This window comes from Megalops cyprinoides, chromosome 11 (genome assembly GCF_013368585.1).
Source record: "Megalops cyprinoides isolate fMegCyp1 chromosome 11, fMegCyp1.pri, whole genome shotgun sequence".
Classification (NCBI taxonomy): domain Eukaryota; kingdom Metazoa; phylum Chordata; class Actinopteri; order Elopiformes; family Megalopidae; genus Megalops; species Megalops cyprinoides.
This window is the reverse complement of record NC_050593.1, coordinates 3,898,226-4,186,583: the sequence shown is the minus strand read 5'-3', so window position 1 is coordinate 4,186,583 and position 288,358 is coordinate 3,898,226. Positions and strand designations below refer to the sequence as shown.

Here is a 288,358-nt window from a genome sequence, read left to right as displayed (position 1 = left end):
CCCACTGCCAAGGCGCCGTCTGGCCGGAATGAGCTGTCTGACCAGTCACTATAAAAAGGAGCTAAGTAACGACCTTTGTGGGTCCTGGTTTAGTGCTCCATCGAGCCCGCTGAGCTGTGCAGCTGGTGTACTGTAGGTTCTGGCTCTGCCAGTCAGTCAGTGGGTGGAATGTGCCGGGGGGTCCTGGCTTTTCTGTGGATTCCTGTGTGCCAACCACAGGTATGCCTGTCTGTAACCATAAAGTTCACCGTAAAGTTCTACAGTGCTTGATGATGATTATCTGGGCAGCAGTGTGATGTACTGGCTGGGGATATGGATATTTATGAACATTTGTGTCATTTAGCAGATGCTCTTGTCCAGAGTAACATGCAATGTGCTTATTTTCTAATGTTTACATTATTTTGTATACATTTCTAATTATATTGCTAATAGTTGTTTACTCTTTTGAATCTAAGGAGGAGATAGAGAGGTGGAAAGGGGCAAGTACAGAGATTATGCAGAGGAAAGGGCAGAGCTGATTATATTAAATTAACAGTAAGTAGTGATGTGATGGGACCTTGTTCAATGGATTCCCGCAGATTCCCATGGTCCCAAAGAGTCCCTTGCCTTTGTATGATAAGGCAGCCACTTCTCAAAAATCATACCCTGCCCCGCTGCCGAAGCCTATGAGCAGCCAACTGAGAGGGGGAAGCCCAACCGATTAATCAGCATTTACATTTACATTTACATTTATTTATTTAGCAGACGCTTTTATCCAAAGCGACTTACAAAAGTGCATACAGTAAGTATAGCGACAGTACGAGGACAGGATGTGTACAGTTCCACAATGAGACAGTTCTCAGCTGAGAGCAAGGTCTGTTTTGAGGACACAGTACTATCAGATTTGTACAATTACAGCCTATAGGGCAACTAATACGATACACTTTCAAACGGCAAATTTCATCAACTTCAAACGGCACAATGAGCGTCAGGGTAAAGGCGGCAGCAAGAGACAAATTTAAAAGCACAATTTAAAAAGCACAGCGATTTACGACAGCACTGATGGGCGGGGGGGGGGGGGGGGGGGCAGCAATTGTGTGCTGGGTCAGTCCAGGTAGAGTCTGAAGAGGTGCGTCTTCAGGCCCCGTCTGAAGGAATGGGGTGAAGAAGCTGTCCGTAGCGAGACCGGGAGTTCGTTCCACCACTGGGGAGCGATGTAGGTGAAACGCCGATGTCTGGCAGAACGGGCACCTCCTGCCTTGACCATGCAGGGAGCAAGGCGTCCAGTTGCTGCTGAGCGCAGGGGTCGGGCTGGTGTGTAGGGCTGGATGAGTTCTTGGAGGTAGGCAGGGGCTGTCCTGTTGACTGCAGAGAAGGCGAGGGTCAGGGTCTTGAATCTGATCCTGGCAGCGACAGGAAGCCAGTGGTGGGATTTCAGCAGGGGAGTAACATGGGAGAATTTGGGGAGGTTGAAGATCAGTCGGGCAGCTGCATTCTGGATGAGCTGGAGAGGCTGGGTGGTGCATGCTGGGAGGCCTGCAAGGAGAGCGTTGCAGTAGTCCAGTCGAGGGAGAACTGTGGCCTGGATAAGGAGCTGCGTCGCGTATGTGGCTAGGAACGGACGAATCCTCCTGATGTTGTGGAGGAGGAATCGGCAGGCCCGTGACGTGCGAGCAATGTACTCCTTGAAGTCCAGGTTGCTGTCGAGGGTGATGCCCAAGCTCTTTGCTGTCTGAGAGGATGGTATTGTGGTGCCATCGACGGTGATGGAAAGGTCATGCAGGGGGGAAGGGCCGGCTGGGATGAAGAGGAGTTCCGTTTTACTGAGGTTCAGCTTCAGGTGGTGGGATGTCATCCATTTGGAGATGTCAGCCAGGCATGCAGAGATTCTTTCGTTGACCTGGGGGGTAGAGGGAGGGAAAGAGAAAAAGAGTTGGATGTCGTCAGCATAGCAGTGATAGGAGAAGCCATGCGATTTGATAACTGAGCCAAGAGAGTTAATATAAATTGAGAAGAGTAGGGGTCCCAGTACTGAACCCTGTGGAACTCCTGTAGTGAGGGGGGTGGGTGCAGAGGTGGAGCCTTTCCAGTAGATCTGGGAGGATCTACCAGTCAGGTAGGACGTGAACCAGGAGAGGGCAGTTCCAGAGATGCCCATCTCAGACAGCTTTGATAATAGTGTCTGGTGGTTGACTGAGTCGAAAGCAGCAGAGAGGTCGAGGAGGATGAGGACAGATGACAAGCCGGAGGCTCTAGCAGTGTGGAGAGCCTCTGTGACGGCCAGGAGTGCAGTTAAATGGAAACTAAACAAGGACAATAACAATTACATGGTTTATAACAAATAACAATATGGACGTGGACTGGAAGGGAGTGTTTTAAAAATTCCAAACCTGTCAAACAGTATGGGAATGTGGGAGAGAATGCACAGGCCTCAGTGACAGTGACAGCGACAGAGACCAGGATCTGTGGAAGGCTCGCTCCTCATTTCCTCCTCCCCTAGACCTCTTGCTCTGAGTGCACAGTGCCCCCTTGAGCAGTGATCCAGGACCAGCGAGCCTGACCCTAACTCCTACACTAACCATTTTTTACAGAAAAAAAACTGAGACAGATCCAAGGTCAGTGCTTGAGGGCACTCTCCCTGTCTCACTCTCTCTCTGCGCTTGACATTTCACCATCATAAAAAAAAAAAAACAAAAAAAAAACAAGCCAAAGGCGTTTTCTGGAGGCATAGCAACCTGCTGTCTCTCCTTAGCAACAGTGCATCTCTCCTGCCCTTGGAAAAAGTGTAATTTGCGAAGCCAGTCCTCGGTGCTCAGAGTCGGACTGACGGTTCTTTTGACATCCGAGTGTGATTGGCGGTCTGTAACTGACCACCGTGAGTGGTCATCAGCTGTCTGAAAGAGAGCTGGCCCTCTCCCCTCATCATGAGAGGCACTGAAGCTCCACTGGCACTAAAATTCAAAAAGCTTTTTTTCCAACCCTACTTTGTAACATGTCAAGTTTAAAGTACAATAAGCCACTCGTCTCTGTGGATGGGATTATCTGTTTACTAAATAATATGTTATTGTTCTTTTTGTAAATCATTGAATGCAAAGAATGAGGCAGTGACATTGCTGATGGTGACTGCACAGGGGTTCTGGGTTCCATTCCCCCGCCAAATTTAAAAAGTTTGAATAAATCTTGTCTGCTGCTTCTGTAATTGATTTATTCTCAGATGCATTATTTAACTCCACCCTCTCCAGGGTTGTAGCGAACCAGAGTTTTAGGTAAGCATTGCTCGAGTGTCCTTTCCTAAGACCGGAAATGATTTGTACTCCAACAGATGGAAACGGAGAGGCATCAGTGTCAGGCTAACGATTTCCAATGACCCGCGTGTCACCTCCCATCCCTATTCTGAATTTCTCCCAAGTCCGTGCTCCATAACCGGCTGCAAACCTTGAGCAACTGAGCTCACAAGTTTTGCAATCTTTTGCAATCTCACAAGGACACTTGTGAGCGCAGAGGGGGTCGTTATCGAATTCCGCCACTCTATAGCATTTCTGTGGCTGGAGTTAGCTCCAGCTCTCCACGGTGGCCCTGCTGAATAATTAAAGAACAATAGCCTCTCTTCTGTCTAATCTTCTGATGAGGCTTAACCAGGGGCCTCTACCCCGGCAACAATGGTATCTAAATAGACACATGGCATCTACCACATGTTACTGCCTCTCGAGGCAAGATAGAGAGTTTACACATCCCTCTTGCTCATGCAATGTTAGCAAGAGAAAGACAACTAATGGAAATCAATGAGGTGATGCCATGCTTATATAAAAGTTCCAAAAACAAATACTTTATGAAATTGTTTTTATTTTTTCGCAATCCAATTTAGGCAAGTCTGTCCTCCTTTTTTTTTTGGGGGGGGGGGGGGGGGTGTGATGAGATGAATCAGTACAAGATCAGGAGGGGCACAGCACAGATTGAACGTCTTGTCACATATCCAGTCATTTTGAATAAAAACAAACCTGCAGCAATATTACCCCCTGCTGTTGCTCTCGAATTAGCCGGGTTCATTTTGCTCTCGTTGTAGTGAACCTGAGTGAAATGAAATATTGAGAATCCCTTTAGACAGCAGTCATGCCCTCTCTCTGTGGACCTGTGTGCCAAAGACAGTGTGTAAATCGAAAGTGGACAGGCATAAGTAAACACGCTGAACATGGACACAGCACTTCACAGTTTGTTCCCTCTTTTTCCACAAGGGGAGCCATTGAGCAAAGCTTCAACACTCTGCCTTGCAGTATACAATAGTAATGTATTTTTCTTCAAATCCATATTTGTTTTTGACCCATATATCCATAACTGAATCCCAAGTCACTGACTGCAAAGCCATATCCTTTTCTATTTTTAAGACCACATGTTTGCCAAATTGCAATTGGGTGAGTCAAACAGAGAGTACAAGGATGCTCCTTTTGAACTGTGACTCATCTTCATGTTTACATGTCTGTGGCTGGAGTCAGCTGTACGGAAAAGTTTTCATGCTCAGATTTACCTTGGTTTGAGTAGAAGATTAATCTGCTTCAGAGCCAGTTGACCAGTGGAGGAAACCAGGTAAGATCGTGATTGCCTTTTGTCATTTTCACCATTGGAAGTCTGGTTCTGAAGCAGATCAAGTGAATAGTTTAATGACTAATGGAGACCCCGTCAAAGGGATTGATTTGATCGTTATATATGGAAGTCACTCAAAGGATGAGTTTAACTTCTTTGTTATATTCTACCATACAATACTAGCCTGTCTATGTGCTTTTTAGATATGAGATATGAGACCATTACATCTCATACACTAAACATTTTCACTTTTATTTCATAGATATTTATAACAGAAAATAAATGTTGCAGACAAATACATAATTGTAACACTAACATGAGGGGAAACATTTTTAACACATTTTAGTGAGCATTTAAGAGCATGTCATGTAACACAGTAACACTCACAGTTGAGGAAAACCATAAAAAAAACGTATTGCAGGGAAGTATATTTATCTATGAGGTGTGAGAACATCTCACTGTTTAAATGGTATAAACATTTGGGTATTAGTGATTTGTAAACACTAAAATTTCCCCAGATGACAGAATGGTTCATCAATTTGACTAAAGGAAAGGGAATGATAAAAGAAAACATGTAATACACCATCATATAATTCAATCTGGGCAGTTTTGTTTTAGCACGGTTTAATGGTATATATTATAATAGTTATAATCTGGTTTTATGTGAGAGAGAGTGAGATCTACTTAATATCTGAGGAGTTGGTGTTCTTCTGGATCAAGAAAGGGACCAGGATCTTTGCTAAACCTTCAGCTCCTGCAGGCAGATCTAACAGATGAGTGACTAAAAACTCTCTGATCTTAGAAGAGGGCTTTTCAGCAGCTTTTTTGACATAGCCTGCATGATATTCCTGCTTTGAGTTCTTTACCAGCTCTTCCTTTCTGATGCAGGAGTGCTGGTGCGTTTTCTGTGACCCACCGCTCTCCCATAGCCTCCTGTCCACATGCTTTATTATGCTATTCTAAGATTCCAGTCGAGGGGTAGATCATTTTTAAATCGGTAAGTGTATACTAAAGCAAGAATAGGGTTTTTTGTAATATTCTTGTAAGGCATACATGCTCAATAATGTTGGTATAATTGTTAAGAAGAGCAACAATGCCACTTCTATTACTACTACCACTACTTCTAGTGATAATAAATATGATTTAAAATAAAATTCTCTGAAATGAAAATGCTTAAGACCACAGCTATAAAAATGTAAACATCTGTTTGAAAAAAATAGTGTTACTCACTTGAAACAAATTTATGTGTTCATCATTCAACATTATGAATATTCATGAGCCTTTTAAGTGAGAACATGAGCCCAGTGAGGCCATTTTTAATGATCCTCCCAGCACAGGTACTAAACCTGTCCCTCCTCAGGTGAGACATTAGCACTGAACTAATTCTCATGTAAATGCATAGTCCGAGACTACTCACTCTGCTTCCCTCAGGACCACACAAACCAGGCCTCGTAAATGTATTTCTCATGAAGAGCAGTTTATGGGAACACAAGCCTGAACAGGCCCAATTCTGGACTGGGGGGGGGGGGGGGGGGGGCGGCGCAGCAGAGGTACAGGAAGCGAGAGAGGGAGAGAGTTTAGGAAAGAAAGGGGAGAGACAAAGATAAAGAAGCAGCCAAAGTGGATGCACTTTCTCCTATTGTGTGTGAAAAAAGATTCAAACTAAAGACTTATTATTTTGATAAATTTCAGACAGACCTCCCCCAGTTCAGTGGACTGTCGTGACAAATGATTAACATGACATCGTCAGCCTTACTGGGGGGAGGAATGCACAGAGCCATTAGGTTCCTGGTATGTGGCTTTGTGCAATTGCCTGAGGGGCAGTAATTTAGCAACAAGGGCAGCCTAAATAAATGAGTACTTTTTTGCTGTTGTTGCCATTATCATTATCATTGCATTACCATTACACAACTTTTCCCTCCCTGTTTTTGAATGTGTTGTTTTCATTATTTCTTTGCCTTGCCTGTACAATACATTATTTTCATCATTCCCATGAAGCAGATTTTAATGCAACTGAACTGAACTGGAGTGGAGAAGGAGAGAAATGGAGGGAGATATAAAGAGAGAGGGAGAAAAAGAGGGAGAGAGAAAAAGAGAGAGAATTAGAGAGGAGGGCTGCAGCCCTGCTGCTGTTTTTACAACCAGTGGCAGAGGAAATTACGGAGGTGAGTGCTAGCTCTTTACGGTGTCTTGTTAAGTCAACTTTATGTAATGTTGTCATCCACACCCAGGGACCCTAAATGGGGTGTCAGTGATACGAGAGCCATGGAGTGATTTGGAAAGTGTGTAGCTGCATCCAGCTCAAACTGATCAAGCTAGCACCCAGTTTACGGAGAGAGGGGCCCAGTCCAAATCCCAGTGGGATCCCAGAGTCCTGCAGGTTTTCCAACACTCTCTGAATGACTGGCACTCCCGGAGCTAAGAGGGCTGGTTACATTCGCACAGTAATTGATTGAATCAGCTGTTGAAGTACTTGACAAGGGCTGCAGCCTGCTGGGATCGTGATTGGATAGCCCCATCATTCAGCAGGGCACTTGATTGGCTGTTGGAGAGGTTCTCTGAGTGCCACTGGCTATTTTTGTTTAAAGACCACAACTTGACAGTTAAGTGTTTTACCCGTTGTTCAATCAAATCACAGTGGATTTCAGTGCAGTCGTTGTGTGACCGTGGTCTCATCACCTGCTAGCAGATCAGCAATCAACAAGTCATGGAGGAAGATCATTAACCCCCCAAAATCGAAGGTAAGCCTTAAAACAATATGATACATTTTAGCCACTGTGACACAAACATTCCTTTAGTGAGGGTGGCCTAGCGCTTAATAAAATGTGAAAAATACATATATACTGTATATACAATTTTAGTATCTTTTTTTACTGAAAAAATGAATTGAAAAAGTAACTTTTCCTCAAAGTTGGTTTTGTTTCAACTTTGATAGAAGATCAAAACCACATGCAGTATGGATTGAATTACATGGCCTCTCAGCTAATGAGGCCACCCATTGAAGCTAACAGCAGGCCTGTCTAATAAGGTATTCTACATGGTGGAGCCTAGAACTGAGTCCATCCACTTCGTTTCCCATCATACCCTTGTCAGAATCAAGTGAGGTGACCCTGCACATAGCGTGCTGTACGAGCAGAGAATGTGATGAAATGAAACCCATCACTGGAGTGCCAGTCAGGCTAGGTCAACATCACCCTTATGGGCTACTTCCCAACTAAATTTTGGGATGTTAGCTGTCTCCACTACATACATGGGACAAAGTAGTAAAATAGTTCTCTGACAGACACTGGTGTTGTATAACAGTGCAGTGTTGCTGCTCAGCGAGTTGGTAAATGTGTGCTGTGTCTTATCAACACCCAAACACACACACACAAGCATACACACACACACACACACACTCACACACACACACACACACACACACACACACACACACACACACACCTCTTATTGCTTCTCCACACTTATTGCATGAAATGCTCTCCACCAGCTAGAGAGACCCTAGCTGTCCGTGGTTACAGGCTATACCAAGGCATTTGTGTGCTTTGTCTATTGTAATGTTGAGCTAATGCCTTTTTTATTGAGCAGGCTGCCCCACTGGATGGCAGCAGTCAGGTCTGCATATGAGCTAGCTGGTCTGGTCCCACCTCTGCACCCTGCACTGCACCCTCTTGGTGGCGTAGTGTAAGGGTATGTGCTGATCTAAGGGGCTGCGCAACACCAATGGAGCACCGTAGACTCGTTCCGAAGGCCAGGAGTTTCTGTCTCGGAGGCTGTCGAATCAGCTTGGCTTTCATCTGGCACCTCGTGGAGCTTGACTCATCGAATGAGACGTGTCCTGCCCTGAGCTGTAGCCGCTGGCAGTCTCACGGGCATTCCTCTTCCCGAGGTTCTTACTCCTCACCAGTTTGTTTTTAGTTCATCAGCTCCTTGCTGCTGTGTCTGGCTGCCTCATAGGAATGCTGTTCAGGGACCTAGTTTGGTTTTGAGTACAATATACAGTACGTAATACATAATTTGTGCAAATACTTAATTTGTTCTTAATTTCCTTTTAACCCCAATATGTTGGTCAGTGATCAGGCATGCTGACATCTTTTTTGCATTTTGTACTGCATATTACATAATATGTTCCTCATAATGTACAAAAAAGTAGGAGGAAAAAATATGCAAATATTGATTGGAAATTGTCTTGGGAATAGGAAAAGCCCAAGTGTACATTTTTGCTACTTTATATAGCTTGAAGGGAGGAATATTTGTAATACTTTGAATATTTAAATATTTTTGAATACATAAGCCACTCATAAGCATGTGTCCATGAAACCAATATGTAAAATCAAGGTGTTCACTGAACATTTTGCTCTCAGTGTCCCTGCACAGGAAAAAAGCATGTGTTAAAAAAGCATGTGTTAAATTTCAGTTGCTGCTATCAATATTTAATCAATAAAAACAAACAAAAAAACAACTCAATAGCACAAACAATGCCTTTTGACCAAAGAAGTGGTGCCTGTTTTTTCAATCAATGTTCGTTTTCTTTTACATGAAAGAACAATTTGTGCGACTCAGGAAATGATAAAATATGGCAAACATCAGGAAAATCAAGAGAACAGTGACCGCCATGAGGTCTGTGCTGCACAAATGCTAAACAAAGCTTCATGGTTACAACTTCTGTTTAGAAAAATGGACACTGGGATGCTCGTCCCAGAGGAGTGTGGGTGGTTTATATTCTCCTCGCTGTTTGGTCCTTCCTCATGAATCATGAGCACAGCTGCGGATGTGAGTGTAGCACATGGACCAGGGCTCAGGGGCCTGCAGGAATCATAAAATCATAAAATAATAAATAAATAAAAATAAAATAAATCATAAAATAATCATAATATGATTAAAAAGCATTTCCCGCCTGTGCGCACCTTCAACACACATGGTTCCAGTGGCCGTGTGGAATTTATTTCCCCCTATTTCCATGGCACCAGAGTCTTCTGCTTTCTGCGGCCACTCCGAACAGGTGACGCAACTGCAGGAATCTCTCTGTTCCTCCATTCAGAGACTGCCACCACAAATCGAGATTGCCCTTTTAATAAAGTCTCTTTTAATAAAGTCACGGTGCATGAAGTAAAGATGTGCCAGTACCCCCCCCCAACCCCCCCCCCCCCCCCCCCCGACACACACACACACACCACCTTTTCAAATCACAGTGCTTTCTGTTTACTCTATCCATCTTTTCTAATTTGAGTTAATGTGACCCAAGTTTGCTCGCCTGTGCCAAGGAGAAGAGCCCTGCCTAATTAGACAGGTGGGTAAGAACAGGACCTCATACAAGCTTCAAAATTACAGAAACATCAGGTACTCTAATAGCAGGCAAAGCTTGAATAATTCAGTTGTAAACTCTTCCCAACATGTGACTATATATGAATATTGTTAGGAGCATTGCTCAGGTGTCTGTGTGCTTTTGGGACAGGCTCCCTCTGAAGCACAGGTGACAATATGTGCCCCTCATTGATACCAACTGCATTGCCTCCTCTGAATTCTCTCCCAGCAACCAGTGTGCACACAGGGAAGGGGACCACGTCGATAAACCGTGTTGGGCTGCAAATTAGTCCCTTTCGATGATTGAATTAATCCTTGCAGCGTTCGTCCAGGCCTCTCCATGCACCAATTCGTCAGAACAGATACATGAAACACACAAAAACGAAAGACAAAACAGATCTTTTGGCTCGCTGAGAGAAATTGAAAGGGCATATTAATGCATGGTTAATTCTCATGTGGTTCTCACAATTTTTTACAGAAGCTTTGGGATGTGCGATGAATGTGCTGGAAGGGCGCTGTTTACTGAAGCAAACGTAGACTTTGGATTCCTCAGTCATCCAGTTTTGCCTTCCAGCACTTACGATTTATGGAGCACTGAGTCTGGTGGTCTTGATTTCCCCTTAATTATTGGTCTCCACATGCATTTACATGATCTCCTGTGTTAGCTCTGGCGTACCTTGCCCATGCCCATGTTCAGAAATAAACATGTATGCCTTTGTCATTACATTAAAGAACAAGGATGCAGAGCTGTCTGTCAAATGTCTGGTTCCCTTAATACACTTACAGTTACCTTGGTCATATATCAGTGAGTATTCATGACTAACATGGTTTTCTATGCGTTTTGCATGATGTGCCCCTCTAATTTAAATTGGATGAAGAGCACAGGGCTGTATAGTATGAGCTGGACTTGTTACCATGCCTCAGCTGAGCCAATAAATGTATCATCATCAGTACTCAAAAATGAAGGTATTTGCAACACATATCTTAAAATTTTCAAAGGAATTGAAATGAAACCTTTGACTCAACTCTCAATATAGGGACCGCTAAGCTGTCAGAGACCTGTTATGATGTGCTGATACTATTGTTTCAGGGTAATGGTTGGATTTGGTACAGAAAGTCAAGGAGACCATTCAAGGACACTCAAACATGGCCGAAAGTGGCCAGTCTCCTACTGTGTTCAGAAGTAGTGTGGCTGTTTAAACTGTTGGGCACAATTCCCATTTCCGTTTTGGAGGAACTCCCCTTCAGAAGGGCAGATCAGACCACCATAACCTTTCTCTTTGCTTAGCAGATGTCCTTGTCCCAGGTGACTCACATTATTCCATTTATGTTTACACTGACACAGATGAATATTTACTGAGGCTATTGAGTGCCTTACTCAGGGCCAGGACTTCAGCCCTCCACCTGTGTACTTTTAATAATGACACTTTTTGATGTATGAATGCTATGCAAATTAATGTACTCTTAACATACTAATGAGGCACCTTTAAATGTGTGAATGCTTTTCACTTTATCCCACTTTTAAAATATTAATAAGGCACTTTTATATGTGTGGATGCTACATAATTTAATATGCTATAATGCATATTAACAATATCAATATGTTTGTGAAAGTGATGTTAAAAAGTAGACATGTATATGCAGAATATAAAGAACAGGTGGGGAAAGATCCCTGTAGACCCATCATTCGTGCAGATTGCCTGGAGTTTTGTTGTCCATGGAGGGGACACAACACACAGTGTGAGACGTGCTCCTTCCACGGCTGCCGTCTGTCACGCCCCCCCAGGGCTCCTGTCCATGGCCCCTCCCTTGCTCTTTCTGTGCTTGGTGAGATGCTGCTTAATTTTGAGACAAATCAAAATTGTCCCCGCGAAGACTGATCCCACAGCCTTCCCAGATTCCCCCGCATGAGAACATATTGTCATGCATTATTGATTACATTTTTTGGAATTATACATATTAAAGACTAACGGGATTGGAGACAAGTTTACCTGAAATGAGGGTAGAATCTCTTATGCCGACATGGCTGTCAGTCTTGTTACCACATATAAATTATATATTTGCTGATCCCCTTTATGTAGGCCAACTTACAGCACATTAGTAAATACATGTGCAGAAAGCAAACAGCAAACGAGTGAGTGCAAACACACTTAACAGCGCAACAGACAACCACAAGTGCTTCGTAAATGTCCTAAGGTGACACAAAACAGTGAAGATGACATCAGCCAGTAGAGGGAGCACAAACCTGAGATCCTGGAGAGACTGAGAAGACACAGGAAGATTCTGGTGGATCAGCTGTGTGGGAAACAACAATCGGATCTGAAAGACCTAGCTCAACTGTTTCTCTGAACATCCATCACCATGAGCTCAAAACAGGAGGGGACGAAACTGGACTTGCTACAGCAATACGCATTTTTTTTTTTCTCATTAATATTCATCAAATAGTCTGCACAACTGATGTGGGTTTACTGTCACTGCTCACATGGATGCCTGGGTGCATCGCCCAGGTTGGGGCCATGCATTGGCAATGTCTTAGAGGAGTCACCACCCCCTACTGAGGTAGATAAATACAATTCATTCATGAGGTTCTAGGAGGTAGGACAAATGGATGTGTTGTCATAGCTTTGGTCCTCAAGGCAACATAGCAATAGTCTATCATCCAAGCCATCAACAAAACCGGAAAGCTGTACCTCTTGGTAGCAGAAAAGCGCAGTTGCACATCGTTTTCACTCTCCATCAATAGTCAGGTTCTGCAAACACTGAAGTCACTCCCTCTGAAGGCAAACAAAATCAAGTCCATATCCCTCTCATAGGAAGAAGCACCATAGGACTGATTTGTAGTCTTCAGTCAGTTATTGGAAGTAGGAATTAGATACACAATGCACAGATGAAAGATTTAGTGCAAAAACTTCTGTGCTTTAAGGGGAATGCTCACCAAAGGGCTGCTCTGTGTAATTTGTAGTATTCATCCATATATCAAGAGAAAAGCAGCAGTGCCCCTCCTGGGAGTTTAGCATACAACCTTCCGGTTACAAAATTCCGTGAACTAAACTCTTTTTTCTTTCTCTGGGGCAAACTTTACAGCAGTTTGTATGGACCCAGCTGACACCTCTTCCTCTTTGATACAGCCCCGTAAATCTCACAGCCTTGGTAGGATCACTTTTCAAAGGAGCGCACCTTGTAAACTATGTATCAACGTGTCAGATCATATTCTTCCCTGTGAATGTCGAAGATTTAGCTTCACCTTGTACATTGCTGCCACAGTTGTCAGCCAGTGAGTGGATTTCATTGGGGGTCTGGAGTCATACTGACAGATGCAAATGAATACTAATGAATCCTTGTCTACTGGGGCTGTGCAGCTTTCTATTCTAAAGCATCTGGGAACAGATGTGATCAATTTCTGGAGGAGGTCGCATGGCAACACAAATCTGCACATGTTAACTATATGAGGTTGGATATGGTTATATGCTTTGATGACACTGTAGCTGTTCATTACATTTAGATTTACATTTATTAATTTTGCAGACAATGGGAGCTACTCTTATCCTTCAGTATGATTAGACAAGTAGTCATGCAGAATTGAGAGCCATCCTTGAAGTGGAGTGCCATTGTGGGAAACATTGCCACAATGGGAGTAAGTGCTGTCATAGGATGCATGACCTTAAACTATTACCATCAATTGTCAGCCACAAGGTTTTTACTGCCACAAGCTGGTGTTCCCAAAATGTGTTTACCCATGAGATTTTGCTGCTGCAAAAGCTTGAACTGCCACCAGACTTTTATCCTATTTGCTTAAATCAGCATTCAATTTACAGCCACAAGCTTTTACCACAGTGTTAGGATGGGGTGGGGTCAGATATAGTCTGAATAAGTGGGCCTTCAGAGCGCATCAGAAAATGAACCATGGTCCTGCTGTTCTGGTGACAAGGAGGAAGGGCAAGGGTAGAGAAGGGAGGAAAGTAGTATGTGATATAGATCATAAGTACAGGGGTTCCATTTTTGCTGCTGCATTGTAGAATGTGAGTGTTATCCATGCCATAACAGGTAGTCAATGTAAAGTGACAAAGAGAGGCATGAGGGACTGTGTTTTGGTTGGTTGTTGATCATTTGATTATTAGCTGTGTTCTGAATTGAGCAGATCTATTCAGTTCAATAATTCAGACAAAGGCTCTTTGCAAGGTGTCTTTTGAAGAAGCATCTGACATCAGTTTACATATAACAGATGTGGCCTCAGCAGGAATTTAGCCTGTAAACTTTTTTTACTGCACAGTGCAATGCCTTACAAGAGACATGATTAGCTGACTGACCACACAAGACCACAGTCACTCCAAGAACAAACAAATCTGCATATCATCTCTGGGGGATTATACTGCCTACTGTAAAAGATAGCTGCATCTAGGGTTACCCCCCCCCCCCCCATGTGCATGCTACAGAGACTAATGGATTGATGGACTCAGGGGAGCCACATGAGTTAGGAAACTCATGTACGTATCAATCTTCCTGTGGAAATCTAACATGCAGAAAACTGTGCATTCCCAAGCAACAGCAACAAAGCATGGGGGTGTCTCCTCAGGAATCATCTGGCAATCTGAACAGCCTCATGCTGTTAAGCAAAAGCAGCACATCCTTCATAAACAGCTCAGAAGTCAGTGTAAAGGCCCACAGCATCAAATAATAGCAATAAAGTGGCTCAGAGGTTAACTCAAATGTCAATGAATTGAATTGCAATAAGTCTTTCTCTGTGAATTTGTATGGACAGGTGAACGTCAGCTGCCGTGGCATCAGCAGTTATCTTATTGATCTTCTTGCTTAAGGGTTTGCACAGCAATCAAGGAAAGGCTCTGAACCAACAGTAATGAACCACCTAGAAGGACCCAGAGTCTTACTATGGCAGGAAAGCATTGAGTTTACGTGCTGCAGCCTTCACCACCCTCTGCCCTCCAGCGTTTCTTATGGAAGATGGTGGGATGGCATGCATACCCTGCCTCTCAGCCAAAGGCTTTGCCTGGCCTTCATCCCCTATCTTAAAATGGAAGCTTGCAGCGTGTCTGGGCTTTGCAGGAATTAGCATAATCTCCCCACTTAATTGTGCCAGGCTGTTAAGACTCAATGCCATGTTATGAGATAGTAACTCCTGAGGGTATGAGAGAACTGATGTAGGGAAAGGGCCAGGTTAGATCATGTAAAAAACTATATGCACTTACCGGGATGAGGGAGAGAGGGGTAGACCTGTCTCCTCTTCAGCACATCTAGGAGGAGAGAAACAAAATGAAAGAAGAAGGGAGACTGACAGAGTTGTCTGTCATGGTTTATCAGACTCTGTGGTTGGGGTTGGGGGGTTGGCAGCTGGTTCTTCACAGCTCGGTCCAACTGCAGACCCTTGGCTGGCAGTACAGACTCTTCAACCACTTTACATAGTGACTGGATTTAGAAAAATGGACAGACAGCCATGAACCCTCTCATATTGCTTGCCTATGTACAAATGGTATAGATGTATCAACAGGATAAGCCGGAATAAGCAGGAAGCTTAACAAAACACACACCATTACACAGTGAAGTATGTAGCCTGATCTGTAGGTCATCCTTCAGTTGTTCCACACAGCGGCACTTCTGGTGGGGTATGTCTGTTTTCCAAAGGTCTGGCTCCTTGTGTCTCCACTTCCTTTTCTCCATCTTTTAGTTCCTTTTCTACTTCCTCTTCCAGTTACTCCTCCACTTCCTCCTCTGCTTCCTTCCCTGTCAGCATCTTCTGGATGTAGAACTGTGAGTTCCTCTGCTATTTATTCTGTGTCTGTGTGTTACCCTGCTGTTGTACATTTTCAACCTTTTTTCTGGTCTAAATGGGGACGTTTTCAGTCAGCTGCATAATGGCCTATCATATGCACAGTACTATTTGCCTTGTTCCAAATGTAAAGCACCCAGATGTGAATCTGTATAGCATTAATGTAGTAGTGCTTGAGTAATAGCTAAACATTCAATAGAGGAATACATTTGTTTTTTTTCATTTTTTCCATTTTACTACCTCTTGATGCCCACAGGAGGCACATTGCTAGTTAAAGAGCCCTGCACAGCACTGTCACTCACTGTACTTGGATCAGTTTGATCCTGACACTTTTCAGAAGTGGTTTTGTATAAACAACGATGGAGTGATATTTGTTGCCTGTGCACTGTACAGACAGCTAGTAGAATTGGTTGCCCATTCTTAGGCTGCAGCCTGTAATTCAAGGCATTCCGTCCACAGAGAGCATCTATAGTTGAATCTGTCAAACCTGAAAATGCCACACAGTGTCTGTATTTCCTTTCATTTCCGCCAAAAGGACAGAAATGAATGTACTTTGTTCAGCAGGCATGTGGAATGCTTTTTTCATTTTTTTTTATTAATTGATCCATCTGTGCACCTGCATCCCTGTTCAATAACATTGTCTTTGGGCTTTATGGAGACAGGCTTGAGGTCTGTAACTGCCATAAAATTAAAAAGGGCTTTGTTTATCCTTCCTGTCTTTTACCAATCCAGGGTTTGTGACTTTCTGAGTAATGTCACAGGCAGGATTTTGAAACGGACATACCGCTTCAATTAATTTGTCAGCAAAGGTCAGACGTAGCCGTTAAATTCTGATGTTTTAAAAAGACCCTTGAAGCATGACCCCGACCCGGGTGCCTCCCGTCTCTTGGCATCACGTTTGCTGATTGAGACATCGCAAGAGCTCAGATCATTCTAGACAGATGAGCTATTGAGCGGTCGCCACACGGCAATGATGGTGTGCAACGCACAGAGGCGTCCCCTGAAAACAGCTTGCTTCTCGACACGGTTCTGCCCTCGCACAGAGTTTAGTGGCTTTGATCTTGTCTCTCAGGGGAGTCTGGAATGGAAACAGACATCTGACTGGGCAGCGCTCCCTCACTGTCGCTCAGGGCTAACTGAGTGCGGCACAGGACCTCTACTAACCTCCTACACTAGGACTATGTGCCGAATGACACTGTGAGGCACGGTCATGACTCCCGTCAGTCTAATAAAAGCTGTCCGTGGAAAAAAAAACCTGTGCTAATCCAGCTGTAATATGCAGTCTGATCTTCACCTGTAACATATCTTTGATTCTTTCATGACCACTGTGGCCACCTGTATTGTGTCATGCTGTTTAATAATGACTCAGTGAGAAGGGGAATTAGAGTAAATATTGTGCATCTGGTCCTTTCAGAATGCTTAATAAGTTATGTTCACCTATGTTTATTTAATATGTATTATGGAGAATTATGGACATGGGCTCTTAGCTAATAAAACTATGTACTGTATAAGGTGCTTCAAGCTCTGAAAAAAAAATTTGAGGCTTGGCTTATTTCCATTTCAAATTTTTTAAATTAGGGCACTCATTGACAGGTTTCGTTTTCACAAAAAGACAACATGAATGCTTGAACGCCAGGATATTCAGGATTAACCAAGAGCATATCAAGCTTACTGCCATTGCACTACTTGTAGATTTATACATAGTCAATGCATCCACCCAAGGACTGTCTGTGGGTTTCAGATTTTTCTCACAGACTGACCCTAATCGCTTTTTTAGTGATCATGTCACATTCAGTTGTGGCACCATAATTAACTCCAGGTTTACACTTTTACTTCCCACATCAAGCATCCAGATGTCTCCAGGTTACAGAATCAATGCCACTGTGTATATTACTGTGTACATATTTCCATATATCTCTCAAAGTTGTACATGTAGTTTTTCTTTTGGTGGATGTGCAATGACACAAACTGCGTACAGGAAAATGAAAAAGAACACTTGCCCATCTGCTGTCATAATGAAGTAATTAACCTCATAATGCATACTCTCTGTTTTTAGGTTTTTTGACCAGCTCATCTTAATTAACAAATGTCAGAGAGCCGTTTGTCGTTTGACACATGTGCTTGAGGAGCTGAAAGAAGCCATTAAAAAGCCGAACGGGTTCACTGAAAAGGACAGGAAAACAGATAGATGCCGTTTTGGACCCCGTTGATGGAACTCTCGCACACGCTCGACAGAGCTGTTGCTTATGAATGTTGAACTTACAACGGCTCATTAAAATCCATCGGCTGAGCTGTGGGAGCCGCTCCGAACGTCTGCTGGCTAAATCAGCGCTCTGACCCACTGCTAATTGCAGACTGCAGTTTGATCGACATGCAAGTCAGTGTTGTTGTTTAATCAGCCCCCCCCCCAACACACACACACGCACACACACACTAATCCTCTGGCATCTGCTAGAACAGGTGGTGCAACTGCCAAGTGCCGATCAATCTACAGTGGGGCTCACCACACCTGCGGTCACGGCTAATCACCACAAGCAGTGCGCTCACGCTCGCTCCCTTGCCATAACATTGCAAAACTCCCCATTTCTGCTTCACTCCTCGTTCCTTTGTCACGGTCCACACTCCCTGGGGGACATTCATGTCCTAACCTTAGCGTTAACCCTTCATTCTGTGTTGAAATTATGACCAAAATGACAGTGATATAAATCATTTTGACTTGGCAAGGTGATACCATCGATTGAATGGTATGCTTTTACCTGAGAGCGTCCCTTTTAACACAGCAGTACTTTGTACATTATTTAGCATTTAAGATTATTAGTATTGAATTCACACATTGATAGAAGCATTGCACGGAGTCATGAATAATTAATTTTAGCCTGATTTTACATTCTTAGTTTCAATAAAAAATCCAAATACAACTCTTAGTTCTACATGTGTCCCAGTCTGTCATTTATTTCACCAAGGCAAGAGGGACTGAATGAATATTCATGCCCAGCATTCAATTCAAGACCGTAGTGCCACAGTGGATTTAAACAATAATGAGCTGTGTTTTTTGAGACATCTGTTCTGTCATGCCTTGATATATCAGTAAACAGCCACAGGTGTTTCAATGACAATGGTTAGGGCTGGAAAAAAGTCATTTTTACCCTTTGTGGATGATTTTTGTTTTTCTCTTCCCTGCATTGTGCTCAATTTCTCAGCCACAAACCTCAAAGACAATGTGAGGAGTTAAACAAGACTTTTAGTTGGACACACAGCCCTGGTGGCACTATTAACAATAGGTTTATGTTTCATCATGTGTTTATTACTACTGTTTAGAAAGCCAGTTTAACTAGCATGGGAAAGTGTAGCTTTACCTCATCAGTTCATGTTGTTATGTTAGCGGTGGGCTTTCATGTTGCTCCCTAAAGTCATCCAGCCATTGCTGAGCCACATATTATCAGCTAGGAAATTGACTTTGGAGTGAATCGAATCGGAGCCTGTCGTGATCACATTAGCCTATAAACGTAGCATTGTTTTAGCGTCATTTGAGCACCCACAGCTAAACATCAGAAAAAATCTGCAAAAATTCACAGTATCTTAATTCTCAGCATTTAATTTCAGACAGGTGCATCTAGCATAAATGTCCCCTTGTTATTTTGTGGTTGTGCTCTTTTCAATGAAAAGATAAGGCAAAATAATTACACCCCACCCCAACAGCCTGAACAACCAGTCTCCTACACTCCCCAAAACTAATTTCTACCAAGAGCATCTCCCCTGTCTCAACACCCTAGATCCTACACCCCTCCCTGCTTAGCAGCCTTGACATGGAAACAATATTAATGCAACCATGGGGGTGAGCCATCACCTCACAATGTCAATGTTAGTCAAATTTCCACAATGTGTTTGTAAAGAGGCGACTTCACAATAAGTGTATTTATGTTTGCAATCGATGCCAGACATGCGTGAAAGATCACACAAAATTGGTTTGAGCGCTGGATTTTCTGTGAGACAAAGAGCGTGCTGCGGGAAAACAAAGCAGCCGTTTCGGCTCGCGGCTGGGTGCCATCGAAAGGGAGACAGCCTCAGAGCGATAACGGAACAGTGGGGTTCGCCAGACGGAGCTTCCCAAGCCATCAAAATGATTTGAAAAATCAGTGGGATGTTTCTGACAACCGTCAAAACCAGATCAGACCCCACTTTGAGATACAGGCTGTCGCGTTGAAAGTCAGAGTCCTTGAAAATGCGTTTGATGATATTTCATCAGTGTCACTGTGATGCATATCTCCTCTGTGGTGGCATAGTCTTCATAAGTCGTCCCTTTGAAGATTAATTAGATCTCATGGGGAATAAATCACTTTGCAATTGTTGAGGGAGTTCATGAAAGGCAGTAATCTAGGATTAACAAACTTTTAGAGAGGAAGAAAGAAGACTTGGGACATATGCTAACTCTTTAAAAATGATGAAAATAAATTCCCTAATGGATGGATGCTTTCCTGAATGCACCCCCAGGTTGCTGATCATATGAATCCACCTTGAGTTTCAAATGACAGGTCAAGGTTTGGATATGTGATAGAGCAATTGGTGTCTATTCCAGGTCCAAGAGATACATGGTTCTTAAGGTTTATGAGATGGCTGTTGGTCTAAACAGTGGGTGGACCCACAGGTGATTCAGATTCCCAAGAAATCTGTGGTTGAAGTCAGTCCCTGATCCATAATCAAATGAGTATGAGGAACTGATTTACCTGAGTAACATGCGCTTCCATCCTCACTAAGTTCTCTATAACATTACAAAGTCGGGTTTGCAATGTCCTTACTGCAAAATGATCTATATCATTTGGAAACTGATTTTGGTGGGTGTCATAGATATAGATATAGATTGGTCACATGGATGCTAGGTTTACAAAATTCTACTTGTCATTAGTATCCTTCTTCTGACAACAATAGCAAGATGGAAAGCAATGGAAAAATCCTCCTGACTCTCTAATTATGAAAATAGCACAACACATTCATCACATCTTAATTAGCTGAATGTGGTTAACATCAAAATATCATGGGAAATGTGTTTTTTGTTAATCCATCCAATTACATTTGCTTTTTTTACGTAGCTAATCACATGAAACAAGCATCAAAAATCTTACTGTGTCTTAAATAATCTTAATGGGTGGGGACAGAATGGTATGTAGAAAATAGGAAAGAGCAAAGTAAGCAGGTGTTAATATCATGCTAATTACTACCCATCCTGTAACAGAAGCACTCCAAAATTAAAATGAGCTAATCTGCTTAAAGATAAATAATAGTAAAAAAAGATGAGATCTGACCATACCATATCCAGTCATTGCCATATCATACCTCTTTTAACCTGTGCCTTATCCTGTTAACATGTGACCCCCATTCACCTTATGATCTCATATACATGCAGTCTAGCATGCCATGTATTAATATTTGCTCCTCTTTTTAATATAATATTGCTGTGTACCTTACCATATAATAGTATTCTCAGCAAACCCCAAATATGAAAATATGCATTTCACATGCAAAAGCTTCTCCTGAAACTTTAACATTCTGTTTGTATCTTGCATCCTTGCATATTAAAAGTCAAACATGAAAAAAATGTTCATCTCAACACCCACACAGTAAATCAAATATATGTTACATTTGTTCGCTGAAATTAAGTTGAAGTGTTTAGGAAAAAAACAAATACAAAAACACACAAGCTCACAAAATTTAAAAATATCAAGAAAAATTGACTGGGTCATTCAGGCAGATGGTCTACCTCCTCACAAAGTACAGTTCTCTAGTTGTTGTCATTCTCACTGCATGACTAGGTGTCCTCTCCATCTTACAATCACCAAACAGCATTGAGATTGATCTGTTGTCCTGTTAAAGGATCAATTGCCCTTTGCCCCACAATAACAGCGCTGTCGTACCAGAGTAAACAACAACTGTGCTTGAAACAAATTTCAAGCACAGCAAATTGTATTCATAGTTCTGGAGTATGTACCAATAATATTTTGTTGTGTAATGGCACAGGGACTATTTGGTGCTGGTGAATAAATTCATAAAAATCTAAATGATAAACAATGCAATTTGAAAGGACGTGCGTACAGCATGCACAGAATACCTTTAATATTTGGAATAGCTTTAATATAGGAAAAACCAAACCAAAACAAACACAATGCATGCAATTTGATTTCTAGCTAGGGCGCTAGCAAAGCTTTTTAGTGAGTGTACACTTTACTATCATTTCATTTTCTTTGTCTTCAATTTCTTACCATTTTCTTAAAAATCTAGAGTTGGGGTAAAATTAAGTGCAGGTGTTTAGCTTCCAAAAATTTCTATCATCGTCTTAATTTATTTCTTGTTTTCAAGTAGATCAAAAATGTGACACATTCTAATTAATTATCAAAATGTCTAATTAACATAATTAATTATACCTTATTAATTGAGCTTAACAATCCAAATTAATAAATGGTCAAAGAGACAGAGAGTTACAGAATCTGACTGTGCTATAATGAAAAGGCCAAAGGACTAACATGATGAATGCAGTGGAATGGCTCTTAATTAGACCAGAGGAGCCACATTCTGTGAACATACTGATGCATTACTTCATCACACAGCGTGTTGAGTGACTCCTGTAAATGGAAAGCTCTCAGACCAATAAGCTCTCAGACCTGTAAATGGATAGCTCTCAGAACAATAAGCTCTCAGACCAATAACATCAGGCATTTATATACATGTACAGTGCCTTGAAAAAGTATTCAGCCCCCAATAGTGTTTTCACAGATTCCAAATTTAAAATATATTAAAGTAAGATTTTTTACAGCTGGTCTACACAGTGCTGTACATCATGACAAATCAATATAAACATCCAAAACCTTTCAAAAATTTAGAAAAAATATAAAATTAAAACTTGATGATTTAAAAAGTATTCATACCCTTTGTAATTACAAGGCTAGCCTTGCTCAGGTGCAAGATGTTGGCTGTTTATCAATACCAAGAACGCTAAGAACGTACTAGTCTTCTTGAGAAGAACGTTCTTGCCAACTGTCCTTGATGAGAACGGTCTTGCAAGATCGCAAGGACGGAGAACGCACCTATCAGAGATTGAGATGCTATGTGTACTTGCGTATTTGCTATTGCGCAATACCCTGGGCACAGCTCATTTAAGTAGTGATATGACAACACTGGCATTTTCAGCGCAGCATTTGTTAAACTTTTATTGTGTTTGTGTATTACATTTGTGTTTTGCCATAGGATAGGCTGCTACTTTGTTCATATAATAAAGTTAAAGACAAACTCAAAACTTGTGTTTGTCATTTCACTTATATGGTAGGATGAGTACTAAAATGTTATTTAACATTACAAGTGTTATGATGCCCCTGCCCTAAAATGAACAAAGTATCTTGCTAGCTAAGTGGTTGATTGACCAGGGGGTGGGATTGGTTGTATAAGGATGTGAAGTAACTTAATGTAAATTGTTTTAAGTACAGTTTTGAGGTACTTGTACTTGAGCATGAGTATATCTAATTTAGAGGACTTTGTACTTTTATTCCAGTACATTTCAAAGCAAATATTCTACTTTTTATTCCACTATATTAATCTATAACAGCTGCAAATACTAGTTACTTTTATTAAAGGGTTTTATATGCAAAACATGCAGGCAGTTCATACAAATGATGTACTTTTTTAACTCAGAGTCAGCCAATCTAAAGAGGAAGCCATCACAGCAACAATAACCAGCCCACAAATCCTTTTAGCTCCACTTAGAGTTTAATGCATCAAAAATGGAATACCTCTTTGTATTAAATTTTGATATTAAGTTTTTACTTTTATTTCAAGTAAATGGTACCTGTAAATCAGCCTCTGAAAAAAAGCCGTTCCTCAAGTTATGTTTTCTGTTGCCCATGCTAACGTTAACTACTGTCTCCACTGACCTGAATAATGCTAGCTAACCGAAGCCTACTCCCCATGAAAGTCGGCGCAAACTTACAAATTAGCCGTTTCTTATATAAAATAAGCAAATATTCAGCAACTATACTGCCCATTTCATATCACTTTTTTTAGAGGCTGCTTTACAGGTACCGTTTATTTGAAATAAGAAAAATAAAAACTTAAAGTTGTGCAGTTTCTCACTCGGCTCTCCTGCCATCATTCTTGCAATGACTTCTGGGATATCAGATGTGTTCTCGCTGACCAAGTCACCAACCGATGTATCCTCGATAAAGGGGCATCCGGGCATTTTAAGCGTTCTTGGTCACTTGCGTTCTTCAGTATTGGAACTGTACTTGGGCCATGAAAGATTACGTCAAACAAGTTCACAAGACCACAAGAACACAAGAACGGACAAAAACGCGGATTGATAAACAGCCATTGTCTTATAAACTCATCCAATTTGCTGATGGTCTCCACCTGTGTAGGAATTAGTGGATCACCTGTTTCAAATTGCTTCATGAGCATAAATACCTTTCCTCTCTATAAGGTCAAACAGTATGGTTGGATTTTCCATTGAACAAACAAAAATGAAGAGAAAAGAGCATTCAAAACAAGTGAGGGATATGATTGTGGAGAAGCACAAATCTCGGGAAGGATACAAGAACATTTCAAAGTCACTGAACATACCTCGTACCCAGTGCAGTCCATCATACAGAAGTGGAAGAAATATGGAACTACAGCCACACTGCCTAGGGCAGGCCGCCCCCCTAAATTTAGTCACCGAGCAAGAATGGCACTTGTCAGAGAGGCTACTGTGATGTCCAGCTGTCACTCTAACTGACCTTTATGGAAAAGAAGAAGCCCTTGCTGGGAAAAAGCACATGCTTACCCGTAAAGACTTTGCAGAACGTGACCTAGAAGATACTACAAAGATTCAAGATTCAAGATTCTTTATTGCCATGTGTAACAAGTACAATGAAATTCTTACTCCCCACTCACTCCCGCAGTAACACTCTTAACATACATTTTAAACTCTAAAGATAAATTGTAACATAATTTCTAAATTCTAAAGTGTGGTAAAGTGACCAAGTGCAGATAATAACAGCATAATAAATATTAACAATAGGGTGGTAATGGCATAATAAATATTTTTTTAAAAAAAGTGACAATGAAAAGGTATAATGATAATGATGATTATAGAGTGACCAGTGCAGTGCAGTGCAGTATAATGATACATGATAATGGTAAGTGGCCAGAGCAGTACAGTACAGTGAGAGTGCCTGCATGCTGTGTACCCGAGTTCCCAGTGTAATTATGAGTCCAGAATTGAGTGATTAACAGTTCAGTAGGCGCACTGCCTGTGGGTAGAAACTGTTCTTGAACCTACTTGTCCTTGCATAAATGCTGCGGTACCGGTGACCGGACCGCAGGGGGGAGAACAGTTGGTGCCCAGGGTGATTGTGGTCCTGTATGATGGAGCCGGCCTTATTCCGACACCTGGTCCGAAAGATCTCCTTAATGGATGGAGGTGCACACCCGATGATCTTTTCTGCTGTCCTCAGAACCCTCTGGATGGCTTTCCTGTCCTGTACAATGGTATTACCATACCACACAGTGATGCCACCTGTCAGGACGCTCTCTATGGTGCCACAATAAAAGTTCACAAGCCATCATGTGCTTACGCCACATTTCCTGAGGCACTGTAGGGGGTAGAGGCTTTGGTGTGCCTTCTTGAGCATGACCTCCGTGTTGTGGGTCCACGCTAGGCCTTCGGAGACCTGTAGGCCCAGGAAACGGAAGCAACTGATGATTTCCACCTGTGTCCTGTCTAGGCTGATGGGGGAGTGGGTCCCTCGGTGGTTTCTGAAGTCCATGATGAGCTCCTTAGTCTTGCTGACATTCTGTGCAAGGCTGTTGTCCTTGCACCACCATGTCAGCTGGGCTAACTCATCTCTGTACTCCGTCTCGTCATCGTTGCTTATCAGGCCAATAACGGTGGTGTCGTCTGCAATGGCTGATATGGCAGAAGGTCTTGTGGTCTCATGAGACTAAAGTAGAACTTTTTGGCTCTGACACTAAGCGGTATGTATGGCTTAAACACTGCACGTCACCCAGGAAACACCATCCCCACAGTGAAATACATTGATGGTAGCATCATGTTATGGGGCTGCTTTTCAGCAGCAGGGACTGGCTATCTGGTCAAGATGAGAAGATGAATGCTGCACAATACATGGAGATTCTGGATAAAAACCTACTCCCCTCTACCAGAGAGTGTAAACTAGGAGTCCTGACCTTAACCCATTCAATGTCTGTGGAAAGACTCAAAATTGCTGTCCACTGCCGCTCCCCAGCTAACCTGGTACATCTTGAGCAATTTTGCAAGGAGGAATGGGCTAATATTGTTCCATCACATTGTGCAAAATTAATAGACTTATCCAAAAAGACTGATGACTGTAATAGCAGTGAAAGGTGGTTCAACCAAGTACTAAAGAAGGAGGATGGACACTTATTAATGGATGACTTTTCATTTTTTTTCCACAACCGGAGTCACTTGAGCTGTTGTTGCTCCTAGACGCTTCCTCTTGACAATGATAGCACTTACAATTGACCGGGGCAGATCTAGCAGGGCAAAAAATTCACAAACTGACTTGTGGCAAAGATGGCATCCTATGATAGTGCCACGTTTAAAGTCACTGAGCTCACCAGTGCGACCCATTCTACTTTCAAAGTTTGTCTATGGAGATTGCATGGCTATGTGCTTGATTTTAGGCATCTGTTAACAATCGGTGTGGATGAAACACCTAAACTCAATAATTAGGAGGGGTGTCCACATACTTTTGGCCATATAGTGTGTATGTATGTATATATATATATATATATATATATATATATGTATATATATATATATATATATATATAGTGATTCAATCCAAAGGATTTTTTCCATGACAGACAAACAATTGATTAGCGTTATGGTTAGGGTTAGGGTGCAAACACCAGTGATTGATTAGATGCGTGGTTGGACAACATTGACAATGGTGATGTTAATGGACTATCTGTGAAAGAAGGTTATTGGTGAGTGGTATAACAAAGAAGATGTAATGACCGTACAAATAATTCCTGATGTTTAGGCAGTGCCTTTTCAGTGAGCTTGTTGCTCACCACACTGCTTTCCTATTGACTCTTAGACTCAAGACATTGCAAACAGGTCCTTGGCAATATTCGCTGCAGGATTAATAGCAGGATAAAATCACTTTGGTATTTGAGCTGATGCGCTGACTCAGGCCTTGAGGTTACTGTATTCAAATAATGCACTTATAATAACTTTAGTGGTAATTAATAGCTTTTTTATTTTGTAGGGTAACATGATTATGGAACACATGAATGACAAATGCTGTAGGCCCCAAATTATATATGCTAATATTGACCAACACAAACTCCATATTTGAGTAGTGATGCAATTTATCCAAACTGCATATCCAAAAGTGGTAGGAGGACACAGTGGCATTCTGGTAGGCTGTCATTGGTTGAATAAAAGGTCCGTTCTATCCCGTTGAAATGGACTGCAGAGGGCGTCAATTGTGGCCAAAATCCCTCCTTCATTTCAGGATGTAGTTAGCTTGCCCTGGGCTGCCCTAATTACCTAGCCTGTCAGTGGGGCTGCTTGATGAAAATTAATTATAAATGGAACAACAACAAGGTGGCAAGAGTAATAAGATCCGCCCCACAATGTCATGACAACACCACCCCCCCCCCCCCCCCCCAGCCCCTCAGCCATCGCATTAGGCTTTCCGCTGTCTTTTTGGAGGAGTGCTTTCCCTTTTGTTGACAGGGCCATCAAGCAGGTGGTTGGAACGGTAGAACCCCAGCAATCCCTGCGTGGACTATGATTACAGGAGGTGCATAGATGGAGTAGATGGAGAGCAGAGTTGCTATAAGGGCAAAGTGATTTGTTAGTGCTAGTGGAGATTGTGGAGGTGGTGGGGAGGGGATGCTGGGGGTGAAGGGGGGGCAGGAGTGAATGCTCATTATTGTTTTGTCTTCCTGAGCTGACCATGTGACAAAGGACTCAGCCTTCATCTTGCTCTCTGTATTCTTTCAAGCAGTCAGTCATATCAGGGGAAAATGAAGAGCTTTGAATTTAGAGTATGCAACCCCCCCCCCCCCCCCCCCCCCCCCCCCTCCACTACCAAGGAACAATTGGGCCCATGCTTTGAATAGCAGGAAACTATGGTGGATGTGTAATCCTTCATTGTTGGTGAGTAGCAGATAAAGTCCAACTCGCAAAATAATAACCCCGTTGGCTATACTTAACGCTGTTTTATCTCACCGCAGAGTGTGCAGAACAAATTACTCAAAAAATCGCATTAATGTTACGCATTCATTATCTGGAATGAAATGTTCTTTTCCCTGTTTCTCGTGCTTCAACAAGAGGTCTTTATCTCTGGTCTTTTGTGGAGAGCTCTGAGGAGAGGCGTTTGATGGCCACAGAAATATCAATGTGTTGTTTTTTGTTGTTGATTTTTTTAAAGGTTGATGTTCATCAGCACAGATTTTGTTGGGGTTTGGCTTGAAGTGTGCCGGCACCTGCGCCGGTTAATGCTAAATGCTCACAGGACACTCCGCTCTGGCAGCTTATGAAGCATTCTAAAAAGAAAAGAAAATATCAGAATGGCATGCTCCAAGCTCTGGAGACAGGTTGTCATGTTGCTTTTGGTCAATAAAAGACTGATTAGTGGTTAGTGTTAGTTGGTCTAATGGTAGCGGGGCCGCAGCAGCGTCTATCGTGCATGGTGGGTCTCCCTTCCTTTTACAGCTGTCCCTTTTTCCATTTCGATCCCCCTGACCCCAACCTCAGGACATCCAGACACGTTTATGAAATTCGGGAAGGCCCCCCACTGCCGTCCGGGAATAAATCCCATAGAATTCTGGACATGAACCCACACTGGCAAGTTGCACAGTGAATTGGGGGCTAAGCTGGGAGCCCAGCCAAGAGAATCAAACAGTGAATTCTACCACTGGCACTTCATAAAACTATACTGTCTACTGATATCAGCACCTTCATATCTAGTTTTACACTGCCTCAGATTTAAACACTGCCTGAAGACTGTCTGACCATGCTTAAAATAAAAAATCATAGCACTTATAAAAATATGATATGCCAAGGAGTGACACTGCAACTCAGAAGATGTATTTGAACAATGATGCAGAGGACAGCTCGCAGCCAAGAAATTCAGTGCTTCTCTGCAGATGCACAGATCTCATCACTTATATCACCTGACTGGAATTATTTTGATCTCTGTGCCGAGGATCATGTCATCCTGCATAATATACAGATCAGTGAATCTATAGGACCCTCTTAACTAAATTAATGAATGAGTGAATGAGCGAATTGCATTTCTATAGCACCTTTCAAGAATCTCAGAGGGATATGAATCAACAGTTAAGGCCTTGTTTAGGGCCACACATTTCTTAAATGTACTCTCTGCAAAAACGTTTTAGCTTTTTATGTCAACATTATTTCTGTTTAAAGAAAGTGTGTTTCACTTTACAACTAAAGTACACCAATTATTAATTTATAACAGGATGACATTTTTGAGAAAATGTGTCCATCCCAGTTTAAGTGGTACCATGTATACTGTACCCACACAAGGACTACCTTACCTACCACATAGGTTGAGTAACTATAAGTGCTGCATAACTGTGTATGTGCAGCTAAGTAGGTATGATGTAAATACACAAGTATTGGGTCACTTTGTGAAGTAGAACTATGATCTTGCAGACCATATGTGTGGTATATAAGGAGTGCACACATTTTCTCTGCCACTAAACCTGGTGCAGAGGTTTTACCCTTGAAGAAAAGGCATTCATCAGTGGCTGGCATGACCCTGGGAGCAACCCACCTTAATTAAATCTGTTGCCAAAAAACTATGTGCATTAATTAGTGCCATACCCGAGTCACCATTGCACTGGTTTTCTTCCCCCACACAGCTGTTGCCAAGCACTGCAAAGTGAGAATGGAGAGTTGGAATGTAGATTGCATCTGGTAGATTGAGCGGCAGCAGAGAAGGGATTTGCTGAACTAAACTAAAGCAATGGTTTCAAGGACTAAGTATAATGGAAGTGTTCAATCCCTTTTTGTACTGTATTCAGAAACAGTCTGTTGCAGTATACATATGAGACAGAGGACATTGCAGTTAATTTATTCAGTTTGAAATGTCACATCATTTTTGAATGTTTTTTGTTATCTGGTTTAACTGCTGATGAATGTCTAATACTTCACGGTATATGGCAGTGGTAGCAACTGATATGTGTGTTGTGGCTACTGTCCAACCCCTTTCACTTCCAATTAATCTTTCTTTACATTTATTTTTTATTGCTGTGACATCTATTTTTAGAAAAATGTTTCACAAAACATGTTTTTTTATTACCATTTCTAATAGTTTTTCATGCGACTTAGTAAGATGGTTCTTTTACTTTCTGGGCAATGTAACCTGTGCTGAGTCTGTCGACCTAAACGAGGTGTTTATCTAAGGTAAGAGGGAACAATCTGTAACAAAACTATAGGCAGTAAAACCCTTCATTCAAATGAATAAGAATAATTGACTAAAATGAAATTCCATGCCTCAGCTTGAAAGAATAAAATAGTGCTTCATTGGTTTCAGCTGTCCACTCAGGGAGCCAAACCTCCTGCATTCTTGGTTTCTGCTCCTAGCTCTGACTTTGATCAATGGAGTGCTCTGGTGAATCACAGGTGTCTGACTGCATTCCTCCTCAGTTCTAAACTACAAGAATGGAGCAATTGGTTGGATGGAGCCTTGCACCACCTGATGGTTCAGGTACCAAACACCTGCTTGTTGAGAAGTGTCTTCAAAATTCTTTAGGAACGGTGTATCTCCTGGAGTGGGCACCACTGACCAAAGCCACTCGCTGTGTTTAGAAATGTATTGTTTGTGTATACCAAATTCTTCATTCAAAGACCATTATTTGAAACTTATGCAAACAGAACCCATGTTTCCATGGGAACGGGTGTTCATACCTAATTAGTACCCAGACCACATGTGCTGTGGCCAGCATGACTCCCTAAGACCTCTCCAAAACGTCAATTGTGTGGTGTCCGCTCAAAAGGCCACCGCAGCGCAGAGCTGCATAGCCCTTGCACACCCAATTAGAGCACATGTCCTTTAGCACAGTGTGGGGTGGCTGGGGCCTGTGGCTATGCAACGGTGTGCTTTTCAGTGCACGGCTCTGAGAAGCGAGCTCTCACATGTAGCATTAACCTGGTGTAACCCCTCACACTGACCCTCTGCAAGCGTGGAGCTGTATTACTGCTAAATAAAACCCTGAGTTGGAAACACATGACTCAGCAAACAGATCAGGGCTCTGGTCCCTGTTTTAATGGAGTGTTTCATTGGGCTGGTTAGAGCAGCGAGTTTGGAGTGGTGACGGATGAGGTGTGTCATGATGGTCTGAATCCTCTGTGGCAATGAAGGGACGGCCAATTTCTCTGCTGTTTGTACATTTTCCATAAGTCACCCCAAAAAGTATCTGGTAAAGATGTTTTGAGCAAGGAGCTGGTCCCTGCACAGATATGGTTAATCATATGGCTAGCTTAGCTCAGGTTGTTTTAGCAAATTCCCAGCTGTATAAATACATACTTGGGCAAATGATGTAACTTGCACCACTTCCTTAAATACCCAGCTCTATTAAGGAAATAAGTGAGGTAAAATATAAGCTACGTAAGTCACCCTGGAAAAAAAAAGCATTGGCTAAGTCAACAAAGAATAATAATGTATCAGGGTTCCTGTTTTCCTGTCTGCATTCTTGCCATGGCTTATTAGATAATATAAAAAAAAAAAACACCACAGCAGGATCCAGCATCAAGCACACAGACGTACAGCAGTGCTTTGAAGAAAGGTGTAATGTAATAGTGTAATAGTGTAATCAAAAGTGAGTCAGGGTCAGATTGTTTTGCAGAATACTGGTGTCTATTCAAACATCAATAGTTATATTTGAGAGAGTGCCATTTTTGTTCATTAGGGAAAACCAAGCTTGCTGGTATCTCTGCTGCCAATTGAAGTATACCTAATTTTTATCTGGGTCTGTTAATTCATTTAAACAGAATCTGAACTCTTGCTAGTAGTCATTTGTATTTGTATAGCCATTTGAATACATATAAAAAAATCTTTCAGCAGTATAATGGTGTATTGAGAATCAGAATGCTTTCATTAAGCTGAAAGCGGCGCTGACAAGGTCTCTTATTTGACCTTTTTTTCCTTGATGACTTTATTCATTTCCCACTTTCTATTTGAGAAATAAATGTAAGAAAACAGTGAAAAATGCAAAAAAAAGAAAAGACTTCAATGTCTGCCCTTTAGCATTCTGACATCCTTTAGAATACCTGGTGGAGGTTTGGGATGCCCTGAGGTCCTGAGATCAGTTAGAAATAGGCAGAAGTGGTTTCAGACTGCAATTCAGTTCAAACAAGTAAAAGCTTGTAAAAAGCATTCAGGGCTAACTCAATGTTTATAACCAGATAGTTGCAATTTAAAATCCAGAGTAGTTGCACGTTAAATTCTGGAGTGACTACACCGATATTGTTAGCAAGGTGCAATATATGTTATATTTTGGAATTAGTGTAATGGTTAATGGAATCAGAATGGAACCAGATGGCTGTGGGTTTCATTCCCAGACTGGGCACTGCCAGTGAACACATATGTGTCAGGTGCTTAACCTGAACTGCCTCATGCAGCTGGTTTATTTTTTTACGTTATTGGTTTACATATAATACATTATAGGCAAATTAAAACAAAACTTGCAAAAAATAAATTATCTTAAAAATCTTGAAATAAATGACTTTTCAAACTTCCATGTGTGGAACAAGACACACAGGCAAGAGGAATACATATCCCATGTGAATGTTGCAGTTATCCTGATATTTAACTTGACTTGGTTATTTTCAGAGGCAGCTCTGACCTGTAAATGGCTTTCCTGAATGCAACTGTTAACAGTCAGCTCCTGAATAAATGCCTCAGCTTTGACCTCACACACCATCACAAACCTTCACTGTCATTTTCTGTGATCATGAACTTTCACTCTGTCACTCTGCCACTGCTCACCCCAGCTCTTCATCTCTGGGTCTGGAATTGTGGCAGAGGCAGAATCGTTTTGGTGACTCATTTCCACTCCAAAATGAAATTTCATTAAGGGATATTATTTGGATAGTCAATGTAAAATACCAGCCATGAATGCACTGTGGAACACTGACGTCTAATTTAGAGGGCAGCCAAGGTTCTGCATACTTAACCTGACAAATTCCATAACGCTAATAAAACATATGCAAACGTACACGATGAATACAAATTAACAATAAGGTCTAACAATTTTAGACTAAAACACATGTTATGAATATTGACAATTGAAACTAGCTTATTCCAGTGCATAGCATATGGAAAGGCAGTTCAACGGAGGGTTGTGGATTGTACTGTATCATCTAAGAGAGATGTTCCTTTCTTCATCTTCCTTCAATTGTGATCTGATCAATACTGCCTTTTTAAAAGCTAGTGAAGGTGGCTGGAGAGTGCGTCCTCAGGCTCTGTGTGGGGTTTTATGATATTAGATAGAAAAAGATAAATCATAATTGTACATAACATTGACACCTGCCCTGATGTCCCAAGGAATCCTCACAACATAAGAAGACAAATAAACTGAGAAACAAGAACACAACACAACAAAAAAGCCCTTGGGCCAGTGACAGAAACCATTTCCTGTACAGCTGTTGAATTCCAGCCTACTGCTCCGAAGGCACCACGCAGAGGAGGAAACGCTACAAACCAAATTGAAATATGAAGGTGGCAGTTCATGCTTCTGAAAGGCGCTGCAGGCAAAAGAGGAGAAGCGGGCTTTGCAAAAGTAGAATTGGGCCCAGCATGCAGCAGGGCGGTCCCATTTGTCCTTTTCCTTGGCCTTTGCTTTTTGTAATGTTTAAAGATATTTTCACAAGACTTTACCCGCTGTTCTACCCAGCAGTCTTTGTTCAATCGTAGATAGTGTGCAGAAAGGAGGAGGTGCACAGAGTGGAAGTTAGAATGAAGAAAAGCAAGTTGTCTGTCAGGCTTATGAGCAGGAGTGCGAAGACCAGTGCTTCCAGCAGTCGGTCCAAGTGAAATCCAACCATTTCCTTTTTTTTGTTCTGTCTTCTTCTTTGATGTGTAAAAGGCTTGGATCGTTAGCTTCAGTTTCCTGGCCCCCTGGCACTGGCTGAACCTTATGTTGTCATAGAAATCAAAAGTGAGTCAGGGTCAGATTGTTTTGCAGAATACTGGTGTCTATTCAAACATCAATAGTTATATTTGAGAGAGTGCCATTTTTGTTCATTAGGGAAAACCAAGCTTGCTGGTATCTCTGCTGCCAATTGAAGTATACCTAATTTTTATCTGGGTCTGTTAATTCATTTAAACAGAATCTGAAATCTCGCTAGTAGTCATTTGTATTTGTATAGCCATTTGAATACATATAAAAAAATCTTTCAGCAGTATAATTTTGTATTGAGAATCAGAATGCTTTCATTAAACTGAAAGCGGCGCTGACAAGGTCTCTTATTTGACCTTTTTTTCCTTGATGACTTTATTCATTTCCCACTTTCCATTTGAGAAATAAATGTAAGAAAACAGTGAAAAATGCAAAAAAAAGAAAAGACTTCAATGTATGCCCTTTAGCATTCTGACAGTAAACATTATAAGATATATATTATAAGCAAAGCATTTAATCTGCATTTTGTTGAGGCAAAAAAGACTGAGTGGTGCAATCAATGGGGTGATGACTGGAGCAAGAGGAAATATTGTTTTAACAACAGAGGTAGTGATTGAAACTGAAGTAATGGGCACTAGGAGAAAGGCTGCTGAACCAGGACATTCACATAGTCCTCTCTGTATGCAATTGTTCATGATAATTCTTGTTGAGATATATTTTCAAGGCAGAACAAAATAGCATACAGCTAACAGCCAGAGGCAAATGGATTACTTTTTTATGATGAAACAACAAAAACCAAACAAAAGAGCCTAGTCTGAATGCTTCAGGGTGTTATTTTTGTTCAGTATGTCTTCATAAAATGATAATAAGAAAAAAAAAAACATCAGAATTTAAGCACATACTTCATTAAAACAAATACATAATTTGCAATAAAGTGTAATTAAGATAAATGCCATACATAAACAGTGCATTTGGAACATATGTGTAACCATACTTTGTTATATAATAACCACATAATAATGATGAGCAGTGGCGGATTTAGGTATGGGCGACATGGGCAGCTGCCCAGGGCAGCACGGGGCGCCCACACAAAAAAAATTCGGAATGGTGACATTTGCACGATCGGTTTTCTATCGCTCATTTGCACATCATGTCAATGATATCATGTCACTGTGTGGGTCAATTAACCTTGTTGGAGTGGGTGCCTTATTTCTAGTTGAGCTAGGCAGGCTACTGCCTGGGAAGGTCTCCCACTTAGACGTACGAGATGGGGAAGGGGACGGGGGTCTCCCCACTGGAAGCCCGAGGTAGGGGGAGTGGGGGAATCTATCAAATAGACTTTGTACAGTACTAATGCAATTAATAAAATCAGTCACACTACGAAATGCTACCAAATAAACCACGATTCATTCATAATACTGTGAATATATAGTTTCACAGATATATTGTTGCATTTTTTTCTGGTTTGTGTGAAATCGTTAAGAATAATATAAAACCAGTCTGCACACCAACAAGGTGAATTGGTTTAGTCTTGACTCTTGGTTGACATTGTTGGGGGATGGGTAATGTATTAATGCTCGAGTGCCAAATCAACACAAATGGATAAGAAAAAGTTTAGGAAAAAGAGGAAAGAAGAGGAGAAACACGCAAAAGATAAAGGTATGCAGCTATGTCATCTCTTTATGAGTATAATATTATGCATGTAATGAAGTAGGTATGGAGTAATGAAGTATTAGGATTTGGTTAACTTTCATTGAGGTGACATCATAAAGGTTATCTGCGATTGTCTAGGTCCTGAGCTCAGTAAAGGGAATTTCCAATGCTGTATGCTAACTTAAAAGACGTCTATATTATGCTGATATTTTGTATCTTTTGTGATACATATTGAGTCTTTTGGGGTGACTTATGCCTAGAATTAGCTAAGGAGGTTGTATGGTTCATTCGGTTCCTATTCTGAAAGTTTGATAAATTCTCGTTGTTCCAAATGTCTGAATAAAAAATAAAAATTACAGTTAGAGCAGAATGGTGATTTTTTTGTCAGCGCTAAAGGGGGGGTTGCTGAAGGGGGGCTCCTCTGGGTTAAATCCTACCTCTTTGGATGCTCCTTCAGGGTGTCCTGGAATGGTGGGTTGTCCAGACCCCACAGCTTGTCTATGGTTGTCCCTCAAGGCTCTGGACTCAGCCCTCCTCCCCTTCTCCCTTTACATGCAATCTCTCAGCTCTGTCATCTCCTCCCACAGTTTTTCATATCATTTCTATGCTGACAAAACACAGCTGTTCCTGTCGTTTCCACCGTCTGACACCCAGGTTTCTGCAAGCATCTCAGCTTGCCTAAAAGACATTTCACAGTGGATGGTAAACCTGGCTAAAACTGAGATGCTTTTCATCCCATCCAAGTCCTCCCCTGTTATTGCTCACATCAAGTTCAAAACCTTGGTGCTGGCATACAGGACAGTGAATGGGACAGCCCCATCATACCTACGACCCCTCTTCAAACCCTATGTTCCCTCAAGATCACTGTGCTCTACATCCACAGGGCAACTGACTGCCCCGACCTGGAGGGGGTCGCTCTTCTCAGTCACAATCCCTGTCTGTACTGGTCCCTCAGTGGTGGAACAAACTTCCCATGGGGGATTGGACAGCGGAATCACTGGCCATTTTCAGACCAAAGACCCACCTCTTCAGACTGCATCTCAGTTCCACTTCTTCCCCCACCCCCTAATACCTGCTACTGCATTCAATGTTAACTTTATGTGGAGTATTATGATGTATTATGAATTTGTGTTCTAGGACCTGTTGTGTCGTAGTATACTTGGCTTTTGTCAGAGTTTACAATTTAACTTGTGGTAGGCCTTGAATAGTGTTATGCTCACACTCACTAGTCTGGGATTGTTGTGAGCCTGGTCTGATGCTGTTGCTTGTTTAAATTGAATGGATACACTTATGTTCTATTGCGGTGGAGGTCACTCTGGATAAGAGCATCCGCTAAGTGCATGTAATGTAATGTAATGTACATCACATTGTTATGTAATAATAACACAGTAACAGAACACTGCAGCTTGTACTAGTGTAATTAAGGTGAACTATATATAAAATTAAATGAACACACTTCCTCACTGCCCAGGGTTGAGTTATTGCATAGACTAAATGAGAATTTTAAAATGAGGTCCAACTGTTTACCAAGAGGTAGGCAGTGAGCTTGATAGTCATGGGATCTAATCCCAGACTGGACACTGCTAGGACTCAGTCTACCCATTAAATCTCCAGCTGCAGTAATGGATTCCAGGACATATGTATTTGTGGAGGAATAGCACAGGAGTTGTAGTGCTGAGCTTGTGAGAAGGTTGTTAGTTCCAATTCTAGATGGCGTGGGTGCTTGCTCCTACAGCATAGTGCTTACCTGCTCTGGTTTAGAAAGTATCTGTCCCAGAAAGCAATGCAGGCACACACATCACAGCCAGGCATGCTGACTTATAGCGGAAACCCAAAAACTTACCTTGACAATGACAATGACACGTGGCAGGGCAAAGATGGAAAGGAAGTGGGGGGGGGGGGGGGGGGGTTGCTGGCCATCTCACCAAACACACTCACCAGCAGAGCTAAGAACTTTTTGTAATATTATTTTGAATCTTGAAGAACTTGTTAGACACTGAAGTATCTCAGATTCTGCCTGGCATGTAGGCCTCAGCTGAGGGGCCTACTGAGACCTTTCCTCATCGCAAATGTGAAATAAATTGTGAAGGAAAAAATAAAGAAAGGCAATTGACTCCCTGTGAATGCAAATCATTATCATCTGGCCAGCAGACCTTCCTTGGCATGGCAAGTACATAACTTGTCATTTCCTAACGATAAGCTGTGACTCTCATGATGTAACTATTGGCAACTGACATGTGAAGAAAAGGGAGACTTTAAAGGTATAAATAGATCCAAGCTCACATTCAGAGGTCCTCTGCCAGTAATGAAAAGCCCCACTGTTTCACAGTAAGGGTGGAAACTTTGAAGCTAATAAAACTTAATAAAACTGATGAACCCAAACCAAACAGGCTTGTAGGTTGTGTTTGGGGTAGGCCCCTTATCTCCAGTGAAGGGCAATCTTAATGCTTCAGCATAGCATTTTGGACAATGCTATGCTTCCAACTTTGTGGCAACAGTTTGGGGATGGCCCTTTTCTATTCCAACATGACTGTGCCCCAGTGCACAAAGCAAGGACTATAAAGACATGGTTTGATGAGTTCGGTGTTTTAAGAACTTGATTGGCCCGCACAGAGCCCTGACCTCAACCCCATCGAGCACCTTTGGGATGAACTGGAACGGAGATTGCCAGCCAGGCCTTCTCGTCCAACATCAGTGCCTGACCTCATAAATGCTCTACAGAATGAATGGGCACAAATTCCCACAGAAACACTCCAAAATCTTGTGGAAAGCCTTCCAAGAAGAGTGGAAGCTGTTATAGCTGCAAAAGGGGGACCAACTCCATATTAAAATGTATGTATTTGAATACAATGTCATTACAATGTAATGGTCAGGCATCCGAATACTTTTGTCATATAGTGTATGTGGAGGTTTCCTTCATAGTATGTGTTCGCATTGTATTTGGAATGGTATAGTCCCTATATCATATATACAGTATATATATTATGTTGCATTTACATGTTTATCTAGGCATGTACTTGTGATGTCAGTCATGTCAGAACTGGCACTGACACTTGTTCATGTGGGGTAAGTGGTGTCCTGTTTGCTCAACATTAGCACTTTATTAGATGCACTTTATAAGTTGCTCTGGATGAGTCGGCAAAATAATGTAATAACAATGCAAACATTCATATATTGTGGAGCAGTACACATTGATCTGTAGAACACTTCTGTCATCAAGCAGCTCATGCAGGGGCGGAGCCGATGGCTCATTGAAGAGGGGGCGAAGACCTGTAGTGGGCCCTTATACAGCCAATAGAGGTTATGCATGTGACATCACAGTAGGCGGACTCACTGAGGGTTACACCCACTGAGTGGCAGAAAGACTCACTGAGTGGTAGCATTAGCATTCAGCTTGAATACCGCAAAAACACAAAAAAACATCTAAAATGGGAAAGAGCTGTTGTGTGATTGGCTGTACAAATAGATTCAACAAGAAATCGGAGCTATCTTTTTACAGACTGCCGAAAGCTAAACAAAAGAGAAGCAAATGGATTGCTGCAATTCGCAGAAACAACTGGAATCCAGGCACCGAAACGTGTAGCTTATAGCTTTCCAAATAAAAATATTTGTGCAAACTTGTCCACATACTACCAGAATATCCATTAGTGTCCTCATCACTTTAATTTCGCCAACAAGTCCCGCCTTGAAGTACGACCAAGCTTTTGCAGACATTGTAAAACACTTAACGTGAGACGTGTTAACGTCGTTTAATGTTCCAAAACAGTGATCAATGATCACTAAATTTCCCTTGGGCATCTCTTGTCATAAACACTTCCACCTGTCAAAAAATCAAAACCAACATCCTATGACTAGCCTATGGACGTTCTTACATTAAGCGCTTTCCTCTCCATTGATGCCCATTAGCCTATAGGCTAAGGAAAAGGCTTGAGGTGGCTTAATGTTCCAAAATAGCGTCTCTTGAAAGGAGATAGTGTTTATGACATGTGAGATGTCAGGCAAATTTGGTGATCATTGATCGCTGTTTCGGGACATTAGGCCACGTTAAGCTTTTTACTTATAATGGGCGTCAATGGAGAGGAAAGTTCTTAACGTGAGATAACAACCATACTCCTAGGATTTCAGTTTTGGTTTTTTGACAGGACAAAGTGTTTCTGACAAGAGATGTCCGAGAGAAATTTGGTGATCATTGATCGCAGTTTTGGAACATTATGCCACATTAAGTATTTTAGAATGTCCCGACTTTAGTATGCCTTCAGGCTTTGCTTTGTGTGAGGTACATATAAATGTCAGGAAACCCGTCAGTGCATAACCTCTATTATAGACTGTATGGAGATGCAAGACAGATCCAAGGGGAAACTTATGGAGGCAGGGCAGAATGGAGAGAAATGCGCACTACAATGAGGTGTGGTATTTCTCGTGGACCATTTTTAAATACCGTGGCTCCGTCAGCAGTGACGACAATGGGAAATAAGACAGCCGGCGATCGCCTAGTTCCTACTTTGGGATTTGAATAGAGGGCGTAATTTTTCTGTTTGTACACTTACACAAGGATACTGGACAGCGAATAAAGTTTTCTGTAACTTTATTGTGTCTCTGCTCATTCAAAATAAATATCGCGGCGAGAAACTTAGCTAGAGTTCGGTCGAAACCATTACACCCTCAGTCTGACTTTTTAATTTTTGCGGCAATCAAGACACACAAACAAACTTTATTCAAAATATTAAACTAAACAACAAAAATGCATGTTCAGTCAGGCAGTTTGGGCTCAAAGTAGGCCCCTTTGTTACTGGGCAGAACCGTGGGCCTGGGGCAGCCGCACTCTCTTTCTGGGAGGCACAAACTCTTCCAGTCCACTAAGTGCTCATGAAGGTGGGTGACGCGTTGTGACATGGTGATGTTGCCACCAGTGACACTTCCAACCTTTGCCATGTCCACTGTTCTGAGGGCTTCTGTTGATGCTTTGAATGCAAAGACTCGGTCAGTTCCACAATGACTGCAGCAATTCCTTGTCTCCTCCAGTATAATGGTAATTACGTGAATCAACATGAGTGGATATTTTGATTGATTTATTTGTTGTTTGTCTTTTGTAAATGCATTTAACTTGTTGTAGCATGAATTTTAATTTGCAAATGCATGAAACATCAAATTTCACATAAGAGGATCCCCAAAATAAACATCTTGGGCCAAAAAGGTGTGCCATTTGTTTAGAACTGAAACACTGAGAGGTGTCTGCTAGTTGTTTCTCAATGACACAGTGATAGTGAATTAGAGGGTTTGATACCCACAGTAACAGCATTGCTTGCACCTTTGGAAAATTAAGACCAGTTTGATGGGTGGCTCCATGAGACAAATATCTGCTTTGAAAAAAATAACCAAAAAAAACCTCAGTGCCAGTTTGTCATGCTACAGGTTTCTAGTCTGAGATTCCATCTTTAGTGAAAGCCTTTTCCAAGCCCAGCTGGTTCTGCCATTAAAAATATCTACAATTATTTGGATTAGTGGATTGTTTGAATTATGTCAAGAAAAGGTTGCATAGATTCAAACCCTTTTCCATATAAAACTGGCATGGTGTAGTTCTACATTAACATTTAAGGGAAAGAGCATTTTGTAGAACCACTCTGCCCACAGAGTACTGATAAAGGTCAACAGTATGCCAGAATAACTAAACTACCCAGAAATAATGTCATAATATAACAACAATTTAATATAATAACCTTTTTGGGAACAATATAACCCGTTATTTTGAATGATCTGGCAACCAGGTATGCATTGTACTGAGTGAGGTTGAAGCATATTTCCTCCAGCATGACAGAAAGGGATGATTTGTTGTGAAGTCTCCTTCACTGAATCGTGGAGTTTTGGAGAGGTGCTCAGGTTTTCAGAATCGCAATAAGCCTCCTTTCCATGGGTCAGAACACTTGTGAAATGTAAGCTGCTCCATCGCTGCAGAGTGACACCAGCGAATTACGCTGCAGTGCAACCCTGCATTTACGATGAAGCGCGAATCATAAATCAAGTGGCGTTCTCTTCCTCTACCCGGCGGTGGACCCCGTATTCATGCACATAATTTCATAACGCCAGATGAATACTGAGGCGCGGTAGCAGATAGACTACTTATCATGATCGCAGTCTTATTCTCTGTGCTCACAGCGACACGGGCTGGTGTGATAGATCAGGGATGAGTTTCAAACATGCGGCGTCTGCTGCGGGGGTAACCTGTGCGCAGAAGTCATGGTGGAGTAGCCACATTTCTGAGCACGGGCGTGGCCCCTGTTTTTGTAGAATTTTCGTAGGCTGGATCTTTTCTTCCAAGCTTCATGTTTCATTGCAAGTATGAAAGAGTACATACAACCAATGAGGGGATGCATACTAGTAAATAGTTTTAACACAGCTTAACAGTCACATAAGCAAAGGAGACTAGCCCCAGTGATCTCAGTTGTGGGTTGTATTTTATATTAAGTCTCCATATATTTTGAAGCATTATTGACATTTATCACATTCCCGCCCTAAATTTAACACGCACCCTCACCCCTTGTAAATTACTTTAGAACAGGCATTGCAAAGTTAAGTTTATAAGTTTAAGTAATGCTTTATAACACTAGTATACCTTTAATAAGCATTTCTAAGAGGTAACTGCATCTACGTAATCAATGTTACCTTAAGAGGATTACCCTATTGAGTTGAATGTGCATCATGTCACATGGTGTAATGGGTTGAAGCCTCCAGGTGACCCCTGGGAATGTAAAGCCACAAAACAATAACAACAATAAATCTTTCATTCCCCTACTGTTACAACTCCTCTGTGTTTTTTGTTTTTTCTTCCTCACAGTGACAAATTGATGCTGCTGGAGTTGGGAGGGTGATGCCATTAATTATGTTGCTAGGTGATGAGATGTCACCCCCCCACACATGGTTTCAGTGAGATCAGGTTACCTCGTCATCTCTGATGAGGACTGAAAACGAAGGACCGCTAACGCTGTGCAGAGGCCCAGAGGTCATGAGCACTGCAGTGATGGCCACTCTCTGGAGAACCTTAGAGAGCGGCTACTCTCTGGGGAGCCTCAGGGCGTACTCACACTAGGCCTGCTTGCCTTGTACTGTGCCCGAGCACGATTGTCCCCCCACCTCACTCCCCCGCTGGCCTGCACTCACATTGTGCTTAACGTTCCGGGCCTGAGCACGCTTACGTCATCATGATGCAAACCTTTTGTGTTGAAGAAAAGCGCTCTCGCACAGCACAATGGAGTTCATTATTGTACTTACTTTGTGGCTTATCTGGAGTCGTTTTGGGCGCGGTGACACACGGCTCTCTCACATGCCTTATAGAGTTATGCAACGCAGCAATTTTCAGTTAATCGTGCTGCATATATAGGAAGATTTTTATGGAGGCAGCTGATGTTTCACTCATTATGCTAAGGGACAGACCAATATTTTGTGTCAGATTTGTGTCAGATTACAGTAGCCGAATCACAATAATGTTAGCAAATGTTAACCAGTTAGGGCTACTACTTGTGTGCACGCTACTGTCATCATTACAACAACAAACATCTCCTATTACTACTAGGATAGTACACTTTTCAATTCATTCAAGAATATTTGGGTTATTTAAGAATTGTTTGGGTTATTCAAGAATATTTGGGTCTGGTTCTCACATTATTGATGAACGTGAATTGTAGTCGGCGAGTAAATCTCCACATTCCTCCCTCAATGTCAGCTGCCTCCGTAAAAATCTTATACGTGCAGCATGATTAACTGAAAATCGCTGCTTTGCATAATCGATGCTAACTGGCTGGGGAGCTAACATTAGCTATCTAGTGATAGATTTGACAAACATAGCTAATTAGCTAACAGGCTACCTATCTGAACAATTGTTGAAGACTAGCTGCTTAAACAGGTCGGCTGCTTCATTTGTGATACTCTGACTAAGCCCCTGTGTGCTTTGTGGGGATGCACAGAGTTATTTTTAGGTATAGATCTACAGAATTAACCAATCAAAAATCATTTTGGAGGTAGCCATCTTATTATATTTAAGAAAGTCAGCTAGCTAATCAAATGATGGTTTAAAGGATTTATTATGACTGGGCGTGTAACTAACAGATATCCAGCTAACTGTTGCTATAACGGATATATTTGTTAAATGGGAGAGTCGCATCATTAACGTCATGTTAAGTTCCGTGCTCGGGTAAGGTTAGCGATCATGCTATATGCGTAACGTGCCCAAGTCAAACTGAACTGTGCCCGAGCCCACCTCTTCAAGCAGGCCCAGGCAAGGTACGGAGCAATCACACTAGTCAAACGAACTGGACTTTGGGGGTCAAACGTGCTCAGGCACGGTACAGATTGACTAGTGTGAGTACACCCTCAGTGAGCTGTACAATGGGCTAATCTCTGGGGAGCCCCAGTGTGTGGGGTGGGGGGGGGGGGGGGGGGGTTGTAGTGTGGTCATGGGGAGGAGTGGGGGGACATTGTTTTGGCATTGCACTGCATATATGACTCTTGGTTCTTGGCTCCAAGCTGGATTATCAAATCCATTTTCATACTTCAAGTAATTTGTCCTGTACCTTTCATCAAATATTAAAAATCTTCAGCCACGTTTTTTCATAAAATATGAAAGTCTACAATAAAATCCGTTTTGCTTATTTTGATTTGGAAAAAAACAGAATTGAAACAAAGAATATATAGAATATATTGAATTTAGCTGCTTTTGATCAAGGACTGTTTTCTTCCATGAGATGACTATGTCTTATCTTCGTTTCCCTGATGAGGAGCTGTAAACTTAATCTGCCCTGGGCTCTGGTATCACGTTAAGATGGGTATTTGCACTTGCTCAGGCATTTTGGCAGAGGGTAATGAGCCATGTGCAAATGGATGTTGACATTTCAAAGTCTGACAATTTAACACGACACGGAGAGCAAGCAGGTAAAGATCTCACTCACAAAATGCTCCATCGTTTGCTTGTCTCGCCGCCTTCGCAATGCAGGGACAAACTCCATAGTGGAGCCAAACCGAGAATCTCATCCATCCGAAAAAGCAAACACATGTACAAAATAAGATGTTTTGACATTTGAGAGAGCACGCATGGTAAGCCTTCTGTTTGCAATGGGGATTTCATTTTGAATAAGCCCTTTGGTTCGACTTTATCTGACCCATTCATACAAATTCAACTCAAATATTTGTGCTATATGTTTTTTGGTAATCCATGGTTGGTTAGAAGATAGTTTATATAATTATGCATAACACATTAATACAAGAGGAAGGAGGACAATGGAATGTGGTATACCCTGTGCCACATGTGATGTCATTATTAAAGTATGTCCTCAGCCCAAGGCCTGGACTTCAGCTTGATGAATTTGTTAACTTCACAGCAACAATCCAGGGGTGATAACCAACAGTACAAGTACAGCTTCATGTAGTGGCATATTTTGGGAAACGGAAAGTGCCAGAGATGTGCCTGGCAGCCAAAAGAGGGAATTAACCTTGATTCAAGATCAGGCGATACAAGCCATAAAACAAAGAAAAAAGAAAACAACATAAAATGTGAAAAAAAAAACCTTCTTCAAGGACCAAGGGCAAACGGCTTAACAGCAGATGATATGGGGATAAGGAGATTATACTCCTCCTAACAAAGTGATTTGGATTTCACCCTGAAAACCTTCATGTTTCTAATTACTGCGGGTAAGCCGTTTACGGGGCTGGTCTCCAAAATTGCTGAAATTCGGCGTCACTGGCATCGCGTGCGGAAAACCCAGCCACACACAGCGATGAAACAAAGATTGGAGCTAGTGCTGTCACTGCATGAGATAGAGTTAAAGAAATGAAGGCACCTACATCCAGGCCAGGTACTGTGTTTAAAGTAAAAAAAGATCTTTTATCAGGACTGAATGAGCAAATTGCCAAATAGGTGTGGTTAAAAATCTCTGTGACATTTTGTGATGTTTGAAGTCATTTTTTTGTGTCATCAACCCTTTCGCATGACATGACGCATGTTACGTTTCAATGGTTTGTTATGTTTCCATTAGCGTTATTAAGCTTCTCATAGTTTTCACTGTCGCATTTGCTATACTTTGTAACATTAAATCACTGTTTCCTTAAAGCTAACCTTAGCTAGAATTTTTTCATTCTAGTGTATATGCGAAAGGGTCAACAGTTTATGCATGTCCACCCTGCTTTTTGAATAAAAGTGTTATTGATATGATAGGAAATCACAAAGCTGTGTTATCTGGACCAGCAGGTTGATGACTTCAGCCATGTCACACCTTGATCTGTGGTTGGGAATAAAGATGAATGACTGCTGAAATAAAGGTCACAAGGTGTTCCTGATTGCTGAGCACTACACAATAATGTAAAAGACCTGACTGCAATTAGTCAAAAAAAAAAAAATAAACTACATTTTCCATCTACATGAATACATGATATAATTGCATAAGGATTTTCTGAAAATTCTTCTCCCAAGTCTTTGTTTGGAACTTCAATAACAAATGATATGTCCTTATGTATTTTGGATAGACCACATAAACACATGAGTTAAAACAGTTGGTAAAAACCTGGTTTCTCAGGAACCAAGTCACATGAATAAGAAGCTAAGGCACCGGAATTCAACTGAGGCATAAATGTACGACTAAAATGTCATTGGTGTTAATGGTATAATATGAAATCCATATGTCCAGAAAGCCCAGGAGAGTCCACTTTTTTGATTTTAACCAGACGTTTTTGAGATTTTTTTAGAATGTTGTGCAGACAGCCTCAGTGACATCATCACAGCAGCCAGATACAACCTCTGAGACCCAGCCAAGGGAAGAATGCTTGCATGCACTCAGAGGAGGGTAGCGATCAGTTTCTTAGGAGCCCATTCTCCCCCAGGTGATCCATGATCGCTGCTTGGGGTCCCCATTTTAAACTGCGTCTCAGCAAGCAATTCCCAGAGGTGCATTATGATTTGACTCACAGATGCAGATATCAGAATAAACCGACAGCAAGTCAAAAAAACATGCAGAGGGTGATTTCATGCAGAGAGTGACTCTGCCCTCTGGAATACTGTTCCCTTGTGACTGGTCTTAAGCAATAACTGGCTGTAGATGGATAGATAATATCTATTCATATTTCATATAGCTGGGGGATATTTTTAATTACATTTATAACTCTGAAGGCTATCAAAGCCATTAATAAACAGATGGTTTCCACGGTTGATGAGTTCTGCATCAAAGATATTTGAATTAGTTTTTTCAAACTAAATAACACAATATAATAATATTATTGTCTTAAAATATCATGCTCAAAATCCATTTTCTCATAGAAAATATAATCAAACATACCTAAGCACCTGATAATGGACTTTAAACCCCTGTAGATATTTTATTTGATGATTATATTTATTATTTATCTCTTAGAAAATAATGGGAATGATTACAAACATCAAAACCAGTTAGCAGTGAACACAAATCTTTGGGGCAAGGGGTGCTGCCTCCAGTTTTGAAATCTTCCTGGTTGCAGGATTATTGTGGGGCAGTGACAGATTTTGGTACCTATTGGCCAGGTGTAGTTGTGTAGTCTTCTATTTGTGCCCGTGCAGGTAGCCTTAAGCTTTCTAAGGATCTGCCACTGCAGGAGATGGCGGAATCAATACCAGGGGAACGGCCATCTTAGCAGCAGGCGATTTGAGCTGTCCTTGCCTGACAGCCCTCTCAAAAGGGATCTTGAGCGGAGGACGGGCGCAATCACGGTGCCTATTATTAGCACCGGTCACACGCGTGATAAGAATCAGGCTCGTTAAGAGGCGCAAGATCACCAGACGTACTCTGTTATCAAGAGGTGCTTCAGAATTCCTTGGAAAGGGGAGGGAAAAAAACCAACATAATGCATTTGTGCCAGAAAGAACAGGAATTCCAAAGGTTTCAGTCAGAAGTCACTGCATTACAGAGGCTTTATCTTAGTGGATTCTATTGAGCCTTTTCTATCAAAGGCCAAGTGCAAGCTGCTGCTTGCATATCCACAGAGCCTCCACAAACAGTGGGGTGAAATGAAACCTGTGTTATCTTGATGAAGTGCTCACAAGCAATAAAAACCATCAGAAAACATGAGACACTTGAAGGTTAACACAAACCTCTTCCCATGACCAAAAATAGATGCAACGGTGTACTTAGAGACCAGACATCTTTGTACAGAATAATAGAGATGTTCCCCAATGTCTTTCAAGGATGACATGAACAGTTTTTAGATGATAGCTGTGCGGGGCCCTGACAGAATCAGATACATGCATTTCTTTTCTCTCAGAAATGCTAATTATTTTATTTATGAATATTTTTACTTGGCTTTTGCTCCATCCTATTAAGTTTTGGCCCATGCTAAAAACGTATATTTCTCAGGATGAAGTAATGTTTCTCAGATTTGTTTTTGTAGCAGAAAACAGCAATGTCCCTGGTACACATTAAATGTAGCAAAAGAAAAACTATGCATAACAATCCATGGGAAATGTGAATGTCATTGCACATCCAAGTCTGTCATTTATCTTTTGATCTATTGGTGTGTTGTTGTTTTTTTTTTTCTCAGGTTTCCTTCAAAATAGGGATGCACGATGATATCGGCACAACATCAGTATTGGCCAATAAAAACTTAAGAAATTAATTATCGGCATCGGCAGATATGAAAATTTCTGCCGATGTGCCTGACCAATAAGGTGACGTGTTAACTATGCGCACGTGATGACGCTAAATGTTTATTATGAGTGCCAGCAACAAGCTTCAACATGTCAGCTGTATGGAAGTATTTCAAACCTGAAACACCTAACAAAATTGCTATTTGCAATGCTTGTAAAGCACCAGTGATGCGAGGATGGGTAAAATATATAGCTAAGTTTCTCACCCTGTGAGGATGCTAGCTGTGTGCTGCTAAGCTTCTCTCTGCTTCCGGAGGGGAGGGGCATCTATATATATATATATGCAGCATATCGAATATCGACAAAAATCCAATATCGTGCATCCCTACTTCAAATTAAAAACTTCAGTTTCAGCCTCAAATTTCTCCAAAAACCCTCTTTAGCTGACTGTACAATAGGATGCATCTTTAACTATTGTATTCTCTCTTTCTCTGTGTCTGTGCATGCATGTGTGTATGTGTCTGTGTGCTCGTGTTTGTGTGTGTGCCTGTGCTTGTCTTTTCTCAGGATCTTGTAGACACAGGGCCAGAGAGGAACTGGAAGGGCATCGGCATCTCTCTGCTGGTCATTGTGGTGGTCCTTTCCCTCATTGGCCTGGCGATCGTCCTGCTGTCCAAAGGTCAGAGGTCATCAGTGAGAGATGTCCTGAAGGCCAGCATGTTGGCAACAGCAGAATCAGCAAGCTGATAATCTCCAGCTTTTGATTGCTTGGCATGGATATGAATCACACCATCTTAAACAAAGATCACCCATTTGCAGCTCATCTCTTTTAACTTGAATGCACCTAAGGCGGTCCTGTCTGGCAGCCTTTGTGCTCTTCAGCATGAAAATGATGTAGCTGAAATAAAAAAGCTAGTAGGCTTTAAAGTCAGATATGATCTCTGATCTCTTTATTAAAAGCGAGATGACCGAATGTAACCTGATCATTTTATTAGTGCTAAAATTCCTCAATGTGAAGTATGAGCTGCGGCTCCTGTTCCTTACGAGACAGGATGGAGTTAAAACAAAGAGACAGCTACAGAAGGGGTGATCCCCGGGAAAACTGGAAAGCCTGCCAATCCACTGCATTGCTTCAGGGCCCTCGCCAGTGCAAAAGAAAGCTGTCACCTACCCCTGTTCGTAGTTCACTGGCTGCCACCATTGTACCATGATCACTGCAGACTGATGTGGTCAGTGCACCAAACTGCAGATCCAAGTGTCATGGGTCAGAACCTCGTGTAGAACCCCGCTATCATGTCCTTCAAGAAACTGTGATATTTTGCTTGAGTGATTAAGTGACGCTTCAGTTGCATAAGTGAACTGATGGATTTGGATTGAGATGTTACACGCTTAAAGTTACCATGGAGTTAAAGTTACCATCTTCTGCAACTTGCATTCAGAAAGCTTATCATTGCTCAGTGACCTTTATTTTAGCATATAGAATGACCTTATCGACCCACCCTGTGTTTGATTTCCGTTTGCATAAATATTGATTTTTTTTATTTCTTTTAACTCAAATTTAATCACAGCGCATATACTTAGCAGATGCCCTTATTGATGCTCGAGGGCAACTCACAGCGGCAGCATTATGTGTGTGTTCTTATCTTTTTAAGTAAAGCATTATTTTGTACAAATATGGTACAAAGCAGTTGCTGCAGAGTGATAATTGGAGAGTGCAGTGCAATGCTTTTCTCAAGTAAGCATGGCAGTAACATTCAATGGGATTTGAGCAAAACTCTTCATGATGCACCGGCCAGTTCTTCTTTCTGCTCTGCATGTACTCAGGATTCAGAATGCTATCTTGCTATTAAAGAGGCCCTGATAAGGGGCATTAGAGCGCTGGTTTGTCTTCCATTCATCCAAAATTGAAGCACTTCAATACTGATAACTTGAACATTTTAGTGTGTTTGTCTCAGCAGTGTGTTGTTACTTCCTCACCTGAGTATGATTCTTTGAGAGGTGACCTCAGGGAGCCAAGAAAACCTCCCAAAACATTCTGCAATGATTAATATTCTAGCTGTAAAATACTTGTTCTTATTTAAAGGACTCAATGGCTATTCTCTTTAAAAGAATTCCTCATATATATATATATATTACACAGCCTACACATGTCATTTAACATGCATTTGAGCATAAAAAAGAAGTTATTAGAATTTATATTGGATCTATATTTACTGTAAAAAAAAACTATATGTATATGTAATTCTATATGTGCACCAATCAAGAGTCCTTAAAAAGCCAGATATATCTGTGCTTAAATGAAATCCAACTAAGCACTTTCACTGGGTTTTCATGGTCTATGAAGAAAAAAATGACCTCTAAATAATAATAATAACTCTAAAAAGAACAGCTTGCAATGGTATCCTGTGAAATTGTACATTTATTGCTCAGCCTCCATCACCATAAGCCAACCTCCCATTTTATGTCAGTGCCAACATCATTTGGAGCCCAGTGTCATGACATTACAGAGGGCACCTGCTGCTGAAATGCACCCCATTAAAGTTAAAGCAGTCCTTGGACAGACAGTCTGCCAAGTCTAATGCTGACTGGGACAGTTTTCAGTGTTGGATTTGGCCTCTCTCACTCACTGTTCTTTTATGACACTAGAACAGCCTAATCACTCAGATCTGCCTGTTCCTTCAGAGCCAGTGAGCTGGAAGAGAAACAGACAGCCCAATTGTGGGAGCTTCAACCTCCCACTGACCTCTCTCACAAGGAGATTTGGAGGAGTGTTTTGTCCTGACATTCACCTCTGGGGTATTACAGCATTTGTGTCATTAAATATCTTCCCCGGGAAACATGGGCCACATTCAACTGTGTCTAACATCAGTTCCAGCTAGATAATATAATATAGCCGAGGCCAGAGCGTTGAATACGTGCGCATAGAGAGGGCAGGTTTTCAAAACCAAGATGGCACTTGAGGGGATTGGAATCATGGGCTGGTGACCACAGCTTTACGGTGTTTATCATTTTCAGAGTTCCCTGTTTTGATTTGCTCTGTTTCCAGAGATACAGAAGAATTGCATCCCTGCTGAGCTGCACAAGGAGTGTTCATTTCACTTGAACACTTGCACTTTCATTTACAGTGCACATCTCAATTGGCTGGTGATAATAACAACTATGCTTATATACATACATATATATAATCCTCCTTGATTAACAATAAAACAAATAATTCACTAAATAATTGACACCAATGTGTAAATAGAGTAAATTATTATGCTCGTGAAACAGCGCAGATTGTCTGTAGTTTGTGCGCTATTGAGAAAGCTACAGCATGAGGTTGTTTAATTAACAAGGATGACAATTTGAACAATTAAGTGGCAAGTAATCCCAAAGCTTTCTCTTAAATGTTTCACATTATAGCTTTCTTGTGTAACAAAATTCAAATTACAAAACGGAGCTAAATTTAGTTACATCGATTTAAATTACTGAGAATAAACTTTAAGGTTAGGTTGAGTGCAATGAACAATAACGTTCAGAACACAGACCTCACAAAAGCTGTGATGTGTCATGAGCATTTAATGTAATTTAAATCGATAAATGCCATCCTTGTTAAACAATCTCACGTTGTAGCTTTCTCAAGCACACAAACTACAGACAATCTGCGCTGTTTCTTGAGCATAATCATTTACTCCATTTACGCGACTGGTGTCAATTATTATGGGCGGCAGTGTAGCATAGTGGTTAAGGAGCAGGACTCGTAACCGAAAGGTTGCCGGTTCAATCCCCGCTGGGGCACTGCTGCTGTACCCTTGGGCAAGGTACTTAACCTACAATTGCCTCAGTAAATATCCAGCTGTATAAATGGATAGCATTGTAAAGTACTGTAACCTATGTAAGTCGCTTTGGATAAAAGCGTCTGCTAAAATGAATAAATGTAAATTATTCCGTAAAATATTTGTTTTCTCTTCCTTGATTAACAATAAAGGGGAACAGGTTGAAAGTAATGATAGATTTAAATGTAATATTTCAGCCTCCCCTGTTTCCAGATCACCAGCCGCCACTGATATATATATATATATAGCTATAGGTTGTGGCACTTAGTCATTGTGTTTATGCTTAACTTTAATTGCATTTGCAAAGTGTTTTTGTCTAATTAACTTCTATTAATTATTTTTAGTAGTAGTAGGTTCAGTAGCAGTATATATTTATTTATTCATTTATTTAATATTATAAAATCTGTCTATGTCATGTCATTTCCTCATTTCAGATGACAGTTCCAAATCTCTGGGATCCAGGCTGACACTGGACGACCTCTTTGAGAGAGACTTCCTGGTGCATGACCCTGAAGCACAATGGGTGAACGGTGAGAGTCTCACTGCTGTTGCTGCCAGAGCGTGACCCACTTCTGAAAAAATCATAAACCTGTTTTAACAAATCTGTCCAAGACAGGCGATTAACTCAAGCTAGTCAAAACTATCGTATGACCAGGGGTCCACGTTTCCTTTCTGCTGGTGGCTGGGGTTGCAGAGAGGAAGAATGAACTGAAACCATGCTTACTAGGGGTCCAGATTTAAGGTGCTTGGTCAGAAGCTGTTGATCCTGACCACGCTGACATTACATGATGTAACCTTTGCATAATGCTATAGGCTGTTGTTCAGTGGTAGGAGGTCCAAAGTCAGAATGGAGCCATCCCACCACAATCTGCATTTCCACTCCTGACTGCGACTGCATACATTGCTATGGCATGTATCTTCAGTCAGTGTATGTAGTAGTAGGTAATAAAACAATCATTCCCCAAAAGACATATTTGGCCAGTATGATTTATGACAACTGTGTCTCTTTGAAGAGTTTGTTTGGCAGATTGTATGGCTTCACCGCCACAATTTGTTAATGATTGCAACTCAAGCACACTTAACTCTTGCTAACACAAATACTATGTGGTAGAGGTGTAAAGTAATAGATTTCAAGTGCTCTTTTTACTTTACTTGGGTAGTTCAGGCATATTTTGAATAAATGATTCTACTTTTTACTCCTTTTCTGTCTTCAGACTTTGTTGTATTCCATTTTCAAAGCAATACAACACATGTTCATTATTGCATGCCACATCAACAGCTATTCACGGAAAATAACTGGAGCCACAATATTGGCTAAGTCTCTCAACCCATCATCAGCCTTGCAAGTCAGGAGGCAATAGAATCAATATCCCACACCAAATTTGAGTGATTTTTTTTTGCACGTTTTGGCCCAAGGCAGTTTCACGCAGGCTTGGTTTTGTAGCTAACTGACTAAGCATTACATTAACAATGGACTCTAGTGTAGGTGGCCACTATTATGGACAGAGATCACATTTAAGAGATATGTAATACTTGCTACATGATGGCTTGCTTCGTACATGAGATAGAGAACAAATGAGAACTACATGAGAACAAAGGAACATTTTGCCTGTGTGTTCTCCCTTTTTGATGAATGCACATGACATTGTACAGGACAGCTCAAGTAGCATAAAGGACAGGAACTACACTTGAGTAATTTATATTTCTACACAAAATTTACGCAATAATTTTCATTCAGCATGGATTTGCGCACTAAATGGTTCCCAAAAAGTGGCAAAGTACTGCTACTTGAGCAGTTTTTTAATGAGGTACTTTTTCTTTCTTATTTCCAGGAGAAACACTTCTCACATTGATTCTCTCTTAAGTAACAGTACTTCTACTTGAGTAGGATTTTTAAGTAGTCTTTCAAGCACCGCTGCATGGTGACAAATGAAACAATGGGAACTCTGGCTTCCTCCTTATTTACACATTTATACTACCTTCATTAACGCTGGGCTAAAAAATCAACAATGCTTTTTTAATGGTGTATAATGCAGTCATTAAGTTGGGCTTTTAAATGAATGAGCATTAATTAGTGAATTCTCAGTTTTCCCCATTATTCTGACTTCACTTATGGGCATATTTCTAAATTGAACAGAAGTTCAACATTTAGCAAGCCTGAATAATATTTTTATTACTACTTTTCTTACTTTTCTGGCTGTGAACATGATAAAAGACCAACTGATTTTCCTTAATTTATTTTTCACTATCACAACAGATAAAATCCTGGGTGGGTTGGTTCACATTAAACCCACTTCTTGTAATAAAATAGAAATTTATGGAGCCAAATCATTAAAAGTTTGAACATGAACTGAAATGACTGAGCAATGTAAATTTAATTAACACTCAGTGATGAAGTGTGTTGTTTTTCCTGCTAATGTTAACGCCTTTACCTTTTTCATATTCCGATATTTCTGCTGTAGAAAGATGAAAATTACCATAATTTTATGATGACCACAAAGTTTTAGTTTATGTTTTTTCCTTTTAGGAGTCAAAAAAACCTGTGCTTTCTCATTGACTCCGTTAAAGGCATTGACCACATTTAAAAACATCTGCTTGCATCTTTGTGATAAATGGCCTTTCTCCTTTAATCAAGGTTTGTAAACACTGTCCATCTGTTCCCATTTACCGAGAGAGCAAAAAAAAAACCCACTGTGCCTGGCAACAGTCTCCGCAGAGGTGCGATGCACCCTTGTATCCTCTGAGCATCTTTTGCATTTTGCTATTGTTTTCCATTCTGGAAAATTTTTGTTTTTGCATATGTTCCCCTCCTCCATTTTATGTTGGTCCTCCCACAGTCTCTCTGATCAGAATTATCATGTTAATGAAGTGGTTTACATTCTCGTGTTATGGGATGCCTGTGGTTTAGGATTTGAGTACTTCAGAGGTGAGGACATTCAAGCTGTCTCCCCTTCTGCTGTGGAGCTGTGGGTTTTCATCTCCAATGCTGAGGAATTCTGCCCCCGATCAATCGTTAGCAACCGTCGTTGGGTGACTCTTCCCATTTAAAAGACGTATGGAAAATGCTCCACCCAATGGTCTCTAGTGCCATCAATCCTGTTTACTCCATTGCTTCAGCCAGTTAATAATATCAGTGGATGGTGCTTGTATTGAGAATTAATGAAGTGGCTGATTTGTTATTAATAGACTCATTCACTGGGTTCCTTCCACTTTCCTTCTGTCATAGGAAAGAGTCACCACACATAGGCCTCGGAGGTAGTGTGTAATAGGAGTATATATTAATTTAATGACATCTGTCTGGTCTGGAGGCCTTGAAGGTCAAATCCCCCTGCTATTGTTAAACACTGGCCAATGGGAGGCCAGTAAACTCACTGCTGAACAAGCCCTGGGCATCTGAGCAATCAGCCTTCATTAACATTATCTGGAAAGGATTGGGCAAAAATATGAATACAGTATGTGTGTGTGTGTGTGTGTGTGTGTATGTGTGTGCGTGTGTATGTGCGTGTGTGTGTGTGTGTGTGTGTGTGTGTGTGTGTGTGTGAGTGTATGTGCATGTCTGTGTGTGCCAAGAATCCACACCCGTACACACACAAACAAAATTGTCATTGTATGAACACGCGCAACCATGAATTGTAACAAATCACAGCTCATGGATGTAAAAGCCAATCCAATCTGTATGTGAAAATCAAACTTTGCAGGCAATCTATTGAGACATGAAACATGAAGTTTGTTTGGTCGGCAAACAGGCTGTCTTGGCTTTGCCAACATTTGACTTTCTCATATAAAAATCTACAAAATGTGTCACACATGAGTTTCATACATGAGACAGCACTTACTGATGAGAGAAAATTACTGATGAGAAGTTTATTTTAAAACTTAACTAGTGGAACAAATTCAATTCAATTCAATTCAATTCATTTTTATTTGTATAGCGCTTTTTACAACACAAGTTGTCACAAAGCAGCTTTACATTGTTCCCAGGCCTGAGACCCCCTGAGAGCAAGCCAACAAGGCAACAGTGGCAAGGAAAAACTCCCTATCAGGAAGAAACCTTGAGCAGAACCGGGCTCATGGGGGGGCCCATCTGCTTCTGGGCGGCACTGGGCAGATAGAGTTAGACACAATATTATGCAATGTACATTTGTTATTGACAAACAATAGCAGTTAACAGTAGAGTGATTATAAGAATGTCTCCTAGGATGTCCGGGTCTTGGAATGCAGTTGGCTTTGATGGGCAGGGCAGCGAGGTAGCAGGACTGGAAAACGAGATGAGACGCTTGGGCTACAGCTCCGGACAGGAGCCCGGAGCAGGGAATAGGAAGCAAACAGAAAACAGTGGTTAGTGGATGATAAGAATGGCAGGGATGTAGAACAGAGAGGCAGGAGAGGAGGGGCAGAGAAAAAGGTGTGCAATAAGGAAAGACCCCGGCAGGCTAACATTATGGCAGCATAACCTAGGGGACGGGAGGCAAGGGACCGGCATAGTCATGAGGGCGACCCTAAGACGGTCAACACCAGATCACGGCACAGGGTCCATGAAAGCAATGACCACTTAGTCCACCAGAGACTCTATGATCCACGCCAGCACCAGGCCATGTCCCTCAGCTGAAGGATTTACTATATAGATATGTTTTGAGCCTAGACTTAAAGGTGGAGAGAGAGTCTGTTCCCCGAATCTCAGAGGGTAAACTGTTCCACAGGAGAGGGGCTTGATAGGAAAAGGCTCTACCGCCTACAGTAGTTTTGCCCACTCTTGGAATGGTGAGAAGCCCGGCATTTTGGGAGCGAAGGGCTCTCTGCGGAAGATATGGATGAAGAAGGTCCTTAAGATAGGGGGGGGCAAGCCCATTTAAAGCCTTAAATGTGAGTAAGAGTATTTTAAAAATGATCCGGTATTTAATAGGTAGCCAATGGAGAGAGGCCAGAACTGGGGTGATGTGCTCAAAGCGTTTAGTTTTAGTTAAGATTCGAGCAGCTGCATTTTGCACCAGCTGAAGGGGTTTTAATGAGACGTTTGCACATCCTGACAAGAGGGCATTACAGTAGTCTAATCTGGATGTTACAAAGGCATGGATTAGTTTTTCAGCGTCGTTAATTGATACGATTTTCCTGATTTTAGCAATATTTCTCAGATGGAAGAAGGCAGTCCTAGAGGTGTTAGTTATGTGAGTTTCAAAGGAGAGCTCGGGATCAATAACAACACCAAGGTCTTTGATGGCTGCACTCGGGGCAAGGGAGACACCATCAAGGTCCAATGTAAAATGAGTGAGTTTGCTCCTGATTGAATTTTGGCCTATGACCAATATTTCGGTTTTGTCCGGGTTGAGGAGGAGAAAGTTTCGGGCCATCCAATTCTTTACATCTGTTAGGCAGGCCTCCATGTTTGAAATATTCAGAGGGACATCGGGTTTGACTGATATGTATAACTGAGTGTCGTCCGCGTAACAGTGGAAATTAATGTCATGTTTACGGATGATATCGCCAAGAGGCAGCATGTATAACGAGAAGAGCAGAGGTCCAAGCACAGATCCTTGAGGTATACCATATTTTACTCTGGAACGAGCGGAGGATTCGTTGTTGATGGAGACAAACTGATATCGTTCTGATAGATAAGATCTAAACCAAGATAGGGCATGTCCACTTATGCCAACCAGGTTTTCGAGGCGGTCAAGGAGGATACAATGATCGATGGTATCAAAGGCTGCACTTAGGTCTAGTAGCACAAGAAGAGAGACACAGCCATTGTCACAGGAGAGTAGAAGGTCGTTGAGCACTTTCAGGAGAGCGGTTTCCGTACTGTGGTGAGGTCTAAATCCGGACTGGAAAACTTCCAAAATGTTGTTAGAGTGTAAAAAGGCACAGAGTTGCTTTGATACCGCTTTTTCCAGAATTTTGGAGAGGAATGGAAGGTTCGAGATGGGCCTATAGTTTGACAGGTCATTGGGATCAAGATTAGGCTTTTTCAGAATAGGCTTGATAACTGCTACTTTAAAGGGCTGAGGTACGTGTCCAGACATAAGAGAGGCATTGATAAGATTTAATAGTGGTGTGCCAATTGCAGGCAATAGCTGTTTTAGGAAGCCAGTTGGTATGGGGTCAAGTTGGCTGGTAGAGTTATTAGATGAATTGAGAAGAGAAGAAAAGTCGCCAAATTCAATGGGTATAAAAGAGTCGAAGCGCGGGGCGGGCCTAATAGACATGTCTACATAATCTGGAACGGGACTGGCCAGGCAGGAACCAGAAGTTGATGAGAATTTTTGTATTGTGTCTCTTATCTTTAAGATTTTACTGTCAAAGAAGTTCATGAAGTCACTGCTACTATAAATTGCTGGTATGGTAGGGTTAACTGATGCAGGACTCTTGGTTAATCTGGCAATAGTGCTAAACAGGTACCTAGGATTGTCCTTGTTTCTCTCAATAAGAGTAGAGAAATATTTGGATCTGGTAGCTGTGAGGGCATGCTTGTAATTTAGGAGACTTTCCTTCCACGCCAGGAGAAAAACCTGTAGTTTGGTGGAGCGCCATTTTCTTTCGAGTTTTCGTGTGGCTTGTTTGAGAGCACGAGTATGGTCGTTATACCAAGGTGCTAGCTTCTTGTCTGTGATTTTCTTCCTTTTGAGGGGAGCAACGGCGTCTAGAGTTTTACGCAAAGTAGAGTCGATTCTGTCCGCGAGTAGATTAATTTCAGTTGAGCTGGGGTTTGAACATAAACTAGAGGAGATTTCGTTGTGCAGGTAGTATGATGTAGGGAGCTCGTCGATAAAGGCATTTGCTGTAAGAGAGCAAAACGTGCGCCTGGAAGAAAATCTAGGCTCCGAGTATGTGAAGCACGTTAGTGGTAAATTGAAAGAGATGAGATAGTGGTCGGATAACACAGGATTGTGTGGCATGATTTCCACCTGGTTAATGTCTGCTCCATATGTGAGGACCAAATCAAGAGTATGGTTGCGGTAATGTGTGGGTTTGTCCACAGCTTGATAGAGTCCAATGGATTCGATGATGGACAAAAATGCTGTTCTGAACGGGTCATGTTCATTATCCATATGGACATTAAAGTCGCCTACTATTACAGCTTTTTCTATATTGACAACCAGGTCAGAGAGAAAATTGGCAAATTCCGATAAGAAAACACTGTAAGGGCCAGGTGGCCTGTAAATTATAACAAGGGTAAATAGCTGAAATGCAGTCTTGTCAGGATGTGCAAAGCTAAGTACTAATAGTTCAAATGAATGGAAGTTATAGCCAGGTTTAAGGGTGGCACAGAGTTTGGAGCTGTGTATAGCAGCAACGCCGCCACCTCTACCAGTAGGTCGAGGGACCTGGTGATTACAATAACTGGGAGGAGTTGATTCGTTGAGAGCAACAAAGTCATTAGGTTTAAGCCATGTTTCAGTCAGGCATAAGATATCAAAATGGTGATCAGTAATCAATTCGTTTGTTAATAAAGCTTTAGGTTGTAGCGATCTGATATTTATTAACCCAATCTTAAGGACCATTTGTCTACAGGTAGTACTTTCAGGTTTGGCAGACTTAATTTTTATTAAATTATCAGCACAAATGCCCCTACTGGATGTTTTTAAGAAGTTTGGGACGGAGGGTCGTGGAACAGACACTGTCTCTATGGGATTTTTAAGTGGTGGTTCCAGGGAAAAAGCAGACAACTGTGTAGGACAGGAAGTCTGCTGCCTGGCCATGGCCCTGATTAGTCAAGGTTTAGTGGAATTCAGACTATGATCTATGTTACTAGAGATGATAGCTGCACCCTCCCTTGAGGGGTGGATGCCATCTCGTTTTAAAAGACCAGGCCTCCCCCAAAACTTGTGCCAATTATCTATAAAACCCACGTTGTTAGAGGGGCACCATTCAGACAACCAACGATTAAGTGACGTTAATCTGCTATAGATCTCGTCACCGCGCCGCATGGGGATGGGGCCAGAGAAAATTACTGAATCCGACATTTGTTTGGCAATCCTGCACACCGACTTAATAGTTAACTTTGTTACTTCCGATTGCCTCATGCGAACATCGTTAGCGCCGACGTGAATAACAATTTTTGAGTATTTCGCTTTACTTTTACCTTTAGCTTTAGCCAGCACTTTCAAATTGGCTTCAATGTCGGAAGCTCTGGCTCCAGGAATGCAATTGACTATGGTCGTTGGTGTCTCTACGTTCACGTTTCTAAGAATTGAATCGCCAATAATCAGGGCTCTTTTAACAGGCTTCTCAGCAGGTGTGTTACTGAGGGGGGAGAACCTGTTGGAAACGTGAACCGAGGGTTGGTGGTGCACCGGGGGCTTGCGCTTGCGTCTATTTTCCCGAACCGTAACCCACTCGCCTTGCTGCGAAGGCTCTGCCGGGGTTGAGCTAGGGGAAAGGTGACAAATGTCACCTTCTGTAATTACAATATGTTTTTCAGGGCATAGGTACTTCATACTACATACAGTACTTCATTCATACATAAATGCACACACAAAGACATACACAGAGACACAGAGATGCAACACAAATTATTCATGCAGTTCATCACTTGAGTGCCGTAAGTGTTCATGGGTAAACTAGATAATGAAACAGAATATCATTATTTTTAATGATAACGGTTTGTGAGACCTCCTTGAAGTGCAATGGCAGTGTGTACACGAGACTGCAGTTCACGTGCCCGCTGATTTAATCAAAGGTTTTAGTAGAATCATTAGCTCCAATATAACTCAGCACAATCTTGCATTCTTCCCTTTGAATTGCAAGCTTTGTTGTGCTCAGGCTGAAACAGGGGCAAACCAGACACAGAACAATAACTGCATGAAGCTGCTGTCCACCATTGTGAGTATGCAAGTACGCTTGTAACTAGACAATCGTCTGTTCAAATCCCAATTAAGGCTACTCAAGCTTTTCAATCAAATATGTAGTAACTATTATAAATTTTGCTTATTGTTCTTATAAACATTTCCTTGCATATTATTGATTTGAGGGCAGCGAGGTAGCAGGACTGGAAAACGAGATGAGACGCTTGGGCTACAGCTCCGGACAGGAGCCCGGAGCAGGGAATAGGAAGCAAACAGAAAACAGTGGTTAGTGGATGATAAGAATGGCAGGGATGTAGAACAGAGAGGCAGGAGAGGAGGGGCAGAGAAAAAGGTGTGCAATAAGGAAAGACCCCGGCAGGCTAACATTATGGCAGCATAACCTAGGGGACGGGAGGCAAGGGACCGGCATAGTCATGAGGGCGACCCTAAGACGGTCAACACCAGATCACGGCACAGGGTCCATGAAAGCAATGACCACTTAGTCCACCAGAGACTCTATGATCCACGCCAGCACCAGGCCATGTCCCTCAGCTGAAGGATTTACTATATAGATATGTTTTGAGCCTAGACTTAAAGGTGGAGAGAGAGTCTGTTCCCCGAATCTCAGAGGGTAAACTGTTCCACAGGAGAGGGGCTTGATAGGAAAAGGCTCTACCGCCTACAGTAGTTTTGCCCACTCTTGGAATGGTGAGAAGCCCGGCATTTTGGGAGCGAAGGGCTCTCTGCGGAAGATATGGATGAAGAAGGTCCTTAAGATAGGGGGGGGCAAGCCCATTTAAAGCCTTAAATGTGAGTAAGAGTATTTTAAAAATGATCCGGTATTTAATAGGTAGCCAATGGAGAGAGGCCAGAACTGGGGTGATGTGCTCAAAGCGTTTAGTTTTAGTTAAGATTCGAGCAGCTGCATTTTGCACCAGCTGAAGGGGTTTTAATGAGACGTTTGCACATCCTGACAAGAGGGCATTACAGTAGTCTAATCTGGATGTTACAAAGGCATGGATTAGTTTTTCAGCGTCGTTAATTGATACGATTTTCCTGATTTTAGCAATATTTCTCAGATGGAAGAAGGCAGTCCTAGAGGTGTTAGTTATGTGAGTTTCAAAGGAGAGCTCGGGATCAATAACAACACCAAGGTCTTTGATGGCTGCACTCGGGGCAAGGGAGACACCATCAAGGTCCAATGTAAAATGAGTGAGTTTGCTCCTGATTGAATTTTGGCCTATGACCAATATTTCGGTTTTGTCCGGGTTGAGGAGGAGAAAGTTTCGGGCCATCCAATTCTTTACATCTGTTAGGCAGGCCTCCATGTTTGAAATATTCAGAGGGACATCGGGTTTGACTGATATGTATAACTGAGTGTCGTCCGCGTAACAGTGGAAATTAATGTCATGTTTACGGATGATATCGCCAAGAGGCAGCATGTATAACGAGAAGAGCAGAGGTCCAAGCACAGATCCTTGAGGTATACCATATTTTACTCTGGAACGAGCGGAGGATTCGTTGTTGATGGAGACAAACTGATATCGTTCTGATAGATAAGATCTAAACCAAGATAGGGCATGTCCACTTATGCCAACCAGGTTTTCGAGGCGGTCAAGGAGGATACAATGATCGATGGTATCAAAGGCTGCACTTAGGTCTAGTAGCACAAGAAGAGAGATACAGCCATTGTCACAGGAGAGTAGAAGGTCGTTGAGCACTTTCAGGAGAGCGGTTTCCGTACTGTGGTGAGGTCTAAATCCGGACTGGAAAACTTCCAAAATGTTGTTAGAGTGTAAAAAGGCACAGAGTTGCTTTGATACCGCTTTTTCCAGAATTTTGGAGAGGAATGGAAGGTTCGAGATGGGCCTATAGTTTGACAGGTCATTGGGATCAAGATTAGGCTTTTTCAGAATAGGCTTGATAACTGCTACTTTAAAGGGCTGAGGTACGTGTCCAGACATAAGAGAGGCATTGATAAGATTTAATAGTGGTGTGCCAATTGCAGGCAATAGCTGTTTTAGGAAGCCAGTTGGTATGGGGTCAAGTTGGCTGGTAGAGTTATTAGATGAATTGAGAAGAGAAGAAAAGTCGCCAAATTCAATGGGTATAAAAGAGTCGAAGCGCGGGGCGGGCCTAATAGACATGTCTACATAATCTGGAACGGGACTGGCCAGGCAGGAACCAGAAGTTGATGAGAATTTTTGTATTGTGTCTCTTATCTTTAAGATTTTACTGTCAAAGAAGTTCATGAAGTCACTGCTACTATAAATTGCTGGTATGGTAGGGTTAACTGATGCAGGACTCTTGGTTAATCTGGCAATAGTGCTAAACAGGTACCTAGGATTGTCCTTGTTTCTCTCAATAAGAGTAGAGAAATATTTGGATCTGGTAGCTGTGAGGGCATGCTTGTAATTTAGGAGACTTTCCTTCCACGCCAGGAGAAAAACCTGTAGTTTGGTGGAGCGCCATTTTCTTTCGAGTTTTCGTGTGGCTTGTTTGAGAGCACGAGTATGGTCGTTATACCAAGGTGCTAGCTTCTTGTCTGTGATTTTCTTCCTTTTGAGGGGAGCAACGGCGTCTAGAGTTTTACGCAAAGTAGAGTCGATTCTGTCCGCGAGTAGATTAATTTCAGTTGAGCTGGGGTTTGAACATAAACTAGAGGAGATTTCGTTGTGCAGGTAGTATGATGTAGGGAGCTCGTCGATAAAGGCATTTGCTGTAAGAGAGCAAAACGTGCGCCTGGAAGAAAATCTAGGCTCCGAGTATGTGAAGCACGTTAGTGGTAAATTGAAAGAGATGAGATAGTGGTCGGATAACACAGGATTGTGTGGCATGATTTCCACCTGGTTAATGTCTGCTCCATATGTGAGGACCAAATCAAGAGTATGGTTGCGGTAATGTGTGGGTTTGTCCACAGCTTGATAGAGTCCAATGGATTCGATGATGGACAAAAATGCTGTTCTGAACGGGTCATGTTCATTATCCATATGGACATTAAAGTCGCCTACTATTACAGCTTTTTCTATATTGACAACCAGGTCAGAGAGAAAATTGGCAAATTCCGATAAGAAAACACTGTAAGGGCCAGGTGGCCTGTAAATTATAACAAGGGTAAATAGCTGAAATGCAGTCTTGTCAGGATGTGCAAAGCTAAGTACTAATAGTTCAAATGAATGGAAGTTATAGCCAGGTTTAAGGGTGGCACAGAGTTTGGAGCTGTGTATAGCAGCAACGCCGCCACCTCTACCAGTAGGTCGAGGGACCTGGTGATTACAATAACTGGGAGGAGTTGATTCGTTGAGAGCAACAAAGTCATTAGGTTTAAGCCATGTTTCAGTCAGGCATAAGATATCAAAATGGTGATCAGTAATCAATTCGTTTGTTAATAAAGCTTTAGGTTGTAGCGATCTGATATTTATTAACCCAATCTTAAGGACCATTTGTCTACAGGTAGTACTTTCAGGTTTGGCAGACTTAATTTTTATTAAATTATCAGCACAAATGCCCCTACTGGATGTTTTTAAGAAGTTTGGGACGGAGGGTCGTGGAACAGACACTGTCTCTATGGGATTTTTAAGTGGTGGTTCCAGGGAAAAAGCAGACAACTGTGTAGGACAGGAAGTCTGCTGCCTGGCCATGGCCCTGATTAGTCAAGGTTTAGTGGAATTCAGACTATGATCTATGTTACTAGAGATGATAGCTGCACCCTCCCTTGAGGGGTGGATGCCATCTCGTTTTAAAAGACCAGGCCTCCCCCAAAACTTGTGCCAATTATCTATAAAACCCACGTTGTTAGAGGGGCACCATTCAGACAACCAACGATTAAGTGACGTTAATCTGCTATAGATCTCGTCACCGCGCCGCATGGGGATGGGGCCAGAGAAAATTACTGAATCCGACATTTGTTTGGCAATCCTGCACACCGACTTAATAGTTAACTTTGTTACTTCCGATTGCCTCATGCGAACATCGTTAGCGCCGACGTGAATAACAATTTTTGAGTATTTCGCTTTACTTTTACCTTTAGCTTTAGCCAGCACTTTCAAATTGGCTTCAATGTCGGAAGCTCTGGCTCCAGGAATGCAATTGACTATGGTCGTTGGTGTCTCTACGTTCACGTTTCTAAGAATTGAATCGCCAATAATCAGGGCTCTTTTAACAGGCTTCTCAGCAGGTGTGTTACTGAGGGGGGAGAACCTGTTGGAAACGTGAACCGAGGGTTGGTGGTGCACCGGGGGCTTGCGCTTGCGTCTATTTTCCCGAACCGTAACCCACTCGCCTTGCTGCGAAGGCTCTGCCGGGGTTGAGCTAGGGGAAAGGTGACAAATGTCACCTTCTGTAATTACAATATGTTTTTCAGGGCATAGGTACTTCATACTACATACAGTACTTCATTCATACATAAATGCACACACAAAGACATACACAGAGACACAGAGATGCAACACAAATTATTCATGCAGTTCATCACTTGAGTGCCGTAAGTGTTCATGGGTAAACTAGATAATGAAACAGAATATCATTATTTTTAATGATAACGGTTTGTGAGACCTCCTTGAAGTGCAATGGCAGTGTGTACACGAGACTGCAGTTCACGTGCCCGCTGATTTAATCAAAGGTTTTAGTAGAATCATTAGCTCCAATATAACTCAGCACAATCTTGCATTCTTCCCTTTGAATTGCAAGCTTTGTTGTGCTCAGGCTGAAACAGGGGCAAACCAGACACAGAACAATAACTGCATGAAGCTGCTGTCCACCATTGTGAGTATGCAAGTACGCTTGTAACTAGACAATCGTCTGTTCAAATCCCAATTAAGGCTACTCAAGCTTTTCAATCAAATATGTAGTAACTATTATAAATTTTGCTTATTGTTCTTATAAACATTTCCTTGCATATTATTGATTTGATGTATGTTCCAAGAAATGGTAATTAATTAATAAAATCTTTAAAAGAGCACAGATATTGTCCAAACATCTCCTTTGTCCTGCTCTGTGGAAGAATAACATACCAACTGACTCTTTTTCCCCTGTGTTCACAGCTGTGAAGCACGCAGGGTGATGGTGACATCCCTTGCTGCCTTTTCTCCCCAGCTCTGCATAACACCCTGTTTCAAACGAAGGTTGCGGGCTTGTTTTTCACCGTTGGTCATGGAACTTTTTTTATAATTTTTTCCCTCCACAACCTCCTTCTGATCTCATTGGGACAATTGCTCTGTCAGGTTGCTTAGCTGCGCTTTAGAACTGTACTCCTGAAACCGGATGTATCACGAGTTTAAAGCGTAGCTGCGTGTTAAGCTAAACGTGATTGCTGTGTAACAGCACGCACAGGTTATATATATATATGTGTGTGTGTCGCTTAATGCTTAAAACGATCTGTTTACGTTTTCTGTGTCCTATTTACGTTCCGTTCGTTGGACGTTGTGCGAACACCATACTATATACAGTAGGCCTATATGGTATACGGTGTACTGTACCATTATACGCCTGGCAGCTCAATCGCTTTATTTCCATGAGACATGAGATACACTTGTTGTGTGTGGGAAGCGTTGCCTTCACTACGTCCAGTTATGTGCACTACGTCCCGTTCTGCGATCGGGATTTTTAAACTTTATTATAACCTTATGGGAATACAGATGTATATGCGAACGGATGTTGTCCGAATGGACGTTAAGCGGCCCATGACTGTTGGTTGAAAATTGACGGTGTTGCACGGCGCAAAAATCCTGATGATGAATAAAGAATGCACTATTAAGATTAAGTGTGTTTTGTCTGTCTTTGTGATTAGAAGAAAACAGCCTAAAATTTTTTCGAAGAAGATGTACTTAAGAAGGGCTTAAGAAGCCACGTAACTTCTTCTGCAACATGCGCGTTTAAAACCGTTAAACTCTAAACTGCAGCTAAGCTAAGGACAGAGCAATTGCACCATTCTGTTTTGATGTTGGAATGTCCTGTTTGTTTGTTTCTTCTCGGCAAGCCCTTAAAGGGAGGCTGCGGTGGAAGTGCCTTTGTTCGTGTAATTAACCTACTGTGAGAATTCAGTTGACCCCCCCCCCCCCCCTGCAGGAGGGAGGAGGGGTGTGAACTCAGCAGAGACATCCATCAACAACCCACCCTACCCCCTTTCAAACTTTGGTCAGATCACATTTTTTCAGTATGTGCATACTAAGTGGTACAAATGGACATGGGATTTGCTTTGTGGGACATGCTGTATTCATGTGTTAGGCACAGTTCATATTAAATTCACAGAGATTACAGAGCTGTGTTAGAGAGCATGGTCAGGACCTCTGCTCATAGATGACTGTCACTGCAGTAACATTTTCCTTACTGTCAAATGATTGTTTCAAGACAATGTCAGATAAAGCAATTTTGTTCTTAGTTATTATTGTTATTATTATTCTAACAAACTTTTTCCACCTTGAAAGATTTTGAAATAAGAGGAAGAATAAGAGGAATAAGAGGAAAATAATCTTGAAATTAGGGGAAAATGTGGCTAGCTCATGAGAAACAGCTTGTTGGGTCCTCCTTCTTCATGGAACAGACCATGCTGACTTATTGTTTCTAATTATTGTGCATCACATGCAGGCATACATGAGTGAGGTACCACTTTAGTTTATAGAAGTCACTCATCATCTTCTTGCTGATTCTCACTGATAGCCCCAAGGGCATAGGTTTTTTGTTTAGTTGAAACTAAATACACCAATGACAGAACAGAGCTGTACTGTGCAGTGATATACAACAATACAGACAATAGACATTATTATTATTAATTCACCAGGGGATTCGCCTGGGGGCAGACTATGTCAATGGTAACCACACCTAAACAAACACACTAAAAAGGGTTAAATAACTGAGGGGGGAAAAAATACAAACTACAAGTTGTGTAACATGGGAATATGAGAAAACACACAATAAACTGAATTCATTATTATTCATTTACTGAATTACACAAAGAGGCAGCTGTGGTACAGTAAAAAAAGAGATAAATCAAATTAATATGGTCCGATATTGTCATGCTTAAGTGCAGATACCATAAACAAGAGCAGATGGTGAGACATCCACAAGATGGATGATGGGAGAACGAGCAGCGATAAATGATTTGAGTGTTAATTTTAGACGGTTGTTCCAGGTATCTATCAGATGGGACCCAGGCCACAGTGTATACATCCATTTTGTCTCATTTCAGCACAGTACATTTTTTCTTAGCAGACACTCTTATCCAGTGCAACACATACAGATAACACGCTATGTTATTCATGTATATACAGTACTTGGATATACTTGGATATTCACTGAGACAGCTCTAGTTAAGTACCTTCCCCAAGGTTCCAACACCAGTGGCCCACCTGGGAATGGAACTAGAAACCTTTGGCTCTGGTCTTTTCAGCTACACCACACTGATACCCTAAAACCAAATAAGTCTGTAAATACAGTTGAGGTAGTGAGTTTGTCTTCAAGTGTGTGCCCTGTCATCAAGCTAAAGCATATAATTGCATTCATATGAATCTGAGTGTATTTTAGTAATGTTATTTTTTCAATTCTGTAAGATTGCTTTTTCTGAGGAAAAGGAAAATGAGTGTGGTGATAGATTCACTGTAGGCAGATCTCCCCAAATGGGTGGCTATTTTATTAAGGAGAATGGGGTACTTTAGCCAAGGGTATGAATGGTCTTTTTAATCATATTAGGCCTTTCCAAAAGAGTTGAACTGGAGGGCATAGCCATATTGCATGAAAGTAACTGTCTTTAACATGAGGGCAGAGAGTGCAATTACTTAAATCTGTATAACCCTTCTTGAATAGCTTCAGTTTTGTGAAATGTATTCTGTGGATCCCTTTGTAGTTCATTAGCTGGATTTTGGAGTTGAAGGACATACAGAAATGAGCTGGCAACTTCCCAGTGTTAGTTACTGTTGGTTAAATTCTTTCTTTTTCTTTCTTCTTTTCTTTTGAAAGGGTAAACCAATGTCCATTTCAGAGAGTAGTCTGTAAATCTTAGAAGATTGGAGTTCTTTCTATGTGTAGTTGTGACTTCAAACATAAGGGTTCATAATGTGTTCAAAATTGTATATTTTTGATGCTTACATGTACTCTTACAAATTACAGTATTTTATAATTTATGATTGAATAGGCCATATGTATCAACGGTGTGTATGCACTAAAATCGTGCTGAGCACTTTTCTACACATAAAACGATATTTATGAAAAGATACATCCCGGGAAAACATGCGTACCTCTACGCATGGTCTCAAGGTGGCGTACGCATAAAATTTTTTTGGCGACACCAAGAGGAACTAACGGTGATGCAAGTTAATGGGCCTTGTGTCAATCATTGATGAGTGTTATCACGCCAGTCCCAGCGCCAGGATGAAGTGACTGAGGGGGGCAATTAAAAATGGCAAGGGGCAAATCTTTTTATATAGTAAAGCAGTAGGTTATCATCCTGCTATGCCTATTTCTGCATTTTTTTCTTCCTGTGGGTGGCAATATAGTGGCGTTTTGACAAGATGCAAACAATTCCCTACCTTACCTTTTCCATGTGTTTGTGCGTCATGACCATCATATGAAATTTGGGCCAGATTGCCAGGTCACCACCTAAAATTGGTCTGGTGGTAGGCTTAATGAAATTCATTGATTTAACCATGCAATAGCATCTGAAACGCTAAATAACAACAACACAAAATACTGTTTCAAAATCAAATAATACATTTATTTCACAGCCGTGGTGAAGCTAGTATTAAACCTGAGTGTCCTCGCACAATTTAGGGAAGCGGAGCACTCGGAATGTAGGTCTATAAGATGCAAAATAATAGAATTTATGAACGCTTCTAACCACTGAGAGATGATTGCTAAAATCAACAAAATAATAGTCAACAGCGTTGGGGTCATTAAGTTAAAAAAAGATGATCAGATCGTTTTGTCTGTCTTTCTGCTCATGCCATGCAGCTCTTTCGCTCTCTTTCTCTCTCTCCCTCTCTCTTGTTGACCGAAACTTCACTTCTGTGTCACACCCCCTCTTGCCCCCTCATGGCGCCGGGTGCGGACACACTGATCCTGTGTGCACTTATTTGTTTTGTGACCTCTCTTTTAAAATCTGACCACTTCTTCTTCATCTCCTCCACTGTATGCACCTCTGGTGAAACTGCATTCATAGCAGTCACCACTTTGAGCCACTCTGCATGTTTCCATCAATTTGAAATGCAGCTAGTCTGGCCTCCAAAAAGGACATATTTTCCTCCTCTCCACCTCATTAACCATCACCTCTATCTCCGTGTCCGAATAATTTTTTTTCTTACGTCCTACCATTGATCCTCAACATCAATCTGCATTTCACTCAGATTTACTTGGGATCTTTATATGTTAACTGAACTAATTAAAGGCGTGTCTCGGTCCATATAAGAACAATTGTGGGAGTGGACGTTAAGTGTGTTCATGTGCACATAATCTCACAATGATTTGATTTACATTCAGATTTATGAAGACAATCAGGCGTACCTGGTGTTTGATAACTCTGACAACAAAACTCACGTACACAAATCGTGGGATTCTGCATACGCATGTTTCTACAGCAAGTTGTACACAAAGATTGATACATATGGCCCATTGTGTTCTCTAAATTTGTAATATTGGAATAGGGAAACTCTAAATTACAAACTCTTCTTTTCAAATCTGTGGCATAAATGAGGTTTGCCTTTTTGACACCAGTTTTTGTTTTTAAACAGAAATGCTTTGGTCTTGATTTGATACATAGTATTGGATCAAATAAGAGTCAGGTCACAGCAAAAAAAATTGTGGCTTGATCTTCCTCCAAAGTATGCTGCTCCTTAAGAAATAGTGATCCTTAATTTCATTGTCAATAAAGGGAAGGTCATGGTGGAATAGACAGCACTCCTGCTGTTCAGGAGGGTCACGCCACATTGAATGTTGAGTTTCATTAATCCAGCCAATTATGTATTTTACATAGGCAGTTTTCAAAGAAGTAGGGGTGGAAGATTGGTGCCCTCTGCCTGTTCTCACGCTGGCTCGTTTGGAGAGTGCCTAGTTTTCTGTAAAATCTGGATGTTACTGTATATGTGTGCATGAGCAGAGAACCACCTGCAAGTGGAACAGACAGGGGTCATGGCATGTACATGATTAATCCTGAGGTGAATATTCCTTTTAACAGCTCCTACATGACCCATTAATGATTATTTTGTTTTATCCTTGCATATTTTTCTGAGAATGGGAATGTGATTTGTTCAGATAGAAATTATATTCTTCATAGATTTTATATGGTATGTTTGGATTGCCACAGATTGTAATGCCTAATTACCTAATGGAGCAAAGACCATTTGAAGGGGAATGATTTGGCCAGGACATTGCATATAAACTCAGTGTCAGATGTGTTATACTTGTGCTAGCAAATGCCTGGCCAAATTCACCAAATTCAAGGAAATCTTGCAGAGATGTGCAGCCCTCTGATTGGCTGAAAAACAAACAACCGAGGAGACCCTGCTGATATACCAAGGAGCTCATTAAGGGTGATCTACCACTCTGTTTTCATTAGATTGATTGCTCCTGAGGGATGATGTGTGGTGTTTATTTGCTGAGTCTGGGGAGCTGATCCTTGCTGTTGCACAGCAGTGCCATATAGCTAACAGACCGGGCACTGCTAGCAAGGCTGAAATGCGCAAAGACTCATTTCAGCGATGTCACATGGCAAACATCATGAAATGATCAATTTGGCACCTGCAGGGTAGAATGAGCTAAATGTACCAGCACACTACTTCATTTGACATCTCCCACTGTTTACCTTATTTTGTTAATTAAAAACTTACGTAAAAATTTAAACTCAAAACATTCATTTGGCAATTAATATTTTCAATCACCATATCTGTTCTCACAACTCATTTTTTTACATAGGTAGCGGTGTTGTAGATGACAACCATGTATTTACAAATTAAACTGCCCACAAAGTGTGATCTTTGCCTGGCTTTACTCACTCCAGTGTTGCAGGTGTGCTGTCTGGAACATATTTCCTGTTTATACCCATGTGCTTAAACTTTTTTGTTGTGTTGACCTACATTGGCATTTGAACTCCAGCCCTTTTTCCCAGTGCATTTTACACACACAGCATTTCTGAGCTATGGGGAGTACGAATGATGGAGATCATAGGCAGAGACAGAGAGATAGAGAAAGGGGCGACATGGAGAATAAAGAGAGGAAGAGAAAGAGCGAGAGAGGGACAGAGAGAAAATACAGGAGCAAACACATCACTGGGTGCGAATTTCTGCAAAAGACCAAGTGTCCTTGCTTAATTAGCCCATCTTCAGGTAACTTTTTATCAGCACTGAGAGCGGTGACAGCTCAGACACAGGCCTGGCTGGCTCGGTCACCTGCTGCATGTCAATGTAAAGTGGGACCTTTTACAGGCCCAGAGGCCGTCCCGCCGTTTCATGGCAGGAAGCCGACAGCCGGTCCGCTCCCTCACCGACAGAGTAAATATTAATCACCGCCGTGACAACTGCATCCCTCGCTCCGAGCTGCCGTGCGTTCTCCCCGTTTCAAGCCCCCTGTTTTGAAGTGCCACCCTCCTCTAGGCCAGAGGACATTGCAGCATGTTGTGTTTGTTGTTTTTTTCAGGAAGACATGTCAAGTATAAATAAAACAAAGCCCTGGAGATGCATCTCCTTCTAACCGGAAGCCCCAGCCACTGATTTACTGATCCAATTTCTTCTTAAGTTATACCGTTCTGGGGAGCCCTGCCTCGTTTGAACCTGTGTTCGTTTATGGCCTTGTTTGTGTGCAGCACTGATAGAAAGCCAGTGCACCATCAGAACAGTTCCCCCTTAAAAAGACAAGTACCTATAAGAGCAAAAGTAAATTAAGAGGAGATAAGCTTGTAACTTTGTGCACTTTGTGCTTTGGTTGTGCATCAGAAAGCCTGAGTGGTTCATTGATCTGGTGGGAAATGTATATATCAAGGTTTTGGGTTACCATCCTTCCTTTTTTGTGTTTATTCATATTTTCATTCCACTTTAATGTATTCTGAAACCTGGAATTTATAGGCCTTGATATTTCATACCCAACAGTTCTGAAGTCATTGGCATTTATGAGAGAACTCAGTGTGAAATGATTCAGGCTGTTTTGAAGGTAAGGGTATAATGTAGATGTCTAAGGCCCAGGCTTTTCTTTCTGGATTAGACCAGAATAATTACATAACGTCCATCGTATATTTTTGCTGTTGACATCCGTTCGCCCAAGGGCATCCTGGTCCTACATCTTTTGAAGGGTATAAATTCGCACTGCTGTCAAAGCAAAAAAATCTGAGGAAAGTTTCTTAACTTTAAGGAACCCTGGCAATGCTGGCGTAAAGTGGCCAGATCAACCTCTGGTTCGACAGCATAGCAGAAGGATAGCGGTTCTCAGCAATGTGGTCCTGTGAGTAGTGATGTTTGACATAAAATTGTATCCTGTAAAGAGGCTTGTTTTAGTGACGCATGGAAAGAAACCCACTGTCACAGTCTTGTGCAGGTGGGATCACACGAGATGTCAGCATTTAAGTTGTGATAGTGTGATAGACAAAAGGTGAGAAATACACAAAGCAAAACTCTTCTTAGGCTTGCCCTTACAGGTCTGCCAACAGAAAGTAATAAACTAAAATAACAAAAGTAAACATTTTCCGATGACTGTTGAGAACTTTTAAGAAGTTGAGAAGTTTTACCCAGCATAGTTATGGGGCTTAGTCTTTTGAGTAATAACCATTTACTAGAGTGAAGAAGGCAACTACTGTAATGGAAGGACACCAGCAATTAAGCACCTTTGCCAAAATGGCTTTATATATATGTGTCCAAGTGAATGATGACCTGCAGGTGAGAGCTGGTAGTTCAAAAGAAGTCTAACACCAAAACGGTTTCTCCTCTTTTTACTGACAGATGAAGAAATTGTCTTCAGGACAAAAGATGGAGATGTACTGAGAGCAAATGTTCGGAACAATCAGACAGAGGTCCTGTTGAAGAACACCACTTTTGTGAGTAACATCTTTGGCAGTAAGAAGGGGGTTAAATTGAATATGATGCGTGTGTGGCCAGTGCAGGTTCAGAAGACCAGATAGGCCTGATGTTAGGCAAATCTCTCAATCAATGGCTGCTTGGCTCCTGGAACTTGCATTACAAATAACCAGCCAATGAATAATCCATTTTATCTTGTCATAGAATTTAATGTCAATATTATATACGTCAAAATATGAAACGCCAAAATATGTGTATAGATAAAGTTAACGTTGTGTATCTCATGAATATTTTGAATGCATTCAATATATTCAAAAGTGGAATGCATGATGCTCATCCAGTTATTAAAACTGTTTATGTCAACTTACATTTGACAAAGTGCACACTCTGATTATTAGATCATTTAATGATTGAATTCAGCTTTTATCATGAAAAATGAGATTATCTTTGTAATATAATAATTCACATATAAAATGCTGATTTTGGCTGTCCTCAGTCATGTAATTCTATTGTACATTTTTGGCATCAGACACTGACAGTCATGATAAAGGTTACTTGCTTTACTTTATCTCTGGCCTTCATGGTTCTCCAGGAAGAGACCCCAAAACCTCTCACCTCAGGATAATAGTCATGGCGTAGACCTCTGTACCTGGATTAGTGGATCTCTTTACCTGGGTCACTGAGGCTCCTGTTAGTTTGTTATACTGTACCTACTGCCCTCAATTGCTGAAAGGACTGAATTTATAAGAGCCCTTTGAATTCAGGGGTTGGCGGGGGGTGCTGTTATCCATTCCTAATATACTAATTACTTTATAGAAATCACTGCAATAAACTATCGGAGGCAGCCCAGCTAATGTGATTATGACAGCATCTGAATGAAGGCAGATTTGGCTGGAATGAAACTAACAGAAGCAGGGAGATGTTTCAGGAGCTGCCAGCACGGTGGTTGAATTATACTAACACCACTTACAGGACAGTTAAATCTACTGTACAGCAAGCATTTTAGCCTCAGTGAGACCTCAGAGCAATTAAAAATGTGTTTAATTCAGAGCTCAGTTTTTGCACTGTAAATTATACAACATTCACTCGTTTGACCTCAAATGAGATAAATTAAATAAATAAATACAAAAATCTAATTAAATAAAAGCACCCCACTAAATTAAATCAAAAGGAATTTCATTAATTATACTGGAAATCATGAAATACTACATGTACGTTATTGTCAGGATCTCCGCCTGAGGTCCTCCTGTTCTATGTGTTTTCCCCTGTCTGTCTTTGTGGATGTCTTTGTTTTTGTTTTTGTTGTGTGTCCTGCATGTGTTTTTGTTTACAGACATCATGTGCTCAATTTGTATCTGTGTGCCTTTTGGATTTCCCTTTTGCATGCTAATTTGGATTATTCCTTGCCTCATTGTTGCTGACCATTCTGCTTGTCTTTTGACTTTGATTCCTGCCTGTGCCCATTGTTCCTGTCTGCCTATATGACCCCCTGTTGATGAACTCTGCCTATACTGGGATTCTGATTTTTCCTCACGACTTTTCACTAGTCTGGTCTGTGTCTGGATCCTTCTCTCATGTTCCTGACACTTTATACTATAACTAAACAGCAACAGTGTATTGGACTCCTTTTACTTATTTTGTGAAAACAATCTCCTGAACTGAAAGGGTGAGGCTGGGATAAGGTTCATTCACATGTGAAACTAGTGTGAATAAATCAGTGTGCAAGTGGTCTCAAAATGCATCATGTTGTTATAAAACTCACAATTTCTGACAGCATATGTTGTTTTTTGTGCATTAATTGCATTGTATAACTGAATAATCCTGAGCAGGGTCAGTGTCACGGTTTTACTACACAGTTGTAAGTTCCCTCTCTTTCTGAGAATTCCAAACTACTGAAGCAGTTAGTTAAAAGGGTAACTGTAAAATGCAATCTACAATATTTAGAACTGAGCACTTGCCACAGTGATCGTGATGTTCTTGCAATTTGATACGCTCATCTGCTGAAATGACTGAAGTTTAGAGATCTTGAAAACACACTTCTGTTTACTCCCAGTCAATTATTGCTTGAGGTAAATTTCACTCTAAAAACATAGCTTGAATAAACTTTTGGGCACCCTGAAATAATTTATCACTGATGTGTCTATATGCAAGAGAAACTTTGATGTAAAAGGGCACAATAAGAAAGAGAATGCTGCTTTTTCTGAAAAGGTTCAGAAATGTATGTAGCAGATTGATGCTGGTATTATACAAGATTTAAATCCATGATTGTCACATGATTGGCCTTACTCTGAACAAGAACATGCCTCCCTTTCCTCTTTTTGCATCTCATTTACAGTCAACGTTTCAGGCCTCCACGTTCGCCGTCTCCCCAGACTTCAACTTTGTGCTCCTGGGTTACAACTTGACACAGGTCAGTGATTTTTAGTGAGCTTTTCATGATCGTATGCCTGGTTAACACCTACTCACATGCCATTAGCAAAAACATTAGACTCAACCGCTTTCCTGCAGCCTTTATCGTCTTCAACAGTGTCTGCATGGTGTTAATCTCTAATCCCAAATACATGTTTGTGCAGAGAGTGATCTGAAGCCAGGGGTGGGTTGGATCCCCTTGCCTTTGATTTTATTGATTTGGGAATAGTACGTCTCGACTTAATCTCCCCAGGGGACCACACTTTCCCTCACCACCACTAATGTTAGCCGCAACAACACAAAAGGACAGTGAAAATATCTGCCTTCAAGCTGGCTGTCTGGCTGTCTTTGAAAAGACAAAGGAAAGCAATGGTTGATCACCTATAGAAGAGCCTGTACCAGGTCCTTGCACAGTAAGAGCTTCACGCAGTCAAACAAGAACATTAACTCATTGTTGATTTATGGAAATATCAACTACTGAAGTCAACTCAGAAAAGATTGTTGTTTTTTTATCTCTTGTCAATGTCAATAAGAACTCTGAACCTGACAACTAAGTAAAACATTACTCTTTTCGGTGCAAACTTCTTTGTTTTTGTGGGATACTTTTGGTCTTTCAGTTGAACAAACTCAACACTTTCGTCTTTGCCTAGTCAGTGGGTCCTCCTCTTGTCCTTAGTATACTCAGCATTTTATGACCACACTGAGTTAAAGGATGCTCTACTTCAGCTCCTAAGTGGCTCGGTCAGCAAGGTGCTGGTTTTTGGTGCAGACTGAGCATTCATGCAGGTCAATCCTGCTGTGTCATCTGCTGAATATGGCTGTGAGCCCAAACTGGTTTTCCTCTGTCTGGGGTTGGGATTGGTGGTTCAACCAGGGTTTCCTCGTCTCCCTGCTTTCACTATACTTTGTCAGGTGCCTACAAGCCACAAGGCATGACGTGATTGGAGCAGCGCCTATCCTCCAGTTGCAGTTGATTGCTGACTTTGCCATGGTGCACTGCCTGTTGCATTGCCTGCTGTGAGGCTGTGCATGAGTGTATCTGAGGACTGCATTGATCTCGCATCAGTGATCATACCCAAGTACAGGCTGTCGACAGTGAGACAAGCCTAGTGTATGAGTGGCCTAATGTACAATTGGTGATTAAAAAACAGGGCTGCATAAAGGCAGAAAATCAGATGTTCAACTCAAGATGAACTTTTCCAGTGGCTATATACACATGTGTGTGTGTGTGTGTGTGTGTGTGTGTGTGGGTATGTGTGTGTGTCTTTGTGTGTGTGGAGGCCTTATAATGGGGAAACTACAGAAAGCAAATGGAAAAGACCACAACGTCTCACAATTTACAGCCAGCCTTGTTCTGTTTCCACGGCAACAGCTCTTTGGAGAGTAAAAAGGAACCTGGTTGTTTTCAGGGTGAGAAAAGAAGCACCCACGATGTGATACCTCTGAGCTTGAGCGCACCGCAAATATGATCATCTGGTGTGAAATCGGAACCACACAGCTTCAAGAAAAGCGCAAGTACACAGTTTGATGTGGTACATGGTTTGAATACATCACACTGCACTGGGTTCCAAACGTTTACTCTGGGGTCGGGGGGTGGGGGGGGGGGGGGTTATTGAAATGATCTAGACTAAACCTTATGTTTTTGTTGTTTTTTTTTCTATTTTGAAAGAGGGTACATAATTAATTTTCCTATCAGTGTCAACCTGCACCTCATTTCAGCCAGCGCAGCCATTGTTCGGCCACTTTGGAAGGCAGCGCTCAGCTGACCGCACAGATAACAACACATTGCTCTGACCGTGCTTGAACAAATGGAACCGATTCATTAATTCCACAGGCCTGGGGAGAGAGTGACAATCCAGTGGTGGTTGAAGAACCACAGCTAGAGGAGAGAGAAATCTCCTTTAAACCAATTATTACCCCAAACCTGTCTGTGACTGGCATGCATGATTAACGGACAGGTCAGCTGAAATACAGATCTCCCAGTGGCACCTGATTCCTTTTCATGATGGTCCATCTAAGGTGCCGGTTCTCTGATGTAAGCTAGCAACAAGAGGGGTCAGGTTTGCTGCTATTTTTTATCGATAGAAATCCCACATTGAATCTGGGCCAAAGGGTTTACAAGCACAATGCTGTTGCAGTGATAAAACCAGCAGGGTTTACCATGCGGTCAGTGGCCTGACATGCATGGTCCTGTTCAGGGTCAGGTTTTGGGGAGCCACGCTGCTGCACCCTCAATGAGTGCAACACTGAGGTCTCAATAAAGGTCTCTATCAGCACGGGTCACCCTCAGTAAATGTCACCATTCCACAATGTTGACAAGTGGCATTAATGCATGTAATTTTGTCTTTACATGCTTGCAAAAACTGGCATTTCTCAGTTCTCACAGCCTCCACAGTTGTTCCTGGCCTCCTTGCTTTCACAGTCTTGACCTACATAGCAATAAGCATTCACTTTGAGAGAAGCAGGAACAAAACAGTCATACCAAGAAGGCTAATACATTCAGTGAATCTGAAGAGTTTTTGCATAAGGAATCAAAGGCCTATGACTGGCTTGGCTGTGTGTATGTACCCAGAGGGACTTTAGGCTATCTTTGTCTCATGTCTAACTTTATGAAATTCTTACTAATGTAAGTATTTAATAAGAATATATATGTGTGTGTGTGTTTTCCTACAAAGCAAAGGGAAACCCACTCCTCTTCAACAGAGGTCAGGAGGACTGAAAAACAAGTTTTACTAAGAGTGTAGTTTGTTTTTTTTAATCTGAAAGTCACGGCTTGTTTGCTTGCTCCAAAGCATTGTACGAGGTAAAGTGAAAAAAATGCAAGCCATTAATTTGGAATACTTGTCATTACATGTCTCTTCCCATCTCTTTTGTATCTGCATCATTTGCAGCGACTGTTACCATGCAAATGATTACGGTGGCAATTTCACATGTGCTCGCTCCATTAACCTCCAAAGCCAATCAGGAGCAGACAGCCCTGGGCAACGGGCAGAGCCTCATGTGCCTTGCTGATCTGTGATTTCTGATCTCATTTTTTTAAGGTAATATGGGGGTGGTAGAGGATGATTGTTTCATCCCATCCTTTGTGTCCACATTTCGTATTTTATGTTAAAAATGATTTTGGGGGACACTTTTGGGTCTTGGTGCCAACAAAATTAATACTCCGGTCTAGTGTTAACACCTTTCTGAGTAATCCTAATAGTAAACAATAGGAACATACATGCTATTGAATAACCAGCCATTAAAGTGACTTGTGGCTGAGGAAAGGCAAACCATGATTGTATGTGTTTTCGTGTTTTCTTGTGTGTTCATATGTGTTTGTATATATATATATATATATATATATATATATATATATATATATATATATATATATATATAGCAATACAGCATATACAGAGATAGAGAGAGAAGAGAGAGGAGAGAGAAGAAAAAGAAAAAGAAAGAAAACATTGAACGTGTCAGGCCTTTCTTCTCTATAGTCTGTCTCAATATTCTCCTTCCTCCCTAGTGTCTAAACATGCTCCTTTACAGCCCAACAGATAGTGTTTTTTTTTTACAGCTTTTGGCCAGCTTGAATAGAGGTGCTACAGAGCTGAAGAAGCTTGTACTGCTGTATGTACTGGCATTGAGCTAGCTTTCAATGGAGCTGCGTCCATCGAGCTGCCAAGCACGCCTCCCATGTTTTCACACAAAGCATAAAAGTTGGATGAATGAATGAGGGCCCCCAGAATGACATCGACCGGAGCGCTGAATTATTGAAGGCCATATTTAGAAAGCGAGCAGCAGGCACACCTGACTGGGTGGACATTTTTTTGTGTGTTTCTATGGGAACATGGCCAAGGGGCGAAGAGAAAAGCTGGGCTTTCAAAGCAGGCACATACAGCATCTGACTACCCGGGGGGGTGGGAATGACCAGAGGGGGTCCAAATAAACAGAGGTGTGCGGAACAGCTGCTACAGCTGAAATATGACCACTTTCCCACTGTCTGAGTCCTGTTTGGAATTCTGGGTAATCGGTTTTAATAGCAGGCAGCGCAGCATTTGCAGCCTAAGACCTCACATTGCAGTCAGGCTTTAAACACTGTCCCTCAGCTTCAGGTGGTATTTCGGCAGGTTCATCTCGACTGCTTCACCGATTACTGCATGCGTGCGAGGCAGATAATAACTAAGCTGCTCAGGCTGTATTGTGGGTAGAGGCACTTGAATGTGTGTGTGAGGGGGTTTTGCTGTTGTATAGACTGGGTGCATCTTCCCATGACAAAAGCAGTCTTTTCCCCAACCTCCAGCAGCTCTCAGTCCATGCTTGGACTCTCTTCTTTCAACCTTTTTAAAGCACTCCCTCTGAGTCCCTGTGTCACAGCATGAATGGGTTAGTGTCACTCCCTCTGAGTCCCTGTGTCACAGCATGAATGGGTTAGCCTTCCTCATTTAACCGCTGCGGTCTAGTGCCTGCTGTAGTTTTGGTCATGTATTCTTTCTTTCATTGCGTCAGTCACTGTTTTGGTCTCCTGGAGCTGGGTTGAGGTCCTTTCGTTTCGGATTCGGACAGCTTGCCAGCAACTGAGAACCCCCACCCCTTAACAGAAGACAGACATCAGAGTGGCATGCAGTGGATCCTCATGCCCGATGAGCGTTCAAACCCTCCCTGAGGGCGCTTACTGCAAGAAGCAGTCTCCCCCAATAAATAAATAACCCTCCTCTTCTGTCCGGCCGTGACAAACTTGCACCATTCAACACCAGGGTGTTGGCAGGGCACTAGAGACCACAAGAATGATCCAGGATGAGTTGTTAGTGAGCCTTAGCTATCTTGAAGGCAGAGCTGTGAAAGAATTGTGCTATGCTGACTTTTTTGAAATGTTCATCATCAGCATGTGTTTGCATTTTTAAACGTGAGTGATAATTAACAATAAGTGTTTACTCTGCCTCAGTTTCCACTTAGCATCTCAACAATGGCAGACATGTACCATCAATATAATTCCAAACCAAATAATCGTCATTGTTTGTTTGTGTGTACGTGTGTATGTGTGTGTGGGCAGGGAAAAGGATGCCAGGAATTGGTTAATGATCAGCACCTGTATAAACACCTATATAATTAGCACTGGGTAAATGCAGGTGTGTTGCTGGAAGTGAAGCGCTTTTTCTTTTTGTCTGTGGCACTAGCAAGGCTTATTTTCTAGTTTGTGCTCAAAAAATACACACACACATATGTACACACGCACACACCCACACACACACACACGTATGTATATGTATATTTGTTTTTCTTCATGTGTTAGGGGAATATTGTAAAGGGAAAGGGAAAAACAGCTCATATAAACACAGTAAGGGTCTGTAGACTATAGTTCCATCCTTTAGGTTAGAGTAAAAATGGTACTTCAGTAGCAACAGTGTAACCCAGACTTAAAACCCAAAGCTTTAATGATTCTTCTGGCAGCGCTACCTGAGCACTGAAGGTCAGAGGGGACACAGGAGAATAAACCAAGGGCACTTGATTAAATATTACTCACAGAACACACACAGACTTGTTCATGAATAAATTAAACACCATCAATCGAATTATTTTTGGATTACAAAAAGGAAATAATACACCACTTTGCATACAGAGAGCAGTGGTAACAAAGCACAACAAGCCCAGACAGTAGTGCATTCCTGTGCTCTGCCATGTCCTGCCCTTACAGTATCGCTCAATTCAGCCGTACTCAGCTACCATAAAGGAGAGGCTAACACAATGACAATAATAAAAATAATCTCTCTGTGCAAATTCAATTACTCGGTCAGCTATACAGAGCAGGAGCCGGCATCCATTAACATCTCAAACAATAACACTGTAATTACAACATTATGATATTAAGTTTCAATTTTAATGCGAGTGACCAACAGGTACCAGCTAGAGTGAACTCATGTTTATTTAGATTTCAAATGTGTCATAGTGTAAACAAGCAGATGTAGTAGATTGAGGTAAAACCTACTACTTCTCCACATGAAATACAATCCCAGACAGAATAAAAGGCTGCAGAGTCTTCTAACTCATACTCACTTTTAAATAATAAAAAAAACAATAAAACTCTCCATGACAGTCAGCTGGTGAGTCTTTTAAAGCGGTATTGCCAGAGATCCACACTTCATTGGCCAAATGCACAACCAGTCAACCTCAATTAGACATGAACAGCTCTGACCACAGGGAACTCCACTCACCAAATAAAAAGAGGGGATGAATAAATGAACACAACGCAATGTCAACAGACAAAATGTGCTTAGTATTGTGTAAAAGAATGTTGAATATGTACATATCGAGTCCAAATGTCTCCTTCTGTGGTTTGTATGGGCGTTTCACCAGCATTGTCACATGTGCCACTTGACCTTGCCTCAGTTGCCACCAGAAAGACACCAGTCAGCGAAATCCTGTAGGATTCCAGAGGAATGTAAAGACCAGTGCCACCACTAGCATGGTGAATGGTGAATGTTTGGGAAACAGAAATAATGGTGTAATGCAGCTTAAGACAATTACCGACCTGTATTTTTGATTTGAACACCAATCCTGACTCAAGTAAAGTATTTTTTAAATGCTCTTCCTTCCTCATGTGACTCTGTTTAAGAATTGTCAGTTGTGCTTGGCTCACAATCGCACAGTCATGCAGGAGAGCTGAAGCGAGACAAATGTGATCCCCAATACAATCACACAAAGCCAACACTGTGTTTTGCATTATAAGTCACACAGTGCATCACAGTGAACTGGGCACTCATCGGAGGAAAGGAGCTACTCCACTGATGTCATATGAGCAGGTGGTCGTCTAGCAAATCGCAGTTAGACTTACCCACCCTTATCTCTGATGGAATAAAGCCAATTTGTTCTGTTGCTGTGGACTCCCAGTCATTTTCAGCAGAGGACATGGCTGGTTTGGAACCTGGGCCATAGTGCAGTGATACTGCAGCAAGACATAACACAAAGGAAAAAGGCAGTAAAATAGTGCAACCCTGGTTGTGGATATTCACAGCTCTGAAATGCATTTGAACATATTCCAAGGCCATGTACCAAGAGACTTGTACCAAGACACAGCTATATCTTTTTACATACAACCATATATAAAATCAATACATGTTTGGGGCTATGGAAATGAAAAATGACACTTGCCTTTGTGCAGTGGATTGAACTCACTCCATGACCCACAGGAGCTCATGACTAATGTACCATTGCAACCCATGCAAAGACTGGGCAAAAGGAGACTCCCTTATCATTAATATACTGTATGTTAACACATCACTTTATGGTAATTATTTCCGAGAATCTACATCCTGTCTAAAAGTAAACTGTTAGTCAAGGTAATAATTGCTCAGATTACTCAGAGTAATTCAGATGTTTTTTAACCTGTCAAAATTACCTGTCAATGTAATGTAATAACACGATTATTATACATTATCAGAACTATATTTAATATTATTTGTTGTTGTAGTCATTGTAGTAGTAAAGCATTTATTGTAGCTGGCATTTTAGGATTTGATCATGTACAGAATGGTGGAGATTCTTTTTTCCTGGAGCCCACTACTTTTCGCATCACGTCCCTTTGTAATTACGTGGCATGTCACACAAGCAGGGTCGTTAATCTCACCCTCTGCATCTGAGGTTGATCAATGCCCTGTGGCTAATGAAGGAACGAGCCCCCCCCCAAACCCCCTTTCTCTTTCGGGTCAGGAGGGGCAGGGTCTGGAACCTGATCTCTGCATCAGGGAAGCACGGGTCGAGCCATCGCTCATTCCTCCATTTATGAAGGCATAATTGCTTTCCCGTTGTCGCCCCGGCGATGTAATAGGCCCTAGCATGAGGACATGGCTCAAATGAATTATTTAATAATGAGGTTATTGAGGCCCATGGCAAGCAGAGTGAAAGGAATGTCGTGACTCACGTCGTAATCCCTTGTTTAAAGTTGGAAGTTGGAAGTGCTTCTCCATTACTAGCTCCCAAACTAGAACAAGTAAAATTATGCTTCCCAGATACTGTCTCTGCAAGATGATTTTATTTCCTTAGCCTCCTTTTTCGATCCCATTTCATGATTGCTTTTTTGTTATTAAGGTAATTTTTGTCACAATAAGGAGGTGAATATTCCGTTACTGGAAAATAGGAACCATGTGAAAACAATTGTTTGAGACCACAGTTACTCCACTGCAGGAAGGGAGGAAAAAACCAAATAAAGCTGTCTACCTCACCAGGGAGAGCCCCTGAACATGCCGCAGTTCACACCATCCTCAGATGTACCTGCGTCCAAACCCTGCCTGGCCCCTAATCCTGGGACTTCTTGTGAAAATGAACTCCCAGTGCGCACAATCTGCCGAAAGCCTCTTACGCCTCATGCCCTCTGTCCCCGCGTTAGCCTGGAGAGATGAGACAGTGACCCTGCAAGGGACGGGGGAGACGCCGGAGCGCCTCTCTCTATGCCCCTCAAAGCACCTCGGATCTTTTTCTTTGCTTCCAAATTCAGAAATCTCCTTTGCTGAAACGGTTTAGCCTTTTAGCTGTCAAAAAAAGCCAATTCCAAAGCCAATTTTTTCATAGCTTGGAAGCCATCTCTGTGAGTGCGGCTCCAACACTGTAAGGCCTACATTCAATCTGAGGACACTGTTTTGCCCCCCTGTGGTTATACATTTAGTCGTTTTGCAGATGCTCTTCTCCAGAGCAACCTACAAAAGTAGCTTATAAAAAGGCTGGACAAAGAGCATGGACAGTACAATTTTGTGTATGCTCTTGGTCAGCAGAATAAACAAACTATAAATTTATTGTATAACGAAATAATACATGGAACAAAAAAAATCCACTGAGTCTACACACTAAAGAACCTTGTATAATATGCAGTTTTTGCATTATCACTTAAATCTGAGTAATAAATTTAACCAGTTGTGTGTTATGTGTTTTACTTTTTGGTGATTCAGTGTTTTTTGGTATTCTTTGACCACCATACCCTTGATTTTATGTAATAAAAAAATTAAATCAATAAAAAATGCACATGCTTAAATGTGTTATTGGTTCTAGCAGAAGTTTCAAGCTGCCGGTTTTACCAGTTCCAGCGCAGACCTCCAATGACTGATGACAGTTTTAGCCTGAAGCATGTCGCTGTTGTAAACCTTATCATCGGGGCTGATAACATCTGTGCATTGCAGTACAATCATGAGCCTTAAACTGAGTGACACCATAGTGAAATCACATCCTCTGTGGCCTCTCTGCCTGTTTATGACAAAAGGGTGGCAGTGTAGCATAGTGGTTAAGGAGCAGGACTTGTAACCGAAAGGTTGCCAGTTTGATCCCCGCTGGGACACTGCTGCTGTACCCTTGGGCAAGGTTCTTAACCAACAACTGCCTCAGTAAATATCCAGCTATTTAAATGGATAACGTTGTAAAGAACTGTAACCTATGTAAGTCGCTTTGGATAAAAGTGTCTGCTAAATGAATAAATGTGTCAGGGCTCCGCCCCCTTAAGCCGCAGTGTTTTTGTTGTCCTTGTGCCTTTGTTTTCCTTGTGTTCTAGCCCTGCCCCGCTCTCCGCCCTGTCTCCGCCCACCTGATTGCCTGCACCTGCCTGCCTGCTCACCTGCTTCCCATCTCCTCGTTACCCCAGCCCTATATCTTCCCTGCGTGTTTCTGTCTTGTTGCTAGTTCGTTTCAGTGTGTTTCACCTGTCTCGTCCCCGCGCTTCATTTACTTGAGAGTTGTTTGTTACATTTCCGATCCTGCCTGTTTCCTGACCTCGATTCCTGCCTGCCGTTTTGGATCTGATCGCTGCCTCTCACCTGCTTGATTCCTGACCCTGTTCTCCCTGACTCCCGATTTTGGATTTGCCCCCGGATTGCTTCTCTGTGCTTCGAACCCTGCCTGTCCCTGGATTTACGAACTGCCTGTCCCTTTCTATTCTCGCCTGCAACCGGAACATCCTGCGGTCCGCGTTTGTGTCCCGACCACCAGCGCTAACAAAATGAAAATGTAAAAGGAGTGAGCATATATTGGCCGTTTGTCCCTGCCATGAACTGATATGCACCTAGTATGTATTTATTATTTGTGTCTGTGTGTATATATGTAGGAGCCCTTTTCTGTCAGCCATGTACAACTTGCAGACAGATCTTAGTGGATGTCTCAAATTAGATGGAGGTATGTGATGCCTATGTAATGAAACTTCTTAAAACATATGCGTTTTCATGCAGGGGGGCTCACTCCTCCATGACAGAGGAGCAGACAGAAGACATGTCCTGAGAAAATGTGGGGTGCAGTTTTCACACTCCCCTGCCTGTTGTCTCATGAATCCATCTTAACAGTATCCACCGTGGGCCATGATTGATTGTACAGCCAGGGTAATGCATGCACAAACAAGAAGAGCTGCCTGTTTGGTGTCGATGTAATGGGACAAATTAAGGTTGACAGTCCAGTCGTGCTTTCAATTACTCCTGTAATCATGTCACGCAAGGTGTCTGTGCTCAGGTTGTTCACCTTGTACTGCCTTAAGAACGTTTATGCTTGAACAAATAACAGGAAAAAAAATGCTGCACTGTGATTGTGTACTTCCCGTACATGGAGTAGAAGCATTGTCTAAGGCTATATGGCTCATTACCCGGTTTCTGTATTCTGAATGTACCCATGTACATGTATACGGTATAAGACAGTGGTCTATCAAAGAGCCATTACCCACAATCAATCTCTTTTAATTTAGAGTGCCAAAACCCTGTTCACTTGGCTGGGATTTTAACCCACAGACTCCGGAGTAGAGGGTGACAGTGCTGATAACAAGGGAGGTGGAATATGAAGTGTATTTGCACAGGATAACATTCCTTTCTTTACTCAGATTCCCACTCTTCTGCCTGTGAGAATTGCAATGAGTCAAATGCACTGCTGCTATGGAGCTTTCATAAGGCAGCAGCATTCACTGCATTCCATTTCTCACCACAGAGAGAGAGGTGCACAAGGGAGACCTATTCTGCCTTCTGCTCTCCAGAAAGCAATTCACCGCTCCTTTCTCTTGTGCCCTACTGAAGGGCTGAATAATCCCCTTAACATTTATGCATGTACTGCATACGACCAGTTCCAACACAGATGCCCATTTCAGTTAATTAGACTGTGAATTTAATGTGTTAGATATGAAAACTCGCCATTGAAAATATTGAGGACACCCAATTTGAAAGCACTGGGCGTGTCAAAGGTCATTCTCGGCTCAGCAACATGCATTAGCACCATGAAAATGTTCTGATTGCTCAAACCTATTACAAAAAAATCCTCCTTTTTTCAGTCATCTTGCAATTGCTGCTCACTGTGGCAGTGTTCTCTGTACTCTGAACTACATGGTCGTGGTGCTAAATGATTATCTGCCCCTTACTGACCTGGTTTGAATGGCATTGCAAGGCCACTCAATTCTGATACTGGAGAATCGCAATCCAGCGGGTGTTCCAGCTCTGGTTAAACTGCTAATGTTCTCTGGGAAGGAAGCTAAAATAGTAGAATTGTAGAATTGTAAAATAGGCAGTGAAGGCAAAGAGTAAATCATGTGGTTAAGCGCCTGGCTGGCAGGGCTGCATTAAGCCTCCCCTGGGCCCAGGGCTAACACACCTCCCGGCGCCCTATGTCCACAATTTTCAACCGGAAAACTAAAACCCAAGTAGCAAAACACGTTATTTGAACCAAAACCAACATTTGATTTGGGTTGTATTTTGGTGTTCAACAAAACTGATGTGTAAATTACATCCACCAAATGTGTTTTTTGACACCAATGGAAGGAACCCAACAAGAAATGTTTCTTAAACGTTCTCATCGGGTGTTAAACACAACGTTTAAAAATAAACGCATCTGACAGACACCGATTCCAATGTTTAACAAAGGTGTTGATTTGGTGTCAACTTACAGCAACAATGGAAGCCCAATAATCGACGTGACTGACACGTTCTAAATAAGTGTTAAACACAATGTTAAATAATGAACGTATCTGAAACCTATTTCTAACGTTTAACAGTGGTGCTTATGTGGTGTGGTTTTAGACAGAATACCGACGTATTAAAAACGTTTAATAAACGTGTTTACCATGTTGTTACGATTCGGTTGTCAGAATCGCGGACTGAATCTTTAACTCTTTCGCACACAACTTATTTTTTATGCTATGTAGCACTTATGGTTCGTTATGTTTTCATTAGTGTTATTAAGCTTCTCATAGTTTTCAGTTAGCATTTGCTATATTTTTAATGTTAAATCGCTGTTTCCTCAAAGCTAATATTAGCTAGAATTTTTCCAATCTAGTTTTCTAATCGCACCGGTTTTAGCATACGCACTAAATGGCTAATCACACCGGTGTGACCATATGTGCGAAAGGGTTAAATAGAGCCCCTTGTCAGACATGTCCACCATTAATGTACCAGGATTCCCTTCGCCCCCACCTTCTCCCATGACTAATCACTCAGGTGCAGCACGCTGCATCAGGGTTCCACTGACTGTGGGCTAGACATACAATTGCAGCTCCCCCTTTCCCCTGCAGCGAGAATGGTGACCTTATCAAGAGCGTGGCCCGGTGGAACTCTGCATCGCAGCGCCATTGCAGAGAGACGCCCGTGCCGTCCCCAATGATGAACGGCCACTCTGCCACTCTGCTCATCACCCCCCAATACACACTCATCCCCCCCACCGCCTCAAACAGTGCCAGCGCTCCCTGGAGAGCCCAAATCAAGACGGAGCAGGGACAGACAGGTGCATCAGTCAAGCACTCTTCATGGGCAATTGAATTCCTGTGAGGGCCGAGCAGCCCAGCCCACCTCCACTGTACTCATGATTGAATACTCGCTCCGGGGCGCAATTCCCATTAATATGCAAATTCACATTTTTAAGTGTCTAATTACAGAACAGAAAGGCCCTGCTATCATAGCGTTAACTCTTCAAGTGGTGAAGAGGAAAAGGTTTATGGGTAATTTCATGTGGTAAAATTGAATTTATTAAAAAATAATTATTTGTAATTCAAAAATTGTATGACACTATAAGAGTTTTATTGATTGTGGCTCCTACAATAGTCATAATAATGAAAGTATAATAGCAATAAGTGTTTAACATAATTGTACCGTTCAAGTAAGACAGTTTGTGGTATTATTTTAAGGCCCTTGTATTAGCATGTACTCTTTTAATATAATAGCCCTCCAGTATTGAATTGTTCATTGTTATTAAGATGTTATGGAGTTGGTAGTAAATATTGATATATTTCATATTGAATGGCACTGTTTAGACTTTCAGGGCTGTTGCTATCCTAATACTGGACTCTTCTGTACTTCCCTCCACAGTATAAAGCCATTTAATTTAACATGGCCATTACTGAATGCAGGCCACGTATTGTCCTCATGCTACATAATTTATAACAATTTTACATACCATGTTCTATTAATGCTCAGTATTCTGTATTGATGAGCCAATGCCATAGGACTACATCTCGGGCTTTTAGTAATGGAAAGAACACATTCAATAAATCATACAGAACATGCATTGGTGGTTGAAGTTTGGCCACATTTGTTAGCATTAACGGTGGCCTCAATGCCACGAAAAGTTCAACTACATTACTGGGTCTCACAAAATAAATGAGCTCATTCTTACTCAGCAGCATATTCTCCAATATGCTTTCTCCTTTTAATTTAATGTATTTCCCCCTGTTGCTCTTTCCTTTAGGTTTTCCGCTATTCTTTCTTGGCATCATACATGATATACAACTTGCATACAAGGTATGTATATTCTAGAGGATGATGAAGGCTGAGATTGCACCCTGAGGGGAGGTTATGGATTACTCTCTGGTTTTTGTTTCAAACCCTAGAGAGGTCCAGGAGCTGAATCCTCCAGAGGTGACCAATTCGCTTCTCCAGTACACATCCTGGGGGATCCGGGACCAGCAGCTGGTAAGGACTGCACACAAACTGTAAACACTTGAACATGAACACAACCACTTTTTCTTCTGTTTGAAACGAGTGTGGATAAGCAGCAAATCAGAAGGACTTCTGGGAAGTTCCCATATAGATACACATTGTGCAGTGGTCAGTGGTTTTGCTACATTTCCTGTTTTGCATTTACTCAAGCCTTTACTGTTGCTTCCATTACTGTGTATATCCTTAAAAAGCTATCATTCTCCCAGCATTTATCTCTTTGTCTATTGAGTGCTTGCTGAGTTACAGAAATCTTGCCTTTCAGAAGCACAATGAATTATAGAGTATATTGCCTGACTCTATATCTTTATGAGTTTCCAATTAGATAAATGATGAATTTACAGTTAGTTACACTCTCACTGATGCAATTTTCAGAGAAAAGCCCCCCTAGTGGTCTTTCAGGGAAGTGCTGATTGTTGTTCAGTGAAATAATGCCATGCAGAACCACACATGAATGAAACCTTACATCTTTTTCTGAGACTAGACATAGCCTGCTTATAAATGTTCAATAAAGCATACTAGCAAATGTGAAGCCAGACATGGCAGACTGAGGAAAATTCCACAAAAGCTTACATTATGCAGTTATATATGGAGCCAGAACTCTCAATGTGAGTTATATGCAAACAAACAAAAAGTTAGTTAGTATAAACCTAATAAGTACATTAATTCTAATGTGTTGAGAAAGCATGATTTACATTTGTGTGGAATAACATATTCGTTTATGTTAAGCAGTATTTATTCCTGACCTAAATAATCCATTACTACTGAGCGTATGCAAAACCCCTGAGTGGGGTGTTTGACACTTGCTAATGAGTCCTTAAAGTCATTAATAATGTATGCATTATATTTGCATATGGATTTTTGCATTGTCAAATTAGCATCTCCCATTCTTTTGAATATTAAATCAATACATCAATATGTTTTCACATCCTGAAGACATACAACAAATCATTTAGCGTGGGACATTTTAATCTGGGACCGCCAATACATATTTCAGCAACAGCAGTGAACAGCAACTGCAATTTCTCGCCAAAGAAAATAAAATAGATAAATGAAATAAAATAAATCCAAGGGAAGTGTGTGGCTGGTCATACAATGCATTTACAGATTAGACTATGGGGCTGTCGACTTGATATGTAGATGGCATGACCAAAAAAAAACAAAAATCTCATTTTAAAGAAAACGCTCCCTGGGAGAAGCTATAGGATTCTAAGTGATTTATAGGTATATAATGATAATTTTGACAGCAAGCAAGGGTGGTATAGTGGTACGGAGCAGGGCTCTTAACCGGAAGGTTGTTGGTTCAATTCCCTGTTGATACTGTACCCTTGGGTAAGGCACTTGTCCAGAATTTCCTCAGTAAATACCCATCTGTATAAATGGATGTGAAACCTGTGCATGTCACTCTGGATCAGAGCTTCAGCTAAATGACAGTAATGTAATGTATTACCTCTCAAGAAAATACTCTAGATGTCCTTCGTTAAAATGTAATTTGTGTAACAAAGTGTAACTGTTCAAACAGAAGTTACTTGAAGGTAGAGCACTGGCTCCCTACTTGATTGTCTCTTTTTTTCTCTGGAGAGAGTGTGTTTTCTCTGGCTGAAATGACGAGCAGACGTAAAATGAACATCAGATAGGGCAATAAGAGTGCTTCAAATGATCCCTCAGACTGGATTGGAGGTTAACCCTTTTCATTTCAGTGCACTCTGACTGAAGTCTGACCATTCTCAGAAGATTTCTGGTCTCAGTTGAACACCATCAGAAAGAGGATGCGACCACAAAACCCCAGTTTGTGTGTGTTTGGCTTTTTGAATATGTGAGGCTTTGCGTGTATGTGGCTGGGGACTTGGAACTTTGTTTCATTTAACAAATTGTACCTTATCTTGTGCCAATGCATGGGAGAACTTCCTGTGTAGCATCGATGTACACAAGCTCAGTCTGGACTGTGGATGCCCTTAGGCAAACATAGAGTTGAGATAAACATGGAGTTCTTCAGTACAAATTAAACAGGTATAGGGTGAATGCTACCTCAGGGCCCAGCTCTGGCTTTGCATGAACACAACACCAGACCCATCAAAAGCCTTTCCTCTTTTGCTCCCTAGGTTTATATCTTTGAAAACAACATTTATTACCAGCCGGATGTCAAAGCCAGCTCCCTCAGACTGACTTCGTCAGGACAGGAAGGAGCGATCTTCAACGGCATCGCTGACTGGCTGTATGAAGGTAAACAGATCGATAAATGAATGGATGAATCAATAAAAGCGGTCAAACTACCATTGATCAACCCTTCGTCCAATCACCATCCATCAACCTTTGCCCATGAACATCCACCGAGTGTGCAACAGAATTAAAATGCACAAGAATAGTACACATCTTCATGTTAGAGCAGGATTAAACCAAATCATCATTTAACATTGTCTACATAAAAAATAAATTGATACAACAATAAATACATAATAAATACATTTTTTCTCCTATTATGAGGTTATATGGCTGCCATGTCTCTCTGACGAATCATTACATCCTTGCAAAAGGAAACAGGCATTAAAAGGGATACATGAGAAGAAATTTCTTGAAATGAGAAAATACTGAAAAATATTTTATTTACTTATTTCATTCATATTTTTATATAGGGTATGATATACAGAGCCAGCACTTGCATTTTATATATAGGGTAGGGTATTTGTTCATGAATACCATATTCTTGCTTCATTACCTGGATTCAAAGTCCCTAAAGTGCTTAAAATCTTCACCTGAAATCATCAGTGCATCAGCAAGCATTTTTCTTGTCATTTCTGAGTTTAAAGTGTGTGATAGGGCATTGTCACTCCTTTTGTTACAAGACAGACAGTAGAATATGCAGAACGTCTGCGACGTGTCTGAACGGCGATAATCGCACGGTAGGGTGATTACAGTGCAAAGCAAATTTAGCATTCAATTCTACAAAAAAACCTGCACAGAAGAACAGGAGCGTTTTGTGACTCACTCGCAGGGGCGGCTTCATAAGAATTTATTAATCAGATTTGAATGACTGTCACAACCATCCTCATAATTTCACCATGATTAAACTCCTTTCAATGAGGATCTGTTATTAATGTGACAGTAAATAATTTCACGATTCAAAACTTCTCCTTTTTTTCTCTGGTTGTTTTGCATTGCAGTTATTTTGTTTTGGAAGTAGAGTAATACTCGCATGTAGTTACTATGGACCAGGATGATTCTGCTGGGAATTACAGCACAAACACAAAACATGTGACTGTGGCATACCCTCATGTGTCATATCCACGTCTCTGTGTGGTATAGGAACAAATCAATCCATCAAATGTTATTCGTTACAGCATACTTTTACAATCAAGATTGTCACAAAGCGCTGAACATGTAGCATAATGCATTTATAAAAAAATGAACAAAACTGAAATCCCAGGGCCAACTGAGGACCAAAATAATCCATGACCCTGGAAAAAGCAGTCGAGAGACTCCTGGAAAACAGTGGAACCTTTAACATTGGAATAACATGAAAAAGGACATCAGTTATTTATGTCATTTCCTGTCTATAGCAAGTGTGGTTCACATGGCATAGTGACGGGCAGGCAATGAGTGGGGACCTTCCATTCAACGGTAGAATATGTGCATATTCTCATATTATATAGGCACATTTCCCTACATGACACCTGCTTTCAGATTTCCCCCTATGGCATGTGTGTGTATGTGTATGTGTGCATGCAAATATTCCCACATTATATCTGTGCATCTGCACATTATACTACATGACATCCACAACGGTCTCTGTATTTCATCCACATGCGTACCCACACAACGTGCCCCTGTATACAGAGGAGGTGCTGCACTCCCATGTGGCACACTGGTGGGCTCCAAATGGGGAAAGGCTAGCTTTCCTCTCCATCAACGATACCCTGGTCCCCAACATGATCCTACCCCGCCTCACTGGCACCCTGTACCCACGAGGACATCAGTACCCTTATCCAAAGGTAAGGCGCCTTCCGTCCTAGACTTCATAAAGAGAGTTCTTATTTTCAGATTTTAGGAGTATATCATGCAAGATAAAGAAAAAAGATAAAATATTGAAGGTAAAGAATGTATACCTACCTATTTAATAAATTAATCTTTTGTAATGTGGTAACATTTGGTAACAATTTGGTAACAATACCATGTACACCAAGGCCACATAATACGAGAGCATTAATACTCAGTCCCACTCTTGAAGGTTTTTGAAAAATTAATTTGAAGAAAGTGATCATGCTCTATTGGAATCTTTAGCATGGTCAGCCCTACGTTTAGTCGGTATCTTGCCTCTGCTTTTGTGTAAAACAATGCCAAGAATGAATCATTTCAAAATACCACATGTTGCATAGAGGGCAACCTCATCATAGAAACGTGCTTATGAATAATTCACAAAGTGATCCAGGTTTCATTTTTTTCCCTTTTTGACTGCATTTCTGAGGTATGATGTGGAGGTTTTTGAGATATGAAAAATGCTTGAAGACCTCTGATGCTCCCAGCTATGGCAATTTGCCCCCACATCACACCCCACCCCTCACCCTGCCCCGGAGTAAATGCACAGATTATTGAGTCGACACTTTTTTTGAAGGCTGCAGCGGAGATCATGTTTTTGTCTCATCTTGACAGGCAGACACAGAGTGCAGGAGAATGTGATTGCCCTTTTGCTGAAACCCTCCTAAAAGATGAAATTCTGAAAATGACAACCAAACTCAGTATTTGCAGGGCCAGGGGAAACTGACTGGTAGCAGAACAACCTGTTTGACTTTTTCAGGCACTGTGGCTGCAATTTATGTTTCATAATTGCTTTTGCCTGCCGCTATCATTATCTTCCTGTACTGTGTATCTTTGGATATCAAACTAGCTGCAGATGGCCCAGATTCATACCATCCACAATGTGCTTCATCAGTGCAATGATTTTGAGGAAGTGTCATGCTTTGTTTGTACTCAGTCTACATACTGTGTACACTTTAATGAGCTTTAATGAGCTGAAATAAAAAAAATGTAAAAGTTTTAAAAAAGAAGATAATCTTCTTATATGTCTAAGATAATACCTACGATAACCCTATTAGTGTGTACCTGTACAGTGCCTCATGAATGTAGCAGCCATTGTAAACAAAGCAGAAAATTATTTCAACTGCAAATGACCTACACAAATGTTACCCACAGTAAACAAAGAATGGGTGGAGATTACCATAACCAAGCAAGCAAAGAAATTTTAACTTATGAAAACGTGATCGTTTTTTATGAAATGCTTAAATTGCTGTTTATACATGCAGCCTCCCCCAAGTTGTCAAGGTAGAGTGAGTAATGATTCAGTGGGATTCAACTCTGTCAGTTTTAATCAGACATTTGACGGATTTGTTTTGTGTATTTGAAAATGTTTGCCTGTTATTTTCATGGCCATTCTGTTCTTTGTCTTTAAAACCTTGCTTTCAGTATGTCCTAGGTGCAAATTGTCTGTAGACTGGGGGAAAAGCTGTCTACAGAACACAAAATCCACATTATACAGTACTGTCAGTCATCATATTACTGTGGCTGTGTGTGTAATTGCAAATGCGGCAGGCTTGTTGATGCATGCAGCTCAAGGTCACTGTAATATTACTTTGACGCTGACAATGAATAGAGGATGGTTTTGAAAACACATGCAGTACACCCAGTTCACTGTAAAGAAACCATGAAACCAAGAATGTATGTACAGTCTCTCTTGCCAGAATACAGCTTTTACAAGCACAAAAAACACTACAAAGGGCAAACCTATGAAGATTTTATAAATATTTTTATTATTTCGTTTCTTAGCATGGTTGCTTAGCATAGCATTTAGTTGTTTACACTCTTACTGACTAATATATTTAAAATTATCCAACTGAAGTTTTAGCAGTTTAGGCATATTAGGCTAAGCAGCTACATACAACAACATTACCCCATGTGGGAATCAAACAAATGACCTTTGCCCCATTCCTTACCACTATGCCACACTTTTGTAGTTGATAAGTTAGTCACTTAATTAATTAAATTATAATATATATTAAGTAATATATATTAAGTCTTCTACTGACTAGAGATGCATAATCTTAAAATGAAAAATGTTTACTTTGTTACTCTCATCCCTTCAGATCAGACATGTTATTGGTGATTTATGTTTTCAGTAAATTGAGATTGTAGAATAAATTCATTGCACAAGACCATTTCACAATGATTTCCATACATTGCAGGTTGGACAGATCAACCCCACAGTCAAGCTCTATGTGGTTAACTTAGATGGAGCATCACAAACAACAGAATTGCGACCTCCAAGCAGCTTTGAGAAAAGGTATTTTTAGAGCATCATTGGTCTCAGGTGACAGTGAAAAGATGTTAATTTGATCTCAAACTTTACATGAAAATAATGAACCGAGTTCCAACATTAATTATATAGTTATCTCAGATGATTACCATAGGTTAGAATCATGTGATTTTGTTTTCTCATGATGTTTCTCAATATGCCACAGTCTTGGGCTCCCAAGTAGCCCAGTAACTAAGCTGTTTTTCTTGAGCACAAGCTGAGCCCTATGGCCCTTTTATGATGACCAAGAGCCCACAGTGGCAGGTAATATTGACTTCATTCTGCCAGAGATATGTCAACAGCAGTTGCTCATGAAACTGCTCTCAGGCACCCTGTGACCAATCAGGTGCTTGCTGGCTTTTCAGGTGACATCAGCAAAGCCAATAGGCCATGTCAGAAAGCCAATAGACACTTAGCTTATAGTAGCACAATGAATGACTTATAGTGTGAAAAACATTTGCAGCTGGCCTGCGAATGCATTGGATGACTATGTGCGCTCTGCCCCAACACTTCTGCATGAGCGTAGTAGCTGTCACAGTGGGGTGAGCATGAGCATGTATGTATCCAGCTGGCAACTCCAAAAAGAGGGCTAAAAGGGAGGGGGTGGGGAGTAACCTGCAAAGATTCCTGCCCACACTGTTGTGCTTCTTCTGTCCTCTCTACAGTCAGTACTACATCGTCATGGTGAAGTGGGTCACCAGCTTGGCGGTCGCTGTGCGGTGGCTTAACCGTGCCCAGAACACTTCCATTCTAACCTTGTGTGATGCGACAAGTGGGGATTGTGTCAAGGCAGGTGCTCTAAATGTATTCCACCGTACCATTGGTCATCTGACTGTCAGGTTGGTCAGCCCTGGAGCCCTGGGATAAGAGTGACCATTCTAATTTTATGGTCCATTCTAATAATTATTTTTCTTCCACCCTTAATTTGCTCATTGTCTGTTGTGTTGTTTACTGTATACTAATATAGGGCTGTCCAACATGTGAAGAGTAAGCATTTAAACTGCATTAAAATAACATGATACAAAACATGTCAGATTTTGCCAATTGTGCACAAATGTGAGAGACAGATAATTTGGAAAAGAAGGATACTTTGCCAATTTTGCTAAACAATGTCATACACATAATATGTTGGACATATGTTTCAGAAAGATAATAAAACATTTCAACTTGCTTTCAATAATCACTAATAAAACAGACTTACTAAAAGGGGAAGGAAGTGATCTTTTCTTTGTGACCTGGAAGTACTTCAAACATTAATGCCTGAATCTGTAATGTTTCAAGAAGAGAATAGTGTAAATCACTCTCACCTCTAAAGGATTGTGAAATCAATGCCTTTCACCCCTGTAGATTCCACACATTCATTGGCACAAAACGTCAATGTCCTAGCGCACACTGTGTCAGCTTTCAGGCACCAGTGATAGCCGTCAACACAAGCTTGAATTGTTCTCGTTCCTAGTCTCGCCTGAATACCACAATTCCCCGAAGAGCTGGAGAGGTTTTGATTCAGAGTCAAATGAAGTTTAATTGCCTTTTAAAGTAAAATAAGAACTCTTCTGGTTCTCCAGGGCAGAAATACATGCCTCCTTGTACAGCGTTTGGTGCATGGTGGCATTATAGGGTTGTATTATCATTATTATTATTATTATTATTATTTACTGACAAGGGCTTCCCTTTTCTTCCCCAGAAACATGTGATGACATCAGACACCTGGCTTGACAGACAGGTAAACTATAAGGTTCATACAATAACCTAGGACATGCAGACATGCTTGGCGCATGTTAAAAAAATTCATCACTATTATGCAATCACGCATTTACTCTGTACTGGAAAAAAAGAACATTTTAAGGATTATATATTATGTGACAGTAAAAACGCTATGCTTTGCCATTGTTCTTCAAATCAGAAACTGAGTATCAAAACAGGGAATCTCCCAAGAGACCAGACAACCTACTCAAAAATAGTTTCCCTATTTTCACCTTTTAACAATGCTCATGTTCAAATGGAATTTAAGATTACTTTTCTTTGATGTTTTCTCGCTGCATGTCTTGTCTAGTATAGTATTGTTTTCCACAGAAATTCTCAATAGGAAAAACTATATCCTAAGAATACAAAATACTGAAACCAGGAAAAAATCTGTAGGACAATATGTGATCAGCATGAGAGAGACCTTTTTCTTACGAGAAAACAAGAAGCATACACTTTCTTATTTCGAGAGAAACAATCCTTCCAGGGGGGTTTCTTACCCCCTAAATCCAAAACATTGATGGCTTGCAGTGCGGGCAGCAATTTCACACGGGATGTTTTTACTAAAAAGCAACCTGTGCCTTTGATACACCATCAAGCCTGATGAGTAGAGAGAGGCAGGCCACTAAAAGCTCTGCTGCAGAGACTCCCCATCCTCTCCGAATACTTGAGAAACATAAAAAACAAAGGCTGTGAAATGACCTGTGACCTCATTTTGTTATGCCACCAGGATATTTCCTCCCCTGTTCCCTTTTTTCATTTTTTTCTTCCTCTCCCAGGATGAAGAGCCAGTGTTTTCAAAAGATGGGAGGAAGTTCTTTCTGACAATGCCAATAAAGCACGGTGGACAGGGAGCCTTCCGTCACCTTGCGATGCTGTCCGAGCAGGTTGGTGCTGGAGAAGCATTATATTGCATGTGGCATGTACCATTAGAATGCTATACGTTAATGTTAGCAGGATACACAACAATGTGCTAACATGGGTTTCCAAACCATATGTATATAGTACCTCCCAGCTCACAAGATCCAAAATAGCATGGTCATGCGCTTTCCCACTTGATAACCATTATCTTATAACCCTAGCTCAAGGCAGACATACTCAGAAAATTTTATGTCTATAAATCTAGCTACTTACATTGGCTTCCTGAAACAGTGCTCTGACTGAACTCTTTTGAGAGTAAAACTGTGTTCATAATTTCTGCTACTGGGTGTGACATGACTCTTTGATTTATTGATTTATTATCTGATGCCCTTCCGCAACCTGTTTGCATCCTCTTTCATACACCATACGTCACAGGCTGTTGCACGATTTCAATGCCAATAATGATGATGGCCAGTGAAGTTGCACAGTAATGAAGGGAAATGCTATGTTCTGAGAGTCAGACAGAAGGCATGATGTGTTGAGATTACTGTTTAGGCAGCCTACCTATTCTGCTGAAACCAAAGTCTTGGACTCAGTCTATCTGTCTCAGCATTATAGAACCAGAGCCACTTGGATCTTGGACCTATGGACGGACTAGCTATATATTGCTGTCATTGTTGTTATAGTGCCTTAGCAAGTCATTTACACACGCGCGCACACACACACACTGCATAATGCAATAATACATACATGTATAATGTGTAATAAATATGATGTGTGTGTGTGTGTGAGTAAGAGAGACTTGCTATCAAAGAACAGGAACTACTGCCACAGATATGAGTTTATTTCCATCATACCAGTTCCTCAGACCATAGTTAAGGCAGGCCCTTGTCATGTTCATCTGTGTGAGATAGATGGGATAGACTCATTCTCACTAAGCAAGATGGATTGGTGTTGTTCATCCATGAGAGCCTATGCCATGCAAATTTGTACCCAAACAGGTGGAAAACAGGGTGTCACATTACTGTAACAAATCTGTCCAGCTGAGCGTGTTTCTCTCAGTCTCCTCAGGCTCTCTCACAGCCAGGCACTGAGAATGACTGTAACAGTGAGGGACAGCTTTATGCTTTAAATAAATGGCATTAGACAAAGCTTGTGAGAAAAAAAAAAAAAAACATTAGCTGATGAGTATCTGTCACCGGAACTGTAACATCCTGCTAGTGTGATGCCTTGTGATGTTCTGCTGACCACAGACTGAACAGGAGGACGTCAATATTCGTCACCTGACCTCGGGGAACTGGGAGGTGACACAGATCTCGGCCTACGACGAGGCCACAAACACAGTGTAAGTGAGACCAGCCACCCCCGCGGCCCGTCCCACTCCTCAGCATGAACATGATGAGTTATGAATTATGAATGACAGATCAGAACTACATCGCATCAGGGAGTGAAGGGTACAGCTGTAGAAAGCAATAATCAGCCGCTTAATGAGCGTGTTCCTTCAGAGAGCCTCACATGTTAAATTTCTGTCCCCAGCTATTTCCTCAGCACAGAGGAGGGCTCCACTCGAAGGCATCTCTACAGGTCTGTGCCTTTGGCTTGGTTTCATGTCATTAACAGGTTTCATTTTTACACTCATGCTCATGCTTAAAGTACACCCTGGGTACTTGAGAAAAAAAACACCCTATTACTTCTACTGTACACTTGAATTGGAGCCAGAGCTTCAGATTCAAATTACCTGGAACAATGAATATCCATGAAAAAATGAACCACAGGGGAATATGCACTGAGTTAATGGCCCTTAAAAGGCTAATTTATAAATGGTGTGCCTAACCATTTTCCCTGTGTTTTCTTTTTTTCTGATGTTGTATTACAGAAAAGAATGGTCATTGTCCTTTAAAACCTCTAAGGTAACTCATTTTGCAATGGGCAAAAGAGGGGTTAGCTGATGGTCACCCAGTGGGCCACTCATAGGTCCATAGGTCATTCAAACTGAGTGCCAGTTGTGGAGTGTCTCGTTGAGTAAGTAATTTTTAGATGTGTGAGCTGATTCCCAGGTACTGACCCTACACTGAGGCCAAGTGTGTTATAGAGCAAAGTGTCAAGAGAGTAGGCTGCCAGATCGATAAGGCATAGGTTGAACAAGACAAGCTGTGGTATTTTTTTTTTCATTTTTTCTCTCAAGGATGACCTTTTATATTTACGATGAGCTTTTATAGATTTTTCATCGATTTATGTCACATTGTTGTGATTTTGTGGCTGGGCTCCAGGTTGTTTTATAGTGGTTTGTGAGAAAAAGTTCAAGAATACAGCCTAATTTTTAACAATACAACAAAATAATAAGCATTGCAAGGATATAAAGAATGTAAGTTGTTATGCTATTGTTATTATGATTTTTCAGGGCGATATCTGATTGCTAGATTGTTTAAAATATATCAAATGACATGTTTCCCACCCATTATTACATGGAATAAAGTAACTACAGTATGTATGTAATGGTTGTGCAGCAACAGCGCTGTTGGTTTTTCAGACATTTCAAAATAGCCGCCTGTTGTGGAATGACCAAGAAGCGAGGGAAAAAAAAATGAGGTCAAACATTTGATGATGATGTGATGGTGGTTTATTTTTCCCAAGCCCGTGACAAGTGAAAGTAACATAAAATAATAATAAACTAACAATGAAGAAAAAAAAGAAAAAACACAAGCAAACAAAATGCAAACAATAATCGCCTAAGCAGGCAAAAAGAGAACACATCAATTAAGCCACTGCTCTCAATACCACTACACTTTTAGCCAGCCTGTCCCCTACTGACTGAATGTTGGTCCTATAAAGGAAATCAGCCATTTTGGACTAAACTAAGCAGAACAAAATAAATCAATCAACTCAACAAAGGCCATAACCCAATAGATACTGGCAGACTGACATTACCCTACCACATCTAAAATGTTTCATAGGTATTTTTGCTCTTTACAACACAATACAACTCAATTGTAAAAGATTAAAAAGCAACCACCGGAATCTCCCCCACAGTCATCTCCCATGTTAGTCTCGGGTTCTTTGGCTGATGGAGTCCATCCTGCTGGTGCCCTGCCCCCCCCCCCAACCACAAACATTTAATTTACTTTAGCTGTAAAAAGAGGTGCAATTGACAAAAAAATTGTCAAAGACGTAGAAATCCTTAACCATCCAGTTGGCCACCCTACATGTTAAGACATTCCGCCTGTATCCTTGTTGGTGAGTAGAGTAAGTGATTTGGGTGTGTTTGGGAGGAGGCAAACAAAGGAGCCAGTGAAATAAAATGTCTTTTCCTCCAGCCTGGGAGATGGTATGTTTGCCCCGGACATTCTTGCTTAATTTACCGAGGTCCATGTAATGGACATGCACTCCGTTACACCGCTATCATACTATATCCTGTAGGTCACATCTGGGACTAAACTTTTAAGTACTTGTTACTCTTTCCTTTTGACCTCACTCCTCTCCTCCTGCTCTTTCCCAGGGTGTCAACTGCCGACCCGTTTCACCATGAGTGCCTCACCTGCAACCTGTTCCGTCACAAATGCACCTTCTACACTGTGGACATCAGCCCCAGTGCCCAACACGTTCTGCTTAACTGCAAAGGTAAACGCATAGAGCAGCTCCAGACTAGCATGATTGTGGGCTTGCAGTTATATGTGTCTAGTTGTGTCAGCATGTGGTATCTGATCTTGCCTAGCTTTAGAATCATATAAATGTCTTTGCAATTCTGTATATTCTGTATATACTGTATATATATATATATATATATATATTTATACACACACACACACCGATGAGCCAGATCATTATGACTACCTGCCTAATATGCTGTTGGTCCTCCGTGTGCCACCAAAAAAGCACCAACCCACCGAGGCATGGACTCTACAAGACCCCTGAAAGTGTCCTGTGGTATCTGGCACCAAAACATTAGCAGCAGATCCTTCAAGTCCTGTAAGTTGTGAGGTGGAGCCGCCGTGGATCGGACTTATCAGTCTAGCACATCCCACAGATGCTCAATCGGATTGAGATCTGAAAATTTGGAGGCCAGGGCAACACCTTGAACACTTCATGTTCCTCAAACCATTGGCGAACAATGTGTGCAGAGTGGCACGACGCATTATCCTGCTGAAAGAGGCCACTGCCATCAGGGAATACCATTGACATGAAGGGGTGTACCTGGTCTGCAACGATGTTTAGGTTGGTGGCACGTGTCACATTGACATCCACATGAATGGCCGGACTCAGGGTTTCCCAGCAGAACATTGCCCAGAGCATCACACTCCCTCCACCTGCTTGTCGTCTTCCCACAGTGCATCCTGATGCTATCAGTTCCCCAGGTAAACGGCACACACATGCACGGCCATCCATGTGATCTAAAAGAAAACGGGACTTATCGGACCAGACGACCTTTTTCCACTGCTCCAAGGTCCAGTTCCGACACTCGCGTGCCCATTGTAGGCGCTTTCAATGGTGGACACGGGTCATCATGGGTACTCTGACTGGTCTGCGACTACGCAGCCCCATATGCCACAGGGTGCGATGCACTGTGTGTTGTGACACATAAAATTTTCTGTGACTTGTGCCACAGTAGACCTTCTGTCGGTTCGGGCCAGATGGGATAGCCTTTGTTGCCCTTGCGCATCGATGAGCCTTGGGCACCCAACACCCTGTCGCTGGGTTGTGGTTTGTCCCTCCTCGGACCACTGTCGGTAGGTACTCACCACTGCTGACCGGGAGCACCCCACAAGCCTTGCCATTTCAGAGATGTTCTGACCCAGTTGTCTGGCCATGACAATTTGGCCCTTGACAAAGTCACTCAGGTCTTTACTCCTACCTATTTCTCCTGCATCCAACACGTTGACTATGAGAACTGATTGTTCGCTTACCGTCTAATCTACCCAGACCTTGACATGTGCTCTTGTTTGAAGATGGTCAACATTATTCGTTCACCTGTGAGTGGTCATAATGTTTTGGCTCATTGGTATATATATATATATATATATATAGTATATATGTATGTAGTGTCTTAAAAAAGTATTCAGCCCCAATCCTTTTTTCACACAAATGATTTCCACAACTTGACATATATACATGTCAATGTAAATAAACCTGTGTTCTGTCTTAGTGATTCTGATTTAGTGATCTTGCTGTACTGCAGGTCCAAGCATTCCAAAAACCACAGTGCACAGACTGAGTGATCTAAGCAGTAAGTATGGTTTGAATTATGTTGATTATGTCGCCATGACCTACTATGTCACCAAATCATCAATTTTACAGTTAATGACATTGATGAATGAATGACTGAATGGATGAATGGATGAATTAATGAAATTTATACAGCATCTAACAGTTTACAGTGTTGTTCTTACTACAGACAGACATGTCAAATAGAGTAATTTGTTTACTCACTTCAGCATATTGACACATTCATAAACAGTAAATGTACATAATGGCAATGGAGGTATTACTTTAATAATGTACAGTAACATCCCTGAAAAACATTTTAGACCAAATTCAATAAACCAGATGAATGCACACGACTCACTGATATCTGTAGACATGAATGGGTTTGATTTGAATCTTTTTTTTTTGTATTTTAAGTAATGTACATTAGTAATGTTCTTGGGTCTTACAGATGAAACATTGCTAAATGCTGAATCAGTGTAGCTTTAGACAAGAGTGCTGTGAACACACAAATATCTGTGCAAATCTGTAATGCACAACATTGTGCTAACATGGTTTCCCAAATCATATATATATATATATATATATATACAGTGCATTCAGAAAGTATGCAGACCCCTTCACATTTTTCACATCTTCTTATGTTGCAGCCTTATGCTGAAATTCTTTAAATTCATTTTTTTTCCTCAACAATCTACACTCAATACCCAATAATGACAAAGCAAAAACAGGGTTTTAGAAATTTTTGCAAATTTATTAAAAATAAAAAATTGAAATATCACATTGACATAAGTATTCAGACCCTTAACTCAGTACTTAGTTGAAGCACCTTTGGCAGTGATTACAGCCTCGAGTCTTCTTGGATATGATGCGACAAGCTTTACACACCTGGATTTGGGGATTTTCTGCCATTCTTTTCTGCAGATCCTCTCAATCTCTCTCAGGTTGGATGGGGACCCTCAGTGGACAGCCATTTTCAGGTCTCTACAGAGATGTTCATTTGGGTTCAAGTTCGGGCTCTGGCTGGGCCACTCAAGGACATTCACAGAGTTGTCCCTAAGCCCTTCCTGCATTGTCTTAGCTGTGCACTTAGGATCATTGCCCTGTTGGAACGTCTACCTTCAGCCCAGTCTGAGGTCCCGAGTGCTCTGGAGCAGGTTTTCATTAAGGATATCTCTGTAATTTGCTCCATTTAGCTTTCCCTCAACCCTGACCAGTTTCCCTGTCTCTGCCGCTGAAAAACAGCTCCATAACAGGATGCTGCCACCACCATGCTTCACCGTTGGGATGGTATTGTGCAGGTGATGAGCGGTGCCTGGTTTCCTCCAGACATGACATTTAGAATTGAGGCCAAACAGGTCAATCTTGGTTTCATCAGACCAGAGAATCTTGTTTCTCACAGTCTGAGAATCCTTTAGGTGCTTTTTTGCAAACTCCAAGAGGGCTTTCATGTGCCTTTACTGAGGAGAGGTTTCTGTCTGGCCACTCCGCCATAAGACCCAGAATGGTGGAGTGTTGCAGTGCTGGTTGTCCTTCTGGAAGTTTTTCCCATCTCCATACAGGATCTCTCGAGCTCAGCCAGAGTGACCATCAGGTTCTTGGTCACCTCTCTTACTAAGGTCCTTCTCCCCCAATTGCTCAGCTTGGCCGGGCGGCCAGCTTTAGGAAGAGTCCTAGTTGTTTCAAACTTCTTCCATTTAAGAATTATGGAGGCCACTGTGCTCTTGGGAACTGTCAATGCAGCAGAAAATTTTTTGTAGCCTTCCTCAAATCTGTACTTCGACACAATCCTGTCTCTGAGCTCTGCAAGCAGTTCCTTCAACCTCATGGCTTGGTTTTTGCTCCGATATGCATTGTCAGCTGAGAGACCTTAGAAAGACAGGTATGTGCCTTTCCAAATCATGTCCAGTCAATGGAATTTACCACAGGTAGACTCCAATCAAGGGGTATAAACATCTCGAAGATCATCAAGAGAAATGGGATGCACCAGAGCTAAATTTCAAGTGTCATAGCAAAGTGTCAGAATACTTATGTCAATGTGCTATTTCAGTTTCTTATTTTTAATAAATTCGCAAAATGTCTAAAATCCTGCTTTCACTTTGTCATTATGGGGTATTTAGTGTTGATTGATGATGATAAAAATGAATTTAAATGATTTTAGCATAAGGCTGCAACATACCAAAATGTGAAAAAAGTGAAGGGGTCTGAATACTTTCTGAATTCACTGGAAATACACTAAAGCATGCTTCTCATTTACATTTATTACATACATTTCATTACATAAATACATTTATTAATAAAACCACTGTGAAAAATTAATCTCAAAGTGCTTGGAGAAACAATGATGAAATTTACTGTTAATTAAGAATGACAAGGAGTTAACGAGCTTCGCTGCAAGATATGTTTTCTGTTGAACAGCCATTACATATTGATTGACTAATTAACAATTAGGAGAGGAAAATGCTGCACTGGCAGACTATAAAAAGATGCATGAAAGATGTATGAATAGTAACATGTGCCAGCAGTAGTGTATTCAAAAATAAGGAGAATGGAGGAGTGGAACAACATCTTTTTTCTCAGGTTGCTTGGATTGTTTTTATGCTGTATACATTGTGTGAAGAATGTATGAACGTGAACATGTGAGTGAAGAGCCAGATGCTGTTGGAAAGTTTTTTTTTTTGGTGACAAATCTAAAAACATTAGAAAGATCCGAGGTCTTTTCACTGTTTCTCTTTTGTGTTCCTACTGGGTACATGTGTCACTCCCCTCTCTAACAGGTAACCTCACATTGGAAAGCAACAGGGAGCTCAGAGAGGCCTTGAAGTACAGACGAGTCCCACGGAGAGAGAAACGAACACTGCATGTGAATGGCTTTGGTAGGGCACCGTTCTGTCTATTGATCATGGCAATACCTGCTTACCTGTTAGCAATACTGATGATGACAGTGATAATAACCTTGTTGCTTTTGGCATCATTATTGCTGACAGTCATATTTTCATCATAATCTTCAGCACTGCTATGGTACTTAGTTGGAGAGAAAGAGAGCAACCCTGGATGTTGTTGCAATGTAGACTTCCCTGAGATTTCTGTTGTATAAAATCAGTTCGCCTACTTTCTAAATTGGGAAACAGCTCTGACTTTCAAAACAGGAAAAAAAGATCTTTATTGTTTGGTTTGGAGGAAACCACCACGTAGTTTGTAAAACCTTGCTGTGTTTGAAGGCCATTCTCTTACAATTTTCATGCGACGTCAAATGTCCTGAGCATTTCTGCATGCAAAATGTGGACACAGCAGATGACGGACAATTTTGAGGATTCAGTCTGTGTCTGAAAGCAGATGAAGGGGTAAACACATAAAGAAAAACCATTAAAAATGGGTGCCGGGCTTGGTAAACCTGCCAAAAGCTTTTCACTCCATTGATGTAATTAGAAAGGAGAGCGTGCCACATGAGCCCTCCTCTATCATCTGAGCACAGATGTATGTACGGTGGACTTAATTTCATCACAGTGATCCAGATGGCAACAGAATTATGCTTCTTTGCAAGTTCTTGTTTGGCAAGGCTGCTCTCTGTTGTCAATTTAAGATATGTTAAACTGGTGTATTGTGACTAGTTCTATACTGGTGCATCATAAACAATGAAGTTCCAATCAAATATTCAGGAGGAGAATTTGCATACAACCCCTTCACAATGAACCAAACCGAGACAAACTGATCCCACCCCTGAGTATAAAAATGGCACTTACTGCTTCCTCTCTATGTCAGCTCTTAACAGCATCCCTCCTCCACCCCATCTCCCCCTTTCTTTTCCCAGTTCATAAAATCCAAACAAGGGGTCAACAACCATGGCCAGGTGTGATCCTTTTGTTGGACTCCAAGTGACATAATATACCCCTACAACTACAACAAAATCCACCCTTTACACTTTGTATGTAAATTCACATCTACTGATTTTTTTTGTAAGGGGGATGTTGTTTTAATACAAACATGAATTGTGTGACACTTAAGCACATTAAAGGTTGGCCTTCAAGACAACAAAGGTGCCCTTCAACAAATTGATAGACTTGTATTTTTTCTTGCATTATTTTGATGTTAAAATCAGGAGGAAACTAGCAATAACAAAAGCCAGGCAGAAACAACTGATGAAGAAGAGTCCCTTGGATTACATCTAATATGTAATGAGTTAACATTCCCTGTTTTCTCTTTAATCTAACCCAAGCATTCCCCATGGAAGTGACATTTCCGGTGGACTTTGATGAAACAAACCAATACCCTCTACTTCTCATCATGTAGGTATCTTTTTATATGTATATGTGTCTTAATCTCTCTGAACTCAACCCTGCAGAGCAGCAATGATTGGGAAAAACCTTCACTCAGAGTTTATGTATGACTAATGTTTCACATCAGTTAATATTAAGGTATCCATTTGGATCACATTGTAACAGTATATCATGTTAGTGTGCTGGCTTTCATAATAACAAGCAAAAACATATGTGTTGAAACATAAATACTGACCAATGTCCTCCTTAATTGTCTTGGTAAAAGAGATACAATTATGAATTCTGAGTTTTCAGATTGGTGACATGTTAATTAAGTATGGATTAAGGAATGTAACCTCATCACTGCAGTGTAAATTCTGTGAAATTGTTATGTAAGTACAGGTTTGATACACTTCACAATGTGAGACAGTGTTGCTTTTGTTTTCATTAATACCATTTTAAAGATGCCAAACACCAAACCCAGCATTACCCTAGTAGTTATTTACTCACCTCATATGTTTATGAGTACTTGCATAGTTGTTACAGAGTACCACAGCAGAGTGTCATTTCCCTTTTAATAAAGTGTGACCATCTGTTATACATGAAGTGTGTTCTACCCACTCAAATGTAAATTATTCTGAAATTAGTCATGCGTGAATGTACTCATACGCTCAATTTGTTTGGCTGCAAATCTTCAGTTTACTTAATTGGATCAATTGATTATCTAGCTCAGTTCAAGTCTGCCAATTACACAAATTCAAAGTGTATTTCTACATTGTTTTTCAGTGACAGCACCCCTGGTGGTCAATCTGTGAAGGACCACTTCATGCTGGACTGGGACTCAGTTCTGGTTAGCTCGGACCTCGTCATTGTAGCCCGGGTGGACGGCAGGGGGGCCAAGTGTCAGGGCCAGAGGGTTCTGCAGGCCATCCACCAGCGCCTGGGGACTGTGGACGTGCAGGACCAGATAGCAGCAGTCGAGTACGTGCTGGAGGAATTGGTTCCCCAATTAAAGAGCAAGTGCTGAACGGATCCTTCCTCTTTTAATGGCCCAAGTCCCCAAAGTTTTTATTGATTACCATTAAAACATCAATTTCCAAGGGCAGGAAGTGATTGAACTCAATCATTCTGAAGCACTCCATCTTGTGTTCGTGATTTCCACTATTGATTTCAACCAATGGGAGCAACAAGACACCACTCACTTAAGACCATGGCTTGTTCAATTAAAGCACCTCACCCTTAATTGTTGCACAGAGACTGGGAATATTGGGGATTTCTCCATTGCTATTCAAAGATATCAGAAATAAGGAGTAGTGCAGTGTATTGGTCATGGATCTTAACTTGTTACCAGACAGTTACAGGCTCAAGGAAATTCAGGTAGAAATTTGTCTGTAGAAAGATCTGTAGAAATTTCAGGTTGTACCTTCTTTTCCTAGTCCCCCATCCTCCACCTCCCCGTCATACATGCAGGCACCAGAATTCTACTAGATTAATATGTACAGAAATCCTCTGTCATATTAGACAGAGGGAGTTCATCTGTCTGTTTAGGTCAATTGCTCTCCTCCATCAGCCGTAAACATAAACGAGCGAGTAAGAGAGAGCGGTAGAGAGAGACAGGCCGTAAAATCCTCCCCTATGGCAAACAACAGCTCCTGGCTTCCTGCCCACTCGATGTCGGTTTCAGGCATTTGGAAGCACGATTAAACAAAACACCTCAATTTCAATAAATAACGCAACCCCCCCCAAACTCTAAAGATATTGCTCCCTACGCTTCTATGGTCGGAGTCAATTACCAAGACAGTAAGTCAATACACAGCCAGACGCAGGCCTCATGATCGCCACAAGGAAGGGGGATGTCTGCCACATAATCTAGCAGTGGCTTTATTAAGGCTCTGTCCGCATGCCTACAGGCTGATTTAAAGCGAATGTGACACATCCAGGCAAGCCATTATTATTTCATAGCGATAAAGGCATGAGTAGGACCATGATATGGATGTCAACTAACGGCACTATTTGCTCTGCGGTCATCTCACAAAGTTTGAATAACGTTCAATTTTAATTTATAAGACATTTATTATACATAAATAGATGACATGCAGACATTAGCCGAAGACACAGTGTGACTTTGCCTTGTCTTTATTCATTTATGAAGAATCTTTAAATGCAAGGAGCCCATTCATTAACATGTAAAAGTCATGAATTAACTGCTTATAAAGAGCACCTTGTTATGAAGAATGACTGATTGTTATTCATTCCTTGCCTAAAGTTAGTGGCCATTCATTCACTAGGTTCAGTTTTCATGTCATGTCTGCTACTCTGCTAGGTCCCTGGCCAAGCTGTCCTATGTAGATGAAAGCAGAATTGGGGTCTATGGAAAGGTAAGCACAGGGGTATGTTTCACTGTGTGTGGGCTGAAATTAAAAATAAATCTTGGTTTAATATAAGGTATTGGTTTGCATTTAGGGTCTCATTTTGAGAGATTAAGGGGCCAAACCATAGGCATAACCCCAGTAGAAGAAAGAAGAGAAAACTCCAGTACATTTTAGTAGCTGTGTTTATGAAGTGTGTGCATTTAATGTGTTCAGTCATGACACATTAATATACATTTATAATGTATTATGATGAATTTTACCTGCTCATAACAACCCTTAGCATTAAAGATCAGCAAATGATGTCTTTGGTTTAATGTCATAACAAATTTAGTTGCCTATATTTTACCAATAATTTTATTCTATATGTTCCCCCACCACAGGTGTACGGTGGCTTCCTGGCCTCCCTCCTCCTTCTCTCTCCAGGTACCTTATTCAGGTGTGGGGTTGCCGTGGCACCGGTGACAGACTGGAGACTCTACGGTGAGCTGCACCAAGCCCCGCCCTGCACAGATGTCATGACACCACTACCTTGATTACCCTGCGGATCTGTAGCATGTCACTACACAAGAGAAATCACACTTTTGCCTCATCTGAAGAAATCAAATAAATGCATACATCCATACAGGCAGTAAGACAGTTAGCATAATATGTTTCATAAATAATGACTGGGTTGTCATGTTAGACCACAATGTTGATTTGATTGTATTCCATGTTGAGAGTAGTAAGTGCTTTACATAATGTGCATTCCATTTCAATATATGACACCAGTTGCAAGTCATAAATACAAGTCACTTTCTGTCCTTGGCAGAGAGTAAATAGCAGCCATCTAGCAGACAGCTAGCCAGCTAACAAAGCTCCTAAACTAAAGATGACTAATAATGCTGGTAGAACCACATGATTTCAATGGGACACACAAAAAAAAATATATAAAAAATATATATAAAAAAAAATAATAATATATATATATATATATATATATATATATATATATATATATATATATATATATATATATAAACTTGCCCTATCATTGAAATAATGCCTTTTGTGCCCGCACTCACAAGTGTTTTTACTGAGTCATAGAGAATATTTACTCAGTACTTGTGAGGCACTTGCTGTTTTTTTTTGTACATTAACAACCTTTTCTGTTGTGTATGTTGATTAAAATACTCACTGTCCTTGATACTATGGATATTGTTGATACATGATACCTGATATATATTTGTTACATATATGCCCTTTTCTTGTTGTCCCTGCACTAAAGGATGCTTTGGGTCATTTCGATAATAACATTGTGGTTGCTTCTGTTTTCATACATAGAGAGGATAAAAGAGTAAACTAGACTTGAATAAAAATTATAAAAGGTTGATGAGTCATGCTGGCCTTGAGTGCAACACTGCCAGCGGCATCCAAAGCAACTGTTAGCAGTTTTATTAAGTATTCCTCTACACAGCCCTCCAATATTAATGTAGACATGACACTGAGGTCACTGTTATATTTATCGAGCATTACAGAAATTCAGAGGAGCCATTACAATATTTCCTGTTTTAGCTTGGAAAGAAGTTATTTCCATTGCTTTCTCGATGTGTTGAGCTTCATTTCTCAAAGAAACCAATTCCATATGCAGCTTTTTTAGCAGTCTGAACATGAGATGTCAATACTATAAGCTGTAGCTGTGCTCCAAAACACTTTTGTGTCACCAGATTAAACACCAGTTAAGATGTAATCATGGAGCTGATGTCTGCCATATATTTGCATCCCAGCATGCACTGCTGGGGAAAAGCCTGTTACAATAAATAATATCATGTTTCAATGGGTCAAATTGTGTGCACATATTAATACTGCATGCCAAATGCTCTGCTGCCAGCTAAAAAGAAATAAATCGTTAAATAAAATGTTTCACAGTTGTTAAGTTACTCAAGAGGCATGTGACCAACCTCTAACATTTTTCACATCACTGCATGCTGGATCATATGCAGATTGTCCATCATATACTGATGTTTGGATCAAGAATACAGAGATGCAGATGTATGTTAATTTTGTATACTATTCTAACAGTGTTAAGCTTAACTAGGGGGATAGCTCACATTTCTAAACCCAGATGAAACTTAGTATTTCAGTTGTTTTGTAACTAATTCTAAATAACTGGATGAGTATTGATTTATGACATGAGTTTTTGTATTTTTTGAAAAGGCTCGGTGTTCTCAGAGCGGTACTTTGGGTTCCCTGCACAAGAATTTCGTAAATACAATGTAAGTCTGACTTCCCTCTGCTTCTAAGTGCTGATCAAAACCAACATTTCATAGAAATACTCCTCATTTGCTTGGTGTGCAATCTGCATTCATGGCAGCTTACACAGTTGCTGAAGTAGTTGCGTGAGGGCACATCAGTGATGCACCGCTTGGGAATTGAACCTGCATCACCCTGGTGGGAAGCCCAGTTCACTGATTAAGCCAACCCATTTTTTTCCCGACAGATCTCCAGTCTTCTTCCAAACATCACAGGGGCAAGCCATTCCAAATTCCTTATCATCCATGGAACTGCTGATGGTGAGCATGTCACTCTGTTAAAACCAGCTATAGAATGTAAGTCATGGCAGCTACTTCATTTATGACTTAATAGGTTTTTCCTCTCTATCTTAAAAGCCCAGTTTCACCCTTGATATTAATTTTCCATTTCCCTAAGTTATTGCACTGTAGTTAAATACGCATATACTATGTAATTGAAAGTGAGTGCTGCGTAACTCTTTTGCAGTCTCACATTGTCACATAGGCTGTTTAATCGTATTAAGGGTTATATTTAGGGCTGGGGTAAAGTTAAGAGTTTGACAACATATAGGGTAAAGCAGAGATAGGAGTTAGGATCAAGGTGAGGGGGTGGCAAGGGTTATTCAGATAACCTGTGTATTTACAGACATCCCACCAATCTTTTCCATTTTTACTGTGAGTTTGTGTGTACTGATTTGTTGTCACACACTGGTTAATAAATTAATTACAATACAATGTTTCACGATCTTTAAGTTACTCAAGAAGTAATTACAGTAATCACAGTAAATAATTACATTGAATATAGTACAGTGTTACACTACTGAAGACAAATTAACATAAACCTATATCCAACCCATAATTGTGAGTACTTCTTTTAATCCACACTTTCAAATATTTTTACTCTAAGCATCATTAGAGATGCAGGATCTTGAAAAACTAACTGTTTCATAATTTGAGGTAAGAACAGAACTACAAAATACACCCTGTTCAAACTCAAGGTCCCAGGGGTGTAACACCAGTGTCTCCATTTACATTACATAACTATTAAATTCATTTAGCTGGCACTCTCATCTAGATCGACTTCCGGTGCAAGAGAACAGAAGGGTATCCATTCAATTTAAATAAACAACAGTGTCAGACCAGGCTAACAACACTCCTGGTCAACTGAGTGTGAGCACAACACCATTCAAGCCCTACCACAAGTTAACTTGTGCTAACCTGAAAACAGACAGCCTAGAAACCAAGGGCAGTCAAGAACATACTGTACCATATATCACACAATCATTAGATCACAGTATCCATAACACATCATGACACTACATGTGAAATAAACAGCAAGTAATACAAGTAGCAGGTCTTAGGGGGTGATTGAGGTGGAACTGAGATGCAGTCTGAAGATGTGGTCTTCTGTCCGCATTGGAAGTGATTCTGCTGTCCTGACCCCTGTGCAAAGTCCATTCCACCACTGGGGGACCAGGACAGTCAGACATTGTGGCTGAGAGGGAGACCCTATTGGGAAGGGACAGTCAGTTGCCTCAAGATTGCAGAGCATAGTGATCTGGGCAGTACATATAAGACTGATTGTAGGCATGAGGGGGCTGTCCCATTCATTGCCCTGTATGCCGGGACCAAGGTTTTGAACTTAATGCAACAAGAAGCCATTGAAGTGAGATTCGGAGGTGTGTGATTTGGATGAATTTAGATGGGTTGAAGATGTGCAGCTGCATTCTGGATTAGCTGTAAGAGTTTGATGGAATAGGCAGGAAGACAAGCAAGGAGTTACAGTGGTCCAGGCATGAGAGAACCAGGGCTGGAACCAGGAGTTGCATATAATACACAGTGAGATAGAGGTGGTTGCTTCGGATGTTGTACAAAAAGAATCTGCATGCCAGATTCACCAAGGCAGCCTATGAAGAGAAGGGCCATTTTGACCCCCTGGTAATCAGTGCAGGAGCCATTTTCAAGCCTGGGTTGGACACAGGGACAGGTTGGACACAGGAACACTAACCCTGTGTTAGTGTTCTCTTTGTACAGGGTTAGGTTAGAGGCGGGTGTCACTTTTGTCTGTTTTGTTTTCAGGTAGTTAGTGTAGTTAGGTTTTGTTTGGCTCTGCCACCCTTTTGTTTTGTAGTCAGTTGTATGTTTTGGGTGACGGTATTCAGGGTTGGTTTTGTTTTGTTAAGTTCTTTTCATTGGCTCCGTCTGTTGTCCTCTCCCCTTTTCCTGTGTATATTCCTCATTGTAAATAGCTTTGTAAATATACTGTATCACGCACCCTTATACATTTCTTCCGTGTCTGTGTGTTTTTCCATCTCTGCACCATCCAAGCCAGTGGTGGTTGGTTGTTTTCTTTTGTGTTGCGTCCCTCACCCATATCACTGGACGCCATTACACATCTGGGACGTAACAACCATATTTAAAATATTGAGTATGACTCTGCTGGAGACTCAAACCTCAACCTTCTGGAGCAGCGTGGAAACTCTCATCAGAAGGCCGTCTGACCAGTTCAGTGCATTAATCCCCTGTCTAGTGCCAGCCAGGCACAGATGGGCTCCCTCTTTGCGTTGGACTCTGCTCAAGGTTTCTTCCTTTAGCTGGGCAGATTTTTCTTGCCACTGTAGGCATAGACTTGCTCTTAGGGGTTCAGGCCCGGGATCACTGTAAAACTGCTTTTTGACAAATTCTCTAGTAATGTAAAAAGCACTATACAAATACAATTGAATTGACTTCAATTGAATTAATCTACATAATTAATTGTCAAAAAGTGTCAATTGGATAATGTGGAAGCTGCTTTTGATGTGGGTGTATGGGTACGGATCTTTGGCTTGGAGTCTGATGGAGGGATTGCACTTAGCCATGAGACCAAGGTTGCTCATCCCCAATTTAGACATCATAAACAGGGAACAAAAGGGCAGAGATGGAGTGGAAGAGGGATGCTGTGAACAGCTGTGAACAGAGGTGGTAAATGGGATGGTTATATTTGTAGATGGGACCAGTTTATCTTGTATTGGTTGATTGTGTTGGGATTGTCTGAAAATTCCTCATCCGAATCTTCATTTAGAACTTCAGTTGACCACTCACATAGCTTCACAAGCAACATTGCATTCACTAAGCAAGAATGGGAATATGGGACAACTCCCCCACCTGAACCAAACTGTCCCTCTCTTTTCCAGCCACTGTCCATTTCCAGCATACGGCTGAACTGGTGAAGTTCCTGTCGAAAGCCAACGTGAACTACACATTACAGGTACTCAGCTACACAGTGGCTTTGTCCTTATGGGCCCACTTTTCTTTCTTATATGACCTTTAAATTTAACATTCTAAAAGACCTAAAATTACATTCATTTTATCATACAGTTTTTCTTCAGTTGCCCTTAACCTTGAGCATGCTGCAGGGCAAATCAGAATGGTTGTATGTGATCTGGAACTGGATATTTGCTGAGGCCTGAAATGTGGCATGTTTATTAAGGACACTATAGCATTGCCTTTTTTGGGACGGAATGTATGCCTTCATCATGCTGGTTATGTTAACATGTCATGTTGGCTAATGTGATTACAATGACTGTTCCGCACGTGAGATGAAATGCACATAAGACCATAAGGATAATGACCGAAACAGGCCATACCCATTATTTGCTTACCATCTGGAGTGAATCTATCAATGTGCCCAATCTAGCCTCAAAGGATGCCAGAGTGTCTGAATTTTTTTTCAAATCCTAGCAAGTTTTTCCATCCATTTATGTAGTGTCACATTATTGTTGTTGTTGTTATTATTATTATTATTATTATTGAAGTAATTTAATTGAAACCAATTTAGTTTAATTTATGTCATCAAGATATGTAATTTCTCCACCTACCATTAATTTTTACACCACACACGCTTGTTGTCTGGAGAGACACCCTGATACAAGAGTGGCAGACATCCATGTGTTTCTCCTTGCATTCTGGAGGGCTGCAGTCCTGCAGGTTTCCCAGTTCCCTTTAAACCATGGACACTCTCTGAACTGGAGAGGGGGGCCGAGTTGTTTCAACTAAGACAGTGATCAGTTGAATCAGATGGTTGAGTGCCTGGAGAACAGAGAGTAGATGTTATGGCCCTCTAGGACCTGGGTTAAATTGCCCTGTAGGCACTGCAGCCTGCCAGGGCTAAGGTTGCGTAGCTCTGCAGGCTCTGCTTTGCAGGCTTCCATGACCAGGGTCAAGTAGCCCTGGAGGTGCTGCAGCCCTTTAGGACCACTTTTACTGTACTTGCCTTTCTAACTCAACCACCAATAGTGCAAAGGCTAAGTATGCTGACTGCACTGTGCAACTTTATCCTAACAAATAACATGTAATAAATTGGTCTTACTGTGACAGCAGTGTGTGGTTGTAGTCGTATGTTTTTTATTTAACAACAGCATAATCAATTAAAATACTTCGCATTATTAATGGTTGCACAGACAACCTTATCCACAGCATCTTACATAAATTACATGTCATTTTATACAGCTCGATTTAATTACAGAGGTAATTCCAATTAACTGTCTTGCTCTAGGGAGCAACAGCAAAGCCACACCTGGGAATCAAACCAGCAACCCTCTTGTTGCAAATGAGGCTCTTTAACCTCTATGCCCCACGTAATACCAACCTAAAATATGGTATATGATACCCAATTAAAGTATTTGAATAGTATACATCCAGGGCATAATGTACAAATATACGTAAATTAAGGTCACATTTTTGTGTAAATGCATAGTGTAATATGCAGAACACCTACAGAAACATGGTGTTAGTACTTCATTGTGTAGAAAAATGCAAATGTTTCGCTTGGCCAAAAATAATAATGTATTCATGTGCAAAGTTTCCATTTTTAAATTACAAGCTCAATGTCATTGAACTGGAGGTCAGGATTCATGAAGCAGTGCAGCTGTTTATGAAGACCTTATTAAGTGGCGACAGCATACACATGTAGGTACCGTATATTCAGCCTTATAGAATCACACTTAATATACAGTGTGACTGAAATGAGTGGGACTACAAAGGTGATGAGAGAACCTTTTATGTAGCATATTATAATTTAAGCACAACACATTGTAATGCCTCCACTTACCATGTTTCTCAGATCTTCCCAGATGAAGGCCATGAGCTGGCTTCGGTCAGGAGCAGACACTACCTGTTCAGCTCCATGACCACCTTCTTCAGGGAGTGTTTCCAGGGTGACTTCCCTGTAACACAGGAACCCAAAGAGGAGGACTAAGACTGAAATGTAAGGGTTGGGGAGGGAGAGCCCCACCTCCCAATTCTTCAGCTAACAAAGTGTCCCAACTTGTCAAGACCCTACCTACTGCTGAATTCATCATCCAGCATTGTAAGGAGAGGAATAGTACATGTGTATTTGATTCAGGTACATTTACTTTTTTTTTTTTGCTTGTTTGTTTTGTTTTTGTTTTTGCTTAGCACAAACCACAAATGGCCATCAGTAGTACTAATGGTGAAGCATTGTAAGGACAATGCATTAGGAAGAAAAGCAATCCATGTGTATTTGGTTTTGGGTTGCCATAGTAAATTGAGTGTGTGTGTGTGTGTATGTGTGTGTGTCATGTCACTTGTAATTAGGATCAGATAATGGTAGGTTGAAATTAAGACGTGCTTTTAAGATGAGGAAAAAGTAAAGTGTGTTGCTACTCTCAATCATTTCTGGTCTGTTATTAGGCCAGGCAATATGGCTGGGTGACATGCAAATTTAATGTCATTCCCTTAATATAATTTAAATTAACATTATACTGTTGTTGCTTCTTAATTTGTTATGTTATTGTGCCTTTTCCGAGAAATGATGTACCTCTGCGTTGTTACCTAAAGTTGATTCTAGGGAAGTGACCTAAAGGCTGGTTTACAGATTATAATCTCAGTGTGTTTCATTATACACTACTTTAGACAATTATTCCAATTCCAATCATAAATGCATGGAAAATTAATATAGCTCTCAGTGAATGCCATCACCAGATCTATTAATATTTACCAAATATATTTTGTTTGAAAACATAAATTGGTGGTTAGAAGTTTTTGAGAGTTGATCACTAAATTCTTAGTGACTCAAAGAAATTAAGTTTTCTCTTCACTTGGACTTGTCCATCAACTTATCATCTTGGTTTAATTATATTTTTTCACTGAAATATTAAATTCATTCAGTAATTTTGGGCAAGGACCTTGACACAATCTAAAGGTTCTCAGATTTCACTGGCAGTGACCCTGACATTGAAATACTATCACATGTTGATATGTGGGAAGGTAAACTTAGCATGTGTGCCATATGAAACCACACACAATACACAGACAAATGCGTGCACACACATGCACACACACACACACACACACACACACACACACACAAACTAATAACAGCAATGTATGACAATGTGTATGACTTTCCTATAAATGTACAACAAAGTAGCAGGAATTTATTTCAGTTTAATTGAAGAGAGAGTGGGGTTTAATACCAGGTTTCAGTCAGACCACTGCCTGTGTAAGTTTCTCATAAAGGTAAAAACACAAAGACAACAATACAAAACTCAGGAAGGACTTACTGCCATTATCAGGGTAGCACACAGAATGTTGAGGCAATAATTCTCTATCAAATACAATGTCACTGTGTAAATTCAGTTTGTAGATTCATGGCTATTCAACACTTCCTTCATGCTTTTCTTTTGAGATCATGTCATCTAAAGGTCACTAGGATTATTTGTCAGGATAAAATGCATCAGTGTGAGAATTTGTTCATGGTCACATGTAGAATAACTTCAGATAACTTCAAGAATAATTTCAAGATTCCTATGAATAACACTATCATATCCATAGGCTATAAAGCTTTGCAAGATATCTGAACACCCACAGTTTGTGATTTTACATCCCAATCTCTACAGAAATAAGTAAACTTGATGTGAATGTCCAGGAAGCTAAAATTTATTTTGATGATATGAAAAAGTACTTCATCAGGCCACACCTCCTTTTCTTGTCCACTCATGTGCCATCCCTTTTTTGTCCTCTCCTATTTCTGGTATCTCCTTGCATCACAACATGAAATTGGACAGCATAGTTTATTAGCTAGTTACATTCTCTCTTATAAATTCTTTAATGCTCTTACAATGTTGTTTAAAAAATAATCTCAACAAGTTCTTGTCATTTGGACATTCGGAAGATTGGTTTGTCTGGAGACTGACTTGAGTTTTACCATGTTTGATCAAATCACTCTTCAACAGGTTACTCAATGTGAAACATGTTTGTATATCCTATGCATTGAACTCATAATTCTCTTTATTAATATATGTTCAAAGTCAGCCAATAGACAAAAAGGTCTGTATAACATTACATAAAAGCATTGATGTTCTGTGTCTTGAAGTATTTCACATATTGAAAAATGTATTGTAACTGTAACACTGTGCTTTAGGGAGTCTAAGCATAACATATGCATTCATAAAGAGTCATGGAATTTAAGTACTAAGGTCATCATAGATTACAGAGCATGCATCACACTAATGCAACCGTTTATCGATTGTAGTAAACAATAATCAGTTTGAATGCTTTTTGAGCAAGGTTAGCTGATGGTACTCTTGTGACTCTTAATTAAAGGTTAACACTGTCGTGTGATATTCAATAATACATCATATGGGTCCACAACAGATGCCCTAAAGCAGAACTACTACAGTGATTTGCTTAAGTGATGTGTTGGCATTTACAATTGGAAATGAAGGATATGAAGCAGGATATCAATGCAGTAATAATGATATCCTGTTAGAGTATAGGAAGCGTATAGTGAAGTATATGAACTGTAAAAATTAAGTTTATGTTTAATCACCGTAGTGCTTTTTGACCATATTTTCCTATTATTTATTCACTCATATTGTATATAATTCCATTGTTATGATGCAATAATTACCAACATTCTGTTGTCAACTATAAACCTGCCAACTCAACTGTGAAGCAAGAGTACAAAATAAGCAATATAAACATGTAGGTATTTTGTGGAACCAGCTGGTAATCTAGGGTTAGGGTTAGGGTAAGGATAATGCACAAGTATCAATGTAATGACACTTTACTTTAGGGGTCTTATGTAGATATTCATATTGACTAGTAAAGCAACATACATAAATTAAAATCCATAGTCATTTTTTATAACCAACATAAACTTAGCTCATGATCATGTTATGATAGACTATCATGCTCTGTAAGCTCAGATGTGGTTAAAAGTGCTAATAACATAAGAATGCTGGTAGTTACTCTTATGAATGTAAAAGAAAGATGATGATTGCAGGTATGTAGTCATATTTTGTTCCTGATCAGGCATTATGCAGGTATACATAAGTAAACATATGGGGTAAATGTGGCACTGTAAGACAGTATTCTACAGTGATCTTTTCCAGCAGATATGCAGGGCAGAACAGGATGGAATTGCACTGAACCTACACATTTTCATCAAGATATACATTTCCCTTGATGTAAGATAGTGTATAATTTCTTCAACTCATTTACTTATTAATTTATTTATGTTTATTTCTCTACACTTATTTATGACAGTGTCAAAGTTCCTTGTAATGAGATGCCCAAGTTGTTAAACTGTAAATGTAAAAATATTGATTAAGTTGACCAGACTGTTTTGTATACTGGAATAAATTATTATGATTTGAAGACAATAACTTTTTTGCCCTCTTGTGTTTGTAATCATGGATTTTAGGACCTTGACTATAACTTTGATTAGTTCAGTGAGGTGTGTTAAATCCTGGACCTCATAAACTATGTCAACTAAAATGTGTCTTTATTAACAACTGAGGAGACTCGTATTTGCCCATCAAGGAACGTCCTTTAAGTTTTAGGACTTAAACCTTTTGTGCTGTGGCTTTATGATCACATTTTCTACCTGGTGAAAATGATGCCGTAGGAAGGTCTCATTGACATAAGGGCAATCTCTTCAGATATCTAGCCCTTGATATATTGAACTTGAACAGCTCATATATGATTGTGCAGTTATTATTCAGCTTTCACCAGTTGTCTTAATGCAAGACGACAACCACAGCAAATCAGATCTCAAGTAAACTTGAATGAGTTCATTTTGTGTCCTGAAGTAGTTATCAGCTGTCAATTCTGAACAGCAGGTTCTGATTTCATAATCCATGACTTCAAATACAGAGTCTTACATAGTCTTAACAAATACAGAGAAGTAGGCAAACTAACATACTGGATTTACTTTTTGTGCCATCACTGTTCAATCAATAATGACTCAAATTATTATGTACTATTATTAAAATAAATAATATTCTGTCTTCATCCCTCCTGTCTTTGCCTCACATGCATACACACACAAACACATACACACATGTACACATGAACACGCTGTCCACTCAAGGTGGGGCTTCTTAATCCTGGTCCTGGAAGGCCGCAGTGTCTGCAAGGCTACTCAACCCTAGTCCTGGAGGGATTCTGTGTCTGCAGTGCTACTCAACCTGGCTAAGAAGAGGGCCTGCTGGGAAAGATCACCAAGAGCAGTGCCCATACATATGTGGATTTTACAAGGTTGACCATGGATAGTCTCCAACAGGTGTGCTTTGCGAGAGGCTATGTCAACATATTGTGCTCACCTACCACCTAGCAATGACCAGATCTCTGTAAGGATGAGTATAACCTGGAATTGCCAGCCGTGGCAATGCAGAAAAGTAATGCATATCCCTACATACTGCAGATTCCTTCTATACACAGAATACAGTGAGGGAACTGGGCTTGAAACCACAAGCTGATTAACAACCACAATTGAGGTTATAAGAGGTTGGAAGGAAAAGAGACAAAGGTGAGAAGAATGAGAAAACAGCTAAAAATAAGTGTGAGGGAGAAACCGTAAGAGAGGCTGGGGGGGCTGTGTTTAAGCCAAACTGGATTTAGCAGGTAGAATGAGGACATGGAAGAAATAAAAGAAATAACTAAGCATGTCTGTCTTGAAGCAACTGATGTGTTACCATCTCCCAGCTCTCTTGGGTTGGGTGTTTGTGGGTTTGCCAAATACATACTTACCAAATATTGCAAACTGTTCATCAAGGAATATTGCGTCTGAGAGTACAGCAGCACAAACCTGAAAGAATAATTTGCAGTGTGAAAGTAGACCATTTCTGTTCGATCTGGCACCATGTGACAGCTGAAGTTATCATCTATTCTTGTAAATTTTACTCTACCTTGATCATAGAGCTGCCCATTACAAGGACTGGAGGTCACCAAAAGAGTTGCAACTTTTCTTGGTCTCTTTTAATGTACAATCTTCAAAGACAGTGCCTTGACTTTTCCAATTAAGCAACATCCACTGCAACCAATCAATATAATTAATTATGTACTTTAATGGAACAAAACAAACAAAAAAAATAATAATACTAGAAGCCCTCATCCTTCTGGGCAAGAAGTGTGGAACCAGGGAGTTGAATTCAACTTTTAAGGTGGTGTACAACATGTGGACATGCCACATATCTATGCTTTGAAAGTAATGCTAGTTTTGATGGGACATTTGTATCAAACAATTAAAAAGCAATTTGGGTTTCTGCTACTCTGAAAACCAAGCTCTCTTTGTTGTTTGACCATTGGGTTTTTGCATGTTGTGCGGCGCTCAATCACCATTACTCACAGGTGTTTAATTTTGTTTATTTATAACCATTACTAGAAGACGATTACAACCAGGCCCACACCCACATACCACCCTCCCTTAAAAACAGCAAAATGAACAAGAACAAGCATTACAAAGTCCATCCTAAGAATAAACTTTAAACAAAAAACACAGGTTGGAATTCAAATAAACCAATCTCCATAGACAACTATGAGATCTTACGTATCTTAAAAATATACGTATGTACACACTCTGCCATATTGTACAAAATACCATATCTTTATTGGTGCAACTGTGACAACATGAGGTTTAGGTGGGAATTGCACTTGTCTGTGGATGTCACAGAAATGTCGAGTTTCTTTGCCGATGTGAAAAGGGAGGTGTTTTTTTTTTTTTTAATCAATGTGCATCTATACGAAAAGAGGGTGAGGATGAGGCTTTCAAGGCTAGGAAAATGGTACAGTTCCCTTTTTTTGAATGGCTACCACAACAAATATTTACATGGGAGAATGAGTGGTGCTGAACAAAAACAACCATGCACTTATAACAGTGGATGTAAAAAACCTATCATCCCCTGTGAAGAGGGAGGCCGCCCCTGTGCTCCTCTGAGAGAGATCCCTAAATTGAAGATTAAGTGCCATCCCGATATGTGTGAATCCCCTTTGGCTGCCTGGGTGCCCCTGTGCTGTTTCGCAGATAGACCTCCTCCGACCGTCCTTGACACTTCCCATCTCTCCCCTAAACGACTCCGACAATCGCCTTTGTACAACGCGTGGCCCAAAGCCTTCCAGGCCGCAGTAGTCATTACAGATATAAATGGTCTAGTCCTGCTGATGGTCTGCCCTTCAAAGTTGCTACTCCTCCTCCTCTGGTTCCTCTGGTAACAGCAATATGTCTTCTTTCAGACATTCTCTGAAAAAAGAGGTAAGGGATGTGTAGAGATGCTCTCGGCTCTTCTTGGAAAGGAAATGGCCCTCATCAGGGTAGATCTGTAGAAAGTAATAATGACGTGAAAAAAGTGCAGGATTTTGGACCATCAGTTGAGTTAGGCTGTCCTCAGATCTTTCTGCAAGTGCACTGCACTCACTGATGACAAGGTGACATTTGAGAAAACGTCAACTAGTGCTGAGAGAAACAGAAAACTGTGTGGGTTGGTGAACACAAAGTAATATTTCAGCTTGGCAGCTCAATCCTAGCCCCAGAGGGCTGCTCTTTCCACATTAATATTGTCTGATGGAAAAAAAAAAATATATAGATGATCCCTCATCCATAATGATGAAAGATCACGTTTAAACGATTTTGGTTGTTTTTCTTTCTAACCATAAGAGTAAATCCATGCAAGTCACTCTACATACCTGCATGGTGTAGTTTGCCCCAACTTTTATTAGGTGTTTAATCAACTCGGCTGAATGTTGAAAATGAACATTGTCTGAAAAAAAAGTATATGTTAATATACTGAACCTGAAGTGAAATATCAATTAGAATAGAATAGAATAGAATAGAACAGAATAGACTTTATTGTCATTGCATGGTGGGGTACAACGAAATTAGCATTTTTCTATCCAGTATATTCTTACAGTATTTCAACACAAGCTTCCTCACCATCAGCTGTTCCATGCACCAGCATTAAGTTCTGTTCTCGTAGTCCTTGGAAATTCTCCACCACACTGGAGAACTGCACAGTAAGAGCATTGAATTGGCACAGTATTCATTTTCTACAGTACAACCCCCATAACCTAAACAATACCAAATCTCTGATTTTTAGAAGCTGCAAACTGCAAGAAAGACAAGAGCTGTGGTTGATTGGTGTGTCACTTTTGCCACAAATGAGAGGCACTGTAAATTCATTTTGGATGCTTTTCAGAAGGACAAAAAGTCTAAGGCAACTTCAGCTCACCTGATAGTCATGGTGTTCCATTCTGATATGGTAATGCAAAACAGATATGTGTCTTTGTGTTTGAGTTTTAAGATTCTTGTGCTTATTTACATTAAGCATAATTTAGTTTGAGAAAACTGTGAGGCTTTGGTATTTAAAGCTTTAGTATTTAAATATATGGCCTCTACTTAAAGAGGGATGGAAGAGTGACATGTCAATCCAACTGTGATCAAAACAGGCTGCCTGTTTAGTTTGAGAAAACTGTGAGGCTTTGGTATTTAAAGCTTTAGTATTTAAATATATGGCCTCTACTTAAAGAGGGATGGAAGAGTGACATGTCAATCCAACTGTGATCAAAACAGGCCGCCTTCATAATCAAAGCTCACATCCTCTCTTTGAGGGTTTTAGGCAAACAGTGGGAAATGACCCAATCACAGCTCTGGGAGGCAAAAGATTGTACGACCTATTTTTAGTGTCACATCTCTGTCTAACGGCCACTCTAGAATCTTAAGACGTCTTCCCTCCAGAGACCTTAATAACCTTTGAAATGTGACATAACAGCACAAGATAGGCCCCCGTAAAAGGCTTAATGCAGGCATACTTGTAGTACTGAGGGACAATTTCTGAGTCCGAACAGGGGGCCTACATCAGGTGTAACTGTAGATTAAAAAGAAGCAAACACCTGTATTCTGTATGACATTACTTTTATTTTCATAAGTATTGGAAAATGACATGTTAAATGATGTCGTAATAGAAGTAGACCAAGCACAGCTTTTTTTTTTTACGTTTTTTTTTTTGGCTAAGCTTTTCAAATTTTAATGTTCAGAGTGTGCATATCCTTTGAAAGGCCAAACCAACAGGTGGTGCAGAGCACAATATCATTTTGGATCATAGTTAGGGTGTCTGTATCTAAAGTGACCACTTAATGTTCATGTCAAGCACAGTAAACAAATAGCAGCATTATTAACAGAAGAGAGTGAGGTAATTGAAAGAGAGGGGAAAGTGAATGAAAGAAAGAACGAATGAGACAAATGGATGCTTTTTCTGCAGTGAGCAATTTCTCAGGGCAATGTGCACTGGGCCTCCTTTCAACCCATTCCAGAGAGGCTAAATTAGTGTAATTATTCAAATAGCTGGATAAAATAAAGATCTATTCAGTTCTCCGAATGTTATTTGGGCAATTCATTTATTTCTAAAATTGTTAAGTAAAGGTGTCTGTAATGAGAATTTCAGCAAATGAGAGCTTTATTATTGAACTGAGAGGGGTGTTTGGAACAATGGAAAAGGAGACTTTTTACCTGCTCCTTGACCTGAGTGGGAGATATTTCCTTTGCACTCTTGTTAAAAAGCAGTCTGAAAAAAAAAACTCCCCTTACCCTGGACATTCCAAGATATTTCAGTGGCAAATCAGTGGGAACACAGATGTGAACTTTAATCTGAGAACTATATGTCTGAATGGCTGAGTAATGTTCACACCTTTACATAAAGTTACTACCTATGCCTTAAAATGGCATTATAGTGACAGAAAACACAAGCCTTCTTACATTGTTCCAGGAAGTTGTGAGTATATTTAAAATGGTGTAACAGTCTCACAGGTCAAGGCACAAACAGAATTGTAAGATTAAGATTTCTATAAGGTTTCTATACAAGTTTCTATAAAAGCTGCCAATTTGTAAACCAGTTCAGTGACTGGAATTAAGTGAAAATCAGGCTGCAGTAATTCTCTGACAGAAAATTACACAAGGCTTAAAGATTTTGGCTTAAACATGGATCTGAGGCCTTGTAGCCCAAAATGATCATGCATCTTTCTTTTGTGCAAAGCTCTACGGAAATTATTTTTTATGTGCAGCAATTTACAAATTCAACTTCTGACTTAAGCACCGTTAAACCATCACGGCTGCATTGCATTCACTGTCCTCCAATGGGGGCAGCTGATTGGCTGGTGTTTGGCTGAGAGTTCAGCCATCCAAAGGCAGTGTTCCCTGAGTGACAGCACATCACAGAGAACGAGAATGTTTTCCACGTCAGAATGAGACATGGTGTAAAGTAAAACACAAAAGTGCCACGGTTGCTATGGAGTGGAATAGCACGCTGTCAGGGCCATGATGTAAAACCGCTGTAAAAAAAAAGGATTCTTCTGCCATGGCAGCCTGTCGGCGTGCCTGTAATGTGGTGCGTCATTTTACAAACGACACGGAAAGATTAGCAGATGAAAAACGTGGGGGAGAGAAAGCAGAGCACTTACCCGGTATCTGTCGTCTTCCCCTGCTGGAAAGCCAAGGTACCTCTCAGAAAATGCTGACACTGTCGAAATGGAAAATGACGCATAAACAAGAACGCAAGTAAGCAAGGAAAGGGGAACTACATTGGGTCAGTTTGTGGCTGGTGTTAAGTGCAATCCTTTAAGTAGGTTCATGCTGAATCAAATGGAATACAATAGCTGCAGAGACATCTTGGGAAGGCACAGGGCTGTTTTCTGCTGCATGTACCAAGCATTAATAATTCTGCCCTGTACTGGGCAAGTGACATAGTGTGTGATTGGAGCATCCAGTTTTCATGTTTTCTTCTCCAAATACTTTTTGACCTTTTCCGGTAATTAATTAGTCTCTAACTGGATAAAAATGTTAAATGATAACTGCATTAATGGTAAATTAGTAGGCATTACTGGAGAGCTAGGTGGTGTTTAATTTGTAGGAATGATGCAGCCATGTTTTTTTCCAAAACAGTGCGCTGTCCAATCAATTGGCATTTTCTTGGTTTTTTGAAATGCACTACCTTACATTGTGACACATTGTCAGAGTGATGCACTGGTAAAGGTTCCTGTAAAAGTGAAACAGATATACACCAGGCTGAAAACAATAATGTTGTTAAATGTTGGTAAATGTTGCTTTTATAGATCATTGTTAGGTTGTTGTTACATGTATTGTGTTGCAAGGATTTTTGTCAGACACGAGTCAGTATGTTTTCATTCTTACACTGTATGTTTTTTTTTACACTGTTTTAGTCTGATGCCTGCTGTGGTCTCCACCTACTGTACATTCCTGTTCTTTCTTGTTGCTCCCGTGATATCATATCCTCATAAGTAACTCTAGGTAACTCTAAGTAACTAGGATACGAGCATCTGTTATATAGATAAATAAATACATAAAGTAGAGGGCTAGAACAGCGATCCAATTGTTTATTTTCCAGCTGAACTCATTTAATTCAATTTTGATTAAGCTGTTAATTGAATAACGATCTGTATTTGCTGCCACTTAACCGTATCACTTGAGATATGAGCACTGTTGCTAACTTTTCTTTTTACCAAATCTCTCTAGGGATCCCTCACAAAAACTCACTGGGCCTATTTTAATGACCTTAGCAGGTGTTTAAACTTCAAGCTGACACCGCTATACCACTGAACTCTATGAGGCCTGGACCGGCTGTTCCTAATATCATTTATTAAGAACACCCCGTTCCAGTTGTAATAGAGTTCAGCTGTGAAGTAAGTTAAACAAGCGGTTTAAACCCTCATGCCATGCAGAGCTGAAGCTGTGGTGAAGGCAAAGAAAGCAAGTAAACGACACAGAGGTGAGGGATAAAACCATCTATGCTATTCTATGTTTCACTTTGTGAAATCTCCAGACGGATCTTGAAAATTCTCAAGATTTTTTATCAGTATCTTTCAGAAGCAAAGGTTGCTGTGACAGTCTGAAAAAGTCACTAAATATCTTGAAAGAGTTGCTAAATTATCCACAATTATAAGCCCATTGTCAATGAGGATTTGTTTGAAAAAGAAAAAAAAAAAAAAGGAAGCTGTTTTAAGGTAGCTATCTTGATGGAGAATGAGTTGTTTCAATAATGGATCTAGACCTTGACAATGCACACAAAGGTACATAGGTACATACTATACTTACAAATGGAGCTGGAAAATTACTTTTAATATGATACAATAAAAAACACCTCAAATGATGTTTTTTTAGGAATGAGATGAATAGATATCTTATAACTTAGACCAGATTACTTTCAGGACATGGCCAGTCCAGATAGGTATTTCATTATCAGCTCAGTCAAAGCTGAAGGAAGGAGCCCAGCTGGCACTAAATCCAGCAGAGTGCATAGCCAGCACCAGTGGCTGAGCGCTGGTGCTCAATTATTTATTAAAGCCGCACCTCTCCTCCCTGTCTGTCCGCAAAGTTAAAGGCCTTTTAGACCTCTGTGTTGCTTTTTGTCACATTCAGCACCTTGTCTCGTCCGCTCATCCACCCGGTGCTATTCGCACTGAAGCCAGCGTGACAGCAAGGGACTCCCAGAGTGGAGTGGTTTTCTGAAAGTGCGGGGAACCCAAGAGCAGAGGGACGAGGTGACATATCATGGAGCAGCGCCTGCGAAGCAGCTCCCATTTCATTCATCAGTAATATGTAACGCTGGAAGACCCTAGTGCAGCATCCTCTTTGGTTTCATGACTGGATCTCAGAAGAAAAAATTCTTTCCATAAAGAGATTAAAAAACTTGAACCCACTCACCATATAGCTTCCAGTCTGTTATTGGAGACATTGCAACTGCACATTTAAACAGACTTTCTGTTGATTTAAGCATCATTAAAGTGATATATCCACCATAATCCTGTAAAAACACATACAGATGTGCCTTCAGTAATAATCACAGAGGGAAGACAATACACAATCATTAAAACTGAATCAGAATCTAAAAATTTTAAAAAATAAACCAGCAAGCTTACCTTTCCAAATATTCCTATTCGTGTACGGTCAATGTATTCAAATTTCGTCAGATACCTGGAAAAAAATGCAATACGTGTCTTAAGAGTGCTTTTCTAAATGACAAGAGAGCAGGGGAAAGCATTAGTGCAACTAGTGACCCAACCTTGAGTCTCAAAAACTGTGAGGAGTATTTAATCTATCCACTGGCTCTTTTCACCTATGAGTAATAAGTTAAGGCAAATATTGCACTGTCTTGACTGTTACTCACCATAAATGTGTTAGCCAAATTAATGTCACTTACAAAATTTGTCACTCAGTGTTAAAGACAAAGTTTCAAAGCAGTCAAACATACCCCCTCCACCCAAACAAAAAAAAATATATGTCTGAAAGTTAAAACCATGAATTTCAATGTAACATGTAGCTGACAAACCGATTCCTTCAGCACGTACTCGACTGCTGCTATCTGGTCCTGCATGCCCACAGTCCCCAGGCGCTGGTGGATGGCCTGCAGGATGCTCTGGCCCTGAAACCCGGTTCCCCTGCCATCCAGCCGGGCCACGATGATGCTGTCTGAGCTAACCAGAACTGAGTCCCAGTCCAGCACAAAGTGGTCGTTCACCGACTGACCACCGGGGGCGCTGTCACTGCAAAGCAACACAGAAATGCGCTTTCAATGCTGGGATTGTTGGTTGTTGGAGGAACCATTCAAGGAGAACCATAACCTTGCACATGCCCTTTGTTTCTCAAAGAACCCATCAACCATTAGCTTCAAACTGTCCCTTTGACAGAGCCAGTTAATTGACTAAGTAAATTGAAAGATAGTGAATAAACAAATGAATATGCGGAAGCTTAATTGTAATTGCAAAGCAATTTAGAAGCAAGGGATAAACAGTACTCATATATGGCAGGGTAGTCATACTTTATCATTTATTATAAATTGACAAGGTCCAGACTGAGATAGCCATAACTGATGATGCAGTTGTTGTAGGACCAAAATTAGGTCAATTCCTTCCTGTGACTGGAGTGATTGATGGCACATTCTTGATCAATTTCAACTTGATCAATTTTTTTTAGATAAGTCGGAAGAAAGAGACCTCAATAACCATGCCTGTCTCTATATTATGGTACCGCCTTGGCTGTGTTGGTGGTGTTGGTTGAAACAGTGAGTCATGGCGGGCTATGTGATTACAGCCTGTTACAAAGTCCCTAATTAGTTTATTGAATTAATGGAATGCCCATACATGACCCCAGAATGAAATGACATTCATTGAGAATAACGAATTCTCTTTAAAAAAATAAATCCTGATGTCAGAAGGTTTGACATGACATGGCTGGCCTGCAAGTGAGGGCAAACAAATACCTACACGACTAAGAGAAGGCCGTATTGTCTTGTTTCGGAAAAGTCAAGTGGATAGTAGATCTTCAAAGGTAGATCTAAACCAGAAGAGGAACCAAAATGTGCAGTATTAGAGAAAAGGTTAAAACAGGACATTGCTTTAACCAGACTTCAACCAAAGAAGGGCTACATTACCGAAGTGGTCTGTAGAGACAACACGGATATCTGTTCGCTGGATCCTCTTCTTTCGCAATGCTGCTTTCAGAACAGTGTTGTTCTCCAGGATAAAGTAGTCTGTATGGAAAAAATTTGTTATTACTTCGTCAATATCTGAGTAGATATCCACTCCAATCCAATATCTCAGTCACATCTTTGTTTGTGACACGGCCAACACATTTAGCAGGAGACAATAGTATGTACTCTCTCACCATGAAAGTACAAATTAAAAAAAGCATGTGTATATACATTGAATGGATCTCAGCAAGCATGCATCAACATCTTTTCAGGTGGCAGTTTACTGTGCTTGAAATGGTGTAGGTGTAGGTGAAGTGAAATTGAACAAACGGGAGTCCGTTAGATGTACAATAATTTTGCAGGATAGAAAGATGGCAGAGGCATGTGAGGCTCTTGGACTGGAGCATGCACCATCGGCAGAGACCATACACAGCTGTGGCCTTGGCTTGTATCAATGGCAAATGAAATGCAGTTAATGACAAGAGTTCAGCACAATCTGCACTCCATATGAACAATAGGTTTTTAGGACTGTAAATTTAGATCAGTGCCATTTTTGAGAAAACAGTTTTTGCAAATCTGAGCCAGAGACAGAATTGTTTTGTTGTGACCAATGTTTCATCATCATTTTCATATTATAGAAACATGAACAACACATCCACCTTTCTTTAATATAAAAAAACCAATATCTTTCTAATTATAAAACCAGAGGGTGCCCCAAATATCCCAGCTGTTATTCTATGTCCTGCACAAATAACCCTCAGCAAATTGCATTTCGTTTTTCGAGCAGCTGTTAACATTTCCAACAAAATATTGATATACATCCAAGCACATAACCTCAAACCTCCAGTGGTCAGCTAACAGATTCCTATTTGAGATCTAGACCTAAAATGGGAGATTGAAATCAATACTCACTATTAGCATTATTAAGACTGTGCAGGATTACAGTCGGTACTCCGGGACCTGTTTTAACAAAAGGAGACACAAAATGTTTCCACCACTCTTTTTCTGTCTTTTTGACATTTTTAATCAAAACAATGTGTATACTGTGTGTGTGTGTGTGTGCGTGTGTGTGTGCGTGTGTGTGCATGCGCATGCATGTGCATGTGCATGTGTGTGTGGTGTGTGTTTGTGTGTACATAGAGAAAAAGAGAGAGGTATATAGTGCTGGTTATTATAGCACTGTGTGATGGACTGTTCAGATGTGGTCTTTTGTTCTCTGTGTTGTTCATTTCTCCCTTACTAATTGCTACAGTATGCAACCCATACTGAATATACACCACCTGTGGGTCTGATGGGCTTCAGTTTTTCTGTTCATGCACTCAATCATGACATTGGCTGACTTAATAAGCTTCATTATTGTAGGTAGTCATGAAATAAGCACTCGGTACATTACTTGGTAATGGATGGTCTATAGAAACCTTGCCATTTTCAGTAAACAAGGCCGCATTCCCTGATACAGCGTGAATCATGTTTGGCCAAGTCCTGGTTTAATCTGTTATTTTATGTGACCATGCAATCAATTAATATATAATGCACTGGTAAGTTATTGGTGATTTAATGAGCCATGGAAGACCTGGGTGATTGAGGATTTCTTAATGTATAAACTGTCAACTCAAGGCTTTCAATCACAGACATCATAGTGACCATTAACCCCTTAGCCTGGCCATAAAAAATCAATACATTTTCTGCTGTTTAATACCTCTTCCAGGTAAGCTAAGCATATCTGGTCTATAAATTTCCATCAACCTCTTAGTTACTATATTGAGTTGGCAGTGTGCTGCTGTACTTATAATCTGGTGCTTGGCTCATAACCCAAAGGTTTCATGGTCAAATCCTGGGTGTTGCACTGCCATTTCACCTTTAAGAAAGGCCCCAAAGATGAACTGTATAACTGGATAATGTGAAAATGCAACACATTTTTCCTTGGCACCCACTAAGTAAATAAGTAATGTAAAATAAACAAATTGAACAAAACTCTTATTTTGCCAAGAGGATGAACCACCTTGGACTGTGAGCAACCACTGCCTTTCTTTCAAATTCTTACTCATGCAGGAGACTGGGGCCCTGAGCTTTCAGCTGCCATCATGCTCTGCTCAGAGATGCCACTGGAGCAGCGAAGTCCTACAGACAAGGGCGACATCTACATTACTCTAGTGAGAGATGCAGTTATATTAGCCTCGTTTGACCATATCCTGCATTACATCTTAATAGAAAAAAGGTTAAAAAAAATACTTCATAATCATCAACATATTGTCAGACTAAGTCATTGTGTCCCACCCACGGCTTCGTGATAGTGTAGATGACACACAAACAAAGGTTAATAACATATCTCTGCCTACATAGTCATTTTCAGCTCTGAAATTGGTCCTGCTTGCTCAAGGTGACCAACGACTTCGAACACTGTTTATATTGTAATTGTAATTTAACAGTAAATCTTTTGCCAGTGTCGACTAACGTATGAGGCTTTTAAGCTAGCCAGTAATCGATCAAGCAAATGTTTCATTAGGCATGCTCACTTAATGACCTTTCATCATGATGCTCATGGATTTTTTTAATTAAAAAAGATAATAAACTATAATTCAAAGCATCAAGGTAAAAAACATGATTTCAAAAAGCTATAAATTTCTGTGGAAATTACAACTTCATCACAAAGGGCCGTGCTGCAATAACATTCCACTTTAAAGCTTTTATGAAACAGGGCCTTTTAATATACATTTTTTCCCTACAATATCATTTGACAGCATTATAACCTAATGATAGTTTTATGGGGTACAGATAATCCAAATGTAACAAACACAGTAATGTGTTTAACAAAAAAAGCAATGTGGAATTGTATTTCCTTGTATACCAGTCTTTACTACTCATCAACAAAGGAGCAGGTTTTTCAATCACTTACATGCACACTAAAAGGGATGCCACTGGCGAACACAATCTGTTGTGACATCTGATAACAGCTGAAGAAATCGAATTCCTGGTTCGCTTAGATAATGTTTAATTTTATGCGCTGCCTTTAAACGGGAATGTTTCACGCAATGATAATAGATTGCTGGGGGTGTGACCCCAACAGCCATAAAAACTGGTGCATAATTCCTACTGACAAACATATCCACTAATTGCCATCATAAAGGAACTTTATTATCGCCTTGTTAATTGAATTATTCCTTCCGGCCGTGTCGACTGTCGAGCATGTCGTTCACACCAGTCATTTTCATGCCAGGTTTTGTCATGGGATATAGAAGTAACTGTCCTGGTGAGTCATGTACGTCTCTCTCCTCAAGCATCAAATGTGGTGCGGGTTCCAGCAGCACATCAAGTCGCCAAGTCGACGTGCACATCAGACGAGATGTGTTGGCTTCTGTGTGCATTGTCGCCCAGGAAAACGGTGGAACAAAAGCAGTGCACTTTGGGGACTGGGGGGCGGGCTCCCCGACTGATGGGTGCTCTCACTCCAGCCCCTGTGGCATTAGTCGGCGGCGGCGCACCTCCTACCTTTGCAGTGCAGGATGATGTGCTGCAGGACGGGACTGACATCTGCGTCAAAGAATGTGCAGTGTGCCTTGCTCAGCTCGCACGTCAGACAGCGGCGTGGGAACTGGCCAATGGCTGACACGCTTGCATTGGGGAGAGACACAGCACACCTCTTAACATCCCCTCTCCACTGCCGACACCCTTCCAACCATGCCTCGTGTCTCTTAACTACTTCCGTAATTCAAAGTAAGATGACTCCTATGGCATTATGTTGGATGTTGCACATTATTTTAATCAAAGACAAATAGTAGGAAACCTTTTTCATACTAGTAGTTTCGTTATTAAGATCATTCAGTAAAATCACCTCTAATCGATCAGTTATGTTGCTCATTCAAACTTTCTCACACAGTGAAACAGTATTCCCCAAGGATGATATGAAAGGTATTATGTCACGGAGAGAAGACTTGCATTTGATGAATGGTCCTGAAGCATCAGTGTCCCTGCCATGCACTGTTCTGGCTCAGAATTAAAAGTGTTCTGATTTGAAATAAAATGGTTATTTTTAACTTTTTACAATATGCTCTTTGTGGGAATTACCTGTATAGCTGTCTCCATCGCGGTGAATGTTCTGTACTGAGGAAGTATCTAATGGGAAAAATGAAAATCATATGACATAAACAATTAAAGGGTAATAAAAATACTGATTCATGGATTGAATAATTGCTTGATTTTTCACTGTCAAATTTGTTTTACATCCCACAAAATTTATGCATGGCAGCATAAACATATACAGCAAAAGAGTTAGGCAGCAAATGAGGTTTGTTATATATGCTAATTCTGTGACTCATTGGTAGCATTGTTTATCATATTTCAGTCCATAAAAATGATTATTTAAAATAAATATTTGATAAATATTTTAGATATTGATGCAGTTTATTTCCAAACACTTACTAATGCATTCCATAAAACATACAATTGTTGTTAGGTTTTCTTTAGATATTAATCTACATATAAATGTTACTGTACAATGAAAACCTTACCACCTATTCATTATCTGCTCACTACTTAGTAACTGTAATCAAAAATAGGTCATACTCAACACATGGTGCCATATTTATTAAGATGTTCTTTAAAGACATTACTATTGACATTGGCCTTCATAACAAAGTATAGCTACAAGCTACCATTCCTACGTCAGTATCCCTTACATACAGTTCACTCATGACATTTACTCTACTTCTTAATTCCACCCTCTCTGAGTCTGCATGGGCTTAAGGGAAACTAAAAACGTAAAACCCTTCTTCTCTCTGTTTCCACTTCATGCATGATTTAAAGGAAGCTCAGAACACAGCCTGGGGGGGTGGGGGGTTGCAGCGGCGCCAGATGCGTCTGACAGAATGCACTCACATGTGCTGGCTGCTTTCATCATAAGCTACAATCTTGGTCACCTCCCAGTTCCCCGAGGTCAAATGTCGGACGTCACTTTGATCGGCTCTGGGCTGCAGGAAGACAGAGTGAAATGATGGAGGAAAAGAACGAATCCACACTCAAACAGAATACCACTGAGGCCCGTTCCATTTCAATGACTGTCAGGAATGCCATTTCATATTGACAGTGAGAAACAGGGTACAAACAATATTATGCAAACAATACGATTAAGAGATCAATAAATATAAAGAGTAATGCTCCGAAAGTCCTTTTTTATCTATAGATAACCAGTTTCATAGTTCTTCTAGGCTCCACCCTCTCATCCAAATAAGGCCACAGAAGAACTATGAACTATGAGCCACAGTTCCTGAAAGAATATAAATGTGTGCATATAAATGTGGGGCTGAAGCGCTCTCACCTGTGTGGTGAACATGGCGATGTGATGGAACTCTCCTCTGCCTCCCTGCTTCACTGGTACTGTCAGGAAGAACTTGCTGCCATCCCTAGAGAACACTGGCTCCTGGTTCTGCGGAAAGGACAGGGAATCAGCATTAATTTCTGCATATCAGTTCTTTGGTGACATTTCACTGACACTGTAGGCTACATTATGTGGTAAGAATTTACATGCTGAATATTAATGAAATGACATAATAACTGGTTAATAATATATCATGGAATTACAAAAAAGACCTTCATCAAAGAATATATATATTTAATTGATTAATTAATTGAAATATATGTATGTAAATATTAATTACCTGTTTGGAAAGCCAGAGTTCGGAGGTCTCTTCGTGTCTCTGAAACAAACAAATCGAGAGTGCGGTGTCATTTCCTGCTGCTGGCATACACCCTACTGTACTGTGCTCTTCTTTATGTATTAACCCCCTTTGTCCAACTAAATGCATCAGCTGGCCAAAATGGCCTTGTCCTGAGTAAGGGCGGCCACTGTGCAAACCGACAGCAACAACCACTAAGTAAAACTCTTAATCACCGTGGGATTGCTGCTCTGAAAAAGCTCAGGTGGAGCACAGAGCACACAATTTTGGAGACTGTCGCTGCGTCTTGGGCTTAGTCTTTGGCTGGGATCAAAGGGATGGGTGTTTGAATGCTCCCCGTGTCCATTCTCAGAGACCGCCTGGCTCTGTCCTCTGCTCCATGCATGCTCAGAATTGCACAAGTTGCACTGGTGCATTGCTTGATTATTATTAGCATTATTTATGTGGCAGGGGTCTTTATCAGGCTGGTTGCTAGGAGACACGAGAGCTGGACATGGGGCCAAGCATGGAACAGTCCCAATTTGCCTGGAGTGGGAACTGCTAACCACATTCTAAAGTACAATCCAGATTCAATTTCATTCGCAAACATGTTTCGTCCCTTACTTTGAGAAACAAAATTAAGGCAAGAGACTTTCATTTCATCTTTACTTTAACTTTTTTCTGCAAGCCAATTTCTGCACTCACCAAACTTGTCATGTTCGGAATCTACTCCATTTCTCAAACTTAAGGAAAACACAGGCAGATTGATTCTGGGCCATGAGAAAGCTAGCTAAAGACAACCGGTAAAATGTTGATTCACCCCTCCCCCTCACCCCCCATCAATACAGTCTGTCTGAAAAGGCCTGGGACACAGACCCGCCCACCTTGACACAGGCCCCAATGTTGGTGTCACACACGGTGAGGATGGACACATTCTGGGCCCGGTTCAGCCACCTCACCGCCGCTTTGGTTGTGCTGATCCATTTCACCATAGTGACATAGTGATCCCTGGGGGGCATTGTGGGTGACAGAATTGCATGTTAGTGCTGACCAGAAGGAAATTTCACATGCCTATATCGTATGGCAATTATGTTACAGTAATGATAAAAATCAGCCATGATGAATAACTGATACTGTTTTGTTCAGTTGCTATAAGCACTTTCGGCTTAAGCTCAAATAAAAATTAATACTATTATAACCTGAAACCAGCTAAATATATGATAATATGGATAAGGGCAGCTAACCATTTGTAATGATTTCTGTTTGAGGACTTTAGCCATGAACATAAATGGAAAAGTATCTGCAAGCTAGCTTCCAAAATAAGTGACACCATTAAGACAATATTCCTGGACCTGATGAAGATTGGATTATGGTTGAAACACTGTCCTTTCTTGCTTAATAAATCATAAATCACTTATTTACATAATGTTTATTGGCATGCAGGTATTTTTCTTTTATTGTTCTTTCCACTTTTGTCTTGCACCTGAGAATATTTGATTTTTTTTTTTTTTTTTTTGTGTAAAGTCTTTGTACCAGTGAATATAATACAGCAACAACAGCAAGGTAGGACTGTGAACGTTATTGGCATGATGCAGCCTTCAAAGAAATATTGGGTTATGTATAATTGCAGGAAGATTCAAAATGATTGTATGCTCCAGGCACATTATCTGTATACAAATATTGGCAGGAATTTGCACAAAAATATCTGCTTCAGTGACATTTCCTGTGCCAGACACCATGGTCCTTTGGCACAGCAGGTGCCAGTGCTCCCCATAGAGACAGTATGCTCTCTGTCCCAAAGGTCATTCACAAACCATCCAGTTGGATCAGCATCAATCACACGGTTAAGTTTCCAATTTCAGTTTTTACTCATCTACTCCTGTTCCAATCTGCTGATGATCTGTGCACCCCTATCAGCTATCCTGAACACTATTCTGTAATTCAATTCAATGATCTGTAATTCAGTGATTCAAGGACTTACTGCAATTAACATGTTTTGAGATCACGCTCCTCTGAGATTGCATGCAAAGGGTTCATAAATGATAATACTGTGTGGTGAAGGGCTCTCAGCTGCATATATCATATTCATATTCATATACCCATATTTACTCACAGGAGTAAGACTAGTTCTGTGAAAACCTGAAAAGCATTATAAAAATTAGGAAAAATTGTTGATAGACTAAATAAAATATAAAATGTTGAGAAAAACAACTCTCGAGCACCCCAGAGGGAGTTTTGGAGCCAAGGCCCTAATCTGTTGGAGTCTTATGGATGGCTAGCGTTGTGCTGGGTTTTTGCTACAACCAAATTAACATGGCTTAACTGGTACAGTTCATTAATAACCAGTATACGCTGATATATTTTCCAAAGTATATTTTGCTAATGTATCTGAACAGATATGGTCTTCAGTCTTCATTTTATCATATTAAATACAAATCAAATAAAGAATTGTGGTAATAAAGGTAATTAAGAGCAGCAAACCACCAAAAACACCTGAACTCCATGAACTGAGCTGCTGATACTCATGACTGAAACACATATTCTGCTCCATGCAAACACAGGGAACTGTACCATGAACACTAAGAGCACAGGGCCAGGGGCGTGGCCCTCACCTGACTTTCAGGCCGTCTGGAGGCGTGAGCTCCTGTGTGTGGGTGGGGCCGTACAGGTTCACCACGTAGAGCCTCACCATTGGGTTGGGTTGTCCAGCCTGTCGATGCAAAATTGCCAAGTTAACTATGTCAGATGCATGCCTATGCTTTTGTGATGCTTTCTCCCCAATTTCAGTAGAGGTAAAAAAGCCTGCAGTGTGCATTTTCAGTCCAGATTCCTTCACTGTGACTACAAAATAGAACCATTTCCTCATAAGAGAAAAAAATAATTTAAAGATTCTTTTTTAAAAAAAATTCTAGATGAGATGACATTTATTGCAACACTTACACCTCGCTAATAAAATAGCCTTCTTCTCACTGAGAATTATATTTGTAAAAACTCGATATTGGGAAATTGCAAATTCTGTAATTGATAATTGAGACCATGAGAAAAATAAAAGAATTGTATATCGCAGTGTGGGTGTTTTGTCTCAGGTCCTTACATTTTGAAATGTCCTATGGTTCCATGTTAATAGCAAACAGAAAAAACACAAAACAATCCCCATTTAGTAGGCAAGGCCTTGAAGAAAGGGATTAGACTTTGTAATGAGGGCTGCGCAATCTTAAGCACTCTGGTATCACCGCACACCCACCTGGAAGTGCTCGAACACCTCTCACCCTTACTGTGTAATTAATGAATCACTGCACCACAATGCACTTTTCAGCCAATCAGGTCACTCCACAGACAGCGTTTTCTCAGCAGAAACTTGCGTCTACCTCTCCATCCAGCTACAACACCAGAGATACCATTTTCTGTGATGATTTATTTAGCCTAAAATTCCAGTCAAATGTGCGCCTTGACCTTAACCTTTAAGGTCACATTTAAGCTGTTGTTACTGTTGTTACTATATATATATATATATATATATATATATAAATTATGTATATGCAAGAATGAGTTGCAGTTGGATTGAACGTCAGCTGTAGTTTTCAATCTTTGTTGCTATGGGTGATAAATACTTGATTGGCTGGATGACAGGCCTTGACACAGAAAGGGTGAGATCTTAGATTCCACCTGGCAATTACCACCACCATGGTGGAGGTGGCCATGGAGGAGGAATGGAACAGCCGGCTGTATGTGCGGCGCTGACCTTTTCCTCTGGTCACCCACTTTGAAAAATCTGTTCCTGCTTTTTTTTACAGCAAAATGGATCTGGCACTGAGGCTTGAATGCCACATGCCAGCCTCAGTCCTTCAGTCCATCACACCCAGCAGGGCTCGATGGCATCTACTTAAACTCACGGTCAAAAAACCAGGGACACTGTGAAGCCTGAATGGTTGTCGACTAGGCATGGGATCTGACAGAATGGGAGGGTGAGCCCAGGATATGTGCTCTCCATTGCAATTTGTCCTTACAAAACCGTTGTCAGTACATACTATGTTCAGTTCTGTTGCCATGGGGGCAGGCCCTGGCCCCTACTCTAACTCATCAGTTAAAAAACTGAAAGGTACGCACTCAAATCTAGACATACACACAACTATATCGCAACCTTTAACATATTCAAATACATGCAGTGATCTCATAATGTAATTGTAATGAGGTAATCTGGCACATTTTAACATTAGGTCATTCTGGGGGGATTGGTGCTCTTGGGAAATGGTTGTCACAAAATCGCAGACCTGCAGTTCCCTCGAGAAAAGCCACAAAGTCATTATTGGTGACGTTTTTGCTGGTAGTCCATGCAGGGCATTGACAACGGCATGGCAAAACATATTAAAATGTAATAATATTAAAGTTTTTTCAGACAAGCAGCAGATGAGCCTATGAATCCACACACTGAAATTTGTGTCTCGGATTGGTAATTAAAGTGGATTAAACACACTGCAATCACGTACATAGCCTACAATGAACTCATTTAAATGATAAAAAGAGCACACTATGCTATTTGCAATTGGAATGGAATAATAATAGATAAGCAAGCTTTCAGTCTGTGAGTGAACATCCCTTGAGTTATTATTTATTCATATTTGCTGCTTTTAGCATGAAATCGCAAAGAGCAGGTTATGTGTACTGTCCTAATAACCACACAGTAAATAATATAACAAAGCTTAAATGTTTTAGAAGTTTAAACTGAGGGATATTTTCAAATAATGACATTTTTATTTGAAAAAAAGAAACAGTTAAAGACAGGAATTCCCCTTGGATCCAAAGATTTAATAGCAAGTTAAAACAATAATTGATGCTGAAGTGCTGGCACCACTCCAGAGTCTATATGCTGGCATTTGTCATTAACTTTTAACTGATACTGCCCCCCCCCCCCCCCCCCCCCACAGGTCAGGACTTACCTTGGGGTAGGGGTATTGCTTTCCTTTAGGGTAGAGAGTGCCAGTGAACCGTGGGAGAGCCATATTGGGGACCAGGGTGTCATTGATCAGGAGGAATGCCAGCCTCTCTCCACCTGGAGACCACCAGTGTGCCACATGGGACTGCAGGATTTCCTCTGAAGAAAGTCAAACCCCGACAGTCATCAGTCACTCACCACCCTCACACATTTACCATAGTCACTGGGATGCATACAGAAGGGGTTTATGGGAAATTAAGTTTTTTTTTTTTTGAAATAATCAAGCTATAAACTCAGGACTCAAACTCCCATCAACATCTGTGTTTTGTTACATTTTTCCACTGAAACACAGCCCCAGGGGAAAGCACAGAGATATACAACACCCCCTTCAATGGCATCCACAGACTCTTCTGTTATCAACTGGCAAGCTATCACTGTGTGCCATTGGCTTTTATACAAATATCACAATATCACACTGACTCAGGTAGAGCGTGAGGATCAGGCAACTTACACAGGAACCAAAACCAATGCAATTTATGTTATGTTTAGCCAAATCAGATAAAAAATTGTAATTATCATTGACTGGGTGTGTCTCTGCTCAAAAACTCTGACTGCCAGTGCTGACCTTTTTTTTTTTTTGCTGTAGAGGAAAAAAAAACTTGGTTCCTCAAGCTGCACCCATTCACTTCCTTCCCAAACTCTTGTGAGTAACACAAGAAGGACCAACTCACTGAGGACATGCTCACCGCATGGAGATTGCAGTGAGCAAGCAGGTCGATTTGCACAGAAGGATGCCCAAGGTTACTCTGGCCCATGAGGTCAGAGCGGAACCACTAATCCCTCTATCTTTTATGCTCTCAAGTTTACCCCCCCCCCCCCCCCTTCCCAGTAGTAGTTTCACATCTTAGAACAATTTGGGTGCTGACGCTACAGAATCATCTAAAATTGAAGCAGAACCAATGAATGCACAGTGCAAGAAGAACAGGTAAGCCAGTGAAATTCATTCATCTGTCCCAACTGTGCACTGTCTAAAGTTAGATCAATTCATTGATCTACAAATATAAAGTTATTTTCTGCTCTTTAGTTGGACTTTGGATGCCATTAGGGACAAAGAGGAATTTTTCCTCTTTCTTCCTCAGTGAAGTTTGAGGGATTTTTGGTGCAGATGTGTGCTTGTGAATGTGTGTGTGAGTGTGTGCATGCATATGTCTGTCAGTACTGCATGTGAATGTGTGTGTGTATGTGTGTGTCAGTACTGCATAAGAATGTGGGTGAGTGTGTGTGCGTGTGTGTGTGTGTCAGTACTGCATGTGAATATGTGCGTGTGTGTGTGTCAGTACTGCATGTGAATGTATGTTTGTGGGTGTGTGTTTGTGTGTGTGTTTGGTGGGGGGTGGTCTCTCTCCACAAGAAAGTCATTTATATGATGTAACTACATATAACTTTATAAAATGTAAAAGTTGTTCCAATAAGACATCCATCTGTCATGAAGGACATTCATGAAGTATATGCCAAATGTTCTGTGACAGCCACACCAACAATAGCAGCAACTGTCGCATCGCTGAAGCATTGGCTGGACATTGGCTAATCAAGTGTCAGAAATCTATAATTAAGTGTAATTGCAGAATGTCGTTTTACAGTCAAATTGTCCATCCTGTCCAGGACTTAATGCAATGCTGCCTAATCTCCCTATTATATGTGTGTATGGGTGAAATAATGAGTAGCTCTCCCCCAGATTTAATTAACTTTGCTGCTCAAAATCTGCCAGTTTGTACGCATTTATATTCAATCATTGTTTGGGAGAAATTTAATAATATGCTCGGTACTTGGCACTAAATTAGCACTTTATTCCTGTTCTCCCTGGATGGCAAACTCAGTCACCTATGACAGGAGGAATATTGGGATATTAATATGCATGCAGATTTTTTTTCCTCTCCATCTTTTTTTACCTTCAAACAGTGTCCTCATGGAGGTACTTAGACCAGGGCTGGCGCTATGTGGGTGCTTAGGGGTGCACTGTACACCCAGACGGACCTCAGTGCACCCCCAGTTGCCTTGTTATATCCCAATGTCTACAGTACATTTACAGCACAGTATTTATTACTTTTTAAGATGACTTAGACTCTAGATTCTGTGCAAGGCAACACACTCAAATTTTTTGACAAATTGTGTGAAGGTTTGGATTTAATTCCAACAGTGACACATGATCCTCATACAGAGCTCCTTACTTATGGAGACAGTTGTCTGATTTATACAAAAGATCTGAGTGGAGCAAACTTTGATAAATTTCCTGTGGGAATGTTTTTCAATTTAATATTTGAGTTGGGGGAGAGAAAAAATCAAGTTCTGCAACAGTTGCAATCTCTATAAACAAGTATTGCTTTCCTACAGACAGATTTTTATAATGAAACAAGTTCTGGTAATGAAATATTATAAAATGCTGTTGTGGTGCTTTGTAAATGGTCTTAAGATATTTTCTAAAAGTTTCCAAAGTTTCCAAACTGTGTGAAAAGTAATGTAAAAGACAAGGTATTTTTTTTCTTAAATCAATGAATTTAACTTTAAACAAATTTAACTGAGGTCACCATGTTGACCTTGACCCCAGTTATCACGGTTACAGCTTGTTCTCAGATTGACCATGAGGCCCTTTCAACATTTCAACATCTGGGTGGACAGTTCAACATCCCTCTAGGTTTCAGTGATAGGCTGCCTAATAGGTTGTGTTTCTCCTGTTTCATATGTATGTGACAAACAATTTACAGAATTTCGAGCACTGACCTTGTTCCCCTGTACCCACCTTCATACAGCCAGTCTGCAATCCCATTAAAGATGACCCCTTCCTTCCCTGAAGATGTCAGGCGGAGGGAGTTGCTCTTGACTTCTGACTGGTAATAGATGTTGTTTTCAAAGATGTAGATCTGGAGAATGAATATGCTAGGAGTTGAGTTTGACCTTCCTGGTTTTTATTATACTGCTAAAGATGTTTAAAGATTTGTCTGTTTTGTTAAACCTGAACATAGTTTCAAGAAATCAGCAAATTACATATACAGTGTACTCACACACAAGAAGGCCCACACATTACCCACATACTCTGCTCCAATCTATATCTGGTGAGATCACCCCATTTCTTTCCTCATTTATCAATTCCTCACTAATCTCTGGTACTGTCCCCACAGACTTCAAGAAAGCTCTGGTCACACTACTCCTGAAGAAACCATCCACTGACCCATCAGATGTTACAAACTACCCTGGAACGTGCAGTACTTAACCAACTATCCCCTTTTCTTCTTAGGAACAACCTTTTGGACCCCCATCAGGTTTCAGAGCTGGCCACTCAACAGAAACCGCACTCCTGGCTGTGACAGAGGCTCTCCATACTGCTAGAGGCTCCGACTTGTCGTCTGTCCTCATCCTCCTCGACCTCTCCGCTGCTTTCGACACAGTCAACCACCAGACACTAATATTAAAGCTGTCTGAGATGGGCATATCTGGAACTGCCCTCTCCTGGTTCAAGTCCTACCTGACTGGTAGATCCTCCCAGATCTACTGGAAAGGCTCCACCTCTGCACCCACCTCCCTCACTACAGGAGTTCCACAGGGTTCAGTACTGGGACCCCTACTCCTCTCAATTTATATCAACTCTCTTGGCTCAGTTATCAAATCACATGGCTTCTCCTATCACTGCTATGCTGACGACATCCAACTCTTTTTCTCTTTCCCTTCCTCTACCTCCCAGGTCAACGAAAGAATCTCTGCATGCCTGGCTGACATCTCCAAATGGATGTCATCCCACCATCTAAAGCTGAACCTCAGAAAAACAGAACTGCTCTTCATCCCAGCCGGCCCTTCTCCCCTGCATGACCTCTCCATCACCGTCAATGGCACCACAATACCATCCTCTCAGTCAGCAAAGAGCTTGGGCGTCATCCTCGACAGCAACCTGGACTTCAAGGAGTACATTGCTCGCACGTCATGGGCCTGCTGATTCCTCCTCCACAACATCAGGAGGATTCATCCGTTCCTGACAACATACGCGACGAAGCTCCTTATCCAGGCCACAGTTCTCCCTTGACTAGACTACTGCAACGCTCTCCTCGCAGGCCTCCCAGCCTGTACCACCCAGTCTCTCCAGCTCATCCAGAATGCAGCTGCCCGACTAATCTTCAACCTCCCCAAATTCTCCCATGTTACTCCCCTGCTTAAATCCCTCCACTGGCTTCCTGTCGCTGCCAGGATCAGATTCAAGACCCTGACCCCCGCCTTCTCTGCAATCAACAGGACAGCCCCTGTCTACCTCCAAGAACTCATCCAGCCCTACACACCAGCCTGACCCCTGCGCTCAGCAGCAACTGGATGCCTTGCTCCCTGCATGGTCAAGGCAGGAGGTGCTCATTCTGCCAGACATCGGCGTTTCACCTACATCGCTCCCCAGTGGTAGGTGAAACGCCTTCAGACGGGGTCTGGGACTCTTCAGACTCTACCTGGACTGACCAAGCACACAATTGCTGCCCCCCCCAATCAGTGCTGTCGTAAATTGCTGTGCTTTTTAAATTGTTTCTTGTTGCCGCCTTTATCCTAACGCTCATTGCGCCGTTTGAAGTTGTTGAAGTTTGCTGTTTGAAGGTGTATCGTATTAGTTGCCCTATAGGCTGTAATTGTACAAATCTGATAGTACTGTGTCCTCAAACAGACCTTGCTCTCAGCTGAGAACTGTCTCATTGTGGAACTGTACACATCCTGTCCCCGTACTGTCGCTATACTTACTGTATGCACTTTTGTACGTCGCTTTGGATAAAAGCGTCTGCTAAATAAATAAATGTAAATGTAAAATTACCCAACTGATAAAGCAAACTGACACAGCATATTTTTCAATTGAAATGTAACTTAATTAAAATTATTATACACATGTCAGACACATTCTTTCTCATATCCCAAACAAATCTGAAAGGCTATTTAAATAATTTGTACAACAAAACAACTTGACGGTATTTCTAAGCTAACAAAGCACAACAATGAAGAATTATTAGCAGGTGTAACTACTGTATGTGCCTTGTTGAATTCAAATTTAAAAACATCTGCCAATGAAAAAGTCCTGACTTCATTGTCAGTATCCAGAGTTTTTGGAAAGATTTTTGCATTCAAAATCATATTAAACATCCTCTATTGCCATGACACCTACAGTTCCTCTCATTGAATACTGTTGTATTTCAGAGTAATATAATAGTTCAAAAGAGGGCCTTTGTTCAGTTTTACAATGTGTTTGTCCTTACGCTTGAGATATGAATGCGGAATGTTGAATTTTTTTCCAGTAACTTATATAACATCACAAGTTAAGCTGCTGCTAAAACAGCTGAAAAGTGTAGGAAATGAAAATAAATAAATAAATACTTCTTTCCAGTCCATTATGTGAAGTAAAGGGCAAAGCGCACTAAGGTTAGACCGGGAGGAAGCTTTGATGTGAAACTCAATTTTGCGCTGATGTAGTCTGCCCCATCGGTCACTCATAGCAGGTTGAGCTGAGCGTTGTGGCTGGGGAACAAGGCCTCCCACAAGGTGATTTTCTGACAGCCGGGTGCTTGCCTTTGCCCTCTCTTCTTGCGATCACATGCATACGCATATACACACGCACACACACGAGCACACACACACACACACACACACACACATCCATGCATAAGCCACTTCTACAAGTTGGTGTACCACAAGCACTGACTGCCAGATGCCTCAAACGCAAACAATGCAAAAAAAAAAAACTCACCAGAAAACAGGATCAGCCACTATGGGCACAGGGTGAAGCCTGTGCCATGTCCACACCGAGCTGGGAGCCAGAGATAAGGTGCTGAGAATCCATGGCAGAATTACATTGCCTTATTTATTTGCATAGCTGGAGCACTTATCCAGGACAACTTACGCAGCTTATATTTTTACATGTACAGATGCATAATTTTTGTTATTGAAGTCATTCAGGTTAAACAGCAGTGCCCCATAACCGCTACGCTGTGCTGAACCAAGGAATCTGCTGCCCTCTTCTGCCAGTGTCCAACATGTCTCCTTGCTCTAAACTCTTAACAAAACTATTTCATCAAAGAGAGAACACCCACTTGCGAAAACCAGTCAGAGAAATGTCTCCTATGTATATGAAATAAGGACCATAGTGCCACTCCAGTGCGGTGGTATGGCAATGCCTGGGACCATGGAAATGTGGTTACACCAGGATTCAGCATTTTGGCTCATGAAACGGAGACATTTGTCACTTTGCCAGTGACAGATTGATCCAGTACACAAAACACCAGCTGCCAGCCACGTACCTAATCATGTAGGTAAATAGCATGTCCCTGATGCAGGGAGCAGCATGCCCCATGGTCGCTGTGGAACTTGACTTGTCATCAGGGGGTTGCAGTTTTGAAGCCCAATACAGGCAAATGACATGACTTGAATCATATCAGTAAACATCCAGCTACGCCGATAGACAAAAGGGAAAAATCAGAAATTGCCAAAGCTAAGGCATAATGATATCATTAACCATTAATGCCAGAAAGCGATGTCTATATGCATTACATTGCAGGCATTTAGCAGATATTCTTATCCAGAGCGATAAGATAAGTTAGCTTTAGCAGCTATGTTTGTTCAGGTGAACCGGATGGCCATTTTCGGAGTCAAAACTATAATCGTCCAATCCTCTCACTGTATTTCTCACTCGAGTGGTCACCATCACATTTGTCACCATTTGTAGGTATGGGGCTGCTTAAGTGGGGAGAGTGTGGGGGAAGACATGTGGAGCACTTTCCTCGTCGTAGTAGACTTTGAGATAAGTACAAATGAGCCATCTGCTACATGGGGACCAGGTTTCTGTGCCTCTGTGTTTGGCTCTCGCACACACTGCCACGATACGAGGGAGCTCGATAAGAGCAAAGCATACCACAGTCCCCTTCGCCCACTATGTGAGCAAGAAACGCTACCACCAAATGTACATGGGTCATGAAAAAAAATGACACACAATGCTCTGCTTCTGCTTCATTTCAGTCAATACGTACACACATATTTTTATCAGTGTGATGCTCCAAAGACTGACTCAACAGTGCAGCAGTGAGAGAGCAGTGCACCATGGGAAATAAACAGGGACTGGTATTTATTTATGGGGCTGGTTTAAGCTGCAGGGATGTCAGTGTGTGTTTGCGCACGGTTAATTGCAGACCAAGCTGTAGGTAAAATCACATTCACCTTATTTCTTTCTGAGTGTCAGTTACATGCAAATGCTCAACGGGTGACTCCGGACACTGAGTGCTTTCCTCCTCCCCCCACCAGTAATTATTTGTGTCTGGCTTTTGGTTCCTCCTCATCTTACAGGCAGCATGTTGCGAATATGATAATAACACTGATCATGTGCACTGCTGAGACAGCATTCATGTCACAATAACATTAACATGCTGAGAAGCATAACTGTTTGGAAACAGTGTGGGAGTGAACAATGGAGCACATGGCTTTAATACAATACAGCAGGAGGCACCACAGATATTAAATTTGTTGAACAGATATTCAGTTAGCTCATTTCACTGCAAATTCCATCTTTACCACTACTGAATGCTCTGGTTTAATAAACCCTCATGAATATTCATGAAGGGGCATAGCCCACAGACAGAACATTCATACCTGCAGCAACACATCAGCATAGACAGCACCAAAACCTCCTATTAATAACCGTAACCTGCTAGGCAAATGCAGAGCAAATTTGCATTGTTTAAATGTTAAGCTGGTTGCGCTCTCTGTGCGCAAATGCATAGTGCATAGTGCATTATAACCACAAGCACAGTACCACAGTACCACTACTACAGCAAACACTGCAGATATAATTTGTTTACTGCTACCACCACTATCAACAATACTATGTCCACTCTTACCAGTACTACTACTACTAATTCTACTCCTGTTATGTTTCCAAGAATGTTAAGAGTAATCAGGAGATGGCAAATTACTATACAGTACTCTGGAAGGCAGAAGCTCATAACCAACAAAGTGAGTGTTGTGCAGAGTTGTCTACATTATGTATGATAACCTTGTACTGCCATGCACACCTCCCCACCACATATCTCAGCTTGTTTGTAATCTAACTTCAATGCTCTTTGCCCTTAACTTAGAGAAACGTAATCAAGTATGTTTTGCCCCCAACCAGACCATTTTTCATTGCTTACCACATTGTGAGCTTGGCAGGAGATACAAGCAACAAAAGTGAAAGAAACCAAAGCTGATATGTGCACTTATAGGCAGTTGTAGCTCAAAGTTAAGAACAATGCTCAGGGTTATATCGAAGAGACCCTAGCTTGGTTTACCATGCCATTGAACTTGGTGTTGAAAAATGAATGATGCTCCTTGCTTTTTGGGTGATGTTCTTGAGATAAGACCCTCACAAAGACCAATTACTTGATAAATTTGAATGCAGTGTGGAACTCCAAAGCAACGTGTGAAAATTTGATTCCTAGTCATGGAAACTTCACTTCACATTCCTTAAAATTCTTCTTTTTACTTCTCGTGCTTCTCAGTGTAGGTTCTATGTGCCCTTTCTTGTATGTCCCACAGAGTAATCGCAAAATGGAAGGGTGATAATCACACTGAAAAAAAGATGTCACCTTGAATTTCAGGTAGCTGTCTGTGCAGAGCTGTGTGGTTTTTTGTGCGTTTGTGCAGCCTGCGTGGTTCCAGGCTGATGGCCCTCAAATAATCTCCACATCTGTCTCACTCACTTCCGACATAATGGTAATGGCTCTCTAATGGAACGGGGTTTTGATTTATGCCGGAATAAAACTGCTGTGAACAAGCCTAATTCAGACAAGAGGTCTCCAGAAATGTTATAGCATGTTAATTGTCAACAGAGGGACTATCTGTCTAATCTAAACAAATGACAGAGATGCAATAATAATAATGACAATACTAATACTACTACTAATAATAAAACAAATAAACAGCAAACAGTATTGGTAGTGATGATATCAAGATCTTACTGTGCACACTATATTGAATGGTAAAATATATGGGTAAACATCCCATCGCCTTTCTGCTTATGAATGAAATGAATAATAAATTACCCTTGTTCACACTAGCAGTGGGTACACTATGAATTGTGAAACCGGTGTTTGCCACATTGTGGACATGCTGGAAAATACAGTCTTGGTCAGGGCTACGCTCGATCCTTATAAAGCGACCATCAGAACATTCATAATTAAAAGCACAGAAACATACTGGTTTTACCCACTGCTAATCACACTAAATCTTCAGGTAATGCAGAAACACTTTTCAGTTAAAATACTGAGTAGAATGTTAGAGCCACGTGTAATGTGTTAATTACACAAGCATTTTTAGTAGAATGAAAAACATAGTAGCCAGTCTTAATGTATTTCATCTGCCCAGATAAACAAACAAGTGTGACTGAGGCAAACCTTTAAACATTACATTACATTGCTCAGACAAGATTGTAAGCTGGTTCTTCATCTGTCCCTGAATTTGTATCTTTTGGACCAAATGTGTTGTGGCATACAGTGGAATTATTGCTTAACTAACAGGAACTGCTTAATTCAAAAGAAAAGGCATCCTGTTTTATAGTAATCTCATTTAAGGGAATGGTGATCCACAATCCTCAAAATCATCAGTTTTTTTTTTTTACTTTCAGATTTACATTCCATTCAGACATTTTGCAGACACTCACGTCCAATGGGACTTAAAAGTCAAAGACACATATATAGTGCATATAAGAAGGCTTCAGCTTCAATTCTCCTACAGAGTGTCTGAACATGTGTCATTAAGTCACACAGTGATACAATAAATGATACCACATTGAATACAGACTAGTGCTACAATAATCAAAAATATCAACATCTGGTGGTTAAGTTCAACAGCACCTTAAAGTAATATAAAAAAGACAAGATTTAAATGCTATAATAACTACAGGGAGGTAGTGGAGCCAAGATGAAGTCTGAAGACCAAAGTTTTCATTCTGAGGTGGCTGGCAACAGGAAGCACTGCAGGGAGTTAGGCATATTCAATCCTCCACTATCCCACAGCTAACAGCTATTTTACACAGTACAAATTCCACTGGCTACAGACCCGGTGCTCTGGAGGTACTTAGGGGTGCATTGCATGCCCCCCACAGACCTCAGTGAATCCCCAGTTGTCTCCTCATATCCTGATGTCTATATATTTTTTACATGTGAAACTGAATAAACGTGTTATTTTATTTATCTTTTGTGTAAAAGATAATTGTTTAACGTTCGCTTGAAAGTATATAAGTTACACATGGATATTAGAAAATGATTTCACCCTGGCTAAAATGGTTTTGTAGTTGGCAGCGAGGCTAACGTAGACAAAGACGATGATGGCGGCAGAACTAGCATTGAAGCCAGCAGGATGTGCTCTAACTGAACAGCTCTAACACTCAGACCTGCAGCATCATCACCACGAGTCACTCAGCCCAGGCTGACCACGGCACTGACAAGCTAAACAACCCAAGCTCTCAGCCCAGCAGTAGCACCAGCAGTGTACACTCTCATCTAGGTCCTACAGTACCCAATGACCTCCGTGATGATGAGCCTTTGCAAGTGTATCAAGACAAGTTCCCTGGCCACCTGTTCAGTGGTAAGAAACATGCATTCTGCAGTGCTTGGTACACTTCCTTTCAGGCGCACTACGGACTCAGTTGAAGCCATCGGCCAGGGAGGCATCAGACTTTTTCTGTCTTTATTTGAATACACACTGAGAAGAGAGACTGAGCTGGCAAATGCATTTCAAACAATTCCCCAAAATGCCACCTATATATCACATGATATACAAAATGAAATCATTGAACTAGTGACTAAGATCATGAGCACAGACATAGAATAACCAAGCCTAGCTTCAGGTTCACAGCCAGCATGGTTCACAAAATTTTGGGGCTCCTAGATCCTGCAAAGAAGCTGCTTCAGCACCCTAGATGCTTGGTGAGATGAGGCAGCATTTCAGCGAAAGCAACAGTCAACTGGTAGATGCATGGTGTACACTACATCCAGGAAGCCAAAACTTTATGGATATGGAAAAGGTAAAAACATTTCTGGATTTATCAAAGACAGAGTTAAAAATGGACCCTACTGAAATTAATGCAAAGATTCTCCCATCCTCTGGCGGCTATGCCAACAGTGTTGACCGCATTGAAACATGGACGCACATTCACACTCTACTGTAAGGTGTGAAAACTCATTCTTCACATTGACCAATGAATTCAGCCATTACTGAAGGGGCATGTTGCATCTATGAAAAGACCAGCTAATTCAACTGGCATTTGAGAAAGACCTCACATGTAAATTTCATGACGAATGGAAGGAGAAGCTGTTTAGGAGATTCAGTTTAACAATAAGGCAGTTGCAGCTCTACTGAATTGAGGTAAGATAACGTTAAGATGCCTTGATGGTGCTGTTATCTGCACATGTGTATTGAGAGCATTATTGAGCTTATTTCTATTTATATTTATTTGTTAGCATTTGATAAAGCGGTAGGTAAGAAATACTGTATGTCTGCACACATTGTGACATGGTGATGTCTTAGCTGATGGCTATCGTATATCACTTTTGACAAGTGTCCTTAGTTTAGTTTTTTTTTTAAGACATGGCTTTTTGTGCCACCTTGTGAATTGTAATTGCACACCACTGTGTTTTCTCCTGGCGCCTGGCGCAAAGTTCATTGGAAGCTTTGTTGACAACAACATAGCAGTGCTGTACAGGTACTTGACCTGAGTCACGAGGAGATGTTAATTAGCAGCAAGATCAGCATCTCTGGCTGGCATAAACCTAGCTTGCTTATTAGGTAGTAAAGCATGTGTTACTTATTTCTTCTAGAGCATGAACAAGATCATAAAATTACTTGTAACTGATGCCAAATTAAGGTCTTACCAGTTGCTGGCCTTGTACTCCCCACGCAGCATGCTGCAGGACTGAGTTTGGCACCTCCGGGGGATTCAGTTGCCACACCTCACTTCAGATAAGAGACACAAATGAAAAGGTGCTATCAACCGATCTGGAGGGCAAATGACATGTTTATACCAAACACCCCATACAGGCATGGTGACTGTCAGGCTGTAACTGCAGAAAGGTATGTAAATTCATGTGGGGCAGAGGGTATCAATCATTATTAGAAGAAAACTGTCCCTTGAGATATATTGCAATACTATGTTAAGTCTAATATTGAACCCACAAATGTTCTACACATTGAAATATTATTTTGACTATTATCTGCATTTAAATTACCATTCTTTTTGATGTACGCAAATTTTGCATCCTACCTAGTTTGAATGTTATATGTCATATAGGATGCAGTATATGAATGCCGATATACCTGCAAGAGAAGAAAGAAAGCATCATTAATGGCAAAACATACGAAGAGCAAATGGATTCTCGTTGAAAATCAGCAAGTTTAATCACTTCAGCAGACAAAAGGAGAATGTGTTAGGCAACTGCAAGAATGAAGTAGATGCAGCCTGCAGAAAGAAAGAGAGAGAGGGAGGGGGAGTGTGAAAAAGCAATTTACATAGATGACAGATACAGGAAAAAAATGCTTGCATTCTGTCCGTGAAATTAAATCACAGAACCCTTCAGAGCGTACTTGAAAACCTGGGAGCACAACATGAAAAACAAGCTATTCAACTCTTTCTGTCTTCTGTGTATTGAACTCTCATATTAATATAACTGACTAGCTACACTAGAGACAATACACATGAAGTGATAATGTAAGAGACAGACAGGTCTGCTGCTGACTCTTTTCAGCAGTACTTCAGTATTCACATTCATATGCACAAACACATACACACACACACACACACACACACACGCACATGCACACATACGTGGGTGTGGGCATCCATGCGTGTGTGTTTGTGTGCTAAGGGGAGCCGTGTACTTCCATTTCTGGCTCCATTGACATATTCTGTCAGTTTTTGTTTTGGAATTTCATAGTCCATTTGTATCCAGATGGTTCCGGAATCCTCCATTTGAGTTGAAACGCACAGGCGAAGTAACGGTTCAGAATCGGGGATTATTAGCATGCACTAATTGGCTGCAGAACCCTTGTGGTTCTTTTAAAAACCATCCAACCGTTAGATTTAGGCGACCTTAAGTCAATGGTGTTTACCCAAAGATTAATCCCCATTATAGTCTGCTATTATTTATGCCTAAAAAGGAATTTACTGTGGCATCATAGTAACTGTTCCTTATTATTATTCAGGACAGTGCTTTGTATTGCAGCAACAACACACCTGTATGTAATAAATTAAGAAATCTACTGGACTGTTAAGAATGCTATAGATAGGATCATAGGCTTCCATATAGAGACTGAGATTGACATGTATGAGCTGCCAAGATTTAACTGTAATCGCTATAACTCTGACATCTACCAGCTTCCTTGCAACTTGCCATTGGAAGTTTTCCTAGAGGGTATAAGTATAGCCATCTGACTGTTTCTACAGCTGCACATTATTCCACACCAAATGTATATGTATGCCTCTCAAAGACCATTCCATTATGTTAATTACTACTTTGATCCATCCATTAATGAGGTGGATTCTATACTTGGGGTAAATACTATCCTTTGGGTATATATGCTGTATATATTCTATACTTTGAATCACTCTGAGAATTAGGCCATAGCTGAGGCCGATGCAGATGTAATTGTTGACTATTGATTACATGAGAACAAAAGGAAAATTGAACAAAAAACTGTACAAAATAGGCAAGATCAGTTGTTAAAAACAGGACCCAGCCAGTTACTGTGGCTGGGTCCAGTGAAGGCATCTGTAGCCGTCAGACAAGCTCATCAAACAGGAAGTGATGAAATGCTGAAGGAACTCAAGTGACAAAACGAGGGGTGTAAGACCTGACCACTTGACTCATCCCCAATGTTTCTAACCCTCTCTCCAAAGGGGGAGTGGGGGTGGGAGGGTTGTCTGACGTAAATGCGAGCACTAACACTCGGTTTGAGCTTGGCACACATTGATAAAGCACCAACTGCCTGCATGCACTTTTGATGTATTAATATTTACAGAAATTATCCGGTGGAGGAAAGTGAGAGGGATGCCACGATGAGAAATGGATGGGTGGAATTAAAGAGTATTCCTTCAGTTAAAAAGTCCACCATCTGGCACCGTGAATAATGTATAGTGCTAGACAACTTGCACAAAGAAGCAATGGCCATGGATGGTGACGGAGGCAAGACGAGATTGATGAACGAGCTGCTCTCCTTCTAGAAATAACATGACAAATTGACAGACAGGTAGCCTGTCCTTATGTCCAGGGAATGTTCCTATTCTCCTCACGAAGAATTTCTGTGGTATTGATCAATGTAGACTGGCTGGGAAATGTTTGGGTACAGCCCCGGCAAAATACTGAAATAAGGACGTGGTCTCTCACGTTTGAGCCTTGAGAGAAAACTGTCATAAATGTAATGCACAAGATACAACAGGCCAACCAATCAAAGCACAATGTTGCACTGCCACCAGCATACCAAATCAAACCATTCAGCTGCATACTAATTCTGAATAATGAAAACAGGAGCAATTTCTCTTGCTCAGTTATGATTGGCTGGGGCATGTGGGTCAGATTTTGCATATTTGATCACACTCTTCTTTGTGGCCTATTATACAGTCGTAAGATGAATCACTCGCCCTTTCGCTTGTCCTCACTGATTATTAATTTCCCCTTTCATCTAGTGATGAATGCATCCTGTGAAATGTGGCCCTCCCCCTACCTTCCTTTTCAAGCACCTGGTTGGAGGGTCACAGCTTTTTTCCCCACATATAATTAATTGCCAAAATATTTTTTAAGGCAATGTGGTGGGAGTGAACTTTCGTCTAATCAAGCTGACATTGTGCCCCCCTTTTGGTTTGCTGCCATCTAACTGTCATTCTATGTCTCTTTTTTCATCCCCCAAAACATATTTATTGCCCCCCTCCCTTTTCAGACACTGCCAAGTTGAGTCAAGGTGACTTTTATTTAATCATTCTCGCGATTAAGCGCACCCATCTCATTCTGGACATGAATCCACCTGATTCACGGTAGGAGGCCGCCTGGATCAAGGCTGGGAGAATTACAAAGACGTTGATTCATTTTCTTGACATCGTGCGATGCATGACTGGGAATGCGAGCTCTGAGATTAAATGACATGATTAAACACGCACGGTCTTCAAAGATGTTCAAGAGGAGCCTGAGCATCGCCTCTGTTACACAAACGAAGGCCCACATGCTGGCGACGTGTCAAAGCATGCTACGATATGCAAGGGCACCATTCTGACTGGTGATGGGTAATCGGGGCTTCATCAACCCTGAAACCGCTTGACAATCTGTGATTCAGATCCAGTTGTGGGTATGATCCAATGGAGTGCAAGTATTTTTCCTGCAAGTCAGTGAATGGCAGGTGAAAACTCCACCCATTACTGAGTTCATGAAGCCTGTAATCCATATTAGTGCTCTCAGTGGTTCTTCAGATCATCCAGCAGAGGAGACCTCCTTAGAATTATGATGAAGAAATAAGGAAACTTCTGAGGAATTAAAACTGAGGGAATGTTTTTGGCGGGACTTTTCTTTTCCAGTAAACACATGATCAGATAACATAAATGATATGATCTGTAAAATTATTTTTTCATAGGACCTGACAAACTTAACTATAGTTGAGTTGTAATTTTTATTTCAGGACAATTGTGTTTATAAGACAAATTGTTTTTCACACACTTCTTTCTAAACAAAGTGAACAGTGAAACCTCTGGCATAATTTTCCTCAGCCCAATCATGTGAGGTGAATGATAGCACAGCTGATTGAAACATGTTAAATACCAATAATACTAAAGTAAAAGGCATCTGCAAACCTTAAAAAAAACATATATTTATGTATGTAATATTACTCACTTCACACTGATATAAATTTTTGCCTTAAACATTACCATAATACAACAAAATACAGATTCATTACATGCTATGTTACTTCATACACATTTTGTTTTGTTATTGATTATACAACATTTGTTTGCTTGTTGAAGCTTGGAATTACAACAAATAAAACTAATCCATACTTCTCTCAGTAAATCATCCTCCATAATCATGTCGCAATACTTGAGATTTAATAATATCAATACATCACCCAGGAAGTTAACTGTATTAACAATTCTCAGTCTAACAATAATCCCATTAGCAGAAGAATCTTCTGTAGCAAAGCTTAAAGGCTAAAGGATAGTTTTCAAAGAAAAAGCAGTAGATGAGGTGAGTAATGCAATGTTTTCTGTCGGTGGAATCGACAACCGGTTATTGTTCATCTATGCCAGAACATATCCCTTTCCTTAATCCTACAGAGGTTAAAGGTGAATTCTGAAGGGTTAATTAAAGAGACAGCTGAATTATGAATTCCAGGTAATTACCCTTAAGCCCAGAAAATTACTCAAAAAGAACACATAATTAAATAACTGAGTCACACCAACATGCGCTAACTCATACACACACACACCCACACACACACACACAACACATGAATACACTCTCACGTGCACACTTGAAATAATGCAATCATAACATTTCACAAAAATAATACATTAAGTGCACCCTTCAGTTTGAAGCACTGCTGGGCTTGAATGAATTTAAGCCAGCAGTGAGCCCCCTCCCAGGCGGGTGCCATGAACACCGCGATGCATTAGCCTCAGCCACAAAGCTCCAGAAATACGTTTCGTTGTCTCTCAGCTTCCATCAGCATCGATCCACTTGTAAACAAAGAAGCCAAAATCGATAGGGAGTACTCCTAGCTCCAGCCGAGGGTATACTTCAAACTGCTCAGAGGGTATCTGTCATCCAGAAACTGCCCATAAAATGCACCGGGGGGCGGGCCTCTTCAGACAGGGACCCAGGTGTGCAACTCTGCTTCTAAATCACCAGGATACGGGCTCTTTTGGATCCCCGGGGCAGCTGGTGAGAGAGGTTGTGGGGAAAACACTGATGGATTCTGCCTCTGCTCTCCACAGCGTTTCTTGTCCCCCCACTGCCTCATTTTTGGGTCCCATTTCTTTCATTTACCCTCTAATCGCTGCGCCCATCAGGGCCACCTCCGTTGATGCTCCACCGTGCAATACCACATCAGTATTCCATTCACCGCTTGTTTAGTGCCAGCAAGGCGCAGAACCTGTGCCGCCAAAAATGCAAGGAAGAAACCAGATTGGGGATCCTCAGAAAGATAGCTGCTGTAGGATAGTCCTGGGGTTGTTTAGAAGAAAACACAACTTCACGTCTGCATGTATCCTGCATTTCAGAGCACTCGGGCATGGCAAAAAAGAAACCATTCATGTATTTTTAGCTTGTGAAAAAAAACAGTAACAAACTGTGTATATAAATGTCATATAGCCACTCCAAGCCTCTCTGGATCTAGTGACAGAATTGACACATTGGCAATGCTGCACTCAATACCATGCCATATTGTTGAATGAGATGTTTCTACTTCTATATCATCATTTTTGGGGAACTGACATTCAGGGTCACAGGGCATTCCTGCTAGTCAGCACAATTTTTTCACAGTTCTCTAAATTCACAAGCTACCTGCACTGATTCATAATTAAGAAGCTTGTGGTAAACTGCATTGTGGCTTCAATGGAGTATTGAGATTCTGTGCAAATTCAATTGCTTGGGGCTCAGTTTGTGATTTAATGGAAAGACTTCAGATAAACAAAGCCAAAGCAGGTGGATTTGAGCTAATATCTTTAGGAACATTACAAGACATTTGTGGCTAGAAACGGCCCCTGTTAGCATGGAGGCCTCACATCCAAGCTGCAGGGAGATTATGAACATTTATCGTGCTTAATCTCTCCTGAATAAGGGATAACAAGATAAAAGAGTCTAATCCCTGTGCTTTGCTGGGTTCGGGAGTACTTTCTTCTCCATGCAGTCGCTGAGCCTGCCTTGGCTTAAGCATCCCAGCCATGTTTCTCTCAAGATTCAAAGCAAGTCATCTACCGCCGCTGTCTGGAGTCCCTGTTTTGAAATCCACATTGCCCAAGGAACCTGCTCTGCGGCAAGCAGCTCACAGATCTTTTCAGCAACAATTTGACTTTTGAAAAACATGAATCAGTGAGAATCTACATTGTCATGCACAGCAGAGGAGTTTTTAAGCACTCCTGTTTAATTGAACGCAGATGTATGGGAGAAGACGGTTCCTCAGAAACAAACAAGTAATGCAGGCATCTGACTGCACGGTGATGAAGGCCTCCGTTCAATCTAATCACAACGTGTTTCATCCCTAACTTCACACAAGCTGTTCATGCAGGTGTAAGCTTGTTTTTTTTTGTTTCATACACAGCATTGTCGGTTAATGCAAGAGACTTGCCATACCCAGGACGTCTGGTGAAATTTCATTTGAGTTCTTTCCTCAAATGTAGAGAAGCAGCCCAGATTGTGTTCAGACTGAGTAGAGGCCCACTGTCACTATGAAGGACAAAATTCCACAGGAAGATTGTTACTTGCCTCAGACAGGCCATGGGGTTATCATGAAAACCGCTCCACCAATGTATGAGAAATGCCCTTGTATCCCACTGCCAACCATCTACCTAACCACTAAAAGACTTCTTACTCCTTTCGGAAGTATACTATATATGTGTGGTGTTTATTAACATACTGAAATATTTTCCAGGAGTTTCACCTAAGTGCTTCTTTTCTAGGGGTCAGGGAATAATTTCCCCCAGATAATCCCATTCGTTTTGCTCTTTTTTTTTTTAATTTCCTACAGAAAACCTGTGTACAGTCTTGGTTGTAAAATGTGCTATGTTAAATACATTTTGTTGTTGCTGTAACTGTCTCCCTGTGACAGTGATTGACAGCTTGGAAAAAAAGAACTGCAACGGACACACAAAAAAATTAATATTAGCATCAAAAGCATCACCGATTTGAGCCTTCTCAATGCAAATCAGTTAAAATGAACATCCTTGTTCATAAGCCTGATTGTTGATCCTTTTCATGGGAGAGGGCACATTTGCATATTTCATTTTGCATGTACTGCTAAGCTGTTAAAGCTCTTAATTGTGGGACTAACGGCCACACTGCTAAATTAAAGTGTGAGCATTACTTGCCAATGCAGGGAAAATCTTAAGGTTTAGCTGAATTCAAATGTCACTGCTCCATAAAACATGATTTGACAAAAAGAATATTTTTAGGTGTTTATTTCATTGCCTGGTGTGTCTAATTATCATAGAGATTTATTCGCTGGCATTGGCAGAGCTCCTAATTATGGTGAAGTTACTATGTGAGAGAGTGAGGCTGTTGTTCAATCAAAAGTGAGTGTGTGTGTGTATGTGTGTGTGCATGTCTGTTTGTCTGTTTATCTGCTTGAGTCAGTCAGAAAGCATGCATGTGTGTGTGGCAATGCTAATAAGCAGTGTACTGTGACAGCTTGGATCCTTATCTGCATTTGTCCATTTTGGCTGATGGTGGCTGACACCATCACTGACAACTTCCACTGAGATTTTGCCATAACAAATGCAGTGGGGGAGGAGATGCGTAAATCAGCCGAATCACACTGAAACAATTAAAATGGACTAGACAAAGCAGTTCTGAAACAGAAAAAACCTCACGTATCACGTAGTGCCGATGTTTAAACTGTAAAATGGAGTTAACAGAAGCGAGCTCCACTCGTGTCTCAGACAGCCCCTCCTTGCATTGGCAGGTGAGGGAGCAGGTAGAAGACAGTTTGCCCTGCAGAGGTTACATAAAGCTCTACTCTCAAAGCTGAACTCCACATGATATTCCTGTTAATCAGTGCTCCCCCCGGCTTTCTCTTCTGCGCTATAGTTGTGGCAGCGCACTAATAATCATTTCCGCCCCTCCACAGACAGATCAGCAAATTCCATGCAGCCTTTAAATCGTGTAATTAGTTATGGTGCAGGTAAAATCCTGCTATGGTCCCTAGCACGGGAATTAAGACACGCGTCTGGATTTCACAGAGAAGGGATTGTGCGGTGAAAGGATTCTTTACACTGCTGAAAATGCATGTGGATGCATAAATGGGATTCAAACACATAATCTGAATGTGCTTTAACAATATAAATGTTGATGCTGAAATTTAAACAAAAAAAAATTAAACATTTAAAACTTTCACCAAAATTTTCTGCACACATTACATGTGGTTTAACATTCTTTAGCTGCTTTATTTATTTAGCCAAATATAGTGTGTATGCATGTGTGTGTATGGGTGTGTGTGAGGCTTCTATAACGTTTTGTCTTATATTTGTCTAATGTTTTGCCTTGTACTGTAATTGGGCATGCTGTAATGGTGCAAGTAGGTGTGGGTCTAGTGTGATTGGCTGCAAAGTAACCACATCACTGCATTAGCTCACACTGTAGAAGGGTGAAACACAAATCAACAACTAATTACAGGCAAGTAAACAGGGGAGCAAATGCCTGGTCATGTTTTTCGTTCAGTTGGCAGTGAGTGCAGACCAAAGTAACTGCACAGCACAGAGCACAGCAACTGCAATTGGGTACTGTGTACAAAAAACAAAAACATATATTCCTTAAACTTCAGTTAATTCAGTCTTCCGATGTTTTGCAACCTGATCAATTTTCAATGGTCCTGTTTGACCCAGAAAAAACCATGGACATAACAAGGACAGTCATAGATAATAATAATTTGGACATCATAAATGGAGGCTTACCTGTTTAACATCATAGGCAAAAAGAACATATTTCAAGTCTGGAGAGATAGAATACTTCGTGACTTTGTAAGATACCTAAAAAAAGGAAAGAGACAAAATACACTTAACTTAAAGTTCTTGCCAATACAGAACTGTAATTGTTCTGTTCTGAGACAAATTTTGCCACATTGCAATTAATTCATACTCATTGTCACTTGATCTTGTGCCCAATAAATCACGTGTATTATTTTACAATGTCCACACCTCGGGGCTTATTGATAGCTGGTAATTACTCCTGATGTGTAAACCTACACTTTGAGTCTGTAAAAAATGTCTGTGAAGTGATGAGGTGCGCTAACCAAGAGTTAACCTTATGAGAACCACAACATTGGTTGCTTTCTTTTCTTTTGATGCTACATATTTGAAGTATGTGAAGTGTGCAATCCTTTTATCATCCTTCAAACTCACTTTATTTATGGTCACAACCTCCTTACAAAGTGGAGTGCATTCTCTCGTTTCTAAGCAATTTTTGAAGGCAAACCTCATAAGAAGAAGTGATTTGTCATCATGCTCACCTCTAAACAGTCAGAAGCATGAGAATTTGTGTGTCTAGCTGGTATAACATTGGATTGTGTGTGTCTGTGTGTGTTTAGTTTACACCTTGGTTTTTGTACATTTTAGTCCTTGTTTTGACAAGGACTAAAAGGACGTTTCATCCTTATTTGCCAGTTATATCTAGTTATATCTAGTTATCTCACCAGTTTTATGCTATATTGTTTGTAATAAATGATTTGTTTGTATGGCTTTTCTAACCTTTTTGTGGGGGAGGTACTGCTAGCTTTATTAATATATTTTCACTGTATTTGTAATACATCCCTGGGCTGAACAACATATATCTCAATATATTACAATGTATTTCATTTTTGTATGAGGTATTAGAATCTGATGGGTGAGATAAGCTCAAAACAGGCACCCAAAAGAGTGAAAGTGGATTTGCTGACAGCAGCAACTGCATAAGGCGAGAGTTTTTTTATTCAACTTCTACATTCAAATTAGCACAATACTGCCGAGTGCTGGCACTAGGCTCCACACCAGCACTAGGTTCCACACCACACACCAACACTGTTGCTATGACATTGACGGGCAAACAATTTGCATGGCAATAAGTCTGGAACAGAAAACGCCTCACAACACTGTGTGAACATATCTGTCAGCACACAAAGGTGGAACAATTGTAATAATTCAATGGAATCTCTTTTTGCAAATATAGAGACACCTGAAAATCATAGATGCACTGCCAGGGGAGCAGTAACAACATGAAAGCACTATAACTTTGGGGACCCAAGGATTGCATTTGTCACATATCAAAGTCACATAAAAGGGCCAGGACTTTTATTTGTTTGACAACCAACTCTTAAACATCTAGAGAAATAGTTAGAGAAATTCCTTTCAAAATGCTTTTCAAAACTGAAAGATATGCTCCGCGCAATACATTTACACATTACATACAAGGAACATGTAATTCAAAAGACTTACTTTAAATACTAGCTTTTGCAAGAACATACTTGTGTATTTGTTATATATACAAATAGCAATATACACTCAGTGACCAATTCATTAGGTTCACCTGTACACCTGATCATTGATGCAATTATCTAATCAGCCAATCATCTGGCAGCAACTCAATGCATAAAATCACGAAGACATAGTCAAGAGGTTCAGTTGCTGGTCAGACCAAACATCAGAATGGGTAGGAAATCTGATTTAAGTAACTGATTTAAGCAGTCCTGTGGGCGTAAACGCCTGGTTAATGACAGAGGTCAGAGGAGAATGGCCAGACTGGTCCAAGCTGACAGGAAGGAGACAGTAACCCAAATAACCACATGTTACAACAGTGCTATGCAGAAAAGCATTTCTGAACATACAACATGTCGAACATTTCGGTGGATGGGCTACAGCAGCAGAAGACCCCTCCGGGTACCACTCCTGTCAGCTAAGAACAGGAAACTGAGACTACAGTGGGCACAGGCTCACCAAAACTGGATGGTAGACGATTGAAAAACATTGCCTGGTCTGATGAATCTCGATTTCTGCTGCGACATGCAGATGGTAGGGTCAGAATTTGGCATAAACAACATGAATCCACGGATTCATCCTGCCTTGTGTCAACGGTTCAGCCTGGAGGTGGTGGTGTAATGGTGTGGGGAACATTTTCTTGGCACACCTTAATACCAACTGAGCATTGTTTAAATGCCACAGCCTACCTGAGTATTGTTGCTCACCATGTACATCCCTATGACAACGGTCTACCCATTGTCTAATGGCTTCTTCCAGCAGGATAATGTGCCATGCCACAAAGCACACGTCATCTCAAACTGGTTCAAGGAACATGACAGTGTGTGTGTGTCAGGGGTGCATGAACACTGGGATGCAAAGTTGCACAAGGCCAGAGCAGTGGAGTGAAGCATACTCACAAAGGTGGTGTTCATCAGCAAAATGTCCGTTGCATTTGTTGCCACATTTAACTTGATAACATGGCCATCCCGGTTTCTGTACACAACCTCCGACTCTGTAAAATGAAATTTAAAAAAGTTACTTGACAAAGTCTATATATATGCAGTATATATATATATATATATATATATATATATATATATATATATATATATATATTTCACAGACTTCAATAGGTTTTTGCTGTTTTCACTCATGTATATTTTGTTAAATGTAAGTGTTGCATTGTATGTAGTTAAAAAAAATAATGACAAAGGCAGTAGCTGATGAATGTGTACTCATATACAATTTGTTGACAATATTTCAGCGTATTCAGTTACATAACTGAAGAAATGTCACTTTTGTAAGGGACAAATAAGTGGAACAGTCTTACTTGAGTCTTAATTGAATAATGGGACAGTCTTAATTGGTATTATTATGAAAAAAAAACGTGTAATATTACAGATCTGCAGATCTGCTAACAAAGTTAGCAGGTGCACACAGAATAACTGACATCTTCATGTCATTAAAGCAGCCCTTGAATTTCAAATAATGGGGACACTGAGTAAGGGCGGCAAAAACAGCTCCTGTTTTAAAACTTTTTGAGAATAATTAGAGATGATATGAACAAAAAGAGAAAGTGAAACACAAAATGAGATACGACACGCAGTGTTTAATCACTCAAGCAATGACAGCAGGCTGGATTTGACAGGATATTCATGTCTGCAGCGTCTTGTACTCAGACGAACAAGTGTGCCCCTTAGAGATCCATGACAGTAGCCCATTGTTAGCTCTAAACAAAACACACACTATTTCACCCCCCAAAATAAATACATATATGAATAAATCTATATTTATAAATCTATAAATAAATGTAGCTACAAGGCAAAAAGGAAACTCTTTTATACAGGTACAAGAGACAAACATTTCGAAGTGCAGGTGCCTGCATCGATCTATATCATAAATTGGAAAACGTCCTCATTTCACAGCCAATGCATTTTATTCACTACATGAGGAATTCCTAAAATATCTTTGCACAATAATGTTGAAGACCATTAAATAGGGTAAGGTTTGCTGTTCATTTGCTTAAGACTAGTAGAAATAATACCTAAAACACGCCTGAAGTCAACATAACAATGAAACAAGCAAAGCTGTTTAGCATTCTTTTGTGCATGTACACTTATTTCTGCATTGTAAAGGTATGGCATGCCCCATGTCATGTGAGTCAAGACAGAACTATGATAAAAGTACCTTTTTACTAACAAAGCCAGCAGACCATTTTATTTTACAAAGTAAAAAACTTTCTGTGCTCAGGTCTAGTCATTGTACACAATTTCTCTGGGTCCATGGTGCAAGCATTCAACTCATGAAAGATGTATTGAGTCATTGATGAAAGAAATGTTCTACGGACATAACAGTTGTGCACAGCTATGTTGTTCATTTAGTGTCAAATGTCATGTTTTCTGTCAGCCATCTGAATATAATGGCTCTGAAATGTCAACCACCCAGTACTGATTTGTATAAATGTCAGGGCTCCTTACTCTTCACAGCACAAGCACAGAACCCAGTGCCAAGCAACTGCTCTCAGTGTTCCCTAATTTCATCTTAGTACTTTCAGACCTTTTCCCCAAGTCCCCGCAGAGGTCATTTTAAACATAAAACAATGATACTTAAGATGTCAACAACATCAACCCCCATTCTGCCTTAACACTGTTGTTCCTTCAAATGAGAGAAAATCCAACAAATGTATTTTTTCTTTCATGATAGCCCTTAGTGGCAGGACAACAGTCTTATATATCCATTGCAACCAGTTATATCAAATATTGCAGCAAGTATTCCTTGTAGATTTATTTTTTCTTCAGCAGTGACCAAACTCCTGATATTGGATTATTTTCATCTCAGACAGTCATGTGAACAGAACTGAGTGACCTCTATAAGAATATTATCTTCCCCAGCAGCATTGCTCACAGGTTGGAGTCACATGTTGTTGTCCCTGCCTATTCTCTGGCAGCATTTAGAACTACAGAGAAATGATTCACTATGGACAACACAACAGCAATGTTCCAATAGACTGCAGAACCAAGACAATTCAATCCACACTGTGACCTTTCCTTGTACTTGGCAATGCAGAGGGAGAACATGAGGGAGAATCCCGTAGAGGCCTGTGTTGACATTGCTGGAGCAGACAAATTTGTTGCAGAGTAAAGTCATCACATGGAATGAGCTAAATAAGTTTCACTGATAAAATTCTGTACATTCATGTGATGGGAATATTTTGCATGATCAAAGCATGCATAATTAAAATCCACTCTAAATGTTTTGGTCCTTGTAATTAGACTATTTATGCTCAGCGATAACTATATTGTATCCATGCATAATATGTAGATGAAATGAGTCTTGTGGTAAATAAAGTAGATGGCTCTGATTGTAAAATCAATGATGGATTTTAGCCAAAGTTTTCAAGTCTCATGAGACATTATGGTAATGGTCAGTAGATCTTTTTTGCACCCCTAATTTTCAAATGGGCAGTTCTGTATTAGGCTTGTCTCAACAAAGCAAACTCGAACAGTAGGACTGGGAATAGCCAATGTATTCCTCTGATCTGCTCATGTGCCTTCAGTGACTGTCACAATATCTACAGTGAACCACAGTGAAGCAGTTGCCCATTGGGGTAAAGTAAGTGCCACTTTGAGGATAAGCACATCTCAACTGATATCATCTTCGCTGCTCACAGACACCTCACAAAACCAGTTAGCTCCACTGCTATTGGATCTCAGTGACTGCCAGATAACGACATGGCTTGGGTCAAATCCAGGCCATAGGGCTTATTCTGCACTCAGAATGAGTGGCTGAGCCATCTCTTGCACATGTGACCTCCTGCCTGACCACGTGACCTGAGCCATCAGCCAACCTGAGAAATCTTTTGCATGCTATAATATGAGAAGAGAGTGCATTCTCTGGCAAGTGCTCCAACACATCTCTCCTGACCTGCTGAGACCCTTGGCGAGCTTGTGGCCGAGCCTGGTGTCACAGCCTAAACTTCACTATTGCTGCTGGTTGAGAGAGACATCAATATCAGATCTTTTGGTTTCTATCAACACTCAGTATAAGGCCCCAACAAAATAAAAAAAAAGAAATTATAAAAAGCAAATGAACTCAGAGCTTGGATGCAAAAACACTGTGCCCTGCCAGAGATAGTGTGGACCCTCTGCACAATTTGACATTGAGAATTTGATTTAAAATGGTTAGAGATGCAAGCATTTTCCACAGTGCTTTCCCCTTTCATAATCGGTCAACAAGGCGTTCTTCCAGTCGCTTCTCTTGGGGGCATTGGAGCATTTAACACTCCAGGTGAACTCTGCTGTGAGGCTCCTAACCAGCACCAGACGAGACAGCAAAATAGAGTAGGTCAGAGTCAGAGTCAAAGGCCTTGGGAGGATTCTCCTACCTCCGAGACGGCATAGATCACAAACCACCCTTATTTCGCCTGGGGGGCACAGAGAGGTCTGCTTTGGGAAAAACAAACTCAGCCAGCCTAGGACTGCTTTTGCCTCAGTTTTCTGAAGTGGTATGCCAATGTGACGTTTAGAAAACAAAGTCCGACAGTACGGGAGAAAAAACACCAATGAGAAAAAAAACTTAAAGTAACCAAAGAAACATGACCTTATCTCAGGTTTTGAAAAATTCTAAACCATACAGCGCAATACTTTCCAAATGAACACTGGGCCCGGGGAGTAAGTTATAAAGAAACAATGGATTGAAATGTTATGGACAGGTCCCACAAACTGAGATCATCCATCATTGTCGGAGGCCAAGAGTTTTTTGACCAGGGAGACCAAATCATACATTCGGGGAGCTCAGCGAGCAAAAATCATTAACCCCTGTCTCCGTGAGGCACATTTTGTTGTCAACGGTTTTCTTTTTCCCGCCTAGTGGAGTCCTGTCATCTCTTCGTAGCCCGATGCCATTTGATTGATGGCTAGGCCATGGTTTTAATTACATCCAGCCCTGGGCATTTGTGCCTGTTATTACCAGGCACCCTGCTACAGTTCTGGTATTGACATTGATGTTCTAATTGAATACAGCTTAACAGATCTGAGGCACTGAGACTCTGATCTCAGAGCAGTGCCTCTGAGCAGCTGGTGTTTTGCAGAATCACACCAAGTGACTAAATTCAAGTTTCCAGGGAATCTCTTGAAGGGCTTAATAGAGTCTAAGTCATCTAGCTTTTTTGTTTGTCTGTAGTATGTGGACCATTAATGTTAATGGTCAATGAGTGGAAGTACATTGGGCTTCTTTGATTTTATAATCAAGGCTTACTATCTGCTGATGATTTCAGACTCCTTGTGGAGACATGGGTCAGATACTGGACAGTCTAATTGGGAGCCACCCTTATGTTTCATGGCAGCAATTAGGTTTCATGTCTTTGGTTCTGACCAGCAATTACTGAAAAAGCAGATGGTCTCCAGCTCCGTTTTTCATCTTGCAGTCATGCTCCTGCTGATATTTTTCATGGAAAGATAGGTAATTTGCCATTTTTTGTGATTCAAGAACATCTTGCATCAGTAGTTTAGAGACATAATGATATATGGGGGATTGTATTATATCATGTATTATATTGTATGATTCCAGACAAAGATCAATTGGATGAAAAAGGCAAATTGATCCAGATCAAAGGAAACCCTTTCAGAAAATTATCCCAATACTAGTATTTACCTGTCAATGTTTTTTCCTATTAAATAGACAATGTTGTAGTTATTGTTATTTAATTGTGGTTATGCTATTGTAATTACTTCAAAACATAGGGAAACCTATGTGCAACTGCCATGTATTTACAGTACATGTTAATTGCTAAGCAACTAATGTAAAACAGAAATTGGTGGTTTGCATAAAATACATTAAAACAAAATAGGTTATCTGAATAATCCCTAACATGACTGCAACCTAAAATCTCAATCCCTAAATCCCAAACATCAACATAGGGGCTGATTTACAATCCTTATAGTCTGTGCGACTGTAACTGTTGCGTACCTCATGGATTTTGTAATAATGCAAAGGGCTACGCAGTAAACCACAAGGTTGCTGCCTTCAATGATTGGTTAATAATAAGCATTGTAATCCATGGAACCAAACTGACCAATAGAAAAAATAGGTCAGACCTAACTGTTTTGGCTGTTGGTGCCTACAGCTGTGTACTACCCTGTGAAAACGCAATAAGCATGAAGGCTCTTCAGATGGCATAGGGTACTGCTGTGGTCACATAGGCATTCATGTTTGCATGCAAATCTTAAATCAGCCTTAAGACAACACCATGTCATAACTAAAAGTGATCTTACACAGCTTGTCCATATAAGCGCAGTGATTTTAAATTAAATTTTTCACAGAATTCTTTTATGATTGCTCAAAGAGAAAGAAAAGTGAAAAATATGACATCTTGCAAGAAGGGTAATAAGTACACACACACATACACACACAAAGCATGCTTTTATGAAGTTCTTATCTGACCTCAGTAAAACACCAAACAATACCCCTTCCCCCTGACTGTACACCTAATCACAACTCTAACCCTTTAGAATTAAGTCATGCAACAATATGTGGGTACCTAGCAATTACGCAGCAAGTACCTTTGCAGTGTGTAATTAAAGAGTGCTTATTGTCGGCGTAATGTAATGTTTGACCTTTTTTTCTGGGAGGCAGAGCTATTAAGACTTTCCTAATGAATATGCGAGGGAGTAAATAATTATTGCTATAATGAGGGAAAAAAGTACTGCGAGTTTTGAAACAGGCTGAAATGGAGTTGATTATGAACTCACTTGTAATGGGGCACATCATAATTTTTCCCTTCACAGGTAGTTCTATATATGAGCAGTGAGCGGAATGAGATGAACCAGTGTAGATCCAGCGCATGAAATACCAAATGTTAGCTTCCTAACACGAAAAACGCCTTTTGTTTTTATATTATTTTACATGTTACAGCATGCATTTTTTATGATCATATTATTTATTTATGCACCGAGAGGAATTCACACAATCTATGCTTTGTAATTTCCAGGGCAGCACAAATGTAGAAAGTAGACCCTCTAGGCACACCTCAAGTACATCTATGGGACAGGAGACTATGGGCTGGGGGGTCAGAGAGGCTACGCTGTCTTGGGGCTCACAATTAAGATCTAAGACACAAAGGGTGCCACCCTGACTGAGCAGCTCACACTGGCCAACAGACGCCAGCCAGATGGAGGGACGTTGGGGTGATAGGTTTGGACAGGAGTCCATCGGCTCAGAGAGGAGATGAAATCGAGCCCTAGCCCAGGCAAATGTCTCATCTGTCTCATCAATAAAGCTTGTTTACTCCACCTCACTGCATCAGTGAGCGTCAGTGACACTAAGTACACACAGACAAACACCCCTCTGCCACTCTACCAACGCAGTCGTAATGAATGAGGATGGGCATGAGAGACACGGCAACACTAGTGCGAGAATGGAAGAGGTGTCTCCCTGACATTGCTTTGGATATTACAGCCCTATGTCAACATGAAATTCATGCACGTGATACTGTGTGTGCTTCAGTTTGTAATATATTCTTAATGTGCACAAAATTACATATAAAATGTACAGCATGAATGCAGAAATGATTTTACTCTGTAACGTCTTCTTTTTTCAAAATAAAAAATATATTCCTTGGTAGATATCCTTCCTTTATAAAGGCTTTTGGCTAATTTTGTGAGACCCAATGTGGTCCTTTGAATCACCAACCATCTCTTTCTTCATGAAGTACAATATTCAGTCTTACCCTTTGGTTCCTGTCCTTCAACATTTATTGTGTTTGTGTACAATTGCGTAATTGTGCACAACTTTAAATGAATGTTAGGAATTATTGGTGTTAAACAGTCAGATTGAATAAAGGCCTTGTGTCTGTTTCACATGGATGAGACACTAGGGTGGTGAGGTACACATCAACAACCATATAGTGTCAGTGTTTCTTCTTTCACAATACCCACAAAATAGCACAATCAGCTTTCCAATTATGCTGTGAAAGACCTGTAGGTATTTTTGACTTGAATGTGACTGGCTGTCTGTTTTCCCATCGGCACCCTGGGGAAGGTGTCACATGGTCTAATGACAATTCTTCAACTTAGGGCCCAGCAGAGGCAGAAGCACCAAATCAACCAGCCACACTGGAAGTCATCTTTTCTGGTATTGAGCTGCTCCTTTTTTGCTAGATCCCAGCAGGTGAGGTAAGCATCACCCAGGCTGGCTTCCCGTGAGTTCACATTACCCAAGATTAACCCAGATCTTCTTCCAGGCTAAAGAGGGAATTGGGTGGGGGGTGGGCATGGGGAATCTGAGGAATAGCTGATGGATTGGTGGAGCATTTCTTATTTAGTTAGAGGTTGCACTTTCTGGTTATTAGTGATTCACTAAATGGAAACCCACTCAAGGACTGTGATATAACAGGTTGGACAATACCTGGCATTTGATAATCAAATCAGAAAAAAAAACTGATTGGATGCATGGCCCAGCACAGTTCATACAACTAGTTTAACGTTAAATTGCAATAAATACACAATAGCCTACCATCCTAATTAAGAAATTCAACAAGAACAAAATGGCCAATCAGTCGTCTTGAATTAACTGTTTATAGAAAAAAAGCTGATTAGATTCCTTTGTCTTTTGAGGGTACTATAGCATAAGTAGGCTCCATTTGCATTGAACAGCTGCAAAAGTTTGAAGTTCTGAATTCTTAAAAACCATTTTTGCTGTGATGCACCTGTTGCTTTCCTCTTGCTTATGTGTCTCTGCTCTGTAAGTGTGTGTGCATGGGTGTTTGGTGAGGTGAAGCAACTGAGCACATTCTTTACTGAATAAACATCCAACAGAGATTCAAATAGAGTCTGTCCTTGCAAAATTATGAAAAAGAGGTATGTATAGGAATTAAAAAATAACATATCATCTTAATCGCCCATAGGAGAGTGACATGTTTACCATATTGTTTAATTTAATTTTTTTTCTTTCTTGTTTTTTTATTTCCATTTTGATGTGTTACTTATATTGTTATACATTTTAAATATGAGATGTCAGCATATTGGAATGTAATCATATGACATGATTACTTTTTGATGTCAGTGTTATTCCATTTTGCTGTGTATTTTGCTCATAGTGTGTGCGTGGTTCGAATTCTCCTATGAGAACACACTCATAAATCACCAGTGTAATGAATGGCCACCTTGTGACTGTGAAGTTGATGTAATATTTGCTGCCATGAATCCATAATGAATGCGAAATTGTTACAGGGTGCTTGTATTTACAGTCTCTGCAACAGACTTGCTTAATCGGTTTCATCCCTGTCAGTGTTGTGAGCATGTGTGTGTGTTTGTGTGAGTGTGTGTCTATGTGTGTTTTGGTGCAGGCATTTGGTAATTCTTTAGTTAGTTAAGCGGCCACAGCTCCCAGTTAGGATGTCTGGGTGGTAAAAATGTGAAGGGAGAACAAGCAGAAAGGAAAGAAAGAACAGCGAGGCTTTTAGAAAAAATTTGTACTCTTTTACTGTTCTTGGTCTATCCATTTTTATTCTTTTTTTACTTGTGCCTGTTTGCCTGTTTTTATCCTGTCATATTTAATTATGACAAATGAGGCATTTTTGAGATTTTCTGTTCCTGTGTTTTTAAAGAGCCTTGGAAGTGAGAAGTAATTGGCCAGTTTTTTTCAGTGACGTTACAGCAGAATAACACCATTATAAGGTTTCCTTTTTCACTACAGATTGAAACCTCTTGAATTTAAGGTTCTCAGAGAAAAAACGCACAGAAAGAGGAGTAGACCAATGCTGTCCCATGATATTGCAACAACTATTCTATGATATGGTAAAATGTTCTTATATTATTTGCAAAGGCACAGTCCTTCAACAGGGTGCTCATTTGTATTAAACACCAGCTCTTCATTAGATTAAACATCAGCTGGGTACAAGCAAGAATTGGTAAACATCCTCAGTAAATCAAAAAAAAAAAAGCTACAAAACACTTATACTCTATTTATAACTTTTCCAAACTATGTGCAATTATAATTTGCAAACCAGAACTATGTTTCAATTTTAATTTAGAGATTTGTTTTAGACAATCTCATCTATCATCTATGAAGGTGTTGACCAGTTGATGTCACTGATGTTCATCTTATTTACAGATTAAAAATAATCGCCTCAATAAAGGTCAATGCTTTTACATCTCATGTTGAATATGTAGCTGAGTGAATCATTTCAAGGGGAACGCATTACGGCAGAGACATCCGTGCTGAATGCCTGGCTCCACAGCAATAACAAGTCGCACAGAAGTGTAAATGTACTCTTAATGGTTTGCAAGCCAAACCTTAATGACTACAAATTACACGGCAATAAACCAGGACTTACTTCATGCTATTTATTTTCTGTCACTGATTTCCATTTAGCAATGCATAAATCAAGCTTAGGAGGAAAAAATGCTATACTGTTGGGGCCATGATTAATTTTGTGATTGACGACATTCAGACAATAACCATTGAGTAGGGTCAAATCTGGCTATTCATGTTATTGTTTGGGTTCTCATAGCTTGCAGCACAGCTGGAATTTTATGGCATGCTGCACTGATGAGTTGTAATTGCATGCAAAGTAGAAAGTAAAGGAAATGGCCCTAGAGTTGTGCCAAGCCTATAATGCATTCTGTTATTTCAAAGACGTCAGTTGGAACATGCAGAAAGCTCTATCGAATGTTACAGGGCACTTCAGGCTATTTCTAGGGGAAAAAAATCTACTTTGCAGTCATCATTTATTATGTCATTTGTAATTTAAGAGAAATGAAGATAATGTTCTCTGGAAAACCAGGCTCAAACAGAAAACATCAATTGTACTGAGCATTTCTAAACCTGCACAACAAGGATTGCTGACTTGCATGTGTGCTTGGTGCATCCTATAAAATTTTCCCTGGGGTTTAATTTTGTTTGACCTTTTTTCCAAAGAACTGAAAATTAATTTCTATTAACAAATGCTGGGTACATCCAACAAACCTTGTGTTTTGCTTTGTGAGGTTTTCAAAGAGAAAGTTACTGGTTGTCACTTAAAGACCACTCTTAACGTGTGTGCGTACATGTGACATACCATTTTAAGAGAGGGGGATCAAAAAAATATTCATAACCAATAACCTGACTACCTAACTAGCCTGCCTCTCACAATTTGCTTTTGTCTCAATATGAATCAAAATGAATAATGATAGGAATTTGTTTTCAAATCTGGGTTGCAATTGAGGCCAAAAGATGGATGCTGTTCTGTATTGATAGTGACAATTTATCTTAACACCAAAGCCAAATGGTGTTCTCCTGCCTCAAGAACTATTTCAGTAACTGTATCATGAGCTGAAGAGATTAGCCTTCACAATTCATCCAGGGCAGAGAGAAGGGGGTGAAGTGGTAAAAAGTACCACCATCATCTGCAGTGACAACAGTGCATTACTCCTGTCAAGTGATAGGTCCTCACAGCCGTTTATCACCGGGGTGATTTACATAGGGGAAGATGCATCAATTTCTCTTTAAGAGGGTCTGCAGGTTATGAATCTCAGGACTGAGTTAATTGGGGGTTATTTACAGGTGCTCTGCTGCCTGTTTTGGCACAGTGATGTGTTGAGTATGCTGTACAGTGTGTGCCCCATCCCAGAACTATTTTTTGTAAGGTGTCTTTTTCCTCTTTTTACTCTTAGTGTGCTGTAACAGTCTCTGTGCTGGTTCTGCTGTTTCCTGCAAAAATCTATGTGCTGTAATGGTCCAGGCATCCTGTAAATATTTCATTGTACTGTAATGGCTTGTGTGCTGTAATGGTATATGTTTCCTGGTAAGGTCTCAATTTCCCGTAAAGGGCTCAGTGTGTTATAATGGTCTGTGTGCTGTAGAAGTTTATGTTTCCTATAATGGTCACATTTTCCTGTAAAGGCTTCAGTTTACTGTAACACTCTAAGTCTTTTGGTTGCTATTCAAGATAAGAAAGGAGTTGTGAAATTTACTTGGGATGATACATTCAAAGACCAGACATTTACATTCATAGTTTAAAACTGACCCACAAAGGAACTGAGGAATAAGCAAAACTGCAGTTGCAGTACAATTCTCTTCAACCATAGATTTTAACACTGAGTTACTATAATAAAACATGCCTTGTGTGTTCATGTTGTTTTTTATTACAATTTATTTTGTAGCAATAAACAATTCTTATTTCTGCTTCTACTACAGAGGATGATGCATTACCACATTAGATGATTCATTTCTCCTTGCATTGGGTTAGTGACTACAAAGGGCTTCATGCAGCCATTGTGCTGTTTCATCTCAGGCATTTTAATGAATTCCCGAAGTGCTCAATATCTGCTCACAACACCAAGGGGTCAGGGAGCACGGAGTTGTGTTGACCAAGCAGAAAGCTTCAGAGATATTATTATTATTATTATTATTATTATTATTATTATTATTATTATATTACAGTAGTAATGATCATCTATATTATTACCACCTGATCATATTGTTCACATGGGGTCAGATACTGATCCCAAAGGGCAGCATATCCTTTTGATCATCTTCCTTTTACAATGTAATTAACTGGAGAATCCTTGACAGATCAGAGAGCAAAAGGCCAGAGTTCATCTCTGATGGAAAAGACCAGATTGAACTCTCCAGAAAGGATATGGTTTTTTTTTTTCATAAACTCTAGGTTGTGTGATGTTGTGTAAATCACAGTAAGGGTAGTATGGATCCTTGGAGGTCAGTGCGGATAACATTACCTAAGTGCTAAAGTATTTCCTTCTGGAATTAAAATTGAGAAATGAAGAGGTCGAATTATCATATCCTAACTCCCTGTCTATCTTTCTCTGCCAAAATGTGATTGTGTTTGTTCTTCTTGAATTTCTTTTTTCTTCCTGCTGTGCATAGAAATTAGTGTTTCTCTAAGTATTACATCAAAAGTACACATTTAAAAGAATTTTTTCCCCAACCTTGAAAAACATCTAGCTCTGCACAGCTATACAAAAATAAAGCCAAGGTGCAATTAAAATGGTTTGATACAATGGCACATTTCACCATCTGCTCAGAACACCTGACCACAGCCTTGCCACCTGCTTAGGACTGCAAGACATATGACTGGATCAATGTGCTAAAGAACCAACTCTCTGGTTAAGCAAAGTGATGTTACTATTGTCCTGACTCTAGGAGGTGACATATCCTTCTGTAGATGATTCTTCTGATCCTTCTGTCACATTCTCTGCTGAACCCTGATATACACACACCCTGCTAAGTTCTTTATTTGGCTTGCTGACACTATTATCATTGTCTCAACAGTGAATGAAAACACTGGAAATGTACAAAACAAGGAGATATGCAAAATTTAATGAGTCTCACAAACTGCTACCAAGATTACAGAGGTCCAGGCCTTAATTCTTAGAGAGTATTAGCCAAGAACACAAACAGGATTGGTTGACCAGCTCCTAAACTACATCACCCAGAGGGATAAATAGCAATTAATGGGTCAGAGATAACATTCTAATGCTTATGAATGATTATGGTGATTTTTGCTTTTTGCCAAATATAATCTTCTTTCCATGCAGTCCCCTGCTGGTTATTTTCTGCTGATGATATGCATGTATACAGGATTTACATATAAAAAGGAAGTAAAAATAATTTATATTAACAGTATGCCATGTGAAGAAGGGAAACATGCAATTATTTTCCATGCAAATGAAGCAAGACCATGGTACATCTTATTATGGTCTGTATCAAGACTGGGGTGGCTAATTTGGCTTAGCATGACCCCTGACAAATGTGTCCGATGTTGATGCAGAATTTAATTGGAAATTTTATGACTGGTCTGACATAAGCTGTTCAAAAGTACTTTTTTCTGCTCAGGGCAATTTATTCCAAAATTTCAATTATTTGGGCAACTCTTTAACAAACTGAACTACTGCCCCTGGTTTTCTCTGAGCACTGTGTGTCTAATTAGCTGTGCGACACTGGTCTATGGCTGTGAAGCAACTGACAATTCCCCTTCCACAGCAGTGCAAAGAAGTGGCAAGTGGACATGGGAAATGTTGAATGGTAATGTATTTGGTAATTATGCTGCAAAAGTGATACTTTTATGATACACTGAATTAACCCCTTAGCATGACATGGCGCATCATATCTATTGAACTCGAGTACAACGAAAGGCAACAAAATATGCAGACTTGCTGAACCAGAAAGATATGAATTTAAGAAAGCAATGAATGAGTCCTGAAAGGGATGTTTGGTTGAACATCTGTTGCTCTTTGTTCATAATGAGAGTGACATTTTTCTCAGTGCTTAAGTTAACTTTTCACAACTTTTACTAGACAATGCTGTTTTCCAGAGTGACTTACATTGTTTTCCTTTTTTAACATGTTATACATTCATATAGCAGGATATGTACTGAGGGAATTTAGGTTATTTACCTTACTCAAGGGTACAACAGCAGTGCACCACCTGGGCCCTACTCTTAAAATCTAAACCACACTGCTGCTCATTTTTATTAACAATGTCTAATCATGTGTAAGAAATGTTATATTACATTATTGGCATTTAGCAGATGCTCTTATCCAGAGCAACGTACATCAATTACACTTTTTTTTTAAAATGTTATCTATTATACAGCTAGATATTTACTGAGGCAATTGTGGGTTCAGTACCTAGCCTAAAGGTACAGCAGCAATGCCCCAAGGAGGAATTGAACCTGCAACCTTTCGGTAAGAGCCCTGCTTCTTAATCATTATACTACACTGCCGCCCCATACTACACTGCTGAGAATGAAAAGAATTACAGTTTTTGACAATCATTTTCACACGTGTCTCAATACACTTAACACATTCACCATATCAGTAGACTACGTGAACTAAACTGTGTATACTTTTGCATTGCTTTGACACAAAATGCATTCAATCACCACTTCTTCCAAAATTCATGAATACCTCTCTCCACCAATTCACCACCAGCAAAAATCTGTACAACTACAGCAAATTTTGCAGACATTAAGGTAGTCTGTTCAAAACAGTTAACTTTCAGTTCAAAAACTAACAAAATTTAGATCACTGTAGATGGACATATGTTGCATTTTGACAGGCAAATGAAACTATATACTTGAAATAACACAGATTATTCTGATTTTAGCAGAAAATTTATTCAGTTTTTTTGTTTGCAGCCTTGTTACCATCTATACAAAAGTGGTCATATTTGCACTGAAATGTGTGTGTATATAGGTAAAATATATGTGTAGCTGTCCCTGAAGAGATTTTTCCACTATTACCGCTGTATATGTAAGTCATGGGCTATCAGTGAGAGAAAGTGACCCAAGAATGCAACTACAGTAAATTTACCACACTCAATAGTGGTATCTACAGTATTGTGACAAGCAAAACAACAGATCGAAAAGTTTGTTCTTGGTGTCATGATAGCTGCTTGGCTTCAAATATTTATGGGGCGTGGGGAACTGTAGGGGTGGATAAGATATGCTAAAGATTTTTTTCTAAAGGTTCAAGGCAAGGGAGAATGTTGCACTAAATGTGAAATTCATAAAAATTTGACACAAAATACAGACAACACCATGGAAAACATCTTGTTTGTAACTTACTGTACTGGAAATAAATATGTTACATCTGTATGCTTTTTGTTGTGCTGTAGTAGGCCTATACAGTAATACAGAAATTTTAGCATATCACTGTAATGAAACATATTGCAGCATTTTAGAATTATTTGTTTGGTATTACAATATGCACTCTAAAGAGGTGTCATTCTTTTTTTTTTTCTTTTTTGCAATGCAACACTACAGTAATCTATGCCAAACTGGAGGATAAAGCAACACGTTAGAGATGCATTTTGCAATGCTTCAAGTTGTTAGCGTTTTTTAGTTCATTGTGCTTTGAGTGACAAAGTAGTCTTCCTGGGAAAGAACATTTGCTATAGTTATGGCAGCACAAGTCACTTTTGGGTGAATTATGAAGTGTTTTGGTGGTTGTAGTGCATTTTGCATGAAAGATTAACTGATGTACTCATATGCATGGTTGTTAAGCACACTGTGTTAAGGGTTTTGAAAAAGTGGGCATGGTATTGACCTCAGTGTGAAAACTGTTGTAAAAAAACCTGTAAAAATGAAAAATAGCACATTGAGTTCAATTACCTGTTATTTTAGATAACTGTGAAGTCAGTCTTCTCTTTAGAGGCACAGGCAGTGTCCCTGTGTAAGGTCAGCTCTGTGTTCTGGATGCTGTGTATGCGTGACCATGCCTGACCATGCTTTCTCCTACATGGCTGCCTGTCACACCTATGTGCCAGAGCAGAATTTGTCTGTCAAAGAAACTGTGCTCTCACAGCAGTGCCACTTGACACCTGCCCTCCCCTCAAAGCCTCTCTGTTAAATTCATGAACACTGGATATACGTGTTCAAATTACATTCGGCAAACCTGGGATAAGTGTTTGCTGTTAAGCAAAGGTGCCGTGATTTCAATGTTGCCAGCCACATTCACCTAAAGTAAATACTGCCAGCCTTAACAACCCATATTGGCATAATAACAAATATTCTCAGAAATAAAGTCAACCGCTGGTGCTGAAATGAGTCTACAGTAAGAAAGACCAGCTCTTAATATCTTACATAAAGACAATAAGTAAGCTATTCAACATGACCAGGGCTGCCATGGTGATAAACTTGAAATGAGGTTTTTTAGTGGACTTTCTGCATTTAATGTGATGAAAGTACATGCATTCGCACCTTTGGGTAATTGATAATGTTTGCAATATATGCGTCATTACAGAAGTTTGTGTTTATGTGTATGCGTATACAGTGTATGTGTGTATGTGTGTGTGTGTGTGCGTGTTTGTATTTGTGTTTGCGTGGGTGGAAGTTTCAAGGGTCCAGACTGTCTACTTGAGATGGTCAAAATATTGTGGTGTACACTTCAGGAAATTCAACCGGCATCCATTAGGAAAACTTTGGTTATAAAATATTCATGTCTGAAAACAAAACGGTTGCACAGCTTGATGATTCTTGACCTTGGGCAACTACCCGGGAACCACAAACACAGTCTGTCCAGAGCGCAGTATGTCAAGACCACAAAGCAAGGGGATGTGGGAGCTGTTATTCTGCACTTCAATAAACAATGCATAAAAAACAAATATGTAATTCAAAAGGTTTCTCATTTTAAAAGTTTTCTTTTGTCTTTGAAGAAGAAATATACAAAGTTGATTTCAAGAATATCCTCTTCTGTGTCACCTTTAAATTTCCTGTATAAAAGGTTTCTCTTGTCACCTACGTAAGCAAAAAAAGCAAGGAAAGGGAAGGCCACAAGAAAAGTTTTCTTCAACATAAGTATCCAGAGAGACTGATTTCAATTGTAAAAGTATACACATAAGCCTGTGGGAAGCACACAGCACCATGTGGCTTAATCTCCCACAAACTCAAGTGGTGAGGGCTTGCTTGGCTCAGCAGGTGGGTGCAATTCACTGCCTGTGGCATTCAGCCTGTATGGTTTATGCAAAGCCCTGATTTTTGGGGTGACTGGCGATTCAAGGCTCCAGTCTGAAGAGACGCTTCATGCTTCCGAGTCACTCTCCTGTGCACCCAATAGCAAATGAAACATGTTTAGCATTTTGGCACGTGGTGGCCATTCTCTGTCCCCCCATCCTTTTCCTGGATGTTGCGCATATGTCATGCTCATCTGTCAGAGCCTATACTCATTCGATCTCTCACATTTCTGCTGTCCCTACAGAGCCCAGAAGAAAAAGGTTACCCAAGATTCTGTGCCGCAAGGCTGTCCTTGAACCTCATAAACACAGCACAAATGTACTGGCCATACAGGGTCAATTGATTCATTTCACTGTCCTCTAGTCAAGGGCTGGAGCAAAAAAAAAAGAGCTACTACCACATATTAAAAAAGAAGCCTTTTATAGAGTGACCTGCTATAATGTTTAATGGCTATGAAGGTGATATTGTACAGGATAAGGTACATGGGTCTTGAACCAACAAAGCAAAGTTAATGCATGTTTGGTTTATATGGCTGGAGATTCCAGAGCAGGCCCTCAAATAGTAATACAATAATAATAATAATAATAATAATAATAATAACAATAATAATGATAATAATAATAATAATAATATCTTATTTTGGCTTCATCTCATCAGACCTCTTAAGGTAAGCGAGTAACTTCAAGAATTCCAAAATGGGTGGTCCTACTGTGTGCTACCAATGACTCACTGACTTGAACCAACTGCAGTGTTCTCTCAGAGAGAGCCAAATTGTTTGATTGTTTCAGAGAAATTGATGACACATGGTAGCTATACCCATCATGAGTCCCCCTCATTTCCAATCACTGAAAAAGGTTATGGGTGGAGTCAGGAGTATGGTCTGCCTGGCCGTATTACCCCATAGGATCTGGGGACAAATCTGTGTGTGTCATGGAAGGCAAACATGGGAAAAAAGGGCATTTGTTCTTTATATATTTACAGCCGGTCCTCTCTTATTAAAAGCACCCCCCTCTCGCTTCTTCCCCTTCGAATCGTATTGAAAAATGAAAACTATTAAATCAGACAGATTAACATAATCCCTTCTTTTAAATCTTAATAGAAAGATACACGTTGGGTGTCTGGGTCTCAGGGTTTGAGATTTAAGACTAATTTCCGACTCCTGTAGGTAGAATTTCTATTTCGTGCTTAAATTGGACTCTTTAAGTCTATGCTATAATTATTGGTCGGAAGGATAAATGGGCCTGAACAAATTAACGGTGGGAGAGGGAATTTCTTTATTGCCAGGTTAGGTTGCAGTAGCATTTCCTCTTCACCTGTGGAGCATGCACCAGGAACAAGTGATTTACATCCTGTCAGCTGCCTACATAATCATTACTAAAACCAACTTCAGCCAGTGAGGAATGAAGTGCATGCCAAGAGCACCAAAGCAAAGCAATACATTGACTAGTGACATATGGGTCACAACCGAGGGTCCATTCTTACAATCTGCACTAAGCACTGCTACAGTCTGAAGAGAGGCTTCATGCTTCACTCTCTTGTGGTCCTGCTAGCAAATGAAACATGGTTCGCATTTTGGCACACAGTTACCATTCTCTGTTCCCCCAGGCCTTTTTCCTGGATGTTGAGCCTATGTCATGCTCATCTCTGATTGGACCACCCTCGCCTGGGTTAACTATTCAGAGTTTATAGGCAGGTCCTGATGTGAAAATAGCTTGGGGACAGCTATGCTTAGCCACTGTGCCATACTGCTGTGTTACCAGGCTTGGAGAGTAACGGAATACATGTAACGGCGTTACATAATTAGGATACAAAAAAAGTAAAGTTACAGAAAAAAAGACGTAATCAGCTTACCGATACGTTTAGTAAAAATTGGGATTATTAGCATGATTGCAATTTTAAAATACATTTTAAAATAAAGAAGATACACTACCATGCACATGCGCACACATTACAACACTTAAGTCTCACAACAACACTCTGGTCTCGAGTGAAACCATAAGCAATCTTACAGTTGCCAATTCATTATCATGGCCTCTAGTGAAAAAAATGATCTAACCGGGTGGAAATTTCGCCATTAGTTTTAAAGCAGAAAAGGGGAACAGCATCACAGTACAGTGCAAGTTATGCCTTACAGCTGCGAAAATGCTGTCATCATCCAAGGACTCGACATATAAATTTAAGAAACAAATATAGGTAAGACCACGCTAATGTTAACTACACAGAAATCCAGTTAGCTAAAGTTAACGTTAACGTTTGATAGTAAAGTACTTGAAAGCTAAATTAGCTAGCTAGCTACTTGCACATTCAACTGAAAAGTACAAATACCACCTTAACAAAGACAAATCTAGCTAGCTAGCTACAATACAAGCAAAACAATAAACGTAACTAGCTAGCTACTATCACGTTCCGCTGACAAATACAAATATCACCTTGCAAATAAACACATAGCGATCTTAGCTAGCTAAAATTAAAAAGGACGTTGAAAGCTACATAGCTTGCTAGTTAAGCTGGCTTTCACACACTTTCCTCAACTGTCATATTACTAATAGCTATCTCGCTAGCTATCAAACTAATACAGCCTCATCACATTTTTACTGATCAAATAGTTAATTTTACCACAGACACTGCAAGCAACCTGTTCTGACAACTTTAGTACTGGTAGCTAGCTACCAAATTAACATTATAGTTAGTAAATTAGCATAGCTACCGCCATACCCGGTGGCAATCGGGGGGTCCCTATCTCCATACCTGCCAACATTTAGGTTTCAAAATACGGGAGTTTTTTTTTCGGCGGGGAGCGCTAGTAAATAGTTGTATGTAGTGTGTAGATTGTGTTTCATAGACGATCTGGCAACTTGGGTAACGTCAGACAAACATGCAAAATTTATGGATCCGTGTATGACGATTAATCATAATAAAGTTTGCCATGGAAATTACGGGAGTTTCCCGGGAGAAACAACAAAATGGGAGGGCGCTGGGAGATGGCTTTTGACTCATTGCAATGAAAAGCAAATACATTATTTTGTGTTTATATCCCACTTTGTACGAAAAATAATACCAGCCCTATGTTGGAGACAATGCAGAAATTTGCTGTGATTTAAAAACCGGATTACTCGACAACGCTTCGTCACACAGAAATAACTAGTATCACCGGAAAGGGTAAGTTCTGCTGTTTACTTTGATATGCGGTACGTTGTGAAGCGATAGGGGCTTCGTGACTTAAGTCAAAATAATTATTCAAATAAGAAGCAGAAGTGTGAAAATGGGTGAAGAAATCAGTAAAGATATTACTTTGCAGAAGTTTTATCTGTCTTCATAACGTGATTACTTAGGTATGTACAAATATGTGACTAGCATCGTTACAAAGCTCCGGTTCCGCCCTTTTTTGTGATGTGTTCCATATCTATGCAATGACGAGTTCATGAGTAGGCTAATTCAAACAAGAGTAATGGGTGTGGAGATGGACGCAGAGCTGTATACAGATTGCAACTATGATTAAATTGGATGTAAATTCAAAATTATTTTTCTCGCCAACACTTCGTCTTATAGACAACCAACTAGCATCGTTAGCGATGAATACTTCGTGAGCAATTCAACCGAGAAGGGATGTGAATTTGGACGCAGGCTGCGTCTGTCGGGCTTTAAGGGTTAAAAGACATTTTTAGTGACAGTTTTAAGTGACAAATAATTTTTTAAAGATTTTTCCAGCATGTGCACTCATGACCAGAGGGTTGCAGGTTCAGTTCACTGGTGAGGCACTGTTATGAGTTACTAGTACCAAAAATAAGTTTATATGTATAAATGAATACTACAGAGTACAGGAGACCCTGACCACTTTGGGGGCAATATGTTTTTCACCTTGGTACTCTTGTTTGCAAGCCACTTTGGATAAGAGCCACGTGACTAAATGCAACGATGAGCTTTTTATTCAAATTGTGTCCATGTGAGACACGAATAATCTCCGCGTGGGTCGCTTCAGAAGCTATCGCTCTGCATCACGGCGCGGACGTCGCATCGGAACCTTTTAGTCTGCGGGCAGCAGAATAAACAGGATGAGGCAGTAGCTCTAACGACTGTGTGCCGACGTCATTAATTGGAAGGAGAGCATTCTTGTACGTTCAGCCTGAAAATAATGAGCTTGCTCTCCGCGCAAAATGATGGATGTTGCCTCTTTCCCTGCGGCAGGGACAGCATTCAGTTGTGAGAGGATTGTCTAATGGGCATTTCAGATAATTACGATCGATGCAGTATTTGTGAAATGTGCAAAGAATGGTGTATGTGCACCCCCACCCCCTCCCCAAATGCTATTTCATTTGCCATGGATGTCACCTACGATTCATCTGAGCTCTTAATGGACTTTATTTTGAAGCATGCACACAGCTGTGTGGTGTACTTTCCCCAGTGTTAGGGATTGTCTGTGGACAGAAAAAGCATAGCCTTTTCCAGAATTCAATGCACACAGGACCTCCATCCTAAGAATAAACATAGTCAGTGGACCTTCACATCTGTGCACTCCTCTGACAGCAATATCCATTGGGATCATGCAGTCTCATGTAGCAGTCTCAAGACAAACAAAAAACAGGCACTTTGATATATCCACAGCACATGTCAAATTTTAATACAGGGGACCCTCACCATTCTAGAGACAGAAACATTCTAGAGATACCAAGGAATGGGGGACATCCATGAATACGATAATGTACCAATAAAAAAAGGTCTTAGCGCACAGGAGATTGTTTTCTGGAAAAAAAACCATCTTCAGTGACAGTGTAAAGACATTGTGTAATTGTTTTACTTCCGGCGCTGCTACAGGTGGCTGCCCGTCGCGACTGCTCCGATTTAGTTGTATTGTTTGGTCTATCTATTTTTAGCTTTTAGCATCCTTTTCTAGCTTTTTTTTTGTTTGTTTGTTTTTTCTAATTGTAGTCTTTTGCACTATACAGTTATCATTGTTATGCATATTGTACAACAATAACTGTTTTTCTACTGCACTTCATACTGTATAATAGCAATAACCTTACCCTTGTTTATTCTTGTTTCATAATTCATTATATACTATGTATATAATCATAGCACAAGGATGATAACTTCTCCATCTCACTATTCTCATTTATTTATTATATGACAGCTACAGAAGTACTGCACAACACATAATTGCACAAACATCTTTCTATTTGTTGTATTTTATACCTCTGTTTATTTTATTCAATTTATTCTTTTGTTGTTTTTGATGTGTGTCGGACAGTGCAGTTGTGACACTCAAATTTCCTTTGGGATTAATAAAATATTTCTTATTCTTATTCTTATTCTTAATTAATTTGTGTATGTATATAATAATAATACAAACATTTGTACTGTGTAAAAACAATGGAAGGGAGGGTGGGTTTGCATAGTGCAGTGAGGTTAGGGCACAGAGACTGAAGCTGAGGAGGTGCTGCTTGGCGACAGTAACTGAAACCACAGCTCACTAATCCGTGAGGGGCGAGGGTCACCCATGTGCACTGTTTTTTTTTTTTTGCTCCAGTATAAACCACAATAAAATGTAATGAAGCACTTCTACTGCTATTACTAATAATAAAAATAATAGTAATAATACATTGTATTTAAGCACCTTTCACATGTGCAAGTTACTGTACAAAATAAATTGAAAAATAGAATGATATAAATTATGAATAAAAATAAACAATTAAAGTGGATAAAACAAGAAATCACAAAATGCATATTGCACAAACCCCTGACAGAAAAGATAGAGATAGATAGAAAAGAAAGAGAATAGATTTTTGAAAGAGGGCACAGATGCAACTGAGCCACCGTGAATGGGTAGGGAATTCCATGGCCTTGGGGCCACTGAGGAAAAAGGCCCTATTCCCTATAGTAGGGAGTAGTAGCAGAAATGGCTAGTTTCTGTTTGCATGAGAACCACAAAGTGGAGGCTGGAGGTGCAGTAAAGGTGTGGGCTGGTGTGCAGTAATAAAGCAACCGACAAATACAGACTAGGGTAGAACCATGAGTGCCTTGTACTGTACGTGAGGAGTAGGACCTTCAAATCAATTCTGAGCTTGATAGGGAGGTTAAGAAGAGAATGGAGGTTAAAAGAACATGAGTGATATGGTCCTTGTTAGAAGTGCAGGTGTTGTGGTCTACCTGTAGCTGTGACAGGACACTGGTTACAGTAATCAATGGATGACCTTGTAAATGCATGAGGTCATTTCTGAGTACCTGCAAAGGGAAAGAGAAGGCCAGATACTTGCCACATTGCATAGATGAAAAAATAACTTCCTTTACGTTGTAATATGTGGTCATGATGTGAGGCCTGTATTAACAATACCACCATGATTTCCCACAGTAAGGGAAGGTGGAATAGTAACGCCATGTTTCAGCCAAAGTGTGAATCTTCAGAATGATCTAAAAATGACGTCCTTTTCAATGATTTTATTCCAATTTCAGCATGTATATCTTGCTTGCATCCTGGCAAATGCATTAGCACCCTGTATTTTAGTGGCAATGAAGACCTTCCAAGGAGACCTACCCTGCAGATCATGTTTCTCAAATGTGTTATACACTGAAAAATGTATATGTTATCGTCAATAACATCCGTGTGCTTTTAGTGATTCTGTGACCTATTCATTCAATTCCTGTGTCATTTGCGAAACACAATTTTCCCCTGGTCCTATAAATTAGAGCAAGCACCCTTTGCTCCAGAAATGACTGGCTTCATCTATGCAGACAGATGTATACCCTCAGCTTTTGGTGCTAAAAACACCTCGTAGATCAATTCACCTTTCAAATGAATGAGTCCATTGTGCGTTGTCTCATCCCAGCCAGGTGGATATGCACTCAAGAAAAGCAGAAATTTGGGGAAAGAAAAAAATTTCTTCCCATTCATCATTATTATGGGAGTGTAGTGAAGACAGGAAATGACAGAGGCTCTTTGAAAAATAATGCAACCAGAATACCGGATTTGCAAGCATCATCAAAGCAGAACAGATGAGCAGCAGTCATGATTGAAGTTATGGAAACAAAGAGGAGTGGCTACTTGTCTATGATGATGGGACCGTATGGTATGTATGTATACATTTAGACAAAATAATAGATACACTAACAAATATATGAATGTTTATTAACTCATAAGCATTTGGGCAAGAACAGCTTTACCCATTCTTGGTGTTGAAATATGTTTAGTGGGATATTGGACCATTCTCCAAGATGGAAGTTCTTTGAGAGATGAAATCTACTCTGTGCTCTACATTCCAGAACTTCCCATAAAGGTTCAATGATGTTTAGGTCTGGTGATCTTCAAAGGTGTTTGACTTCATCTGATGCGCATGAAACCATTCTTCAATCCATTTAAAGTATGTATGAGGGTGTTATCAGCTTGTAATATGGAATCTTAAGGAAATAATGTTCGCATCATAGGGTGCATCACTGTTGTCTAAAATGGCTTCATATTTCTTGGCCATAATTTTACCATACACAGTAATCATCAGAATCAGTGGCTTTCATGAGATGGCTGACTATCTCCACCAGGATTTTTAACAGCTGGGAACAGGCAGTGTGGGTTTAACGTTTCTTTTGACCTTCTAACATAAACCCATCCAGATATAAGGATTAAGTAGATTCAGAGTAGAAAAGAATATTCACTTCTTTTGAGAAGTGAATATTCTTTTCAATGTTGATTGCTTACAGTTTTGTCAGGCAGCACAGGCTAGGACTCAGTCGCAGACCCAAAAACACGAGGGTAGAGATAACAGGAATAACGCACGGCAGAATCAAAAACCAGAACACAGGCAGGGTCAAAAACCAGAGAGGCAGTCCGAGGGCAAATCCAGAAACGGGAAAGTCAGAACGGGCAGGGTCGGAAAACGGGAGGGCACGATCAGGCGAACAAAGCAAAACGGCAGGCAAAAAACGGAATCAAAAACAGGCAGGTCGAATCTCAAAACACAGCGAACAATGGAAACGGCGGGGACGAAACAGGTAGAGAACTACTGCTACGAACTAGCAAAGACTGCAAAGCCAGCAGGGCATATAAAGGGACAGACCGACGAGGGGATGAGATGCAGGTGCGCAGGTAATCAGGCGGAGACAGGGCGGAGAGAAGGGCAGGGCAGAAACACAAGGGGAAAAAAAAAGGAAAAAAAAATCAAAAGCGCAGGGCTAGGAGGCGGGAGCACTGACAGTACCCCCCCCCCCCCTACGAACGCCACCAGGCGTAACAGCAGGTGAACCAGGGTGCCGGCGGTGGAAGTCCCGGATGAGGGCAGGGTCCAGGATGTCTCTGGCGGGGATCCAACACCTCTCTTCGGGGCCGTAGCCCTCCCAGTCTACCAGGTATTGGAATCCACGTCCCCGGCGCCGAACCTTAAGCAGACGGCGCACGGTGTACGCCTCCGCTCCGTCGATCAGGCGAGGTGGCGGCGGAGCCCGGGGAGCAGGGCAGAGAGGACTGCGGACAACGGGCTTGATCTTGGAGACGTAGAACGTGGGATGGATGCGATGGAGGGAGAGCGGGAGCCTGAGCCGGACCGCTGCAGGACCAATAACCTTGGCGATAGGGAAGGGACCGATAAAACGAGGAGCCAGCTTACGGGAGTCCACCTTCAAGGGAAGATCCCGTGTGGAGAGCCACACTCGTTGGCCCTGGCGATAGCGAGGGGCTCTGGAGCGGTGATGATCAGCAAACTGCTTGATCCGGGCTGTGGAACGGAGCAGCGTGAGCCGAGCACATCTCCAGGTACGGCGGCAGCGTCGTATCAGCGCCGCCGCCGAGGGGACGCCGACCTTCTCCTCCTGGGCCGGGAACAGGGGCGGCTGGTAGCCAACACAGCACTGAAAGGGGGACAGACCCGTGGATGCAGAGGGTAGGGAGTTTATAGCGTATTCCACCCAAGACAGGTGTTGGCTCCACGCCGTGGGCTCCTGGGATGTCAGACATCGCAGCACCGTTTCCAGTTGTTGATTCGCCCGCTCGGTCTGGCCGTTAGACTGGGGGTGGAAGCCGGACGACAGGCTGACAGTGGCGCCCAGTAACCTGCAAAACGCCCTCCAAAAATGAGAAGTAAACTGGGGACCCCGGTCAGACACGACGTCGGTGGGCAGACCGTGTAGACAGAACACATGGTTCACCATTAGCTGGGCCGTCTCCTTGGCGGAGGGTAGTTTAGGCAGCGAAATAAGGTGAACAGCCTTGGAAAAACGGTCTACGACAGTGAGGATGGTGGTGTTACCGTCAGACAGGGGCAGACCGGTAACGAAGTCGAGGGCGATGTGAGACCAGGGTCGTCTGGGCACAGGCAGGGGTTGCAGCAGGCCGGCGGGTGGTCGGGTCGTAGTCTTATTCTGGGCACAGACCGAGCAGGCGGCTACGAAGTCCCGGATGTCTTTAGCCATGGTGGGCCACCAGAATCGTTGACCGATGAATGCCGTGGTGCGACGAGCACCGGGATGGCAGGCGAGTCTCGAGGAGTGCCCCCACTGCAGGACCTGAGAACGAACAGACCGGGGAACAAAAAGACGATTAGGGGGACAGGAGCTAGGACCCGGTTCGGTCCGGAGAGCGGTGCGCACGGTGGTCTCGATGTCCCAATGCGCTGCCCCGACGATACATCGGGCGGGCAGGATGGTGCTGGGCTCCTGGGTCTCATCTGCAGGGGCGAACTGACGGGAAAGAGCGTCGGGCTTACGGTTCTCGGTTCCCGGACGGTAAGACAGGGTGAAGTGGAATCGGGAGAAAAACAGGGACCAGCGGGCTTGTCGAGGGTTAAGGCGCTTAGCCGACCTGATGTATTCTAGATTCTTGTGATCCGTCCACACCAGGAGCGGCAGACTTGCCCCCTCCAGCCAGTGCCTCCACTCCTCAGCGCCAGCTTGATGGCCAATAACTCCCGGTCGCCGATGTCGTAATTACGCTCCGTGGGCAAAAGGCGGTGGGAGAAGTAGGCGCAGGGGTGGAGCTTGTTGTCAGCCGATGAGCGTTGCGACAAGACAGCTCCCACACCCACATCCGAAGCGTCCACCTCCACCACAAACTGCCGGGCAGGGTCTGGCTGAGTCAGAATGGGCGCCGAGGTAAAACGGGACTTCAGATTGCGGAACGCCCCTTCAGCTTCCGGGGACCAGGCGAACGCCCTGTTGACTGATGTTAGAGCCGTGAGGGGAGCTGCCACCGTGCTGTAGTCGCGAGTAAAACGTCGATAAAAGTTCGCGAATCCCAGAAAACGTTGCAGCTCTCGACGGGAGGCGGGACATGGCCATTCCTCCACTGCCTGGACCTTCTGCCGGTCCATCTGCACGCTCCCTGCCGTGACGATGAAACCCAGGAAGGAGATAGTGCTACGGTGGAATTCACATTTCTCCGCCTTGACGTACAGGTGGTTCTCCAGCAGGCGCTGGAGAACACGACGGACATGCTGGACGTGTTCAGACAGGGAACGGGAAAAAACAAGGATGTCGTCCAGGTAAACGAACACGAACCTATTAAGCATGTCGCGAAGGACGTCGTTAATCAGGGACTGGAACACGGCAGGGGCATTAGTTAAACCGAATGGCATGACGAGATATTCGTAGTGCCCGGATGGAGTGTTGAAGGCCGTCTTCCACTCATCCCCCTCTCGGATCCTAACCAGATGGTAGGCGCTGCGAAGATCCAGTTTCGTAAAAACGGTGGCCCCCTGCAACGATTCAAATGCAGAAGACAGAAGCGGCAGGGGATAGCGGTTCCTCTCCATGATGGCGTTGAGGCCCCGATAATCAATGCAGGGACGGAGGGAGCCGTCTTTCTTGCCCACAAAGAAAAAACCCGGCCCCGGCGGGTGAGGAGGACGGGCGAATAATGCCGGCGGCGAGGGATTCCCGGATGTATTTGTTCATTGCCTCGGTCTCCGGTGCAGACAGGGAATACAGGCGGCCCCTAGGAGGTGACGAACCGGGCAGGAGGTTAATGGCGCAGTCGTAAGGACGATGCGGGGGCAGCGAGGTAGCGCGGGACTTGCTGAAGACCGGTTTGAGATCCATATATTCCGGCGGCACAGCCGACAGGTCCGGGAACTCCTCAGGGGCTGGGGCAACCGGCGATACAGGGACCAGAGCGTCGCGAAGGCAGTTGAAGTGACAGAATCGACTCCAGCCCAGGATCTTGTTTCCCTCCCAGTCGATGTGGGGGTTGTGCTGGGCCAGCCATGGGTAACCCAGAACCACGGGAGCTTGAGGGGTATCAATGATGTGCAGCACGATCGCCTCGCGGTGGTTGCCAGAAATGAGGAAATTCACCGGGGGAGTGGCGTGGGTGATGCGAATCAGCGGGGCTCCGGTGATGGCGTGGGCCTCCAGAGGTGAATGCAGCGGGATGCGGGGGAGACGCAGGCGGGCCACCAGGTCGGCGTCAATGAAGCTCCCGTCGGCCCCTGAATCGATCAAGACAGAGACCGCATGAGGCTGATCCCCGACGAGCAGGGAGGCAGAGAACAGGGGGCGGATTTCAGGGGACTGGCAGATAGGGGTAACGCTCACCTGTAATCCCCTCGCTACGGGTGAGCGCCGGCTTTTACCGGACAGGTCGCCACAAAGTGACCAGTCTGCCCGCAGTACAGGCACGACCTGGTGCTGAGTCTCCTCTGACGTTCGGCGGGGGACAGGCGAGTGTGGTCAACCTGCATCGGCTCCGGGGAGGCAGGAAGCGGAGGCGTGGGGCTCGGTGCTGCGAGCGCTAACGGAAGGGCTCGAGAGAGACCAGGCAGTCCACCGGCAGCTCTCTCCTTACGTCGCTGCGTCAGGCGCTGGTCCACACGAACGGCCAGTTCCACCAAAGCGTCGAAGCTGGGGGGTAGCTCCCGGGTGGCCAGCTCATCCTTGATGGTTTCTGCAAGACCGTGTTGTACTGAGCCTCGGTGTTCCAACCGCTGGTGGCAGCCAGGGTGCGGAAATCAATGGCGTAGTCCGACACCGACCGGCGCCCCTGGCGGATCAGCAGCATCTCCCTGCCGGCCTCGTGCCCGTGCCTGGAGCGGTCGAACACCTTCCTCATCTCCTCGGCAAAGGCAGTGTAGACGTGGCAGAAGGGGGCATCGGCGTCCCAGACCGCAGTCCCCCACTCCCTGGCTCGGCCTGTCAACAAGGTGATGACGTACGCGATCTTCGCCCGGTCAGTAGGGAATGTGGAGGGCTGGAGCTCGAAGATCAAGGAGCACTGGGATAGAAACGATCGACAGGTTCCCGGATCCCCTGCGTACGACTCCGGAGGTGGCAATCGGGGCTCCCGGCTCGGAGGTGCGGGCAGGACAGGCGGGGAGGCTGCTGCGGACGGAGGGGAAGAGGAGCGGCTGCCCAGGTTGAGCTGCAGCTGCTGCAGCTGTGCAGTGACACCAGCTAGGTTGGTCGCGAAGCTCTCCAGGGATCGACCGATGGCGTCCAGCTGATTTTGATGCCCCCCCAACAACGCACCTTGCAGCTCCAGCGCAGCCTTCAGGTGAGGTAGGTCTGCTGGGTCCATGATGGCTAGTTCGTACTGTCAGGCAGCACAGGCTAGGACTCAGTCGCAAAAACGCGAGGGTAGAGATAACAGGAATAACGCACGGCAGAATCAAAAACCAGAACACAGGCAGGGTCAAAAACCAGAGAGGCAGTCCGAGGGCAAATCCAGAAACGGGAAAGTCAGAACGGGCAGGGTCGGAAAACGGGAGGGCACGATCAGGCAAACTAAGCAAAGCGGCAGGCAAACAACGGAGTCAGAAACGGGCAGGTCGAAATCACAAGAATAGCGAGTAAAGAAAACGCGGGGACGAAACAGGCAAAAAACACTGAGACGAACTAGCAATGACTGCACAGCGAGCAGGGTATATATAAGGACAGACCGACGAGGGGATGAGATGCAGGTGCGCAGGTGATCAGGCGGAGACAGGGCGGAGAGAAGGGCCGGGCAGAAACAAGGAGAAAAAAGGAAAAAAAAAACCAAAAGCGCAGGGTTAGGAGGCGGGAGCACTGACAAGTTTTTACAACTGTTTTTACACTGAGGTCAATACCATGCCCACTTTTTCAAAACTCTTAACACAGTGTGCTTAACAACCATGCATATGAAGACATCAATTAATCTTTCGTGCAAAATGCACTACAACCACCAAAACACTTCATAATTCACCCAAAAGTGACTCGTGCTGCCATAACTATAGCAAATGCTCTCTCCCAGCAAGACTACTTTGTCACTCAAAATACAATGGACTAAAAGGCAGAAACAACTTGAAGCATTGCAAAATGCATATATTATGTGTTGCTGTATCCTCTGTTTTTGCATAGATTATTGCTTCATTGCAAAAAAGGAAAGTAAAGTAAAGTTTACAGTACATATTGTAATACCAAACATAAATCTGAAATGCTGCAATATGCCTCATGACAGCTCTGTGCTACAATTTCTGAGGTATACTATAGTACAACAAAAAGTCTGCAGATGCTTTTCATTTCTAGTACAGTAAGTGAAACAACTACGCATGATACTACCACTACGTCTGCTGTAGCCCTAATGCTGATCCATGGTGTCGTCTGTATTTTGGGTCAAATTTTTATGAATTTCACATCTACTGCAACATTCTCCCTTGCTTGAACCTTTAGGAAAAAATCTTTAGCATATTTTATCCACCCCTACAATCCCCCACACCCTATAAATATTTGAAGCCAAGCAGCTATCATGACACCAAGATCAAACTTTTTGATCTGTTGTTTTGCCTGTTCTGTCACACAGAACACAGAGGCTCTTTACAAGAAGGGCTAGAGTCGGCTTTACTTCCTGCGGAGACTATGATCCTTCAACGTCTGCAACAAGATGCTGCAGATGTTCTACCAGTGTGTGGTTTCCAGTGCCATCATCTACGCGGTGGTGTGCTGGGGGTGTGGTCTGAAAGCTGGGGATGCAAACAGACTGAACAAGCTCGTCAAGAAAGCCAGCTCTGTCATAGGTGGTGGAATTGAGCTGGACTTACTAGGGGCGCTGGCGGAGAGGATGCTTAACAAGCTGGTGAGCATCCTAAACGACACCTCCCATCCTCTCCATGACAGGCTTGTGAAGATGAAGAGCACCTTCAGTGGCAGGCTGATCTCCCCCAAATGTTCCACTGAGAGGCACAGAAGGTCATTTCTGCCTGCAGCCATCAAACTATACAACTCTTCCCCTCTCAATAACTGTTCTCTAGCTATCTGGTCAGGATTTGCACTATACAGTTATCATTGTTATGCACAATGTACAACAATAACTGTTTTTCTACTGCACTTCATACTGTATAATAGCAATAACCATACCCTTGTTTATTCTTGTTTCATAATTCATTATATACTATGTATATAATCATAGCACAAGGATCGTAACTTCTCTATCTCACTATTCTCATTTATTTATTATATGACAGCTACAGAAGTACTGCACAATGCATAATTGCACAAACATCTTTCTATTTGTTGTATTTTACACCTCTCTATTTATTTTATTCAATTTATTCTTTTGTTGTTTTTGATGTGTGCCGGACGGTGCAGTTGTGACACTCAAATTTCCTTTGGGATTAATAAAGTATTTCTTATTCTTATTCTTACAAGATACAACTATTAAGTGTGGTAAATTTACTGTAGTTGCATTCTTGGGTCACTTTGTCTCACGGATAGCCCATGACTTACATATACAGCGGTAATAGTGGAAAAATCTCTTCAGCGACAACTACATCTATATTTTGCCTATATACATGCACATTTCAATGTAAATATGACTTTTGTATAGATTTTAACAAGGCTGCAAACAAAAAACTGAATAAACTTTCTGCTAAAATCAGAATAATCTGTCTTATTTCAAGCATATAGTTTCATTTGTCTGTCAAAATGCAGCATATTTCCATCTACAGTGATCTAAATTTTGTTATGTTTTGAACTGAAAGTTAACTATTGAACACAGTATCTAAATGTCTGCAAAATTTGCTGTAGTTGTACAGAATTTTGCTGGTGGTGAACATTGACTGAGAGAGGTATTCATGAATTTTGGAAGAAGTGGTGATTGAATGCATTTTGTATCAAAGCAATGCAAAAGTATACACAGTTTAGTTCACAGTCTACTGATACGGTGAATGTGTTAAGTGTTTTGAAAAAGTGGACATGGTATTGAGACACGTGAAAATTATTGTAAAAAAATGTAGTAGCACAAAGATGCAGGCAGTTCCATATTGCATCTGGTTGCAGCAGTAGCTATGACCCAACAACGATGGACTATGGGAGTTTGGGCAAAGTAAAGACCAGCATTCATTCAAGGTCCTAGTGGAACATATTAGCTACCTCTGTCTTCTACTTTCTCCCCAAGGCATGCTGTCCCCTATCCGAGAATCCACCAGCAGGTTTGCTGTACTGTTTCCTGACTACCTATTCCGTCCTGCATGAGGTCACTACTCTGGTACCATAGATATTCTTTTATGACTATATATTCAGCTCCTGTTTTCTTTCTGCCCTCTATCTAGGAGGTGCTGGTTGGTAACAGGAGGTGCCAGTGCTGTCAGCATTTTTATACTGTTGCTATGGCCGTTCAGTTTTAGACCACGCCTCTTCGATACTGTTCATATTGAGCCAGCAAATCAGAACATTAGTAGCTTCAGCAACACCAGGGGCAGAATTATCAATGTTACACACACTGAGCTGACTATCTGGTCCATATATAGAAAGTCTGTGCTGGTACTCTCTGTACCAGCTGAAGTCCCAATCAGACAATGACAGTGCTGCTTTTTAGGTCACGTCCTCAAAAACCCGACATGCGGCAAAGGCAAACATCGCTCTTTGCTTTCCGCTTTGCTCTGCACTCATAAAATCTAAAGGATGGGACAATGGGCACCCTCAAATCAATTTAGCAATGGCATTCAGGCCTTGCTCAAAGGTAAAACAGCAGTGCTTAACCTGACATCCGCTGCCTTTCCATTGCAAGTCTATAACATATGCCACGTTTTATACTGCGGCATAAATGTAACAAAGACCTCCAGGAAAATTAAGATTCTTATGAAAATCAGTTTAGCAGGACTTATATTTTATTTATTCATTTATTTATGTATTGTTTGTTTGTTGCATTTTCTCACCTCTTGCATTTGACTTGCATCTGTCTTCTGTTTTCTTCCCATGCCCTTTCTCAGAATCCATCAGCAGGCTTATTCTCCTGCTTTCCACCATATTCCATCCTGCAGGAAGTCACTACTCTGGTATCACAGCTATTCCATTAATTAGGATAATAATTCAGTTGCATTCCTTCTGTCCTCCTTCTACGAGATTCAGTTGTTAATTATCTGTGTTCCTGTCCTTGCTGTGGATGTTCAGTTTTAGACCACACCCCTTCAAGAATGTTCCTAATGAGCCAGCAAATCAGAACAATTTTGGCCTCCACAATAACAGAGTCAGGGCATCCACTGTTAAGCACATCAACCAGACAATATGCTGAATACATGGAAAGCTTGTGCTGGTACTCTCTGTACCAGCTGAAGCTCCTGTCAGACAATGACAGTGCTGTTTTCTAGGTCAAATCTTCAAAGCCTGACGTGCAGCAAAGTTGAACCCCGCTCTCCCAACATCTAACAAAGAAAATATCATTTTTGTAAAAATGTTGGATGTCTCCTTCAAGGTTCAATATCCTGATGTAGTCCTGGGACTTCGGGCACCTGATCACCTGAACACATGGAGTTCTGCTAAAGGCGAATTTCATCAGATGATGCAGTAGACACTGACACAACACATACTCCAATGCAGTTCCAATAATCAGATGTGTAAAAGCTCCCTTTGCCTAAAACCCACCTTCAGTTCTGTGATTTAACACTTTTTGGAACATTTTCGTACAATCTCATATGTACAAGTGGTAACAGTCAACATATTCATAACACTTTTCAGGCATTTTTGAGATATTCTTCAAAATAGCACATATAAAGGTATTATCATAAACACGGTGTCTTCTGAAATGATTCTTAATTTTCTGTCTTTTTCCAACACACAAAGTGAAACACATGACAACAGACAAAGGAGCTGTGCCATTCATCTCCCTTCACTGTCTATCGTAATCAAAAGTACAATCATGTGTTCCCAGCATCAGCCGGTGACACTCTTTTTTCAATTTTTCACACTTCTTTACAATTCTGCACCCAAGCAGAATTGTAAAGTCATTAATTAGGACTGTTACCAAATAGACATCTGTGTTTGTCTTTCAAGAGACACTTCCCTCGAACAACTTCGGAAAATGAACGCGTTGGCTACGTATCCCATATACCGTGACATGTACGCGGAACGGACGGCTGTCACGCATAAACAGACTGGTAGTTGTGTGAATCATGCGGCATACAGATGCGCATCAACGGCTGCTCTCAACAGGTGCGCCGACAGCGCTCCGTGTGATGGCTCATGCACACACCACACCCCCCCCCCCATCCCCCAGCAGGTAGATTCCTGGAGGATGGCATCTTGATTCCAGGAGCCAGGTTTTTATAATTGTTCCGCCGGGAGACATGCCGTCCGCGGTGAGACGGACAGGTGGCGGCTGCATGCTTCGCAGGTCCGCTTTAATTGGATTCCTCAAGCTGTATGATCTGAGGTGGGGTAAGCAGTACCCCTCTGAGAGGCCTGAAATGGCCTCCAAGCAGCACAGCTCAATAGGTAAATAAAGTGGCTTTTCGGAGGCCAGCAGATTAGATTTCACCACCCTTGTATGAGAGACTACTACATTTGCAATGGCACTGTATGTATCTTTCAGTTTCAGAACTCACCTGGGCCACCTTAAAGCATGAGCTCAGTTTGCACTGGTTAACAGGTGACCCCACTCGTCCAAAAACTGGTGATCTAGGGTGACACACACAGTGGATGGTGTGCAGCCTGTTAAATGATTACCTCTGTCTTTAAATTTTAACATCATAAAACAGAATTACGCCTCAACTGGAATGAAGAATCATGCAATCTACCCAAGGCTAATGCAAGTTCCATATTTATATATACTTCCCCATTAGGTTTAAGCTCCTAGGCTTTGATAAGTTAATAACTAATGTCCTCTTCTGTTCTGCTCAAGTGTTATCAGTAGCAAGCACTGTTCTAAAATATTAATTTGACCAAAACCATTACAGACACGGAATGCCCTGCATCACCAAATATTCAGATCCCTGCGAGGCTATTATTTTCCTATGGTAACTGATAGCAGTATGCAAATCGCTACTGTACACCATGCTGGAGACAGAGGAGGTCCACAGGGGCGAGCTAACGAAATATGGTTTTGCCTAATAAAAAATTCATATTCAAACAGACAACTCATCTGGAAAATACTATATTTAAACTCATTAACTCCTAAGAGTATATAATTCATGTTCTAATTCTATTAATCCCTTCAGGGCACAAGACCATTCTTACCAGGAATTCAATGTACTGTGCGTAATAAAACCATTTGTATGTAGAAAATGAAGACACAGTTTTGCTGTAGCGTCATAGGGTCCATAATAAAGCCTCAGAGAACACTGCTGCAGTGTGCTGCCCAATGCATTGAGGGGAGAGAGAGTCCTTTAAGGGTAAATGGATAAGGTCACACTATAACAGACAGGCAGGAATCCAGTCCACTTTTCCATGCATTTTCAGACTCTAACCAACAATGTAAAACAGTGAGAATGAATAATTGTCCTAAATCTAAACAATCGAAGAATACATAAATAAAACCAAAGAAATGGCACAGAGGCAAACTTAAATTCCCCAATGGAGACTGATCTAGTGGTGTTACACTTTTCTTTTTCTCATCCTTCTCCTTTCATATCCTCTCTTTGTTACTTTTGCTTTCTCTTGCTCCCTCTCTCTCTCCTTTTGTTAATTAAAAGGGGATTATACATGTTCCTTGTTCCCTACTCCAAACTCCTTCCCCTGTCTCTACTCTGCAGTGCTGGTGAACAGGATTCTGTGCCTCAGCAGGTGGCAGACAGGTAATACCAACAGTGTGATCACTCCTCTGCTCAATCCTTGCTAGATATAGTGTACACTAAAACATATACAGTGCCTTGAAAAAGTACTCAGCCCCCAATACTATTTTCACAATTTACTGTCTCAGATTCCAAATTTACAATATATTAAAGTAAGATTTTTTTCCATCTGGCGTACACAGTATTGTTCATCATGAAAAATCAAAAGAAATGTCCAAACCCTTTCCAGAATTTTGGGGAAAAAAAATAAATAAATAAATATTTATACCCTTCATAATTACAAGGCTAACCTTGCTCAGGTGCAAGATATTGTCTTATAAACTGATCCAATTGTTCACTTGTGTAGGAAATTAGTGGAGCACCTGATTTGAATTTCATGAGCTTCTTCAGTCTTCACTAGGAGACTGCATTGCTGCAGAAAGACTGACGCTGATTCGTGCGATTGCAACAGACCTACAGTGTAAGCAATTGCTGCAGCTTGCAAGACTTTGCCACTGCTGTTTTGCCTTGTGCGACTCACTTAGTTTAGCTTGTTTTGATGTTTTGTTTTGCCTGTTTTTCTGTTTTTGTTTTGCCTGTTTTTTTCTTGTACAACCTGCTTTTGTTTAGCTTGTGTTCCTGTTGTGTTGTAACACATCGGAGCCTACTCCGTGTGGCTGTACTTGGTTGGGCAATGTTAATTAGCAGTCTAGGTAGAGAGCACAGGGTCTGGGTTAAGTCTCTACCTTTCCAGATCTACTGCTTTCACAGGTACTGGCTTATCCTTTTAACAAGTTGCTCATTGAAGATATTAACCATTTCTGGTTTCTCTCGCCAGCAGGAGCTAGTGCAGCTGCACCTGTGGGCTGGTTGCTGGATGGTGGTTCCCATTCCTCCAAATACTGCATGAGGTGGATACACATGTAATCCTTTATCAATGTTTGCTGTGTGTGTGTGTATGGGGGGGGGGGGTTGTGTGTGATTCTAGGCACTGGGAGCACTGGGACACACGTGAATAGGTGAGTCAGCCCTTCCTCCCCCCATTCCCCAACCACTCCATATGGTTGGCATACTTCATTTGTATTCTTTTATTCCCTTGTTGACAGCCAGTACCCTACCCCATTATATTCTTCTTGTTTTAGCCCTGTTTTTATTGGAGCTTTTAATGATTGCTTAATTAAATAACGTGAATGTTTGTAATGTTTCATCAACCTTCTGCTAGACTTTTAATCCAATATTTATTAATAAAATTGCCCATCCAACACAAATACAGATCTCTGTCATTTATTACAAAGCTTACCTCTGTACTGGAGAGCCTCTTTAAGACAGTTATTGGGTTGGTTGCATCAGATTCTTAAGGTGCAAGTCCTTAGGTGGCGTAGTCTGGCAATCGCTAACAATCTTCATATTGCATTTGTAACCATCTACTCAGAGCCCAATGCCACATTGACATTTCAGTTCTTGATTTTTTTTATTCTTAGTTTATAATGGTTTATAATTTTTTTACATACAGTGCTATTGCAAACTCTACTGTTGCAGAGTTGAGTGATTCACAAATAAGAAAAAAATTTCAGTCTAATTAGTCAAAATCTCAGGTTGTGGAAATCATCTGTGTGAAAGAAGGGGTGGGGCCTGAATTCTTTTTCAAGGCACTGTATTTCTGATTAGTGCCCTGGCAGTCAGTACAGAGCTCAGAACAGAGGCAGTGAGGGAGGTTTGTAGGAGCCTGCTTGCAAATATATCACCTGACCAATTGCTTATTCAGTGAATGGATCAGATTACCACTATTACCAAAATTATTTAGTAACCAATGGTTCCCCAGTGTAAGTAAGCACGCCATTCTACCCCTCTGCCTCATGTGAAAACACCACATAATTTCCAATGATGAACATAAGCCCATTATGAAACAAGAAATTAGAATCAGGTAAAGCTCAAGCACCTTTGTGTTGCATTCTCTAAACTAGAATGGAGATGATCACTGTCCCTCTGAACCCGCCCTCCTCCCACTCCTGCTCTATTCTGCAGTTCCACTGCTAAAAGCTCCGATGTTAGCACCTGCCTTGCAGAAAGTCATTCTCTCTCTCTCTCAATACTCTAAGCTTCATGGCCCCAACATCAGGGTTTGCCAAGGAACAAAAAAGGACCGAAATCTCTAATAACCATTCAATACACCATGGAGTGAGTCAGACATAAACTCCTAAAGTAAGTCAGCATGTATTGCATTCAGGTGAAAACACAGTCATTACCACTTTCCTGCATATATGGAATATGATTTCCCTCATAATTTGGTTTATATATGTTATTATGCACACAGTAACACACACATAGTGTGTGTTGTATATAAATTGTTTTTCCTTAAGAAGTATTACATTGACATAGCTCCAAAATCAGATCCTTCATTTCCTGGCAGCGTTTCAGCATGAACCTCTGGTACACTGCTGTGCCTCCTTAAAAAAATGTGCAGATGAGGTCTGAAGTTTGCTGTGTCAGTTCAGACCAATGTTTGCTGAAGTCATCCTGAAGATCCACTTTTATGCGTCCCCTGGGCATGAAGCACATCCTCACCCTGTTCGCAGCAAAAGCAAATCAAATAACTCAGCGGCAAACAGTCGGTGACCCCACGGTCTCACACAGCAGCTTTTAATGCTGTATCTAAAGAGGTTATGATAAAACCGTCACCATGGTTACATGGATGAATTGCACGGAAAAGGAGGGGGAAAAGTAATGAACATTAAGTATACAGTATTTTGAAATGGCAGATATCTGTTCAATGGAAGATGAAGTAACAGGAAACAACAGACTCCCCACATAGAACAAACATGATTTGCACCAATAATGTGATTCGCTGTTGCTTCAGCTGACAGTTTCTGTTGTCCTGCATGGTTTTCTCTTTTCATTACTAGGGAAAGATCACTGTGAGCCCCTAGAAAGCAGGAATCTCATATGTGGTTCAGATTCTGTCTAAATGCAAGCCCCGCCTCACAGACATTTTTAGGGTTTTTCATTGTAATGTCAACTAAATACAGATGCATTTTGCTTCCTGATCTTACGCAGCTCCTTACTCCAGCTAACTTTCTCTTCAGGGGTTATTGCAGCAGGTCAACCATCAAAGAGGTCAGCTGCCTCTCTTAAATGTCACTCTCCCACAAAAGAACCTGCTGATGGTGCACTAGTGTAACAGTGTCCAGGCCTGCCCCAGGTTTTTGAACCACAGTCCCCAGTGAGCCAACGGTCCAGGTCTCTATCCATGGGAACTGGTCATACTCTTGACTTTACTGGGGGGATTTAACCTTCTGTAGTGGAGTCCTGTTACGCCTGCTTCATCCGCGCCACTGCATGGTTTTCTGCAGAAACAGAGACTTAGCCCCAGGCTGCTGTCGTTAGCTTTGGCCCAGGCTCAATCCGAAGGCAATGTTCTTTGTCCAGTGTTCTGGCCAAGACTCAACCGGACCGCACTGCGCCTCATCCTCAGAATTGGCCCAAGTTCAACTCGAATGTGATACCAGTTGAAATGCCTGCTGAATAAAGTGCACGTCAAAAGCTGAACAGTGGTTCAATCTCAGTCGGCACTCCTAGCAATCCCCTGGCAGCTAGATCAGTGAGCCAGCCCAGATCCGGGGGGGGTGGTATTCGAGGAGCCGACAGCCGACAGCCCCCGCCAGGCCCGGAAGAAGAGGCCATTTGTCACTCTGCAAGTGTGTCATTGATCCAGCCTCTCTGGGGGCCTGGCTACTGCGTGCCACCAGCCAAGCGTCGCCTGGACCAGCGCCCCCATGCTGGGGCGCAGGGTGTTTCCTGATCGTGCCCTGTAATTTGGTAAAAACTGGAATATTCTGGGCACCGGAATCCTCAGGGGAGAACAGTCAATAGTGATGCACGAGTCAGGGTTTTTTAATACCTGCACCTACCCGACCCATTATGAGAGCCAATCCGCACCGCCCAACCCGCAAAAACATGCGTTAATCAACCACCCGAACACGACCCAACCCGCAAACCACCAACTTTAGCCTGTATAGTGATGCCATCCATGTCATAGAGTAAGAGATAACGTTTTCTAATTTAGTGCACGTTTCACAAAGGACAGACACTCGTGTAGACAACAAGGTTTTGCACGAGCCATCGTAGGCTACCGCAAAGTGAGCAGTGTTGCACTATTTTGTTTTTGGCCTGTTTGTCCAAACGTTAGCATAATACATTGATTGCAAGGCATAGCCTATTGTATCTTAGCCTAATAGCATCTGGGTCTATGCTACTAAATAAACAGATGAATTGTTCCGAACAGTGTTCTTTATTGTTGAATAGCAGCAAAACAAGTAACCCTTCATTAAAGACATGAACTCTGTCTCTCTCTTTCTCTTTCTCTTACACACACATATACACACATGCACACACACACACACACAAACAATGCATCCTTCACATCTTTATGGTGAACTATAACAAAATAGTAGCCTACATGTGTAGGTCTATACTGTCTTTTATAGTCTTGGCCATCATATTTGTACAATGCCTCACAACTCAAGCAGATAATGTAGTCTGTAATGGTGTCATCGGACAGGATAACCTGCCTGAATCTCTCCCATACCTTACTTTTTTGGCTCACTTTGCGTGCAACCTTAGCATTGCCCGTTTTTAACTTTTCTCTGATTAAGTTTGAAATATCGTCAGTGGTAGCCTCTTCTTTCTGACAAAAAAAGAGTTTTGGCAGTGTATAATCTAAACAAAAGCTACAGATACCACTTAGGGAAAAAACCTGTAGGTGAAGCCTATTATCAACACTCTAAAACACATGCATTGACCACAACCACAATCGCAAATTGATAATAAAGCTACTGATAAGATATTAGGACAGGCTATAATTATAAATTATGGCCTGGCCTAATGCATTATAAATTATAGTCTGGGTGCAGAGAGATGTGTGGTAGATGCAGGTTAGCACCTACTTTATAGTTCGGTAATGCAGATTATTGACAGCCAGTGCATAACGGGACCTGCACCCTCCAGTTCGTGTGTGTGTGTTTGAGAGAGAGAGAGAGAATGACAGAGAGAGGGAAAGAGAAGGTGGAAGGTGGACTAAGTAATCACAGCCTAGCCCGGAGCATGCAATTTGGAGAGCCTATAACGCAAAGCCTATTGCACACAATGTTTCTGTAAGTTATTTACAACTTAGTTGAAATGCTGCTTTGTCACTTTTTGACCCGACCCGCCTGAACCCGTGATATTTTCTAGTAAGCTTACCCGAACCCGTCCAACCTGCGGGTCAACCCGCAGGACTCGTAGGTTATGAGTCGACCCGCGCATTTCTAACAGTCAGCATCTGTGTTCCTGGCAGCAAGGTTGCCGCCACCCTGCTGGTATTTGCATGAGCCAAGCCCCTCATCTCCCTCTCCTCTGCATCAACGCTACAATCCGAGAGGCATGAAGCGTTCCTCACTGTTTTGCAAGGCACCAAATAAATCCCCATTCACAGCTTCCTTGTCAGAGAGACACAATGGAGAACAGTCAGGATCAGAGTCAGTCTGCCTGGCCATGGCGTCTCCTCAGATGCGCTACAGATCAGCAGCACTGATGGATCGCTAAGACACCTTAGTTTGAAGTTAATGCAGCTGCTTTGCCAATTGTTCTTGATAAAAAGGAATTGTATTTATTTGTGTTTATTCACCTGGGACAAAACAGAGTGAAAAAAAATTCTGATATGACATGACATCAATTGTATTCAATTTAGCCACAGATGAATTTCCACAGGTAGTTGTGAGGCAGATGAAAACATCAAAATAAGCCCTAAACAGAAGAGACAGCATAAGAGACAGCAGGCAATGCTATACAGGAGAAATATGAATATTAAAAACATGAACATTGACATTGCAGTGTGTAAAATTAGGGTTGCTGCCAGGGGGAGCAGTGTGGGGCCTGGTTGCATGGCTGGTTTTCCCCGTTGCCCTCCATGCAGCGCAGTCAGGGGACCTGTCACAAGGCCGGGACTCCACCGCCAAACGAGGGCCGGCCAGATGCTATTACCGCCAGCGGAGCCTCGTGGCTGAGAGCTGCCAGCGCCAAATCTTAGGCCAATACATCACTGTCCCCACTCATTCTCCAGCTCTGATGGCAGGTGAGAGCCAGTCGATATGCGGGCGCCATTAGGATTCTGCTTAATGGGTCTGCACTGACAGCTGGCCGGCTAAATACATATCAGCCGCCATTGCCCGAGCAAAAGAAAAAAGGCACGCAATCACTGTGGTGAGCCGAGACCACCGCAGCTGAACCGCAGTACAGAAACCAGTGCAAAAACAACAATTAAAATAATTATGTGGCTGTAATAACGGGGCGACAGCTGAGGGGAGGGTGTTGGCGGCAGTTGGAGGGGGGGGGGGGGGGGGGGGGGTTGGTGGAGAGAAGAAAATACTTTGCAGTGGAGAGAAACAACCGGCGTACGGTCGGATGTTATTGCTCGTAAGGGGACCGTAAAATCAATGGGCCTTTCACCATATGGACCTTCTGTTGGGGAGGGGGGAGGCTGCACGCCATCCACAAAGCAGTTTCAAATCCAGGTAACAAGAATCAACAGGCTGGTGAGAAAGTCCGTTTCCACTCACGACCGAAACTCAGGTGAGAACACCTGGAATCTGTGCCTCCTCCCTCTCCCTCTCTCTCTCTCGCTCCCTCTCTCTCTCTCTCTCTCTCTATCTCGCCCTGGCAGCATGGCTGGAGGTGTAATTACCGCCTTCCACCCTACCCTTCCTTGGAGGTGAAAGCGGAAAGGCGCTGCACCTGGCAGATAATTATTGCTTTAGCTACGTGCCAGATTGTGTGGCATTCAGGTCTACAAACAAATGTTTCCACGTCCGCATTGATCGAGACTGGACCTCATGCTCTGCTCTGTGAAATTGACTTTGCTTATTGAGGAAACTCAGACACGGCTTGCAAGGCTGCAGAGATTAGGGTTCCTCCATGCTTGAATATGGGGGTTAGTTTTGTTATTTCAAGTGCCCCTGAGCGAAGTACTTAATCGGCATTGCTTCAGTAAATATCCAGCTGCTTCAAAAAGATAATAATAGATAATGGGCATATTAATTACATATACAAATAGGTATGTATATATAAACAGAAATAAAACAACAAATTCCCTTCAGGAGTCTAACTGTACAGGCATGGCCTCCCTTTTACTGGCCAGCTAATCTGGTTACCAGCAAAGCAAACAAATCCAAAACAGCAGGCAAAAGCAAAGTCAAAACAATACTGGACCAATAATCCAATTCAGTTTCTCAGACAAAAAAAGGTTCGATACACAGGTTAAAATTCAAAAGTTTAAGTTGCCACTCACAAAACTCTCTAAATTCCCCTTCCATGCTTTTCCCTATACTAGGGAGGCTTAAATAAGGCTTAAATCACTCTGGTATGGGGTATATAAATGTTGTGTGTAAGGTGGGTATAGACCCACTTAAACTTTACACAATAAATATAAAGCTGCTTAATTAAAGGATTGCTGCAGAGGTTTTAGTAGTAATAGTAGGAACAGGCCGACACAAGCAAAAACTTGCAGATTTGAATCTTGGGCAGAATAGTCCTGTTAAATACTTATGTAAGTGCATATCCAGCTGTGTAAATGAAAAAAATGAGCTACTTTGGACAAGGATATGCACTAAAGCAAGCAAATAAATAATGTAACAATGCCAAGAGGTCAGAGAACATACCAAACATGTCCTTAAAATGAACTGTAGTCTGACAGATATAACTGAATAAAAAGGGGTTCGGTGTCAGACTTTGATACAGCCCAAGGAATTGCCAAGGTTGCATTTTCTTCCTCTGAGGAGTAACTATGCAAAATAAATGCTGACCGCTCCATGCCGACCCTGATCCAAACCCATCAAACCATCCCCACTGGGGTACAGTGAAATGGGCTCATTACCTCAGTCAAAATAAATAAATATAGAGACAAATAAATAAAACAGACTTTGTCGGCACTACCACAGGGCAAGGGAACGACACGTTCACTTGCATGTTTTTTTTTTCTTTTTTTCAGAACATCAACCTTCTAAACAGAGCCACCGCATAAATATGCACGAAGATACATAGTAGAATCAGATTCCATCAAAAATGGTGAGGGGAGTCTTGGCAAATGATTTTGGGACAATCGGGTGGGGTACCTCGACAGCAGAGAGGCTCCCCTCGAAGGCAACGTGGCATTTTTGATCCCGATTTTCACCTTTCCTAGGCAAGCACGGAGGCCATGGGATGGATCATCTGTTCCCTCCCTGCTGCCAGCCATTGCTGGGGAGATGGTGCGGTCCCCGCTAAGCCCTCCATGCTCCCTGGAGAGTTCTGAGTGGACCGGTCAGGTTGAGTGTGCCTGGCGAAACCTGCTAATGTTGATTAATGGACGGAAGTGAGGCATGTAATATGTAACTGACCCAGGGGAAAAAAAACTACCACGTCATGAAATGCTCCCACCACATGCTGTCTCTGTCTCGCTTGCTGTCTTTCCAAAATCTGCTCTGAAAAGTCCACAGGCAGCAGTCAAGAAAGTGACTCCATTTTTTTTTAAAACATTAATAACATACTACAGGGAGTAATTTTAAATTGCCCTAATTAAGTGACTAATCAGTTAAATTAGTGGAAACAAGGCAGGGTATGAGTTCAAACCTCCTTGGAGACCCAGAGCAGTATTGCTGTTCTGTGTTACTGCACCCCGATTCTGTCCTTCACACCTCTAGGGAGCCCTTACAGTCTATTTGAAAACAGGCCTGCGCTTAACAGATCAGCCCTCTCTGCATTTAATGTCATTGTCCTGTCCCCAGGCCGTGGGGCATACCCAAAAATTCAAATGTGAGATGAACAGGGTTGACGTTGCCTCTACTGGTAAGTGAAGCCATGAGGCCAAGCAAGAGCTCTTCTGTTTTGGCGGGAAAGAGTAACAAAATGTCACCTTGCAGAATGACAAAAAGACAAGACAACAAAGGAAAGAAGGTATGAGCTCTCTGTGTCATGTTTGTTTTCCAGAGCATGACCAGGAAATCATTGGTTCATGTTCCACACAGGAGCAAGAGTTTGAGCAAGGCAGACAGAACAAGCCTCATAATGAATGATCCTCAAATATACAGCTGTGAAAATGGATGGTCTGGTCAATGTGTGGTGTGGTGTTTCTGGAGCTGAGGATGTAGTCAGTAACTGTTTGGATCGAATGCAGTGTGGGGACTGCTGCATCTTTGAGAAAGGTACCAGACCTGACATTGCTTCCTTAAATACCCACTTATAAACCCAGTTATAAACTATAAAGCCTAGAGGACTGGCCCTACCTGCTTTTCTTTGCAATTCCTAAGATGAATGTACAGTAAGGGCTTCACCTGCGGTTTTGGGTCTGTTTTGGGGGAGAGTTTCTGTCAGCATCCATGAACTCATTGACCTCTGCGCTCTCCGGTTTCCACCTTCGTTATGACACAGCTGCTCAAATTTTAAATCCTCCAGGCGTTTATAAGTTATTTCAGCAGAAGTTGTTATGCAACTTCAAGAAAAAGCATGGCTTGAGTGGATGACAGTCACAAGGCCTTGCACATGTTGAAATGTGTCTGTGCCAGCTGTTTCAGATGTCCCTTAAATCCAGTATTTTTTTTAAAAAGAGGAAATCTTTCAGGAAGACATCAATCACCATTAAAGATTAACAGACTGTATTCATAAACCTGATTTTATTTTATGCAGTTGCATTAGTTGTTTTGTACACACTTCAGGTATGTCAAAATGAACCCCATGCATCTGGATTATAATACATTTCTGGGATTTCTTATATCCTTATGAAGAGTTGAATACAGGAAGAAAGATTTTTTTTTCCTACATTCAGTGAATATGTAGAGAAGTTTAACAGTTAATATTAGAAATCTACAGTTTAGAGCCTTCATCTAAAACTGAGTCACTGAGTACAGTAACAGAAATAACGTGCAAAGCAATACAGCTACACGGCAAATTGTGAGAGAGACATTATCATAATTATTCTCTCTTCAGTAACCCAGTTTTACTCATTTCAGCAGGAGATGAACGGCTAAGCACTATATATATATATATATATATATATATATATATATATATATATAAAATGCAGGAATAAAGGATCGAAGCTGGGGTTTTTGTATCTGGGTGTTTGAGAGAGAATTTGCTAGCGAGAGAGAGAGAGAGAGAGAGAGAGAGTGTGTGTGTGTGTGTGTTTGTGTGTCAGAGAGAAAGACTGTGTGCATGCTTTTGTGAGTGTGTGTGTGTTTGTGTGTACAAGAGCAAGGGCTTCCTTTCCATCATGCCACACGATGTGACCTTTAAGGCATACCGCTCCGTTGTGAAAGGTAAGGCCACACTAACCTTCAGTGGCAGTCACAAGGGAGTCAGTGCCTCACCGATTGCATGGGCCTGGTTTATCTACAGCTGAATCTGACAGACAGCATGTTGCACCTTTCAACATCTCATCTTTGGCCCAATCTGTGTGCTCATCAGTAAATCTGCAGCTAAAGTTCTGCAAGGCTGATAGGAAAAGCAAAGAGGTACTCTCTCTCTCTCTCTCTCTCTCTGGTCAACTTCAAATTGAAATTTATTATTGATATGAATGATTGACTGGCAACAAAATTTCAAAAGCAATCATTATTACTATATTATTATCAGATATATAACATTGTATAAACAGATCAGTAATGAATGAGATAAAGACAAAAAATCTAACAAACAAGCAAACAGACAAAAACATAAAAAATACAATGTTAATACTATTAACAGTGACCTTGGCAGTATTAAGATTGGTCAACAGCTGTCTCTCCAGTTGTGGCATGCTGAAACAAATCGTGCAGCAGGTGCTGCAGTCTGTCCTTATCCTCAAATGATGGACATCCTATCTAAGCCATCCAATTCTTAAATATTAGGAATAATTCTAGTAAATCTTCAAAGTACTGAGAAGAAAGATTTAAGCCCTCACTTTCATTCTCTCTCTCTCTCTCTCTCTTTCTCTCTCTGACAGGCAGGTTAAAACCTATTTACTGAAGCTTTATTGAAGCTTGCATGAGAACAGCCAAGTCCAGCACAGCGGATTCCAGCACGGCATTCTGGCCAGGCTTGCCGCTCCCCTGTAAAGCTACTCTGATCTTAGTGGATTGCCACAGGACATTGCAGCCTGCTCGGCTCTTCCGTGCTCCAACGACGGGCGCGCTGCAATATTAATCGAGAGAGAGCCAGGGCTGGATCGCTGCGTGACTTGCAGAGCACGTGTGAGAACCAGGCTTTGTCCAAAAACAGCCTCAGCTCAGTCCAACCAATTAAAGCCAGGGCACATGATAAGGCCTCCATTTGACATAACCACAACGCACTCCTTCCCTTAAATTTCAATGATGCGTATATAAACATATGCGCATATATGTATATATACTGTATGTATATATACTGGCATGTATATGTAGAGATAAATGCCAGTTCAGGGGGTGCAGTGATTACTGAAAGATATTGTGCTGAGTAAGAAAAATCAGTAGTCTGCAGCCATTAGTTTAAGTTATTGCAAAGCTAGTGGACCGAATATCCTCCAAGGTATGATTGTTGTGCTTTTGCTGCAGGGGGCAGTATAATGGCCATTGTGGAGTTCAGCTGTTCCATTCAGTTCTGTCCCTTTACATGTTTACCTCAACTTTGACTAACTAATTACAGCTTCCTGTTACTTTTTACACTTGGTATGTCAACTACAGAAAATTTAATGCTTGCTAATTCTGTGCTTAAGGGAAAATGACAGGGGATGTAGTTGTATTCTATTGGACATGCTGTACCTTTATCAGTCGGGCTTGTAAGGACCACTGGCTCGATGTGTGCTTAGCACGTTCAACTAAACACTTTCCCCAGGGTTCATTTTCAAATGATTTTTTGACTTCCTCCATAACACTCAAAATGAACTGCACGCTCCAGGAGAGCGTGGTGTTGCCTGCTGAAGTATGACTGAACTACTGGTTACTTTGCCAGGAGTGGGTCCAGGCGACCAGTGCTGCCAGGCCCTGACGTGTTGTACTCGGTGCTGTGGTGTGCTTTGTCTTGTTAATCTCTCTGGCTGTGCTGTGGACTGTGATGATGTGCTTGATGAGTGTGGGGTGTTGGTGAATTCCCTGAGCTGTGGGGGGCTGCTGGGGGGGGGGGTGGAGGTGGGGTTAAGGGGATTGGCCAGAGGTGATTAGCTACACTCCCCTTCTCTGAACAGCAGCTGCCTCCGAGGCCTACAGCCCCCGTCTCCTCAGTCTGTTAGGCACTCACTGATTACCGTGTTACTGTGCAGTCTCAGTGCAGCATCTGACCATCACTGCAGGCACACACACACATACGCACGCACACACACACACACACACACACACACACACACACACACACACACACACACACACACACACACACACACACACACATACATGCCTTAACACTGACATACACATGTACACACTCATTTACACATTAACAAACACAAATGCACAAGCACATGCACACTCACACACACGTGCGCGCGCACATGCACACCCACATAAAAACACACACAGATACACAGACACACAGGAACACAGACACACACACACACGCACTAGAATCTCAGGCACGCATGCACTGTGGCAGATGAGACTCACCATTATCAGCAATTCATCAACACTCTACACAGCAGAAGAGGGCCCACACATTACACAACTGCAAAAGCAAGCTGATGTATTTTCTCAATAGAAATGCGAGTTAATTGAACAAAAATATTGCAAAACATGACTCATTCTTTATTTTCTGCAAAACAAACCAAAACAGCATTTTAAAAGGCATATAAATCACACACACACACACACACACACACACACTGGTACACACCCAAACACATGTGCACATACACACACGCACCACATCATAATCATTGTCTTCATTACAACACAGCACACACCAAATCATACACACACAGCTAATATTAACAATGACATATAATAATATAATCATGACAGTCATCCAGTAGTCAGGCTCAATTATGTGTGATCCACACAGAATAGGATGGAAAAGTAAAAATGACAGATAATTCCAGAAGAGATGAGTACCCAGATCTTACAGCTTTTCATGCTGTTGTCACTTTCCAGGCAAACTAATGCTGCATTACACAGGCAATCAGTTCGACAAGGGGTACTGGATCATGGGTGTCTCACTAAGCGCTGTATTATTTAAAACCATTTTGAAAGGACTTGAAAGATCTGGTTTTTGTCTGCCTAGCTGTGGGTCTGCTCTTCTGTCTGCTTGCTTTCCTTCTTGTCCGTATGTCCATCAGTTCATCTGTCTGTCCATCTCACTCCCTATTCACCAACACTCTCTTCCTCCTTATTTCACCTCTCATTGTCAGAGAGCAATTACTCACAAGTCACAGAAATTCAGAAACACAAATAAACCGGGTTTCTGACAGCCTCCACATTACAATTGCTTTTTCAAATCTGAGGTGAGGGGCTTTGTCAAGTCAAGACTGTTCTGTCAAATGGAAGTCAATGTCACGGAGCTGCCGCGTGCGAGCTATTGACAGCAGCAAAGGAAAAGACTGTGAGCTTCCCCCACCCCCGCGGCTCTCGGGGCACAAAGCCAAACTCTAGGGGCGGAGGTGACCCTGCACGCGCCAGACGGAACGGCCTGCTGAAACCATAGTGAGACAGCCCAGGATGTCTCTGTGCTGTGTGAGTGTGCTGAAATCGTATGGCTGAGGTGATTGGCCCCCCGTAATGGAATCCACAACGGCCGTGTTTGCTCACTCCCCCCTCCCCATGCCACCAATTTCACTGGCAATCCCGGTGTTAGTGTCCTTGGAGTCAGAGCGATCAATACGGCAATATAAGCAAAGAACAATTGACACAGTCCAGACTGTTAACGTGGGCTTTGAATAATAACAGCCTCGCATATGGCTGGGGTTCTAAAGAAAAGCACGAGCACCCATCTGTGTGTATCAACCCCAAAAAATACAGTACAGGCAGCAAAATTAGCTTCACTTTGTTGTCTTACAAACCCCGCTCTGTGGTCTTTGAAGTATTAACCATACAGATTTGTGGTGCGACTTCTCTTCTAATGACAAAGCGCTTTGAGGCGCGGCAAATTCCCAGATGAAAGCATTTTGTGGGACCCCTTTTTTACAGCAGATTGTTCCATTTCCGTGTCTTTCTGATCGTTCGGCAATCTAACAGCAGCAGCGTGAGACACATAACTAAGCAGCTTTCACAACCAGATATGACAGAGAAGCATGAAAGGCAACCTGAGCGGATGGCCTTTATTTCTAACAGGTGGCAACCGGAACTTCACCAACTTTCCCATGTGGCTGTGCGTGTCCATACCAAGGTGCCAGATTCAGTCTAACACAAATGAGCTTTGCCCCCTAATTATAGCTGAGAAGATTTTTAGCAATTGTTACATTGTTTACATAAGTTTTACTTTTTTCTGCGACAGGACAAACTATTATGTAGCATTACTATGTAGTGTAGCCAATGTAGCATAAGAAGTATACATGCACTCTCACTTGCTTAAATTTGTTGCTCAGATTTAAGATTAACAGCCACTGCAGTTAGAGAGAGCATACATCAATATGTTTGTTTACTAAGCAGATAGATACTGTTATCCACTCTATACTACTGAATCTAGGACTAAAGTACATAGTGGCAAGTTAATAGGGAAAGGCAGTAACCATGGCAAAATAAAACAAAATTTATATCTCAGATGGGCAAGTGCATCTGGTTGTGTAACAAGAGGTATACATGAACACAATGACAGGTACAGCTTTCACACAGTATTATTTAGCCAGTGAGAAGAACTAGAAACCTCAATGTGAAAATTTCCCATTTCCTTTGACGCAAAATCTAATTTCCCCATACTTGGTAGGAGGGAGCAGCCTTTGAAAATGAGCCAATAAAACAGGAGCAGCACAAAAGTAGCAGCATAAAGTGGAGTATCAGAAAATTTACCGCTGATCCATTTGGGTTCCGGGTCATGAACTGTGAACTCTGGTTTGAACAGATCCTCCACAGTGAGCTTTGTGTCGCTACCGGCAGTGGTGTCCGCTGCAAGGACAACAGCATTCTTGTTACAAACACTGTAAGTACCTCAAACTAGTTTACTTGTGAAGGAGATATTACAATATTAAGATTACATGATAATCAGACATTAACATTATGTGTCTTGGTTTGGTGTGAAATTTAGGGTTGGGAGTTAAGGTAATTGGTAAGTCTGAGGGTAAAATGGTGGTACCCATAGGGTTTAAATTCAAGAGGAAGGAAGTGTGATTAGTCAATAAGTTTTGCAAATATTCATTTGTGACTAGTGCTCCACGTTCATAAATTTTTGACATTTTTTAGATAAAAACTATGTGGTACCTATTATGTAACTTTATGTATGTATATATGCAGGCAGTGACACAAATAATCCAGTGAGATTAATGGGACTAGTCAACTGCCTAGTTATATACACTGGAGTACTTGCTTTTTGCAATCAATAAACAGACAGGACTCTCAACACTGAAGTGACAGGAGCACAGCAGTTCAAATGCACTCCTGGAGTGAAATGTCTATGCTGGGTAATGGGTCACAAAGCAGCCTTCCCAAATGGCTAACACAACAGTGCTAATTGGCCTCCATCAACAATGGAGAGAGTGGAGTGGAGATTCTGTTAGCAGCTATCTTACTGATCCAGCCTGTTTTCCCATCCCTCTGGACTATTTGACAAGTTAGCTAGCTAGCTATAACTGTAACACAGGAGATAGACACATGATAGTGGTGGGCAGCTATGGTGTAAGAGAAATAAACTCCTTCAGTCCTTGTGGTCTCCTGAAACATAAGTGCTTTTGAAGTCATAGAGGTAGTCACTCTTATCATTCACAGACAATGCTGTTGAAATATTGTCATGAGCTGGCAGCCAGGGAAGTGGTTATCTACATCTGTATTGACTGCCCTTTGCTGGTCCTTATCTGCAGGAACCGCTCCTGTTTCAGATGACTTGTAGGACAGGCTTGACCCATTACAGACCATCTGGTACGCACACTCAGAATGTGGCGTGGAGGAAATTTGGCAATGCACATTTTCAAGTGGATCATATGTAGTGCATTACACAGGCATAGTGTAATACTCAAACCTAGAGGGCTGGATTCTGTGAGTGAGATTGAATCAATAATTAATGAAAATTATTAATATTTGTCATGGTGTGTTTTCATAATTAATGAATTTTGAGTTGTGTTTAGAAAATGGAAAAAAAATATCATTTTTGTGAAGGAGATGTATGGGAAATATATATATTTAAAAAATAAATATATGTGCATAATAAATTCTACACATAACACCGAATATATCTTTTATTTCCTTGGAGTCTTCAGAACACCATGATGCATTGGTTCTACACTCCTTTCAGCAAACATTAAAAGTTAATGCTTAAAAATATTTATTCTTTAAAATCTGCCTGCTAATTGATCTATAACATCACAGTCAACAGCCTCATAACCTATAACAATACTCTCTACAGCCCTACAATCTATAAACTCCATCCTCTGAATCCCATAATCTATAACACTCTTTCATAAACCCACATTCATGATCCCGCAATACATTTCTCCACAACCTAAAATCCCACAACCAACACCCCACACTCCACCCACAATCCATAATGGAACCTCTGTTACCTCACTCACTATAACTCCACTCTCATAATCCCACACTCTGTGATCTACCCTTTATAACCTCACACTGTATGACCTTACTCTCATAACCCTGTATTTTATAATTACCCTCTACAATGACACACTGTATAACGCCACTCTCATAACCCCAGAGGCAGCAGTCCCTCCCCTTTTACCTGGTGTGAGAAGGATGACAGACATGGTGATGAGGGAGCAGACCACCAGGATCACCAGCAGAGCGATGGCGATTCCTTTCCAGTTGCGCTGCGGGGGGCTTCCACCCCCCAGGTCCTGCAAAAAATGCAGAGGGGGAGCTATCAGTGTGGAGTGATTCACACACCTCCTGACTCCAGTCACTGCAGAACGATTTGCTTGCCTCTGGACTCTAAACAGCACGGAGCAATTCATTTGCCTCCTGACTCCAAAAAGTCATAAGTGTGGAGTGATTCACTCAACTCCTGACTCAAAACTGAACAATTCATACACTCACTGAATCCAATCAACACAATGAGACACAGCACAATTCACTTGCCTCTTGAATACAAACACCTGTCACTGTGGAGTGATTCGCTTGCATCCTGACTCCAAACACCTGTCAGTGTGGAATGATTCACACACTTCCTGACCCAAAACCATACAGAGTGATTCACTTGCCCCCTGACTCCAATCAGTTGTCACTACAAACAGCCTTGGCAATTACACCTTGTGACACCTTGAAATCTCAACTTGTTTTTTTTTTCAAAATCTACCACTCTGATTTACCATTGCTGCAGTACAAATTAGCTAAGGCATTCACACTACAACATGCTGTGATCCCTTCAAGCCCTTCACTTCACAAGTCAAATGCCTCACTCTGTAAACACAACACAGTAGTTACAACAGATTACTGTATGATTTATAGCATATTGCTTTGTTACGTTACTAAAGCATTACATATTCAAATGCAAAATTAAAACTTCAACATGAGATAAAATACATTGCATATAATAAGCTATTCTACAAACATATGCATAAAATGGAAAACTCTAAACCCTGAAAGTGCAAAACCACATACACTATATGGACAAAAGTATTTGGCCAAACCTGTGTTTCAGGGTTTGGGCTAGGCCCCTTATCTCCACTGAAGGGCAATCTTAATGCTTCAGCATACCAAGACATTTTGGACAATGCTATGCTTCCAACTTTGTGGCAACAGTTTGCGGAAGGCCCTTTTCTATTCCAACATGACTGTGCCCCAGTGCACAAAGCAAGGACTATAAAGACATGGTTTGATGAATTGGGTGTGGAAGAACTTGACTGGCCCGCACAGAGCCCTGATCTCAACCCCGAGCACCTTTGGGATGAACTGGAATGGAAATTGAGAGCCAGGCCTTCTCGTCCAACATCAGTGCTGACCTCATATATGCTCTACAGAATTAACAGGCACAAATTCCCACAGAAAGACTTCAAAATCTTGTGGAAAACCTTCCAAGAAGAGTGGAAGCTGTTATAGCTGCAAAAGGGGGACCAACTCCATATTTAAGTATATATATATAGTATATGTATTTGAATACAATGTCATTACAATCCCTGTTGGTGTAATGGTCAGGCGTCCGAATACTTTTATAGTGTATTTTCCGATCTGTCTACATCACTACACATTAAATGTATTTCTTGTGTTTGGCTTGCTATACATTTCAGTGTATTGGCCTATATGACTTTTTAGTCAAGGTTTCCTTGAGTCCTGGATGTGGTCTTGCACGTGGGGGTGTGCAAAAATATTGTTTTTCCGATTAATCGTTTTTTTTTAAATTTGTCAGATTCGATATCGATCTGTAAAATTTATGAATCGATCTTTTAGGCTAATATGCATTTTTTCCAGTTTTCTAGGTTCATTTCTGAAATGGTTAAACATAGCCTTAGAATTAAATAGATGGGTTCTGACATAGCCTGTCGTATTAAAGGCAATTACTAGTCCCCCCCATTAGATGTCGCTCTCTTGTTTAGCTTTTAACGTTTGACGACCTGTGAACCTGTTACATCATTTTTTTTACTATGATGCGACCTCTCAGTGTTCACTGTGGCTAACCCTACGGTCACACGGACGACACAGGAGAGAGACAAAGCGACCGGCTGCCATTCATTTTCAATGAGAGTTTGCGATTTACAGTGACAAGAGACAAGTGGCCATTGCAAAGCCAACTAGGTGGGGCTGAAATAGACTAGACTCGAGGTCTGTTTTATGCAAATACTGAGCAATGTGACACGCGACGGCAGCGTGACACAAGTTGCTGAAACAAATGATCCAACATTTTGGTTCTAGTCAAACATGGAGGAGAAGCTTATCGTGGCACTGCTGGGTTTCCCCATACTCTACAATTTGTCTCTTGATATGTACAGAGATATAAATTTTTTAAAAAATGATGCCTGTAGAAGGGTGTCCGAAACCGTGGAGATGCCTGGTATACATATTCATTTACTGTATATGTGCACTGCAGTCACAGCTTTTTAGCTTTAACTTTCATACAGTGCACAACCACTACCTAGATACCTAACTAGCTAGCTAGCTAGCTAAACTGAACAGCAACATTTGCTCACAAATGCAATGTAATTTAGCGCAATTCAAGAGAAATGTAGTTGTTCATGTTCGTTAGCTAGGTAGCTAGCTAGCTAGTTGTTCATATTAGGCTAGAAGAAAACGTTCACAATTGCAGAGTTACTACTGGCAGTCAGCTATGTTTTGTCAGTCATTGTAGCTACCTTACAAACCAGCTTTTCCTGAGCTAACTAATGCAAGCACATTGCTGCTTCATGTCATTAATAAGTAGGCAATAATACAGGCTGGTTTTGTTTTTAAGGAACTATACCCATGTGTTCCTCAAATAAAAAGATTTTGGTATACAGCCATGTGTCGCTTAACATCCATGATGCGTTCTGTGAAATAGGACGTTATTTGATTTGGTAGTTGCGCGAACACCATACTATATACTTTGCAAACCTATATGGAATAGGCACGAGATTGGATGCTGTTGCTTACGAGGAAAAGGATAGGATACACTGTTATACGGTAAACTTTTTAATTGTAAATATGCAAAGTTCACATTAAAACACCAATAGAAAGTACAGTACAGTACATACATAAAACATTAGCATAGGCGTTTATTATGACTATTAAGACGTATTATATGGTATACTATGTACTGTACCATTATACGCCTGGCAGCGCAATCGCTTTATTTCCAAGAGACATGAGATACACGTGTCGCGTGTGGGAAGCATTACATCCGCTACATCCTGTTCTGCGATCTGGATTTTTAAACTTTTTTATAACCTTATGGGACTACGGCTGTATATGCGAACAGACGTTGTCCGAATGGACGTTAAGCGGCGCATGACTGTATAAGCCTTCAGCCTTTTATTTAGTGATTTTCACAATTTGTTCCCAGTGACTCTGCATTTGTAAATTTGTGTTCCCTTTAGAGCTTTTTAAACATCTCTCCAAATATGGAAAGCTGCTATAGAATTTCATATCTCATTCCTATCGAATCGATATCGAATCAGAATCGAATCGAATCGAATCGAATCGAATCGAATCGAATCAAATCGAATCGGATTGAATCGAATCGGATTGAATCGAATCGTTAGCTTGTGAATCGGAATCAAATGGGATCGGGGCATCTCTCCCAATACTCAGCCCTACTTGCACAGGCTCCAAGGCCAGTGTCTCTGGCTGCCCCTCACAGTCGAGAGAGAGAGGGTTCCTCTCAATTAACCACCATCAGAACTGCCGAGCGTGACTGACATGTACACAGACGCCCAAGAGACAGCCTGCCCATGCGCCTGTCCCCCTCCCTGCCTAAACGGAGTGGGGAGTTTAAGGAGAGCCGGCCTGTCAGCAGAGGCCATCAGACACCGAACTTGGCTGGGATTTATCGATCACTCCCGAGTTAGGTGTCTATCTCAAGGGCGACCGAGAGTCCCAGTGCTGGATTGCACGTGGATCTCCCTTTGGTTTCTTGTACTTTGTTTTTTTGCTTTTTTTCCTGAGTGGGGAATGCTTCTGATGCTTCTGATGAAGATGTTGATTCTGACTAGGATACTGACCCCTTTCTCTGTTCAGGCAGTTTGTCTGGCACGACCCTTTATCCAGCTTTGCTTGGCAGAGCATTTGTGGACACAAGTGCAGAGAGCAGTACAATTATCATAACCATTTCACATGCTTGGCCTAATACACTTCTACAGTATAATTAAGCCCAGGGCCTTTGCTCACCCTAATAGCCATGTGCAAAACTTTGCATAACAGGACTTGGAATTTTTTTTAATCATTTCTGTGCAGATGCCATGGTGGGTCCCTTATTTTTATAATATGTGAATCGGCATGATATTGTTGGCACAGTGAATAGGGCCATCCCTCCAGTTCATTATGCCCCTGCTCGGATTTGTCAACCAAAGGAAGGAGCACATTGCAGTGAGATTGAATAGACCTAAACAGAATTAAATTTCTGGAGCTTTTATTCAGATGCTTTGTTGAGATATTGCTGAAATATTTGCATGTCATCATGCTGTTTATACTGCAGATGACTTGAGGGGGAAGGGATTTGTGTGGGTTTTTGAGATTTCGCTCTTCCTCATTTCACCCCACATGACTTTTAAGGTGAACCGACTTGCTGGATGCCTTAAGGTTACACTAACCTTCAGCAGCCTTCCTGTGGGACTCAAATCACTATGGATTATGTATGCCCGGTTTCTCTTCACCCAGATCTAACAGATACCATCTTGCACCTTTCCATATCTCATTTTTGGCCCAATCGGTGTGTTCATCAAAAACCCAGCAGCCACAGCCTGCAGTACTGATAAGGGAGCTCCTACAACGAGCCCTTTATGGGTGGAACTACCACATGCTGTCAATCACTGAGCGAAATGAATCAAGTGAAAGACAGGATCCCATCACCAGCCTTCTAAGTCAGATTCTCTGCCATAATGGATACATACTGGTTGTGCATGTGCAAATGCAGGGAGCAAACGGTGCCTTCTGCAGATGATTGATGTATTATGGTCTGCCTTCTGAGGGCGACATGGCAGAGTGTCACCAATTTTTTTTTCTTGCTAGAGGGAACTGTTTTTAACCCTAGAGAGAGGCAGATTAAGTCATGATGACTTCAGCAGAGATACCTCACAAAGGGAAGAACTGTGATGTCATTATATAGGAATCTGTGCACCTGTCAATATAATGTAATTACAGCAGTGGCAGGGGTGGGTAAGGACGATTGCAGGGGCAGGGTGGGGGTAGGTGTAAGGGTGGGGCCCAGTCCCCTGGAGGAGTAGAGCTGATACAGTGATGTTTTCCTTGGCTAACAATTCAAATTACAATAAATGGCACAGATGCCCATGACAGGAAAGGCATATCTATGCCATTTTAATGAACACTCTTTGCAGGGTCCCCAAGCCTGACACTGGAAGTCTTGGTTTGCCACTAGGCGCTTCAAGAATAAGAAGAAAAAGTGCAGACCTGGTCTAAAAAGTTGCTAAATCTAGTGACAGAAACGCCAAGCTGGCAACATTACCTCAGCTACGTTTGGTTTGCTGGGGTCTTTTTGTTTTTTGCTGTCAGAAAAAGTTTTTTTTCTTCTTTCTGCTTCGTTCTGTTGCTGGGACGCCTAGAAAATTGACCAGGAGTCAAAAGGTCAAACTCAGAAATGTTGTGCTCAAGAGGACCCTGAGCAGATAAGAGAGAAAAAAGAGAGTCTACCTTCACTACTTTGAATAAACAGCTTGCGGTCTTCATCTGACCTCCTTACTCCACTCAATAAACAAACGACGGTGGTAATTAGGTTCTGTGTGGATTTTGTTGGCTGCATTTTGAGCCTATGCAAGAAGTCTGCCTTAAACAACAGTAAAAAGTTTTGTCTCCCATCCAAAACTGTGCTGTAGGAACAGAGGCTCAGGCCTCATGCATAATGCAGTTGGTACACGGCAGTGTGTTTTTCAAAGCTGGCCATGGGTGAATTCCAAAAACCAGAGCTTGCAAAATATGAAAGCCTCATCAGAATGTGTCAGCTCATATTTTATTAAAGCACGACACTTCTATAAATAAACAGGCTGTCCATTTTAATTATTTGGAAAGTTGTCTACCTGAGCATAGGATTCTTATCATTGTAATAAACCAAACCAACAACAAAACAGGGCATTCTGAAAATGCCACTTTGTTGAGATGACCTTGTACTTGTGTTAGTCCTCTATAGATGTTATGTGAGGACACCTTGTCACAGTACTTACTGTTCATAAATCTATCAATACTGGATGTAATTACATGTGTCCCTACATAGTGCTCACACGGAATTCATGTATAAGTACTATGTACTTATACACAAGCACTTTATAATTTTGCAAAATATGCACTGCACTGAAACGAAAGAATCCATGGTACAGACCGTCCGACCCAGTCTAATAGCAAAGAAATAGCTGTGCGCCGTAAGGAAAGGGCCCAACGGCATGCCCATCTGGCAGAGCAGAAAAAGGTACAACCAGGGTTATGTTATGTCTTTTCTCGTCAAAGCACAGCCATCTAGTTTACAAGATAATGATTAGATAATATATAAGGGATTATGTACAGCAAGCCGGTCATTATTGCGAAATAAACCCCGACGGGGTGATGCAGGACCCCGAAGCGAAGCTGTACATTATCCGCTTATTACACAGCTACTTACTAAAGAAATTTGACACAAAATATTGATTTAAAAATGATTTTATTGATTTTTTAAATTACTTTTCTCTCGAACAACAAGCAAGTTTCTCTCAAAATTCTACGTACCACCGCCGCAACGCCTGTCTTCCTTGGTCGACTTTCCAACTAACCAACCTCATGACGGTCAGTGACGCAACGGCAATATGGTGGTGAGCCAGAGCGAAAGCATAAGTTAGTATCAAACATAAATCTATTATAATTTAATGTGTAATCATTTTACATCTAAAATCTTCTCAAAATAAATTCCAACATACTTAATTCTGTACAAAACTCGTCAAAATTACGCTGTTTCATGTCCACTTTAAGTATGGCCAATCCCTCACAGTTAAGTGTATGCTAGTGCTCAAAGACTCTCAACCTGAATCACCAAGAACACATGTTGCACAATGAAACCTCACTGTTGATGTCATTACAGTGTGTTATCAGTGCATTGTGTGATGGTCCTTGGTGAATGGCTAGTTCAGCATGGTCCAGAACCAATACTAAGGCATGATGTGGACAGCATTTCTCCCCAACAAAATAAGCTTGCAATGATTTGGCAATGCCATGATTGATAGAAAAACAATCATGGAAACAGTGGCTAGCAGAAACCAAGACATGGGGAGAAAGGAGAGGAAAAATGAAAAATGCAGCTCATGTCACTAGATCCACAGGGAACTCCACCAAAAAAAAAGAACGAGCAAGAGAAAGCCTCTCAGCACGGCAAGGCCACTTCACACGGTAAGTAGAGCACACGGCAGGCGGTGTGTGGCGTGTGAGGGATCAGTCGCGCTCCGTCACCCCTGTGCAGGGGAGTGTGGAGCAGGTATACCCCTCTCTGTCAGAGGACAGGCTGCTGCCAGCGAGTTCTGTCCTGACTGTCGCAGTCTGCGTCTGGCAGGTTTTTCCAGGTCACCACTGTTTTAGCAGGTCTGTGCTGCAGTGTTGAGCTGTCCTCAGGTCTGTGCTGCAATCTTCAGATGTTCTGAAATCTCTGCTTAAGAGCTCAGCTGTTCTCAGATCAGTGCTGCAGTCTTTAAGCATGCTCAGGTCTATGCTGCAGTATTCAGCTGTACCTAACCCTGTAATGCACTTTATGGATGTTCAAAGCTCTGTGTCTAGCTGTTCTTGTCTCTGCTGGTCAGTGTCCAGATGTTCTCTCTGTGTTACTTTGTCTGGATGTGCTGCAGGTGCTCTCCTCACCTGGTCTGTGCTATTGCTGTCAAATATTCTCTTTTCTGCAGGACTCACTGTTTCTCACTGAGGTCTTTGGCTCATGAGGCCGACATCACCAGGCTCACATGGAAGCTCCACACAGTCTCCCAAGATACCACCTCATAAGGAAATGAACACAATGTTTGTTTTACCACAAATACCACAGAGCAGAAGTGGCTGTTAGTTTGTGGTATTACATTTGCAAATCTTACTGTGAATTATGGGTGCATATTTCAAATAACAAATACTTTTCATTCTATGGATGTTAACGGAAAGTATTCAGATAACAACCCCCTCCTCCCCCTTCCACATACACGCATGCACGCACACACACACACACACACACACACACACACACACACACACACACACAATTTTCCCCATAAGCTCTTTTTGAAACTCCAGTTCTTTTTGTGTGTATAATTCAGGAGTCTGCCTTCACTCTAAGCCTCAATGTGTAAAATAAGTCATATGAATGAAACAGGAGATGTTTAAGGCATGGGTCTACTGCTCTCCTTCATGAATATTTATTAAAAAGGATTCTTCTGGATTTTTCTTCACTTTTTGAATTTGATCTTAGACACAAGCATTAACGTTATCGTGCCTGAATATCTGAATAATAAACCATTGTTACATTCCCATTGGATGGTGTGTGATTTATTTTTTATTATATTTTTTGAACATCAGAGAGGCCAGAGCTTCGGAGCAACTTTCTCTCTTCCCTTACCTGAGACAGGGTTCCCCTATCTGACGCATGTTGCCACCCTGACCACGATCCAAGGTGGAGTAAACAAGTGAAATGAAGGAGACCGGGAGCCTTTCCCAACATTTTACGGAACAGATTCCCATAACCCTGCCTACTGACGCCAGAATCACAGCGCTGAACAAACCTCATTTTCCTGTTTGTCAGTGCACAGCCATCTGTTACTGAATTCCTCACAATTGGCTGTTTTTTTTCTTCCAGGGCAATTAGTTTTGATTCATTCTGGAGCAGCGTTCCTATGTTATTAACTCTGAAAGAAATCAAATTTGTCTTATTTAAGAAATATATATTGGTTTTTCACTGCTATAGCAACTGGCCCATCTGTTATGGTGGTTTGAGACCACATTCTGGAGGATGAGGAGGAAGACAAAGGGGTAGAATGATAATGCAGTGATGGTGAGGAACAGTGCCAGGAAATGACTATGGCAACTTCAATAATTTAAGGTGCCAGCTGAACCCGCCAGATAACCTTTCACGAGTCTTGTTGTGACACTGTCCCTGGTTGTGTTGGCACAGGGAATGGTCACGAACCACCACGTATCAATCATCGGGGCACCGAAGTAAACACCCATCCATCTGTCGCCTCCCTGGCCCCGGGGCACAGACTCAAATTCACTGTGAAATGATGCGGAACGGGGACGGCCTCGGTCAGGCTCACGGTGCCAGCGACATTGGCCCCCAGGCTCGACTCACATGTGACCTCGAACTGCAGCATGCTTATCTGTCCTCTATGTCTCAGACACCACCTTGTGTCTCACCTGCCACATGCTGGAGAAGCAATAAAACGGGTCATGTGGACCCCAGAGGACAAACAGATGAAGGACTGTCGTGCCACACCGGCCAGCGGCCACCAGTTCGCAGCCGGCGGCTTGCAGTGTCTGGGACGTCATCCTCCCAGTAAAGTCAAGACCGCAGCTCACCGAGCAAAAACGATAAACAGCCACCACCCCTCAACCCCTACAACGCTCTTCACCAGCACTCCATCTCTCTCTCTCTTCATCTCTTTTCCAGGCCATTCTCCACGTTTTCCACTGAGGGCCCTGTCATTGCATAATGCATGGCAGCCAAGTCTCCAGGGTGGCCTTTATTATTAGCTCTGCTGGCAGCACCTTCAGTCGGCCATGCTGCAAGCCCACACTTTCAAAGGGGGCGCTCTCTCCCCACAAGCATACCCTGAAATGATTTTGAGAAAATATTTCTTGTTTTAATTAGTTTTTTGTCTTTTTCTTTGAGTTGTACGAACAGATGTCCCCTGGTTAGAGGTCAGGAAAGGAGGACCTGTCCAACATGACCTAACAGCAGTCCCACTGTACCATTTGGCATTCATCATCCCTGTTCAGGACTCCAGTTTTGGTTTTGTGTTCATGTGATAAAAATACTTCATGCTGTCATTCTGAAAAGTAAAAAAGATGATTCTCAGCTCCCTCATAAAGAAAGTGGGTTTGGAAAAATTCCTCCACTGTTTTTGCTGACATTTCTATTTTAGAGTGTATATATTTCATGGGTAGAATTTTAGAAGTCATGTTCAGAGGACTAGTCATAGAGACCTGCACGCCCCCATTCTAATAAACCATAGCCGTTCAGCCAAATTACAGGGTACCTAAAACTGAAAAATGTTATTGATACACGTTAGCCCAGACAGAAGCCCACTCTTGAAATAATAACTCCACATCATATTACAGAGATTCATGTGACATGCAGTCTTCAGGCCAAGTGGAAGAGGAGTGCTCGCTCAAGTATCTTTCAGCATGCCTCCGACACTCCTCGTTTATTATTGCTTATGCGTTTATTGCATTCCCCTGATGAATCACTGCGGCACTGTGTATCCCAAGGGCAAAAAGTAATTGCATCACCCCTCCTTTCACCTGAGAGCTGCGCTCTCGCTTGCCCAAGAAGCAAACCCATCGCTCCCTTGTTTTCCCCCATGCGTGTTCCCTGACAGGGCTACAGCAACAGGAGGCCTTTTCTGTGTCAGAGCTGTATCTAAATAAGCTATTTCTGCTCCACAATATGGGGATAACAATTCTCTGTTTTTTGTCTTAAAGGACAACTCGGTGGACACATGGTTTCTAGACATGGGAGTAAGCACTGTAGCACGAGGTAATGTAGAGGTTGCTGGCGGGCTGCTGTGGGAAGCATCTAATCTTCAGACGCTGTAAATGGAGCGTATTTTTCCACGCAGTGTAGCAAAAGAGTGCTATTCCTGAAATGATCATTTAACACCCCACCACCACCGCCATTCCCATGCCTCCTGGCCTCAATTACCTGGGACAGCGCCTGGGCCGCAGGGATGGGGAACCGTTTGCTACTGACCTGGTCACAATCATCAGCAGGGCTATGCAGGCCAATCACATTTAAACTTCTCCAGAAACCACCCATGCCTTTTAACGGGAGATAACTGTGGACATACACAGTATGAGGAATTTAAACAGTGCTATCAAGTGTGACAAGGTGCCTGTGAACCCATGCCAGTGCCACCTTTGTTAGTTCTGTACCTTCACTACCACCACATCCCCGCCACCTCACCACCACCACTTCGAGTTCAGCTCACCAACTCCAACCACTCTGTGCACCTCTGCCGAGCAGAGGATGTGACATCATTCAGAGTGCGTGATGAATCTGTTTTGTCACCATGCATTGCGCCGGAATACTTTATCATTCAAATGAAAAACTGGGCAAGCTGTGCCCTTGAACACTGATGGCAGTGCTAAATTGGTGAATCCCACCCCCCCCCACCCCATGTGCACTCAGGTTTATTCTTCAAACACTCTACTTTGCAGGTTTTCAAATCCCTGAACCCTCAATTATTAGCTCAATCATATACAGAGATATAGCCAATAAGAGTGTTCCGCTTCGCTGCATCCCTTTATTGCCATTATCTAGATTACAAGGCCGTGGGACGGCCATTACAAATGAAGCCCCAGCATGTCTCGCCGCCTTTCAATGAGGAGCTCCTCCAAGAACAGCCTTGAAGATGGGAACAGGGCATGCTTCGGCTATAAGCTCACATTAGGAGCGAAGCCATTTCCAGCCTGGCAACAGGGGTGAAAATAGAAAAAACCCTCACACAATTCCCATTTGAAATGTCGACCAAGCTGACACTGATGAGAGATGTCCAGACAGCGAGTGCATCCTACCCTATCCATGGGTGACTCTCCTCTGAAGACCAACAATGCAGCTCAGTGAACCTGTTTCTGCAGTGCTGTCTCTCCCAGAAATTGCCACTAAGTGGTGTGATCCTGCTCTGTGCCAAAAATATCTTGCAAATAAATTTCAAATTACAAGGTGATTTGTCTGGAAGAATAAGTAGAAATATCAAAATAAGAAGTAAAACTGTGTAGACAAAGGGCTCTGTGTTTTTCCTTACCATGAAAACTTAACTTAGCTATGAAAACTTCATTATTGTTATGTGGTTATACATATATGAGTTTCAGTATTATCAGATTCGACTTGTATCAACTATCTTAGCTCTCTCTCTTCATTTAACAGATGCCAAGTATTTCACCCAACTTTACTGAAAAAAATGCATGGCAATGCACACATTTCCAACCTTCTGAAAACTAGGAGAGAGATGCCAGAGTTTAATGATTGGACTGCAACCTACTTTCTGCCACCTCCAATTCAGCAGTGCTCTCTGATTTGCTATTTGCTACTGCTATTGTGCCACATATCATTTCAGCTGTCATTCCCTTCTAGCCCTCTGCAATCTCCTTTCCCCACATTCTCCTGACTGTAAACGACTAGTAACCAGTGCCCTTATCCATTTCCATTTCAGACGTGGGAAAGCTTTTGTGTCAAAATAACAGACGTTTCGTTCAGCAGGGCAAGGACGCTCCAGTTGTGCAGTTCTGAGGAGAGAAATATATTGAGGTGACATCACATTTCTCAAATCTGTGAATTCTCAGCTCTTTGCAACGTTACTGCATTACTGTATCTGTTTAAATTACCTTTATTACAGATGATACATTTACACATTGCTCGATAATTCAGTGAAACAATTCAGCTCTAGTGCCTTGCCAAGAGCAGTGCCTAACCTGAGAATGAAACCTGCACACATACTGATAATTCAAACAAGTATATTTGTAAATAGGAAGGTCATAACATGCATGCGCACACACCCCTTCTCCTCACATTGTCTAGATGTGCATTTTCAGTTTTAATTTACAGCTGAAACAAAACAACAAAACCATAAAGCTCATATCGCAGCCCCTCCATTTTTCTCCTTTGATTTTCCGTGACAGGCTGTCATTCGTCTTGCAGACGTTTTCTTTTTCTCTCCATTTGGGTGTTATTGTATTTCACAGAGGTGCTGAAACAGCCTATAAATAAAATATCTGGCAGAGAGAAGAAATGGCTCCCACAGTATCCAGGGCCTGGTGTCTGAGCCCCTTTGATTCGTGTCACCTGGCATAAAGTTATACTTGCCGGTTCCAGCTGGGTCTCTGCAGTGAGTCAATATTCTGTATAGTAAAACTGTCTTTTAAATATGTTGCTGTGCCCAATGCAGTGCTGCTCCACAGCAACAACTGAGCATATAAACAATGAGAAATCCCCAGACTTGCCTCTATGGCAGTTGGGTTATTTACATTGTAAAGGGGGGGCGGGGCATTCAATCTAGTCATTATGAGGCTTGCTCCTTGAATTTTAATGACAAATTTAAGAAAAATAGCCTTACGCCTCATAACCTCTTCAGTAAAATTAACACAAAATTCAGTGTCAGAATTGAAAATAGATAATCCCAGTATGTGTGTGTGTGTGTGTGTGTGTGTGTGTGTGTGTGTGTGTGTGTACATGTTTCTTCAGATTCACATGTGATTGCTCCTGCCAGAATTCAATGCCAGCCAACATTATTATAACAGGGGTAAAATTCTGGGAACATTCAGCGTGCAAGTCTGAATCATTTGGCTGTGGTTTCTGTGTTTTATCTGAATAATGAGGCATTAAATATAGACCCCTTTCAATGCAGACATGCACAGCAAAGAGCCTAATCAAGTTTTAAGGGGACCCACAGCAGAACTACAAACAGTATTTTTTTTTTTTTTTGGTGGCACTATAATTATTTTTAGCTAAATTAGTCAAGCTCTGTCAAGTTAACCACACGGGTTCCTTGTGTTATATTACTCCTACTCTTTTTTTTCAGGAAAATTATGTTAAAACATAAATATAGCAGGAGAAAATCAGTATACAAGTATGTAAATATAAGTAAGTTAGAAGTAGACATCAAATTGAAAGTGTGGAGACAAAGACTATCCCACAGGAAAGTCCATATAATTAGCACTGGTGCAGTGACCCCTCTGCTGTCAGTAAAAAGAGATGAAATCATTTTCATAAACACATTCAAATTGTTTTCTTTTCCGAGGACAGTTATGTTTTAATAGGCCTCTTGCAGCAGCTCCTGCCTGATAAAAACCACCATATTTTATCAAGAGACCTTGTGTAACCTTGGTGAGTGGCTAACAAGGGATAAAGGACTGATACTATCATATACCTACTGCATGTATTTTGGAGAATGCAAAAAGTCACTTTTGCACAGCAATTTTGAGTAAGTCTTGTTTTTTGGCTTCATCTGATGGATTTTGATTGGGAACAGATGACCTGCTCTGTTCAAAACTGTATTGGTGTTTAATGCATCATTGTCACTTACAGGTTTATCTCAGTAGAGCACAGGTTTATTTGAACTTCATTATGTATATCTATCTCACACTACATGTATATCTACCATACTGTAAAAAAATTCTACAACTGAAGGTAGAAACCATGGAAAGTGTTAGATTTACCATGCACACACAAAACCAATAGCCCTAATTTGACCCATATTAAATTTATATTTGTATATACATACAGTATGGTGAGTATGGATGTGTTTTATTTGTTCAATGGCTTATGCCTGGTGAGTAGCTTATCCTTTTGCTAAAGTGCTTGGCAGAATGTCACATGCTCACCCTAACTAAAAACATCTTTCAATGTGAGATTTTCTGTTATATGTAACATATAACATGTTGTTATAACACTATCAATTTAAGCACATTTTCCTCAAATGCATCTTTATAGGTCTTTAAAGCACAATCCTTAGTTAACACCTTCTGGATCTGCATTGTACATTTGCACACTTTATACAAATGGAGAAAGCTTCTCAGAATGAGGCTGTTTGAACTTAACATAAGACAGTCTGATATAAACTTTTGTTCAAGCTTGTCAAAAAGAGTTAGACATAAGAAACCAGAGAGATGAGGTAAAGCGTGTCAAATATCCTTAGTCCCCTTTAATCCTTAGTCAAATATCTTTAGTCATTTGCTTTTTGAAGAACAGTGAAGGACTGCACCTTTGGTTTATTATTGCTGTAATAAAATGATATTTTGTTCTGTGATTGTGTTTAGGCACATAGGTACATGGTTCTCTTGGCTGTGGTTGTATTCTTACATCCAAGCAGCTCCTGTCTGCATTTCAATTATTCAGCTTGACACATTGTCACTGAAGCCTTACTTGTTGTTTGGTACCTCTGCCCATGTTCTTGCAGCTGACACACACTATATGTGTGTTGCCATGATGGCTTTGTAAGTCACATCAGAAAAATAAATAATGATATTTAATAATAATAAAAAGCATAACACTTCAAAAGACTCAGAACAAACAAAAAAGCTGCCAGTGTTCCCCCGACTCCCTTTGATTTGTCATTTGAAGTCACCTGCCTGCCGCACACAGCTGTGTTAATCGTTGCCACCCTGACTGATGCCTTTGCTACAGTTTCTAGACCACCTGAGAGGCGCCGTTCAGCGACGACCACCATCATAAACAGCAGCTTCAAAGGAAAGAAAAAAGATTAGTATTAAAGCACAAAAACAGAGAAATTGCCCCGGGACAGATATGCAACTTCATTATTTATGCACCAGTGTCATTTCACTTTACCTGGAATTAATGGGTGACTGTACAACTTCATGGGCTGGCTCTTGTAAATAGAACGTTGCATGTTCTGGTACCATGTAGGGCAGTGCTGTTGCACTTCTTAGGAACAGTGCTTAACCCGAATCACTGTAGAAAATATCCAGTGGCATGAAATTCTGGTATGGAAAACTGTGGAAGCCATTCTGGATATAAGCAAAGGCAGAGCAATAATTACCCCTGTATTTGTTACGGCTTCATATATATCAGACGCCCCTAGCCACAGAACTACTTGTAATGAGGTGCACTTTAATTGCACAAATCTGCTGATTCCAGCAGAGTTGCCAGCTTGTTTGCCATATTACAGAGGAAATGCTCCAGATTACGAACATTTTCTGACAGTAAATTAGAGCCATTTATTACTCCATTTCTTGTTCCTTGGTTACATCAAAGGTGCCATGGAGAAGTGAGAGAATTACAAACATCTCGATTACACTGATGAAAAGTATTTGGTTCTAAATGACAGCAATTAAATGTTCAATTTTCTTTGAAGACACCTATTCAGACTAGGCATGGATTTATGTGCCTCTTCACTGCTTTTGCTTGAGGAAAATGAACGAACTTGGGACCATTGCAATAATGACCAGCACACAATTTGTCGAATATAATAGCTATGTGTTTAATGTTATTCAATACACTCATTTTATGCAATGATTTTTTAGCATTTGCCAAAGGTGACCAATCTATGCATTTGGTTATTTCAATTAATATAACATTAGCCTCATTTCCACATAAAAATGATACCCAGAAGAGCAGTAGTTAGATATTGATGTTTTCCAGTATGATCAAATCCAGAAAGCAATGAGAACACTCCTGAGATGTTTTTGATTGAGTTACTGCCATTTAGGTCACCGTCAATGTCACCCACTCAAAATTATACACCTGCCAACTGAGTCTGACCAAAAGAGCAATGCTATAACCACAGAGTCAGGTATTATGAAGGTGCCCTGTGGCATCCTATTGTGTGATTAGATCAGTCCATTGCACGCACCTTTGGTTTTGAAGCATACACATAAGACTGTCCAAAGGATCCATCAACAATGATTCTCTTTCTTCCAATTAGCAAAGGCACTAAGCTTTGCAATCAATTTGGATCATAGGAAACAAAGATCTATGACAGACAGAGAAATGCTAAAATCTTAACAAAGCAACTCAACATTTACAGACAACACATTGTAAAGCAACACTGTAAATGTCATTTGTTTCTTTTTTCCGGAACTCAGAACTCTAAGCCCGTAGCTGTAGATTGAAATAGATGAGCTAATGAACATAATGTCAAAATGTAGTTCACCACAATAACTTCAACTATAAATCTTGTTGTACAAATAGGTTAAAGCGTAGATAAAATTGCAATCATAAGCCCTGAATGAGTGTATTTTCTTGTCTAATAAATTATGCCTTAATAATGTAAAAAGTACACATAGTCATGAAAACCTTGGAGCTTTGGGTAACCTGTGGGTCCTGCTGGTCCACCCCCCCACAGCCAGGCCATGCATCATTTTCACACAAGGGAGACTGTCACATGCCACAGATCTGGTGACAAGTGAGGGGCTGTGCGTCGGCCGCCGCTGTGCAGCGCCACATTTAAATTCAGCCTGACGTTCGACAGAGCTGCACGATAAATCAGAGGTCGCTCCCTCAGAGATCCTCTCTGTGGGTAGAGCTCGCCTCGCCAAGCAGGCTGGACCGCACCGCCGAGCACTCCCCCGCGCACTTTCAGGAGGGGCCGCTGCTCCCTGAGAATTTGTTAACATATCTGAGCTATCATTCTACATATCAGAGACATCCCGGATGAGACCCCAGAGAGCGGCACAGACACTCCGGCACTCAAATCACTCACTCTCATTATTTACTCCAGCGCGGAAGGGAGACGGACCCAGTAAACTGCAAATGACTGCCGGCGCTTTCATCTGAAAAGTGGGCCTCTAATGCCGACATTTATGCGTGCACTCTTTCTGTGATTAATTGGAAGCTTCCCAGCATGGGTAGACATTATTTCTCTTCATTCCCCAGTATGAGGTGCAGTCTCTGTCAGTGGACTGGGAAAAAAAAGCCATGCGAATATTGCAACTCCACTCCCCCGCAGGGGTTATGCTGTTCATTTCATTGGGGGTGAGTTCTTGCAAACGCACAAAAGCAGATTGGGAAAACAAACAGGGATTGAAAAAATGATGCAAATTTCTGAGAAATTACGCCTTTATTCGCCAACAAAAGTTTGCACTTTACAAAGCAAGGTCTGCAGGAGGCAATCAATGTACGGAAGGGGAAGAGGGCTTTTCAGATATCGCATTGATCTTCTGAAGAGCTTTTTGACCTTGAGATGTGCACGCTATTGGACACATTGTGCAGAGTACTGCATCGTTGTAAAAAAGCAAGTTTGGTTGAGTTCCTCTGTGACCTTGCCTTTCTGCTCTTCCCTACTGTAGAGATATTTCCCATAAATCAGGAATTAATATACAGAAAACATAAGGATGAATATACTGCTTTTCTTGTATGGTACCCTGAAGAATACATTTAAGTGGAACTTTAGCGTCTGAAACAGGATGGGCGGTTTAATGGCAAATCATCTCTTAACAATGGAGTGTGAAATTAATTTCATGTTTTCTGAAAAATTAAGTTTCTTTGTTCAAAATGTAACTAATGTGTTCAGTTCAATGTGCCTAGCATATGCCACTGAAATGGCTGATTGGCACATATAACTGTTTTTTTCCTCCTAGATCATCTGATGTGACTAGACAGTCCATCCTGAAGGTGCTGAAGGAGGCCAGAGGATGGGTTGACCAAAAATCACAAGAGGGACCATTACACACAAGGGCTAACAGCATCTAACACAACTAACTGAAACATTGCAGAGGCAGAAAACTGAGCCAGAGACAGGCAACTCCAGAAACAGTGACCCAATACTTCAAAGAAGCTGGAGACCAGTGGTTCCAAGAATGAGAACCCAGGGTGCCATTTTACATTTATTGTAATATTGTGCATTCCAAGAAAATCCAACTCTTGAAAGACCAGGTATGAATATACTGAACAAAATTATTCAACAAATCTTGTTAATTGTCTACTCTTTCCAATTTAAGTTAAACCATGATGCATGAAATCTCTTTTTAGACACATTTGAGTAAATGCAGTTGCGTGTAGCAAGGAACCTTTCCAACAGCATTACCCTTAGGTTTTACTCTTTATCAGAAGAAAAGATATATCTTATAAAATCCTAGATTTTATGTTATAGGACAGATTTTGTCACCAGTGACGTATTGCAAGATTGCTCAGGAGATTTCCTTTAAAATTATAAAGCAGGCAGGCTCCCAGCCACTTTGTAACATTGGGGATTGTGTAGTCACTGAGCTATAAAATTACAAGGAGGAAATCATTAATTGTTAACTGCAAGGCTGAATTGAAAGGGAATACCTTGAGGCTCCCTACCACTATCTCCCATTTCTCCGAAATCTAGTTGGTGCCATGCCTCAGAAAATATCCTTGCTAAGACCACTCGTGTGACTTTTCCGGGACAACAGTGGCCTGCAAGCGATTAACAATAGTAGGTCACCCCTTTCACCGACCATTACTGGATTTTCTACCCCCTGTCCACCAGGCAGGTTCACATGTAGGTTGTTGTCAGTTTTGATTAACACTCATTGTGGTCGTGCTGAGCAGCAAGGACCAATTGATAAAGAATAGAGAGGCTAGTAGATGGCCACCGCTGACCGCTTGCATCACAGTCCCATTCATCCAGGCATCTGAGTCAATAAGAGGCTGTCAATATACCCCCCACCATCACCCTCATTGGACCAACCTTTTGATGATCTGTAGGAAGGTACAAGGGCACCAATCGATTCCCACCAGTCTCAAACCCTCAGATACGCCCCTGAGGTCACCAGAACTGGGTCCTGGTCCAGCAAAAGTACCAGATGGGCTGAAATGATACAAATCCCTGACTGCCTGCTGCCTGACTCCTACTATGTAGGGGTAAACTGGGGGCAAGTGTGGGTGGAGGGGCTGCAGGGGAGCACCAGTGATCTTGTGATTCCGCGCTTAGGGCAAAGCGGAGTAGCAATGTTCTTATATTAGAGCAGAATTTAGGATGAAGCTGTCAGCATTGAGCTGCACAGACACACCAATTCTCTTCATCTTCTCTCCTCTCTGACTCTACACTTTAGAGGAATGGAGATTACACTGGAAACCACCCAGTCGCCTTGGCAGCAAGGATGCTGATGCTTACAAAAACATCTGCACCTGTCATCTCCACAGCACATGACAGCTGTGGAGCTTGTGGACCTGTAGCTGTGAACAACAGATTCTGAGGGCTACATCCTGATGATAATCAAGGATAATAAGGAAGGGGCCAAAACTGTTCAATCAATCTACAATACCTTCCCATTTGTGCATACTGGTAACATCTGTTTATCAGATCCACAATCAGATCTTTTTCAGAGCGGGAGTGTATGTATATATTACACATACATATATTTCATATTTCTCAGGCCTCATTTCTGAAAGAAAAATGTCATTCACCATGTCATTCATGGTGCTTCTGTGTTCCCGATGCGCATGCCTTTTTTTCTGAACCCAAGGTGTTTTGTCACACAGTCACAATTTAATTGTCCTTGTGTATTTTTAAGCAATTTATCAAATGTGACCGGGTACTTTGGCAGAATAAAAGGACATGCTAGAATGTCTTCATTGTATTCAGCAGACAACCAAGACTGAGCATATCAAAGAGACTGGACTGCTTCGAAATGATTATGAGCTGGGGTTCAAAAACACTCCATCATATTCCTTTTAGACCAAAGACTGCCAGGGGATCAGTCAGCTCTTCTTAAGTCTGTAGACAATATTTACCCATAATCCTACCTGCTTAGCCATAATACCTCAAGTAAAATGAACTTGCACCTTGGATTTCACTAAACGGCAAGCACAGAGGAAATGTGTTAATACAAGTATTACTTTAATCACTACCCACACAAATTGAAAGACATAATCAAATTCAAATTCAAGCAATTTGATGGAGACATAACACCTTTGGGATAAACAATTAGGCAACGGGTGTGGAATATTAATGATGATAACACGCCAAATTAGATTCCCTCGTTTAATATAACTGCAGGCTGGGTCTCTGGGATGTTGCGACATTCTTAGAAACACCCTCAGCTCGGTTTCATAGTCATTGTTCTTGCCATGTTGCGATAACTGCATTATAGTCACTGCACTGAAAAGTTAGACTCAGGCTAAAGTTAGTGGTCAGATATACATTACAGCGGACAATATAACACAGACATAGTAGCCTCAGCTTTTGAAATGACAGAAGTGGCGAGGAAAGCTAAGCTTGTCTTGTTATTGTGTTGTTGGAGGCATAAATGTGAGATCGCTGTCAGTTACCGACTGTATGGTGGTACCAATGTACCGATGGCTACCAATGTACCGACTTCAAAATAACTCCTCATCCTCCTCGACTGTTTACTTTTTCAACACCGTCATAAAACATTGACAAAGCCGCGGTTGCTAAATAGCTCTCGGCGCTTCAGAAGCTGTGTCGCTGACAATCTTGGTGTGTGTGTGTATGTGTTTTTTTTTTTTTTCCCCAAAGGCAGAATGTTAAAAGTATTTATCGCTCGAGTCATGCCTCGTTTGCCTCCTTATCGTTTGCCATGCCGAGACTTCTCCTTTGATGATCCTAGACACTTTGTCTAATCGACAAATGACTGTGACCTGATCATAAATGGCAGCTGTGGTATGTCCCTGCATTGCCTTGCTAACGAATACTGAATGCATCATACGAGTCAACGCAAAAATTTTCAGGCGCAACTTTCTTCAAATTGCTCTACTCTACACGAGGGTGAATAATACGTTGTCGACTTTGCCATCTTCAATGATGCAAGAGTAAGCAAGAATATTTCCCCAAAAGAACACCAGTTACGCATTAGAAAACACAACTACAGCTTACTGTTTTGACAGTTTACAAAGGAGAGTCCTGGATTAGCAATTCAGTACACCTATCTCTTAAGTAAACACTTCAATACTTTGCAATTGTAACCATTTGTAATGACACGTTTCCTTACATGGATAATTTATAATATATATATATATATATATATATATATATATATATATATATATATATATATATATATATATATATATATATGCGTGTGTGTTGCGTTTTGTCAATTGCCATGTTAAATAATAACAACTGTCAAGAATAAAACAGGACACCCGTTAAACACAGCGGCGTCCGGTCATTCAGTGCTAGACTTAATTTTTGCTTTCAAGCCAATGGTTATTCGCCAAGAAAAAAACAGTGAAGGCAAAACGCAACGCATTCGCCGCGAACACCGCACGTAACCGTTATAATAGCTATTAAAAAGTGGTGATAAATAATCGGTGATATATAATTCAGAGAAAATAGCTTGCCTTCCAGGCACTATCAACGTGTGTCTCACTAGTCAAGTGTCCAGCTTCACATGTCTAACTCCTGACGGACCGTCTGATATAACTCATCTGAATTCTGAACGCAAAGAATGGCTAATCCAAACTGACGCGCCATCAGTGAGACAGACCGTTATGTACAGTGTATTCTAGACTTTACCATTGAAAATCTGTATGTTCCCCATGTACAGAGGAGGACATGATGTTACCCCTTTTTGTGCACCGCGTGCCTAAGAATCAGGAGCGCGTGCGTCCTTCAGTTTTAATTGTAGACAGTATTTAACACATTATCAGAAAAAAAAAAGATCTGGTAATGAAAACATAGCTATGGATCATAACGGAGAGGTGCTGGGAGGGAAATGTGTTTGCTCCTTTCAACAGAGAGATCTGTGTCGATCTCTGGAAAGGGTATCACGCGCAGTTGATTAGTGAGTGACCAGGACGGAATTACAATATTCCGCGAGCGCACAGCACCATCTCTGGTTGTCCCGGTCGCTTCCTTCCCCCGAGAGCACTAATTATTCATTGTCCCGACAGCTGACAAGCTACTCTTTGAGTAGCTAATTGATATAAACGTGGCATGTGCATCCCAAGTGTTGGGTCGGCTCTTGAAAATCTCACCCACGAAAGAAAGCATAAGACACTCGTGGGAAGAAAGCTAAAGCTACAGGAAATACTACAGGCTCCCCTCCAGACGTCCACCCTCCGATATTTGTGTCATGCCACCGGACACCCATGGAAAGTCACCCCGCGGTCACCAACAAAGCAAATTAATGTGAGGTTCTGTGTTCATAAACGAGGCCGCGCTCCCTGTCAAAAATTGGAGCACTACATCCTTTTTTGGGTAGGGAATTGCCACTATTTAATTCACTCACTATCTTTATAGTCTATTTAATCTTGCAGTCACAAAACTATAACTGATCATTTGGCCGTCGCGAATCATAAAAACACTACCAGATCATTGTCAAGACGAACACTTTACTGCATTTCGGTGAGGATGCAGCGCATATGCCTGATAATACATCAATCAAGTAGTACGATTAAGCCACACTACTTGAAATTGAATCTCGTAATGTTAATCGCAATTACCTCGTCCTGTTGCGGCTGGTTCGCTCTTTGACTCTGTTGCTCCTTCGTAGCCGTCATAGCGAAATGTCGGTGTAAGAACTTCTTCGGGGATGTAGTTCTAACTCGGATGCGGGTGATGCATTCAAATGCCACTCGGCAAAATATTTGTCAGACGGACACAACGTATAACAGCGTTTTGCAGAAAAAAAGCACCAGGCGCTCCGATTATCAGAAGCGAGATCTTAAATGGAGGCAGGAGGCAATGGATTTGTCACGATTCCGAGCGACCTGCAACTCAAGGTTGCAGCTCACATTTCACAAAAGAACGAAACAACGAGGGTGGCAGCGTTTAGTTGACAATAGAATCCAACAAACAGACAAGCGATATCTTTTCTCGAGTCTCTCCTGTTCCGTCTGAGGCCACCAGAAGCAGCCAGCGTCCGAACAGTCCGCCTCTGCGTCGTCACTGCGACTCGCACATCTGGGCAAAATCAAATTCACTTTCCCTCCTCGCCTGAGAGAGTGTGCTCTTACGGGGAGAAGGGCGGGGAAATCTGACTGTCTGTCCGATAGAGGGGAGTCATGATGAAGATCACAGAAAGATATAACGTTCCTTTAGGCATAATTTTCTCTTGGCAGCGGTTTAAGAGAAGTGGCAATGGGAAGAGAAATAATATAGGCCTACTGCATTCGGGTGTGTGATATAAAGTTTCAATATTCAACATCATCATCATCATCGTCACTACCACCAACAACATTATTATTATAATAACTGAATTACTAGATGACAATTTATGGATTTGTAGTAACCTGAAACGTCAAATAAGGCTGAGGTTCAATGGTTTGTGGATGCCCTTCTGTGTTCTATCCATGGTCCTGAAACCAAGGGAAGTGGTACTTCTCTGTAATCATTTCAGTGGCCTGCCCTGCAAACTGTCAGTCTTTCCTGACACACCTGCTCATCTGAAAAATAATAATAATGTGTTGCTTGATCATTTTGTTTGCTCCTGATTTTAAAAAGTGAATCTTAGCCCTAAGTTTTGGACAAGTAAGCTGTGGAACAGCAATGATTTACAAAAGCAGTGACTTTCAGAAACTGAAGCAAATAAATTTCTAAAAGTAGGAATAAGATCATAATACCCACACAAGGAGGTCACTCCAAAATAGTTCTGCATATTTAGTCTATAGAACAGCAAACATGGAGCACTTTGACCACTACTGTCCTTGTCAGGTGAACTGCTGGCCTCTCAGGGGAGGTCCATCAATTAATTTTTCATACTGTGAATACATTTTACAACCTCTCAGCAAAATTGATATAAACATTTCACACTTTCTGCAAATTCATTGTTTACAATTTGGAATTTTACTCACATGCAATGCACATGTAGCAAAAATGGATTCACTAGATTCCTATATATTTCTGAAGGAACAGACAAAGGCATAAGCCTTATATGCATGGAATCTCTCCATTGTGGTGACAAAGACACAGCCGCTGAACTTCCAGTTGCCTAATCAGATCCCTGAAAGGAACTAACAGTGGCGATGCCAGGGGTCGTCAGCTGACTGTGAGACCGCATCAACTCCTTGTTCGGTGCAGGCAGGTAGGGGACCCAGGTCACAGAGCAGGCGTCCTGGCCCGCGGCCGCCCTGTGGCTCTGTTGCTCTGGCAACTTCCCTGACCCCTGCCTCTACATTTCAGTCACCAGAAAGACTTGTTCACATGTTCACCATGGTGGAGGTCAACCTTCTCTCCTACTCTGTCTGTCAGCCTCTGAGCCAAAGATATATTGTGTTGAGGAATCTGGATGAGAATGTCATCTCAGAAACAATCACTGGCTATTCTTCCTTCTTCAGGAGAGTCCAATATCAGGTTTGTTGTTGTATGTGAATAGCCCGAGACACACAATACATTTTGATTAAGTAAATTGTATCTTTATTTTTGATAGATGCAGGAAAACAGCAAATGCTTTAATATAGAAGTTGCCAAATACCTGTTGCCAAATAATTGTTATGTTTAACTGGTAGGTTTTTAACTCCTTATTTTTTGGTGCACTTGATGGCAATCTGCATGGAAATCTATCAGGTCAATGAATAATAAATGATAAAGTATAATATAATATAAATATAATATATAGTTCTAATTTGTCTAGATATGTACATAGTGTATTTATCTTTTTGTATTTAATGGTATTCTTTAATCCTAATAGAAATGAACAGAGTAAATACAGATTTTTCCCAAGTAATAAATTATAATCCATAAACGATGAGGGTTACATTTATACACATCCAAATCCAGTATTTTGTCAATCCGCTTCTGGCAGGAATTACATAGACAAGATGTTTCAATAACTAAAACATCACTAACTGTCTATGGTAAATTTGGATGAAAATAGTAAATTTTTCGGTGAAGCTGCTGTTGAATGGAGCTCTTTTAAAATTCGATTATCCCTGATGCACATACTTGGGTATCAAGCGAAGGGAATCCTGGGCTATTATACAAAAGTGAAGACTATATGCAAGTAGGCCTACATTCGGTGATTCTAAACCATTTTGAGGTAAAGTACTTAGTGAAAGTGAACAAAAATATTTAGGACGCAGCCCCGTAGTCAGCATTGGAACACAGCACTGGAGCCTCCTAATAATATAACACTTCTCCTCAAGTACGTATTTATGTGACATAACATGAAGTATTGACTCATTCATTTACACTTCTCTCGCTCATTTGATTTCAGGTGCGTCATTAGACGGAGGACTGAAGGAAATGTTGGAGCTGAGTATTCGGTCGTGATAGAATATCTATGATACAGGTATAATGAGAGTACAAAGATATTAGTCAAAACTCTCCACAATTATGTGGGCAAGCAATCCGAGTTCCAGCGACAAAGTATTTTGCAGTTCAAATACCGGAGTTCAAATATTGACTGCAGCGTTTGAATGAATTACGAAGAATGAGCACTGTGAAATGATTTTAAGCGAACAAAGCAGAGCCACGGATGAAAGCGGTATCTGGAAGGTCAAACGAGGAGCCGAGCCTACCCGGTACTGTGAATTCGGGGTTAATTTTAGCATTACTATAAATCCTACTTAACCTTTAGTTGTGCTTCATATGACAGCGTAGAACTGATCCAAGGGAAAGAGCATGCATTTGCATGCAGATGGTATTATTTATTCTGAATTAGACACACCAATCATCTGCCACCTATCTGGTTGCCAGAAGGGCCTGAGACGATTAACGATTTTTTTTTGTTGTTGTTTTCCTGTTCCGTGTGTGTGTGTGTGTGTGTGTGTGTTGGGGGAGGGGGGAGTGGACAGAACTTTAGCGACGGCAGATTCCGCCTCATCTGAGACAAACTGTCAGTATTGATTAGAGAGTTACCCAAACTTTTGATCTACTGTAGCTCATAATCTGCACCTAGAATCAATTTGTTCTTAGCAAAATTCCACTCTGAGGTCAATTTCTCACCGTCAAAGTTAGTCACAAAGCACACACCTAATGTATTAGCCGTGGTTTTGAACATTAGTCTGTATCCTCACAGAGGTTCAACACTTCTAATCATCCACTTCAAACGACAAAACTGCAAAAACACGCCACCGTTTGTCACTCTATATTAAGTGTAGAAAAAAGAAATTGCAAATGAAACTACAGCCTCGAGATCAAAGCTGCGCTGGAGGGTGCTTGTAATCAACTGTGTGCCAGGTTATTGCTTGGGTAACCCGTAGGGTGCTTTAGAAATGTAGCCTACAAAACGAAAGAAAAGCGGGCCTGGTAATTTAAATTTAAGTCAAGTGAAGTTTTATTCCAGTTTTTACACTTCTCACTATTATGAATGATTGCTTACAGCGCTTGCTTTATGTGCAAACACAAAGCAGAACAGAAACTTTGAATCGGTGAAATAAAACCATCATTTGATGTTTGACTTTCCCAGACTCGTCGTGGAAGAAAAACTCCGATGATATCATTGCCCACAGGCAACGCGCGGTCAGTGGAAGAGCGATCCGAAGAATCCACGAACTTTGGAGAAGATAAATATTTCAATGGAAGCCTCAGTGCAGCCCCTGGCCCTGGAAAAACTGAGGCAATACTAACCGCTGCACAAAATACACAGAACGTGATGCTGGCGAACACCTCCGGTAGATTTTGGTTTGCTCTTATAAATGCCATTTTAGGGCCACTTAAATATTACTAGTAGAAAACGTATGGCTACACTTATTTGCTTAAAATAATAAAGCATGATTGGTGTCTTTTGAACACCAATTGACGATAGGATTTGAGCTCATCTGTGACTATAATCCAATAGTTTTTTTTTTCTTTGTTTGCTGTGGGTTGCTTTTCTCATCGCGTTCCATGTTCTTTTGTCTTCACACACGTCTGGACCAATCAGGAGCTAGTGAGCATTGTGCGCAAAAGAAAACATCATTTTGCCCGTCGTAAAACTACTTGACACTGATAGGCTACTTCATGCGATGACAGAAGGGAATACAGCCCTCAGATGGCAGTTCATCTTTTATCACACCATCAACAATAAGGAGCAGAGAAGCGCACATTTCTTCAGAGATAAGAGCGCATTGGCTCTGCACCCCATCAGTTACCAATTTCATCGAGTCTCGCTATTGAATTGAGCTCCATTTTGGATTAATACTTCTGGGATCTGGGGGTGAACAGACACTAAAGCTCTTATTCTCCCGTTGTTGGCTGTTTACACAGAAATAGTCGACATCCCCCTAAGGCTGAACAAATGTGGTTAGATGGATAAACCTTCCTCTGTGTTCTTTATGAATTTCGCATGAGGTTAAGACCCTCCACCAACACAACAATCCAGTTTATCCAGATTTGCATTTGCATAGCATTTTACACACACAGTAAGATGTGTGCCTCATGGTAGATGGGTGTATTAATGATGACATTGATTGAACTGGTAATGAAAAGAAAGAAAACTTTGAAAACCTGGTTTATCCTGTTTCTGTAGAGCCTGTGGATTTCAGGGACACCTGTCAGTCAGCAGCTGACTGACACATGGAATGATGTTTCCATGCCAATCAATGGCTCCTGTGGGGCAATCAATGTGCTGCCTTCTTGTTTTAACTCCACCTTGATTGCTTCACAGGAGCCATTGATTTGCTTAGAACTCATCATTCTTGGCCCTGGAGAGCCGTGTTTTGTTGGTCACCACTTCCATTTAGCAGGCCTGCATATTCTACTGTGTGCACACCATGCAACAATGCATTATGCCTTTTGTGACATTATAGAGGTAGCAAATGAGTGCAGACATGTACAAGTGCAAGCCATGAAGGGTGATGAAAGATCAATGGTAATCCCAATCCTAAAATAATTAGGAACACATGCTGAATGGCTTATTTGTTAAGAGTGTTTTAATGACATTTTTATTAAATTGCACAATTTTCTTTGAATAAACAATATTACAGCTGTGATGTAGTGTGGTATGGAATGTAGCTGGCTAATTTTTCAGTCTTTGAAACTGTCATTATTATTTGAAAGAAAGAGTAAATTGAGATGGAAAAAGAAGAGAAAGAGAGCGATGAGATAAATAGTGTGTGGGGGACTGTGTAAGTGTATGCATGTGTGTGTGTGTATGCATGTATATGTGCCTGTGTGTACATATGATTTGGCATGTGTGCATGTGTGTTTGTATGTGCATGTGCGTGTGTGCATGTGTATGTGTATGTGCAGCTGTGTGTGTGGTGCATATTTGACATATTTGGAGGCATGGGGGACAGAGAGAACAGGAAGATCATGGGAGAAGAAGAGAGAAATGGAGTGAAAGAACAAGAAAAGAGAGATAAAGCAGGAGGGAAAGAAGATCATGTGAAAGAGAGGGAGAGAATGAGTGAGAGCCTGAGGGACGTGTTTTGCTGACGTGTCTTCGGCAGATAAAATATTAATAACCTTGATGTAGTTAAGCTGCAGATACGTGAATAACTCCTCAGCACTGTGCAGTTATGAAAGTTTCATTACCTGACGTCTCACACTGTGTTTCTGTGGAGGTTAGAGCATTTCAGCCCTGGAGAAGAACACCTCCAGTAAGTTACAGCCAAAGTCTGGAGCTACTCAATACACTTAGCTTAGCCCATTTCAGGTGTGGTATTAGCACAATAGCTGGCAAAAACGTAAATTATAACAAACATCATGGAATTTTGTCCCTTCTCTTGAGTAACAAATCCAAGGAAATTTTACTTGTGTTTTAGCCATGATCTGAGATTTGGTGCTCCGCCAACTCTTTAGTAGCATGACTGATGATGACAGAGTAGGTTTTGATAAGGAATTGGTGCACCTTACTGGGTTCTGAATTCTGAAGTCAAAAAAGATGGCATGACTCTCTTCGCTTTCTTGATGGACATGGGCATAAAATTAAAAGGGTTTGAGAAACTTAATCCCAAACTCCAAAATCACTAGCAAGGTGCCAAAAAAAGATGAGGGCAAAGGTTAAATATACAACTAAATTGGGGCTGTGCCTTAAGAAAATGTCCCTGCAATCTTCGGTATGTAGGCAAGATGAGGATCAACAAGTGAATGTGTGATACTAAATAAAGGCATGAAATCTTCCGTTGCCAAGCATTCTAATTTACACAATCCTGATGTATAAGCATTGAGAAACCTCAACATTCAGTAGCTGAACTATTATGTAAGGAGGAGGGAAACAGGGGCAGAAGCCTTGTTCAGTATGAAACCACAGTGAATACATAGATTATACACAGTGTTACATTTATGGTGTATGGTAGGAATGAGGAAGTCTGTTATTACTGCACTGTACTACAACTACACACATCACACACTGGGCTCCCCAGTACCTCCCAACACCTACAGCAGTACCTCATACTGGTGCATTTGTTGGGTTTATTGGGGCATGGAGTTACTGCCAACACATGCACACTCACAAAACTATACGCAAGCACTTTTTATGTATTTCATTTTTTGCTGTGCTGTGGTAATGGGGGTTAAGGTACTGTGGTGTTAACATAGATGTCGCAAGTTTAATTCTCCGTGGTGGGCGGTGGGTGGTCCATTTGGAGATATTATCCTCCAAATGGATTATATGTAAATCAGTCTTCAAAAAGGAAATCTGCCAAGCAAACTAATAATTATTTCCACAGCAGTCTGTAAGTCCTTTATCCATACAAACCAAACCGAAAAGAAAAAGAAAAAATGTAGTGACGTCTGTTCATTTTTCTCTGCCTTTTCATCTCTGTGTACACATTTCATCATTTCAGATGTATTCAAACTCTGCAGGGCTGTGCTTCAATTTCCAGAGAACATTACACATCAGCTGGCATCCGGCTGCTGCCATGATTTGACATCAAAACGGCCATTCGGTGAATAATTTGTGTTTTTCAAAGGGTTTGCTCCCAGCATGAAATCATCCCAAACATCAACATGTCCAGCCGCACGCCCTTCATCAAATTGTTGAATGGATGTGAATATAATTTCTCAAAACATTTTTTTCTAGAAATATTAAAAAAATCTTAAAAATCTTAAATATTAACACAAAATGTAAGTGTCCAACCTTAAAAGAAAGTAAGAAAACTGGAGTAACTTTTGAGGAAGTTTCTTGTTTCTGGTTCTGTTCTTTGTTAATGTTAAAAGTCTGGCAGTGTGTTTTCACATATCAGCCAACACAAAGCAGTTTCCCCTGGTTTTCCATTATTTGGAACAGAAGGGTTTTGCTAGGGAGAAATGGCCTGAATCTTACCACCGGGCCAAGATTACCACCATGTGTGACAAACTGGCAAATCACTGACACTGGGCTTCGTTGAAGGGCTTTCCCAGCAAGTACTCCTCATCATACGCATACCTTCCTTGAACACACCAGGAAGACTTAAGCAGTCCTACCACAGCATCAACAGAGGGAGTCACCCCCTTCAAAACTACTAATCATTTTCAGCAGAATCCAGCACTTTTCATAGCTGCAGCATAGAGGGAATGCCTTTCCTCTTCCAGTCACATGCCCACACACATATTTGAGGATGGACATATCGAACGTAATATCAATAAAAGCTATAAAAAGAGCCACCTACCCATACCTCCTACAGTCATTCATCTCTAAAACTAATAAGATTAATTTATTTAATGGGGTAGGACGGAGGCGTCACACTGGTTTCCCTCTCTTAGAAGTCGCATGGGGTAATCAGTGATTGCCCATGAATCTTTTGACTTCCTTATGCCACCTCACTAATTGAAACATATGACTTCCCTCCATTTCCTCCTCAAACCGGTTCTTTATTAATTAAAGCTTTTAAAAGCCGTTCTTCTGGAAAGCACTCAATTTTTGTCATTAGCAGTACTTAAAAAGTTTCCAAAGAAATTACTCACACAAAACAGTCTCTCATACTCTCCTGAGAATTAATTGTGATTGTAGATCATGAGGAACTGAGATGTTCCACCATGCCCTCCTCCCCAATCTCCTCCCAATGCTAACCTGACCCCAAATTTAAGCACTGACAAAAAAAGATCAAAACGTTACTATGATATTAAATGTCTGCATGCACATGCACAATCACGCACACATGTGCACGTAAAAACAGACATACACGAACATGTTTATGTACACATGAATGTAACACACAGCATGTTAAGTAAATGTTGGAGAAAGAAATTAAGCACAGTCGCATAAAATTGGCCAATTTATCAAATGACCTCATATTTTCCTTCTGCCCACCTTACAACTCGCAACCTGTAAGAATTTGTTGAAATATGCAACATGGGGAGAAAAACAAGTGGCTTCCGAGAGAAAACATAGTAGCCTTTATTTCAGCAAGACAAGGCCTAGGCATCCTCCAATGTTATAACAATCACACATAACGAGGGAGTCACCACGGAGCTGAAGACATGAGATAGGAGCCACACAATTGTATAACATAACAGTGCTCGTCTTTATGAGAACTATATTTAAAAGCAGTTGGATTCAAGCATGGAGAGCGGCGAACAAGGCACAAGAACAAGGCACGAGATCCCTGGCTGGAGCCCTGGCCTCTAGCTTTCTAAGACATTAAAAACAAAAAGGAGGCAGCGTCCACTTGTGCTTCCTGCACAGTGCGCACAAGTCGAGAGTCTAAAGCCCGACATAAAATGGGCACTTTCAGTAGCCTTGGTCCTGCATCCCGAATGATCAATCTTATTGTAATGAGGAAGAAAGTTTGTTTCTATTTCAGACACAGAACTTTGAGCCTGTGCGCCGGGCTTCCATGCTTATAGCGATCTTGCGTTGAGGGCTACGATGTGCACCAAGAGTGATTTCTGCCTCAGCAGCTACTGAGAGGCCATGATTAATCACAATAAAGTTGCGGGCATGCAGCAACTGACGGGACCCTCGCCGAGACCCCATTAGGGGCCAGTGCACTCCCACACAACATTAGAAGGCAAGTGCTCATGGGGAGAGAGAGAAAAACGAACCCTGAATTGTGCCAAAGTCCTTTCACATTACTAGATACATTACCCTTTCATTCCTGAATATAAAATAAACATATAATATCATAAATATAAAATAAATAAATAAATAAATAAGGAATAGGAGGTGTTAGACTTACAACATTTGAAGCAAGTGCTCTGTTTTATTTTCAGCAATCACGGTGACAATATCAGTAAAAAAGCAGTATGTGAGGGTTTTTCTGGTTTGTTGTTCAAAGATAATAACAGCGCACCATGGCTGTTTGGGCTCGTTCCCATGCTTCTCTCTGCATGAGAGAGAAGGAGATGGACTATATGCAGTGGTGCAGGAGTCACGCGCGCAGCCTCTATCTCCACATTAAATATTTATCGGTGGCTGTCAGCACAGCGGCGACACAACGAAGAAAAATCCCGTTTTAAAACGAAGCGACCTCCGCCGGTTCCTTGCCCCTTACGGGGCGGTATGAGGTGGCGTAAAGGCTTTACCTGTCACGTTGTTCGCCTCTAATGAAACCGCGGCGATAAACAGAGCAGCAATGGGACTCCTCGCTCATTCATTAGTCAAAGCCTCCGCGTCGGAGGGCGCATGCAAAGTGTTCTTTCATGTTGTCAGAACGAGGCAAATCACCTTTCACGAAATGGAAAAAGGGTTCCATTAGAATTTACTATAGCTTCTCGCCAGAACCCTTTTCCCTGATTGAACTTCTACTTTTCCACGTGATGAGCTCCATTTGTCTGTTGATCCACCCACTTCCATTATCAATTTTTGTCACTGATTAACGTGACATTATTAATTAACGTTACGTTAATTTCCTTCAGTATGTATGCTACTTCTCCCTTTCTGTACTGTTCGCAACCTTTGGTCATCAAACTTTAAACATATAGGTCTCCTTTATTGAATCAACATACAATAACAAAAATAACAACCCCTCAATGATGGAAATGGAATCAAGAATTCTGAGTTCCAAGTTCTATGAGTGAGATGAGCTGCTAGAGTACAGCATCACAAATATGCACAAAGAAAGCAGAGCTGTAGAAATGCACTATTTATCCACAGCATTCCCTTTCACCTTGTTGCACTGGCACACAAGGCAGAATTGTGATAATGTTCCTTCAACAAGAATCAGAGCTACAGTAATGGTCCAGATGAATAGCTCTGGCCACTTATGTTGCAGCTGCGGAAAAATTAGGTCCAATCTGCCTTGTGTCTCTTTGGAGAGCCCCTAATTGTCCTTTGAAGATGTGATCTGACTGGCAGAGTGATCAAGTACAGCCAAACATATGTGTATGGGTGGCATCATTTTCGGCCCACTCAAGATGTGTCACTGGCAGCTTGTTATGCACAGAGCACAGTTACTTCATCTGAGGCCAAGAGCCCTGCCCCCCATCTCCTGTACCAGATCTTCCACTCTGTCTGAGCACAAGCTGTATGCCAACATGGTCGCTGCCCCAGCAAAAATGTTGGAGAAGCAGCCTACATGGCTCTGCAGGGCCACAGTGTCTGAACAGCCAGCAGTCTCCATTACTGGGGGGCTGTAGTATCTGCAGAGCCTTTCAGCTCTGGCACTGGAGGGTACACTGTGTCTGCAGGGACATCAAACCCCAGTTCTTAAAGACCATAGTGTCTGCAATGCCTCTGAATCCTGGTCCTAAAGGGCCACAGTGTCTGCAGGGCCACCAGCCACAAGCGCTGGCGGGCCATAGTGTCCACAGAAGTATTCAACGTTGGACCTGGAGGGCTGCAGTATCCATAGAATTTCCTTCCACCAGGGCACTTAGCAGCTGATTCATCTAATAATTGTTTTGACTGAGGCAGTTTGTGTTTCCTCTCTGGTCTTGTGTGGGTTAGTGGTTTTATATGCGCAGGAAAACCTGCCAGACGGTGACCCTTCAGGACCCCACTCTACAGAAACTAGTAATGTAATAAATTACTGATTAACTCCTCTTTAAGTCATTTGTTATCTACTGACAGTGGACCAGTTACAAACATTTATAAAAGTGTGATCAATTAAATGACAGGAGAACAGCACTCTAAGGCAAATTATTTGGGTTTGTCAACCACTACATAATACAAAGCCCCCCACCCCACTCCAAACACACAAACACACACGTTCATTAAAATTAATCTTTCTAGTCGCCACCATGCCTCCCACCTCATTCCTCAATATGTCTGTGTAGAGTGATTATAACAGGATAATGCATGAATTATTAACTTATCCAATCTTATATAAAGTGTCAAACTGGCAGAGGGATTAAAATGAGGATTGGAGGGAGGGAGCAGACCCACCTGCAGGCGAGTGGAAAGAGAGAGCGAAGATGAGTGGATCACGAGGGAGCTAAACTGATCAATAAGGAGCTTAGGAAAGCAGAATTTGGCTGTTTTTATGCGGGCTGAGGCCAGGCAGGGCAGAGAAAAATCCAAACCTAATAACTCTCCTACGATGGACTGTGGAATCGAATCTCCTGGCAGCTGGTGGGGTCTTAGATAGTATCTGTCCCTCCAGATGTCCGTCACCAATGCCAGGGCCCTGGTCTGGGAACCCAAGAATGGGATTTCATATTACCCGATTTGTTTTTTTTTTTTTATTTGTGGGGGGTGGGGGGTGAGGGGGGGGTTATAAAATCCGATGGCTTCATTATTAAAGCCAAATGAAGCTCTACCCAGCCGAGGGGGCCAGTTAAGCCAAAGATGGGCTGATATTTCCAGAAAGGACAGGAGATTATGGTATTTCACTCGCAAAGAAGCCTAAAGACACCCTTCTTGTTGTCAAGTTTAAAACTGTTTAAGTCTCCTCTCTCTCTCTCTCTCTCTCTCTCGCTTCCCTGCTTTCAGGTTGTGCTAAGTAATTGGTCATTAAATGATTGTGAAGAGTTTATTCGGGGACAGATAATTAGAAAATTATGTTTCTGTGAAATGACAAAACAAAAAGTTGGTATTATGAAAGTGCCATCATCTTTGTGAAACACACAGTATGTGAATCTGGTCTCAAAAATACTCCTGGATTCATGGGATAGCATCCTGAGCAACGTCTCTGTGTTCAGTTTAGCCACAGTTCCCTTTGTCATTAACTTTGGTTCAGATTCAGCCTATCCACAATACACTCTGTCCTTCAATTGCAGTGACAAATTCAAGCAAGTTTAACAGTATTTGTTCTTTCTGTGACATACCTTTTACAAGTTTGCAGCTTTCATAAAAAATGTCAAAATAAAAAAATTCTAAAAACGTAATATTTGCTTCAATTCATTAATCAAAGTTGAGACTCAGGTGCATAAAGTGGATTGATAGCCTCAGTGTGCTTTTCATGCAGCTGATGAAGCTGACATTCACAAACATCACGTGTTTGACCAAAATGCTTTATTCAGTCTATTATATTACAAACAGAGCAGTGGGATCTTACACGCATGTATCATACCAAAGTATAAAGCGATGCTTCAGTGAAATGGAAGATAACCGCACTGCTAAAAAGAACAGCTAAAGGTCTGGGGAAGGACTCAAATAAGAATAATAATAATAAGAAAAATAATAATAAGGAGAAGAATAAGAATTATGATAGCAGTGATGACATCATATGTCGCATGTCCTATGAAAACTGGTTGTTAAAAGTTAGCTATATACTGACATATGGTGACAGTGGTTATGATGCATTATGCATGTCTTATTAAGGGAATCTGAAAGTTACATAAATTATTTAATGTATTATCAAATCTGATTGATGCTTTTTGATTTTTTAACAAAATACATTTGTGTACTCTACCATAATAAAAAAACAATAAATAAAAAAGTCCCTTAAGAGATCATTTGCTCCAGAGTGGTCAGATTCTTCAAAGTCTGTGAAGAATGACAAAATGTTAGAAAAGCCATTAACTGGCATAGCTTCATAATTTCAGTAATTTAACATTTTCAGGCCTATTAATAATCCAATTTAGCTGATAAGATGACAGTTCAGTGGAGATACAATATCTAATTAAGAAATAGCTTGAGGCATTGACATCAGGACCTTCGCTTTAAAATGTATATCCACAATTAAGCATTGGGCATTTGGAAGGCTTTGATGAAAATACCACAGCTAAGACAGAGCGACCAGGTCAAAGTTAATGCCTTTGAAAACAAGGCACTCAAACTTATTTGCAACCCCTCCTCCCCCCAACATAACTCTGAAAATCACGTCACAGCAGTCATTTCCTTATCTAATGCTCTTATCAAGGGAGAATTAAATAGCTTGCATTTTCCATAGGCTGCATTAACACGGATGAATATTTAAGGAAGCAGTCCAGATTACACATCTTGCTCCGGAGTATAACAGCAGTGAGCAAATATAGTGCACTGTGCAGTATTTGTAAGCCTTGGCAGCTCTGGCTTTGTGTGCCTCAGGTAGAGCGTGAACGGAGCTGCTCTCCAGCTGCACCCCTGCAATCTCCTAACCGTCTCATCTCTCCTTCTCATCTCTGCTCCCTCCAACAATCTCCCGCTCTCTACTGTACCTGTGCAGCTATCGTAATGAAATCTAAATTACAGCGCCGTGTAGCACATTCACTCGCAGGTAGCACTTCGGCAATCGATGAAGAGCCCTCTTAAGAAAGACCGATTGGAGGCCTCTTGACCGTTAATAAATATATGGCATGTGGGAAATGACGGATGGCCCCACGCCCCACGCCCCCTCACAAGAGAAATGATTCATTTTAATAAAGGAGGGAGGGAGGCGCGGCAAAGTTGCTGAAGCATTATGATGTTTGAAAAGGGCACCTGGAAATGCTTTTGGAAAAAAAAATGATTTTTAAAAATAGGCCACTTGCCTTACAATTATTGTTTTAACATGTATATGGATAACATGTATAAGTGGAGCTTTGTGCTTAATTTTGTGGTGTCTAGTGATAAAAGTGTTCTGGAAGGGAGTGGCTAAGATGGTAATATGCTTGCTCTGAGCAGAAGCTGAGCTGTAAGACCAGGGTTTGAAACCACATATAACATCTGCCGGGAATGACCAGGAGCCCACAGCTCTGGATCTGTTCCATAGAGGATAGGGGTGGTATTGGTGGTGGGACCTCCTCCTTTCACCACTCTAAGACTCATGCTAAGACTCATCAGGCGCATTCAAGCCCCTGGGATGACGTCAGCAGAGATGCACCTATGTCACTGTTTTGCACTGTGAAATTCATAAAAAATTGTGGAAAACAGTTGAGAAAGTGTTTTGGAGGACTGCATTCTCTACCCTCATGTGTATGTGTATTCTGGTAGCAAGGGATGAGCCTACCATGCCACTGGTGATAAAAATGCAGAAACATTCCTGAAGCTGTGCTTCCAATGCTTCCAATACTGTATATTGAAATATGACTTCTTTATATGCCACAACCATGAGAGAACTCAATCTTGGCCTGCACAGTGATCATTTCTGAGCACGTGCCACACTTTAGCCTTATGTGCAGACTACTGATCATCGCACCTGTTTCTATCAAAACTCCTTGAGTAAAACATATCATTGTACACAATGAAACATTTAAGTTATTTTAGGAAGTTACTCCATCATCCAAAAATGCGACAGCTTTAAATTCCCAAGGTTGCAGGTGTCAGACAAATTGCATTGACTCTCTCGCTTTCGGTTGCAGCCATGACATTGATATATCTGTCATGAACGCTATCATTTCTGAAGCCATTTATTCTACCAGACTTTGTGACTGATGTCCTAAACTGTTTTCTTCTTGTACTATGTAGGTCATACACAACAGAGTTATCACTGGATAATCTATTTTCTGCTTGAATGCATCAATCATTTCCAAGCACCAATTACAAAAATGTTAGCATTTTTAACACAGATCTGTAATAATGTCCTACATGTAACAGTAACGTATCTGTGTCTGGTTTTCCAGTAATGGTAACAACTCCTTAGCAGGGGCGCAGCAGTGTCAAACCATTGCGTGCTTGGTTTTCCCCTCCAAAAATATGAAAAATTCATAATATAATATATTATTAAACCTCACTCTGTCTTGATAGTTTTTAAAACTCAGTGGTTATTTGTGTTTCCTGTCCCAATATATGGAAACTGTATTATAGCTTTAAATGTGTCCGTGCTGAACCAATGTCAGACCGATTTCTTCATAAGCAATCTCTGAGACTGAAGTGAGAAAACAAATGTGCTGAGAGTTACCAAAGGCCCTTCACTATCCAAGACGCATGATGCATAAAATAAATTAATAACAATCACGTGGTTGTGATTTAACATGCATTTTATCAAGCCCATTGAGGCAGACTGCATCGTGTTTGAATTAAATAATCGCCGTAAGAGTCTGGATGGTGCTACAAGGTAAATTTGCATAAAATTGAATTTAATTTCTCACTCAAATAACCAGAATGAATTTGATACTTCTCTCCCATCGGCACTTTCCCAAGAAATCTACTAACATCTACAATTTGTGTAACAGCGGTTGTTTCGCTGCAGCTACTTTATATTCGCTCTGAGTACCGTTTCTCAATTAAGCCTACGTGGCTTGCCGTGTGAGTTCTCTTTTGAACGAGCTCAAACATGGTTAAAGCATTCGCCGTGCGTCGGGCTGTTGGAGTGCGCCCCTCGTCATCCCGTCCTGTGATTGGCAGCAGGTCTCACGTCAAATGAACATACAGCAGATACCATTAACCCCCGAACCGTGTAATGCGACACTGATCGATGACAGACCCAGAGAGAAAATGACAAATATCACGGTGCAAACACAGAATTTTAACAGCAGCTGAATTATTGAATTCGCTCTTCTGTCTGACACCCTGGACAGCAATATCTGATATGTGATCCGACATGGTATTTGATCGATTAAACAGTGTATACTGATGCATGACTTGTGAATGACCATGAATGCTGTGCAGCTCTCCTACGAGTGGCTGTGCAGGGCCGTGCAAAAGTGTGTTCTTGACTTAGTATGTATCTCATTTTTGCAGCTATTGATATAATGTTACGTTATATAATCATGGAAATGTAAACGTGTAACCACTGACCATTATTAATGTGTCAGTCGTAGTAAGAGGATGTCAGGTACAAACTGAAGCGCTATATGTATGTGCTTTGAACACAACAAATTCCTTAATTGTTGGTATAGTATCTTGTACGATTTATACATCCTCTTGTAGTAACCATTAAGTAACCACTTGTGGTGAATAAACATTAGGTTCTGTCCTTCAGGTGAGATAAGGTGCCCGGCTGTGCATACTCACATACGCATACTACTTAATATGAAGGTCATTCACACACGAGCCCCTTGACGTCCACATATATACCTGACTCTGACATTATCTACGTTTAGATGAGATAATGTATCAAAAGCGTACACGGTTATGCAAGAATGACCTGCTAGACACTGTAAAGATGTTCTCCTCCACATTATGTTTCGGACTGCTGATGTATACAGACAGAAGTACCTCCGAAAGAAAATGTGTCTTTCAATTGGGTTTTAGAGAAAACAAAAATAATGAGATCACATTTACGCAGAGCCACAGAAAAAGCTTGCGCAAGTTGCCATGGGAATGTCCGAAAATACAAGAGAAGGAAAAACTTTTCCTGAAAATAAAACATAGTTCCCATGTTGTGATGTCATGAGTATGCGCCCTTCAAGTTATGCCGTTTGTATTAAATGACTATCCGCGCACATGACATGTTTCTCAATGACCGTCTCCGTAGAGTGTACGCTTCAGTACAAGAGCGTATTTGTCAGACACACTGGATACAAGTGCGGCTCTCAGATACGTAATGGACCGTGCGGAAGTCAACGGTGCGGCCTCTTAATAGATATTTTTTTCCGACAGAAATGTTTAAAAAACGAGCTCTTCAGTTTGACCCACAGAAACTGCACCATCTCTGAAACACTCAGAGCTGCGGTACGGAGGGTTTGTGTTGTCGTTCCGTTTTAACTTAATACTCAAAAGGTCTGAACAAACGTGTCTGGCATATGCGGCTGCGCCACTCCGGTACACAGCCCTGGCGACAGTTTAATGCAATGCTTAAAACTGGCCTTGTCCAGTAGGTTTAAGGTTTGATTTATAGGAAGGGCAGTGCTATTTTGCACAAGAGTAGGGTTTTTAACCTGAATTTATTCAGTAGATGTCCAGTTATATTGATGGAGTCAGTTTAATTGTCAGTGTCAGTTTCAAAAATTGCCCAAACCAAGGGTGTCTATCAGACAAATTAATGTTGAAATATTACAGACACACATTATTGTCCCTCATTTATTGTATGGAAGATGAGTAGAAATACTCATGATGAGGAATAATTAACTTCACTTCAGATTGAGTTTTTAAATAATGACAGAGATGTACTGGGGCTTATAGGGTTTTAGGGGTTTAGAGGGTTTAAGACTGGTGAATTGCATCCGAATTGCATGGAGAGTACAATCCTGGCCGCAGAAAGGACTACACCTGGCCTCTGGGAAGCAGCTTGACCCATCTCCTGGATATGAGGGGCACTTCTGACATTTGAGATGAGAAGAAAAGGGATGGATGATATTAGACACACTGGACCCAGGTAAAAGTGTTGGTCTGACATGCTGTCACAAATCCAAAACTTTCTGAATTCCCTTGTAAAACTGCAGTCATGTTTACCTAATTGCATGTACACAAACTCTCTCTAGCTCTCTCTCTCTCTTTCTCTCTCTCTCACTCACACACATACACACAAATATACAGTCCATTTCAAGCTATTTTGTGTCATTTGCATAGACTGACATGACATTTATTTAAAGTTTGAAATCTAAATCTTCAGCACAAAGGAGAATTAATTTTGCAAGTGTTATAGTGAGACAAGAACCAATTTAAACACAATTAAAATGCAATTACATTTTATGCTTACATTATTTGCACAACATTATTTTGCTTTGTTGGGCTTTTTTCTGTTGCTGTTTCCAAATGTGTAATGCACTACACATACCGTACACTCAATTAAAAGTTACTTACAAAAAAGTGCACTTGGGTGCCAGTTTTTAAATTACGGGGGCAAAGGGGGGAGTTGGGGTGTATGAATAGACTCCAATTACCTTTCTTTACCACAAGCTCAAACTGGTGGCATAGATGCAAGCACAGTATCAATATCTGAACCTCCAGCTGTACTGAGATTTCAGACCTTGTTATACTGGGAAAGGCTACTCATTTGGTTCCCCTCTCATCTGCCAATCATGCGCTTCTAATGAAAAGCAAAATGAATGCAACAGAGCTCTCCTTCCTCCGCACCACCATATGGATCACATTTAAATGCCTGTTGCTCTGTTACTCCAAATTGATAACAAAAAAATGTTGATTTTAAGATGGCCTAATTCCAAGTTTTGTTTCAAACAACTTAATCCACTCCCCATAAAATAAACAAACAAACAAATAAATAAGGTTGCCTCTGACTGACAGCCATCTCCTCTCCTGTCTGGTAACAGGAGAGTGAGGTCAATTCACATGATTTGTTAACGCGTTAAACATTGTGAAAAAAAGTGAAAGTGCCATTAAGGTGTCATTGCATTGCATATGTCTTTTTGCAGCCATGGCTCAACATGTTGCAACAACATCCATGGATCAGTGGAACGACAGTGCTGCATATTCATCACATGTTCCAGATGAAGGGATTGTGTCCACAGAGAGTCATTATTCAGAGATGTCAATGGTACAATCCTGTGGTAGGTGCTGTGATTACATTGAACAAAGTGTGCTGTATCACTCACCAATTCCTGGATAAAAGGGTACTCACTCTATCCTGCAGGAGAAAACAAACTTAATCGTAATTCATTGCAAATCTTGGAAATAGACTAGTGATCCAATGATTGGTGTCCAGATGATTAATTTTGACCAATATCAAGTTGAACAGTGCCAAGACATTAAATAAATGTATAGTATTGGGGCCTTGTGGTTAAAGCATTTACCCAAACACCAGATGGTTATTGGTTGTGACCAAGATTTCCCCCAGTAATTCCATGTGGTCAGGCCTAAACAGTAGCACATCAAACTATTTAAAACTCTTAGCAAAGTCACTGCATTTTCTTAACACCTCAGCCTTGATTTGAAATTAAATGGACATTCACAGGCTATGTAATCTTTATCCTCTGGGCTTCATACTTTATTGCTGTTAATGCTGCTTTACTGCAATATGGGTTTCACTGGGCTTCTTGTTGTCATTGTTCTTCATTATCTAGTTTGTGGTGCATGAGTATACTGCAATAAATAAAAACTGATTCATTGATTGATTAATTGAGGGTTCTCATGAAATGCCAAAGCAATCCATGTCCTTTTATCACGCATCTCTAGAAAGCATTTAAAACATGCCACAGTCATGGACTGGCACACAGAAGGATTTCAGCTTTTTGGACTTGTGTGTGCATTGTTCCCACCAATTTTGTCCCTTCCTTTTCAGTGGCCATGCTTGTTTCTCCAAAGCCCAGCTCAGGTACATTTTGTACTTTGAATCCTAATGCCCTCTGGATTCTCAGGAAGATATTGTGGTTATATTTATACAAACCCCAGGAGATTCTGAGCACTGCTTTAAAAAGACCCATGGCATTTCTGTAAACATGTGTGTGCAGTGGCACAGGGTTTGGTCTATAAGAAACCATGTGCAAGGAGGAGCCTGACATGATTAGCAGCTTACATTTAGGCCGTTTGGAGTCTGCAGTCAAGCAAGCAGTGTGCATGTGGTGACCAGTACATTATGTCATATACTTTCATTATGTGTGTGTCACAGCACAAGATGACTGTATCTCTCCTCATGTACAACCGCAATTGGAGACACTTCAGAACCATGAACAGTGTCCTTCTAACCAGACCTGCAGTGCCATAGACCGTGAACTAAGTTTCAAAGCCATGGACAGTCTCTTATTTGACCTGAGCTTCAGAACCATGGACAGTATCTATTCTGGTTCTGCTGCAGCACCTTGGACAGCATTTGCTCCAGTGTTGCTTCAACACCTCAGACAGCACCAGTCATCGTGCTGTAGGCTCAAGGTGCACATTTGCAGGTTATGGACCATCAGGAGCACTTGCAGGTGGTTGCTTGTTAAGGGATAATAAAAGGCTCTCCTGGAACAAGCTTGCTCTCCCAGGAGCTGAGGGACAGGCAAGCAGTGTGTGAGATCATGCTGTGCTTAATAAACAGAAGCACTTAAAACTATAACAAGAAACATTATTTGGGCAGCAGTGCAGTGCAATACTGTAGAATAAGACTTGAAAACTAAGTGGTTGATTCCCTGGTGGTGCAGTGCTGTTGCACGCTTGGGCAAGGTGCTTAACTCAATTTGCCACAGTACCAAGCTCTGTAACTAGATGACATAATAAAAATGTAAGCTATATGAGCTGCTCTGGATAAGGGCATCTCAGTAAACAGAAATGAATTCTGTAATTTTCTGTTCTGTAGTACCAAGTGGTGGCCGGGAGTTATATATACAGGGGATATACTGTATTGGAAAACCATGGGCATGATTCTGTCACTTCCTAAGTCACATATACAAGACCCATCTGGGTCTCACAAGGTTTTTATATTGTGATGAAAATAGTAACATTTTGTGAAGGTTTAGAATTTGATGACCATTTAGTACTTACTGTATGTTCAGATGCTTTTACAATTTTAGAAAAATATGTGAAATTAGTTTGTGTTCTACAGTGTAAAACGGCAAAAACAATTTTGTATGAGCTACATAAGATGTGTAAATTGCACAAGCTCTGGTTATATGCAGTAGAATTTGAAAATATTAAGTTGGTAATGCCTGTAAAACTAACAGAAGCTTAAGTAATTTTGTCTACATTCAGCAATATATTGGTTTGTGTAGCATTAAGTAGCACAGAAGTATGTTCCTTTGCAGCTTGAAATTAATTAAGTTTAATTATAAACTTAATTAAGTAATTACAAGTTTGCTCTTTGTTTCTGAGAAATGACCTGCTCACTCTGGTAGTGGTGGGGGGGTGGGGGGTGGGGGGTGGATGGCTGAAGTAATTGCAACTTAACATGTTAGCATATAATTTTTATTTTTACCATGTCATTCCTCATTTTATTCTCAGCTTTGGTGTAAATTACATGGTGTTTGTCAGTAACTAACACTCACCTTAACCGAAACTGAGTGGTCATACTAACATTCACTTAAGTATTTGCTTTGTAGAATTTTCCATACTAATGTATTGTATTATGGTGAAACCATTTCGAGTTCATTATTGTTATCTTATTTCAGGAAGGTGGTGGAAGAAAATATATATTCCAGGGCTAAGTGAAAATAAAAGCTGTCCTCATTTGTTCTTTTGTATTTAAACCATGGGAGGCCAACCTGAAGCAATTTAAAGCGTGTGTTTTTCAAAGGTCATGATATTCACAAAAATGCAACCAAGGTGTAATTGCCCCATTGTTCCACTAGTTTTATGCAACATGTAATTAAAGCAATCTGTCATATTCTCCCTGTCAGTCAGGGGCCTTTGCTCTACTGCAGAGCAAGGCAGAATAAACATTTATTGAGTTATGAAAAACAGGAAGTTGACAGATTATGACTCATCTTTCCTAAAACTGATTCTGGCTAAACTCTATACTCATGTATACGACAAGCCATACTCATGCAGGCCTGACAGAGCATTGTTTTGGCTGCATACTAAACAGCACAGGCCATCCTTTCCCATGCCAGTGGCTTCCACTCAGTTTTTTTTTTCTTTTAGAGGTCAAAGAACATTAAAACTGCAACATGCTATTTTTTTGTTATTGCATTCCTGATAGATACATCTACATCAATATCACCCCTGGAGAAATGCCCACCCTTGCCAAAAGACCCAGATGTCATCAACCATGGACTACGACTCCCAGAAGCCCCTGGGAGTTTATGGCACCTCAGGATCCCTCAAAGAAATCATACTGTTGCTGCTCTGCTATGCCCACGAAAAACAATCACTGTTGGACATACCCGTGACAAACAAAGTTAATGCATCAGTGTATTTCTGTCAGGACACAGGACCGCATAAGCAAGATTGGAAGGCCACCTCTCTTTTGGAGGCCTGCCAAAGGAGAAGCCAGCCAGTCCAGCAGAAAATCGATATGGGCACAGTGCATGCACCTTTCAAGTCAGAGCTGCTGACTTCCCTAATGGGAAGATATTAGCATCCCTGGCAATTTTGATTAATTGACTTTCAGCACGAGACTGGGCGACACGGCCATGGTTTTGATAGACATCTTGGCCTCTTGTGTGCCAGCAAGAAGGCTTTACTGCTGAATTTCCCACAGTGCTATGCACCTGGAACACTGATTTGGAATTAATGTGATAGAATTTTTACGTGGCACTTTGTCAGCGTGACATGTAAATCTGAGATGTGCTATAGGGTTTGGTAAATATTTCCTTTCAGAGATTTCAGTGCCCAGTGAAATAATCTTGGAGATGGGTGTATGTCTTCTCAATTTGAACATGACATTTTAATTAACAGTACTTGCCATAGTGGCAGAAAAGGTTACTATGTTGGCGACCATGAGCACTGCTTTTATGGAAGAGTAACTAGGACATAATAAGAGATGCAAATATAAACCACACATTTAGTTGCATTTCTGAATGTATGGTATGAATTACAAAACCTATCACCTGTCCCTTTCAAAAATGTAACTTAATTATCCCTATTTAAAACAATATTTTCAAGATGCATTTTAGAGTATGAATGAGTATATTTAGAGTATGTATAAAAATTGTGGGTTGTGTACACATACATATTTATTGGTGTTTGTCTGCATGCGTGTGTTTGTGTATGTTTCTTGCTGGAGACAAACAAGACTTCACACAGGGCTTTAGAGGGCAGAGATGACAGGCAGTAGCCAGGGGACTAAGAATGTGGCAATTTGTGAAATGTGTTAAAAAGACCCTGTGACGATAACTGATGACACCCTCCCTCCAAATTACTATTTATGCCATCCCCCCTTTTTTCTGTCCAGCCTTTGTCAGCATTCTCTTTGGCAATGGTTTTCGGCCTCAAAATCCATATTTATTTCTTCGCCTTTCAAACGGTGATTGATTTTTAACCACCACACAGAGTTGCTGTTGTCTGTTTTTCATTATGAGCTCCTCTTTTATTCTTTGGCTTTAACAGATCCACAAAGCTCCATTTGCCCGAGGTGCACGACCTTCAGGTAGCGATGAAAACTGCAGATCTGCTATTTGCACAGTGTCTCAAAAGGGCTATATAATCTGAATCAATCAAAACAGAACAACGGAATGCAAACAGGCAAGCCAACCCCGCCCTAAACACCATCCTTCATGAAAAAAGGGAAAAAAAAACGCACAGAATATCAAAATTCTCCGAGACAGATACCCGCATCAGAAATAATAACATCTTGAGAAAAATAACCTCATATCCATAATTCTGAGCCTTGAATTAATTTGACTCTCAGCCTTCTAAATCTCACTCAGGAGTGTTTCAAATGTTATGCTTGTCAGTCCGAGTTTTTCTCTGTTTGAAGCTTTTAAGAGGCTCCCTGGGGCCTCGGAAGTCCTCGCACGTCAGTGTCCAGAGGTTCATCTCATACGTTCAGGGGGTTGCAGTATGTCCCCTCCTAAGCTATTATGGGACAACCCCTCTTGCCTTGAGCATTGTGACGGCTGTCAGCATGGATATTCTGTGAAAAACCTGTATATAGAAACACAGCCCATCCCATGGTTTGGCCCTTTACAGTGTCTCTAAGAAAAGCAACAGCTTCTCTCCTTAAAACCACATCTGGATTAGGGATGACCCCGAATAGTCGACTATTCGACCATTCGATCTAAGGAGCCTGATTCGACTGCCAATCTCACAGTCAAATTGTCACAAAATGTGGTTATGAAATAAGGATCATTCCATTCCGGCTATTTGGGGGTGCTGAATATGTGTATTTGTGTGCCAGGGTTTCCGCTAGGATTTTTTTCTTGCCGGTCTAGTGTCCAGAAAGAATTTATTTTACCAGACAAAATTGAAACTTACCGGTCACGTTTCAATAACAGTCTATGTGATAAACGCAAATATAAGGTACACGTATGTTGACAAAAGAATGACAAAGACCTCAAATCAGTTTGACTATTTAATGAACACTAATGATTAAGCAAAACAAACAGTAACAATTGAGCAAAACCTCAACATTAGCCACTAAAATGTAGACTATTATGAAACCTGTAACATCTGTAGCCTGTTTAAAAAAGGCTAGGCCTACATGGCATCAAATGTAGCCTATAGGCTACCAGGTAACATTTTATTTTCTCTTTTTTTTCACTACGGCAAAGTCCTTTGTTGCCGATTTGAAATCAAACATGTCCAATGTGTCTTTGCAGCTTGCAATGCGCATAAGCTGCGTCACTCTCTCCTCCTCCAGACGCTTTCACAGCGCCGTCTTAATTTGATTCTGCGAGAGAAGCCCCTCTCTGCTGTCACGCTTGACACGGGCAGAACACAGGCAATTTTAGCCAGTGTAGCCCAGTCAGGGTACAGCTTGCTGAACTCATAAATAAGCACTTAAAACACAAATATACTGTTTAGGGATAGCCTTCGTTATAGCTACGTTTTGTATGAGTATTATTACTGGACATTTTGCCTGGCAAGTTTTTAATTTATCGTTTTTTTTTTTTTTTTTTTTTTTTGTATAAAATAAATTTTACCAGGCAAAAACCGGTAATTACCAGCTAACGGAAACCCTGACGTGTGCAAGGAGTGCACTTTTCCCGGGCAACGTGAACAAGTTGGTTTTCCTCACACACAATTTGAAAAGAATCAGGTGGACACCGGCGCAGTGTGAAAGACTGTCTATTTTTGTTTGATCAGGTAGGCTAAAGTGATTTCAAAACCTGTTAGCCGGTTCTAATTTGTTTTTTGGACATTGTGAACTTGTTTAGCCTAAAGTTGGATAGGCTACCCACTGCAGTGCTTAGAGCCTGGTCTCTGTAGTGCAGAAACTATTTGTTATGCACCTTCTGACAACCTACTTGAATATAAGTTTTTTTTTTTTTTGCATGGATGTTGCTCTGCACTTCATGGCATGCTCGAACACAATTTGAAAATAATCAAGTGAGTGGTGGACACAGACAATTTTATGTTAATGTTAAGGAATCGTTTAACGGATAATGTTTATTCCATATTGCCTTTAATTTATAGCTTGTAGGGATTCACCTTAACTTGTAAGGAAAAAAAATCCAGGTTATTTAAACCTGTATTTTGTTATGGTCATTTTTTATATGCCACTTTGTTTGATGTTTGATATGCCGACACTTGACAGTGGCCTCATTTCAGTTTCGGTCGCTTCATTATCAAGTTGTTTCAGTATGCGAAAACACAAATAAAAGTTTTGTACCTACCTACTCTGGTTTCTTTTTTACTGTCTGTATTCTAAATGGGCATATTTATTATCATTATAAGGTCACCATAATGCAGACTTTTCAAATAATGAGTGAGAAAAAGGATAGAACACGATAGGCAAGACTTGACCAATCAGATTCGGCTATGTAAATTATTAGTCAGGGACACCCCTAATCTGGATCAATACTTTTCTCCAGCCTCTGTCATCCTGCGGGATGGTGGTGGTGGGCGGTGGGAGCTACAATGATTTGGCCTTGTGGCTAGCAGTTCCGAATGAGCGAGAGGCCAGCAGTCAACCCTGTGGAGAGGAGGGCAAACCCTTGGCGGGAGACAGCTCTGCTTTAGAGGGGGAGAGGTTGGCCCTCTATCATTGCTCAGCAGCCCAAATCAATATGGAGCTTCATCTGCTCCCACACAGGCACACTCTGAGAAGGGCCCGGTTGTGGGGAGAAGTCTCGCAGAGAACAGATCGCCCTTATTAAAAAGTAATACATGTCAATTTATCCTAAAACACTAAGCCTGAGATATAGAGGGAAGCACTCAAAAATAGAAAATCTTCTCCTGCGTTTTTATTCTCTTTTGAGTCAGAGGCTAGAGAGCATTTTCCTGTTGAAACCTCAGCTGAGGATGATGTGGGTGTACATAGTTTGAGTCAACCAACATCCTGAGAAATCAGAAAACATCTCATGAAGGGGAAAGTCAAATATTCAATTACACAGTTACGGTGGAGCTCTTCTATAATTATATACAGCTTGGTTGCAGGATACTGCATTTGTGTTGGACAGTAAATCACAGTCACTAAGCTCTTTCTTTCACCTACAGCAGTCACACAATCCATATGCTTTCAAACGACTCATTCAATTATATAATTCGTTTGTTTTCAAAAGATGCAGAATGAGTTTATGTAAGTACATCTATGGGGGTCTAAGGGACGTCAAAGGCAAACATTTACTTAACAACAACATAAAATTCTGGTTCGGAAAATTTAATAGTTTAAAAAATGGAGAACCTGAGGTTCTACACAGATGCTATGGTTTGCACGTGGTGTTAGCCTAAATACAGTCCGCCTAACATCTAATGTTGGCAGCTTGGGAAAACAGCCAATAACTGCAAAGTGGGAAACCACAGAGTGACCCTGGTGCATACTATAGAAGCAGAGCCTCTTTCATGAATTATAAAACTCCAGCTCCTGACAGCGGATGCCTCTCGACACAGGGGCCGAACAAACCTGGGGCAACACCGGAGCAAACACACCGGGAGGTATCCCAGCAATGAGAGGCAATGTTGACCCCATCAGTCTCTCCCTTCGGGCATGTTATGGTCCCAGCGACTTCCATTTACATTTACATTTCTTCATTTGGCAGATGCTTTTACCCAAAGCGACTTATAAGGTAGAGTACAACACAAGCAAAAAAACATAAGGAGTCAACAATATTAGAAATGCTTCATGACCAGGTTTCAGTGGTTGGCCAGACAAGGTACAAGCTAGGTGGTAGAACTAGCAAGTGTATTAAACCAGTTGATCACTTTTTTATTTTATAGTAGTAGGAAATCATTTTGAGACATGAGAAATTCCTTTAGGGGGTAGTGTTTTAGGTGCTCAGATGAGAGCAGAAGTGCTGTGTCTTCAGATGTTTCTTGAATTCCACCATCGGGGGGCAATGGCAGAGACTTCCCCCCAGTGTTTGAGAAACGCTTGGGCTCAGTCCAGGATAGTCACATTCCAGCCGCTGTTGTCATGTCTGCCTCCTTTTGTGGAGGGAATTCCTGTTGAATTGCTTCAGTTCTGCCTCTGCTGCTCAGTGCTGGTTGCAGGTTACTGCTCACAGGGAAGCCAAACGCCTGCTGCCAGGTCGCGTTCACCATGCACTAATTAAGCTTGGGTTCAACACTTCAACCTGCAGGTGCCCTGAGTCCATGAATGCATCAGATAAAATTGTAATAAACCACAGCTAGAAATGTATTGAAGCCACACAAGAGAGTTCAAACAGACTTGTGTTCCATGTTTGTGTGAGGGCTCAGGGAATACAGTAGGAACAGGGGGACAGCCATACAGGGACAGCAGTGTGGTTTAGTGGTAAGGAGCAGGGCTTGTAAATAAAAGGTTGCTGGTTTGATTCCCTGAAAGGACATTGCTGTTGTACTCTTGGGTAAGGTACTTAACCCACAATTGCCTCAATAAATTTCCAGTTGTATAAATGCATAAAATTGTAACATACTGTATGTAGGTCCCTCTGGATTAGAGTATCTGGTAAATGACAGTAATATATAACAGAATTATATGTGAAGAATTGCAAATTTATTTGTAAGAAATGCCATTTTAGATCAGTCTGCAAAATTGTAAGGTCCACAAATGTAAGGCACAATGATTGATCTAAAAAATACAAACAATGATCGGGAGGCCTACAGCAGTGGAACAAATTGTCTTCATCCCGCTGGGAATGAGGGTGTGTGGGTCAACTGGGGCTTCCTTGTCTTACTGCTCTGTGGTGTCTGGCAATTCGTCAAGCGCCTGTGAGCTGCTGGAAGGGCATCAGAGGCATAACACTTATCCTGTGACCTGCACCCACTTCATTATGTTACACTGTGTGACTAGTAATGGGAAACATGACCACCACTGGCTGCCTGCTAGTGAATGTGAGGATGTGAATTCATTCTGCCTCAGTGCTCTGTGAGTTCAGGAGTTGTTGTAGTGAGACAAGCCTAATGGTCAAATGCTGTTTCCAAACATGGTTGCATAACAGTTGTAAAATCATAAAAAAACTATGAATGTTGTAATACTTTTATTTTTAGTCACATTCTACATTTTCACATGCGTTACTTCCTCAGCGGCTTATGGGATAGCATGGCACTTGTCTATAAACTCTGCTAATAATTATAATTTTATTTTAATCAAATATTTAAACTTTCAAACTAGTTCCTGTGGCAAGAAGTGTTCAAATCTAATTGATGTATTTGCGCACTATATCCAGTGATTTTTCACTGTGTGAGTATGTCAATACAAGCAAACCCTCCCCAAAAAAATGTTCTGCAAAATGACAAAATGGCTTCCAGTCTTCACTCTGCCTCCCATGTATAAAAACAACTTTCATTGTTAATTTATAAAGAGCAGGGACGATGGCATGCTTTAAGAGTTCCCTGCCCCTCTGATGTTTGCTTTGAAATGGATTCATTAATTAATGTCTCAGTCAGGCGGCACAGGCATATGAGGACAAGCTTGACAACTTCCTTCAGATGAGATGCATGATTTACAGAATTACATCCAGCGCTATAAATTATGGCCCATGGAGCTCCTGCTGCATGCATGAGTGCATATTTCCCCCTCTGTGAATGTCTTATGATAAAAAATGCACACTTCTCCTTAAATATTTGAAGCAACTAAAAGTGAAATAACAGCAGTTTAGGTATAAACGTGCTGCAAAATGCAGTGTGTGTGTATGTGTTTGTATGTGTGTGTGTGTGTGTGTGTGTGTGTGTGTGTGTGTGTGTTCACGTATATATGTCGGTTGACAGTGTATAAGTGTGAGCTTGTGTATGTGTGTGTGTGTGTGTGTATCTTGAGGCAGTGTGTGTGAAGAGAGGCAGCATGAGGACATCAGTAGGGGTTGGTAAACTGAAAGAAAAGTTTATTTTTTTTTGCTTACTCAGTGACATTTTGAGAGAGTGTATGAGAAGGGGGGTTACTGTTTGTCCCCAAGTAGGTTGGCTATTTTTCGCTTGGTCTGACACTTCAGGGCACTTTGTAGCCCTGCCCCTCAGTCCATAAAGCAGAACTAACACATAGCAGCATAGAGGTGCTTCAGATGAAAGGAGCAACGTAATTCAGGCACCATTTAACTAACCTTGTCCATTCTCTTCCTGTTGTGTCCTTCAGTGTTTCAGTGTTGGTCTGAGAGGGGGAGACAAATTTGATGGGGGTGAAACTATGTCTGAAGGTCGTTCTCAAAGCAGATGACACAAAGACGCAAGTGTACTAGATCAAAGCAGGGAAGGATTAAGGACAGAGAGAGGGAGTGGGCTCTGAATGGGAAAATCCTTTTTGGTGATGTGGTGATGGGGTTATAATGCTTCTTTCCAGTACATTATTTATTTGCTTAGCTGATGTCTTTATCCAGGGTGGCTTTCATTCTAGCACGTCATCCATGCATGCAGTAGGATATTTACTGAGGCAGCTAACACTAAGGGTACAACTGCAGCGTCTCACCAGGGACTCTATTATGCAGTCTTCTGAATACAAAGCCCAGTCTTTAAACCACTGAACCACAATGCTGACATTACATTTAATGGTGTCTATAAGTACTGTAGTCTCTGAACAATGTGGCCATGGAGCAGGAGGAACGTTCGTTTCATCGTACTTATTACAGGTAGGGCATAAACCTTCAGATGAAGTCTACGGCTCAGTAGTAGCTCCTATGTCATGGAGGAGTTTATTCAGAATAGCTGCTATGGTGCTTGGCTTTGAGATGGAAATTAAAGGATGTGTGGAAATATTGGATTCTGATCAGATGATGGGCATGCATGTACATTATCAGAACAGCACGCTCAATCCTTAGCACTTCTAACTTTGTAAGTTTCTTATTAATATGCAAAAAAGTGATCAATGCCAATGTGCCAATGGTAGGCCTAAGGTGGGCCTAGCACTTTTTGGGGAGCATGGCAATTCATCAGCTCTCTGAATAAAGGCTGGAGATAAATGCCTCTGCCAGGGCATCAGTCCAAAAGCAGGGCTAACCTGTAACCTGGCAGATGTGCACATAATCAAATGTGACTTCTTTACATGATAATGATTTTAAATTTGCAATTTAACTTACATAGCATCCCGAGGCATGTTTGCACACAGACAAAGTGAACATGTTAGTGTGGTTTAGAAGACGGATAGACAGAATCTCCAGCATGTCAGAATTTGAATACTAGGAATAGTTCGAAAAGAAGAGGCATTCCCACATATCAGTCAGTTTATTGCAAACTACTGGCTCACTTATAGCTTTGCCAGGTGAGTGCTTTTCATTAACCTGCTTCGGTAAATTGCAAAAGAGCCCAAAGCTCCCAGAGTAACACTGTGCTGCTCAGTAAATACAATTTTCGATAGCACACAGTCAATACTGTGGGAGTGTAAAAAGACTTGATTTCAGCAGGAAGTCTCACAGCATGTCCACAGAGAAGTGCACAGATCAACAACCAGCAAAAAAAAGCAATTGAAACTCATACACACAGCCATTCAGACACAACGATAAACAAATGCACACACTGACAGATTGCAGGCACAGACTATACAGTAAGTGACATGCAAACAAACTGCAAGCACCTCACTCATTGTAAACCATACTGGGTAAAAAATGGGGTTTCTGCAAAGGGTCATAATTATGCATTCAAATGAGGATTATGAAATCTGCTTGGGACACGTAATTGAAAGATCAGGCTAGATGACACATTAACACAGTCACCTCTCTAGCTAGCCGACTGTCCATCAGCAGAGGCTCCGAACATAATGAGGGTAATGCGTGAGCACTTCTGGGCTCAGAGAAGCGACCATTACAGTTCCAGATTTAATTATAAGCTGTGAGATCTGAGAGGCCATTATAAAACTTCTGTCCTCGTGATTCAGAACGAAGAGCTAAATAGTGACTAGTTTCACTCCATATGCCCATAAACCTGGAAGCTCTTTACCTGCAGATAGGTTCCTCGCCTATATATATATATATATATATATATATATATATATATATATATATATATATATACCACCACAGGCAATGGATGATACATTTAGGAAAAACAAAGTGTTTAGGAGACACCATTCAGGGTGACTTGCACAGTTTAAATTTAATGTGCTATCCAAGTATAAAGGTGGATATTTACTGACTCAGGTCAGCTTCGGTGCTTACTGCAAACTTCAACAGAAGTTCCCTACCTGTTTTGGTCATGATTCCAATGTTTTACCCACAATGCCTCACTGCTCATTAGGCCTCACTGCCCACTATGGCAGGAAGTAATTTTACTGTCAGCTTTCTTACTTTGTGTCATTCTGAAAGAGGGCTTGCAGGACTACTGCTCCATGTAGCACAGTACTTTATACTTAAACTAGGGATACTCTGGCCTGCTGGTATAAAGCAGAGGTAAAGTGACTAGGGTGGATGCTTGTCCTTATTTGTCCCCATTGTTAATAAAAAGGGGTAGCACGTGCCCTTGGCCTGGCTAACTCTCGAGATGATTAAAAATTCAATCTCTGAGGGGATCTGAAAGGTACCCACCCTCGCAGAGAGCCGAGAGAGAGCCATCCCATCTGTAAAAAAGGACAAAGCACTCTAATTCAGACAGTAGCATTAAGCTGGTGTCACTAAGAGCATCTGGGTCAGTCAGCGAATTTTGCACTGTGCAATGTTTGAATGTGAACAGGAGCACACTTAGGACAAGTCATAAGACAATACAACATCATCTATAACAAGACATTTGCTTCATATCCAAAAAGTGATTCCCCTGGAACATTATTGCGGCATATAGCTCTTCAATACAAAGAAAGGAGATTTACTCATGCCATTATAGTTGCTATTCATACATTTGCATAGTCAATATTGGATGCACTTTTAAAATGGGATGGCATTAATGTCTTGCTTCAGGAATCCGTAACTGGATGGCACTTAAGCATATTAAGAAGTTACACAGTAAAGCCTTGTAGGACTGAGGACAACCTAAATGAGGGTTTGGGTGTGGGACGTTTACAAAACCCACATGAGCCCCAGTCTTGCCAAACAAAGTCCTAGGACTTGCAATTCAATGCTGCCTGCATCGCCCAGCTGTTTTCCCTGTAGATCCTATTCTCAGACCTGCAGGAGGGCCTTTCATGTGTAGCAGAGATCAGAGGCACAAAAGAACATGAGTCTATGCTACAGAGGATGACATGATTCCCTAAGAGGCAGGATAAGAATTTGATTGGTTGCCTTGGCAAGGACCCTTATATCGGCTCTTGTGCCGTGTGGATGGTAATGATAGCAGTTTGATTCCGGCAGCAGACAGACCTACATCTGAGTCTGAGTTCACCTCAGATACCGCCAGCCAATGATGAAGTCACCATCCCCTCCATCACAAATAAAAAATCTTCAATGTCAGTTCTATGCAAAAGCTTTCATCAACACAAAATCAGTGTTAAATACTAACTCACGTTACTTGAAGGTGGATTCACAATCAGCATAGACTCTTCAGAAGAGCGATCTCCTGCTGTGTCCTGAGAAATACTTTCCCACAAGCACTGCTTTGTGGGACCTCCAATTTCTTTAAGTGTCTGAGAAGTAAGAGGGAGTGGGACCGTGGGAGTGTATTGAGGGATGCAAGGTTTATGAGCTGGGCTGACCATACCGAGCTTCCATCCAGTCCTCACAGAAAATGGCCCTGATTCACTACAACGACAAAGCATACTGTCCTTAACTTCGGCTAATGAGTTTAGCAAACATTGATTTTATTTATCTTTAGGTAATAATGTCTGTCAGTCAGGGTGGTGTCACTGGCATGAGCTAAGAGGGTGGTGTCACACATTACATTACATTACATGCATTTTGTAGACGCTCTTATCCAGAGTGGCATCCAGCACAATAGAACATATGTGTATCCATTCAAGTTAAATGAACAACATTGTCAGACCAGGCTAACAGCACTCCCGGGCCAGTGAATGTGAGCACCATTCAAGCACTACCACAAGCTAACCTCTGCAACCCGACTAAGCAATGGAAGCCAAATATACTAGAGCACAGAATACAAAATATATCACAATAATACATGTAGAACTAATGCTACACTACACTTTATGTTCTATTGTGATGGAAGTCACTCCGGATAAGAGTGTCTGCTAAATGCATGTAGTTTAATTTAATGTAATGCAATGTAATACACTAACTGCTAAGCCTTTTAGCAATTAGCTAGTACTACTACAGCATAGAGCAGGAGGCCTGGGTTTGCACTCCAGCATACATCCTCCTAAGTTCATTGAAAAAAACATTATCTTAAATCTGGCTGGTGATGATATTAAGGAAAAATGTAGTGCAAGAAAAGAACAAAAAGATTCAACTTCTGTTTAAATACTCAAAGTGAAGGAAATGGTACATTGGTGTTTGTTTGAATATGCACCAGGACTATGTGAGCAGAGAACCTACAGTATCCCTGTGTTGGAGGAGTCACTACCCAGCTCAGCCAAAGTCATTTCACACATGGCTGGCAAGGCCCTGATGGATTCGCTGTATTGAATTTCAATAGATGAAAATATGCAGCTTATGTACCATCTAAAGGGTCAGGTCAACCATAATTTTGTTACATCTCTCTGACGCTGTGTATCTTTCTCTCCACCCCCCCCCCCCCCCCCACTACCCCCAATGTGTTTTAATCACTCCACACTGGATTAATCAATAAGCTATTTCACACAATCCACGCTGACGTGTAAATCCCAACATTTTGGGATACAGAGTCTGCCCTGTAGGCCTAATATGGTTTAATTTTTGTGCTCAAAAACAGAAAGCACAAGGTTAAGGTTTAGGTTTGTGTACTGTATTGTACATATGACAGTGCTATGGATGTTTACAGAACAGAAGAGAAAACTACTCATTACATGCATGTCATAGGTTTAATTCCCAGCTGGGTACAATGTATCCATGATATCTTAACTTAAATTCACCACATAAAGCATCTAACTGCATGCATAATTTGTACTACTTCAATAAAGGCATGCATAAATTGTATTACTTCAATGTTGTAAATCATCCTTGATTACAGTATTTACTAAGCAAATACAGTATATGATGTATCACAGTGACAGTTTAAGTATAAAGAACCATATATATCAATAATATATCAAGAATCACACACCATAATGCTGTTCTGTGTTCCTCTCACAACACTGTATGTATACATTATGATGTTTCAAATGAAAATCAGGTAATGTGTTTTGTTGGCCATACTGCAACAAGCGTTTTTCAATCAGTCAAGAAACAACTTGAGAGGTTTACCAGCTTCAACTTAAAAGTTCCAGTTATGTGTACGTGTTAAACAATCATTGCAAGTAATACGTCGTTTTTGTCTTTTTTATTTTTGGTTGTTGTCTTCTGAGGTCAGCCCCCGGGTGTTTTTTGAGAGTGATATTCGAAGATGAGCTGCCATGTGGTGCGGTGGAAAGTAATATCAGATCTCCTTATGAGTGTGCCTGTTACATCTATTTTACACTGTCCATCACGCATCGTGACTGACGCAAAGACAGAGTGGGAGCTGGCTCTGTGCCTCGGGCACTGCCTAATGTTTGCCTTTGAAAGGAGGGATGCTGGATCTCAGAACACAGAGAGAATGTGCCTGCTTCGCCAGCTCCTCTTTAAGCACGGCATCTCTGACGTGCCGGTGGGTTTTGTAATCTCTCCTTCCTGTGCATTCGGTGCATCCGGCTGTGGAGGGATCTTTGATTCCATGATATGAAGAAGCCTAGATGAGCAGAGCAGTTGCACCAATTACCTAAAGACCCATCAACCCGCGGTGGAACTTAGCTGAGGCCAGTGTGCATCCTGGAAGTAGTACATCCTGCTCTTTGAATGCATTTATTCTGTACAGATCTGTGTACAGACAAAGAATCTGGCATGCAAAGAGCTGCTGCCAAGGCATAAGCAATCAGCTCAGTGTGCCCCACTCACTGTATTACACCAGTATGTTCAATATGTGCTGTACTGCGGTGTAGGTTTCTGGCTTATCTCCAGCTTCCCATGCAGAGGGTTGTCCAAACCCCTAGCCAATGAGATGAAATAATTAGCAGATAACTGTAAAAAGAAGAACCTGCACAGCCCCATGTGGGGGCTGAGATTCAGGTATCTGATCTTAGGTATGTTAAACTACCACACAGATTGCTACAGCGACATGTCTGACATTTAATACTAAAAAAACCTGTTCCCATTACCCTCAACTCCGCCCAGAGCAGGGAGGTGGGTGCGGTGGACAGGAACCCACCCAAAAGACCTGAGAGTGATGGGGTTGAGTGTCCTGAGAGACCATACTGCTGTGCCCTTTGCGCAAAGCAGTCTTTGCACATTTAAGTAGCACAGGCCAGATAAGCAACAGAATGATGGAGAAAATATTTACAGTCATCCAACAGAATGTATGCAGCTGAGCTATCTACCTCTCAGTTGATCTCATGCTTTAATCATGAGTAAGACCATTAGTGAGCTCCCCTCCCCCAGCCTTGGATTTAGATCCATATAGGTAGTTCAAACTGGTACTACCCTTTATGTTGTATGATTGTAGTATATTCTGTTTTACACACTGGTATGTTCTGTAAATCTCTGCACATGGTTTAGTGATGATTAACCATAACGGTTTATCTGTTTTAACCTGTGTAAATGCTAGACAGGTTAATGCTTCTACAGGCTAAGTGGTAAGAATGATGGATAAATAATGAGATGCTTTCAACATGAGAAAACGAGTCCCCACTTAGTAAGCCACCTTGTAACTCGCCAGTTGCCCAAATCGAGCTGACTCGCGCCGCCGATGCTTGACCATGCAGGCTGAGTGTTGCATCAGGTCCCTGCAGAAGATTCTGAGTCTTCCTGATTATCTTATTTGCTATTTCGGTGATAGGCCATCTCACGGGACAATACCTTTGCAGAATACACAAGCAGCCAGGAGACAAGAGAAGTGCGACAATGAGTTTCAAAGAAAATACCCAGAGAGCTCAGACTCCATCTCTCTCACACACAAACACACACATACATGCATACAACACAAACTCTCTTTCTCTCACACACACATACATACACATATATACAAACTCCCTTCCTGTATGCCTTAAACATACAAAAACTCACTCACCCTCATTCACACAAACATGCACACATAAGCACTCAAACACACATACAAAAACAAATCCTTGTTCACAAAAACGCATTCACAAAACACCCTCTCTCACAATAGTCTCATGCAAACTCATGCAAACACTCACACACTCCCTCTACTTCTTTCCTGACACATGCACTGCCTCTCTGTCACATACACACTCTAAATTCCTTCTCACACAGGCCCGAACACACTTTCACACAAACTCACACACATTTCTCCCTCTTTTGCTCTACATCTCTCTATTTTACAAGCAGATAGAGATAGAAACACACCCACATGCACATTCCCTCCAAGCATGATATGAATCAATCCTCCACATTTGATGCAGCACAAATTGCTATCTATAATTCATACCCCATTAGGTCCATTCTTTTCTCGTTGACAATATCACCTTCACGTGCTGGTCTGGATTGATGACAGCTATCAAGCAGTCCTGATAGCAGTTTTTGTGCCTCCGACAGGCTCCCCTCAGCAACACCAGCTCTTGCTGATTTCCCTCCCCGATCAGCAGAGGATGTGGCACTTGGTGGACGCAGCCAATGGGAACAGCGGACATCGTAATGCACCGCCGGGAAAGTCAAGTCGCCTTCACCGGAAGCAAAGCCATTTATTGGGGACGGGAGTTTCATTTTAAATCTGAGAGGACAGGGAGCCTCTGACACTGCTGAGGCTGGCTCGCAATCAAGCTTAATGAGGTTCACCCGTGGTCACTGGCTCCCAATCAAATGGTAACAAACTCATCAGTCAGACAAGGGGATAAACTATTTTACCCATAAAACATTTAACCTAATTGCATCCCCTGCTGTTTTCTTAACACCTCCAGCTCATGTGCTTGTAGCATCTAGGTCACACTGAGGTCACATATGTACTTTTTCTGAGGAATTCTGAAAAAGAATAGCAAATATATATTTTCTCACCCTTAATGTAATCCAGTCACATCCATGACATAAACAGGTAAATTGACTGGTTACAGAAATTAATTGGTTGCTTTCACTTGCTAGAAAGAGGGAATATGACATGAAGCACATTGTTTAAGAATGCAAATCCACCAATTGCTTTTAAATATTGAACACTGATCTGTCAAATGTCTGCGCAGCAGGTTAGTCTGTTACGAAAGACACCCCACTGAACTCTTACAGACATCTTTCATTTTTTTCTTGTGACATAGATTTACACAAACCCCAGGCAGCACCCAGCTGTCCCAGAGAAATCAAAGAGAAGGCAGGGAAGTGTTCCTTCAAAGTGGACAGAGAACCAGGTACACCTGATTACATATTGGAAGGGCATCCAGCAGCAGCGGGGCAAGGCGTGAAATAACGTCACGCTCTGAAAACCTGGAGACAGATTTCAGAACTTCAGGAGCTTGCAATAATCCTTTATTCCCAAAATGGGTGCCCCCCAAAAGAGACCTTCCCCATCCCCACTCCCCCCATCCTACCCCCACCCCACAACCTTGAAATCGATGCAGACCCCACCCTGTGAATTATATGCATCAGGAATGAGAGAGATCTGAACCTGAAATTCATCTTTCATTTCCACTTTCTGCTTCTAACATATGAGTATGTCTACGTGTGTGTGGTTGTGTGTGTGTGTGTGTGTGTGCGTGGGTTTTTGTGTGTGGTGTGTGTGTGTGTGTGTGTGTGTGTGTGTGTGTGTGTTTGTGTGCACGTTACGACCTGTCCACAGGCCAGAATTCTCTGGACACACCTCATTGCTTCTAATGTTGGCAATCCGTGTGATTTCTGTTCTGTTAACAGACTGTCATTCCTCTTCCTCTCATTGAATGTCTGCTGTGGCCTGCCTTGTCTCTCTACGGTGCACTCTCTGAAGTGCACTCTGACAGTATTAAGTCTGACTGATTTACTCCAGTGTCCAGTTTCACACTGTAACTGTGTGGCACTGATATCATATCTTGGATACTCCTCACCCCATGCCCCCCATCCCAGCATGTGGTCACATCCACATACTGAGCTAGGCTAATATCTGCCACGCTCGCTCTCGCTCTCTCTCTCTCTTTCTCTCTTTTTCCTTCATTATCAGGACTGCTTTTGGACTGAAGGTAGGCTGGGCCACAGTAGCTGTTTGTCCCAGGACAGGATTTCATAAACAGAAGTTATAACCTCAGTGTGCTTTCCACCCTTTGAGATTAGCATTAATTCTTACACATCAGGGATGTTTTGAGCTGTATGGTAACGGTTAAAACTGGATGGGATCAGCATTAGGGAGATTGTTAAAGCAAAGATATGGGATCCGGGTAAAGATAGGGACATCACATCTGTGGACAAGACATCTTTGGGGGAGATGGGCTTGCAGGGCTGATATAGCAGAGTTAGCAGAGTTACAGCAGTTACAGCACATCTCTCCTTGAACTCTGCTGCACCTTTATTAAGGACATGGTCATTAACCGCTCCCGCCACTGTTTCCGAGTCAACTGCTCATTGGTGCAATTGTTTCACCCTCGCTCATCACCCCTTTCTCTGCGCATGCCGGTGTGAGCTGAATGGCCGTCACCCTCTGCGGGCACTGCTGAGCCTCGGCTTGTGGCCCTTAATCCAATACCTTCCTCACTGCCACTCTCCGCAGCGCTCAAGGTACAAGAATGCTTTGAAAGAAGACATCCGGAACATACAATGTGGTCCTCTCACAGTCATCTCCCAGCACATTGCGAGCGAGAGCCACTGAGTTTGATGCCAGACCCCTGCACCTGGTTCTGGTTTCAAACATCCAAAGATTAAATCTGAGACCTGCGACACGTCCATGTTCATCTGTAAAACTGTCTTGCAAACCTCCTCTCAGCTCCAGTAGGTTAATTGAATAGAATAGAAACTGAGGAATAGATATGCCGCACGCTGTAGATCTTGAGACCCTTTCTGCACTAGTACTCTTGGATGACTCCCACTGGAGCAGAAACTGGGGTAAACTGAGGTCTTTTCAGTTAGCCATTCATTTTCAAAAGCAAGAGTGACTCACCGTTTTATATCTATGCAAATCAAATTCGTAAACAAGTTGATGAAGAAAGTTGGCTTGATAGTGGACAAAAATCATAAATATATCACTCCCAGAAATTCATATATGAGTGTGTGTTTTGCATACTTTATATATATATATATATATATATATATATATATATATATATAGTATGCAAAAACACATACTGATTACAATCACATTTCCCTGTCAGAAACCACATAGGCCTGTTGCAAGCACAATCCATCATGCAAAAAGATTAATTGAATTATTTACATGGGAATAAATATATTATCAGATAATACCAGGGTAGGTATTGCGATTTCAATGTGGTACAATTTCCAGCGGGCACGTGCTTGCGCTTCAAGGGAATCATATTTCATCTGTGACGTCGAATCTCCTGCATAAATCGAGCTTCCGTTCCCAAGGCTTGCTCCTCGCAGGGGCCTTTTTTATTCAGAAGAGGCACGCATATCTCCCAGAACAATCCCTGCACCTGCTCCCTGTCGACCTTCCCCCGTCCCGTCTCCTGAAATAGCGCCTTTCTCTCCACCAGCTCTCATCTCGCAATGCCGCAGACCACTCCGTGCCGCGCCTCAATTAGACACAACGCTTCATTACCGAAAGGACCTAGAACGCAGCAGTTAAGAGACGATAACAATACCTGCCCACTCTATTCTCGACCTAGATGTTTATTTAAGAACTGAAACACTGGGGAAACGCCGGCGAGGGTAATAAACGCGACTCATTAAACGTATAAATTCGATGGAAAAAATTAACTGTAAAATGCAACATTACATTTTCGCCGGAGAAAGCGAGAATCCGCATATTCCAAATGAGTAAATGTACTATGTAAGTGCCACTGTGACGGATGGCAATTCAAAATAATTGACTAATAATTCACGAGAAATGAGGCCACGATGATGCCGCTTGTCTGCGTCGAGTGTGAGATTAGCGGTTTAATACTGACTTTAGAGGTGAGGCAGGACTCAATAGAACAAAGAGCCAAACACTTTACCTTTATCGTGTTTTCTTCACATAACACACACACACACACACGCACACACACACACACATCAGAATCTTAATCTACATAACACAAATCTCTGCTATTAGCATTTCATCATGGTGAAAGCAATGTAGTTTGCTCATATTTGCATGTAATTAGTCTAATTCTTAAACATAGTCCTGTTGAGTGGCAACAGCTATGATACACTGTGTGTGTGTGTGTGTGTGTGTGTGTGTGTGCGTGTGTGTGTGTGTGTGTGTGTGTGTGTGTGAGTGTGAGTGTGATGTGTGTGTTTGCTGTCATTACCTCTGGTGCTGTATATGGAACTGCGATCATATGTTCCATGAACCACCCTTTGAAACCCACCATTCCAGTGACAGGAAGATAAATTGCATTTACACTTAAACACGTTTACCCCTATCCCTACGATGGTCCACCGTTCCACTCCAGTACTCCATCAAATATGTGAGTGACAAGAAGCATAAATACCACCCCCAACCCCTCCCCCATCACCCTATGAGATTTAACACCTATGTGGCCTTATCAGTCTGGAGGTACGCTCCCATGAAACTCATCACAGCTTTTCCTTTATATTTTTTAAATGCAGCCCATTTGTCATTTGTGTTAGCAGTAACTGCTAACCATTCAGGCACAAACCAGTAATCAGCCATCTTCTAATGTGCAGATAAAGTTATTTTATTGATTGTGCTCCGTTTTAGTACTAGCAAAGGAGACTTATGGGACTGATGGGAACCATGCAGTTATATTGTTCATTATATATATATATATGCTTCCTGAGCTATGTTTCCAAAACAGTTTCCATTTGCTCTGCTAGATATATTCTGATAAGGACAATCAGGTTAAGAGCCATGCTCATGGGTAAAATTGTAGGGCCTCCATTATTTTATAGTTGTGTTGCTGATGCTCTTATCCAGAGAAAATTACAATGGTTAATTTTTTACATTACTCACTAATACAGCAAGGAATTTACTGTGGTTAAGTACCTTTGCAAAGTGTACAAGAGAAATGACCCAGCAGGGAATTGACCTTTGGGTTACAAGCCCTGTCTGTGATCCTCTAGTTTCAGGCCTTGTCCCTTAATTTCTCTGACATACTCACAGATCAGTCATATGATATGGTGTGTTCCCACTCTCAAATGTCCCATTTCATGCCACTAAGGTCACTGGGACAGACAGTGAAGGGACAAGCACCTGTGAATGATGCACATTTCGAAATGTGTGCTTTCCCCATTCAAACCGCCACCGCCCCCCTGCGAATGCAGGAGGTTAAGCTCCCTAAATTCCTTTGGCTTACCACTCGATTCGTTAAAAAAATTGCCTTCTGTCTCTAGGGGATGGGTGATAATTGCTGCAGGTCACAAGTGATAATTACCAGGGCTCCCGTTGGATTTGAGGCCCATTAAAAGGAGTTATTTAAATCGCGTTACGATTAGGCCCCCCCCCCCCCTTATCCGACCTCGTATTTCTGTCTTTAATTAGAAGCCACGAGCACAAACTCCTTTATAACCCAATCAAACTCAACCGAACCTGAGGGGGCACAAAGAAAAAAATGAACACATGCACGTAAAAAAGTGCTGACAAATTTGTAAAGCATTATTAATAACTCACCACTGGAGTAGGATATTGTTTCAGATGCTATTGTAATTATAATGTCGATAAAATTGTCCTAGCCTATTTCTGGTAATTGCCTCATAAGAAATAACGATCGGTTTCCAGTTGAAGTTGAATAAACAGGTAGCTGCTCTCGGTTAGAGTGCTGAGGCACTTGAGGCTCATTGAAAATTTGTATTCATGGTATTGTGGGGACCTCTCCATTGTGAGAACTGCAGTGATTCCCTGGCACAGCTCTGAGATGCAAAGGTTTGGTCTAATAATGTGTAAAGTGGAAAGGGACAGGTGTCCTCCTGTTGGATTCATAGTGCCTGTCTCCAGAGTATTGACATGAAGCCCTGTGTGTGTGTGTGTGTGTCTGTGCATGTATGTGTGCGTGCATATGTGTGTATGCATATGTGCATGCTTTGTATGAGTGCATGTGTGTGCTATTTGTGCCTGTGCATATGCATGTGCGTGGATGTATGTGTACATATGTTCGTGTATGAATGTGTACATGCATGTGTGTTCACATGAGTGTGCATCTACATGGACGTGCATATGTGAGTTTTCATTGTATGTGCATACACGTACATGAGAGTGCATGCGTAAATGTGGGTGGTAAGGAATGGTTAGAGGGTTGGCAGGAGATAAGGGGGAGAAGTGAAGAGAAAGAGGGAGGGAGAGAAAAGACAGAGGGAGAGGTGGAGGGAAAGAGCAGGGCAGCCAAAATGACAGAGAAGGGGGAAGCGAACAGAGGAGGAAGGAACCATGAAGAGGAGGAAGAGGGAAGGCTGAAACTGAGAGAGAGGAAAGGAATATAGAGAAGGAAGAACAGGAGGAAGTCAGACAAAAAGTGAGAGGAGGGGACAGACCATCCTCAGGGCAGAGAAAAGCTTCATTTTACAGCTAAAACGCCATCTCGAAAGACCCACCCTCTAGGTCCCCACACATAAACAGCCATCATTGATTTATTACACCACCCCCTCAGGTCCACAAAAGGCAAAGCATTCTGGTGCCTCGCAGAGCGCTTGAAAGGCTTCACATGTGGTCTCCTCATGGGAGAGGAGTGAGGAAGAGGTGGAACACCGGTTACGGATGGAGAAGATTAAGAACATGCCAGAAGCAAGGTTAACCCCTCTGGCAAAGAGACCAGAGGAAGGAGAGGAAACCAGGTATGCTGATGACGGCAGGCACCCGCAGACATTGAGCCATTAACGCCTACTGGCAGCCAGCACACAGACGTGCCTCAGTGGGGAAAAATGAGATGCAGAGATGGGGGTTGCCAGATATAGAGGTGTTCAGAAATCGAGGACTGTGGTCCCCCTGCTGCTTAAATGAATCAATCCCTTATTAGAATGGCAGCTGCCACATGTATTTGAAGCTCTGCAGCTGGCTGCACCAGCAGAGCGTAAGGTCGATTGTAAGTTCGGGTGTAAAGTCCATCTTAACCTTACATAGCTAGTTTCAAACTAGCGCCACACTGAATTTCGGTTGCACCACGATCACTTAAGAAGCAACTTAACTAGTGCATAAAGTGATCCTTAATAAAAATATTGTCGCATTTAATGACATTTCTATTGTTTAAAGCCAATCAACAGCACCATACAATGTAAACAGGAAATTCAGCATTTTCGACATTTGCTGTGCACAGTAGCCTGCATGTGTTATTGTGCTGATTCAGTTGTTTCAGCGTTCCAAGTCAGAGAGAAAAAGGCCTACGTCTGTCAAGTTTGTAATAATTATCATAGACAATTGTTCCTTTTAACCTTTCATACAAACCTGTTGATACTGTAGCTACCCGACTGCCCTACATGAATGTACCCCATTAGGTGTGTGTCTTATAAGGACGGCGGTATATTTTACAATAAAGTAAAGTACTTAACATATTCATTTCTTGTGTGTATTTATTTTGTACCGATGTGCATTTGCTCATTCACTATGGTTTGTGGAGTGTGCTTTCTCTCAAGGTGCCGAAGGTTGTCTAGACACAAATTTCGCTGAACAACTAACAAAAGAGCCAACCGGAGTTGCAAACCACATTAAAATTACACAAGAACGAAGAAGCAATAAGAGGTAAGTTAACATTATAACAATAGTGACAGAAGTTACCTTTAGCTGACTTATTATCGTAATCTTTAGTGTAACATTGTTCAAGTTGGCACAAAAATTAACACAAAAATGTGTTAATGCTAGCCTGTCAACTCTGTTAGCTAGCATTTTCCCTGTTACGTAGCATATGCTTGCATTATGCTTTGACAATGTTGTTATTATATATTTCAGGCTCGGCCATGTCTGGTGAACGTAGACCAGGAAAAATAATTTCACTCATGACGAAATTGTCATTTTACTAGCCAAATATAAGGAGCATAAGTGTCTGTTGGAGTCCAAATTTAACAACTTCACGACCAACAAAAGAAACCAGCAAACATGGGAGGATATCACAGAGGCTATAAATACTAAGGGCATAGAGCAACGAGAGGTGAAAGACGTAAGAAAGAAGTGGAGTGACTTAAAAATGCATGCAGCGGAGGATTTTCCAAAGAGTGTCCCAACTGGGGGTGGCCCAAAAGCAGATGCAGGGCCTTACTCTTCACTTGTCCTAGATATTCTGGGGGAAGATTCTCCCTCTCTTATTGGTGTTGCAGGAGGTGGAATTGAGAGTGGCATGGCAGTGGAGGAACCAACATCCATACCAACTCCATCTCCAGAGGTTTGTTCCCCTTCACCTACAACTTCCCAGTTTGCTCCACCTGCAGTCATACTGACTGTTTCTGCTCCAGCCACACTGAGCCCTTCACCATCACCTGACCAGGCTGCGGCTTTGACATCAACCAAAGTCAGATGTCCCAAATGATAATCCACCACCACCTAAACACTTAAAGGGACCCAAAACATCCACCAGCAGAGAGACAGAGGACATTGAGTCCCTGAGATGCGGACTTTTAAATACAGAAATCGAAAAGGTCAGACAAGAGACTTTAAAGATTAAGGCTGAAAGGGAAAAATTAGATCTGGAGAAATATAAATTAAATTTAGAAATTCTAAAATTACAGGAAGAATTAAAAGCACAAGGCTATACAGTGGTTAATGAGCTTTAGTGTCTGACAGTTCAGGCAATGATGTTGTAAGATTTTGTTTGTTGTGTGAAATTTCTTAATCTAAATGTTAAATTTGTTATAATCTATGATATAATCTAAATGTATTTAAATCTAACTGTTCTGAATTATTTAGATTTACCCTACAGTTCAAATAAATAGCAACATTTTTTGTGCAAGACGTTTTATTGTGTCTTTAGCTAAAATGGGTTGTGACAGTAGCTGCCTCAGCATGTAGGTTGTTCTCCATGCCTAAGGGAATGTCCAAATCATCCCCATCATCGTTATCTTCCTCCACCAGAGGCACATTCCACACCATTGCCATATTATGTAACACAACACAGGCACCAGCTGCAACTGCAGCTCTGTCTGGTTCCATTACTATGCCTGCCGGTGACCAAATACATGTATCAAAGGACACATTCTTTAGATCCTACTTCAAATAACAACAAAAAGAACAATAATAATAATAATTATAATTTCATATTAGCACTTCTGTATTGAAAAATTGCAGTTGGGTAGGAACATTGTTGCATGAAATTGTCTCTGTTAACATGTGAAATGAAGTTTATCAGTAACAAGGCAGGCATGGGCCTGTATCTACGTGAAATTCCTAACCATGTTATCTTTTCAGTCAGTAGATGGCGCTGGTGCACTACTGTAGAAGATCAATGGTAGCTGCAAGCTGCTAAATCATAATCTAACGCTGGTTTGAGCAAGACATTTGTTTTGACTTAGTACAGCCGTAACTTATCTTGTCAGAAAATTTTAGAAATGGTTTAGGTATGTACCAATGTCATTGAGAAAAGTTATAGCAATGGGAAGCTAAATTACCTTTATGCAGACACGCCCATCGCTTTTTCAGAACTCCTATACATCTTTCCACCACATTTCTTGTTTTGATGTGGGCTGCGTTGTAGCGTTCTTCGCTGTTGTTGGCCGGGTTGAGGAATGGTGTTATTTAGCCATGGTCTGAGGTGATAGCCCGAGTCTCCCAACAATCTCCCAGGATAGATTCCTGCCTCAAACTCGCCCCAAAGCCTAGACTGCGTCAATATAGCTGTCGTGTTTAGACCCAGGCCACTTTATAACGCAGTTTGTAATCGTTAGGTCGGCATCACGCACAACCTGTGCATTGATGGAATGGTTGCCTTTCCTATTGACGAAGTCATTTTCATGATGCGTGGGGGGTTTTGATCCTTATATGAGTGCCATCCACGCATCCATGCATGTCGGGGAAGCCGACGATTTGGAAGAACTTTTGACGCGTTACGTTTTGGTGCTGTGATGGGAAACATATGCATAGGTGTTGATGTGTTTGCATAATGACAGCGCCGCAAAGCGAATTGCCCTACACACGGCAGACTTGTGCACTTGTATAGAGTCACCAACAAGATTCTGAAATGAACCCGTGGCAAAATATCTAAGAGCTAGACAAACTTGTAAGATTTGCTGAGGGCCCCGTTCTTGTCCGTGTCGTGCTTTAAATCAACGGAAATGAGGTCCGTTATTCGCTGAATTTTTGTGCGCCGAAATCTGTAACGCGAATGTCGTCGTACAGGTCGCGAAGAACTCGTAGCCTACGCAAACCCCGTCCTCCTTAATTTTCTTCATTTTGCAGGTTTTCCATTTGCTCAAACCGAAAAGCCCTATTAACGGGTTTGTTTTTACGGCGGACGGTACACCTGCTTAGTGTTAGGTGTAAGTTTTAAGATATAATTTAAGTCTACGTTGAACGTATGTGATTTGGTGCAACGGTATAACTTTTAGTTGTTCGTAAACTCGAACGTTGTGCCGATTTACGTTCGAACAAGGTAAAGATCGAGCTTACGCTCTGCTGGTGCTTAAACTGTGATGCCTGACAGTCATGTAACAAAAGGTCAATTTCTACTCGCATACGTGTGTGCTGGCTCAGTTGAATGCGGCCAGCCTGAGGTAGAGTTAAAAGAGGGCAGCTCCAGCTACAGGTGGCTACTTGGTACTCAACGCATGCAGGGAATGGCTACACTACATGTAGCAGAAGCGGGCATGTGTATGGAACACTGTCATGTGACAAAGAAAGAAAGCCTGCTGCAATGGCGTGTCAGTAGCGCAGTCCAGCAGATAGAAATTATTGCAAAAATCAGCATAGAACATGCCCTGTCTAGAGACTTGTAAAAGCGTCTGCCAAATGAATAAATGTAAATGTAAAGAGACAATATGCTTCTTTTTCCTTCATGTCAGTGTGTACTTGCCAGCAATCAAGTGAATGAAAACAGAAAAACATAGCAAAATCTGTGAAGTTAGACTACATATACTTTTTTGAGCAAGGTACAGTACTTATTGGCTGGAAATAAATGAGCAAATTTTAGCTAGCTAGCTTACATTTGCAACGCAAGGATGCAGTTGCTTGTTTACCACAATAGGAGAGGTACGACAGACAAGGGGCTAGTCATTTACATCCCTCTGGCGCTAACCA

General features: G+C 41.4%; 2 protein-coding genes across 3 annotated transcripts; one reads left to right on the top strand and one right to left on the bottom strand.

Annotated features, from left to right (window-relative positions):
* The first annotated feature begins 48,119 nt into the window (after positions 1-48,119).
* LOC118785798 (inactive dipeptidyl peptidase 10-like) lies at positions 48,120-118,239 on the top strand. The gene is made up of 26 exons (XM_036540734.1): positions 48,120-48,137; positions 48,624-48,735; positions 52,309-52,404; positions 73,566-73,660; positions 75,976-76,050; positions 89,715-89,767; positions 89,857-89,938; positions 92,065-92,185; positions 93,797-93,951; positions 96,196-96,293; positions 96,971-97,094; positions 97,990-98,028; positions 98,828-98,935; positions 100,163-100,254; positions 100,446-100,493; positions 102,406-102,527; positions 104,083-104,130; positions 106,886-106,984; positions 108,325-108,394; positions 109,151-109,345; positions 110,688-110,742; positions 111,117-111,216; positions 112,930-112,988; positions 113,213-113,285; positions 116,177-116,250; positions 118,105-118,239. Exons 1-26 carry the CDS (start codon positions 48,120-48,122, stop codon positions 118,237-118,239), a joined length of 2,346 nt encoding a protein of 781 aa, XP_036396627.1.
* Positions 118,240-123,509: 5,270 nt separating this feature from the next.
* On the bottom strand, positions 123,510-241,207 carry LOC118786308 (inactive dipeptidyl peptidase 10-like). 2 transcript variants are annotated; one of them, XM_036541442.1, is made up of 26 exons: positions 240,708-241,207; positions 217,752-217,866; positions 215,876-215,971; positions 165,479-165,573; positions 163,026-163,100; positions 154,644-154,696; positions 154,255-154,336; positions 145,143-145,263; positions 142,350-142,504; positions 140,025-140,122; positions 138,297-138,420; positions 137,416-137,454; positions 137,076-137,183; positions 136,637-136,728; positions 135,827-135,874; positions 135,251-135,372; positions 132,674-132,721; positions 131,723-131,821; positions 131,556-131,625; positions 130,641-130,835; positions 130,212-130,266; positions 129,997-130,096; positions 127,737-127,795; positions 125,218-125,290; positions 124,971-125,044; positions 123,511-124,604 (listed from the first exon to the last, which is right to left on the bottom strand). In XM_036541442.1, exons 1-26 carry the CDS (start codon positions 240,762-240,764, stop codon positions 124,470-124,472), a joined length of 2,388 nt encoding a protein of 795 aa, XP_036397335.1. In that variant the 5' UTR covers positions 240,765-241,207; the 3' UTR covers positions 123,511-124,469. The 2 variants fall into 2 exon arrangements, with proteins under 2 accessions (XP_036397336.1, XP_036397335.1); XM_036541443.1 differs by lacking the exons at positions 215,876-215,971; positions 217,752-217,866; positions 240,708-241,207 and adding an exon at positions 198,096-198,273 and having other exon boundaries at positions 123,510-124,604.
* Between the last annotated feature and the right edge of the window lie 47,151 nt (positions 241,208-288,358).

Bases quoted from the DNA above. Each gene is read 5' to 3' on its own strand.
- LOC118785798 (XM_036540734.1), top strand. The intron at 96,294-96,970 runs GTATTTTTAGAG...TCCTCTCTACAG, and splicing joins CCAAGCAGCTTTGAGAAAAG to TCAGTACTACATCGTCATGG. The intron at 116,251-118,104 runs GTACTCAGCTAC...CATGTTTCTCAG, and splicing joins ACGTGAACTACACATTACAG to ATCTTCCCAGATGAAGGCCA.
- LOC118786308 (XM_036541442.1), bottom strand. From the start codon at position 240,764: ATGACGGCTACGAAGGAGCAACAGAGTCAAAGAGCGAACCAGCCGCAA. The intron at 138,421-140,024 runs GTGAGGGCCACG...AATGCCCCCCAG, and splicing joins CCAGACGGCCTGAAAGTCAG to GGATCACTATGTCACTATGG. The intron at 137,455-138,296 runs GTGGGCGGGTCT...TGTTTGTTTCAG, and splicing joins ACATTGGGGCCTGTGTCAAG to AGACACGAAGAGACCTCCGA.